The sequence below is a fragment of the Prionailurus bengalensis genome, chromosome A3 (assembly GCF_016509475.1).
Source record: "Prionailurus bengalensis isolate Pbe53 chromosome A3, Fcat_Pben_1.1_paternal_pri, whole genome shotgun sequence".
Taxonomy (NCBI): Eukaryota; Metazoa; Chordata; class Mammalia; order Carnivora; family Felidae; genus Prionailurus; species Prionailurus bengalensis.
The window spans coordinates 49,969,978-50,244,410 of NC_057354.1; the positions used below are offsets into that span (position 1 = coordinate 49,969,978).

General features: G+C 43.3%; 5 protein-coding genes and 1 pseudogene across 12 annotated transcripts in view; 4 read left to right on the forward strand and 2 right to left on the reverse strand.

Moving 5' to 3' along the window:
- LOC122496654 (40S ribosomal protein S24-like) overlaps positions 1-428 on the forward strand; it is a 449-nt gene extending 21 nt beyond the window's left edge. Inside the window, exon 1 of the mRNA XM_043603028.1 lies at positions 1-428. This exon is cut by the window's left edge and continues 21 nt beyond it. Within this exon, the coding sequence (XP_043458963.1) occupies positions 14-406 (393 nt within the window). The 5' untranslated portion in view covers positions 1-13 and the 3' untranslated portion in view covers positions 407-428.
- A 19,242-nt stretch (positions 429-19,670) lies between these two features.
- On the forward strand, positions 19,671-59,224 carry ENTPD6 (ectonucleoside triphosphate diphosphohydrolase 6). Of its 7 annotated transcripts, XM_043604733.1 has the most exons (16): positions 19,671-19,827; positions 21,120-21,220; positions 22,087-22,177; positions 32,289-32,609; positions 34,208-34,284; positions 36,597-36,740; positions 37,908-37,983; positions 38,643-38,678; positions 39,580-39,668; positions 40,468-40,547; positions 41,200-41,264; positions 52,209-52,310; positions 54,826-54,966; positions 56,605-56,661; positions 57,843-57,955; positions 58,066-59,224. In XM_043604733.1, the coding sequence occupies exons 4-16, from the start codon at positions 32,318-32,320 to the stop codon at positions 58,162-58,164; spliced, it is 1,371 nt and encodes a 456-aa protein (XP_043460668.1). In that variant the 5' UTR covers positions 19,671-19,827; positions 21,120-21,220; positions 22,087-22,177; positions 32,289-32,317; the 3' UTR covers positions 58,165-59,224. The 7 variants fall into 7 exon arrangements, with proteins under 7 accessions (XP_043460668.1, XP_043460665.1, XP_043460670.1 ...); XM_043604730.1 differs by lacking the exon at positions 21,120-21,220; XM_043604735.1 differs by lacking the exon at positions 21,120-21,220 and having other exon boundaries at positions 54,829-54,966.
- Positions 59,225-77,157: 17,933 nt separating this feature from the next.
- On the forward strand, positions 77,158-136,813 carry PYGB (glycogen phosphorylase B). Its single transcript, XM_043604738.1, has 20 exons — positions 77,158-77,532; positions 91,414-91,515; positions 107,539-107,617; positions 110,129-110,232; positions 114,257-114,388; positions 116,247-116,358; positions 116,769-116,851; positions 118,042-118,185; positions 118,753-118,845; positions 119,951-120,097; positions 120,956-121,119; positions 122,048-122,162; positions 123,573-123,674; positions 124,420-124,567; positions 127,269-127,327; positions 128,975-129,116; positions 130,905-131,112; positions 132,501-132,635; positions 133,905-133,971; positions 135,331-136,813. The coding sequence occupies exons 1-20, from the start codon at positions 77,290-77,292 to the stop codon at positions 135,481-135,483; spliced, it is 2,532 nt and encodes an 843-aa protein (XP_043460673.1). The 5' UTR covers positions 77,158-77,289; the 3' UTR covers positions 135,484-136,813.
- Positions 136,814-139,208: 2,395 nt separating this feature from the next.
- Positions 139,209-225,484, reverse strand: ABHD12 (abhydrolase domain containing 12, lysophospholipase). The gene is made up of 13 exons (XM_043604739.1): positions 225,116-225,484; positions 167,108-167,232; positions 159,045-159,150; positions 156,329-156,448; positions 152,380-152,410; positions 149,985-150,030; positions 147,546-147,675; positions 146,421-146,458; positions 145,872-145,951; positions 144,772-144,854; positions 142,369-142,447; positions 141,058-141,185; positions 139,209-139,893 (listed from the first exon to the last, which is right to left on the reverse strand). Exons 1-13 carry the CDS (start codon positions 225,304-225,306, stop codon positions 139,854-139,856), a joined length of 1,197 nt encoding a protein of 398 aa, XP_043460674.1. The 5' UTR covers positions 225,307-225,484; the 3' UTR covers positions 139,209-139,853.
- A 5,500-nt stretch (positions 225,485-230,984) lies between these two features.
- Positions 230,985-254,139, forward strand: GINS1 (GINS complex subunit 1). 2 transcript variants are annotated; one of them, XM_043604741.1, is made up of 7 exons: positions 230,985-231,275; positions 235,506-235,570; positions 239,809-239,907; positions 240,439-240,529; positions 244,094-244,210; positions 250,257-250,324; positions 253,561-254,139. In XM_043604741.1, the coding sequence occupies exons 1-7, from the start codon at positions 231,201-231,203 to the stop codon at positions 253,634-253,636; spliced, it is 591 nt and encodes a 196-aa protein (XP_043460676.1). In that variant the 5' UTR covers positions 230,985-231,200; the 3' UTR covers positions 253,637-254,139. The 2 variants fall into 2 exon arrangements, with proteins under 2 accessions (XP_043460676.1, XP_043460675.1); XM_043604740.1 differs by having other exon boundaries at positions 230,991-231,275; positions 250,257-250,332; positions 253,568-254,139.
- Positions 254,140-255,190: 1,051 nt separating this feature from the next.
- LOC122467061 lies at positions 255,191-263,250 on the reverse strand (annotated as a pseudogene).
- Between the last annotated feature and the right edge of the window lie 11,183 nt (positions 263,251-274,433).

A 274,433-nucleotide genomic window follows, 5' to 3' on the forward strand; every position in this document is an offset into this window, starting at 1 on the left:
CTCCACCGCCATCATGAATGACACAGTAACTATCCGGACCAGGAAGTTCATGACCAACCGACTACTTCAGCGGAAACAGATGGTCATGGATGTTCTTCACCCCGGAAAGGCAACAGTACCTAAGACAGAAATTCAGGAAAAACTAGCCAAAATGTACAAGACCACACCAGATGTCATCTTTGTATTTGGATTCAGAACCCATCTTGGAGGTGGCAAGACAACTGGCTTTGGCATGATTTATGATTCCTTGGATTATGCAAAGAAAAATGAACCCAAACATAGACTTGCACGACATGGCCTGTATGAGAAGAAAAAGACGTCGAGAAAACAGCAGAAGGAATGCAAGAACCGAATGAAGAAAGTCAGGGGAACTGCAAAAGCTAATGTTGGTGCTGGCAAAAAGTGAGCTGGAGATTGGTCAACAGAAGGAGTAAAGATGCTTCAGGGACTATCTGGCGTTTGTGCAGATTTTTCATGAGAGGATTAATAAACTAAGAACTTTAAAAAAAAAAAAAAAACTTAAAATATTCTAGGCCCAGGGTGCCTGGGTGGTTCAGTCAGTTAAGCGTATGACTCTTGATTTTGGCTCATGTCATGATCTCATCGTTCATGAGCTCAAGCACTGCATTGGTCTCTGCACTGATAGCATGGAGCCTGCTTGAGATTCTGTCTCCTTCTCTCTCTGTCCCCTCCTCTGCTTGCTCTCTCTCTCTCTCAAAATGAATAAATAAAAATAAACAAAATTTTTGTAATAATCTAGTTCTAAGGCTAATACATTTCAGTAATACACAAAGACTTTGCTCCAGTGTAGCTCTGTTCCCTGCTCCCTCTTTTGTCCTATTATTGTGAAACAAATGACATCTTTATATGTAAGGAGTTTATCAATACAATTTTATAATGATTGCTTTATACAGTTGTGGTTTTTTTAATATTTATTTATTTTTGAGAGAGAGAGAGAGTGGGGGAGGGGCAGAGAGAGGGAGACACAGAATCCAGAGCAGACTCTGGCTCTGAGTTGTCAATACAGAGCCCGATGCAGGGCTCAAACTCACAAACTGTGAGATCATGATGTGAGCCCAAGTCAGAAGCTTAACTGAATGAGCCACCTAGGCACCCTTATACAGTTGTCTTTTAAATCATATATGAAAGGAAAATGCTTACAAACAAAAATACGGAATACTGTCTTTTATTTTAATCTATATATTTATCTTTTCAGTATTCTTTGGTTTTTCATGTGGATTCAAATTATTGTCTAGTGTCCTTATATTCAACTTGAAAAACTCTTTTTAGCATTTCTTGTATGGCAGGTCTACTAGTGACAAACTCCCTGGGTTTTATCTGAAAATGTCTTAATTTCTCTTTCATTTTGAAGGGTATTTTTGTTGAATATAAATTTTGTGGGGTTTTTTTTCTTTTCAAACTCAGAAGACAGTGTCATTTTGGCCTCCATGGTTTCTGATTGAGTATCCATCCTAGGTAATGAATCACTTCTCTCTCACTGCTTTCAAGATTCTCTCTTTGTTTTTGGCTTTCAGCAGTTTGTTTATGGTGTGTCTTGGTGTAGATCTCTTTGATTCTACTTGGAATAGTTTAGCTTCCGAAATATGCAAATTAATGTTTTCCATAAAACTTGGGAAGTTTATTAGTATTGTTCCTTCAAATCTTCTTTGTGCCCCTTTACCTCCTTTCCTTCTAGGAATTTAATTATGTGTATGTTTGTATGGCTGATGGTGTCCCACAGGTCTCTTATACTCTGTTCATTTGTCCATTTTTTTTCTTTCCAATCCTCAGACTGATCATCTCAATTGATCTATCTTCAAATTTGCTGATTCTTGATTACATTAGTTCAAATCTGCTATTGAACTCTGCTAGTAATTTTTCACTTCAGAAATTGTCTTTTTCCAACTCTAGAATCTCTGGTTCTTTTAAAATAATTTCTATCTCTTTATTGATGTTCTTTATTTGGCAAGACATTGTTCTCCTACTTTCCTTTAATTCTTTAGACATATTTTCATTTGAACAATAGCTGGTTTAAAGTGTTTGTCTAGTAAATCCAACATCTTGGCTTCCTGAAGGATAATTTCTACTACTACTACTACTACGTTTTTCCTGTGAATGGGTCACCCTTTCCTATTTCTTTGCATATCTCATTCTTTTTCATTGAAAACTGGACATTTTAGGTAATATATTGTAGCAATTCTGGACACTTATTCCAAGGCTATAATCACTTATTTGCTTACTGATTTGTCTGGAAGTTTTCACTGTCTCTTTCCCCTCATATGAACAACCTTTTATTTCACTCCTCAGAGAGCACAATGTTCGACACTTTCACAGTCACTTTGACCCTTCCTCTGTCCAGGGATGACAATGGTCCTAGTTGGACTTGCTTTGACTTCTCTTTCTCTGAGGAAATAAATGTTTCCTTTATGTTTCTAGATCATCTGTCTCTACTGATATTGTACCCAGATTTAACTTCCACTAATTGCTAGCTGATTGTTCTGTTGTTTCTGACAACATTCTGGGGCATAAATTGCTCTATAATCTGATCCAGTAAAATTTGGGGCCCCTTTAAAGGATTAAAGTAGGTTTTGAATCAGTGTTTGAGGCTTGCTCTGACTCCAGTGGGGATCTTCCTAGCTACCTCTTTCCCTGGTTCTATTGAAAGCATAACTGGCCCACCATTTCCCTTGTTGCTACCAGTCTCCTCTTAATTGCTAACCACCAAAATCTCCACTGCTTTTTAAAATTTTTTTAATGTTTATTTATTTTTGAGGTGGGGGCAGAGAGAGAGGGAGACAGAGGATCTGAAGCAGGGTCTTCGGTGTCAGTGAAGAGTACAGGGCTCGATCCATTGCTTTTGAGACTATGATTAGGCTTGAACTTCCCCATGTTCTATTCCATGTAAAGTCAGTCTTCTTGAGGAGAACTACAAAGTCTTTGTTATTCTTATGACCTGTCTCTCTTCCTCACAGAACCTCTGCACCACTGCTTTGTTTCTGGAGGTAGGGACAATCATCCCCCCCGCCCTTCTCTTAGAATGATGCTCTTGCTTTACTAGAATGACACTAGAGCAGGGATATAGCCCTCAGCTTTCTGAGGTTTTCTCAGCCTGCTTTTTCTGGAATGGAAAGTCTAGCTTATGAATGAGCTGGGGCAAGGGCAACCAGGACCCAGTATTCCTGGCCTGCCATACCTGGGGTATAACCTGTGCCCTACGTGTGGGTGCGCCTAGGTGGAAGAGGGTAGCCACAGACCTCTTGGCTATTCTTATCTGAAATAGAGCTTCTGCAACATGGAGCTGGAGGGAGATGAGAAATGTTAGTAGTCTTTCCCTACTGGGGTGAATGTGTAACCCAAGATTGAGAACTGAGGAGAGGAGTCCATTTTCTTGATTATACCCACCTAAAATAGAGCTTCATGGAGGGAGAGGAGACAGATCATGATCATGCCTCAGTGCCACAGACACTCGCTGTTCTTACCCAGAGTTAGTAGAATTTCTTGAATAAGTGTTTTTCCATATGTTGTATGCCCTTAGAATTTTCAGACTTAAAGTGGCTATTACTTTTAAATATTTTTTACCAGTTTTGCTTGTTTTTCTTGGGAAAGGGTCTGCAGTGCTCATTACACCACCATTTCAGAAATGCTACTACTGTGTGCACTGAGTTTTAGGATGGTTTGTTACATAGCACTGTGGCAATAGCTAACTAGTACAACAAGGCTCTTTCTCCTAAAATAACACCTAACATTTGTTGTTTACTCTGTGCTACCCAATGGTTAGATATTATTTTTAATCTTCATTTTACATATGATAAGAGTGATAGGCAGTAATTTCTCTGACATTGGACATAGCAATTTTTTTCTAGATAGGTCTCCTGAGACAAGAGAAACAAAAGCAAAAATAAACTATTGAGACTATATCAAAATAAAAGCCTTCTTCACAGCAAAGGAAACAACCAACAAAACTAAAAGACAAGCTACTGAACGGGAGAACATATTTGCAAATAGCATATTCAGGAAAAGGTTAGTATCCAAAATATATAAAAAACTTATACATCTCAACATAAACACACCAAAAAAAAAACCCAAATAATCCAATTTAAAAGTGGACAGAAGACATGAACAGAGATTTCTCCAAAGAAGACATACAGATGACCAAGAAGACACATTTAAAAAATGCTCAACATCACTCATCAGGGAAATACATATCAAAACTACAATGAGGTATCACCTCACACCTGTCAGAATGACTAAAATCAACAACACAAGAAACAGTGGGTATTGGTGAGGATATGGAAAGAAAGGAGTCCTCGTGCACTGTTGGTGGGAAGGCAAACTGGTGCACCTACTCTGAAAAACAGTATGGAGATTCCTCAAAAAGTTAAAAATAGAACTGCCCTGTGATCCAGTAATTGCACTACTGGATATTTACCCAAAAAAATGCAGAGACATTAATTCAAAGAGATACATGCACCCTTATGTTTGTAGCAGCATTATTTATAACACCTAATTGTAGAAGCAGCCCAACTGTCCATCAATAGTGGGATGGATAAAGAAAAGGTGATGTGTACACACACACACACACACACACACACACAGGAATATTATTCAACCATGAAAAGAATGAAATCTTGCCTTTTGCAACAATATAGATGGATCTAGAGAGTATAATACTAAGCAAAATAAGCCAGAGTAAGACAAATACTATATGATTTAATTAATATGTGGAACTTAAGAAACAAAACAAATGAACAAAAGAAAAAAATAGAGAGACCAACCAAAAAACACTGTTTCTAATATTTAAAAAAAAATTTAACGTTTATTTATTTTAGAGAGCGTGAACAAGGGAGGGCAGAGAGAGGGAGATACAGAATCTGAAGCAGGCTCCTGGCTCTGTGCTGTCAGCACAGAGCCCAATGCAGGGCTCAAACCTGTGAACTGTGAGATCATGACCTGATCTGAAGTCAGATGCTTGACTGACTGAGCCACCCAGGCACCCCAAAATCAGACTCTTAACCATAGAGAACAAACAGATGGTGACTGGAGGGGAGGTGGGTAGAGTGATAGGTGAAATAGGCAAAGGGAATTAAGAGTACACTTACTTGAGGAACACTGAGTAATATGTGGAACTGTTGAATCATTATATTGTATACCTGAAACTAATATAATGTTGTGTGTTATCTACACTGGAATTTAAATTTTTCAAGAATAAAAATAAATTTTAAAAATAAAATTAAAAAAGGGTGAAGCTCAGGGAATTTGAGGAAATTCAGGAAATTTTTCCATCTAAGTTTCCTCTTTATAACTGAGGATACAATGTTTATCCCTGATTCCATTGGGAATCCTGATCCCTGATTCCATTTTTTTTTTTTTTTTTTTTTTTTTTTTTTTTTTTTTTTTTTTTTTTTTTTTAGTCATCAAGCTGAATAATAGTTTAATGTGATATTTTCAATGTTGTATTGGCAAACCTCAGCCCGGAGGCCTGCATGTGTGTTTGGAGACAAGTACAATTGGGAGTCCTGGCTATCGTCTCACTACCTGGCCATATTCTTGGCGGGAGACATGCCAAGTTGACTGAGGTCAGACTGAGTCAAATCTGTGCTCAGTGTCCCCATGGGGGCCACAGCAGGCAAGTTTACACCATGGGCATTGGTGAATGCTGTGAACCAGGGCTTTTCCCAGAGAGCTGTGTGTCCAGAATCTGCCATGACCCCGTGAGTCTGGAGCCTAGTCAAGATGCCTTCTGAAACAAAGCCAGTGGGAGCCTCATTTCTTTCACTCTCCGGGTGGATGTACAGATGGAGTGTGGACTGGGGCATCCTCCACCCAACCTGGCAGGGGTGGGGCTACAAGCATGGTTTCTTGTATGAAGACTCACTTCTTCTTGGTAGGTGACCATACTCTGCTCATGAGGTAAGTAGACAGAATTCCAACTGGGTATTTAATGCAAGATTTTAGCCTTAATTCTTCAGAAATATTTGATGTAAAGTGAGTTTCGTCTGCCCTTAAAAAGTATCCCTGATCTCATGTGAGATCATGACCTGATCTGAAGTCAGATGCTTGACTGACTGAGCCACCCAGGCACCCCAAAATCAGACTCTTAACCATAGAGAACAAACAGATGGTGACTGGAGGGGAGGTGGGTAGAGTGATAGGTGAAATAGGCAAAGGGAATTAAGAGTACACTTACTTGAGGAACACTGAGTAATATGTGGAACTGTTGAATCATTATATTGTATACCTGAAACTAATATAATGTTGTGTGTTATCTACACTGGAATTTAAATTTTTCAAGAATAAAAATAAATTTTAAAAATAAAATTAAAAAAGGGTGAAGCTCAGGGAATTTGAGGAAATTCAGGAAATTTTTCCATCTAAGTTTCCTCTTTATAACTGAGGATACAATGTTTATCCCTGATTCCATTGGGAGAGGGGGAGAAAGTAGACTAGATTGTCTCTGAACTCCCTTTCTGCTCTAATTCCCTAAGATATTAACTAAGAACCAGGTTTCCAGTACCCTCTTAAATAGCCTCCAAATCGTACCTTTCCGATATCAACTATAGTTAACTCCAAATGTTCTGTCTGGTCTCTGTGCCTGAGGGCTCTTCCGGAGCCTGCATGTACAGCAGGCCAGATATGCAGAGAAATTAAAGCTTGGCAAATGACTGACAGAAGCTGATGTATACCCCAGTTCCCTCCTGCTCTAGACTTTGGTTCCCAAAGGGACCCAAACTAAGACTGAGAATCTGGAAATATTACTGTGGAGCAGAGGAAATTTGACTGAGTGAAAGTTGGAGCTCTGCCAGGTATGGAGAAGGAGTGCATGGCGAAGTCTATGTTATAAGGGCACAGTTGGGTCAGCAATGGAGAATCAAGACAGTGATGACCAAGAGACTTTCAAGAGTTTGGGGCACCGGGGTGGCTCAGTCAGTTAAGTGTCCAACTTTGGCTCAGGTCATGATCTTGTGGTTCATGGGTTTGAGTCCCACATCAGGCTCTGTGCTGACAGCTCAGAGCCTGAAGCCTGTTGCAGATTCTGGGTCTCCCTGTCTCTCTAAAAAATGAATAAACATTAAAGACAGTTAAGAGCCTTTCATGGGTCATAAAGGGCTTGAAAGAAGACAGGTCAAAAGAATCGGAGGGAAGAACAAAGGATCGGGAGTAGGTCTGCTCAGATAAAGCCTTGAAACCTGGGAGTCTCTAGCCCTAGATGAGCTTGGACACTAACAAACAGGGATGTATTTGTGAAGCAGGTATGTAGCTCTTGTTCACATGGCATTCCAAAATATAGATCAACTCTTTTTGTCCATGACTCAATTATAACAACTCTTTCACTATGCTTCTACAATGTAAGTGATGGATATAGCCAAGAAATCAAGATTGGGGGAACATCATGACCTCCCAACAACTACAAGGAACTTACCCTCAGAATGAGGATTTGGAGTGATAATCTCAAGCCGGTCCAGCTCTGACACTCCAGAGGACAGCCAGGTCAGCACAAGCCATCCTCAGGCCACCGTTAACAAAATTATCCAGAGTAATGCACCAAGCCCCAAGCCAGACATACTGATAAAGAAGCTTAGCCCATTCCACTCCACCTTTCTGTCCATCCTCATATTCTCTGCCCTCCAGTGGTTCTCCACAGGCCAAGCACATCAAGTCTTCTAGCCCCAACAAGTTACTTTTGGTTTGGCAGCTAAAAGTGTTTGCTTTGGAGCCAGAATGTCTGGGTTGGGATCCTGGCTTATTAGTACGATTTTCGGCAAGGTATCTACATCATTGTGCCTCAGTTTGCTCATCTATAGAAAGAAGATAATAATCATTTTCTGAGGAATTAATTTGAAGGGTGTATGTAACAAAGTGAAGAAACCTAGCAGATACTATCTCAACCAAGTGAGTAAAGTTAACATCACCAATAATGAGCCATCAGGGCTCTGAGATGCGCTGAGAACACATCACTTTTGTGGTAAATCACTTCTGCCCAAAATACATAACCTGAATTGAATCATGAAGACACATCAGACCAACCCAAACTGAGATACATTCTACGAAGTAACTGGTGCATGTTCTTCAAAAATGACAAGGTCATGAAATACAAGGAAAGGCTGAGGGTCTATTCTAGATTGAAAAAGACTGGCAGAGACAACTAAATTCAGTACATGATCCAGAATTATATTCTGGACCACAAAGGAAGAAAGATAAAGGAAAGAATTTTTGTTCTGTTGTGTTTTTGCTACAAAAGACACTTTTGGTACAGTCAGTGAAACTTGGTCTGTGTGGGTTCCATGATGGTACTGCATTAGTGTTAAGTTTCTAATTTTGATGAGTGAACTGGCTATGTAGGAGAGTGCCTTAGGAAGAACCTTAGTAAGAATACTAATTATAGCATTTAAGTTAAGCAATTAGTCTGCTCCATACAGTCTATTATATATAGTTTTGTTGCTTAACTGTTTAGCAGACAGATGTTTGATCCTTGAGGGTGTTACATATTTGGAACAATCCTAAGATCTAATATATTGGCATACAAATTTGTTTACCCAGCAGACATAAATCCAGATTTTAACCTGAATTTGCCAGCCACTGGGCCAAGCATGGGAATGCAAAAAGATGAGTCCCAGGTCCAGGTCCTCAGAGTGTATCTGTTCTAGTGGGAGAGGCTGAAGGTCACCTTAAGGGAAAAAGCAAGAGGATGCAGGGTACTGATTGGTGAGACAAGAAGAATAATAGGAATTAAAAGGAGGGAAAGGAATGTGTATAGAATAAAGATAGAAATGAAAGGAAGACATAGTAAGATCAAAAAGGCCTTGTTTAAAATTACCTTTTGTGTGTTTTCTATGAGGTGAGTTTGGGCTTGCCTATAAAGGTAAAAAGACAAGATGTGGCATGTGTTCAAGGATAGATAGTGTATCATCATGTATAATTATTTTAGAGAGAGTGTGTGTTTGTGTGAGTGAGGGAGAGAAACAGAGGGAGAAAGATAGAAAGAGAGAGAGAATATTAAGCAGGCTCCATGCTCAGCACAGAGCCCCATGCAGGGCTCAGTCCCATGACCCTGGGATCATGACCTGAGCTAAAATCAAGAGTTGGACTCCCAACTGACTGTGCCACCCAGGTGCCCTTCCAGGGTATACTGTTAAATGAAAAATGTATATACAATAATGTGCATAGAATGCAATCTTTGATGAGAGTAGGGGTTTATTAAAGGAAATGTATACACTTCTTTCCTTACATTTCCTAGAACTTCACTAAAAGGGAGTAGGAGAAATAGGGGAGTCATTGTCACCAGGACAGAGGGGAAGCATAGCTGTGGGCCTGAGGCAAGGACCACATGTGGGAAAAGGAGTCAATTAATTTTTTAAAGCAAGGGGGGCGCCTGGGTGGCGCAGTCAGTTAAGCGTCCGACTTCAGCCAGGTCACGATCTCGCGGTCCGTGAGTTCGAGCCCCGCGTCGGGCTCTGGGCTGATGGCTCAGAGCCTGGAGCCTGTTTCCGATTCTGTGTCTCCCTCTCTCTCTGCCCCTCCCCCGTTCATGCTCTGTCTCTCTCTGTCCCAAAAATAAATAAACGTTGAAAAAAAAAACACAAATGATTTAATTTTTTAAAGCAAGGGAAAATCTAAAGCATGGAGAAAGTAAGGGTGCTTTCATTGTTACTTTAACACCTCAGATTATAAGTACTGTGTGGGTTTAAATCATTTGAGGCTAACAATTTTGAGGGAGGAAACATGTGCACATGCATGATCTTGGCAGGCTTGTAGGGGAGTCTGGAGTGGCTCTAAAATTGTGTTTTTCTCAACAAACTAAAGTCCTGTGTCAGATTTTACACTCAATTTTTATAATAGATTTAAAATTCAACCAAGCCCTCATTTATTAAAATTGGGTAGCCATTTACCTACACACATGCACAGACACACATGCTCAGGAGACCTGTTGTGCAGAGGATAACCATGTGAAACTGTTGTTCAATTTTTGGAAAGATCCCCCAACACACACACAACCCACTCCTACTCTCACCCTCCACTCTGCCTCCATCTTCTGGTAATATACTGCCACCTAATGTCCCTTAAACAAACTGACACATCCTCAGAAATGTGAATTCAGAAATAATGGAATATATAAGGTTAAGGATGATGCATGTTACTATGATTGAAAAATACATTAGAAACAAGTCTATATATACGCATGGATGCTTTTGTATATATAAAATACCTCTGGGGAATATAAACAAGCTGTAAACCAGGAAGGGGAACTGGGAAATTGAGAAAATTATTGCTGTACATAATTTTGTACCTTTAAAATTTTAAGCCATAATAATGTATTGCCAATTGAAAATAATTAAGCAGTTTGAAAAGAAAAAAAAAATCTGTTTATTAAATTTTGCTAGTATGTTAACTAGGAGGGCATCTTTTCTTCATTCATTGGTTCATATATTTAACAAATACTTAGTAAATGTATACTGTATGCTGGGCACTGTCTGGAGGAACAAAGGTGAAGAAAAGAGATACATTCCTGGCCTACTGGAATGTAGATGCTGCTGAGAGGATGGCCTTAGACAGCACATGTTGAGCATAGCAGTGCCCATGAATGTGGGTCCTAGGATGACAGATGGTAGGGAGCAGGGCTCCCAGCCCTGCATCACTAGGATGGCAAACAATCATCTTCTATTCTCTTTAGACCTATGGTGGGATCTCATTTCAGCACTTCAGCTTATCAATATCACAAGTGTGATATAGTGGGTATTTTATTCACTCAACATCTGAAACACACACATTTTCCTCAAATACCCTTCTCAAATACAACTTAAAATTAGTAGATGCAAAGCTACTCTCAACAATTTTCAAAGAATGGATATTATAGAGATTACATCTCCAGGATACAATGCAATCAGGTGAGAATTTACTAAGTAAAAGGTTAATTTTAGAAATTAATTCAAAAAATTTAAAACATTTTTTTTAATTTTTTAATGTTTATTTTTAAGAGAGAGAGAGACAGAGAGTGAGCAGGGGAGGGGCAGAGAGAGAGGGAGACACAGAATTCGAAGCAGGCTCCAGGCTCCGAGCTGTCAGCACAGAGCCCAATGTGGGGCTCAAACACACAGACCACGAGATCATGAACTAAGCCGAAGTCAGATGCTTAACCGAGCTACCCAGTCACTCCTAAAAACATATTTCTAAATAACTCATGGGACAGAGAGATTTTGTAATGGAATTTAGAAAATTTTTCAAGCCAACAATTATAAAAAGACAATATAGCAAGATTTGTAGGATGGCGCTAATGTGGTACTTGAAAATTTAAAGCTTTAAATACATTAGGAAAGAAGGCTAAATATTAATGAGATGATTAATTAGAAAAAGGAAAAAATGAATATACTCAAAGAAAGTAGGAAGAAAGATAAAATAAAGATGAGAGAAATTTTAAAATATCACACAGATATAATGGAGTTGTTTAACAAAGCTAGAAGTTAGTTCTTGCAGGGAAAATGTAACCAAATATTTAAATTTCTGGAATGTTGATCAAGAAAAAGAAACAGGACAAAAAGAAGTAATATTATTAGTGCAAGAGAGACTATAACTGCAAATGCTAAGGAGATAAGATATGAGCAATGTTATGCCAATAAAGTTGAAAACTTAGGTGAAATGGGAAAATTTTTCACCAGAAATATACCAAAATTGCCTGAAAAATAAATAGAACACTTGAATTATTAGAAATGGAATCAGCAGTTTAAAATGTTTCACGTAGAAAACAGGCATATTCTCTCAAATGTGCAAGGAATAGAAAATTCAAAACAACACAAACTCTCTTAGGAGGTTGTTGTTGTTGTTGTTGTTTAATTTTCAATTCCCTTTGTAAGGCAATATAACCATGACCATATATCCAAATAAGTACAATGTATGAAAGAAAATTAGAAGCTAACCTCTTTCATGAACATAGAAACAAAGAGCCTAAAGCCCATATTAGCAAATCAAATCCAACAATGTATAAAAAAACAAAAAAACAAAAAAAAACCATACTTTCTATTGGGAATCAGGAATGATTCAACATTAGAATTTGGGGCACCTGGGTGGCTTAGTCCATTGGGTGTCCAACTTCAGCTGAGGTCATGATTTTGCAGTTTGTGAGTTTGAGCCCCATATCAGGCTTGCTGCTGTCAGCCTGTCAGCACAGAGTCCACTTTGGATTCTCTCTGCCCCTCCCCTGCTTGTGCTCTCCCAAAAATGTACTAAATACTTTTTTAAAAAGAATTTAATTTATCACATTTACAAAATAATGGAGAAAACTCATGTGATTGCCTCAATAGATTAATAAAATGCACAAAATAAAATTGACATCCACTATGATTTTTTTAACTCTTAAACTAAACTAAAAGTCCTTAAAAGGAAGTTTTCTTAATCTGACAAAGGGCATCTTCATATTTAGTGATTAAAAAGTTAAGGGCCTCCACAGAGGGGAGGAGAACAAATACACAGCCACTTGAGGAATTAAACAGGACAATCATCCACACCAGTCTGTCTCTCCTCTTGATAGTTAACCCAGTCACCCAGAACTTCACCTATGCTTCTTATACCTGCACTTCTTGGTGCCCCAATTAGATTTTCATTATGGTACAGGTGGCCTCTGTTGAGCATATATCAGGAAGTCAAAGGAGATCTTGTGATGACCAACATGGCAGGTAGAAATAAAAAGTCCACCTCCTCTAGTTAAAGATAAGGTTTCCTTCACATCTTCTATGTGTGTACTAGATTTTGGAAAAGGGAAGACTAGCCATGAGTGCAGAGGATCTGACTTTTCCGGAGAGTTAAAGAAAAAGAATTTGGATGAGAAAGCAATTTGTGGTTATATTCTTCAAGGAATCATAAGTGACTAAGATATTTTACTTGGTATTATTATCAAAATGACCTATGAGCAAGGGTGTCTTAGAACAACCCACCCCATAGGGGTGCCTAGGTGGCTCTCTTGGTTAAGCGTCCAACTTCAGGTCATGATCTTGTGGTTTGTGAGTTCAAGCCCCGTGTTGGGCTCTGTGCTCAGAGCCTGGAGCCTGCCTTGGATTCTGTGTCTCCTCCTCTCTCTGCCCCTCCCATGCTCATGCTCTGTCTCCCAATAAACATTAAAATTTCTTTTTTAAAAAAAGAACAAACCACCCCATAAAAATAAATCCTGAGAAAGGAGTGTAGTTTACTTGGGAGGTGACCCCAGGGAACACCAGTAGAGTGGGAAAGTTAGACAGGGATAGGAAGAAAGCCAATATGGGTCACTACTTTGCACAACTGGGGCTCGATTCCACTGTAGAACATGCCAGAGTATTGTCCCACTTGAGGGGCAAGGAAGGGAGTGGCAATGGATCTAAGATATTCACACCTGTCATTGGCTGAGGGGTAACATTAGCTCCCTAGCACTTCCAGTTGTTGTGCATGTTTGGGCCAAAAGAAAGCTGTTATGGGGAGAATCACTGGTGCTTCCAGTAGGAAGGATATGGGTAAGGGATACTGTGGTACCATCTACTATCAGGACACTATGGAGTCCATGTTATACTGTTTTGTGTAACACAGATTTGCAGATGTCCTCCTGGATTGATGTGAGTAGATGGACAAATATGAACGGGCAGCTGCACAAAATAGTGGGCATCCTCCACTCTGTCCTTAGTCACATTGGGTAAACTGGGGGAATTTAATCATTCAAAAGCAGGGCTTTTGGTGACAATGTTTGCTACACCTCCCTGCTGTCAGAGCATTTGTACACATTTTCTGCCACAGCCCATATCATAGTTATCTGTCCCATTTCCTGCATGTCCACAATAGGTGTCGATTGGCTTCCATCATTTTCCAGCTGCAGGACTGAGCTGCTTCTTCCGGGCTCACCAGTGAAAGCTGAAGAAACACTATAATTAATCTAAGCATTTCTTCAACAAATATTTACTGAGCATTGCCTTGGTTTGGGTTTCCTCAAAGATAGTCTGAGACAAAAGCTTAGGTGTAAGTAGTTTATTTGGGAAAGGGCACCAAGGCAGAAGGAAAAGTCAACCCAAGGGGTTGGGCATGACTGAGCTAGTTACCACCATGGGCAACTAAAGCTCAATGCAGCCCCTATGAAGCATGGAAGGCTGAGGCATTCAACCCCAAAAAGTTATAGGTTAACTTCCTTCAAGTTCCAGGCTGTGCCAGCTCCAGATAAAGTTCTAAGGTAAGCTCTAAAGAGGACAGCAAAGAGCTAATTGAGGTGGCAGCATTCGTGGGAACTCTCCACCACCATTGGAGAACGGAAGTCAGAAGTGGGCTGAGGAGATAAAGTGACAATGTTTGCTGTAGGAACCTACCACCTGTCAGACAGAATGCTAGGTGCTGGCCATGCAACAACCATCAGGACAAATCACTTCCTTGTTTTCGTGTAACTTACCTTTCAGTATGGTGTACAAACCAACAATTAAATAATGATGGGTTTGAAAAATACTATGAAGTAAATAATGGAAAGAAGGGAAAAACAGAACCACTCTAGATTTATATTCCAAACAATTATTTGTTTAGAAGAGGTGACATTTGAGCTGAGTCTAAAGGATAAGAAAGAATCTATGTATCAGTCCATTCGGGCTGCTGTAACAAAAACACCATAAACTGTGTGGCTTATAAATAGCAAACGTGTATTTCTCACAGTTCTAGGGTCTTGGAGGTCTAAGATCAAGGTGCTGGCAGATTTGTTGTCTGATAAGGGCTGGTTTCATCAGAGGGCTAGCTTCTCATTGTAATCACACATGACAGAACGGGCAAGGGATCTCTCCAGCGCCTCTTTTACAAGAGTACTAATCACATTCATCTCCAAAAGGCCTCACACACTAATACATCACCTTAAAGGTTATGATATGAACACATGAATTTGGGGGGTAAACAAACATTGAAACCATACCAGTTTACTAAGGAAAGACCTAGGGGAAGAGCTTTCCAAGCAGTGAACAGCATATGCAAACACCCATGTCAGTAAAATTGACAAATTCTAGAAATTCTAAGAGTGAAATATGGTGAGGGTAATGTTATGAGTGAGGTGGACAGAAGAAAGGTCATCACATTTCCATGAGTAGACATTTCAAAATATTAAAATAAATTCAAATGGAAACTGTGAGATAGAATTTTATAACAGTTGGATTGGCAAAGATCCAAAGGTTTGTAAAGACTCCACTGGGGAAAACGTGGGAAAACCTACACTCCTATACATAACTGTGGGTGTATCAGTTAGTTTACAATGTCTAAGGAGCAATTTAGCCACATGTATCTAATATTTAAAAGAAAAGGGGGTGAGGGACACATCCTTTACGATAGCAATTCTTCTAAGAATTTTTCCTAAAGGTATACTCACACATGCACACAAAAAGTCTCAGGACTCTATAGCATTATTCAAAATAGCAAGTGTCTGGAACAAGGGACCATATGGGCTAACTGCTATATAAACAACCAAGTCTCAGTGGTTTGACTGGTGAAGAAGGGCAACGTGCAACCAGGTGCTCACGATGATGACATGCCCTGTGCCCAGTCCTAGTATATGCACATTGTCCCTACACACTGTCTGGTTAGCACCCACTCATTCTCAAAAGTGCCACCTCTTGACCACAGACTTAGGAGCACCATGTGCTTCAGGAGCCCATTAACAGCCCTCCCCGGGTCTCCCCCAACCAACATCATGATGGAATGGGTTTCTGGGCCAGGCCCAGAAGGGGCACACACACAGCTCATTGGCCATACACTGTCACTTGGGCAGCCCAGCCACAAGGGAAGATGGGAAGGTGGCTCCAGCTCTGGCGGGAACACACTGGGACCCACAGAGGGGACATGTGGGCAGCCCCTACCACAATTATCCTTAAGTACACTGGGGGCCTCTGTAGATGACTAACCCAAGTCAGGAGCTGGCAATCTTGGTGACTTCTAGGAAGAGTTAAGAAAATGGGGGTCACCTCTGGGACGCAGCAAAGGCAGTCATAAGAGGGAAGTATATAACAATCTAGGCCTTCCTAAAGAAGAAAGAAAGGTCTCAGATACACAACCTAACCTTACACCTTAAAAAGCTGGAAAAAGAACAGCAAATAAAGCCCAAAACCAGCAGAAGACAGGAAATAATAAAGATTAGAGCAGAAATCAATGCTATCAAAACCAAACAAACAAACAAACAAACAAAAATAACAGTAGAAGAGATCAATGAAACCAGAGTTTCTGGTTTCTTTGAAAGATTTAACAAAATTGATAAACCACTAGTGAGTTTGATCAAAAAGAAAAAGGAAAGAACCCAAATAAATAAAATCAAGAATGAAGGAGGAGAGCTCACAACCAACACAGCAGAAATAAAAACAATAATAAGACAATATTATGAGCAATTATACGCCAATAAAATGGGCAATCTAGAAGAAATGGACAAATTCCTAGAAACATATAAACTACCAAAATGGAAACAGGAAGAAATAGAAAATTTGAAGACCTATAACCAGTAAAGAAATCGAATTAGTAATTAAAAATCTGCCAAAAAACAAGAGTCCAGGGCCAGATGACTTTCCAGGGAAATTCTACCAAACATTTAAGGAAGAGTTAACACCTATTTTCTTGAAGGTGTTCCAAAAAATAGAAATGGAAGGAAAATTTCCAAACTCTTTCTATGAAGCCAGCATTACCTTGATTCCAAAACCAGACAAAGACCCCACTAAAAAGAAGAACTATAGACCAATTTCCCTGATGAACATGGATGCAAAAATCCTCAACAAGATATTAGCCAACAGGATCCAACAATACATTAAAAAAATTATTCACCACGACCAAGTGGGATTTATACCTGGGATGCAGGGCTGGTTCAATATCCACAAAACAATCAATGTGATTCATCACATCAATAAAGGAAAGAACAAGAACCACATGATCCTCTCAATAGATACAGAGAAAGCATTTGACAAAATACAGCATCCTTTCTTGATAAAAACCCTTAAGAAAGTAGGGATAGAAGGATCATATCTCAAGACCATATCTTTCATATATGAAAGACCCAATGCTAATATCATCCTCAATGAGGAAAAACTGAGAGCTTTCTCCCTAAGGTCAGGAACAAGACAGGGATGTCTACTCTCGCCACTGTTATTCAACATAATATTGAAAGTCTTAGCCTCAGCAGAGAACACAAAGAAATAAAAAACATCCAAATCGGCCAGGAGGAGGTCAAATTTTCACTCTTCACAGGTGACATGATATTCTATATGGTATCTACCCAAAAGATTCCACCAAAAAACTGCTAGAACTGATCCATCAATTCAGCAAAGTGGCAGGATATAAAATCAGTGCACAGAAATCTGTTGCATTCCTATACACCAATAATGAAGCAACAGAAAGAGAAATCAAGGAATCGATCCCATTTACAACTGTACCCAAAACCATAAAATACCTACGAATAAATCTAACCAAAGAGGTGAAAATCTATAGAAAACTATACAAACTTATGAAAGAAATTGAAGAAGACACAAAAAAATGGAAAAATATTCCATGCTCCTGGATAGGAAGAACACATATTGTTAAAATGTCGGTACTACCCAAAACAATCTACATATTCAATGCAATCCCTAACAAAATAACACCAGCATTTTTCACAGAGCTAGAACAAACAATCCTAAAATGTGTATAGAGCCATAAAAGACCCTGAATAGCCAAAGCAATCTTGAAAAAGAAAACCAAAGCAGGAGATCACAATCCCAGACTTCAAGCAGGAGACATCACAATCCCAGACTTCAAGCTGTATTACCAAGCTGTAATCATCAAGGCGGTATGGTACTGGCACAAAAACAGACACTCAGATCCATGGAACAGAATAGAAAACCCAGAAATGGACCCACAAACATAAGGGCAACTAATCTTTGACAAAGCAGGAAAGAATATCCAATGGAATAAAGACAGTCTCTTCAGCAAGTGGTGCTGGAGAAACTGGACAGCGACATACAGAAAAATGAACCTGGACCACTTTCTTACACCGTACACAAAAATAAACTCAAAATGGATGAAAGACCTAAATGTAAGATAAGAAGCCATCAAAATCCTCGAGGAGAAAACAGGCGAAAACCTTTTTGACCTCGGTCACAGCAACTTCAGAGGCAAGGGAAACAAAAGCAAAAATGAACTATTGGGACCTCATCAAAATAAAAAGCTTCTGCACAGCTAAGGAAACAATTAGCAAAACTAAAACGCACTCGACGGAATGGGAGAAGATATTTGCAAAGGACATATCAGATAAAGGGTTAGTATCCAAAATGTATAAAGAACTTATCAAACTCAACACCCCGAAAACAAATAATCCAGTGAAGAAATGGGCAAAAGACATGGATAGACACCTCTTCAAAGACATCCAGATGGCCAACTGACACATGAAAAAATGCTGAAAATAACTCATCATGAGGGAAATGCAAATCAAAACCACAGTGAGATACCACCTCACACCTGTCAGAATGGCTAACATTAACAACTTAGACAACAACAGATGTTGGCAAGAGAAAGGATCTCTTTTGCACTGCTGGTGGGAAGGCAAACTGGTGCAGCCACTCTGGAACACAGTATGGAAGTTCCTCAAAAAACTAAAAATACAACTACCCTAGGACACAGCAATTGCACTACTAGGTATTTATCCAAGGGATACAGGTATGCTGTTTTGAAGGGGCACATGCACCCCAACGTTTATAGCAGCACTGTCAACAATAGCCAAAGTATGGAAAGAGCCCAAATGTCCATTGATGGATGAATGGATAAAGATGTGGAATGTGTGTGTGTGTGTGCGTGTGTGTGTGTGTGTGTCTCACACACAATGGAGTATTACTCAGCAATCAAAAAGAATGAAATCTTGCCATTTGCAACTATATGGATGGAACTAGAGGGTATTATGCTAAGTGAAATTAGAGAAAGACAAAAATCATATGACTTCACTCAGAAGAGGACTTTAAGATACAAAACAGATGAACATAAGGGAAGCAAAAATAATATAAAAACAGGGAGGGGGACAAAAACATAAGAGACTCTTAAATATGGGGAACAAGCAGGGTTACTGGAGGGGTTGTGGGAGGAGGGGATGGGCTAAATGGGTAGGGGGCACTAAGGAATCTACTCCTGAAATCATTGTTGCACTATATGCTAACTAACTTGGATGTAAATTTTTTAAAAATAAATTAATTAAATAAAAATAAAATGCTTAGAACAAAAAAGAAAGAAAGAAAATGGGGGGCAAGAATAGGAGATTTATCGTGCTGTCTATTCTGTTGCATTTTCCATCACATGTTACCTTAAAAAAAAGAGAGGGCACTTTAGCTATGAAAGGACCCAAAGAAAATTCAAAACTTCCACGGGCTAGTTAAGGTCAAGGTTGTGAGGTTGTGGTGGTAATTCTTTGGCCAGCACCATGGCCGGCTCTACCGCACAGAGGAAACCCTACATGACAGGGCAGGAGCCGAATACGGCCCGTGAAGGACGCACTTGGGAGGCGGAGGCCAGACAGGCCGAGACCTCATTCAAGTCCAACACTAGCCGAACCGCCTTCGGCAGGGAACCACAAAGACCTACCCAGGCGGAAAATACGGCCACACCGCTCAGCGGATCCAGCTAAGCCCCGCCCACACGCCGCTCCTGCGCGCCGGATCCGCAACGTTCTGCTATGCCCCGCCAAAGACTTGACGTGCGCGTAGGCGGGGCCTAGGCTCCCAAGATCCGCCGGCTCTTGGCCTGTGGGTGGTGGCCCTGGTAACGCCGGTAGGAGAGGAGAGTCGGGCGCTTCCTGGGTAGCCCGCCAGCTTCCGCGAAAGGGAACCTCCCTCCGTGGTGAAGAGGGGACCCTACAGGGTAAGGGGGGGGGGGGGAGGGGGCGGGGACGCTTGTGGGGCCGGCGGAGTTTGCCGGACCCGGGGGTCTGCACGTGGGCCGCCCGGAGCGGGGGCGCGGAGTGGAAGAGGGGTCCAGACCCACGCGCCTGCCAGCTCCTCGGGCTTAGCGGCGGTGCTTGCAGGCGACATCAGGGTCATTCGCACCCGGCTTTAACCTCCTGCTGCCTTAACGTCCTGGTTCCATTAGTCCTCCTTGAACTCTGGGCTCCGCTGACCCGTGAAGGGAGCGATTCGTGTTCTGGAAACTGGGTGGGCCAAATAGTAGGGGTCTCTGCCCCCAGGAAGCTGGAGCCCTGCTACATTCATTCATTCAGCAGCATTTGCTGACCGGTTCCCAGAGCTGTGCCAGATGCAGGAGATCCAGTAGGGGAAGGACTGGCAGGCCCAATTCCCTTCTGGGCCTCACAGCCCAGGTGGGAAGCCCAGGTGACGGGCAAGATCATGCCATTCTGACAGTACTGCGGATGTGAGGACAATAAACTCTGGCATTGCTGTAGTGACCAGGAATAGACCTCATAGGGTGGTCAGTCGGTTCTGCCTGAGCTGAGGCATGAGCCAGGAGTGCTCCAGGCTACCAGAGAGAGAGAGGCCAGAGGTGGATAGAGCTGGACACCAAGCTGGACTTCCTTCAGAGGAAAGCCTTGAAGCATCAGGAAGGTAGAAGAGAAGGGAGAGATAGGCAGGGAACATGGAAGGAAGGGTGTTTTTTATCCTAAGTTAGAAGCCATAGAATGGTTTTAAGGGTTGGGGAAAAGCCTGAATTGTTTTGTAAATGATGGTGGGCACAGACCCCATATCCTGGGCATCCACCCAAAGGAATCAGTCACCCAGAAGTGCCTGGGTAGTTTCAGTTGTCTCTCCAGACACTTGTATTCCAGAATCATGCATATCATGCCACATATCCTACATCCTTCAGGATGCCATGGAGGTCCTAACCCATAGCCACCCAGTCAGTGAAGGAAACTGAAACTTCTAGGAAAGAGGTTGCTTGGGGATAGGTGGATATCAACTGTGATTACAAGGCCCTTCTGACGCACTGTGCAAGACTCATGATGGATGGAGGGATTAGGGTTTGTCTGGGGGAGGTTCTTGTTTTGCTGTCACCAGCATATTAACAAGGTTCATGGGGGAGAAAAGCATAGTGATACAAATCCAGAAACTGTTTCTGTCTCCCCCCCCACCCTTATAAGCATCAGTTGGCTAATAAGGTGTGTGTCTCTCTCCCTTGTGGAACCTCATATGACAAACCAGAGAGGTGGACAACCATGTAAAGAGATCTGGAAGAACCTCCCCGCCCACTCTGTCTTGTGAAAAGGAAACACCGGGTGATGTTAACAGGGCTGACTCAGTATGTATGCTTTTTTTTTCAGAGAAGGGGAGAAAAATCCATTTAAACCTACCAGGAGAATAAGTAGTGGTTTGTTAATGTCATTTAATTTTGGATAGGTTTTTAGCATATGTGACAGTCATTTGCACACATGGCCCTTTTGTGTATTTTAACTGAAAACCTTGACGAAACTGTCCAACATATTGTGGGGCCACTGATCCAAATCAGATGAGCTTGTATTTCCAGAAGCTCAGCTACCTTCCCTAGCTTCTAGAACGATAGCCAAGGGATGGCCAGGCACTTGTCTCGGGCATCATTGCTCCACACCCAAATTCTGCTCTGTGACCCCACCCTCCCTCTGATGGAAGGTAGCCCCCAGCTGGAGTCAGCTGGGAGCAAGATATGCTAAGCCAAACCTCTTTTTGCCTTTGCACACCTTAGATCCTGCCCCACCCTACTCCCAGCCTACTCTTTATTCCCCACCTGGCTTACCTTCCTTATAGCCTTGTTCTTGACTCTTCCTTTAAAGGACAAAGCTAAAGTGAATTGTTTTCCTTCTAGGGAGGGCCTGATCAACACATTTACACTTATGGTGTTAGTGGTGCCCATGGAAATGCAATTTTCCCCTCCAGAGGTTGTCTCATAGTACTAGTATCACTGAACAAACATCTTAACCCAGTGGAGTGAAACTGGCTTTTAAGTTTGGGTCTCCAGGATGTGGAGGTTCCTGTGGGCCAGGCTGTTCCTGGCTCTATGCTTCCTAAATGTTATTTTCTATTTGGAATCTGTTTATGTCATGCCAAACTTCTTGGTGTGTAACTTTAATGATGATGTGTAATTCCATGTGAGTATTTTTTTGTTGTTGTCTAAAGTAGAGTCTTACATTAATAGGGTAAGTGAAGTGATGGAGCACATTTGATTTGGAGACAGAAGCCAGAAAGTCTGGTCTGTGCCTCACCACGTGCCAGCTCTGTGATTCCAGGCAAGTCTGTTTTCAAACATTTTCTGGGCCTTGGTGCTGTCGTATGGCAATAAGTTATGTAAGTCATATGTTATGTAGTGTAAGTGCCAGCCTTGTAGGCCTTTGGTAACAGGATATAGCATATGTAAAGTGTATTTTTTTAATGGGTAGACAAATGTAATAAAGAGCAACCTTTGCCTCAAAATTTGGTATTCCACCTGTTAATCTGATCATGTAGGACATGGTTCGTAGACTAACACAGGACATGATAAAATGTGATTATGAAAAAGGGTCTTCTACCCGTGTGGCTCAGACAGGCAAATGTGGTGCCAGCCTTCTGGTTGCAAAAGAGGAGAGAGAGTGTACAGAAAGAAAGAGAGAGAAAGAAAGGCAATAAAGAGTCTTATAAAAAGCACCATCAGAGTTGGAAGATGTTAGTATTACTTTTGTGTCCTTACTGTTCATCCTTAGAAATGGTTGCTTTAGAGCTTTCTTTATAAATACTTTTTTGTTTAATCATCTCTTAGCAATGGAAGACTCTGGGTTACAGTAACCTAACGAAAGGAAGCCTGTGAGAGGGTAGGGTGTAGGGTGAACACTGGCTGCCTGGGGATGGGCATTCCCCAGGTCACATCTCAGCCTTGATTGTTGCTGGATCTTCTCTCTGTAATTGATTTCTTCATTCCTAATCTTAGTTAACATCTCAGTGCAGATGGTTCCCCAGGTCACAGCCGCAAACCTGCTCTCTCACAAGGGTCAGTTCCATTTCTGACCCATGCCCTGCTGTCATTTCAAACTTGTAGAAAACCTGGTCACTATTGTCTCCTGCCCAAACAGCCCCTTCCCAAACAGCCTGCTTCTGTTGGTGGCCATCATCTGGGTCATGAAGCACTGTTGATGGCTCCATCTTTCCCTGACTACCAGAGAATTGCTAAGCCATCATCTAGCCTCCTTTACCAGCAAGTACTGGCTTACTGGCTGTGGGCTCTGGCCTTGTGTTGGGGTTGGGAATGAGTGGGCTGGTCCTTGCTTCTAGAGAGGCACTCTAACCAGAAGGAAGAAAGGCACAAATGAATAGCTCCACATACCACTTACTCAAGGAGGGGAAATGTGTAGAGCACCAAAAAGCCCAAGAGAGAAGCCTCTAGCTGCCAGGGTTTAGAGTGGCAGTAAACATCTTGGGTAGATTTTGTAGAGATGTGGAGAAAAGACAAGAGAAATAAGATCTTTTTAAAAAAGCAAAACAAAACACTCAACCAACTGAGCCACCTATGCTCCCCTCTTCTGGGAGTTTTATAGTTAGGTCTTTAATCCATTTTGAATTAATTTCTGTATATGGTATAAGGAAAGGATCCAGCTTCAGTCTTTTGCGTGTGTATATCCAGTTTTCCCAGTACCATTTCTTAAAGAGACTATCCTTTCCCCCATGAATGGTCTTGATACCCTTATCAAAGACCATTTTACCATGTACGTAAGGGTTTACCTCTGGATTTTCTGTTCTGTTGGTCTATGTGTCCCACTACCACAAGCTTTTAATTACTGTGGCTTTGTAGTATGTTTTGAAATCAGGAAGTATAAGGCATCCAATTAGTTCTTTTTCAAGATTGTTTTGTGATTTGGGGGTCCCTTGAGATTCCTTATGAATTTTAGGATTTATTTTTTTTCTGTCTCTGCAAAAAAGTCATTAGGATTTTGATAGGAATTGCATTGAACCTGTGGACCATTACAGATAGTATAGATATCTTAACAATATTAAGTCTTCCAGTCCATGAACACGGGTTATCTTACTATTTATTTGACTCAGTTTTCTTTCAGCTATGTTCTGTAGTGTTCAGGGTACAAGTCTTTCACCTCCTTGGTTAACTTTTTTCTTTTTTAAATTTTTATTTATTTGTTTGTTTATTTTGAGAAAGAGCATGTGTGAGCAGGAGAGAGGGGCAGAGAGAGAGTAAATCCCAAGCAGGGTCCATGCTCAACACAGCCCGATGCAGGGCTTGATCCCATGACCCTGGGATCATGACCTGAGCCAAAATCAAGAGTCAGATGCTCAGCCAACTGAGCCACCCCAGGTACACCTTGGTGGTTAATTTTATTCTTCAGTATTTTATTCCTTTGATGCTATTGTAAATAGAATTATTTTCTTAATTTTCTTTTCAGATTGTTCATTATAGTGTATAGAAACAACTGATTTTTTTTTTTTTAAATAATTGCTCTTTCTTTAATTTTTTTTTCAACATTTTTTATTTATTTTTGGGACAGAGACAGAGCATGAACGGGGGAGGGGCAGAGAGAGAGGGAGACACAGAATCGGAAACAGGCTCCAGGCTCCGAGCCATCAGCCCAGAGCCTGACGCGGGGCTCGAACTCCCGGACCGCGAGATCGTGACCTGGCTGAAGTCGGACGCTTAACCGACTGCGCCACCCAGGCGCCCCTAGAAACAACTGATTTTTGTGTGTTGATATTGTGTTCTGTAACCTTGAATTTATTAGTTCTAACAGTTATTTTCCTTCCTTGTGGAATCTTTAGGGTTTTCTACATATAAGATCATGTAATCTATGAACAGATCATTTTATTTCTTCTTCCCACTTTGGATGCCTTTTATTTCTTTTACTTTCCTGATTGGTCTGGCTAAAACTTCCAATGTTATGTTGAATGGAAGTGTTGAAAACAGACATCCTTTCTTGTTTCTGATTTTAAAGTAAAAGTTTTCAGTCTTCCACTATTGAGTCTGATGTTAGTTGTTGGGTTTGTATATATGGCCTTTATTATGTTGAAGTATTTTCTTCTATTCCTGTTTGCTGGTTATTTTTATTATTAAAAAGTGTTGGATTTTATTAAATGTTTTTTCTGCATTGATTGAGATGATCATACGGATTTTTCCCCTTTATTCTGTTAATATGATATATTTGCCTTGATGGGTTTTAAATCTTGAACCATTCTTGCATTCTAGGAATAAATCCCAGTTGGTCCTTTTGCTGTGTGGTTGAATTCAGTTTGCTGCTATTTGTTGAGGATTTTTGCATCACTATTCATAAGGAATGCTGGTCTGTATTTTCTTGTAGTGTCTTTGTCTTGTAGTGGCTTTGGTATTAGAGTAATGCTGGCCTTATTGAATGAGTTAAAACGTTCCTTTTCTTCAATTCGGGAGAAGATTTTGGGATTCTTCTTAAAATGTTTGGTAAAATTAGTAGTGACCAGATCACTAGTCATTTGGTCCAGGAGTTTTCTTTGTTGGGAGATTTTTGATTACTGATTCAATCTCCTTACTAGTTATAGGTCTTCAGATTTTCTATTTCTTCATAATTCATCTTGGTAGGTTGTGTTTCTAGGAATTTATTGATTTCATGTAGGTTATCCAATTATACAGTTGTGTACAGTTGAACATAAAACTCTTATAATCATTTTCATTCTGTAAAATCAGTAGTAATGTTCCCTTAATTTCTGATTTTAGTTATAATTTGAATCTTCTCTCTTTATTCCTTAGTCAGTATAGCTAAAGGTTCAGTTATGGTGATCTTTTCAAAGAACAAGCTCTTGGCTTCATGGATTTTTCTCTGTTTTTCTATCTTCTGCTTATCCTGCTTTGATTTTTATTGTTTCCTTCCTTCTAGTTTTGTGTTTAATTTGTTCTTTTTCTAGTTCCTTAAGGTGTAAAGTTAGGTTGTTGGTTTGCAATCTTTCTTATAATGTAAGCATTTACAGCTATAAATTTCCTTCTTTTTTTTTTTTAAATTTTTTTTTCAACGTTTTTTATTTATTTTTGGGACAGAGAGAGAGACAGAGCATGAACGGGGGAGGGGCAGAGAGAGAGGGAGACACAGAATCGGAAACAGGCTCCAGGCTCCGAGCCATCAGCCCAGAGCCCGACGCGGGGCTCGAACTCACGGACGGCGAGATCGTGACCTGGCTGAAGTCGGACGCTTAACCGACTGCGCCACCCAGGCGCCCCTATAAATTTCCTTCTTGGTACTGCTTTCACTGCATTCCAAAGGTTTGGTATGTTGTGTTTTCATTTTCACCTGTCAGAAGGTATTTTCTGATTTCCTTTTTGATTTCTTTTTTGACACATGAGCTAAGAGTGTGGTGTTTAGTTTTCCAGCTTTCCTTCTTCTATTGATTTCTAGTTTCATTCCACTGTAATCAGAAAATATACTTTGATTGTGATCTTTTAAAATACATTAAGACATGTTTTGTAGCTTCTCATCTTGTCTGTCCTGGAGGATGTTCCATGTGCACTTGAGAAGAATGTGGATTCTGCTGTTGTTGGGTGGTCTGTATGTGCCTCTCAGGTCCAGGTGGTCTTTAGTGTTGTTCAAGTTCCCTATTTCTTTATTGATCTTCTGTCTGGTTTTTTTATCCTTTATTGAAAGTGGGATATTGAATTCTCCTACTATTATTGTACAACTATTTCTCCTTTCAGTTCTGTTTGTTTCATATATTTAAGAGCTCTGTTGTATATGTTTATAATTGTTAGTGGAGACTTGACCCTTTTATCATTGTATGTTTTTATTTTTTCTGACAGTTTTTGATTCAAAGTCTGTTTTGTCTAATGTTAGTATAGCCACTTCTTCTCTGTTTTGGTTATTCTTTTCATGGAATCTTTTTCATTCTTTTACTTTCAGTCTGTATATGCCCTTAGATCTAAAGTAAGTCTCTTGTAGAATGATACGGTTGGATCTTGTTTTTTTATCCATTCAGCTACTCTATGTATCTTGGTTGGAAAGTTTAATCCATTTACATTTAAAGTACTGACAGGGAGGGGTGCCTGGGTGGCTCAGTTGGTTAAGTGTCCAACTTCAGCTCAGGTCATGATCTCACGGTCCGTGAGTTTGAGCCCTCTGTCAGGCTCTGTGCCGACAGCTCAGAGCATGGAGCCCGCTTTGGATTCTGTGTGTCCCTGTGTCTCTGCCTCTCCCTCCCACATGCTCTGTCTCTTCTCTCTCAAAACTAAATAAACATTTAAAAAAATTTAAAAATTAAAGTACTGACAGGGAAGGACTACTTTTGCCATTTTATTTTGTGTAGGTCTTACAGCTTTTTTTGTCCCTCATTTCCTCCATTATTGCTTTCCTTTGGGTGTAATTGATTCTTTTCTAAGGACAGTATTTATTCCCTTCTCATTTCCTTTTATATATTTTTTCTAGATATTTTCTTGGTGATTACCACAGAGATTACATATAACATCCTGAAATTATAAGTCTGTTCTAAAATTTATCCCAGTTTAGCTTGAATTACATATGTTAACTCTTCTCCTTTATATCATATATCTTCCTAATTTGTTTTTGATGTCACAGCATTTGTTTTGCTTTGTTTTATTTATTTTGAGATAGAAAGAGTGCAAGTTGGGGAGGGGCAGAGAGAGAGAATCCCAAGCAGGCTCCACACTGTCAGCACAAAGCCCAATGAGAGGCCTGAACTCAAAACCTGTGAGATCATGACCTGAGCTGAAGTCAGACTGAGCCACCCACATACCCCTCAGCATTTGTTTTTTTTAATGCTGAAGAAAATAAAAAGTGGAGTTACAAACCAAATATACACTAATACTGGTTGTTGTGTTTGTCCACGTATTTAACTTCTTTGGAGATGTTTATATTTTCTTATGGATTTCTGTTACTGTTTGGCGTCCTTTCATGTCAACCTTTAGCATTTGTTGTAGGGCAGGTCTGCTGGCAAAGAACTCCCTCAGCTTTCATTTATCTGGGAATGCCTTAATTTCACCTTCATTTTTGAAGGACAGTTTTAATGAATATGAAATTCTCAGCTGACAGATTTTTCTTTTAGCAGTTTGAATATATCATCCCACTGCTTTCTGATCTCCAAAATTTCTGTTGAGAAATGGACTGGTAATCTTATTATTTAAGGATTCTTTGTACATGATAAATTGATTTTCTCTTGCTGCTTTCAAGATTCCTTCTTTTATTTTCTGGATTTCAGTGGTGTGATTACAGTGTATCTCAGCATGAGTCTCTGGGTTTATCCTCCTTGGAGTTCAGCCATTATTTCTGTCCTTCTCTCTGTGTTTTCTTCCGGGGCTCCTGAAATGTGCCTGTTGGTCCCTTGTGGTGTCCCATAAATCCCTTGGGCTCTGTTCACTTTTCTTTAAATTTTTTTTTTCAACATTTATTTATTTTTGGGACAGAGAGAGACAGAGCATGAACGGGGGAGGGGCAGAGAGAGAGGGAGACACAGAATCGGAAACAGGCTCCAGGCTCTGAGCCATCAGCCCAGAGCCCGACGCGGGGCTCGAACTCACGGACGGCGAGATCGTGACCTGGCTGAAGTCGGATGCTTAACCGACTGCGCCACCCAGGCGCCCCTCTGTTCACTTTTCTTATGTCTTTTTTTCTTTTGCTCCTCTGATTCAATAAGTTTAATGTCCATGTTCAAGTTCACTGGTTCTTCTGCCTGCTCAGATTTGCTGTTAAACCCCTCTTGTGAATTTTTCAATACATTTAGCCCCACAATTTGGTTGCTTTTAATAATTTCTATTTCTTCATTGATATTCCCATTTTGTTGTCATATGTCATATTCCATATTTCTGTCAGTTCTTGTGTTTCACCATATGTAAGACAGTTGTTTTAAGTCTTTATCTGGTATATCCAATGCCTATGTTTCTTCAGAGACAGTTTCTGCCACCTTTTCTTCCTTTGAATGGGCCAAATTTTCCTGTATCTTGGTATGCCTTGTGATTTCTATTGTTGAAAAGTGGAGCATTTAAGAAAATAGCCACCTCTCCGAGGCTTTGCAGACTGGTTCTGTGCCATGAAAGATCTTCACTAATTAACAGAATGTGTCTGAGCCTTCGAGTCAGTCCAGGGCAAAGGCTTAAGGTCCTCTCAGGATTGTTACCTGGGCCTGTGTGTGTATTAGTTTCAATTCTCCCGTGTGTTATGGTTGCTTTTAAATGTCTTAATTTCTTAAAAAGTTCCATCCACACTCCTTCTTAGGTGTTCAATGTTTTCTTGTTTCTTACACACACACACACACACACACACACACACACACACACACACAAACCTGGCCTCTTGCCCCAAGCATGTGTGGTTCTGCAGTCACCCCGTGACTTTCATAAGAAGTACCCATAGCTGCCTTCCACGGTTTTCCCCCATTGGAGCTCTGAGCTCCAAGTCAGGCAAAACAGAGACCTGTCTCTTGGGCAGCCTGAAGATAGGTTAGAATGTTGCTCTGATCCCTCCAGTTTGAAGGAAGGAGATAGGTAGACACTGAGCTGCTGCTTCCTTTAGACTGCACTGTGCAGAGAGGGGTGGGGGCAAGGATGAGTAAACACCACTGAACTTAACAAACATTCTGAATGTGATTTCTTGATTCGGCACTTGCTTGTAGAAATCTATGGATCTTTGACTGTTTTTCAGAATGCCTATAAAATATTACAGCCAGTCCCAATTTTTTTCTAATATTTCTGTGGGGGAGCAAGGGCCTAGAGCTCCCTATTCTACTGTCTTGCTGATGTTCCTCTCCTCATTAAAGGATTTGAAACAGGGACTCTTTTTATTTTTTTTAAATGTTTATTTTTCAGAGAGAGAGAGAACACATGTACATGAGAGAGGGAGACAGAAGATCTGAAGCAGGATTTGTACTGACTGCAGAGAGCCCGATGTGGGGCTTGAACTCACAAACTGTGAGATCATGACCTGAGCCAAAGTCAGATGCTTAACTGACTGAGCCACCTGGGCACCCCAAAATAGGGACTCTTGTGTGTCTGGTGACAGTATGGGAGGTAGACAGGGATAGAGGTGCATCCTCCATCCTTCTAGATAGGGACCTGTGTTCTCAACTGAGCTGCAGTGGCACAACCAGGATAAGTTCCTGACCTTGAAGCTCATGGCGTAGAGGGTGACATGGACCTTCAGGAATTAATCCCACAGATCCTGGCATTGTTACAGATTATGGGGGTACCAGGCCAGAGGGGGCAGGAAGTACAGAGAGAGCATAATGGGGGTAAGGATCTTTCAAGTTGAGGGTGGTCAGGGATGGTGAGGACAATAACATTTCAGCTGAGGCTTGGGGATGAGAACAAGGTTGACTGGGTTGCACGAGCATTCTGGGAACTGGTAACAGTGTGTGCAAAGGGACTAAGGCAGAGAGAAGCTGAGTTCTAGGGACAGAAGGAGGCACTAGGTTCTCAGAGCACGATGAGCAAAGGCAAGAGAGGATGAGAGAAAGCTACAAAGGCTGGTGAGGATCCAGGGTGTGCACCACGATCCTAAGAGCAGTAAGAAGCTCCCAAGTGAGACCCAAGAGAGGCTCAAAGTTAGGCAGGAATAGGGGTGGGGAGGAGGCTTGCTCCTTGGTCCTGCCAACATAGACTTTCCCTCAGCCCTGTGCACAGCAGATGCTCAGGGAAGGGTGATTTGCCCTGCTCCCTGCCTAAGCTTGGGTGGTGGGCCACTGGTGTCCCCCTGAGCAGGAACACAGAGACATCCAAAGGTTTGGGCAGTGCTCTTGGATCTGAGGGCATCCAGGTGTAGCTGCAGGGCTAGATCCTGGAAAGGAGTGGCCACAGAAGTCCTGGACTCCCTTCCCCACCACCCCAAGGGCCACTTTCATTCCATTTCTCCTCTGCCCAGACAACCTCAAGGTTGGTGTGAAGACCACCACAGGCTTGCCCCCTGCACTTTTAACTCTGGCCCCTGCTTTTCTTCTTCCCAGAGAGTGTAGTCACACTATCTTCCAGCACTCCTGCCTGTCACTGTCCCTGGTTCCAAGGGGGGTGTTACCTCCCACTACCCTGCTATAAAGCCAGCATTGAATATGGGCTGGCACCTTCTCTGTGTCCTCTTCTGAGCACATCACACATCTCACTGTATCCCCAAACAGCATCACAAAGCAGCTTTCCCCCTTACAGATGAGGAGACCAGCCCTCATGAAGGTTAACTTGCCCACAGTCACATGCTGCTATGGGCAGAGTATAAACCCATGTCCTGCTTTCAGCCTTGTACTTCCCTGTCTCCTTACTCCCAAGAGAGTCCACTCCATTTACAACTTACAGAGTGAGGGATGGACAGACAGGTGGACATTCCCCAAGGGTAGGGAGCCCTGAGAATCAAGCACCCTGCTTCTTATTCTTTGAAGCCTCAGGTTCCCACATGGTGTCTTATACCAGAAGCTGCCAAGAAAGCTTGAATGAATGCTTTATTTGAGGGGCTGAGGGGTATTGAACCAAAGACAGTGGCGTGGAGTTAGTTTCTTTTGCTGCTCAGGTAGGATTTCATAGGCTTGGAAAGCACATAGGCATTATTTCCTCCTTGGCGGAGTATTCTGCCTGAGTAAAACAAGACATCTCCTGTGAAACTTCCAGGAAGATGAGCTGCATTTCTCAGACGTGGCTGGGGCTCTCTATAGTCCCCAAAGGATGGGACTTTAAGCCTTCTGAGAAGTGAACACCTATATAGAAGAGGAAGCGAGAACTGAAAGAATGGATTGGACACATGTTCCTGTACCTTGAGAGGTTTGGGGATACCATTTACATCTGGCTTTTTAAAGTGCCCATAAATCCAAAAGCCACTTGTCTGGAACAGCACTTGCCTTAGAGCTGGCAGCTGTGGATCTGTGCTCCGAGTCAGCCTCAGCAAGACCTCCTGCCTTGAACAGATTATCTAGTCTTATAAAGACTATAGTCTTAGAGAGAGAGAGAGAGAGAGAGAGAGAGACTTTATATATGTATGTATATGTATATATACATATAACTAGCCTCAGTTCCTCTTCTCTTCTTAAAATTTTTTTAATGTTTATTTATTTTTGAGAGAGAGAGAGACAGAGCGTGGATGGGGGAGGGGCAGAGGGAGGAGACATAAAATCTGAAGCAGGCTCCAGGCTGTCAGCGCAGAGCCCGATGCAGGGCTCGAACTCACGAGCTGCGAGATCATGACCTGAGCCAAAGTCGGCCGCCCAACCGACTGAGCCACCCAGGCACCCCCTCTTCTCTTCTATAAAGTGGGCTCATACCTTCTAGAAGCTCTTTGAAGACCAAATGAAGCTTCTCATTCCAGGCAGAAAAATGCAGACCAGTTTCTGGCTGAATGTTTTGTCTCCGAGCACAAATGTTTGTCTGACTCGCCCTGGAAGCTTGCTAACATGTTTTTCCTGCTTTCCCTCCCTTTTCACCAACAGCTTCAGCACAGTCCTCAGCAGATAGAGACATGAGAAAAATACCAAATAATGGGAACCTGAAGATGACAAAAGTGGCTTACCCTCTGGGGCTGTTCATTTGCCTGTTCATCTATGTCGCCTATATCAAGTGGCACTGGGCCTCCGCCACCCAGGCCTTCTTCAGCATCACTGAGGTAGCGTCTGGGGCCCGGAGGGGCCAGCAGGCTCATAGTCCTCTGGGGACAGCTACACATGGTCATGAGGTTTTCTATGGCATCATGTTTGACGCAGGAAGCACTGGCACCCGTGTGCACATCTTCCAATTCGCCCGGCAGCCTGGAGGTATGCTGGGCAGAGGGCCCTGGCCATTCACTGCATGGTTCTCCTTGCTCACGTCAGAGCTCTCGGGATCTCTTCTACTTAGAGACAATGGTTTATCAGCATGTGGGCTGGATGCCCTGCCTCGGACTCATCTGGGAACTTGTCAAAAATGCAATTCCCAGAGAAGCTGGCTCCGGTGTGGTTTGGGGCCCAGGAATCTGAATTTCCCTGGAGCACCAGACTGTCCATACTCACACTAGCATCTGGTGACCACCTCAGGGCAACTGAGATCCCCAAGGGTATTGGGTGGCCTGTCCTGTCCCAGTGTTTACCAGCATGTCAGATGACTAGGACCATGACTTAAGCCAGAAGCTGCATTGGGAGAGGTTAAGGCAGGAAGTTGCCCCAAACTCAGACTGGTATGAGGCAGCAGTCTGGGTAAGTCATGAACTGGCACGGACCTAGGACCCAGGCTGACATGGTGCTGCCCAGTGGGTCCAGGAGGAGAGGGGGGTGACAGACGAGAGTGGCCTCAGCAGTGCGGAGGGAGCTGGAGTCTGAGCCCCATCAGCTTTGCTTGCTAGGGTGGGGATCACAGGCTTCCGGCAAGAAGGAGGAGGGAGTTTGTGTATGTTCACCCCCTAACTGCTCCTGTGGAGAAACACAGTCACTGCCCAGCTCTGAACTCTTTCCCTCCCCACTTTGATCTCCTTCTCTAGCGCCCTTTGTACCCTCCAGCTCTGAGGGCCACCCTCCAGCTTCTAGCCACTGAGTGTTTTCCCCCTGACTGCTCAGTAGGTCTGCTGGTCGTGTGTGGTTCTTTGCTGACCCTCGAAACCTTTTGAGTAGACACTGTTTTTGAGCTGGTGGCAACAGACACCATTAGTAGTTCTCTTCAAAACTGTTGTGGCATGTTTTCTCTACTCTTCATCTGCTCTATTAATTAACTCATTTCAGTAGCTAAAGTTTTATATGCCAGACCTACATACTTCCCATAATGGTTTTGAAGCTTTTAAGACAATTCATATTCAGAATGTAATCCTTCAGTAGCCATATTCCAGTATTTTATCTCTGGAGAGACATCCTTTCAAAAAGTTCTGTCCCTGATTTTTCCTCCTGGGTCTTCATGTCCAAATTTGGACCAGCATCCCTTGGCCACCAGTGTACCCCTGAACACTCCCTTGCTATATGCTCATGAGTCCAGGCCCCTTATGGTTTAAAAGAAGGGAAAAAATAAATGTTCTTTCAGAACCTGTACTACATCCATCCTAGAACAGAGAAATGATTTTCATGTTTGCAGTCTGGAATCATCTGTCCTGCTCCTCTGTTAATTTCACGAAAACCATGTTAAAATTTAGCACTTTAGATGGATACAGTTTTGTATATAAATTATACCTCAGTAAGGTTGACTAAAAAAAAAAAAAAAAAATTCTGACCAAAGCCTCAGGTGTTAACATTCATCTTGTTTATCTGAACTAAAGAGGCAGCATCCCAGTCACCCTGGGATTGGTCTGATTTCAGGCGTCTGCTTTGAAAAGGGCAGCAAGCCATTGTTGTATATATTTATATATTTGTGTATATATTTGCCGTGTACCTTTTTAAACATGTTTCCCCCTTAGAAACTCCCACTTTGACCCATGAGACCTTCAAAGCACTGAAGCCAGGTCTTTCTGCTTATGCTGATGATGTTGAAAAGGTAATTATTTTCTCTCACATCTGTTGTTCTTCACATTTGTCTTCCAACTGTATAATCTGTTAAAGCCAGCTCCCTATCTGTTGAGTGCAGTAGGCCTTCTTCACAGAGAAAAGCATCTCTGACAGTACTAACCTGGGACATCTCCTGCTGTTTAGAATGATCAGTTGGAGGAAACTGGTACTGCACGTGAGGCTCAAGGAGGGCTGCTGCCCCCACCCTAGGGCCTTCCCCCAGCCAACACACATGCCACCCAGAAGTCTTAGTGTGGTTCAAAAACACAAAGCCTACAAACTTGACAAAAAGCATTATTTGAGGGGCGCCTGGGTGGCTCAGTTGGTTGAGTGTCCAACTTTGGCTCAGGTCATGATCTCACAGTTCTTGGGTTCAAGCCCCACTCTGCTGACAGCTGAGAGCCGGGAGCCTGCTTTGGATTCTGTGTCTCCCTCTCTCTCTGACCCTCCCCTGCTTGTGCTCTGTTTCTCTCTCTTTCAAAAATAAACATTTAAAAAAATTGCTTTAAAAAAAAAAGCATTATTTGAGAGTTTGTTTTTGTTTCAGTTCCTCTGATTGAGGGTGACAAAAGTTGACTGACACAAAAAATTGAAGTTAAAAATGTATTATGTAAAATCCACAAAACCAAGTAAGAGTGAAAGATTTATTTAAACTGTCAAACAATGATTTTTGTAAGTTTGTAGCTTTTATATTTTTTGAGTCCTTAAAGCTTATAGCTGCACTAATACTGGACACCTGTATTTCCACTAAAGCACTGATGAAACGGACTAGTTAGTCATATACCTATACATGCCTTTTGGCTCAAATATGTCTTAAAAGCTGATGTATCATTTTTGCCCACAAGTGTCTCTTGATCTCAGTGAAGTCATACCCTGCTTTCCTGTGGCTTGGTTAAAATTGAAAACAAGGGGCGCCTGGGTGGCGCAGTCGGTTAAGCGTCCGACTTCAGCCAGGTCACGATCTCGCGGTCCGTGAGTTCGAGCCCCGCGTCAGGCTCTGGGCTGATGGCTCAGAGCCTGGAGCCTGTTTCCAATTCTGTGTCTCCCTCTCTCTCTGCCCCTCCCCCATTCATGCTCTGTCTCTCTCTGTCCCAAAAATAAATAAACGTTAAAAAAAAAAAAAAATTTAAAAAAAAAAAAATTGAAAACAAAACTGAAATGAGTGATGCTAGAGTAACCATAAGGTTACACATGATTAAATTAGGTGTCTTTAGAATAAACTCATAGGACTTTTAAACTCTTATTTGTTTTAGTAGGCAGTACACATTCAAGTGGGACATATTTCACAGCTTCACAGGGCAGACAATGAGAACTCTCCTCCCTCTCTAGTCCCCTCCAGGAGAGCTGGTGTCCCTGGTTTCTTATGTGTCCTTCAAGGGCTAGGTGATATACCTATGAACAAATACATCTATATTCTTCCCCCTCCCCTATTTTTACAATAGAATGGCATTCACATTGTTACATACTTTGTTTTTGTCCTTCAGCAGTATAACATGGAGAACATTTACTATCAGGATATGAAGAGCTTCCTTGATTTTTCTGGCAATGATATTGCAGTATGTGTGGGCACATTAAATTACAGAACCAGTCCCCTCCTGAAAGACATTTGGATAATGTCTAACACTTTACTCTTAACGGTATAAGGCTGCAGTTTGTCACCTTATATGAACTTCATTACCCACACATGCAAGGGCATTTATCTCAGATGAATTCTTACAATGGGATTTCTGAGTAAAAGGAATGTATGTTTTCTTGGACAGACATTGCCAAATTGCCCTCCCCCACACCACCCCACAGCATTGTACCTATTGATAATGCCCAGCAATACTTTACCAAAGTTGTTTTGCCACCTATGCACTGACACAGGGCCGTAGCCAACTTTTGGACCTCAAGCATTCTGGCAGGTGTAAATGATTCCTCTGTGTAGTTATTCATGGGATTTTAGCACCATGAGAGATTCCCCACAATGTCCAGGGGAATCACAGCTCATCTGAGGTCACCCACTGGGGGTTGGTGATGGGGGCTGGGTGGGGTTTTGGTTGCCAGAGTATAGAACAGCAAGACCCCTATTGTGTGTGTCCTTATCCCACCATGCTCCACTGCCAAGGGTGTTTCTCTGTACTCACTTGGTCCCTGTTGCCCCTCACACCCACCAGCACCACTTAAGTCATTTTCTGCCAATTTGGAAAATTAGAAGAAAATGTATTTATGAGTTAATAAAACCAAAAGGGTTGGGGGAGCATCTGTGACCCTGTATGCTGATCTTTGACAGATTCTACTTTACTTTTACCACCTTCACAGAGTACTTCGGGAATTCAGGAATTACTGGATGTTGCTAAAAAAGACGTTCCTTTTGACTTCTGGAAGGCTACCCCCTTGGTTCTCAAGGCCACAGCTGGTTTACGTCTATTACCAGGAGAAAAGGCTCAGAAGTTACTGCAAAAGGTGATCTTATCCATTTACCCCTGGGGGGGGGGGGGGGGGGGGCGGAGGTGCATAGCTTATGATATCTGGAAACACCAAATATTCAGCCATTGTCCAAGCAGTCAGACGGGCTATGTAGAAGCTTCTTGAGGAGGAAAACACATCAAAATGTTAACAGCATCACTTTTAGCTGTTTGTGTTTTCTAGAATGAATCTGTTGTGTGATAACAGCAACTTTGTTTTAAAAATACATTGAAGCCTTTTGAAGGGCTTCCTTCCATGCAGACTTGTTCCTTGTAGAGGGATGTGGAAGCCAAGTTCCTGACATTTCATCTCCAGCCTGCTTGTTCTCATGGAAATTGCTAGTTTCCCTCTTGGTCTGATCCACAGATGTAACTGCTGAGGAGGCCTTTTAGCCTTCTCCGGCCCTGTTCTTTTCTCAAATGGCCAGGATTGTCCCCAGAACCAGTGGCAGCCCTGTAAAGGGGCTCTGGACCCTATCTCTAACAGGTGCCTGAATGGTTCTTATTGTCAGGCACATTAGGGAAACTGCTCTCAACAATGTGGTCCCCTCATCCTCTGTACTGTTTCTAAACTATGCAACTGCTAAATGATGAATTTTTGCACATTTTTCAAAGTCCCTTATAAAAATTACCTTGCATGCTCAAGTCGGATGGTGGGCCACAAGTGCAGTTGGAATGTGCAGAGTACTGAAGTTTCTGTGTGTCAATACTTGGTAAAAAAAAAAAAAAAAAAAAAAAAAAAAAAAAGGAGAAGGAAATACACCCAAATGCAGCTGCTCCTCTGCCTTCACCTTCCCTCTGTGGGACTGTCTCCTGAGTCCCAGGCTAAACTCTGCCTTGAGGGGTTTCTTGTCCCTCATCTCTAGTCCTAAAGCTGGGCAGTGTTTGGGGGCCCAGTAGGCTCAGGATGCCCCTGAGCAATTCTAGCCCAAAGTGGCTTGAAGACAGGGCTCTTCAGGGTAGCCTCTGCCTCTGCCAGCCCAGAGAGTAGATTAAGGAGGATACCACTTGCCAAGGATTAGAGAAATTTAAAACAAGAGTTTTGTTACTTCACAGCAACAGCTGCCGTCCTTTGCTGTTTTGTCACCACCTGCTGAAAACACAGCATATTTGGGAACTTTGAGTCTAGATTCTGAAGGATAAAGACATGTCTCTTTACATTTAGGTGAAAGAAGTGTTTAAGGCATCGCCTTTCCTTGTGGGAGATGACTGTGTTTCCATCATGAATGGAACGGATGAAGGTAGGGTCTCCCAAGCTCTCTGTCCCTCGAGACAGGCTGTATGTAGGGCTGCTGTTGGCTTCCGAGTGGGAACTTTCTCCTTGGTCAGACACAGGCAAACAAAAATGGCAGTCCCACTCAATTCACAGTTCTACTGTCTCAGAGGATCTTTGTGGGCCAGTGTTAGAGATGGGTTCTCATCTTGACCAGCTCCAAACTTGGCACAGATGAAGTTTCTGAAAACAAATCCTCTTCAGTTTTAAGAACATTTAGAGAGAATCCCCACTTGCTACCCTATTTAGAAGTTTGCTGCTACATTGTTATTGCTAAGAGAGAAAAGGTCAGGTTCCTCACCAGCCCCTGATTTTAAATATGACCAGGGGAGGGGAGAGCAACATTTGGTTCTCTTCCAAAAAGTGGAAGTTGATGATAAAGAATAGGAGGGAGAGATACAACATTTGACAGAGTATTTATTGTTTTAGTGTGGTGTCTTCTAGAACAGTCTTCCAGAAGCTGTTGGTGACTTGATGACTGATGCCTCTTCCTGTAGTTGGTCTGGAGACTGAGGAGTGATGAGTGCTCACTTCCAGCTCCTGGAATCTGAAAGTGGTCATTTGAGTGCATGTGTTGTTTACAGCATCTCAGGTTATTCACATATTGTCTGTGACCCTCTCTTATAGGCGTTTCAGCGTGGATCACTGTCAACTTCCTAACAGGTACATTCCTCCCCACCCGCCAGAATCTGACAGTCCACAGATGCCATTCTTGACAGCAGCAGCCTCATTTCTAGTCTTTAACCCCTTAGGGTTCCCCAGTGTTGCTACCCAAAGTAGGGTGTTGGGATGGGTTGGGGACTCATCAGGGCAAGCATGGAGCTTGCAGATAAAAATGCTAGGAAAACCAGCTTCTCTGTAGGCTTGGTTTTCACCAGCATGGTTCCAGCCTCTTGTCCTGGAGCCACACCTGCCTGGGACCCTGTTCTCTCATTTCTTAGGGAAGTCCTGAATAAAACCAGTCATGCTTTCACATAGTAAATGTGGTGTATGCTCATCACCTTAGAATTGAATTCCTGTGCTGTAGACAGAACAGGGAACAAAAACATTAGTTCTTGGATCGAGGTGGCAAATTGTTGTTATTCTTAGATTATTCTCAGTACATGTTGATTTTTGTCTCTTTATTGTAATTATGGCAAAGACAAGCGCGTGTGATGCATATATGAAAAGGAAAGAAGCTTTGTGGCAGGATTTGCCCCTTGGGGTGGAGAACCATGTTAGGGGCCAGATTGGGAGTGCTGAGCTAGGGGAAGGCATGCCTCTGGGCATGAAGGGACATCATGGAAGTCTGTCTCTGAGGGGTGAACAGTAGATAAGGGCAGGCCCCACTTCTCTGCTGAAGATCAGTGTCATCCTATATTGTTAAAGCCACAGCCAGTGGAGCCACGTTCATGTCCCTTATACATGTAGTGCATCCTTCCATAGAGATTGTTAAATACAGCTGTTTTTCTGTTCTTCTTTTCACTGAGGGGCCTGGCTCCTAAACTCTTTTTACTTTTTTGGCTGTTCTGGTCTAATTACTAACGCAACAGTGCTATTTTGGTTTCTATTCACTATGCTCCAGGCAGTTTGAAAACCCCAGGAAGGAGCAGTGTGGGCATGCTGGATTTGGGTGGAGGGTCCACTCAGATCACCTTCCTTCCAAGAGTCGAGGTAACTGGTCTCTGTCACCCCACTGTGGCCCCTACCCCCCCTCCAAGGCTGCCTGTCCCCAAGAGTTGCAGCCCCTTAGGGGAGGCCCATAGAACTGGAGCCTCTGGGCCTGTGTAGTCAGTTCCTGTCCTGAAGGCCAGAGTCATTCACAGTTAATGCTTCTTCACTTGATTTTAACTCTGCCCGGGGAAAAAAAATGGAAATTTGGTCTTCAGTGGAATAATAAATTAGATACTACCTGGAACCCTTTGGGCCATAGGATGTGAGATGCTCCCCTTCCCCACTAGGGCAGCCAGAAAAGGGGCTATTAATTAGGGGGCCAGTAGAGCTTGAGAGAGCTCAAGCCCTGTGTGATAGACCTTATAAAGGAGATAAAAATGCTCTCAGTCAAGACCATAGTTAACTACAGTGCCTTCCTCACCAACCACTTTATTATTATTCTTAGTTTTCAGTGGAAGAACATTTAAATTCACTCATAATTGTCTTGATTGGGCCATACTTGTCAAAATGGAAAATATTACTTATAAGGAGGAAAAACATAGTTTTTCATTTTGGACATTTTATTTTTCATTTGCTTGTTCCAAACTCTTTCATAACATGTGACTTAACAAAAAACTAATTTAATTGAATACATCTGTGAATACCCTGGTCTTTTTCTTTTTCTTTTTTTTTTTTTTTTTGGATATGTATTTATTATTTTTTTTATATGAAATTTATTGTCAAACTGGTTTCCATATACCCTGGTCTTTTCAAATGAAAGACCAGCGGGAAGGATAGTGATCCTCACATTCTTCCTCAGGACACCCTCCAGACCTCCCCGCCTGGCTACCTGACGTCACTCCAGATGTTTAATCGGACCTACAAGCTCTATTCCTACAGGTTTGTTTTGGGAGTGGGGGCGGAAGGTTGCCTGTCCAGGAGTTTGGCTCAGCCAGCCCTGTGCAGTGGCCAGAGCACCCGGTCACAAACAGGCCAGGCCCCAGAAACCCCTCTGCTAGATGCCCCACTGGAGGCTCTCCCTCTTCCTCCTCTTCTTCCTCCCTGCTATTCCTCCCTTCTCCTGCCTTCTCCCTGCTTCATTTTTCAATTCACCTACAGTAAAATCACATTTCTCTTTTTTGTGCTTATTCTCCTCTGCTTTGGAGGAGGTTTCCAAAAGGTGGGAAGAGCCCATGGATTGTGCAGGAATTTTCTCAGCCATCTATTTACTACGTGGCACCTTTAGTAGATTATTGGCATAAAGCACATGTGCTCCATAAAAATCAAGGTGCATCTGTGTTGTTCACTGGTGCCCACAGCTCCTAAGCAAGCTCTTGTCAATTAATAGGCTTTCATTTGTTGAACTAAATGGCCTGAACTCCACAAAGAGAGGCTTCTAGGAGCAGAAAATCTGCTGCCTCGGCACAGGTTTCCTCCCTCTCCCACTTATTTTGGATCCAGGCTGGGTGACCATACTGGAGGTGGAGTTGAAGATGGCACCGAGCGCTTCCTGTGGCAGGCCAGTCCCTCACCTAGGATTTTCTTTCCACAGCTACCTGGGCCTCGGATTGATGTCGGCACGGCTAGCAATTCTGGGTGGCATGGAAGGGAAACCTGGTGAGTGGAATGAGAATTCAGAGCCCTCCTTGCTCAGCAGCCTTCAGGGGCCCTTCAGGAAAGGTGCTCCCACCCTCCGCCCTCATAGTAGCCCGCTGGGCCCTGGGAGACTGGGAGAGCCCAGGAGGGATGCATATGGAGGGATGCACCCCACATCTTGTCAGTGGGCACTCTGATGGTGATGAATGGTGATGTGTTTTAGCTGTGTACATGCTAAGTTATTTTTCAAAAGGAAGAGATGCTAGTGAAGTTATTTCTCAAACACTGAGCTGGGGGATTTTAGCCAAGAAACTGTATAATCATCACCTTTGTTTGGAATGGACTGGTTTTTAAGGATCTGGAGGGAACATTATTCTTCATGACAGTACAGGAGGGACCATGAGGAGGTGATTCTGAGGCTGCTGCCTTGGAGCTGGGGTTGAATTCCCTTATTCACAGCAATTCTAGTCTTGTGAGAATGTCCCTCCATCTTCTCTTGCTCTGTGAAGGATCATTAAACATGGGCTTGGCCCTTCCTGCAGACATGGCATTGGACTAGAGATGGAGCCTATGTCAGGTCAGGATGTTTCCTCCCAGGCCTTTTCTGATCTTCTCTGAGTGGCCTGGCTGAGGAGAAGCCTGGTGCTGGCCACCAGGATACATGAACTCTTATGAGGTCTTAGGAGATCACTTAGGAGACACTTAGGAGTTTCCCAATTTGGGGGGCACTAATTTGATGCTGGCATTGGCCTCTCTTTACTGATGGCATCGATCAAGGCCCAAAGGCCTTGACCCATGCCTCTGGTCCAGAAGTGTGTGTGTGAATGCACACCTGTGTTCCAGCCACAAGCCCTTCCCTCAGCCCTGCCGCTCCCTGCTCCACACCCGCTCCCCTCCATAGGCCTAGCACTTCTCTGCACTTCTTCTAAGGGCCTGGTTGTTCTGACCAGGGTGGTAATGTTCAGCAGGAATTTTTGTTTTTCACATACATCTTATTTCAGTTGACTTATTTCAAATCCTAGTGTTTAACCTTATTATGGTATCTATCCCCTTTGTTGCAAACCAGAAACATGTCCATGTCTCAGGTATACCTGCAGACTTTGTTCTGGGACCAGAAAACACCTATTTAGCCAAGAAGAAGAAGGCAGGTAGCCTTGTCCATGGCTAGCCTTGGAGTCCTGTCATCTGCATGAAGTGCCCACTTGGGACACATAGGACTGTAACACCTGCCACGAAGGGTGTGGACAGCTCCTGCCCCAGAGGAGTCCTCTCCCTATTGTGTTATCTGTTGCTGCACAACAAGTACACACCAAACTGGTTAAACAAGCAAACAGCAGTCATTGTTGTATCTCGTGATTGCACAGGCTTGAGCTGGGCAGCACTTCTTCTAGGATCCCTAGGGTGTTGTGTGGTGACACCTGTGGTGTCTGGGTGAATGTCTTGCAACTCAGTGCTCCTCCATGTGGCCCACCCCCAGCAGAGCAGCCTGCATTTCTCCCTAGCAGATCAGGAAGGAAAATGCCCTGAAGTCACATGCCATCATATCCTGCACATTCCATGGGTGAAAGCAGCCCCAGGCCAGAATCAAGGGCAGACATAGGGACTCACTTCTCAGCATGCACATCCTCGAGGGGTGGCATCGTGGGCCCTTGGAGGCCAACCACCATGCTTCCTTTCCAATTTTTTTTTGGAAAAAAAACCTCAGGTTTTGTCTTGTGGGGCAACACAGATGCATGGCATGATAGCATTGTCTTGGCCCTGCCAGGTTACTCACTGCCTCATTTGTCCATAAAACCAAGTAGTGTTGGCTCCCCTTTTATTAGCATGGTTGTGACAATTGACTGAATAGCACTTGACCCAGTGCCTGGAACCCTGAAGCCCCTCAGTGCATGTAAGCTTGTGGTGGCTATGTTTCTAGAACTGATGAGGTTTTGCTGCAACTTCTGTGATAGAAAAAGTCTTTGCCTCCCCTAGTTGACCTGGAATCCTTCCACAGGTCAGGTCTAATCTGGCAAAAAGAAGCATGTTCCTTTAGCTCTCCGATGCCTTCATTACTAGTATTAGGAAAATTTTTTCTTTTGGTCTATTAATTAAATTGACATAAGACAGATTAATAGGAGAAAAATTTAATTATGTACGCACAGGACTCCATAAAAATATGATACCCAAGGACAAGTCAGGCAATTGAGGCTTACGTGCCATTCTGAGCTAAGGAATAGGATAGAGGTCTAGGGCCTTAAAGGGAAAGAGGGCACAGTGAGGTCTGCGCAGGTCCCAACTTGTTTGGGGTTTGGGGCTTGGGGGTTACTATTTGCCTCATAAAGCAAACTAGAGCATTTGTCTTCTGGGAAGACAAAGTCATCTTCTCTGAAAAACCTGCTATATAGTTGGCTTTGGCATCTTCCAAGAATAGGGAGGCGGGGATTAAGGCCTCATGAGTCTGGGTTTTCAGCTGAGGTAGAGAGGGAAGATAGTGCTTATACCCAGAAAGTCCATAGTTGGGTATAGTTACCTCTAGGACTCATTACTGTTAACCCCGCCTGGGCTTCATGACAGTCACAGAAGTGGATTACTTAATAATAAAATAATAACAGTACAGTTTAAAAAGGTGAGGGGGATGGGCATTCACATGACAATAGGAAGTACAGATGTTGGGTCATTAGATGTGTTTGCCCTCCCATACGGAGGTCATTCTTAACAACTTAACTCTGGTAACAGCTCTCTTTCTGGGCTAGACCCCCTATCTAAATTCTTTTAGTATTTAAGAGAAAGGTAAAAGTTTTTCTTGAATCTTCTGAGTATTGATTATCTTTAGCTCAAAACATTCCACATGCCAAAGTGGCATATTTTGGGGTCATCTATTCAACTCCCTGTTAGTCCTACCTTTGAAATTTTTCTAAGAAGTTTCACAGTCGAGAACTCAAGCTAGTAGATTGTTCCATATCACTGAACCAGGCTCTTAGTCCTGATAATGGATGGGTTCAGTTAGATAGTTGTGTCTCATTTCAGGAGGCAGTGATGCAGGTGGGCACCCAAAGTTAGGCCTGTGGTGCCAGAAATCAGGTATTTAAGTAAAATACATTTCTGTGGAAATAAACATAGTGGCTAATGACTGGCAGATTGTAATCCTAGTTTCTCTTCTGAAGGCAGCCATTTGAGAAGATTTCTAGATGTTCAGCTTGAAGCACCTTCAGACAGAGTGAGGGCAGACAGCGACAAACTGATAGGTTTTCCTGTTGCAGTTTGAATGTCTTTGGTGATCTTTCTGAGTGCTCCACACAGCAGCCGGCATGAAGATTATCCATATGTGAGCTGTTGTGATGATTCTCTGAAATTTATATCCAATTGTCCAGCCTAGGTTTAATGGCTTCAAAAAAGGGCAATTTAGCTCTCAATGATTCCAAGTCAGAGGTGTAGGAGAAAAACTGGAAATGTTAGTTTGGAGAGTTATAGCCAGCTATCCGAGAAGAGTAGAATAATGAGGCTCCAGTCCAACTTATAGGCAGAAGATAAAACCTCAGAGACAGCAGGAGTAGAAGTGTATACTGTGGTTTCTACTAGCCACCCCATTTCTACCAGAGATAAATGCAGTAAGACTAATTTGTTTGCAGATTAAGTTTAGTTTCAATAAATTTGGTCTGATTACTTGCATAAGTGCAGCAAGAATAGGGATTGACCATCATATAGGCTCTTTTAATCCTCTTTGCTGGAACTTTCATAAGGAATCTCAGATTGAAGTTTTTAAAATGGCCTCTTGAAGCTAGAACCATCAAGCCAAGGCCATCAGACTTAACCTGCAATACCTATAGTTTAGGTGAATTCCTCTTTTCTTGAGGTGTCTAAAATATCATAAGGTTCCTGCACCTGCCAGAAAACATTTACTCACCTGTAAGCATGCTAGGAACCCTTCAAGCAAGATATCAGGCCAGTTTTTTCAAGGTGCTTCATAGGCTTCATAACACCAGCCTTAGTTCCTTAAAATTGTCTGATCATGTCTGAGCTTACACACATCCTTCTCAAATATGACATTCTAGTAAAAACCTTGGTAATATAGCCAGTGTTTCCAGTTGTGTTCTGGAGACTCAGGAGAATGGATTCTTACTGAACTTACACATGTAACTATATTGCCATGAAAATAAGCATATTCAGTAAGTTTCCAAATTCTGGAAGTATCAGATAGGGAGAAAAAGTAATTGTTTCATCTTTGTTCACAAAGGTATATCTTACCAAGTTGTTGATAGCTTAAGAAAAAAGAGAAAAAATGTTTCCTTAAATCTGGAAAAACAAGGGCACCTGAGTGGCTCATTTGGTTAAGCAGCCAGCTCTTGGTTTCAGCTCAGGACTTGATCTCATGGTTTGAGTTTTGAGCCCTGCAACGGATTCTCTGTCTCCCTCTCTCTGCTCCTCCCTGATTTGCGCTCTCTCAAAATAAATAAATATATTTTAAAAATTTTTTTTCTAAATCTGGAAGAACAGAACAGGCAATATTTCAAACAAAAACTCATAAAAATTATAATGCTCCTTCTCAGTTTATTCAGTTCCATGTAATTAGTACTTGTTTCCCTTAAATCCCGTTTTCTCTTTAGCTCTAGAAATTCTTACCCAGCCCGGTTTTATGATCATAAAGTTATCAGAAACCTGGACTTGTCAAAAGTCCTTTTCTTGAATCTCCTTGAAGGAAAGTACTTTTGTAGGAACACTTTTGCAAGAGTAAAAATAGTAACTGTAAGTGACTATTAAAATACCCATTGTCAAAGATCTGATGAGAGTTCATTGTAGTGGAATTGACAAAGAGGTCTGGTTATTTCTGTGGTGTGCAATATTTTAAGGTAACAATTATGACACAACATTATACCAGGACATACCAGAATTTTAGGAATTTCTTAACAATTTCTATAATATGTATGTTAGTAACATTTACTCATATGTTATAATCTAAGAAGGCTTATCATCACTTATCTGACATGCTTTCCAGGTAATTTAACATAACAAATAAACTCAGTGTAACATCTCTTTTTATAGAGAGAGCGTATCTTTTGAGATGTTATCTGTGCCCTCTTAAAAATCTCAAACTTAGTTGGAGGCCAAAAAAGAATTCATTTAGAATTTGATTTTGGAAATTTGTCAAAAAAACCCACAAGATTTGTACACTTGACTAATACAAATTACTGATCATTATGAAACATTACTTATCTGTTTAACCAAAGTGACAAAGGTAAAATCCTTTGGGAGGGCGAAACAGAAGGTTACATAGTTGTGAGCAAAACTGGTCAAAGACCTGATAAAACAAAATTATTTTGATAAAACATAATCTTTGTTTTTTGTAGGCTGGTTACTTAAAAGGTAACAAAAAGCCTTTCACGGTCTTATCAGGAGCAGGCCAGTTACTAGTCCCAGAAAACTTTGTCCTTTTAGTAGGTGAAAGAACATTCAATTTTGGTTTCATATAAGTACACTACTGATTTTAAAGCTTCATTTTATAACCTAAATAAATTCATTCAGTTTTAACCAACTTAACCACACAAGGTAAGATTTTATCTTTCCAGCTTTCCATTTAATTTGTCTTTATTCTTCTCCTGCCCGTTTGGAAATAACCAGTTTTACCTGAAACAAATTTACTTTCTTTCTCCTTAACAAAAATGCATCTTCATACCTCATACCTCTTCTTACTGAAAGCACATTTTACTGTCTTTGCATACAGAGTTGTTTCCCTTATTATTGCTAGTAATTTTAGTTACATATATTAATTAGAATTAACTCTTAAAACCCCTAAGAAGTTAACAGTTGTAAACTATGTCACACCAGCATTGTTTAGATTGGCAAACTTATGAATACATTTAATAATTTCTAGGGGTGCCTGGGTGGCTCAGTGGGTTAAGCTTCCAACTTTGGCTCAAGTCATGATCTCACCATTTGTGAATTCGAGCCCCACATCAGGCTCTGTGCTGACAGCTCTGTGCTGGAGCCTGCTTCACATTCTGTGTCTCCCTCTCTCTCTGCCCCTCCCCGCCCAAATAAATAAACAATAATTCTTAGAGACATCTGCTTCCTCATAGCACAATTTTTTTTTTCAGTATGGCATAAGATATGTTTACTCATGATCCAAATACCTTTTAGTTCTTCTGAAAAAGGAAATAAAAGTGTATAAATCTATGTTCAGTAATTAATGTTCCAGTATTTTCTCTTAATTAGAAATGGTCTGGATAGTCAGTGAATTTAACTTAAATCATCATTTAGCAAAAGTTTAAAGCTTTAGCTTATCCAAAAGATTTGGGAAAATTTTTTAAGTACACATACCATAAAACATAATTATTGCGGAAAAGTTCACCTAAAAATCTCATATACTACTTGTATCTATTTAATTTACTTGTTCTTTTTTTTTTTAATTTTTTTTTTAACGTTTATTTATTTTTGAGACAGAGAGAGACAGAGCATGAACGGGGGAGGGTCAGAGAGAGAGGGAGACACAGAATCTGAAACAGGCTCCAGGCTCTGAGCAGTCAGCACAGAGCCCGACGCAGGGCTTGAACTCACAGACCGCAAGATCATGACCTGAGCCGAAGTCGGACGCTTAACCGACTGAGCCACCCAGGTGCCCCAATTTACTTGTTCTTAACAACTGTGTTTAGACTGCTTTATGAGACCTTAGACAAAGTCAGCCATCATCCCAAGCTATTTTTCTGGCTGATAGATTTTTGTAAAAGATGGCATGAGCTTATTTGACCTTAAGTAAATCAAGGTGGAATAAAAGTGATATAGTGATATTCATAGTGATATTCATATTTCATACTAGTAACTTTTTTTTTTTTAATTTGAGAGGAAGAGAGAGAAGCTTGAGCAGTTTTCCATGCTCAGCATGGGCTCAGTCCCACAATCCTGAGACCGTAACCTGAGCTGAAATCAAGAGTTGAGTCAGACACTCAACCACTGAGCCACCCAGGCACTCTGCCATACTGATTAACTTCTGAAGACCTGCCTGTTTTAATCAACAAACTTAAACTAGTTTTTATTTACTAAAGGTTAATACTAGATCACATTAACTTGAAAACATTTGGGTTAGTTTCTTTTTTTTTTTTTTAAAGATTTTGTCTTTGGGGTGCCTGGGTGGCTCAGTCAGTTGAGTGACTGACTTGATTTCAGCTCAGGTCATGATTCCAGGGTCATGGGATCAAGCCCTGCATCTGGCTCTGTGCTGAGCCTGGAGCCTGCTTAAGATTCTTTCTCTCTCTCCCTCTGCCCCTCCTCCTCTCGCAAGTATGCATGCTCGTTTTTTCTCTCTCTCTGTCTCTCAAAAAAAAAAAAAAAAAAAGAATGAAGTATTTTATTCTTTAATTTTTTTAAAGTAAATTCTATGCCCAATGTGGGCTCTAACCCATGACCCTGAGATCAAGAGTCACATGCTCCACTAACTAAGCCAGCCAGGCATCCCTAGTTTCTGTATATTTTTGAGAATTCAATTTATGTAAACACTTCATTTCTTTAAGCCAATTAAATAGAGCTCTCTTACAAATTAGTTTTGTTGACACCATTTGGACATAGAAGATATCACCCAATTACAACACATACATATAGAATACATAAACATATCAACAGATGCAAACTGAGACCTTACAGTTTCCATACACTTAAAATTTCGTATGAGCCCAAGTTCCAAGTGACCATTCCCTTTTTTGTTTTACCTCCCTGAGTTTTGTACTTTAACACTTCAATTTCAAAGGCACAAGGAAGAATGCATGTTGATGATAAATTGAGGGGGAGAGGATTGGTGAAAAAGAACAGGTGAGCTTTGAGCTGCCTGTAAAGCTGCATTGTTAGTTTTGCAAAGATTTGTAAGACAAGGACAGTTCTCAATTCTTTAAAAGAATTGGGTTGCAGCTTAAATGATATCATAGTTTGATCCACCCATCCAACTATATTAATATGTTTATATATATATGTATTACATATATATATGTGTATGTATATATATATATGTGTATATATATATATATAAGAGCTTTGTAGTGTTTTAGGAATAAAACTTTTTATAGAGGCTTCAGAAGATTTTTCTTTTCCTCTGAGAACATAGTTTCATTTTAGCCTAGGGGAAAAGACCTAAAAAATCCTATCAGTCTCTGAATATCATTTTCCAGTCTGGCCGGTCTCCAGCCACAGAGCTATTTAAAAAAATCTTTTAAATGTCTTGGCAGTTTTCAGTCTGGACAAACAGCAGATGTTTTCCGGGATTAATGCAGTATGCCTTTGTAAAGTCTATATATAGTATTTTAACAAAGGCCTCCTTTCTGAGTGCACATTTCAATCTTGGACCTTCATCTTAGGAAGAAAAGCCTATCATCCCCTAACATCAGCCTTCAGCTGATCATTTATAGGAGGTCCTAGGAGAAATGCTAGTCATCTGTTTCCTTGGGTGGGGGCGGGGGCTTTCAGGGAGCTATCTGGCTTGTCTGATAACTACAATATAACCATGGATGGGAAGAATGCCCCTTAGCACCCAAACAAGGTCCCTATGAGTAGGGTTGTAAATGGACATTAATCTGGGATTTTCTTTTAATTTGGTAGAATCCAATGAAAGTCAAGACTTTCAAGGCCCTTCAAGGGCTTTACAATTTTAAAAATCTGCTATCTAGGGATGTGAATTATTTGGGTGGGAATCTAGGATGTAGCTGTAAAGGACATTGCACAGGAAGGCCTAAAGCTAGCAGAGCCTGATTATAGCAAGGAGCTTTCTGTCTAAGCCTTATTGTCTACTTTGGGTGCTACTGTTAAATTTGTTTTTTGGCTTTTAGTATTTATATGAGTAACTTGTATACCCTGGGCGTAGAGATCAGGCCAGAGTGCTCTCTGTAAATCTTGTAGGGAAAGGGAAGCTAAAGTAAGCAGTTCAGTGTTTAAGGGATTTTCTGGGGAAGGTGGACGAGTTTGGGAGTTAAGGGAATTTGCTGAGGAGACAGGGCCAGATTTTAAGAAATTTATGTTGGATGGGGACTTTCATTTTTGTTTTAAGTCTAATTTCCTTTCTTCCCCTGCCCCATCTTATTAAAGGAGTCCCTAAAGCTTAGCTGTTACATTTCTTCATGTCTGTTTTTTTTTTTAACTTGGTCTTTCTATAGGTACCAATAAGACAATTATTTAGGATAATAATTGAGAACTCTCAAAAATATTTTTCTTTCTTTCAAATATTATCAATTCAAAGGATTCATTGGCCATTGGTGAGCAGGATTTTTATATTAATCTCAATAGTGACTCAAACCAAAAAGCCGTTCTATGGCTTAACCATGAACACAAGAAGTGTCCCAAAAGATGATGGGCCCTTATAAGATCCAGAAAGTTTACTCCCAGAAATAGTCTAAGAAAGTAAAGCCTTTTGTTGTTGCAAGCAGTAAGAATGATGCATGAAAACCCTTTCCAGTTCCCCATGAGAACATGAGGCACCTCCAGTCACACACCTGCTAATCAGATACCAGGTAGGCACTGCTAAAATGGGACTTTTTCAGCACTGACAAAACAGTGAAGGTTGAGATGACAAAAACCCCATATGGACCAGGACCCCTGTGACAAACTCTCCTGAGAGCTGGCCTGGTCAGACAAAGAGTGCTTCTTGTGACTTAAAGTCTCGGAACCACAGACTACTCAGCTAGCCACCGAGATGCATGTGATGTGTACAGAGAGAATATTCTCACTGGTCATAAAGACAAGCTCTCAATACATAAACAAAATGAAAGGAAAGCCCCTTATAGGCACATTAACAGCTTTAGCTGAGCCTTTGGTGTCTCAGCCAAACTGTACCTGAGAGGGATGTGTTGCTGGGTTAGAGATTGTGAAGTGTTTTACAGAGTACCTCGTATGGCAGTTTTCTCAAGGTTCACAGGTGACCTAGTGTCAGTCTGGCCTGTTTTGTGGCTAACTCATCCTAACACAGGAGTCTTTGGGTTAGACAGGGAGCACTCTGACAGCTTTTAAGTGCTTGACCCATGCCTACCTGTTTTGTGGCTTTGGCTTCCAAGATGTCCCCTAGCAACTTCTTTACCTCATGTGCATATTGACCCACAGCAACATTTGTCTAAACAGACACTAGTCTGGTGGGAACTGTGAACTCAGCAGGCTTATAGGACCTAGGCTTGCGTTCTACCCTGTGGTCTTCCTTCTTATGACAAATGATGACAGACGAGAGAAAAGCAGTGACCATCTCTGCAACAAAAAGGATCAATAAAAAAGTCAAGAGTGTTAATAATAAATCTTTACCAGAGTCACCATACCCAAGGAACTTGTACAAATATTTTCTCCTGCTAATCTAAATTTAGAAGGGTGGGGGGAGATTTTCACCACTCATTTCCACTGGACCCTACAGGCAGAGATTCAGGAGCCTGACAAAATTCGTACCTTGTGCCACACCTGTCAGAAGTCTCAGGATCTCTCAGCTGCAGCAGCCTCAGAACAGGCAGTTTGCAGCCAGTGAAGTTTTTCCTGGCTGGCTCCCCAACTGTTGGGGAGGAAAAATTTTTCCTGCCCTTCTAGGTTCTTCTGGCTAGTATATTAATTAAATTGACATAAGAAAGATTAATAGGAGAAAAACATTTAATTACAAATGTATGGGAGCCCCAGAAGAATATGACACCAAGGACAAGTTGGGCAATTGAGGCTTTGTGTCATCCTGAGCTAAGAAATAGACCAGGGGCCTGGGGGCTTTAAAAGGGAAGAAGGTGATTCACAGGACACAAGAACAGAGGTTTGGTTATTAGATGTTTGCCCATCCATACAGAAGTCACTTAGATTAAAATATCTCTGGTAACAGCCCTGTTTCTGGGCTAGACACACTATCTAAATTATTTTAGGTAGTTAAGGGAGGTAAAAATCTTCCCCTCACTAGCCTATAATCCTCTGTGTTATAGGCCTGTTCTCAGGAGAATCCATGTGTGCCCCATTCTTACTGTGATAACGTGCCTTTCTTATTTCTCTTTATTTCAGCTGAGGATGGAAAGGAGTTGGTCAGTCCTTGTTTGTCTCCAGGTTTCACAGGAGAGTGGCAACATGCTGAAATAACATACAGAATTTCAGGACAGAAGGCAGGTATGGTGGACTTCTTGTTCATCAGTGGTTTATGAGGGTTAAGATCCACAGCCTTCCCTCTCTTCTGTACCTTCTGAATACCTCTCAGAAGCAGAGAGGCTGTTGCCAAGCCTCATTCACAGACAAGCCCTCACTTGCCCATGAAATGGAAGCATCTCTGTGAACTGTCAGGGCTGCAGGAGGCCCTTGCCAGAACACACTGGGAACTGTTGGCTCCCATGGGGTCTCTGCACAAGGCTCCCTTGTCTGTCGCCACATACTTTCTTCCAAAAGACTGCACTTCCTAACAAGCCTCCAGTGAGGAAGGACCTGAACATTCTACCACTCTTAAGACAAATGGCCAAGTTGGGGCTGTTGGCCCAGTAGCAGTGTGAGCTTATCTCTGAAAAGAGGGAGAAATGGCTTCTTCAGTGGAATCAGTTCCCTCCACCTATCACCTCAGGCTGCCTGGTGAGCACAGGAGAGGCTGATCCAGGTGGCATAGCCCCCCCAGCCTGTGACATTGGGTGTGCTGTCTTACCAGCCTGACCCCTCTTGCCCCACGTGGTCTTCAGTTGCTCTGTGCTCCTTTAGTTTTTGCTAAAAGAAACATTGAACTGTTTCCAGGCTGGACATAATGGGCATGAGGTTTGTCTGTCTTTGGTGACAGAGCTATTTCTACTCACATTTCTGACACCAAATGTGGGCAGGGGAGGGGAGGGAGTTCCCCACACCCACCAGTTCTCCACACATGAATAATTCTGTTCAGACTCACCCCGGAGTTAGTGCAGACTGCAGAGGTTAAGGGCTCAGACCTGCGAGGCTCCCCTCACCCCCCTCTGCTTCAGATGCAGATAGCAAGTCCTGGGCCTCCTATACTTCTGACCAGCTGACTACAAATTAGGGGTTCCCACGAACCACCACCACCACCCCCAAATAATTTGCCAGAATAGCTCACAGAACTCAGGAAGGCAATTTACATAATATCACTGTTTTATAAAAGGCACAAGTCTGGAACAGCCAAATGGAAGAGATGTATAGGGCAGGGTGTTGGAGAAGGGGTGTGGAGCCTCCATGCACTCCTTGGGGACACCACCTCCCAGTACTTTCATGTGTTCACCATCCAGGAAGCTCACGGAACCTATTTAGGGCTATATAAAGCTTCACTACACAGGCATAGGTCATTAAATCATTGTCTGCTGGTGATTAACTCAAGCCCCAGCCCCCTGCCCTCCCTGAATTTTGAAGGGTGGGCTAAAAGTTCCAACCCTCTAATCACATGGTTGGCTCCTCTGATAACCAGCTCCCATCCTGAAGCCACTCAGGGACCCACCAACAAGAGCCCACTCATTCACATAAATTCAGGTATACTTGAGAAAAAGGGGCAGATTTATCCTGAGTAACAGAAGATCTTCCTCTTATCTCCATTCCTCAGGAAATCCCAAGGGTTTTAGAAGCTGTGTCCAGAACAAAGACCAAATATATGTTTCTTATTATTGACCATGGAGGTCACCGTCTCAGCCAGCTGCTCATGCACATCCTATGCGTCAGGCCCTGTTGCAGCCACTGGCATACAGCTGACATTTCAGTGGGAGGAATTGATAAACAAGAAAGTAACTTGAAGAAAGAAACAGAAGGGATTGTGGGGAGGGGGAACCTGAGAGGAAGATAACTGTTTTAAATATGATGGCCAGGGAAGGCTTCATGGAGTGGTGTTTGAGCCAAGACCTAAAGAGATGGAGAATAAGGCACACAGATGATCTAAAGCAGCAGTTCTCCAGGCCAGAGGAGCAGCAAGTATAAAAGCCCTGGGATGACTGCTGTGTTTAAGGAATGAGGAAGTGGAAGTATGGCTGTCCTGACAAGGGACAGTGGAGGGAAATGAGATCCATCGGACAAGGACAAGGGGAGAACTGGCTGGAGCTGCTTTCAGGCCATGGGCAGGTCTGTTGGGAGAGATGGGAAGCTGAGTCCAGGGGTGGGCTATGGGATATCCACGTTTGATAACCTCTGGGGCTCTCTGTTGTCCTTCTTCCGAGCAAGGGGTTAATTGCCAGCTGTGTGAGCTTGGCAGGCTGCCTGTTAGGCCTCAGTTTCCTCATCTGTGACATAAGGAGGGTGCAGGTCCCACTTCCACAGTGGCTGATGGGATAGCCTGCATGTTCAGAGCTCAGTAAGGGCTAGCAGAGAGTAAACAGTGTGAACTTGAACCCATTGGGCTGCATTAGGACAGCTGTGTGTGCTGAGCCAAGGGCCAATGTCCTTCAGGGTTGAGGACCACACCATCTCTGGCCACCTTCATGCTTTGGGTTTCTCTCCCTTGACCTGGGCCCACAGTGCTGTGGCTCCTGAAAGTTTGCTGTTGATATGTGTGGTGTTGATGAGCACCCTGACTCAGGGTAGGTGCTATGCAGGCTTTTTGCCCTGCCACACCCTCCAGGTCAGGGCCTCAAATCACTGGACAGAGCCCTGGGGGCTGCGTGGCCCAGGTGTTGAGCCCCCAAACTGCTATCTTTGTGCTTCTCCTTTGCCTCAGCAGTGAACCTCCATGAGCTGTGTGCCAGCAGAGTGTCGGAAATCCTTCGAAACAAAGTGCATAGAACAGAAGAAGTGAAGGATGTGGATTTTTATGCTTTTTCCTACTATTATGACCTTGCAGCAAATGTTGGCCTCATAGGTAAGGGTGGGGCTGAGGTGTGCAGAGGGCCCACGGCAGAGAGTAATCATGTCATCAGTGACCCTCACAGCTGGAAGTAGACAGGAGGGCAAGTGTCTTGTCATCCGTATAGGCAATAGTAAGCCCCCTTTTCAAAAATAAAGCAGGTTTTTGAGCCACTTAGTAATACAATGTCAGTGCAAAAACAGTTACTTGCTGTTGAGTTGTTCTGCTCTAAGGCAGAACTGACGCACCTGTGTAACTCAGACCCTCAGCCATTCCTGCCTGGCCCCCAGGTCTCTAGCTGAGGGCGCCCTTGGTGACATGGCCATCTTTCCCCATCTGGCACCTAGGCTGGCATGGGGAGGGGTCAGCCCACTGACCAGCTTCAGGAGCTTATGGGCACTGTGGCGTCTCCAGGCTCCCTGAGCCACCTGCTGCCTGGGACCAGTGTGGAACACTACCACCCAAGGGTGGGTAGTCCAGGTGGAAAATGACCTCTATTCACCCTTTGCTCAGGCCCCAGGTCTCTCTCTCTGGCATAGAACAAGCTACCTCCTGGTAGCTGGCCCTATGGCCACTTGACCTGCCAGGCCTGAGGGCCCCTGCAGGCTCCCTATACCTGGAGCAGCATTAGTTGATCCCCACTCTCCTGACTGTGCCACTGGCTGTGGACATCACAATGCTCAGGGCCTACCACACACAAATTTGGCCTGGCAGCACACTGGGGGACTCCACTCTCCTAGGCTGGCTTGAAGAGACACCTCCCAGCATCACCTTATCACTGGCTGCAGGTTGCCCTTTCCCTAGGGGACCAACAGCCTCCCAGAGTGACCTCGGGAGATGCTGGCCTGTTCAGAAAAGCTCTTCCAACTCCCTTTTGTGGTTACACATGGCTCTGAAAGAGCTGCTTAGGTCTGTTTTCAGAAATGGTATCCATCTTCAATGTGACATTTGCTGACTGAGCAAATGCCCAAAGTCAAGGAAAATTCAGCTCACTGAGCAGCTGCCCCCTACGAAACGTAAGTGTGTGGGATATCTCAAGGCCCTTCTTTGAAAAGTAGAGGTTTTGGGGTGCGTTGAAGAAACAATCACCAATCTTGAGAGTTGGGAGACACAGCTGCCATGCCTCCCTCCCTAGGAATGTCACAGAAGGCTGGGGCCATTCCCTTCTGGAGAGCCCTGTAAAGTCTCTCTGACCATTTGATCTAAGACCTGGCAAACCACTATTTGACTTTTTTTATAGAATTTTTTTCCACATTCATAAAATTGATACCAGAATACCATTGCTGAACTCTGGGCCACAGCTTGAGAAAATGTATCCAATTCTTCCCTTTTATTTTTTTTTTTAACTTAAAATTAAGAGATTGCCCAGTCTCTGGGGTCCAAGGATCCTGGTGCCTTTCCTCTGAGGGACCCTCTAAGTCCCATGATTGTGCTAATCATCCCCATGTGGTGTCCTGCATGGAACACCTACCCACCCCCAGCCACGTCACTTTGGACAAATGATCAGTGCATGGGAGGGCCACTGCCCCACTTGCAGTCAGCCTGGATACGCCGCCTTACATCATCCTCTCATGGGCACCAGCCTCAGGGCATTGGTGGCATCACTGCTTCAGGAATGCTGGTACAGACCAGGTGTTTGGTCTTATCCCACAGATGTGGAGAAGGGAGGCAGCCTCGTCGTGGGAGACTTTGATATTGCAGCCAAGTATGGTAAGTGATGGCTGCACTGCCCGGGTGAGAAGAGCCAGAGTGGGAGACAAGGACCCAGTCCCTCTGTGTGGCAGATGTACCTTGGTGCTTGTGAGGCAGTACTGAGAACTTCTGGATTTAGTTCCTGATTCAGCCAGGCAGATGAGTGTTCAGAGGTGGGAGAGGGTGCTTGGGGTCACTGTGCTGGGCCCAGACCACAGGTCAGCCACATCCTGTGTGGCCACGGCAGGGGGAGAGGGGAGCCTCAGTGTCCCTGGCTGTGATACGGCATATTTCTAGTTCTAAGGTTGTTAGAAATGGACTCCCTTGATTTCACTGTTTCTGACACCTCTTCACTGCAGTTCAGGGATTTCCCCTGATATTGTCCCAGCAAATTCACAATTGTCACACCAACAACCCCTGCACAGCAGAGCCCAACATGTAGGGAGTGAAGAGCTATTCCCCTTGAGTTTGCAGGTAGCTGACCCAGCAGTCCCCCTTCCTCTCCTCCTTTGTCCATCACACTCAATCTGGCTGGCTGGGGTGTGAAATGAAGGCTGTCTGTAAATATTCTGCTCTTTGGTTGTTGTTAATTGCAGATCAAAAGAGTTAAACTTCATATGTTTCTCTATAGAAAGTCCTTTCTCCCCTTCCCCTTCAAAGTGGCTTTTTTTTTTTTCTTCAAGTTTTCTTGTCACTTAGGGGTTTGTCATGACTCTTCAACAGGAAAAGGTTCTGAGCAGAATTCTGGGAAGGCTATTGGTAGGTTTGTTCATCCTCCTTGAGAATAAGAGTAGAATGTTCTGAGCCAGATTTGTTGGTGTTTTCATTCTCCAGAAAGCCCAGATCCACCCCTGAGAGAGGTATCTAGAAGTCATGGGTGCAGAGCTATGCAGTGTGAGACTTTGGCCTTAGGCCCATGACACCAAGACAAGACACACAAGTCCCTCTTGGTCTTGGAGGCCAGGCCCAGGGGAGGCTGGTTAGCTTTGAGACCCTACCCTTTGGTGTGCTCTTGGCAGATCACCTTCCCACTCTGGGCTACAGTCTTTTCTAAATCACTGAGAACCTGGGGCCAACATAGAGCCCTGTGAAGGGTGGGCACCTGGGGTGGGTGGAGTCTAGTCTGCATAGAGCCCCCCCATCCCACCCAGGAATGAACCACTTGGAATCTGATTGGGAAAGGGCTCTCTCACCCCCAGTGTGCAGGACAGCGGAGACCCATCCTCTAGGCAACCCCTTTCTGTGCATGGACCTCACCTACATCAGCCTGCTGCTCCAAGAGTTTGGCTTCCCAGAGAACAAAGTGCTGAAGGTAAAGACTGTCTCTGGGTGCTCCTGTGCCCTTTATGACCCCAAGGGCTGGGGGTACTGCTTCCAGCCTCCCAACCATGCCCACTCTGTGCCTTCCTTTGTGTTTTCAAGCTGACTCGGAAAATCAACAATGTTGAGACCAGCTGGGCTCTGGGGGCCATTTTTCATTACATCGACTCCCTGAGAAGACAGAAGAATCCAGCCTCATAGTGGCCAAGCTGCCCCAGCCATCCTTACAGAGCGGCTCCATCTCCATGAGAACAGACCTGTGTGGAACGCCTTGATGTGTTGGGAGGAAGCCACTGCTCGGGCTGCCACCCCTTTCCCTTTGGCCTTGCAGACCTGCCCCTGGACAGGCAGAGAGCTAGAACGTGACCAGGCCTAGTGTCTCCTCCTGCCTCAGCCCCAGGTGGGCAGTAAACCAGACAGGGCAAAGGGCACATGTCAAGTTTAGTATGACACAGGCACACCATCCCCCATCCCTCCCCTGTATGCAGGGTTGGGGTGACTGTAACGTGTTTCTGTGACAGGGGTCTTGTTTTGTTTCCCTGCCCCCGTCTGGTCCCTCCTCTCATCCCCAGGGTGGACCTCCACCTTCTCCCAAGAGACTTGGTCGGGAGGTTTTACAGGCTGTTCTGGCTGCTTTCAGGGTGGGCCAAGTGGCAACCACCATGTCCTCTGGGACAGTGAATTGGGCGGACCTGAATGCATTGGCCTCCTCTTTGGTTATGGACATGCGAGGTCATCCAGAGGTCTGTTTTCTCAGGTTCTTGGATGGCTTGAGGCAAGCTGATGAAGTTGGCCTTGTGAGTAGAAGAGGGCTGGGGGAAATACCTCTGTGTGTCCCAGCTCTTCAGAGGAGGTCTGAATGTGAGCATGACCTGCTTACAATATTTATGGCTGTGCTGTGTGAGTGACATCTCTGTTGTGTGGTGCTGGGTGTTTGTGTAGCAGCTGTGTTCTGAGCCCCAGTGAATGTATTGCTACCATGAGCCATTTGCAGCTGAGCAGTGTTGAAGACACACACCATCCCCCTGTGGGTCAGGTGGACTTCAGTCCCCAGAACTGCCTTCTTGAGGCTCTTCTGGGGTACAGGGCTATGCCCATTGTCTGGGGCCTCTGTAGGACACTGGCTCTGGGCCCTCTTGCATCAGGATGTGAAGTCTGTGAGACATAGGCCCTGGGGCCACAGTCGTTCTGCAGTGAATGTATGGTATATGGAATAAGCTGAACCTCATGTGTTCCACTCAAAATAAAGGGTTTACAAGGGTTTCTTCTCCAGTCACTCTTCTAGGTGAGCATCAGCAATGTTCATCCCCTGGTGGAAAAGCCCCTGAGATCCCTGTTTACTATAGTTGAAACAAAGAACTGTCCATGCCGGGTGACAGGTGGCACATTAACTCTTGTCAGTGTGCCTCATAAGGAGAAAACAGCAGAAGGGCATAGGGAGGCCATCCTCAGGCCATCATACATGCCCGTGGTTATAGGCGAGCCCCTTGCCTTCCCAGCAGAGCTCCCCTCTTCCCTGGGACTGTGACCCGCAGCCACGTGCAGTGTGGAGTTCTCAAGCAAATGCTGTGCCCCAGCTTGCAGTGTGTTCTCTGAGGATCTGGCTTTAATCTGGGACAGCTGGAAAGGGGTCGCATGCCAGACAAAGACTGGGTGTGAGCATAGGGTCTGGCCCCTCAACTACTTAGGGCCACTGCAGGACCAGGACCGATGTGACTGCTGAATGAGCCCATGAGTGGAGGCCTGTGTTGGGGAAAGGGCTCTGCAGAGAGCTACAGGAGGTTAGTTTTACTCCTTACCTCCAAGAGCCCTTCGTCCCCAGGGGTGGAGGCAGGGAGGGATCGAAGTGTAAAACCTTTGATCTTGAAGTGCTGTGCCCACGGAGATGGGGGAGCAGTTACCCCCTTTTCTGAACGTCCTGATTCTGTGGTCTGATCGTCACTGGCCCAACTTCAGAAGGCTGGTGGAAGACCCAGTACAAAATCCACTGACAAGATAAGGTTAATCACCCTCTGCCCAGTGGTTTCCCCAGAATTTAAACCCTGGGGCAGAGGTCTGGAGGTGTGCATATGACATAAGCAGAAAAAGACAAAGAAGGGAAGGTGTTTTACCTAAATAAAAAGCCACATTTGGGCTACAGCTAGGAAACCTTCATTTGAAAAGGGCAAGAAAATCCAACTACCAGCACCTCACCATCCCTGCCTTGGCAGGGTTTCCCCAGCCTTTTCCTTCTATAATATCTAACAAGTTAAATATTTAAGGAACTTCCAGAGGCCATGATCAAATGTGTATGAAGGTAAAGGTGAAAATTGATTTGGTCCATTTATAGGTTAGTGATCTCACATCTGAAAAAGTGGCAACAACTGGAAGTTTCCCAAAAGATCACCAAATAAGTCATGGAATATTTTTAGTTCCAGCAAAGTACACAAGTCATTTTGCTGTGTCTTTTGTGATTATAAAGTAGGCTTTGTTTTTTAAAAAAGAAGTAACTACATATGCACCTCCTAACATGTAAAAGTCAAACTACAGATACAGTAAGAATTTTGTTCCCTCTGGTGTGCCCCACTTCACATAAGCCGTGTGCATCTATGTGCTCAGATCTTTCTAGCACGTCCCACACACCACCTCCTGCCCACATGTCCTGTACTTTCCTGTTCTCACTCAGAACAGCTACACTGTTGATGCACACTGAGCTGCCTCAGTCCTCCAGTGGCTGGTGTCATCCATATGTCTGGATGACAGGACCCCCGGCATCAGGTTGTTTCCAGTACCACATCCATACGTGAGCCATGCTGACATTGCCAGATCCAAAGGCAGGAATGTTTTAAATTGTGACCATGTCGTCAGGTGGTAATTTTCCTGTGCACTGGCCTAATTCATGTCATATGTATGTCTAAGAGCATTTCTTTTTCTGTGAAACATCTGTCCATGTCCTGTGCCAATTTTTCTGAGAGATTGTGGTAATTCTCTTACTAGAAGAATGTTTATACATTAGGGAAATTAGTCATTGTGACAGAATGTGTGGCAAGTTTGTTCCCATTTTATTACTTTTTGAATTTATGGTGTTTTTTTCAATGCACAGTTTTACTGTTTTTATGTATTTAAGTTTAACTGATTTATATTTTTATATAGACTTATGATGACTTCCAGGTTTTGTGTCATAATTAGAAAGGCTACCCCACTGGGATAGTTTTCAAAGTTAACCAACAGTGTTGTTGTTTTTTATGGTTTTCATTTTATTACTTTAAGAACTCCCAATATATACTTATGAATACCCTCAGGCACAGTAAATCATTATTTCAAGGTGGATTTTATTTTTAGAACCATTTCAGAGTCCCTGAAAGGCAAATGTGATGTTCAAACTAGGGTAATACCATTTTGGGATAAAATCAAGGCTGGCAATAAGGTAATGAGCAATCCCAGAAGTGTGCAGAATCATAGCAGTGTCAGGAAGAGTCTCCCAGGAAAGCCACACTGTGTGTGCGGTTTCTGGTAAGGTTGTTTTAATGACTTGTTTGGAGAGCATGAAGTGTGAGGAATGATTGAAGTCCCTGGAGCAGTTCATCATTGTGGAGGAAAACTCTTCTCTGCTCTCCACTCAGCCTTCTACTCTTGGTACTTTTCTCTGATGCTAGATGTGTCAGCAATACTCCCACACCAACTAGGTGGCCTACAACTCAGTTCTGACACTATCTACCTGGAGTTAGTGCAGACCACACAGGTGAAGGGCTCAGTCTTATAAGACTACCCCCACCCCTGCTTCAGGTACCAGTCACAAATCCAGGTTGTCACCTGTGCTTCTGAATAACTGGCTCTAAGTCAGTGGTTTTCATGACCCTCTCCTCAGATTTGATAATTTGCCAAAGAGGCTCACAGAATTCAGGAAAAACAGTTGACTTACTCTTGTTGATTTATTGCAGAGAATAGATGGAAGAGACATGTGGGGCAGGACATAGGGGAAGGGTCCAGAGCTTCCGTGTCCTCTCTGGGCATACCACCCTCCTAGCACCTCCACATGTTAATTAAACCAGAAGTTTAATTAAAGCAAGCAACTCTTGATCTCAGGATCTCTAAACCCCTACTTGGGATTTTTTATGGAGGTTTTATTATGTAGGATTGATTAAATAATTGACCATTAGTAATTAGGTCAACCTCCAGGCTCTCTCTCCTCCAGAGGTCAGGGTGGGGGAGGCTGAAAGATCCATCCTTTTGATTGCATGGCTGTTTCTCCTTGGCAACTGTCCCCCTTCCCGTGGTCACCTAGGGGCTTTCCAGAAATCACCTCATTAACATAGACTCAGGGGTGGTTGAATGAGCTTATGGGACCTGGGACCAAAGACCAAACATTATAACAAAAGATGCTCCCATTGCTTTTATGACTTAGGAAGTCCCCCTAGGGTTTAGGAGCTGTGGGGCCAAGAGCAGGGATGAAGGCCAAATCTGTGTTTCCTATTACGAATCACAAAATCACAGTACTGGAAGAGGCTTTATGGCCGATGGGAATCTGACAGCATCTTCAATATTGTAAGGATTGTGAGATCCTGGACTTGCCTCTGTTGCTACAGAGGCCAGAGCTTAGACACATGGGCACAAGTTACAGACCATTTTCAGGTTTCTAACAAGGAAAGATGTCCTAAAAGAAGATAGGCTCTCTGTCATATACATCCCCACCCTTGCCAGCACTCAAGGGTACTCAAGAAGGGATCCCTGTCCAGATAAGAGGTCATATCAGGCACTTCCAAGGCCTCTTTACTCTCAAGATCCTTGAATGCGCCTTGAAAATTATCTTGAAAGTTATGAGCAGGTAAGCATACTTACACATAATGTCCCTCAGTTTTGAGTTGAAATAACAATGGCCTGTGTTGTGGAGTGTTTAGGTCAGGCATGGAGCCAACTGCTTTTTGGAATAGCAAGTGATTGCACTTTCATGGCAGCGCACGGAGCACCGACTGGTCAAGGGGCCCTAAGGACTCAAGGTCAGCAAGTAAAGAGTGAAGGTCCCCACCCAGACCCAGATCCAGAGGCTTCCAAACCCCAAATTAGTGTGCCACATTGCCTCCAAAGTTAGAGGTGGTAGAAGATTAATTTTTCCTCCTTACATTCGGCCTTGCATGAAGCTATTTATCAAAAGCAGCTCTCTCCACTAAGGAATCCGTTATCACTGTAATAATGTGTTTTGTGATATTTAGAAAAGTAGTTAAACAGTCAAAATTAAAACTAGCTCCAGGCCTAACTGCCTCGTTATCATTTTGACAGCCTGATTCCCACTTTTCTGTGTTATTGATTGGTGGATAAAGGTTTCCGCTTAAGAGCTTAAGTGCAGCTCTGTAAATCTTTGTGTCTGCCTCAGGATTTACATAGCACAGAGCAGACATCCCCCTATATGGCATCTTGTCTTGAGAAGCCTCTAAAGGTCAGCAGAGCTCCAGAGCCTCATTTTAAGGCATGGAACACAGCAGTGGGATGGCTCCAAACAGCTTCCAAGGTGTTAGGTGCTCAAAACAGCTGTGTGGTTCCCCAGATCCATCTGGAGGTCTGCTAGGGATCAGATGGTTTTGCAAGTAAAAATGCCAACACTCAGAGGCCTACAGTGCTCATCCTAAAGCAACAAGGAGAAGTGGGAATGTAAACCAAGGTTTTCAGCTTTCCGGGGATGAAGAGATTTCTAGGACTCTCTATACATTGGAATATTATTTGGCAGTAAAAATGAGGTACGGACACATGTTGCGACATGAATGAACATGGAAAACATTAGGCTAATAAGTGAAAGAAGCTAGATACAGAGATCACATATTGCATGATTCTGCTTACGTAAAATGTCCAGAATAGGCAGCACCATAGTATGGCAAGCAAAATTTGTAAACATTGCAAAATGATCACCATGGTAAGTCTAGTTATGATCTGTCATCATACATAGGTAAAAAAAAATTTTTTTTTGCAATGAGGACAATGCCGTATTATTAACTGTAGACAGTGTGCTATACATCACATTCCCATGACTTATTTTATAATTTCTTGACCATCCTTGCCCATTTTGCCCACCCCCTACCCCCTGCCTCTGGCAACCACCTATCTGTTCTCTGTATCTATGAGCCCAGGCTTTTTTGGTTCTGTTTTTTAGATTCTACCTATAAGTCAGATCATATGGGACTTGTCTTTGTCCGACTTAGGATAATACCCTCAAAGTCCATCCATGTTGTCACAATGGCAAGAGTCCATTTTTTTATGGATGAATAATATTCCATTATAGATAATATGCACAGACAGATGTACACACCACATCTTCTTTATCCATTCATCCACTGATGGACACAGGTTGTTGCCAGATCTTGCCTATTGTAAATAATGCTGCCAGGAACATGGGGTATATATATCTTTTTGAGTTAATGTCCCTGTTTTCTTCAGATAAATACCCAGAAGTGGAATTGCTGGATCATCTGGTAGTTCTGTTTTTAACTTTTTGAGGAGCCTCCATACTGTTTTCCACAGTAGCTGTACCAGTTTACATTCCCACCAACAGTGCAAAATGGTTCCCTTTTCTCCATGCTCTCTCCTACACTCATTATTTCTTGTCTTTTTGATAATAAGACAATATCAATCTGTCATCCTGACAGATTTGAGGTGATGTCTCATTGTGGTTTTGATTTGCATTTTTCTGATGGTGACTGGTGAGGATCTTCATGTGTCTGTTGGCCATCTGTATGTCTTTGGGAAAATGTTGATTCAGATCCTCTATCATTTTTTAATTGGATTATTTGTCTTTTTTGCTATGGGGTTGTATGGTTTCTTTATATATTTTGGATATTAACACCTTATCAGATATGATTTGCAAATAATTTCTCCCATTTAGTAGGTTGCCTTTTTGTTTTGTTGATGATTTCCTTTGCTGTGCAGAAGGTTTTGAAAGACCAGTACACTGTAAGTTATAAGACATTGAAGGGAGAAAATGAAAACACAAATGGGAAGATATTCCATATTTATGGGTTAGAAGAATCAATACTGTTAAAATCTCCATACTACCCAAATCAATGTACAGATTCAATGCAAGGCCTATCAAAATTCCTCACAGAAATAGAAAAAACACGGGCGCCTGGGTGGCTCAGTTGGTTAACGTCTGATTTCAGCTCAGGGTATGATCTCACAGTTAGCAGGTTCGAGCCCCATGTTGGGCTCTGTGCTGACAGCTCAGAGCCTGGAGCCTGCTTCAGATTGTGTGTCTCTTTCTCTCTCTGCCCCTCCCCCACTCACACTCTGTCTCTGTCTCTCAAAAAACTGAATAAACAAAAGAAATTTTAAAAGAAAAAAGTAAATAGAACAAACACTCCTAAAATTTGTACAGAAACACACAAGAACCCAAACGACCAAAGCAATCTTGGGAAAGAAAAACAAAGCTGGAGAACAAAGCCCTTATTTCAAACTGTATTACAAAGCAGTAGTGATCAAAACAGTTTGGTATTGGCATAAAAACAGACACATAGATCAATGGAGCAGAATAGAGAACCCAGAAATAAACCCACAATTGTATGGTCAATTGATCTATGACAAAAGAAACAAAAATATACAGTGGAGAAAGGACAGTCTCTTCAATAAGTGGTGCTGAGAAAATTGGACAGCCACGTGCAGAAGAAAGAAACTGGACCATTATCTCACACCATACACAAAAATTAACCCAAAGTGTATTAAAGAACAGAAGACCTGAGACCAGAAAACTAGGTGGTCAGCTCCTTGGCATGGGCCTTGGTGATGATTTTTGGATCTGATTCCAGAGGCAAAGGCAACAAAAGCAAAATAAACAAGCGGGGCTATATCAAACTAAAAAGCTGTTGCATAGCAAACAGAATCCTCAACAAAATGGAAAGGCAACCCTTAGACTTTTTCCTGTATTGTCATGGTGGCCCCTTAGACCTTTGGGCTAAGAGAAAATCCCCTTCCTGGGGAGGGGTCAGGTCTGCTCCCAGATATCTGGTGAACCCCTGGGTCCTGCAAGTTCTGAGTTTCTGGGGAGGGTCTCTTAACTGCCTACTGAGTAATAAAAGGCTACCTGAAAGAAAGCAGGAGAACTGAAACACCCTGAGAATAGGGATACTGACCTTCCCTTCCCATCCTCCAAATTTCCTTGTGGAGCCAACAATCCTCTTGTTTACTCAATGGGAGTGCCTGGCCAGGACTCCACCCAAGCCAAACAGCAAGGTTAAACTGTCAGCAAAGCAAATAGGCTTTCTGCAAGACTTCTTCACTTCCCTCTTAGATGGAGTCTTCACAGTTGACTCAAAGCTTCAGCTGGAATTCCTTTACACAAAGTGAATTTCAGAAGGAATTTGGTGCCGCCTCCTTGAGGTCTAGACTTGCAAAAGGCTGCCTGCATGATGGAAGCTGTGTTTGGTATTTAAGATCTTCTAAGCTTTTACTTCTGACCTAGTGAATTTTTTAAAGAATAATTTTGTTGAGGTATATATAGTAGAATGTACAGATCTTAAGTATACAGTTCAAACAATTTTGGCAAAAACAGCCATGTGGCCCATACGCTTATTCTTTCACCACAGAAAGTCCCTAGACAATCCCCCCACCCTTGGCACCTGGCAACCACTGTTCGGATTTCCATCACAACACATAACTTTTGCCAGTTCTGGAACTTCATCTAAATGGAATCATACAGTATGTGCTCTTTTGGGTCTGGCTTTCAGCTCAACATGTTTGTGAGATTCACCCATATCAACATGCAGATCAGTAGTTTATTTCTTTTTGTTGTTGAGTAGTAGTCCATTATTTCGATATACAACACTTTGTATCCTCCTTTTCCTGTTGATTGCCACCTGGGCTGTTTCCAATATGGGGTTTAATAAGGCTTCTGTGAACAGTCTTGCACAAATTATTTTGTGGAATATGTTTTTACTTCTCTTGGATGAATACAAGCATACCTCATTTTATTGTGCTTTGCTTTATTGTACCTCACAGACAATGCATTGTGCGTGTGTGTTTAACAAACTGAAGGTGTGTGACAACCCTGCACTGAGCAAGTCCACTGGTACCATTTTTCCAATAGCATTTGTTCACGTTGTATCTCTATGTCACATTTTGGTAATTCTCACAATAATTCAAAAAAAATTGTTAAATTTGTTCTGATCTGTGATCAGTGATCAATTGACTCACTGACAGCTCAGATGATGGTTAGCATTTTTAATTGAGGTACATGCATTTTCTTAGACATCATGCTATTGCACACTTAATAGACTACAGTACAGTCTAAGCATAACTTTTATATGCATTGGGAAACCAAACAATTCATTTGACTTGCTTTATTACAGTATTCACTTATTGTGGTCTGAAACCAAACCTACAATATCTTCAAGATATGAACTAAAAGTGGAATGGTTGATTCATATGGTAAGTGTATGTTTAAGTATAAGAACCTGCCAAATTGTTTTCCAATGTGAATTACCATTTACACTCCCACTAGCAGTGTTCCACATCCTCATCCACACTTGGTACTGTCTGTCAGTCTTTTTAATATTAGCCATTCTAGCTGGTGAGTTCTGGTACCCTCTGTGGGGTTTTTTTGTTTGTTTTTTTAAATACTATTATTTATTTTTGAGAGAGTGAGCAGGAGGGTGGGGGGGCAGAGAGAGAGGGAGACAGAGGATCCGAAGCAGGCTCTGCATTGACAGCAGAGAGCCAGATGCAGGGTTTGAACTCAGGAACAATGAGATCATGACCTGCGGTGAAGTCAGATGCTTAACTTACTGAGCCACCCAGTGTCCTACCTCACTGTGGTTTTAACATGCATTTCCTTGATGTGATGTAATGAATTTTAAAGAGGCTTCAAGAATCCTACCTAGGCCAGCCACATCTCCTGCCCCCCGCCCCCACCCCCACCAGTCCACTTTGGCTGCCACACTGAACATAGATCCACTGGGATCCACAAGTATAAGGCAACGCTAGGGACACACTCCAGGTCAGGGGCAGCACACTCTTGGTTAGAGGCAGATAGTGAATACTTCAGTCTCTGCAGAACATATGGTCTCTGTCCCATTTGCTCAGCTCTGCTGTGGAAGTGTGAAAGCAGCACTTAGACAAAATGTAAATGAATGACTACAGTTGCATTCCAATCAAACTTGATTTATGGATGCTGAAATTTGAATTGCATATAGTTTTCATGCATCATGCATTATTATTCTTTTGATTTGTTTGATCACTTAAAAATGTAAAAGGTAATCTTAGCTTGAGGGCCATACAATGGCTGAGGACTGCTGTTTGCTAATCCTGCTCTAGGTAAGCAGAGGCAGTCAGCTCAGAGGCAGCCCTAAGCCAGGCAGGAGACTCACTGAGGGCCTGGTGCCCATGGGATAGAGGGGCAGTATCCCACTCCTCCAGTCAGGGACCCTGAGGGTGAGGGGCTAGGATGCCGTCCACTGAGGGAAAGGCTGAAAGGGGCAGCAGAGCGAGAACCAGAATGGGAAGGCCTGTAAAGCCTGGCTGTGTGTCCTTCACAGACCCTCTCAACAACAAAGTCAGCCCCAAGCTCCACAATTCTGGGGATCCTCCCCACCCTCACCTCAGTTCTGACACTCCTGCTTCTGTCTGGCCCCTTTGGAATCAGACATGTCAGAAAGCTGACCCCCTGTAGTCTGGTGCCTCCTATCACCTTGCCTGCCTATCAGGTCCTACTTTGGGCTAGCCCCATGCTCGCCAGAAGACCTGCCAGGGACTTGCTGACACTGGCCTAGGAAGGTTGCCCAGTTGGGGTTGGGGTTTATAGGAGCAGTTCTGGGCTCAGCCCTCCCCTGAGGAAGGGTCCAATTCTGCAGCCTGTGTAGGACTGTTCTGGGGAGCATTTGGGAGGCAGGAAAGCCCATTAGGAAACTACAGCAGGAATCCTAGCAAGAGAACCCAAAAGAGCAGCTGAGGATGGGTAAAAGGAGTCTAGAACCACAAGGAACAACACAGCTGGAGGCCTCAGACTTGCTCTTGGAGGACCAGTTCCTGAGACAGTCCTTGGGAGCTTAGGGGAGAATGTGCCCACCAGACCTGTGTGGCATTGCTGCCTGATCTGGAAGCAGGCAGGAAGCTCCTGGCCTAAAAAAGGATCTGGAGCCCTACTGGCTGCGCAGGGAGGACAAGGAAACAGGAAAAGCTTGGGAAGAAGATGATGGAAGGTCATGGGCAGCACAGTGTAAACCCCCCCGGGCCCTGCCCCCAAGTCTGTGGTGTTCACCACACCCACAGATATTCCCCACATGGGGCTGGCTTCTAGTGAGCACACAATGAACTTTTACACTTGTTCACACCATACTGCAATAGCTTTGTCAGATCCCACAGACTCATATCGTCCCCAGTTGTATCCACCCCTAAAATTCAACTACCATTCTTAGGGCTGATGTTCTAGAGGTCTGCCTGTCCTAGAATATCATGTAAACAGAATCATACAGGATGAGCTCTAATGCCGATTACTGGGTATGGCTGATCATTCTCAAGGGCTGGGCTGCAGACTGTTCAGCTGTGGGAATATGCCACAAAGTACCCCAGAGTTAATGGATATTTGCATGGTTTCCAGTCTGGACTGTTTTGAATAGGGCTGTTTTGAACATTTTTGTGCATGTCTTTTGGTCAGCATAAGCATTCATTTCTGTTGGGTATCTCTTTTGGACTAGAATAGCTGGTTCAGAGCAGGTTCAGTTCTGGTTCAGAGTTTATTTAATACTACCAGGACACTTGGCTGGCTCAGTCTGAAGAGCATGCGACTCTTGATCTCAGGGTCATGAGTTTGAGCTCTATGTTGGGTATAGAGATTACTTAAATAAACTTACTACTACTACTACTAATAATAATAATAAAAGAATACTACCAGATTTTCAAAGTACCAACCTGCCAGTGCACTTGTTGATGTAGAAACTACAGAGGCCAATGAGATGAGATCAAGGTCAGTGGGAGCAAGACTGAAGCCAGGGCCCCAATATGGCCCTGAAGAACACCAGCAGTGATGTTAGTGGGTGTAGACCTGAGGTTGCTGGTAACAGTGAGTAAGGGGTCCCCAAGCCCATAGGAACCAGGTGACTCTGGGTTTGGGAAGGAGGAACAAGAGCAGAGGGGTAGTGAGACAGTCTCATGGCCTGGAGAAGAGAAGAGATGCCAGCAGGAGTTCGGACCACAAGTCTAGGACCTCATCCTCAGCTCTGCACGTCAAGAAACTCAGCTAAATCATTCATCCAGGGGTAAGAAGACGGCAGCAAATTGCCATATAGCAAGTCTTAGGAGATGCCAGTTAAGAAACAAATAATTTGATGTATTTATGGTGTGGCATACCTGGTCCCCCAAAAGGTACTAGTTGTCCCTAACAGCCCATAGGTATGCTCACTCAGAGTCACAGCACAGCCTGGAAACTCCAAGTCAGAAGAGATAGTTGGATGTACTGGAGGGACACTTACATCCAGCCTGGCTGCCTTGAGGAACTGCCCTTCTTCCCTCCCTGCTCAGGACAGCAGCAAGGAGTGGGAAATTGTTTCTTCAAAACCCCCTTTCCAGTAATTTCCATCATTAAAAACTCTGAGCAGTGCTTATTATGCCTTAAGGCCTTGCCTCTTAGGGTGCGTTCCCAGAACCTGGGGGCCTGTTTGAAACGTAGACTGTAGGGGCGCCTGGGTGGCGCAGTCAAGCCTCTGACTTCAGCCAGGTCACGATCTCGCGGTCCGTGAGTTCGAGCCCCGCGTCGGGCTCTGGGCTGATGGCTCAGAGCCTGGAGCCTGTTTCCGATTCTGTGTCTCCCTCTCTCTCTGCCCCTCCCCCGTTCATGCTCTGTCTCTCTCTGTCCCAAAAATAAATAAAAAACGTTGAAAAAAAATTAAAAAAAAAAAAAAGAAATGTAGACTGCAGCCACACCCCAGACCTGCTGTATCAGAACCTGCCTTCTGACATGACCCCCCAGATGATTCTTGTGTACCTTCTAGGAAGCACCACCTGAGGGGCCTGCCATAACTGTTACCCAAGTGAGACAGTCCTCTAAGAGGTGTGCCCCCACATGACGATGTGGAGATCTGACTCAAGGAGCCCTAAAGAATAATGGAGCCCTCTACCCTACCCTCTTATGGGATTTTTATACAGTTTATCCCACAGAAAGCATCCTGAAATTCCTCTCTGGTTGGCTCCCAGTCTCCTTCCAGCCCCCTTTTCCATTCCCCACCCACCACCTTTGTGTTTTCTGTTGGGTTTGGAGCACACCAGCCAGTGGCCTGAGTTGTGCACAGCAGGTGTTAGGAGTGCTGGAGACTTTAGGAAGTTCACCCAGTGGTGGAGTAGGTGCAGGGGATCAGGCCCCCTCCTCTTGCAGCCTGAGGGGAGCTGGCCTAGCTCGGCCCCGCCTTGAGTCTGGCTCCTCCTCAGCCTACCCCACTCCAAGGGCAGCACATGCATTGACAGGACCTCTTGTTTTTCAGGGTGACTTTCACAGTTATCCCTCATTTTACATTAATTGAGGCTGTGCAGAGACAGACTTTCTCACTGTGAGCTTAACATATTCCCTGGAGATAGGTAATGCAACAACCAGGCCTGCCTATGGACTGGAACCTTCTACTGCATGCAATGTCAGGAGGTCTTTGATAAGTGACAGGAGTGATACTGAGGACCCTGATCCTCTAAGTGCTGATTTCCTCATGGGGGTCTGACCCTGAATAAGCAGGAGTTGGTGGGTGCAGGTGTGTACTTGAGACTTGCTCTCCTCACGCCTGGCCCTCTGAGCTCTCCAGGCTGATGGTTTGCCTGGCCCCATGGCTGAAACCATGGTGCCCCAGCTCATTCCAGTACACCAGAAAGTCCATCCAGTACTCAATTACAAAAACTGTAAAGGCTTGTCTGATTCAACCCCCTCAAAGTGGGGTAATGTTTCTGGCTTGGAGGATGGCAGGGCAATGGCCCTGCCTGGAGTGTGACCAACTTCCTCTCTTTAACGTGTTCACCACTCTGTCCCTCACCAACCCCTGTCTGTCTGTCACCCTCCCTTCCAGGAGGAGGGCCCCAGAGTAAGGGGAACATCCCAAGCTGACTCTTGCTGGCTTTAGAGCCCATCTCATAATCACTTAAGTAACAGACCTTAAAACTGGACAGCTACATGCAAAAGAATGAAACTGGGCCACTCTCTTACACCAGACACCAAAGTAAATTCAAAATGAATTAAAGCCCTAAATGTGAGACCTCACACCATAAAAGTCCTAGAAGAGAGCACAGGCAGTAAGGTCATCAGCTGTAGCAACATTTTTTTCTAAATATGTTCTGAGACAAGAGAAACAAAAGCAATAAGAAACTTTTGGGCCTACATTAAAATAAAAAGCTTCTGCACAAGGAAGGAAACAATCAAAACTAAAAGACAACCTAGTGAGTAGGAGAAGCTATTTGCAAATGACATATCTGATAAAGGGTTAGTAGCAACACCCAAAAACAAATAATCCAATTAAAAAATGGGCAGAAGACATGAACAGACATTTCTCCAAATAAGACATCCAGATGGCCAACAGACACATGAAAAGATGCTCAACATCACTCATCATCAGGGAAATACAAATAAAAACTACAATAAGATATCACCTCACACCTGTCAGAATGGCTGAAATCAACAACACAAGAAACAACGAGTATTGGCGAGGATGTGGAGAAAAAGGAACCTTCATGTACTGTTGGTGGGAATGCAAACTGGTGCAGCCACTGTAGAAGACAGTATGGAGGTTCCTCAAAAAGTTAAAATTAGAACCACCATATGATCTACTGGGTTTTCCCCAAGGAATATACTAAAACAGTAATTTGAAAACGTGTATGCAGCCCTATGTTTATTGTAGCATTATTTATGATGGCCAAATTATGGAAGCAACCCAAGTGTTCATTGATAGATGAATGGATAAAGAAGTGGTGTATATATACACAATGGGATATTAGCCAAAAAATAATGAAATTTTGCCATTTTACAACATGGATGGATCTAGAAAGTCTAGTGCTAAGTGAAATACAGAGAAAGACAAATACCATATGATTTCACTCATATGTGGACTTAAGAAACAACAAAAAAACAATACAGAAAAACTCTTAAATACAGAAAACAAACTGGTGCTTGCCCAGAAGGGAACTGGATGGGGGGATGAGTGAAATAGGTGAAGGGGATGAAGACTACACATCATGAAGAGCACTGAGTAATGTATAGAATTGTTGAATCACTATATTGTACACCTGATACTAACATAACACATATATGTTAAAAAAAAATTTAAAAAGAAGTAGCAGACTCCAAGCCAAGCTGAGCATGAGATAGTGTCCTGCTTGAACACACCTGAAAGCCCAGCACTTCTGACACACACTGGGGGACTCCACAGTGCATTAATGTCATTCCTACTAGGACAGCGCCTTGGTTGCTGGGTTAGAAAGGCTGCCTGGGGCAGAGATCCCCACATTTGCACACACACACAAAATTGGCTGAGAAGTTATACAGTTGGAATCATGGATTTGGGGCTTTGGGAATGTGCTTAAAGGGAGTTCTGGTCAGCAAGTCTGGGAAACTGCCTTAGCTGTTATCTGTGCCTCTATTAGTTGGGTAGGTGTCTTTACTATATTACCATGACATTCATAGTATACTATGTTATATTCTATAAGTGATATTGTGTCTTTCTCAGTGCATTGAATCAGAAAGCACATAGTATCATTTTGTCCCCTTATTGGTGATGCCAGGTTGGATCACTTCATGAAGATTTCTCCACTGTAAAGTGCCTTCTTTTTTTTTTTAACTATTAAGGTAATCCGTGGGTGATACTTTGAGACTGTGTGAATATCCTGTTCCCTTACAGCCTTTGTCTGATAGTCCTAGCATCCACTCCTACATTTATTTGGTATTCTGCAGAGAAGAGCTTCCTTTCTTTCTCCTCACCCCCATTTTATTTCCTTTTCATATCACTCCGGTCTCATAGATTTTTTTTAAAAACAATGTGTTCCAATACATTATTGTCACTGTATCTGTTACATACCCCAGTGAAGGAAGAGCCCCAATTCCACAATACCATTCTAGCTGGTGGTCTTAATTGTACTGAGGTTTACTATTACTGACCTCTCACAAATAATGCATTTATTGTTTGCCTCCCATTTCCTGAAATGCCAGGCCTTTGTTAATTTGCAAATATTTTATTGACCATCACAGATTGGCCAGTGGTGTTTCTGCGGTCCCCAGCAGTCTCTATCCTTGGCTTGAAGAGTCTCAACAAGGGCTGGCGGAGCTTCCAAGACACTGACTTAACCAACATTTATTGGTTGAGACACTCAAGAAGTTTAAGTAGACCAAAATGTCTGTCTGTGTGTTTTCCACACCCAATTTCTTCTAATTCCCACAACATTTCATTCCACACACAAGGACATCTTTTGTCTCTGTTTCCAAGGCAGGGAACTAGCTATAGACAGTCTTAAATACCTGCTTGAAAGCACTTAAAAGGTAATTTATCTCCAACATACAAAATAGCTCATTACAAAAAATAACTGAACCTGGATCAATATCCATCACTTCTTAGTAAATGAATATTTAAAGAGGTCTCCCCAAAATAGAGCACCGGACAGACTATAACAAAGTGGGCTGACTGGCCTCATGATCTTCTCCCATTAGAAGAGCAAGTACACTGGTCTGGTCACAGCTAAGACCAGGCTGCCAGAAAAACAGTCCTTTTCGTTGAAGGAGCAAAGCTGAGCCCACTTTCTTTTTTGTCTGTTCGGAAGCTCTACAGTTTTGTTCGAAGATCCAAATTCCTCATCAATGCTGACCGGGCACCTTGACCTAGCTCCCCACCTCTAATCTGAATCTACCCATTGGTTGTGTTGGCAAGGAAAAAATATTTTCCTCTACCCATCTCAAGTTCCCCATGTGGGCCCCTGTAAATTTGGCTGGCCAAAGACAGATTAACAAGAGAAAAAAAAAAACCCACATAAGTTTATTAGGATGTGCAGCACATACTCTCGGAAGTACCACAGATGAGTGACTCAAAGGGGTGGTTAGAACTTGAATTTATATATCGTCCTAGGCTAAAACAAGGAAAGGGTTTGAGGCTTTTAGCCAGGGAGGCAAGTTTTGGGAAGGTAACCAGAAGCATGGTAACCAAAGTTGTTTAGTAAGGTTCTATAGTCAGACCTGTCAGGAGAGGAAAGCTCTCTACAAATGGAAGTATGTTTTTAAATGTGAATTTCCTTTACAAAAGGAAAAAGTGTGCCCTGTTTTAAGAGCTTTTCCTGCTTCTGTTGTTACTCTGTGGCCTTTGGCTCAAGATAATCTGTAGACCAAAGAGGCATTTTGGGGGGTGGCACATTCTCATACCCCCTCAGCTGCTCTCTTTGCCCTACCTACACTGGACTTGCTATTTTGTGAACTGTCCAAGTGGGTACCTACTTCAGGACCTTTGTATTTGCTCCTCCCCCAGATTCATTACTCATTAATATTTTTTTAGTTTCAACTCAGATATCATCTCCTGTCACTGGCTACTTAATGTGCTTTTCTTCACAGCACTTATAACTATATAAAAATTCCTTATCTCAGGGCCCCTGGGCAGCTCAGTCGGTTAAGCCTCCGACTTCGGCTCAGGTCATGATCTCACTGCTGGTGAGTTAGAGCCCCGTGTCAGGCTCTGTGCTTATAGCTCAGAGCCTGGAGCCTGCTTTGGATTCTGTGTCTCAGTCTCTCTCTGCCCCTCTCCCACTCTCTCTCTCTCTCTCTCCTTTCTCTCTCTCTCAAAAATAAATAAACATTAAATAATTTAAAAATTACTTATCTGAAAATGGCTGAGATGACCATGGGGTTTATTTATCCATTCCAGTGATATTGGTGGCCACCTGGAACAGGTGAGTGTGTGCATAGGTGGGGCAGACAGGGCATTCCACATTTATTGTCCCCCGAGGAGTATGCAGCTAGAGGAGAATCCAGGTAAGAAGATAACTTTGGAAGCATCACACTAGAAAGTTCCTGCACCTAGACTTTCATGACCTCTCCTGCAGGCAAACTTGACCTCCATGTACATGGAGAATCTTTATTGCTCATCAGTCTAAGACCACCAAGTGCAAACCTGCAAGTGGCTCAAAATCAGGTTTACTGACCCATTGCAATGAAGTAACTGCAGGCGGTAAGACCGTGGGGCAATTTCAAGAACACAGGAAAAGCCAGAGTTTATGGGGTTTAGGGGAAAGGGGTCAAGGTGAAACTCTAATGAAGCAGTGTTCCCACAGGCTCAGAGCAATGCAGGGCTGCGTGCAAGGTGGGCCCAGGCACAATTTCTTTGGGAACTCCCGTGTTAAGCAGGTGTGGGTAGCTGTGTCCAGGAACCCCTTAAGTGAGGCACACACCTAGGTGGAGTGGAGGAGGCGGCGTCTCTGTCACAATGACCCGGATCCTCGGCTAGAGTGGGGTGTTTCCTTCTTCCTGACGGTATTTAAAGGGCAAAGTGAGGGCCTGTGATTTAGGGAATAAAATTTCTCTGAGTAAGCAGCGGTGGTCCCTCAGAGGGGTCATTGTAACCCTTCAGGGCTGCAGTGCCCCTGGGGAGTGCTGTCTCCTGCTCATCAACCAGCCTGTCATCTCAGTCGGAGGGTCGCAGGAAGGCTGGCACTGTCTCAGTATTAACAAAGTTTTACATTCTTAGCTGGTGTTTTCAGAGCCACTTCGCCCCCGGTTCAGGAGACTGAGCCCACCAGGCGATGGCGATTGCATTTCTAGCATGTACCCGGTTTTCCTTCCCGTTTATCAGGCCTTGGCCGCACCCCAACACCCAGGGAACTCCGGGCTGGGGTAGCCGGTAACTCTGACTGGGCGAGGGACGCCGGCCCCAGAAATCTGCAAAGCTGCGATAGCAGAGTCCCCCTCATGACCCTGGGGGGCAGAGAGAGAAAAGCAGGACAGAGGTTCCGACTCCCGAGTCCTCCTGCTCCTTCACTCGCGTCCCCCCAAACTGGGCTTGGCTATCTTGGGGACAGACCCCCGCTATTGGTTGGCCTGGGCAGGTCACTTCATCTTCCACACCTACAAAAAGGCACGCCCCTGCCAACGTCCAAGGACTTAAAGCCTTTGCCCGCTGCCCTGCCCTACCTCTCCCGAGGCCCCGTCCCCGGAGACCGCCCCCCGTCTCTCGGAGGCCCCGCCCCCGAAGACCGGCCCTTCCCCCCTGCGGCCCCGCCCCTCTTCTCAGGAGTTCCCGCCCCGACGCAGCGCGCAGGCGCGGCCAGTGCCAGCCCTACGGCGCCGCAGTGACGGGCGCCAGAGCCGCCGCAGCATCCTCGGTGTTGGCGTTGTCTTCCCTGGTCTGCCTCTCGTCTTCCTCCTCCTCTGACCGCGCGATGGCGAAGCCGCTGACTGACAGCGAGAAGCGGAAGCAAATCAGTGTGCGCGGCATTGCGGGGCTGGGAGACGTGGCCGAGGTGCGGAAGAGCTTCAATCGGCACCTGCACTTCACACTGGTCAAGGACCGCAATGTGGCCACGCCCCGCGACTACTTCTTCGCGCTGGCTCACACGGTGCGCGACCACCTGGTGGGCCGCTGGATCCGCACGCAGCAGCACTACTACGAGCGCGACCCCAAGGTGAGGCGGCCCGAGGGAGGCCGGGGTCGCCTGCCCAGGGTCACTGCGCTCGTCCTGCCGTGCCTGCTGCCCCACCCCGGAAAAGGGCAGCCCTTGTGCCGGGCCTCTCGAGACACGGGCCCCTGGGAAGAGACAGCAGAGCGATGCACCTCTCCCAGAAAGACGCACGTAGGGCCTGTGTTGGCGGAGTGTCTTTAAATTGAGCACGGCCACCCTCTGTGTGCACCCGCAGCCCATCGGTGGTCCACGCCGGTGAGAATAGCTTTGGCTGGGGTCACGTCTCCCCCACCGCCTTCCCCTGGGGCGGTTAGCCAGCTTTACACAGACCTGGCCCAGTACTTACCACCCTACCACCCCGGGCGCAAAGCGGATCCGGGTTGTCCTCTACGGCAGACAGTGTAGGGTATTGTCTACACTCGGGGCCCCGGGGCGCCTAGCCTCCTCTTCCTCTGTTTAGGCCCCAGTCCACAGTCCTTTTGCGCAAGGAGCTCGGTCTTGCAGGGGTCTCCTGTTCCCCGGCGTCTCCTGAGCCCAGGAGTCCTGGCGGAATTTTCCAGCCTGTTTCTAGCCGTGTGCTTCGGTGATGGCTGCAGAGTCGGTGCTTCCTCCTCCCCTGACTCCGCCCCCCACCTTTTGGGGATTTTTTTTGCAGCAGAGTGTGAGAGAAAAGGAGACTGGAACCGGGCCTGGGCGGTTTTGTGTTGGAAGGGGGTGAGCTCAGTCATCTGCAGGGGATTGTGGGCTTTTTTTTTTGGCTAGGCATTGATCGGAAGAAAATCATTGAGGATGCCTGCTAAAGCAAGGGTCAGGAGCTCAGAAGAAGCCCTCAAAGAAGTCTCTGTCTTTGGGGTTTCCACACCTCTCTTGAAGAACATTGTTGGGTTAAAGTTCATGGAGATTAAGTAATCACGGAGGTTGTTACTTTTCATATTTTGCAGAAATTTGTTTATGGCAGAAAAATACTAAATACACACAAAAAAAGTCACTGATGTGACTCCATTACTCTCAACCATATTAAAATGAAGGTGTATGTCCTTTCAGATCATTTTCTATTCTTAAATACAGGTACACATTTTAAAAAGTATATTGCGTATACAACTTTGTGATTTTTCTGTTTCATTCATTGACATTTGTAACTTTTTCAACAGCTTTCCAAGTTAGTAAGTATCATTGGTAGTTGGATAGGCCTGTCATAGTCTTGGCCATCCACCTGCTGCCAGTTTGTTTGGGTGTTTTTACTTGCTCTTGACCACAGAGAATTTTGTCCTTTCTACTATACTAAGGTAGAATGACTCCTGAAGAAAGGATACACTTGCAGGCCTGAAGCCAGTTTGCAAAGATTTGTTTTGCAGTATCCATATAGGCACTGTATAGTTGCTTTGTTGATATTATTTTAGAGTATTTTCATGAGGCATTAAAAAATGTTTAATAGTTGTTAAGAGTGAGATCATTGCTTTTCCATACTTACTGTGGAGCACTCTTTTTTCTAAAACAGAGATGGTAACAAGGACAGAGTTGTTAGAATACCAGCGAGGCTTCTTCACATTTAGTATGCAAGACAACATAGAAATGGCACCAAGTGGCTAAAACAGGTTTTTAGAACAAGGGCTTAGGATGTCTTTGCCAGGGAAACTGGCCAAGAGGCTGTGGCTCCCCCAGAATTCCCTGCTGATGGCAGAGCTCTGATTTGCAACATCGGTGTTGTCAGTGTAAGTGGACGACAAGGGTACAGCTTTGCATGCACATTCAAGGACATTTCTCTGGACCAGAACACACCTCAACACCTTGGGATTCCTCTTAGAGTGTTTATGTATAATTAGATCCTGAAAAGAACAGTGATGGGCTCAGGGATTATGGAAATGACCTTTCCTGAACAGAATTAATACCTCTAACAAAACTGGTTTCCTGATCGTCATTGAAAGGTCTGAGTTTTGATTGCCTGCTGTGGTGGCTACAGGCGGAAAATTTTCTGTCTAGAGAAAATTTCTTTACAAACCACACAGCCTGTAAGTGGAAAGTTGTTTGCCTGTTCTGGGTAGGAAGGCCATTTTAAAATGGAAAATTGGAATTTAAGTGTTTCAGTCTGGCTAATTCATGTTGAAAAATAAGCTTCTCTCCTTTTTCTGCAGAAGTGTTATTTTGCTTGTAATGGACCAGAAATAAGCCCCACAAGGGTCCGAGCCTGACAGGAGGTAGGCTCCCGATAAAAATCCTGCAGAGCTTCACCCCAGCTTGGGGATGACCTCAGGAATTTGTCCCACTGCATTCTGACTGGGGGAGCCAGATGATCTATATTTAATACATTAGCGTGCTTTTACTTGACTTTTTGTCTTTCAAACAATTATGGAAGTTCGTATGATTATTGGAAGAAAAATTGGAAAACAGAAAAGCCAGAAGGAAAAAATTAACTGTAATCGCAACACCTAGTAAAAACATGATAAATGCTATAAACATTTGTGTTCTACATCTTTTTTTCTACCTTGGTAGAAACGCTGTTTTTATTACAAAAATAGTATCATGCTGTACCTCTTGTTTCAGAACCCTTTTTGGCCTTCTGTTTTTGGTAATAGCAGAAACAAATGAAACGCAAATGCTCAGGGAAAGATTTTTCAGGCAACTGGCCTGGCAAATCAAGTAAAAAACAAAAACAAAAACAAAAAAAACTAAAATTGAGAGGTTGGTGTTTGGCAGGAGATAGCACTTAGTTCTAAAGATGGTTCAAGGATTCTCTGAAGTGATGGCAAGGTGAGGAGTCTGGGATAAAACTCCAGAGCTGGAACTCCACTCTGAATTCAGGAATAGAAAAGAGATGGATGGAAAGAAGAAAAAAAAAGAGAGAGAGAAGAGATGGATGGTGAGGGATGGCTCATATGAGTCCAAGCTCCTTTTAGTCCTAGCTTTACTATGCAGTTTATAAGACCTTGGACTTGGTTGGATTTCTTAACCTTTCTTGGCCTCAGTATTTTCATCTTAAAAATGACAGGGGTGGAGGGTGGTAGTTCATTTCTGAGGTTCTTTGCCATTCTAAAAAGTTGTGGCTTTGTGTTTGCTTATAAAATGTTTCCATTTTATGCTGACATTCCATCTCTATCCAAAAAGAATTGAAGAATGCCTAAGCAAGGCATGACACAGAAGGTTCAGATTAATTGAAGACCTCAAAGAGAAAGTTGGAGCCAGGGAATAAGAGTAGGGAAACAGGTTGCATTCAAGGACAATGTCAGGACACAAAGTGCAGACATAAGTTCTGGCAACCAGAGCAAATGGCAGCTCATGTCTACTTATGGGAGTCATGGGATCTCTGTGATAACTTCTAGAATGGGCAGGTGTGAGATATCTTCTGTGGGACTTTAAAGTGGATAATACACAATGTGGACAGCTGGCCTACTGCATCCCTATAATGGATGGGATAGTCTGTTTATTATGGCTCTTTCCTGTAAACTCATGGCATAGCCACAATAGTAGATTAAGGAAAATAATAGTGCACCACTACCACCATGGGGCCCAAACTGCAGTCTTAAATATTTCAAATAAGATAATCATAATGAATACAATTAATCTTACTGTTTGGCTGGACCCTGGAGTTAAAGGAAGAAGATCTAGAGCAGTGTTTTTGCAGCCTTGTCTGCCCATAGCCCCGACTTACAAGATTTTGTTTTAATTAGTGGTGAGACCAGCCACCGGAGTCTTTTTAACACACTGAGTTTTGATATGTTTCCACTTGTCTTGTGAAGTTGACCTTGTATCCCATGGGCAAGCTTCCCTGACACCAGATAGCTCAATTATTTTCCCTGGCTAGAAGCTTGACAAGGGACAGATGTTTTGTGTTGCTGATTAACCTGACAGCTCCACAAGTGGAAGGTAAGGTTAAACCATCACTTTATGAGATTAAGGAGCCTCTCAGAGTGTGAGCCATGGTTTTTCATAGTAGACAGTTTGGCCTCTCAAGGGCTGTGATGGTTTATTTACTGCATCAACTTGGCTGGGCCACAGTGCCCAGATATTTGATCAAATACTATTCTAGATGTTTCTGTGAAGGTGTTTTTTAGACGAGATTAACATTTAAATTAGTGGACTTTGAGTGAAGCAGATCACCCTCCACAATGTGGGTGGGCCTCCAGTCAGTTAAGACCTTAATAGAACAAAGACTGATTACCCCACCCCCCACATCATCCCTCCTCAGCGGGAAGGGATTATGCCAGCAGACTGCTTTGGGACTCCAAATGCAACTCCTCCTTGTATCTCCAGCTTGCCAGCCTGAAAATCCATGAGATTTTAGTCTCAGACCTCCACAACTGTGTGAGCCAGTTCCTTAAAATAAATCTGTATATACATATCCTGTTGATTCTGTTTCTCTGGAGATCTCTAATACCCAGGTGCCATGGAGGCTGCAGGGACCCTTTGTATTTTTATGAAATAATCATAACTGACCTCGCATTTGAATCCTAGCCTTTTTTTTTCTCCCAATGTTTATCTATTTTTGAGAGAGAGATAAAGTGTGAGTGGGTGAGGGGCAGAGAGAGAGGCTGACACAGAATCTGAAGCACAACCTCCAGGCTTCAAGCTATCAGTGCAGAGCCTGATGCAGGACTTGAACTCATGAACTGTGAGATCATGACCTGAGCTGAAGTCGTATGCTTAACTGACTCAACCTCCAGGTGCCCCCCAGCCCTTTTTAAATGAGTTTTTACAAAATTATATTTTATATGACTTCAGACTTTTAAATATTGCAGGAATAATACAATAAATTCCCATTCTTCATGCAGATTCCCCAAGCATTAAACATTTTAACACATTTGTCCCTTTCTATACATATTAGTACATTTTTCTCTGAACCGTTTGAAAGTAAATTGCAGACTTGATGCTCCTTTACCCTTAAAAATTTGAGTGTGTACTTCCAAAAATCAGGGAGACTCTCTTAGACAAACACTGTGAACAATTAAACCCAGGACATGCACATTGACATGGTGCTGTCACCTGCAGATCTCATATAGCTCTGCCAGTTGCCCGACTAATAAGAAATACAAATAAGAAAATTGAGAGAACTTTATGTCTTTTCGGATTATGCCTAATTTTTCATTAAACAGACCAGAGCTTTAAGCCATTTAGAAACCTGCACATTCTGAGACATGAAACAAGTAATCAACAGACAATAGCTGGCTTGTCTTCTACCTTATACAGAATGGTGTTCTTAGGACACGGTAAAGGGAAGAGGCATGAACACAAAGTTAGCAAGGTAATCAGACCACAGAAGAGTTTGGTTAACTCCTTTGACAGGATCTCTGGGATTAGGAATTATATGTGATTTCAGTTCTAGCTGAGTGTCTTCTTGGCCATGAAACATCATTTAAAATGAAAGGTGAAAGAAGCTCAGGGTGAAAATGCTTACTAATACCACACTAGTTATAAATATACTTTGACACAGTCCAGGTCACTTAACATAAATTGATTAGGCTCTGGCTTCTCTGGCAGTGATAAGACTTCTGTGATTGGCTCGGGGATGGGAGTGGGGAGACATTTTGTAGAGCTTAACAACATGGAAGGCAGGAGGCAGAGGATTATAAAAAAAGTTATATCATGGAGTGCAAAATAAATTTGTTCCCTGAAGAGCTGAGTGATCTCTGTGATCCCTATAAGTTCTCAAACTCTATTATTTTATTATATTTTACATTTTCCAAATTGACTTTGAGCAAACAGGCCTGTGTTCTAGTCCTAGGTACCAGTACCTAAAGTAAAAAAGGAAATCCGTGATCCACGGAATTTCTGCCAGTTACTCACCAGAAGCCAAATTTCCCTGTCACTTAATTCTAAAAGAACATGCTTGAGTGTGGCTCCATAGGTTGGGAGTATAAGAGATGTGGTAGAAAGTGTTCAGCATCCTTACGGCAAACATATTAGTGGTTTCATAAAGCTGTTGTCGGTGCGACCCTCCAAAAAGCCCCTCAGACACAGCAGAATGGGTGTGAAGCAGGATGGCCAGTGAAGACAAGGAGGAGCCTCAGCTGTCTAGCAGGTGAGAAGGCTGATGCCCCCTAGCAGTCCCCTCACTAGGCTGGCAAGGGCAGGGCTGCCCTGGTGCCTTTGGCGAGGCTGGGGAGCTCACCAGAACTGGCCCTATGTTGGGCCAGTGGTCTCTGTTCCTGTGTCCTGTCCAGGCCAGCTCTGTCTGGCAGGGAGCTGGTAGTCTGTGGGCGCCACTGTGCCTGCTCAGTCACAGCGAGATGGCTGGCACGTTAAAACATAACATAGAATCTGATAGACAGGGGGAGTGTTGCTGCCTTTTCCTGGGCACAGGATGACACGTCACTGGCCAGATCCACCTGTAGAAACAGGTTCTTCTCTTGATGAAAACAGTTGCATCAGTCTGTGTTTTGTTGCCCTGAGTGCTGGAGTTCTTTCTTTCCTTTTCCTGCAGAGTGTTCAGCACTTTCTGTTAAACAAAGACTCTAAATAGCCTTTTTGGAGAGGGAAGAGAAATTGGAGGTCTCTGAAAGTCCAGTTCTGTTCATGAATCTCCATTGTATAAAGAGCAAAATGAGGCTCTACCTGTTGCTTTTAAGCTCCAGCTCCACAATTCGAGTTCCTTAACTCCTAAGATGTCTTAGGAGAAGACTACTATGTTAACATGTGTATTTGCGTTGGTCATCTTTTCATCTCTTCATTTTGAGGAAGGAGTTTCTTTTGTGCTTTTCTGTGATGCTTTTGGTGTAGACTTTGCATGTAGTAAACCCAATTAAAAAAATTTAAGGCTGCCTCTAAGCCTCTTAACGTGTGTTAACAGTCATATTGCAAGAAGGGACCATACAAGAAAGGTCAGCAGCCCAGTTCACACCCCAGGCCACAGGCCCCCAGAACTGCTGTAGAGGGTTTAAGGGGTCCTTGTTGCTCTCATGCTGAAGGAGGGGAGTGTCAGGTTCTTTGGCCAGAGTTCCTTGATTTGGGAGACCCTGTCCACAGTTGCACAGATGGTGGTGGGAGAGGCCGGGAGTGGGGTGAGAGGGATGGAAAGAGACTGGGCAAAGCCTGGGTTGGCCTTGGGCCTGCAGTAGCAGCAGAGTTTGGGGACACTGAGGAGCTGGCCCTTTGCTGGTGAGCCCCCTGTGCTTTTTCTTGCACCAATCCTGTGCCCTCATTTGGTTCAGTCCAGAATTGCCATCCTGTTAATTAGGTTCCATCACTCTCCTGAAAATCTGGCCCAGCAAGGGGACCAACATTGCCTGAGTCCACAGCTAGCCCTGTGTTAAACCCCAAACTAGACATGGTATTTCTCAGAGAGGTGAAAGGATCCAGGCCACCCTGCTGGCCAGGCCAGGAACCAGGATTGGACCCCAGCGTGCATGGTTCAAAAGTGTGTGCATCTCCTTCGGCGGCCCCTCTGGCAAGCCTTCTTCAGTTTAGTTTTACTCTAAACCATCTTAAGGAAACTGAGGAAAACAAATTCAACACATTTGAGGAAACTATAAAAATTCTTGGAACAAATCACACAGCAACAACAGACACAGGCCAGAGTGCAGGGCTCTGGCTGGGTGGGTGTGCAGCAGTGCCTAACCTAGAGCTGACCATGGCCAGTCTTTGGGTGGGTGCTGTCCAAGGGAGCCCTGATGCTGCCACTTCTGCTCCCCTCGTATGCAGAGGTGCATTGGGAGGCTGCCTGGAACTATTAGCAGAATTAAATAAGCTGCTGAGCCCTTGACATCTGTGCTCAACTTGGAAGGAAAATTAAAGACTGGAAGATCTTTTTTTTTTTTTTAAATATCATTTTGTAACCTATTTATTTATTTATTTATGAGAGAGAGAGAGTGTGTGTGAGTGAGGGAGGGGCAGAGAGGGAGAGAGAGAGAGAGAGAGAGAATACCATGAGGGGCAGAGAGAGAGAGAGAGAGAGGAATGGAGAGTGTTGAGCCCAAAGCGAGGTTTGCACTCACCCAATGCAGGGCTCAAATTCATGAACTGTGAGATTGTGACCTGAGTCGAAGTCAGATGCTTAACCAGCTGAGCCACCCAGATGCCCCAAGACTGAAAGATCTTAAGACAAGGTCCAACATTTTATGCCTTACACAAACAAAGATAGTCAAGCTCTTTTCATAGTGCTAGTTAAAAATTAGAAACTTTAGCAGAGATCAAACTACAGCTTTAAAAATACATGGTTCCAGTTAAAGGCAACATGAAAACATTTTGATCATATTCCTAAGTTTCCAACTTGTCATAAAACCTCTCCAGGGAGAACCCCAGAAGTAGGTATGTGGGGGAGAAGTGAGCCTTCTTGTGTACATAGGAAAAGGGCATGATTGTGCTTGGAACCTTCACTCACACTCTTCTCATACAGCTGGATTTTGTTGGGCTCAGTGTGTTCTCAGTGGTTACTAAGCCCTGTGTGGAGGGAGGGGCAGCATAGTGCTATGGAAACCCCATATGACAATAACTCAGTTCAAGTGCAGAGTAAATAGCGTCCAGGAAGAAGCAATGGGCCATGAGCAGTAGTGACAGCAGCTGTACTCAGAGTGGCTGTAGATTCACTCACTGCGCTGCCATGTTTGTGATTTAAAGGGCATTGGAATCTGGGCAGTAACTGAGAAGCCATACATTCAAATGATTGAAAAAGAAAAGTCTGTCAAAGACTGAACTTGCCATGGATTTTATTAGTATGTATGTATGTTCTTTGTATGTATGTATGCATAGATTTATGTATAGAAAGTTTTCTTCAGTTATATACTGAAAAAAAATGTTTTTATTTTTTTAAGTTTATTTATTTATTTTGAGAGAGAGAGAGAGAGAGTCCTCCAAGCAGTCTCCCAAGATGGGGGGCTCCAACTCACAAACTGTGAGATCATGACCAGACCTGAAGTCTGATGCTTAAATGACTGAGCCACTCAGTCACCCCAAAAATGTTTTTAATGTTTTATTCAGTTTCTTTTCTCAGGGACGCTAATTTTGCTGATGTTAGCTATTCTTTGTCTTCCATATGGATATTTTCCTCTCCAATCCTTTTCATGCTTTTTCCCTGTTTTGTCCGCTTTTCCAGCCAGGTTTTTATTTCCATCTTTCCCTTTGTTTTGCATTCAGTGGTGCCTCCATTTCTGTAGTAGTTTCATCTCTTTTTTATTTTACTTTCCTGTGCCTGGTGCGGTTCTTTTGTTACTTTATTGGTGTTTCTTGATGTCTCCGATTAGTCTGTATTAACAAATTGTATTTGCTCCATGGTAAATGCTAGTGTTCTTTACCCCTTTTGTTTCCTGTTCTTTTTTCCTGTTTTAGATTTCAGGATGTAGATCCTGAGTTCCATCTCCTTGAGTAGAAGGAATTCTTCCTGAACCAGCTGTTTGCAGCTGGATAATGGGGCAAGGGCCTGGTGTGTGCAGCCTGGAGTGAGCAGCTCTTCCTTGGGTCCCAGATTTATGAGTGTGTGCATGTGTCTGTGTGTGTACACACATGTGAGCGTGTGCATGTGAGTGCACATGTGCAAATTAATGAATTGTGTACAGGTGTGATTGCATGTGTGTGAGTGCATGTAAGCGCACACATGTATGGCTGTGCACACAAGTATGTGCATCCGTAGGTGTGCATGTGTGTGTGTTTGCATGCATGCATATGAGTGTAAAGTACTTTATCCTTTCCTCGACTTCAGAAAAGCAGAGACCAGCAGTGAACAATCACCCTGTCCCTACCCTGCAGCTTGGTGGTGAAGATGTACAAGGGTCAGTTTTCCAATTTAGTTCTACCTGTCCTGACTTTCCATCAGTGAGTTTTCGGGAGAAGTGGGCAGAGGCATTTTTGTTCCACCATTTTTACAACTGCAAGTATTCTACTTAATGTACAACATTTATAAAATTTTGTGCATTATTTTTACTATTTTATATTTTTTGGTAACAGCTTTAAGATAAAATTCAAATAGTATGCAATTCACCCATTAAAAGTGCACAATTCATTGGCTTTGGTATAGTCACAGAGTTGGGCCATGGTCACCACAGTCAATTTTAGAACATTTTCATTACTCCAGAAAGAAACCCCACAGCTTTTAGCTGTCACCCACTGTAAACTTCCTATACCCCTCCCTACTTATTAGGGAACCATAAATCTACTCTCTGTTTCTTTAAGTTTGCCTATATTTTATAAATGGAATGATACAATATATGGTCCTTTGTGACTGGCTCCTTTCATCTAGTGTAATGCTTTGTAGGTTCTTGTTTGTTGTAGCATGTATTGGTACTTGATTCCTTTTTATGGCTGAATAATATTCCATGATATGAATATACCACATTTTATTTATTCATTCACCAATTGATGAGCATTTGAGTAGTTTCTGTCCTCTGACATACAAGTTTTTGCATGGACATAGGTTTTGTTTCTTCTGGATACATGCCTTGGAGGAGAACTGCTGGACCACATGCTAATCCCTTTTGACTTTTTGAGGACCTACCAGACTGATTTCCAAAGCCACTGCACCATTTTACAGCCCACCCTTCATACATGGGGTATCTGATTTTTTTCAAATTTTTTCTAACATTTGTTTTCATCTGATAACTTTTTGATTATAGCCATCCTATAGTGGATGTGAATTGATATTTCATTGTGGTTTTGATTTGCATTTCCCTGATGAGGGTGATGTTGGGCATCTTTTCATGTGCCTGTTGGCACTGTGTATTTTCTTTACCAAAATGTCTGTTCAGATCCTTTGCCCAACCACCTTGTCTTTTTTTTTTTTAATGTTTATTTATTTTTGAGAGAGAGAAAGAGTGCATGTGGGGGAGGAGCAGAGAGAGAGGGGACACAGAATTGCAAGCAGACTCCAGGCTCTGAGCTGTCAGCACAGAGCCCAGTGTGGGGCTCCAACTCACAAACCATGAGATTGTGACCTGAGCTGAAGTTGGAAGCTTAACTGACTGAGCCACCCAGGCCCCCCCTCCCCGCCCAACTTGTCTTTTTATTATTAAGTTGTACGTGTGTTCTACATACAGCTTCTCTCATCAATTATATGATTAACAAATATTCTCTCCCATTCTATGGGTTATCTTTTAATTTTCTTCATGTTATCAAAAGTTTTTAACTTCAGTGAAGTCTAATTTATGTTTTTTTCTTACTTGTGCTTTTGATGTCATACAAAAGAAACCATTGCCTAATCCAAGGTCATGAAGATTTACTTCTGTTTTCTTAAAATTGTATGGTTTTGACTCTTGCATTTAGATCTTTGATGTTCTTTCAATTAATGTTTGTATGTGGTGTGAGGTAGAGGTCCAGCTTTATTCTTTTGCATGTGGATATCCAGTTGTCCCAGCACCATTTGTTAAAGAGATTGTTCTTCTGACTAAATGATCTGGGCATGGTTGTTGAATACCAGTTGACCATAAATTTGAGGGTTGATTTTTGGACCCTATATTTCATTGCTCTGTGTGTCCATACTTCTGCCAGTACCACACAGTCTTGCTGACTATAGTTTTGTAATAAGGTTTGAGATTAGGAAGTGTGAGTCCTCCAACTTTGTCCTTCTTTTTCAGGATTGTTTTGACTTGTCCAGATCCCTCACATTTCTGTCTGATGGATCCACCTAATCCACCTAATGAATTAGTTTGTCAATCTGCAAGGAAGCAGCTGGACTTCTGACAGGGATTGTGTTGAATATGTTGATCCATTTTGGAAATTTTGCCATCTTAACACTGTTAAGCCTTGCAATCCACTGACATGGGATGTCTCTCCATTATCTTAGTTCCTTTGCCTGTATATTTTGCAAATGTGGAACCCCTTTCTTCCTGGCTCACCCTCTATGGCTGTTTTATGGTTCTGAGGAGTAAAATGTGAAGTAATGGTATAAATGCAGCTATAAAAGCCCAGAGAGCAACACTGCTGAAACAGCAAGTGGATGGCCCATGGCCACAGAGTTTTTTCAAAAGGTTTCTAGTCAGCTGCTGTTCAGAAATCTAAACGTAGTATAAAAAAGACACTTTAAGAGAGTCACTGCATGGAACGTGGGTCTCAAAGCCACTCAGGTAGGTCACCCTATGTGGGCATTCCAGTAAAGTCCTGACAAGCCCTCTCTGCAGTCTGTGGAAAGTGAATTCTCTCTCTGCATTCTGCAACAGTAGGGAAATTGATTTTTTTAAATTGTATTTTGAACATTTTAACCTGCAGGAAAGATAAAACCATAGTACAGTCAGTACTTTTCCATGGACTCACATCTGAATCCAAGACACACATTCTCATCATTATGCATGTGTACACACTCATGACACACCCTTTTTCAAGGCTTGGTTTTGTTTTTTTAACTTTTCCTTTAGGAGCAACATTAGATTTGCAGGGGGCCACAAACATAGTGTGGAGTACCATGTAGCCCTCCCTCAGTTTCCCCTAATATTAGTATCTTGCATGACCACAACACAGTTATCAAAGTAAGCTAGCACTGGCTCAGCACTTTCTTCACATTTTTAACCAGTTTTTCCTCTAATATTGTCTGTCCCTGGACCAAATCCAGGGCCCTCTAGTTATTATGTCTCCTTAATCTCCTCCCATTGGCGATGGTGGTTGGTCTTTCCTCATCTTTCACAACATTGGACAATCTGATGAATACTGGCCAGGGAGTTCATAAAACAACCCTTAGTTGGTGCCCATACAAGGTTTTCTCCAAATTAGTGTGGGTTATCGAGCTTAGAAAGAATACCTCAAGCCATGGAGCCCCCTTCTCATCACAGCGCATCATCACAACCCATCACTGGTGATGTTAACCTTGTCACCAGGGGAAGGTGGTGTCATCAGGTTCTTCCCCTGTGAAGTTACAGGTTCCCTCCCAGACTCACCTCAGCCAACTCACCTTCAAGGGGGAGGGGATTGAGCACCACCTGCTGGAGTGAAGAATATCAGAGAATTTTTTGACATTTGTTAAAATCACATGGTAATGAGTATATACTTTGGGGGAGATATTAGAGGCTGTGCAGATAGTAAAGCTGTGCCAGCTGGCTTCAGAGTTCAGCTGTGGCTGTTGTCTGCAGCAATTACACTGTGCTGTTCTCATGCTGATTTTCTGTTTCGCTCCTTCCATCTGCATGCATTCATTGGAATTTATCTGTGAGGAATATTTCTCCCTTCCCCATTTATTTTTCCAGACCTTACTTTTGATGGCAGGAAGCAGCATGGAGTCCTGTATAAAAGCAAGACTCTGAGGGCCAGATTGTGGCTCTGCCACTGCCACCCAGTGGCCCCACTGGGTGGTTTGTGAGGAGTAAATGGTACCATGCATGGGAAGGGCTTAGAACCCAACTCAGCTCCCAGTGAGTGTGGGTGGTCATCCTCTTTGTTTACATAGAAAGTCACATATTCCAATCCCCCAGAGCCAGCCAATAGGCAGTAGAAACTTTCCTGACTTGTGTCCGTCCGTCCATCCATCCATCCATCCATCCAGTTGTGTTGACTGTGTGGTGTTTACCGAGTACTTAACATGGGTGTTAAAAGCTGTTAATACTTGAAAATATTCCCCCCCCCACCCCGAGCGCCACCCCCCCAAGTTGTTTCATCCTGTGTTAGAGATTTGAAGAGGTCACTTGCTCAAGGGCTCATGGTGGGGAAGAGGCCAAGCTAAGTTCAGAGCTGGCTCTATCCATTCTGGGAGCCTTGTTCCCTACCACTACCCTGCCCTGCCTCCTCCCATCTCAGGAGGCCAGCTTATATCCAGAAGGGCAATGAGCAGAGTTTTGCTATAGAAGGGTCCCGGGCGTGCTGCCTTTGGAAAGCTGAGTTTGGCCAAGACTCGGCAAAGGGAGTGAGCCCATTTAGGGGGGATTGTGGGTAGCCTAAATGAGACCCCTAAGTAGGTGTCTTTACGAATCTGCCCATCACCCTAATCTTCCTCATGTGTCAGGATGGAAAAGAAATCTAAGATTCTTTCTTTTGTCTCCTCAGCGCATCTATTATCTTTCCCTGGAATTCTACATGGGCCGCACACTGCAGAACACAATGGTGAACCTGGGCCTTCAGAATGCTTGTGATGAAGCCATTTATCAGGTACAGTGCTTTGGGGCTGGGCTGGTGGGTAGCCTCTTGCAGCACACTGAGTTTTAATCCAGGCCCCACAGAGGTGAGCATTGATGTTGAGATTTGCTGCCGTCTGGGGCTGGTAGTGACTTACAGCATAGTCTGTCCTACATGGGGGAGAATAGGTTGGTGGGTGACACTCTTTCTCAAGGGGAAAAAGTAAGGATTGGATGGGAAACTAATACATGGGAGTGCAAGCATGGCTTTTCATTGTGGTGCTAAGGTTTCAAGGCTTCTAGGAGCCATTGTACTCCTCACACCCGCCCCAGGGGCAGATTTACCCCAGGGCAGAAGTGCTTGGTATTGTCCATTTCATTCTTGCCTTACTGAACTAGTAACCCACCTCTGGGCCCCTCTCCCACCCCAGGCAACTTTTTGTGCTCATCTTACTCTCTAGGTATAAAATTGCCCCTTCTCCCCAGTCGGAATAAAAACTGTCTTTGCTTAAGGGGTCTTAATGAACACTTATTCACTTGGAGGCTAACTCCGTACACAGTTCATTTGTGGTTTTAGAGCAGAGCTGAAACCCATCCTGTCTGTTTTCTGCTCTTTACCCACCTCCCTGGACACCCATCTTCCTCCTGTACTGGACACTCAGTGTACAATTTGTAGGGTGTGAATATGTAGCACTTCTGCCCTTCTGCACGTACATAGCAGGGTCTTCACCAGAGTCTTCCCTCCCCCAGCACCTTCCACTGCCTTTGCTTTGGTTCAGTTTAGGGTGGGAGGCACTCTGGGGGCCCTGTTGGTAGCAGCATGGTGGGGACCTCACATGGGTCTCAGGCATGGTACAATAAAAATTTGGAAAAAGATTGGACTCCCCAAAATGGAAATTGTATGTTCAAAATTATCTAAGAAGGGAAGGGAAGATGATGTTGGAGTAGGAGGACCCTAGGCTTGCCTCGTCCCACAAACACAACTAGATAACTATCAAACCACCCTAAGTACTCCAGAAATTGACCTGAAGAATGACACAACAAACTCCACAACTAAAGGGAGAGAAGAGGCCACATCAAAGAAGGTAGGAAGTACGGAGACATAGTTTGGGAAAGAAATGGATCAGATCGTGCCCACTGTGGTGGGGGAGGGAGCCACTGTTGCAGAGAAGGGCAAGAGATAGACTAGCACACAGGGGAGTGCATGGGATAGATAAATCTCCATAGCAGTTGACTTGGAAAGTGAGAGAGGTTCAGTTTCATGACTTCTTGTGACCAGTGGGGCTTAAAGGCTGGAGGGCTTTTGTTTGTTTGTTTTGTTTTTTTAATTGATTTTCTTGAGTGGTGGAGCAAAGAAGAAGGAGAGAGATAATCCCAAGCAGGCTCTTCACTGTCAGTGTAGGGCCCAACATAGAGCCTGACACGGAGCTTGAACTCATGAACTGTGAGATCATGACTTGAGCCAAACCAAGAAAAGGATGCTTAACTAACTGAGCCATCCAGGCACCCCTTAAAGGCTGGAATTTTAAAGTTCAACAGGCTTGGCTGGGATAGAACCCAGAGGCATTGGATTGCTCTTGGAGAAAAGGCAGACAAATACCTTTAGATATACTGTGTGGACACAACAATCTGGAGAGGACCTGGAACACACAGTGGGAAGGGTGTTTGCTCATTTTGGAGTGTGTTCTAGAGAGGCAGCATTTACAGAGACCCCTCTGAGAACAAAGGAACTGGCAGGCACCGCTTCTCTCCCCTACCCATCAGTATAAGCACAGGGCCACTTGCGGGAACCAGCATAGTGCCATCATCCCTAAGTAACTTGCTTTCACAAAGTCATGCCCCCAGCATCCTGGTGGAACTGCCCCTCCCAGTCATGCTTGCCTCAGTCCCGGGGTGGCAGATCCCTTCCCCCCAGAAGACTGGCTCAAACCCCTACTTACACCATGTCTCCCATTGTGAGAGTTTTGAGAGGCCTTGGTTTCAGCAGTGGTGGAGACAGGTCTCATTTCACAAGCTGACCAGAGCACACCTAGTCAAAAGTTGCCACATTCAGGCCAGGGATTAAACATTGCCCACAATAGACAAAGACGGCCTCTGCAGATGATTGGTCTCAAGGATAAAGCAGCCAGAACACAATAGTTGAGCACACACAGCACACATTGGAGACACTCCCTGAAGCATCAGGTTTTGGAGAATAGGGGACACTACACTGCAGGACACTACAGGACCTCTTTTTCATAAAACCATTACTCTCAAGAATAGGAGATGTAGCTGACTTTCCCAACATACAGAAATAGGCATAGAGACTTAAAATGAGAAGACAGAGAAATTTATCCCAAATGAAAGAACAAGATAAGGCCACAGCTGGAGATCTAAGCAAGAGAGACATAAATAACATACCTGATAGAGAATTTAAAGTCCAGATACTTGTTGGACTTCAGAAAAGAATGGAAGGCATTGGTGAGATGATCAACACTGAGATAAGGAATAACATAAGAAAGATAAAGCGTTCAATAGGAGAAATGAGAAACACTTGATGGAATGAACAGCAGGCTGGAAAATGCAGAGGAAGGAATTAATGACTTAGAACAAATGACTCCATCAAACAATAACATTATAGGGATCCCAGAAGAGATAGACAAGGGGGCAGCAAATTTAGTTGAGGAAGTAATGGCTGAAAACTTCCCTAATCTGGGGAAGGAAACAATGTCCAGATCCAGGAAGCCCAGAGTACTCCCAACAGACTCAACAAAAGCAATCCATACCTAAAACACAGGGAAGAGAGGAGTAAACAATTGGTTGACACTTAAACAACCATCAACTTAATATAGACTGCTACATGCAGAAGATGGTATATATAAACCTAATGGTAACCACAAACCAAAAACCACTAACAAATATGCAAAGAATAAAGAGCAAGAAATCCAAATATATCACTAAAGAAAACCAGCAAGCCATGAAAGAAAGAGAAGGGTCAGAGAAAAACTTCAGAAACAACCAGAAAATAAGTAATAACATGGCAATAAATACATATCTATCAGTAATGATTTTGAATGTGAATGGACTAAATGTTCCAATCAAAAGACATAGGGTGTCAGAATGGATTTAAAAAAAAAAAAAAAAGACCAGTCTATATGCTGCCTATAAGAGACTCATTTTAAACCTAAACACACCTACAGATTGAAAGTGAGGGATGGAGAAACATTTATCATGCAAATAGATGTCAGAAGAAGCTGGAGAAGCAATATTTATTTCAGACAAAATAGATTTCACAACAAAGAATGTGACAAGAGACCAAGAAGGGCACTATATAATAATAAAGGGGGCAATCCAATAAGAATATATAATTTAAATATTTATGTACCCAACGTGGAGGAACCCAAATACATAAAATTGTCATAATAAACACAAAGGAACTGTTTGGTAATAATACAGTAATAGTGGAGGACTTTAATACCCCTGTTACATTGATGGATAGATCATCCAAACAGAAATTCAATAAGGAAACCATGGCTTTCAATGACACATAGGACCAGGTGGATTTAACAGATCTATTTAGAATATTCCATATTAATGCACATTCTTTTCAGGTGCACATAGAACATTCTCCAGAATAGATCACATATTAAGCCACAAAACAAGTCTCAACAAATTCAAAAGGATTGAAGTCATACCATGCATCTTTTTGTAGTGTTGATACCACACTATGAAACTAGAAATCATAAGAAAAAAATCTGGAAACCACAAATACGTTGAGGGTAGATAACATGCTGCTGAACAATGAGTGGGTTAACAAAGAAATCAAATAAGAAATCCAAAAGTACATGGAAATAAAAGTACATGAAAATTAAAACACAATGTCTAAAACCTTTGAGATATAGCAAAAGTGGTTCTAAGAGGAGGTTTATAACAATATAGGCCTACCTCAAGAAGCAAGAAAAATCAAAAACAAAAACAAAACAAAAAAAACCTAACCTTGCACCTAAAACAGCTAGAAAAAGAAGAACAAACAAAACCCAAAACCGGCACAAGGAAGGAAATAATAAAGATTAGAGCAGAAATAAATTATACAGAAACTAAAAAACCAGAACAGATAAATGAAACCAGCAGCTCGTTCTTTGAAAAGATCAACAAAATAGATAAACATCTAGCCAGACTCATCAAAAAATAAGAGAAAGGATTCAAATAAATAAAATTTCAAATGAAAGAGGAGAAATAGCAACCAATGCCACAGATATACAAACAATTGTAAGAGAATATTATGAAACACTATATGCCCACAAACTGGACAACCTAGAAGAAATGGATAAATTCCTACAAACATATAATCCACCAAAACTAAAGCAGGAAGAAATAGAAATTTTGAATAGATCGATTACCAGCAAAGAAATCAAATCAGTAATCAAAAAACTCCCAACAAACAAAAGCTCAGGACCATATACCTTCACAGGCAAATTCTACCTAACATTTCAAGAAGAGTTAATACCTATTCTTCTCAAACTTTTCCAAAAAATAGAGAGGAAGGGAAACTTCCATATTTACTCTATGAGGCCAGCATTACCCTGATACCCAAACTAGATAAAGACACCACATAAAAAGAGAACTATAGGCCAGTATCCCTGATGAACACAGATTCAAAAATCATCAAAAAAAATTCTAGCAGAGTCCAATACTACATTAAAAAAAAATCATTCACCACGGTCAAGTGGTATTCCCAGGACACAAGCGTAGTTCAAAACTCACAAATCAGTCAACATGAGATATCACATCAGTAGAGAAAGCATTAAAAACCATATCCTTTCAGTAGATGCAGAAAAAGCATTTTTCAAAGAACAACATATGATCACGAAAAAAACAAAGTACAGGGGTGCCTGGGTGGCTCAGTCGGTTAAGAGCCTGACTTAGGCTCTCATGGCTCGTGAGTTTGAGCCCCACATTGAGTCCTGAACAATGCTGTGTCTCCCTCACTCTCTCTGCCCCTCCCCCGCTCGCACTGTCTCACTCTGTCTCCCAAAAATAAAAACCGTTAAAAAAATTTTTTTTAATTAAAAAAAACAAAGCACAACATCTGATCATGATAAAAACCCTCAGCAAAGTAAGGTTAGAGGGAACATGCTTCAACATAATAAAGGCCATATATGAAAATCCACAGTGAACGTCATCTTCAATGGGGAAAAACTGAAAGCTTCCTCCCTGCCACCCCCAAGACCAGGAACAAGACAAGGATGTCCGCTGTCATCACTTTTATTCAACATGGTAATGGAAGTCCTAGTCAGAGCTGTTAGCAAAACGAAATAAAAGGCATCCAGATTGGTAAGGAAGAAGTAAAACTTTAACTATTTGCAGATGACATGATACTCTATATAGAAAACCTTAAAGACTCCACCAAAAAACTACTAGACCTGATAAATGAATTCAGGAAAATCACAAGACACAAAATCAAGTGTACAGAAATCTGTTGCATTTCTATGCACTAATAATGAAACAGCAGAAAGAGAAATTAGAAAAACAATCCCATTTACAATTTCCCCCCAAATAATAAGATACCTAGGAATAAATCTAACCAAAGAGGTGAAAGACTTGTACTCTGAAAACTATAAAACACTTTTTTAAAATTTTTTTTACATTTTTATTAATTTTTGAGAGAAGAGACAGAGCACAAGTTGGGGAGGGGCAGAGAGAGAATGAGACACAGAATCCAAAGCAGGCTCCAGGCTCCAAGCTGTCAGCACAGAACCCGACGCGGGGCTTGTACCCACAAACTATGAGATCATGACCTGAGCCAAAGTTGGATGCTCAATTGACTGAGCCGCCCAGGCACCCCAGGAAAATCACAAGACACAAAATCAGTGTACAGAAATCTGTTGCATTTCTATGCACTAATAATGAAACAGCAGAAAGAGAAATTAGGAAAACAATCCCATTTACAATTGCTCCCAAAATAATAAGATACCTAGGAATAAATCTAACCAAGTAGGTGAAAGACTTGTACTCTGAAAACTAGAAAACACTTTTTTTATGAAAGAAATTGAAGATGACACAAAGAAATGGAAAGGCATTCTGTGTTCATGGATTGGAAGAACAGATATTGTTAAAATGTTTATACTACCCAAAGCAATCTACACATTTAATGCAAACCCTATCAAAATACTGACAACATTTTTCACAGAGCTAGAACAAACAATCCTAAAATTTATATGAACTACTAAAGACCCCGAGTTGCCAAAGCAACTTTGAAAAAGAAAAGCAAAGCTGGAGGCATCACAATTCTGGACTTCAAGCCGTGTTACAAAGCTGTAGTGATCAAAACAGTATGGTACTGGCACAAAAATAGAAACATAGATTAATGGAACAGAATAGAAAACCCATACATGAATGCACAACTATATGGTTGATTAATCTTTGACAAAGCAGGAAAGAATATCAAATGAGAAAAAGTCTCTTAACAAATGGTGTTGGGAAAATTGGTCTACTATATACAAAAGAATGAAATGGACCACTTTCTTACACCATACACAAAAATAAATTCAAAATAGATTAAAGACCTAGATGTGTGGCCTGAAACCACAAAAATCCTAGAAGAGAGTTCTAGTCAGTAAAGTTTCTAATATTGGTCGTAGCAACATTTTTCTAGATAGGTCTCCTGAGGCAAGGGAAATAAAAGCAGAAATAAACTATTGGGACTACATCAAAATAAAAAAGCTTCTGCACAGTGAAGGAAGCAATCAACAAAACTATAAGGCAATCTATAGAATGGGAGAAGATATTTGCAAATGACCTATCCTGTAAAGGGTTAGTATCCAAAATATATTAAGATCTTCTACAACTAAACACCCCCCCCCAAATAATCCAATTTAGAAATGCACACAGAAGAAATGAACAGACATTTCTCCAAAGATATCAGATGGTTAACAGACATATGAAAAGATGCTCAACATTACTCATTATCAGGGAAATGCAAATCAAAACTACAATGAGATATCACCTCACACCTGTCAGAAAGGCTAAAATAAAAAATACAAGAAACAACAGGTGTTGGTGAGGATACTAAGAAAAAGGACCCTCTTGCACTGTTGGTGGGAATGCAAACTGGTGCAGCCTCTCTTGAAAACAGTGTGGAACTTCCTCAAAAAATTAAAAATAGAACTATGCTATGATCCAGCAATCACACTACTGGGTATTTACCCCAAAAATACAAAACCACTAATTCAAAGGGATATATGTACCCCTATGTGTATAGCAACATTATTTATAATAACCAAATTATGGAAGCAGCCTAAGTGTCCATCAATAGATGAATGGATAAAGAAGAGTGAAATTGTATATATACAATGGAATGTTATTCAGCCATAAAAAATAATCTTGCCATTTGCAACAACATGGAGCTAGAGATTATTGATGCTTGATAAAATAAGTCAGTCAGAGAAATACAAATACCATATGATTTCACTCATATGTGGAATTTAAGAAACAAGCAAAGGGAAAAGAGAGAGAGAGAAGCCAAGAAACAGAGTCTTACCTGTAGAGAACAAACTGGTTTCCAGAGGGGAGGTGGGTCGGGAGATGGGTGAAATAGGTTGATGGGGATTAAGGAGTGCAGTTGTTGTGATGAGCACCAGGTGATATATGGAATTGTTGAATGACTATATTGTACACCTGAAACTATTACACCGTATGTTAATTATACTGGAATTAGAATGAAAAAAATTATCTAAAAAAGAGGTTATCCTTCAAATTTGTCATTTGAATTCTGTTTACTGAATATGAACATCAGAATGCGTATGTAAGGACCACAAAACATGTAAAGTCTAGGTCTTCAGTGGAATTTATTGTTATAGGAAGTGTTTTAGTTTTCAAAACATTCTCTTTATATATATTCTTACAGATAGTAAAGATTTGAGGGAATGTTTGTGCCATAATTATGCCATCTCTATAATTAATTACACAAATAACATGTTAATTATAGGGAGTTAGAAAATGAAGGGTAGCATATATCTTTTTAAATGTTGTACATCTTTTTCTTAAAAGTGGTATTTCTAAGTTTTAATTAATCTTGTATTTGAAAGGTTTTCATGATGATCAAAGCTTTACTGTCTCTAGGTACATGGTTGTTGGGCCCTTCTATTCATAAAGTGGGGTGCCACATGCTTTGAGTGGGAATCAGATGATGATGCGGGGCTTGGGTGGGCCTCCTCCCCCAGGCCCCTCCCCATTTATAATATAATATGAAAAGTGAAACACACCACCAGTGTATCATACAGGGCTGGAAATTAGTTCCAGGGAGCAGATTACACTAAAAACTAGAACTTCAACAGAAGCAGCTCCCTCCTGACTGCCATCAAGGGCACATTTAAATATTTTTTTAATCATAGAAAATCTAAAATATGTACAAATATTGAGTGACTGCTATGAAGAACTCCTTCCACATACCCATCACTGGGTTCCACCTGTCATCAAGACCTACTCATGACTTCTCATTTCCCTCACATCCCTCGCTACTCCCAGATTATTTAAGCTAATATCAAACAGCATATTTCACTTATTGCCATTTCAACAGGTGTCTGTAAAGATAGGGTCATACCGGTATGACCCCTAAGATATTGACCATCATTTTCAGGCAGTTGACAAACTTGTTGACTGCCTTATAATTTTTTTTGATAATTTTTTAATATGAAATTTATTGTCAAATTGGTTTCCATATAATACCCAGTGCTCAACCCAACAGGTGCCCTCTTCAGTGCCCATCACCCACTTTCCCCTCCGTCCTATCCCCCATCAACCCTCAGTTTATTCTCAGTTTTTAAGAGTCTCTTATGGTTTGCCTCCCTCCCTAATTTTTTTTTCCCCTTCCCACCCTGCCATGGTCTTCTGTTAAGTTTCTCAGGATCCACATAAGAGTGAAAACATATGGTATCTGTCTTTCTCTGTATGACTTATTTCACTTAGCATAATGCCTTATAATTTTTTAAGCAGTATATTCAGAAACTTAGCTGCATTTGTTTGATATGTCTCTTAAGTCTCTATTAATCTATAGGCTTCTCTTTTTCTAGTCTTCTGCCTTCCAGTTTATTTGTTGAAATGGTTTGTCCTATAGAGTGTCCTGCCGTCTCTATTGGACTGATGGTGTTCCCAGCTGGTGTTTAACCTGCTGCTTTGTTCCAAGGATTTTACTCTCACAAGTTCTACTCAACATAATACTGACAGGTCTAGCTGGGGTATTTAGAAAAGAAAACAAAATAAGAGGCATCTAGATTGGAAAGGAAGAAGGAAAGGTATCTCTTTGAGCAGATGAAACAAAAATATATTAGTACAACTGAATGAGTTCAGCAAATTTATAGATATAAGATCAATATGCAGAAATCAACCGAATTTTTATGTAACTGCAATGAATGATCTGAAAATGAAATTAAGAAAATTATTCCACTTAAAATAACATCAAAAATAATGAAATACTTAGGAATTAATTTCCAAAAGAGATGCAGAGTTATGTTCTAAAAATTATAAAACATTGTTGAAAAATAAAAGGAGACCTAAAAATGAAAAGACATTTCATGTCCATCCATGACTTGGAATCTTAAGATGGCAATACTCCCCAAATTGATCTACAGACTTATTGCAATCCCCCACTAAAGTTCCAGTTGTCTTCGTTGCAGAGATTGACAAACTGATCCTAAAATCCAGATGGAAATGCACAGACCAGAAATCAGTATGTATGTATGTATGAATGTATGTATGTATGTATTTATAGAGAGCAGGTGAGTGGGGGAGGGGCAGAAAGAGAATCCCAAGCAAGCTCACACTCAGCACAGAGCCCAAAGCAGGGCTTGATCTCATGATTGTGAGATCGATGAGCCAAAATCAAGAGTCAGACACTTAACCGACAGAGCCATCCAGGTGCCCCCAGACCAGAAATCATTAAAACATGCTTGAAAAAGAACAGTGTGGAGCCTGCTTGGGATTCTCTCTTTCCCTCTCTCTGTGCCCCTCCCACACATGCTCTATTTCTCAAAATAAATAAATAAACTTTTTTTTTTTTGAAAGAAGAACAAAGTGTGAAGGACTCACACTTCCAAATTTCAAAACTCACTATGAAGCTACAGTGATCAAGACAGTGCGGTACTGGCGTAAGGATAGACATATAGAACAATGGAATAGAATTGAGAGTCCAGAAATAAACCCTCACATTTATAGCCAACTGATTTTCCCCCAATTATTTTGAAATTTTGGTAAAATACACATAATATAAATTGCATTCATACTGTGCCATGATCACCACCATCCATCTCTAGAACTCTTTCCATCTTATAAAACTGAACCTCTATATCCATTAAACACTAACTCCCCATTCTCTCCTTCAAGCTGCTGACAACTACCATTCTACTTTCTGTTTCTATGAATTTGATATTCTAGGTACTTCATATAAGTGAAATCATACAATATTTGTCTTTTTATGACTGGCTTAATATCTTCAAGATTCATCCATGTTGGAGCATATGTCAGAATCTCCTTTTTAAGGATCTACAAATATATTCCATTGTATGTATGTACTACATTTTGTTCATCCATTCATTGGTCTATAGACACTTGGATTGCTTTGCCTTTTAGCTACTGTGAATAATACTTTTATGAATATGAATGTACAAATATCTCTTCAAGACCCTACTTTCAATTCTTTTTGGTATATACCTAGAAGTGGAATTTCTGGATCATATGGTAATTCTATGTTTAACTTTTTGAGGGACCATCATACTGTTTTCCACAGTGGTGAAACCATTTTACTTTCCCACCAGCAGTGCACAAGAGTTCCAGTTCTTCCACATCCTCACCAACACTTGAACACTTGTTATTTTCCTTTTTTTTTTTTGATAGTAGCCATTCTAATATATGGGAGATAGTATCTCTTATGGTTTTAATTAACGTTATTTCCCTACTGCGTTGTACGTAAGTGATGAATCACTGAATTGTACTCCTGAAACCAATATTGTACTGTATGTTAACTAACTAAAATTTAAAGAAAAAGAAAAAAACCCATTATTTCCCTATGATGAGTGATGTTGAGCATCTTTTCATGTGCTTATTGGCTGGCCATCTAAATATCTTCTCTGGAGAAATGTCTGTTTAAGTCCTTTGCCCATTTCTGAATTGAGTTGTTTGTTTTTATTGTTATTGTTGAGTTTTGGGAATTCTCTATTCTGGATATTAATCCCCTGTCAGATATGTGATTAGCATTGCTAATATTTTTTCTCAGGTTGTCTTTTCACTTTGTTGACAGTGTCCTTTGATGCAGAAAAGTTTTAACTTTCATGAAGTCCAGTTTTTTTTTGTTTTGTTTTTGTTTTTGTCACCTGTGCTTTTGGTGGCCTATATAGTCAAATTGCTTTTTTTTTTTTTTAAGAAAGTGTACCAAAATAACTCAATAGAGAAAAGAATATTATTTTTGATAAATACTGCTAGAACAGTTGGATGTCCACATGCAAATGAATGAAGCTGGATCCCTACCTGATACTCCATATAAAAATTAAGTCAAAATGGATCAAAGACCTAAATGTAAGAGCTAAAACCCTAACACCCTTAGAAGTATATAGGCAAATCTTCATGATTTAGCAATAGATTCTTAGAAATGACATCAAAAGCACAACCAATAAAAAGAAAAATAGATAAATTGGACGAGAGTTAAAACTTGTGTCATCAAAGGACATTATGAAGAAAGTGAAAAGGCAAAATGGGAGAAAATATTTGTAAATCATAAATCTGATCAGGGTCTAGTATTCAGAATGTATTAACAACTCTTACAACTCAATAACAAAGAGACAGATAACCCAATTTAAAAATAGGCAAAGGACTTGAACAGACATTTTCCCAAAGAAGGTATACAAATGGTCAAAAAGCATGTGAAAAGATAATCAGCATCAGTAGTCATCAGGAAAAGTAAATAAAAACCATGAGATACCACTTTGCACCCACTAGAGTGGCTATGCTTGTAAAGACAGAGAACAAGTGTTGGCTAGGACATGGAGAAATTGGAACCTTCATATACTGCTGGGAGAAAGTAAAATGGTAGAATCACTTTGGAAAATAGTTTGGAAGTTACTCAAAAAGTTAAGCATAGATTTACCATGTAACCTAGCAATTTCACTCCCAGGTTTATTTCCAAGAAAAATGAAAACATATGTCTACCCATAAAATTGTACTTGAATGTTCATAGCAGCATTATTCATAATAACCAGTGGAACCAGCCTAAGTATCCATTTATATGATAAATGCATACACAAAATGTGGAGTAGTCATCCAGTGGAAAGGTACTCAGTGATAAACAGTACTGATACATGCTCCAACATGGATCAACCCTGAAAACATTATTCTAATTGAAAGAAGCCAGATACAAAAGGCCATATGTGGTTTGTTTCCATTTAAATGAAATGACCAGAATAGGCAAATCTAGAGACAGAAAGTAGAAAAGTGATTGCCAAGGTCTGGAATAGGGAAACTGGGAATGATTGCCAGTGAATATCGGGTTTGTTTTTGGAATGGTGAAGTTCTGGAATTAGTGGTGGTTGCATAACTTTGTAAATATGCTGAAAACCATTGAATTATTCTCTTCAAATGGTGAATTTTATATGGTATGTGAATTATATCTCAATTAAAAAGGTTAAAGATGCTTTATCATGCTTTTTCTGTCTTTGGTTCTGAAACCCACTTGAGCAAGATTTTACTTTCTGTCAATTAGCTACTATTTGTGCCTCTTTTGAATACTTCAAACTCATGGCAAAATTTGCCTTACTAGGCTGAGATGTACCTACAACATTCAAGGGTAAAAACATAAAAGAACAAAACATCTTTCCTCCCACATAGCCTGCCTTTATGTGGTATGCTGGTCTCTGACTTTAGTAGGTGTTTTGTGAATAAGAGGTTTCACAGTCAGATAAATCTGGAAAATGCAGTTAAATGTGTTGCTTAATTTGGAGCCAGTGTATATTACTGGGTAAATTCTGCCTCCCCTGCATATCCAAAATATCTTTGGTGGAACACACTCCTTGAAATTGCTGTGGGAATTAAGTCAGTATTTTGAAATCTTACTCTGAATCAGATCACAGTTTGTGTTAATGCTGTTCAATTTACTTAATAGACACTAAACTGTTTCTTTATGACTTTGATGTTTTTATGTCCTTACAACTTTGCTTCTACCCTTTGTAATTTATCAGATCCTAAAGTATAGGCCGGAGACCCCAGGGGCCCCAAGACCTTTCAGTGGGTCTGCTAGATCAGAACTGTTTATTCTTACTCTGTCACAGGTATATGGTGAAGCTTTCCAGAGATATTCGTGTGATACCTCAACAGATTGAATGCTAAGAGAGACAGTTATTAAAGATATTTGTAGAAATGTAAAACACTGCTACTCTTCTCAGTAAATTGTTTTCATTTTAAAACTGTATATTTAATTAAACTATGTTGTTTATGTTAATGTTAATGGGTTTATTATTTTAAAATGAATTCATATAGGCTTAAAAAACATTGATCTGTTTTAAATTTTTAACTTGATAAATATTGATAGATATAATTTCAATAAAGAATAGCTCTTGGGGGTCTTCCTGAAACCAAAAAGTTTAAAAACCACTCATCAAGATAATTAATGAGAGCCATTTGTGAAGTTTAACATACTAAAGCCAGATTAATGGAACAATTATCCATCTATCATAACTGATAGGCAGAACCTTCAGGTATGCATTCTGGAAAGGTTTCAAGTCAGGTGAAGAAGTTGTGACTTTCTTATTTTCTGATTTTTAACATTGTATACATATTTCACAAGATTGCACAAATGTAGTTGGGATGCCACAGGAAAGGTAGTTTTAGGTGTTGGTTTAAAAAGATGTCACATGGCACAAAAACAGACACATAGACCAATGGAATAGAATAGAAACCCCAGAACTAGACCCACAAACATATGGCCAACTCATCTTTGACAAAGCAGGAAGGAACATCCAATGGAAAAAAGACAGCCTCTTTAACAAATGGTGCTGGGAGAACTGGACAGCAACATGCAGAAGGTTGAAACTAGACCACTTTCTCACACCATTCACAAAAATAAACTCAAAATGGATAAAGGACCTAAATGTGAGACAGGAAACCATCAAAACCCTAGAGGAGAAAGCAGGAAAAGACCTCTCTGACCTCAGCCGTAGCAATCTCTTACTCGACACATCCCCAAAGGCAAGGGAATTAAAAGCAAAAGTGAATTACTGGGACCTTATGAAGATAAAAAGCTTCTGCACAGCAAAGGAAACAACCAACAAAACTAAAAGGCAACCAACGGAATGGGAAAAGATATTCGCAAATGACATATCGGACAAAGGGCTAGTATCCAAAATCTATAAAGAGCTCACCAAACTCCACACCCGAAAAACAAATAACCCAGTGAAGAAATGGGCAGAAAACATGAATAGACACTTCTCTAAAGAAGACATCCAGATGGCCAACAGGCACATGAAAAGATGTTCAGCGTCGCTCCTTATCAGGGAAATACAAATCAAAACCACACTCAGGTATCACCTCACGCCAGTCAGAGTGGCCAAAATGAACAAATCAGGAGACTATAGATGCTGGAGAGGATGTGGACAAACGGGAACCCTCTTACACTGTTGGTGGGAATGCAAATTGGTGCAGCCGCTCTGGAAAGCAGTGTGGAGGTTCCTCAGAAAATTAAAAATAGACCTACCCTATGACACAGCAATAGCACTGCTAGGAATTTATCCAAGGGATACAGGAGTACTGATGCATAGGGCCACTTGTACCCCAATGTTCATAGCAGCACTCTCAACAATAGCCAAATTATGGAAAGAGCCTAAATGTCCATCAACTGATGAATGGATAAAGAAATTGTGGTTTATATACACAATGGAATATTACGTGGCAATGAGAAAAAATGAAATATGGCCTTTTGTAGCAACGTGGATGGAACTGGAGAGTGTGATGCTAAGTGAAATAAGCCATACAGAGAAAGACAGATACCATATGGTTTCACTCTTATGTGGATCCTGAGAAACTTAACAGGAACCCATGGGGGAGGGGAAGGAAAAAAAAAAAAGAGGTTAGAATGGGAGAGAGCCAAAGCATAAGAGACTGTTAAAACTGAGAACAAACTGAGGGTTGATGGGGGGTGGGAGGGAGGAGAGGGTGGGTGATGGGTATTGAGGAGGGCACCTTTTGGGATGAGCACTGGGTGTTGTATGGAAACCAATTTGTCAATAAATTTCATTTAAAAAAAAAAAAAAGATGTCACATAGAACATCCGAAGAAGATGGCAGGGTAGGAGGAGCCTAGGCTCACGTCATCTCACAGACACACCTACCTAATAACCACATCATCATAAATAACCCAGAAAACGACCTGAAGACTGGCAGAACAGATTCTCCACAGCTAGAGAAGAGGCCACATCCAAGAGGCGAATAATATATCTAAGCAGTTAAATAATTAGTAAATAAATAAATAAGTTACATAAATATCATTAAACCATATGCAATTAAAGAATTATTGAAACCACTAATTTTGGTGTTAGGCTACATGTTATAATCTGTTCACTATACGTAGGTTAATAACCTGGCAATATCTTTGGATGTTAAACCATGTCTCATTTGGATTATTTATTCTTTCTTTTTTTTAAGTTTATTTAATTTGAGAGGTGGGGGAGGGTCAGAGAGCAAGGGAGAGAGAGAGAATCCCAAGCAGTCTCCATGCTGTCAGCTCAGAGCCAGACACAGGGCTTGAACTCACGAACTGTGAGATCATGACCTGAGCCGAAACCAAGAATGGGAGGCTTAACCAACTGAACTACCCAGGCTCCCCTGATTATTAACTCTCAAGTAGTTTGGCAGCTTTTGAGATACTGGAAACTTTCATTTTCATAAATACCAGATTTTAACATTGGATTTTCAAGTCTAAAAGCAGACTTTTTTAACCTTTGATTGATAGAAACTCACAAGATTTAATATCTTTCCTCCTGTTGTGTGAGGAAGATAGACACTAAGTAATACTAAAACATTGCCCTTGTTTTTATTCACAGCTGGGGCTGGACTTGGAAGAATTGGAGGAAATAGAAGAGGACGCTGGCCTTGGGAATGGAGGCCTGGGGAGGCTGGCAGGTAAACCCGGCACCTGGCTGGTGCACAGTCTCTCCTGGTGTAATGCCCTGGCCACTGCTCACATGGCGAGGCAGAGGTCAGCCGTGCTCTGAACAGCAGTCTGTCAGTGTAGATTGGCCCCTCTGAGTGGATGGGAGAGTGTGTTTCATCCACATTGAAAAAAATGCAAAATATTATGTTTTTCCTTTATACAAGGGATACTTCCTAATTATCATGAAAACCAGGCTTGCTGGTTTTTGGGTAGCTGACCCTGGGAGGTGGTTTCCAGTATACTGACCACTTTCCGCAGCCAGTAATTGGGAGAAAGATGGATAGACACATATGTGTACACATATACACATACATATATGCATGTGTGCACACACATTCACATACACATGTACACATATACACACACACATGACTTATGAATGTAGGTATGCTATTCCTGCTTTACTGTAGTAAACAGATTGCCTGGAAATAGAGTCATTCCTTTCAGGATATTGCTCCCTTGGGCCATTCTGTTTGACAGTATATCCAGCCTTGTTTTTCCTGTTTGAGGTGTTTGTTTTGTTTTGTTTTGTTTTTTGTTTTTTGGGGGTTTTTTTTTGGTAGCTTTTTTAGGGCAGAGGGAGCTGAATGAAGAACTTAGAAGTGGAGGGGCACCTGACTAAGTCAGAAGAGCAAGCCACTCTTAATCTCAGGGTTGTGAGTTTGAGTCCCACATTGAGTGTAGAGATTACTAAAAAAAAAAGTAAGTAAACTTAAAAAAAAAACCCAGAACTTAGAAGTGGAAATAGCTGTCACAGTGAGATTTGATTTTGCTGTGTGCTTCAAGGCTCTTGGGCACAATGTTTCTGGAACAGAAATAAGTTTTGTGCTGCCCTTGTGTGGGGGGGATATGGGAGGGTGGGCTCAGGCCCCTACCACTTTGCATTACTGCCCCTCTGGGGAGTTGTCATTTTCTAAAGGGATCAAACACCCTAAAGTTTATCTGAGCTTGTGCATGTGCCTTTGTTTCCAAATGTTAAGTTAAATTCTTCAGAAATTATAAATGCAGCATATATTTCTCCCAAACAAAACAGTACATGGATTTATATAAGGAAACAGTTTGCAAGGCCTGCCCCACCTCCACCTGTTGATGTGAAAAGCTTGTGTGTCACCTACTGCTCTCAGATGCAGGGCTCTGTCTTAGTTTATGGCAGTGAAATCATCCCAGACAATAAGCTGTAGCTTACTTTCCACACAGACCCAATCATGGCATCCCAGCCAGAGGGCAGCGCGTAGCCCTGAGGGAGCTCCTGGGTCATCAGTCCCCTGCGGCTCCCTTTACCCTCGATACCATTCTGTTGATTATAGCCATCTTCCCAGTCAGTAAAAACAGCACCTGTTTCTCCAAGCCCAGGAGGCTCCAGACCCTTCGGTCTCCTTCACAGCTCAGGTAGCTGCCTAAACTCCCCTCCTACCCTAAGGCTGGTGACTGTCAGGCAGGACAGTCCCATCCCTGCTGTAACACAATCTGCTCCCTTCAGGGGTTCAGGGCATCTGCAGGCCTTCCATAGTCTGGTTCCTATTGCCTTCCTAGTCACCTTTCCTGCCACTTGTGTGGTGCCACTGGCCTTGCCCATGGACTGGTGTGACCTCCTCTGGGGCCCTGTTTCCATGGACTCCTCTTACCTGTGCAGATGTGGGTAGCCCCCAGCCTGCTGTAACTTGATGTGTCCTGTGGCCCTCCTGAGAGAATGCTTTCTTCAGAACAAGATTCCAGATCTTACATTTGTGGATCCTCTTATTCCTAACCCTCAGCACAGGGTCTAGTAACAGGGGTCTGGGCATACTTGGTGAATTGAACAAGTATTTTATTTACTGATGTTTCTTGTGGACTTTTTTTCCTTTTTAATCCAGAAGTTTAATAAGACTGTCTTCTGGATCTTTATTTAAAACACTGGTCTTTTTCAAGACATTTTCATTGGAACAAAGGCTTATTAGGTTGATGTGCTGCTCCAGCCACGTTCCAGGGGCCTTGGGTGTTTGAGTTCTTTTATGGTAAAATGTCCATTCCCAGCCCCATCCCCGTGCCTCCTTCACTAGCGTGTAGAGCTAGTTCGTGATGTTACCCCACTGTCCAAACAGCATGGACAAGTAGAAGGTGCAGGGGTGGGGAGGCCTTCAGCCTGTATGATCTCTCTAAGACAAAGGTAGCAGTGAGGGGACTTTGTGTTGAAAGGTGTGCCAAGTTAGATGAGACTCTCTGGGGTTCTTCACTTCTGCCCTTCCCATCTCCCCACAGCCCCCACACTAACACCCTCTTGGCTCAGACCATGGCTCTCAAGGTGAAGGGATTGAGGGAGGGCTCAGTTTTACTTTCATGAAATCTGAAGCTGACAGGTTACCACTGAATCGCTGTCTGGCATCCAGAGGCCAGTGTCCCAGTACCTACTTAACATGGGTGTCTGGGCCTTGCTTCCAGTGGGCCTCAAAACTGCTAATTATCTTTGATTCCAAGAAGTTCTTTGTGTTTGGAATTTTCAGCCTGCTTCCTTGACTCAATGGCCACATTGGGCCTGGCAGCATATGGCTATGGAATCCGCTATGAGTTTGGGATTTTTAACCAGAAGATTGTCAACGGCTGGCAGGTGGGTGAAACTCGGTTCTTTCACCTGTTTCCACCTCTCATGTGCAGAAGAAAACAAACAGGTACTTTCAGTTCAGTTTTTTATATGCTAAATTCCTTCCTGGAGAGATTGTCTGCCCTTCCTGGGCAAGGCAGAGGTGGGATAGGTCGGGGGTATCCTGTGAGCTTCGTGCTTCCCTTAGAGCTCTGTGTGGGCTGCCAGAGGCCCATCTTCTGTGTGAGCTCATCACACACAGCTTCTGTGTGAGCCTGGGAAGCCTACTGGGTGGGACCCAGGGCCTAACTGGCCTTACAGGTGTTGCTAGGTGCTGCCTGCTGGTTCCCTGTTGTACCTCAGCGTGGAACAGAGGTGGCCCTCTCTGGTTTACCCTCAGTGGGACAATTGACATGGAGTAGTTAGAAGAAGAGTTATTGTAGGTTTTGTTTCCACCTTCTGCCTTCACTCCCCGACACCACTGAGGGGACTGTGTCCTGTGCCAGCCTCTGCAAAGCAAAGTGCCTTGAGGAAGAGTGGGCTTAGATCCTGAAATATCAAACCATAGCTAAGTGAGGTGGCCAAGAACACATTGGTGGAAAGAATATAACCTCACAGTGCAACCTCAATGTCCTACACTGGGCAAGAGGGTCATTTCCCCTCATTCAAAACTTTAAAATGGGGGCACCTGGGTGGCTCAGTTTGTTAAGCATCCAGCTCTTGGTCTTGGCTCAGGTCATGATCTCACAGTTTGTGAGTTCAAGCCCCAAGTGGGGCTCTGTGCCGACAGCACAGAGCCTGCTTGGGATTCTCTCTCTCCCTCTCTCTGCCCCTCCCCTGCTCATGCATTCATGTGCATGCTGTCTCTCTCTCTCTCTCTCTCTCTCAAAATAAATAAATAAACTTAAAAAAAAAAAAGACTTTAAAATCGAAGGTATGGCTATTCCACTTGATTAGAAAATAGTTTATGTAATATAATTTGGCTCCTAAAAATGACAGACAAAGCAGGGCTGTGGTTGGGATTAAAGGTTTGTAACAGGAGAATAGTATAGAATATAAACAGATGGATGCCTGGGGTGATGGAAAGCTCCTATATCTTGATGAGGCTGGGTCACAGGTACGTGCAATTGACAGAACTCCTCAAGAGTATCCTTAAGGTTTACACATTTTGCTGTCTATATATTAACCTAAAAAATAAACACAGGGTGAACTGTACTTAATGAGGTGCATGCTGAAGTGTTCGTGGAGAAGTGTACAGATGTCTGCAACTGACTTTGAAATGCATCAAGAAATTAATGGGTCGATGGATGGAGGATATGTGATAAATCAAGTATAGCAACATGTTAACAATTATGGAACCTAAGTGGAAGGTGCGTGGGTGTTCACTGCCAATTCTTTTAACACTTCTTTATGTTTGAAAGCACTCATAATAAAAAGTTGGCAAAGAAAAGTATGGCTAACAGTAAAAGAAAACTTAAAACAGATTTTTATCTATTGCTTAATTTGTAGAAGTACTCTCTCCAGCCTTAAAGAGAACTCCACTCTTCCTCCTGGTACATTATAGGTAGTTTCATGCACAGTTCCTTATGTGTGTGTGTCTGTCAGAGGCACCCCATCCCTTGTACCCCTGTGTCCTTTAACCCATTCCAGCTCCTTACAGTCGATGCAATGTGCTTTCATAAGACAGAAACTCTGAGGCCCCTCCTTACCTACTTGGTGTTATGGTTAAAGGCAGAAAGGTTTTTTGTGTTGTTTTTTTGTTTGACCACAGACATTTCTTTCTTCTGGTGTTCTATTTCTGTATATTACTGCCATCTTGCAAAACAATTTAAAGACAGTTGTGGGATGATAGGTGAATCATAAACTCACCCTCCTCTCACCCTGTTTTCATGAGAGCCAGTCAGTTTTTAATGGAGTTTAGCTGTAGCATAATTAAATGTGGGCAGTGGTCAGACAGCAGTGTTGTTGGCTGTGGGGCAGGGAGAGGGGTCTGGAGAGGACACCCTCCTGCCTCTTGTACTTGAGGAGATGCTGCTTCTGCAAACAACTCATGGAATTACGTTACAGGAGATGACCAGGCTTTGGTGTTGGAGAATTTCACTAATGTACAGACATGGCACCAGATCAAAAGGCAGGACTGGTCCCATGATGAATAGCTACCTGCACCAGACAGAAAAGCCCAGCCAGAAGTACTATGGAGAGACACATATTCAGGCAATAACATCAGCTGTGTCACCTCCCTAAAACTGCAACCAAATATTCTTCTTTTACTTCTGTGTAGGAACCATTAAGAAAAAAACCCAGAGCACCTGGCTGGCTCAGTTAGTAGAGTGTGTGACTCTTTGATCTTGGGATCCTGAGCTCAAGCCCCACATTGGGTACAGGGCTTAGTTAAAAAAAAAAAAAAGACAAACGAATAAAAATTTTTGAAAACCCTCAAAGTAACATACAGGCACACCTTATTCTGTTGCACTTGGGTTTATTGCGCTTCACACATAATGCATATTTTATAAATTGAAAGGTGTGGCAACTCTGCATCAAGCAAGTTTGTTGGCACCATATTTTCAACAGTATTTGCTCACTTTGTCATTTTGGTAATTCTCACAATGTTGCAGACTTTATTATATTGTTCTGGTGATCTGTGATCAGTGATTAAAACTTGCTGAAAGCTCAGATGATGGTTAGCATTTTTTAGCAATATTTTAAAATTAGGTATGTACATTGTTTTTTTAATAATTAATTAATTAAATTTTGGGGGGAGAGAGCATGTACAAGTGAGTGGGAGAGGGAGAGAGAGAATCCCAAGCAGGCTGCATGCCCAGCGCAGAGCCCCCACATGGGGCTTGATCTCACAACTGTGAGATCATGACCTGAGCCAAGATCAAGAGTCAGATGCTCAACTTGACTGAACCACCCAGGTGCCCCTGGGCACATTGTTTTTTAAGACATAATGCTGTTGCACACTTAATAGACTACAGTATAGCATAAACAAAACTTTCATATGCACTGGGAAACCAAAAAATTCATTTGACTCTCTTTTGCTAAATTGGCTTTATTGTGGCAGTCTGGAGCCAAATCTGCAATATCTCTGAGTTATGCCTATACCTGGGGTTATTTGTTAAATTTGAAGAAGAAAGACTCACTTATTTAATTTATATTTATAATTCTTTATACATTGCCTGCCAAATTAGTTTATTCCGAATGCTTTTACTCAAGGATTATTAGACTCTGTGGGGCTACTTTTAGTTTTATTGGTGGGATTCTTTTTTGTGTATTTACTGATTTTGGATACCACTAAGTGCAGTTTTTGGAAAATTAGCTGCTTCAAGGAAGGCCTAGCACAAAAGCAATGTCTTCTAGTTGTGTGTGTCCAGACATTTGTGCTACAAAGGCAGCCTGGCCCCTGGCACCTGTGAATTTGTGGTGTCATTTTCAAAGTGGTGGACTTCTAGTGATTTTTTTTTTTTACTATAACAGCTTTATTTAGTTATCAAGTGTTTTTTTAATATATTTACAAAGTTGGGCAGCCATCACCACTATCTATTTCCAGAACGTATTCATCACCTCAAAAAGAAATCCAGCATGGATTTGCCGTCACACACTAGCACCTGACAACCATTAATCTATCTGGTGTCTCTATGCATTTGGCTGTTCTAGACATTTCCTATGAATGGAGCCATACACTACATGGGCCTCTTTGACTCAGCGTCTTTGCAGGGTTTATCCATGTTGTAGTATGCAGCAGAACCTTATCCTTTTTTTTTGCTGAATTCAGGTTGTTCTTAATGTCTTTTTACTTTAATGCATTCTTCTGAATTTTATCTGAGTTTATTTCTTTAATAGGACGACATGTTAATTTTCAAACACGAGGCCTTGACTGGAACTGGACATCTTTGCCTTGTAAATAGGCTATAGTTTATTTCAGTGCTGGATGGCGTCGGTATCTCAACAGCATGGTCATTGTGGGAAGTGGAAAGGGGTGGCCCTGCACCCATGACTGTCTCCCCACTGCCACCTGAGAGAGCTGACCTTACCACCGGCCCCTTTCCAGGTGGAGGAGGCAGATGACTGGCTGCGCTATGGCAACCCCTGGGAGAAAGCCCGGCCTGAATACATGCTTCCTGTGCACTTCTACGGGAGAGTGGAGCACACCCCTGAGGGTGTCAGGTGGCTGGACACTCAGGTATCCACCCTGGGCATCCCCAGGGAAGTGTGGGGCTGAGTGAGCTGGCTGCCACATTTTGTCATCACTCCTCATTCCCTTTGGGAGTGGGAGGTGTGCTGTTTCCCCAGAGGACCTGACCCAAGGTGACTGCCTGGGAGGTTTTGTTCTCATACACTCAATTCTTACACATTGTCAGGGCTGCCCAGACAGTGGAAAACACTCAGTGTGAAGCCACTGTCTTTGCAGTTTAATAGGGGCTTGTGTTGGGGTTCAGACTAGCAGTCATTGAATGGCTAGCAGGACAGTGTTGTGACAGGGGCAGGGTGTTAATCCCTGGAGGGACATGGATAGTCCCCAGCATCTCTAGACAGCAGGTGCTTGATGCATGCATTCACCACAGTCACCACACACCACAGGCCTCAGTAGTGTCTCCTGGGTGCCGCCCACCATTACTGAGCTATCAGAGTCCTGGGCATGTGGTGGTCTAGATGGATGTCCCAGCACAGGGCACAGGCACTGATGAGGGAACCAGGGCAAGAACATGGAGAGTCCAGTCCAGGCTCTGGGATGGTGGACAGTGCACATCTGAGTGGTTTCAGCTAAGGGACTGAGAGAGGTAGCAGGAGAGCTTTTGTGAGGGGGTAGCTGTAATGAGCAAGGCTCAGCCATCTAGATGTGGGGCAATGAGCCCAGGAGACTGGAGAAGTCCCAAGCATGCAAAAGTGAGTCATCCAGATTTTCTGCAGCATAAGTTTTAAGGAGTGCATGGGCTAGGGTTGGCTGGAGCCATGTTATGGAGGCCTAAAATGCCATAATAAGTTGTATTTAATTCAAAAGAGGAGAGAATAAGATCAGTTATCTGATTGCATGTGCTTGTAGAAGATGAGCATGTCATGTATGTAGGGAGGCATAGAGACCGTTGGGGCATTTCTATCAGCCCTGGGCTGTTAGGGATGCTTTGTAGGGCTTATCACTGGCTTGGATAGGGCCTTGGGGGGCAGGGGAGTAGGGAGCAGGGGTGAGGGTAGAGGGGAAAGGAAAAGTGATTCTAAGGCTCTAGTGATGCTATCAACACAGTCCTTTTGGCTGTCAGAGCCACTTTCATCTCGTAAAGCCACATAGTTGAACTTGTATGAGCCCCCGTGAGCGTACCTGAATGTGAGAAACCTCATCAGAGGATCTGAGGGTTGGAAGTGACCTTGAGGCTGGTGTGTGTCTTCCTGTGCTTGACAAGAGTAAAGCAGATACTTGTGGACAGACTGGAATCGGGGTGGGAGGAGCTTGGCAGGTTCTGTGGGTAGAGAGCAGGCCCTGCATTTTCTGTTGTGAGTGGAATGTGGGCTGGTTTGGTTTCTCTGAGGGTTAGAGGTCAAGTTTCCCAACAGGAGGAGCCTTTTGCAGGCATTGGAAAATGGAAGTCAGAAATAGAAGTCCTCTGTGGAGAAGTTAGTTTGGGTCATGAAACTACACAAGTGGGTCGAGTGAGAAGAGGAAGGAGGGCAGAGAGAGGACAAGGACACTGGAGTCATGACTGCTAACAGAGTGTGAGTGAGGTTGACACAGTGGCTCCTTGAAGATCTGAGTGGGAAGAATTCTTAAATCAATGCCAGTGTGGAAGGAGGAGAAGCTAGAGAAGACAGAATGACCTCAGGAGTGTGGTCAGGGCCTTACTGCAGAGCCATCACAGGTGGTCTTAGTTGGGGAGGCCTGCAGGCTTGGCACAGGGCAGGTTGCAGGGATTTGGGGCACAAGGAGAAAAGCCAGAGGGCAAGCAGGTTGGCCACCAATGGGGAGCAGAATGCTGCTGCTGGGGTGAGAAGGCCTGGGACTGGGGACTGTGTTGCTAGCTGACTGGATCTGACCATCTCTCGGCCAGGTGGTGCTGGCTATGCCGTACGACACCCCTGTGCCGGGCTACAGGAACAACACCGTCAACACCATGAGGCTGTGGTCTGCCAAGGCACCCAATGACTTCAAGCTCCATGACTGTGCGTTCTGACCCTCTTATTTCTGTTGGATGGCTTCTCCCAAACTCACCCCGTGAAGCTCTTGTCTTGTCTGCACTATCACTGCTGTGCAAAGCACAGGACTCTCAATGTGGAGGCCAGAGGGCAGTGTCCTCAGAGCACCAGGGCTTCCCAGGGAGAGCCCACCAGCAAAGCCACTGCTCATGGAACCCTGTGCCCTCAGGAAAGACCAAGGGGCCTAGGGCTCTGCAGGATGTGTGGGGGATACAGGTTGGGCCTGGGGCAGAGTGAAACCATGGCTCTGGGAGCATCTTCTGTGCAGGAACGTCCCTCACGCAGTTCAGGGAAGTGAGGGAGGACCTTCAGGGAAAGGGCACATGAGGAGTCAAGGGAAGGGATGTGGGTTCTGACCTCACTGTTTCTGCCCCTAGTTAATGTGGGAGGCTACATCGAGGCGGTCCTGGACAGGAACCTGGCCGAGAACATCTCCAGAGTCCTGTATCCAAATGATAATGTGAGTATCTCATGTGGTTGCTTCTCTTCTGCTAGGAAAGTGTGCTAGGGGCTGGGGCTGTCTAGAAGGACCTATTTGCTGGCCTCCCATTCATCAGGTGAGACCACGTAAGTAGCTACTAGCAGCCCTGTGTGGCTCCTCGGAGTGAGGGCACCACAGCATGCTTGACAAAGCCCCACAAGTCCAAGTGTGCCTGTTAGCATCTCCCCTTTGCTCTCTCCCTAAGAGGATACAGCAGGAGGTTCTTGGCCTTGCCTCACATGTCTATACTGCTGTGTACCCGGCTGCCCCTGAGGCTGGCTCTGAGCTGACTCTGTGCAAGACCGTATGCAGAGCAACGTGTGGGGGATGTGGGAACTCGTCAGACCTCACGTCCAGTCAGTTTCTGCTCTTCTGGCACGTGATGCCACTTCCCCAGGAGTTGGATGAGCTATTTCTCAAATGGGAATAGCAGTCCCTGCTTTTCAGTGATGCCTTGAGACATACGCCAGTCATGGTTCGAAAAGCTTTAATTATGTGCCACCACCCACTAGATGAAGTAACAATCACAGTCCCCAGTGATTGCTACTGAGTTTAGTGTCTGGTGGCTTTGTTGTTGCCAGACAAGAGCCCTTAGAATTTGCCTTTGTTAGTGGGTTGTGTGTTCTTTGTTTTATCAGAGTAACAGGTGCACATTAGTAGCAAAGGGAATTGGTGTTGAAAGGCTCACAACCAAACATACCGCATTCCCCCTTCCCCTGCCAAGATTTTAAGCAGATTCTAAAGCTTCAGGTACAAGGCATTTTTAGGACACTGACACTTTGGAGCTTGTGCTTCTGAGTGGCTCTGGCTGTTAAGGAACGAGACCTGCATGCCTGGTGTCCTCACACAGGGCACCGTGACCATTTGCTGGCTGCTTCCCTATCTGAAGATCACACACAGGTCAGGCCATCTAGACCTTCTGCTTGTGCCCCTGAGCTGCAGGTTACCTGACCTTGGGCCCTGGGATGGTGGTGATGGAGGTGTCAGCACCATGCTGACACTCAAGGGCTCTCGTCCTCTCATGCACACATGGGTCTCTATGGTCCCTGGAGCAGGGCCTCCCAGCCTCGTGCCCTTCTTGAGCCCTGGGGTGGGGGTGGGGGTATCCCTGAGGACCTGTGGTGGCCCTGGTGGCTGTTGTTGGTGCCAGCGCTGTCCTGTGTCCACAGTTCTTCGAGGGGAAGGAACTGCGCCTGAAGCAGGAGTACTTTGTGGTGGCTGCTACCCTTCAGGACATCATTCGCCGCTTTAAGTCCTCCAAGTTTGGCTGCCGGGACCCAGTGAGAACCTGTTTTGAGACATTCCCAGACAAGGTGGGTGTTGATGGGTCTTGTGCAGAAGGACAGGACATTCCCAGGCTTGATTTCTATCTCAAGGCTGGGCGTGGATGAGGAGAGGACAGCAGCCCCCCTCATTTCCTTGTCATCAGGGGCCAGGCCCCCTCCTCTCTGACCAGGGCCACACTAGGTGTCCTTAGGAGCAGCAAGGGACACTGTAAAAGGTTCCCGTGGCAAAGCGTGATGCATTTGATGGGCTGGGTTTAGTGATTTTAAACAAAGCCAACATATCCTCGGTGAGAGGAACATTCTGGGTCAGGGGGAGCTGTGGAGAGCAGAAGAGCCTCGGTGGGGTGCCAAGGGTCCTACTGCAGAGCCAGCCCATGGCATCTTCCCAACCCTGCCCTGTTGTCCTCCCTGCTCCTTGGCTGGTTTTCAGGCTAGGTTCAGCATCTGTGCCATAGGGCTCCCTGCTGTCAGCCCTATGGATCAGGCTCCTCAGGGGTGGGCGGCTGTGGACCCTGATTCTGCACACACTGACCACCTGCACCCATGCAGATGCAGGCAAGGGGATTGAGGGGGATCACCCTGTGTAAACTGCAGGTTGCCATCCAGCTGAATGACACCCACCCAGCCCTTGCCATCCCTGAGCTCATGCGGATACTGGTGGATGTGGAGAAAGTAGACTGGGACAAGGTAAGCACTGAAGACAAGGGCACAGGGCTGGGCACACGGGGTGACTGTGTTCCCACACTGATGGGCATGTGGAGTGACACTGTCCCTGTCACAACTGGGTATATAAGGTGATAGTGTTCCCTGCAGACCTGGGCACATAGGGGTGACAGTGTCCCCTCACCTTCCAGCCTGTCCCAACAACAGTGGTGAGTACTGAGCTGGCCCTAGGATGTTGAGGAAGACCTATCCCCTGTGGCCTGGGGAGTACAGAGGGACATTGTCCTTGAGAAGCAGGGCCATGAGGAGGCGGATGTTCCAAGAGCAGGTCTGGGGTTTCTCCCAAGGGACTAAGACACCATAGGTGGAGCAGTGGCACAAAGGCACAGAAGAGCAGTTTTATGGAAGACTGGGAAAAAATTCTGACACGTCTTAGAGCTTTTCACGTACATTTTCTCATCTTAGAATTGTGGCAAGAACCACAGAAGTATTAAGTGTAAAGAAACACATTGTTTAAATTTTTTATAAGTTCTTCTGCCTCAACTTATTTGGTCCTGGATGCTTGTAAAGCAAGATTTTCTTGATCTAGTTTAAATCAACTATAAGACTTTAGAACAATTTTCATGTCATTTTGTAGAACCCAGAGCCCCCTCTGGTTTGGGGTGCACTCCTGGGCGGGGCTGGGTAGTGCCCCCATGGTCCCATCTGCCCCTGGCCAGTGGAGGGAGGCCACACAGTTTCCCAGTGTTTCCAACTGGGTGTGAGATCAGTTTGGTGGAAATAAAGTAGAAAATTGTTTGGTGCTCTGTTTTGTTCACAAACAAAAAATGGTTCACAGAAGAAAAGTGAGTGATGCCAGGTGATGAGGTAAGCGTCACTCATTTATGTGTGTGTACTATGTTAGGAAGTAGAATGTTCGTGGTCACGTTGGGAAGGCGAAGGGCATGGGGCTCACTTGTAGGTTTTGAGAAGGTTCTAGATAGCCCCAGAGGGCAGAGATATGTAGCCACCTGGGCCCCTTTCAAGTGGGATCCGAACATCTACCTTTGATGGACTTTTCCCTGAGCATCTGGTAGAAAAGCGGATTGTTTCTAAACAAAACAATTTGGAATGTTCTGGAATGTTCTAGGCCTGGGAAATCACAAAGAAGACATGTGCATATACCAACCACACTGTGTTACCTGAGGCCTTGGAGCGCTGGCCTGTGTCCATGTTTGAGAAGCTCCTGCCACGGCACCTGGAGATCATCTACGCCATCAACCAGAGGCACCTTGATGTGAGCAGGGTGGGGGTGGGTATGGGTGGGAGCTTTAGGGATGCTGCCCCCGAGATGACCACCCCTCCTGTCGTGATTGGGGATGGGGGTGGTGGGCTGCACCTGCACCTGGAAGAGGTGGACGTTCCTCCTGTCCTCTATGTGGAATTGTCTGGCCTGCGACATGTATCTTCTTGCATGGAATAGCCCTCTGTCCAGCAGAGGGCTTTGGGGTTCAGGGGCCGTTGCTGGGTAAATCTCTTCCCCAGACCTAGACCCCTGCTGTGTATGTGGGAGTCGTGGATTTAGGTCTTTTTGAAATGTTCTCATTCCCATGTGGGGCTCAAATGTAAGAGTCTGTTCCTGGAATGCCAGAGGCCTTGGTCCTGAGACACCATAGCAGCATTTGGATGATTTGGAAATAAAGCAGCATTTGTCTTTCCTCTGTTACCCATGGAGAGAAGAGTGCTACAGGGAAAGGGGAACTTAGAATCCATGTGTGCTTGTTCAGTTGTTTAACCTTTTGGTGAAAAAGTAGCCGTTCCCAATTGGTCAGACCTTGCCTAGGCCAACAGGGCAGCACTCTCGTCTTTTCCTTCTAAGTCACATGGCACATCTTAGCACCACGGTCCTACTGTCACCTCCCACAGAATAGCTCTGTTGAGTCCTCTGGCCAGTCAGGCCTTTCCCTGGGCTGCAGCAGTGTGGAGGAGCTTCCTGCTATGCCCGGGGCTCTCAGAGGTGCATCCAGGGAGTTTGAATGTATGTCTGGGGTGCAGCAACCTTGGGATTTTCTTGGAGGAGGCAGAACATCCCATGGGGGCCCCTGGGCTTCCTGTTAACCACTTGCTCACCTCCTGCTCTCTGACTTGGCTACAGCACGTGGCTTCCCTGTTCCCTGGGGATGTGGACCGCCTGCGGAGGATGTCTGTGATCGAGGAAGGGGACTGCAAGCGGATTAACATGGCCCACCTGTGTGTGATCGGGTCCCATGCTGTCAACGGCGTGGCGAGGATTCACTCAGAGATCGTGAAGCAGTCAGTGTGAGTGGAGCCAGCATTTGCGCTGACCTGGGTGTACCTTCTTCGTGACCCTAGACTCGCCTCTGGGCACTGTTGGCAGCCATACACACAGTGGCTGGGGCATGTTGCCCAGGCTCCACACTTGCTCTCCTGCCCTTGCAGGTACTGTCTGAACTGCCCAGGGCATGTTATTCAGTGGCTGAGGACACCGTGGGCAATGTTAGGGTGTTGAGCCTTTGATATCACCAGTGCCACCTCCTCTTTTTTGTGTCCTCTGTCTGTCCAGATGCTCTGTCTTGGAGCCATCTGCTGCTGGCCAGGTGCCAGGAGTGCCCTGCTCAAGAGTGTCCCAGGTTAGGGCAGGAGGAGTCAGGGTTCGTCAGCAAGAGGAAGGAAGAATTCTTAGGTCAGATCTCCCAGTGTTTTCCCTCCCTCTTTTGGTGGGACATGATTTTGAAACTCCTTCCTGCCATCCTTGACCCACATGTATGTAGAGTACCTCCGTGAGCACCAGGTAGACCCCAGACCAGGTCTGTCTATGTGGAGGCTTCTGTGTTCCTGGTACCAGCCCAAGCACTTCATGTGTTATAGTCTTTAGATCCTCACAGCAAGCCTCTCAGAGAGGTGCATCCCCATTTTACAGATGAGGAAACTAAACCCTGGTTCTCAAGCTCTATGATAGCCTGTACCCTCTTCAATGTCACATTCACTGTGGAAGATGGCCAGGTTCCATTACCTGTGTGGTTATTGCTATGTGACTAACTGTGCAGTGCTTTGAAAAGCATGTGCTCCATGCTTACTGTTCTCAAAAGAGGGCAGCAAGGCTGACTGCTCTGTGCTCCTTAGAAAACAACAAAAAAACTGAGCTTAGTGATCTGCCAGTGGGATTTCTGAATGTTCTCTTGCTCACCTTGTTTATTGTGACATTTGTCTGTTTCCTGTGTTTTAGCTTTAAGGATTTTTATGAGCTCGAGCCAGAGAAGTTCCAGAATAAGACAAATGGCATCACACCCCGAAGGTGGCTGCTCCTGTGTAATCCGGGGCTAGCCGACACCATTGTGGAGGTGAGACCAGCTGCCTTTGAGTCCCCGGAGAGCTGTGAGCACATTTAGCACCTCATCTGTTGCCCAAGGCCCTCAGGCCCATCACCAGTGTGTTGACCAGTGGTGGCTCCTGGCCAGGGACCCCAGGTGGGGTCCTGCTGCCACACAGATGTGGGAGTGCTAGGCTGGGCTGGGCAGTCAGTCAATGGCCCCAGAGGCCTGTGCAGGAGTTCAGAAGTGAGGTCCTGGGCTTCAAGAGGGCCTGGGGTGGGATCACCTGGTTGAGCAGCAGCCACAGGCCCACTGAAGAGGTTTTGGGAGGCAGAGATGCAGTGGTTACTGATTGTTCATGTGCTTGTGCACACCAGGTGACAGCTAGCCTTGACAGTGCAGTAGGTGGCTGTAGGGTGGTGCCCGCTGAGAGTCTGTGGTAGGGACATTGCCTGCCTGGGCTGCGTGTGTCAGGGAAGGCATCCCTGGAGAAGGGAGAGCAAGACAGATCCAAAGGGCTAAAAGGAGGGAGTTGGGAGCAGTGAATCTCTGTTCCAAGGCCCTGTGGTGGAGGGACGTGGCCCACCCAGGAGCTGGAAGGCCAGTGAGGCTCAGTGCCTGGCGAGGCGGGCAGAGGGAGGACAGGCCTCAGAAGTGGCCAGGGCATTTGCAGGCCAGGAGTTTTCCTCTTGATCCTACATTAGCAGCAGGGAGACTTAGCGGGGTACTTGATGAGAGGTACATTTGGACTGACCACGCTGCTATAGTGCAGAGAGTTCAGGGCCAGGAAGTGACTGGAAGGTGCTCCATTATTTCACAGTCTTGGCAGGTGCAGAGCCTTGGGGATGGATGGCAGACAGGGCCCAGGCCAGGAAGAGCCGCTGGGCCACGGTTGGCCCCCAGGTTTGGGGTCTTTCTGTGAAGGGGACAAGGGAAGCTCATGGGATTGTTGTGGATGTTTGAGCTTGACCAGATTGGGACATAATGTCAGGAACAAGCCCAGGGACTGAGAGGGAGGCTGGGGCGGGGCTGCCCATAGTGGTCGAGGCCACAGTGTGGGGGTATTTCCCCAGAGCTGGGCTGTGAGAGAAAAGCTGGCCTGGAGCCAAGCCAGAGCAGATCCAGGGAGGAAAGCAGAGGTGGGGATGACAAAATGGAGGACAGTCTTCAGGAGGACAGGTCCTACAATAGGCAGAAGGCATGTATCCCCTTTTTTTTAATGTTTTATTTATTTTTGAGAGAGACAGAGTGTGAGTAGGGTAGGGGCAGAAAGAGGGAGACAGAATCAGAAGCAGGCTCCAGGCTCTGAGCTGTCAGCACAGAGCCCGATGCTGGGCTCAGACTCACAAACTGCAAGATCATGACCCGAGCTGAAGGTGGCCTCTTAACTGACTGAGCCACCCAGGCACCCCAAGCATGTGTCCCTTTATGATTCTCCAGAAAATCGGGGAGGGTTTCCTGACTGACTTGAGCCAACTGAAGAAGCTGCTGCCATTGGTCAACGATGAGGCACTCATCAGGGACGTGGCCAAGGTCAAGCAGGTAGGCCCAGCATGGGGCAGCATTCCTGCGTGTTCCAGGTATCTGGCCCAGTGACCGCCAAGTCCATCCATCCCACTCAGCCCTCAGGTCATGGAGCAGGCAGGCAGATGGGTGCAGACCCCAGAGCAGCCCGGGCATGGCGTGGCCCCAAGTTCTGCAGGAAGAGCTCATTCCTGGGAGGTGCTCCAGAAGTCTATCTGGTCCTGGCGTCTATGCACGGGTGTGCTGCTTGACTGCATGAGAGCCTCTCCCCAGGGCAGCCAGCCTCACAGCCAGACAGGCCGGGGCCACTGGAACCCTCCAAACCTGACAGGTGGCAGCCTTGATGGAGAACTCAGTCCCTCATGAGCCTGTGTCTCTGCTGGGCTGCCGCATGGTCTTAGGGCCCTGAAATAGTCCTTCATCCTGAGTCTCCTCCCCCCTGACTGTCCCCATTTGTGTCCTTTATACCACACTCGTGACTCCCTTTTATTCTGCTTTTCTTATCCTTTTGCAGGTTTGCCTTTTGGTCTAGTTTTCTGTTTATTTCTGCGACTCTTGGAGTGTGCCCACCTTCAGCACCCCATTCCCCCATCCTCCCTTCCTCAAAATGTCTCCACCCTCAGCTGTGGCCTCTAAGAGTCCCCACCTTGCTGTGTGGCTTGTGGAGGGACAGAGATGTCCCCTTGGCTCTGAGTGGAAAGCTGGAGCCTAGTCAGACCTTGGGGACTTGTGGGGTTCGACCATCTTTGTCCTTTCTCCCCAGGAAAACAAGCTGAAGTTCTCTGCATTCCTGGAGAAGGAATACAAGGTGAAAATCAACCCCTCCTCCATGTTTGACGTGCATGTGAAGAGGATCCATGAGTACAAGCGGCAGCTGCTGAACTGCCTGCACATCATCACGCTGTACAACCGTGAGTGTCCCTGGGGGCCACAGGGCCCTGGCTGCAGCCCTGCACAGTCCTAGTGGGTCCTCCGTGGCGTCATGGGACTCAAAGGCTGGGCTATATGTTGACTTTAGTTTTTAGTTCAAATTTAGTTGTTTGTCATTAGACTTGTCTTATTTGGAAATATTTTACTTATTAGAGACACTTAAAGTGCACTTAAAACAATGAAATAGAATGTGTTAAATTTATACACGTACCTTAAATTGTTCAGGCAGCATTCAATTATGAGAGCAAACATGAATCAAAGACCCCCAAAAGTAAATATGAATATTTTTTAGATTTATAAATATAACAAAGCCTTAAGGAAAAACTTGTATTTTAAAATTTTGTAATTTAATGCTGTGACTATTCATTTTGAAAACCAAAGGAACCACAAATATTCTTTTCAAGATGCAAAGCTCCTTTCAAGAACATCCTCCCATGCGCCAGCTACCCCCCACCCCCTGCAGTCCTAGTCTCTGCACGGTCTTGTGTACTTCCCAGGACCTGCCACTTCTGGGCCTGCTTTCCGTGGCATCCCATGAGTGCAGCTATTCTACCAGGCAGGTAGCTGGGGGCCTGTGCTCATTTCCACCTCACCATCTCCCTTGCCTGTGCACGCACGGTTTCTCCCTGGTCCAGCAGACAGCCTTGATGCTCTGCTGTGCCATCCCAGTCCCCAGCCTGATTTCTGTCACCACCAGCCGTCCTGCCCTGCCTTCCTGCTTTGATTTCCCTTTGGTTCACTACAGCCTTTCCTGTGGACCATGATCTGAATTATTGCTTGTTTAGAACATGGAGGACGGTTTGCAGGTGACGTTGCTGGCTTTACTTTCTTTCCTTAAGCATCTTTCAGGTCTGTCCTGCACTGTCTGGAGGATGGGGCATTGGTGTGCATTGCTGCACACAGGCATTGCTGTCCTGAGTACCTGTGCTAACTTTACTGGGCTGTGTCTTGGTGCTGAGCGTTGTGGGTCAGTTTTCCCTGATGCTCAGGGCATTCTGAATGCATCTACTGTGGTCTTGTATTATTTCTAAGAAATTTTCTTGAAATGAATTTAAAACATTTGTTAGGTGCAGCTATTCTGGTTTTCTTCTTCCAGGATTCCAGCGAGGTGCGTGCTAGGTTCCTTCCACCTATCATCTTCTTGTCTCTTCATTGCTCTCTGAACTTTTCTAAAGGTCTTTCCTTCTCTGCTATGTTGTCTGCTTTTCTTGTTTCCATCCTTTGTGTGTGCTGTGCTTTCTGTGTCTTGCCTTCTGTCTCTTGTGCCTTTCTGTCTCTTGGCTTCTTGTCACTCCTGTGTCCTGCCAGTTCTCATTTTGTGCACTTTCATGTCCTGTCCTCCCCCTGAGGTCTTGGTTTCAGCTCCGTGGACTCTTCCAAGCTGACGTCCATCACAGGTTGGAGATTTGGGTATTCTCACTGGGATGTCGGTTTCATTTCTTGTCTGTAGCAAAGCCACGTATTGTGTTTGTTCAAATTTGCCTAAGCTGCACCTCCCAGGGCTACCAAAGGGGCTTTGTGGCACCCCAAGGCAGCTGCGGGCACCTCTCTGTGCAGCCGTGGACTCCTGTTTCTCCAAGCCCAGGCTGGTTCAGGAGGCCACCTGCCCTGGCTCCCCTGATTTCTGCCCTGGGGGCCTCTGCCCCAGGATGCCAGACCTTCCTCTTGGGTTTCCTAGAGGAGAGGGGCTGGTGAGGTCTGCCCTCCTGGCCCCCGTCCTCCTTCCTGTGCCCCAGACACCAGCCCTGCTGACGGCTCCTCTGAGGAGGCTGGGTCCTGAGACCTCTGTGCTCAAAGCCCTATTCCCCACCCACCCTATAAACTGGCAGAACTTGTTCAGTGGCCTGGACTTTGTGTCTCTTTCCTCTTTCTGAGTTTTGGTGGAAGTGTAGTTTCTGTTTTATTTTTTCCTATTCTCTCTGTTGTTCTGTCTGATTTCTGGAAACAGGAGGATATCAGAACTAAGGCACAGCCATGTTCTTGGCAGAACCTGGAGTTAGTTCAGCCCCGATTCTCACTGCTCTGGCTGGTTCTTGGCCTCTGGTGAAGGCAGTGTAGGGCTGCCTCACCCCTCTGTGAAGACATCCTCCAATACCTCCCATATACACTGGTACTGAAAGCCAGGGGCCTGGTGAGAACACCCTCAGTCTGCTGGGGCTGCAGGGGAGCTGACTGTTATAACTTGACCCTCTGGCTGCCCCTGTGTGAGAGAGCTTTGGATAGCCTCTCACCTCTTATCACAGTGAAGGTAGGGGGGCGGGGAACTTGGGGTCTCGCCTGACATCCCTTGAGGGCTGACAGTGCCATTACCATGATCTCAAGGTCCCCTCTTTGTCATATACCCATCATGTGCAAAGGCCTTGACAGCTGGTGACTGATTGGACTCAAGCCAGGCACCTGCTTTGGGCTGTTCTGGAAACAGAGGTGCATCTTTTCCTGTGAGCCTTTTGGAAGAGTCTGTTTCTGGCCTCCTTCCTCACCATGGGATATAAATGCAGAATCTAGGGGGCTTGTCCCCCTTTTGTAAGTGGGAATTCTTAATAGGCACATGGGGGCCCAGTGGCTGTGCCATGTCCCCTGGTTTGGAGTTGATCTCTGAGGATTTTGGTCACCACCCTGTGTCCCAAAGCAGGGGCATGTCTGGCTTCAGTGCCTTATCTGAATCTCTTGTTTGTCCTACAGGAATAAAGAAGGACCCAACCAAGGCCTTTGTGCCCAGGACTGTCATGATCGGGGGCAAGGTGAGGTGATATTCTCTTTGCATCTTGCTTGATATTTAGCCTGAATGCACAAACCACCATGCTTTTTGTCAGTGCCACTGTGTCCCAACTTGAGTGCCAGCTGCGCAGTGGACTGGAGACTGCAAAGGCTCAGAGCCAGGATACACACGGAATGCCAGAGGCCCCCTGCTTCCCCAGGTGTGCTTGTGGGCTGAGTAGGTTCAGTGTCCATCAGCTCAGCATTAAGAGGGAGCTGGATGGGACCCCAGCACATGAGAGTGGGGGTCCTAGCCCCAAGGGAAGTCCTCAGTGGACTTGTTGGCCCTCCATCCAATGCCTTTCCTTGTACAACCACCACCCTTCCACACCTGTGCCCAGCTCTCAGGTCCCAGCATGCTGCCCACTCACTTCCCTGTACTCGTGTGCTGAGTGGACATAGATTGCTGGCTGCTTCATCAGCCAGATGTATACCCATGGTGAGTGAGCTCAGCCTAGCTTTATTTCATTTTTTATTCACCGTGACACATGCTTTTGGATACTCAGTCACATAGTCCCAGTATGTTGCCATTACTCATTGATGGATGGGTTTTCTCATCATACTCTGTGCTCTAGGGCTGGTGTCCCCACCCTCTGCCACTTTCCCCCAAGAGCCTCATATTGTCATCAGAGAACATGAGGACACTGTGGAGCACAGTTGTTTTATGGGGGCCTACCAGGCGGGGCCAGGCACTGTCTGCCCAGCCAGCAGCTCATGGTCATCTCCCCGAGTGCCTGCCATTTCCTTTGTTAGTATCCCAGTGTGCATTTCTTAGAGATACAGGCTTTCAAACAGTTTTTTAAATGCTAATTATTAAAATTTTTCAGCATAGACAAAAGTAGGAAGAATAGTAATAATATCCATACACCTATCCCAGACTCCGCTGGATCATTCCAAATGAGTTCTGGACCTGGAATTGCTTTACCTCTAAGTATTTCACACGTGTTCCCGATGATGTTTTCCTCCAAAACCACAATAAGTACAGACCCTTTTGAACACCACCACATGATACCATCTTCTCACGTAGATAGTAAAGTTACAGATATCTGGAATAGTTTGTTTGAATCTGGACCCTGGCAGGGCCTAACCATGTAATTGCTTGCTGTCTGTTAAATCTTGTCATCAGTAGGTTTTTCCCCACGCCTACCTCTCTTCTCTCTCTGCAACTGATTTGTTACAGAGATTGGGCTTTGTGTCTTCCCCAGGTTGGCTTTTCTGAGCACATCTGTCTGGCATGTCCAGTACGCCCCTTAGTTCCCTGTGTTTCCTGTAAGTTGGTGGTTCTAAAAGTCCTGCTCCTCTCACATCCTCATTTCTGAAGAGCTGGCTAGAATTGGAGAACAGGTTTGAGGCTGGCAGGTTTCAGCACAGGCTGGGGCAGCTGTCAGGAGAGGCGCTTGGTAGAGCTGGGTCATGGGTAGACATTACACCCCACGGAGAGCAGGTTCCTCTGTCATGAAGCTGTCTGCCAGACTGCATGCAGGACACAGAGGGGGGGCCACTCAACTGGGTGTGACCTCAGTGATCTAGCATGGGGCCCCGGTTACAGGGAATGATGCCAGACCCTCCGAGGACCCTGTGCTGCCCAGCACATAGGTGTGTTCATGCTGAATTTCCCCTCCCATCTCCAGGCGGCCCCTGGTTACCACATGGCCAAGATGATCATCAAGCTGGTCACATCCATCGGCAATGTCGTCAACCACGATCCAGTTGTGGGCGACAGGCTTAAAGTGATCTTCCTGGAAAACTACCGAGTGTCCTTGGCTGAGAAAGGTAGGCCCATGTTAGGAAGGCCTGCCCCTGCCTGGGCACAGTATGGGTGGTCATTGCTGGTCCCAGACACCAGGCGCCCCAGCCAGAGGGAGACTTTGTTCTAGTAGTAAAAGGCTTTGGGGAAGTTCTCTGCCCTTCACATGTGGAGAATTACCCTCAACCTTTGTCTCTGTACTTTCTCACTTTTTCCTGTGACCTCATTCCTTCTCCTTGTTCTGCCCCCAGTTTTCTTTCCTGCTCCTAGAGCTTGCTCTTGCTGGCAGGATGTGCTTCCAGGGCAGCCTCCTCCCTCCCTTCTCCCACCCCCAGAGGACGCGTCTGCTGTCACCACCTATATACTCTCAAGGGCATTACCTACTTGTGATCTGGGCTGGCACCTGCCTCTTTGGTCCTTTCCGAGAGCAGCCCGAGGCCTGACAACCCAGCCCTTTGGTGAGAGTTCAGGCTGGGGCTGCTCCTTCAAGGATGTGTGCTGTCATCTGGAGAAGTTCCTGCAGCCAAATGTGCCTTGGAGCGTGGCTTTCCTGACCTGGACAGGCCTTTCTAAACTGGCCACTTGTGGAGACCCTGGCAGGAAGGTGATTTGCCCAACCAGGTGATGGGAAACCTGAGCCTGGAATTCTGGCTCTGAGTAGTAGGCACCTCTGCAGCTCACACAGATCAGCTGCTGCCTGCTGTGCTGAGTAACGACGTGCAGGCAGACATGCTCCCCTCTCCTGACAGCTCAGCCAGGTCATTGAACCGTCTCTCTGGTCCCTCTGCTGTCACAGACCATATGCGGTTCAGGGTCAGTAATGTGCTTAGTTCTTCACTGAGCTTCTGGCACATCTTACTGCCCTTTGCACGTGGAACTCCCCCTCCTCACTGTTACATGGGACCAGCTGGCTCCTGGGCATCTTCAGAACTGGTCTTGGGGTACCTGGTCTAGGGCCTCAGAGCTGGGGTCTTAAACTTGCTGCAGCAATGTGTCCACTGTCACATTTGCTCATGTCCCTCTGCCTTCAGTGTGGAGCTGCATGGGGGCCAGAGATGCCTGTATCTCTTTATCTTGGCTCCTGGGCTTGACCTTGAAGAAGAGCTGGACTTCACTCTTCATGGACCCTGAGTGCCAGCCACTGGGCTGGGGAAGCAGCATCAGCTCCATGGACAAGCTGAGAATGTGGGGGCAGGGATGCCAAGGCAGGGTGGGAAGATGAGGCTTTCCCATCCATCATGTCTTGGAGGCACAGGGAGCCCACCCTTTGGAGACACCTCAGGGCCACTGCATTTGGGTCATCGTTGTGGCTGGTTGGGCCCAGTCTGCAAACAGCACAGAGTGACTCGTGCGCATGTGAACACAAGGAAATTGCCCCTGCCTTCCTAGTTCTCTGGTTCTTTAAGAGTCCAGTTTCCTTTTGAAGTGCTCTGAAGAGACTTATGGGCTGATGGCATGAGACAGAAGTGCTGTCAGGATGAAAGAGAATAATGACATCAAAAGCAAGAATCAGGGGACCCCAAAGTATGGTTGGGCCTGGTCCCTGGAAGGTTCTAGAACAAAGGTCCTTTGCTACCTGGGGTCTTCTCTTCAGGAGTCACCATCTTGACCTCAGGCTGCCCTGGATCAGGAAGGGAAGCCCTTAATAGGTGGGCAGGGTGGGCTGCAGGGCTCAGGCCCATCCTGGAGTGGGTGGGAGATGGCACCTGCTCTGGGAACGCCAGCAGTGGGCGTGTGGTGTCTTGCACAGTTCCCATTGCTGCCATGCTGTGAGCGGTCTGTGGTGATGCACCTTCTTGCCCACCTGCTTGCAGTGATCCCTGCCGCAGACCTGTCACAGCAGATCTCCACTGCGGGCACCGAGGCCTCGGGCACGGGCAACATGAAGTTCATGCTCAATGGGGCCCTCACCATTGGCACGATGGATGGCGCCAACGTGGAAATGGCTGAGGAAGCTGGGGCTGAGAACCTCTTCATCTTTGGCATGCGTGTAGAAGACGTCGAGGCCCTGGACCGGAAAGGGTGTGTATTCCTTCCTGTGCCATCAGGGGCACTGCAGCATCCCAGACACTGCTTGGAACACTGGGGGTTGGGGGTGCCAAGAGGGCTCTGGGAGCCAGGCCTGCGCTTGCTGGGGGAGATGCCCGCCTGGCAGGTGGGGGTGGCTGTGGGCATGCTGGCTGAGCCTGCTCCTGGCCTGAGCACCCCACCAGCTGTCCTGGGAGGCTGGCTTGGGTGGGAGCTGGCTACTCTGTGCTTGTCTCCATGGGCCCAGTCCCTGGGGTCCAGAGTGAGTCTTTTCAAAAAGGTAGAAGGTTCTGGTCTCTGGAGGGAAACCTCTGAGCACTCAGCCAGTGTGGGGATTTGGGGCTGAGCTACTGCTGAGATTCTCTGGCCAGATTCTGTAAAGTAACCCTTGGAATAGTTTCACGTTTACAGACAAGTTGCAAAGATAGCACAGAGTCCTATAGACCCTTCTGCCATCTCCCCTGTTGCTTACATCTTCCTAATTAGAGTCATACGTTATCAAAATTAGGTAACCAATAGTGGTGCATTGTTATTTATTAACGTCCATACTTAGTGTTTCCCATGAATGTCCTTTTCTGTCCTAGGATCCCTTCCAGGGCACCCCTCTGTGTTTAGATAGCAGGTCTCCTGTCTCCTCTGGTCTGTGACATTTTCTCAGCCTTTCCTCATGTTTCATGACCTTGGACACTCTTGATCATGACTGTGGACACTCTTGAGTCTGGCCCTAGCCTGATTCTGAGCAATAATTAAAAAGAAAAGACAGTATTGCCTAATTGTCTAAAAGCCCTCAGGGGAGTTGGTGAGGCCTCAGGCACCAGCCGGGTGAAAACCCAAATGTCACCTAAAAAGTCACAGCTTAAAGGTGAGTTAGATGTCTCAGCTTGAGAGTACACTGCCCCATGTGCCCTTTCCTACCTGCCCCTTATTTGGGCTTTCTGCTCCATCCCGTGTCCTAAGACTGCATATCTGCTCCATGCTTCCCTCCCCAACTCCCTGATGGCCAAGGACTGTTGGGTCTGGTTGTGTCTGGTTTATGCTTCATTTCCTTCTTCATTGTCCCAGTGGCAGGGGGCAGGGTGGTGGCAGGAAGCAGGGGGCATCGTTAAGGGCAGGGTGCAGCAAGGTGGGGTGGAGATGGCATGCAGCAGGCCAGTTCTCAAGCAGCCTCCTGTAGGAGTATGATAGTGCCATGCCAGTGATTGTGTGTCTTCCAGCAATCACAAGGAGCCGGTGGGATTCATTCTGCACACCCAGCACATCACTGCAGGGCCCAGCAGCACTTGGGCCTGGAGCCTGGGGCAGTCTTGGACCAGGAAGGTGCCCAGTACAAACAGCCCTGCAGCTCACCCTGAAGGCTGACGCTTGGCCCCACCTCCCCACAGGTACAATGCCAGAGAGTACTACGACCGCCTGCCCGAGCTGAAGCAGGCCGTGGACCAGATCAGCAGTGGTTTCTTCTCTCCCAAGGATCCAGACTGCTTCAGGGACATTGTCAACATGCTGCTGAACCACGACAGGTTTGTCCTTATGTCCTTCCCCACTGGCTGGTCAGATAGATGGGTCCTCCTGGTGGGCTCAAGACTGCACTTTGGGAGTGACCCTGGACCGAGGTGAGGCTGGCTCCCTACCCCAGCCCATGGGCAGAGCCTCAGGCCACCAACCTTGACATGCTATACCCAGGGCCTGCTGTGGTCTCTGGAGGTGCTTGAATGCTGGGGGACCCTGGTGGTAGGGATTGCTGGTTCATGATCTGGCCCTAGGCCCCCCAGCACTGGCTGACCCCCAGAACGGCATGACAAGCAGAAGGTGGTTTCAGATGGGGCTGCCTGGAGGCATTTCCTGAGTCCTCTCTTCCCCGGGGAGAACAGGAGTCTGGGCAGGACACACCAGAAACCTCCGGGAAATGGGGGGTGAGGGGCACTGTGCCTCCACAGTCATGGTCCTGCAGTCCCAGCTGAGGCAAATGTTGGCCGGTGGTGACACAGAGTGGTTAAAATGGAATTAACTTGTGACATAAAGTACGATGTAGTTAATGGTTTTTTACAACACAACTCTCCCTGATTATAACATCCACATTTACAGACTCACTAATTTACAGCAGGTCAGCAATGCCACTTGCCCTCTTTTGACAGTTCTTTGCTCCACCCTGTTGGTAAGAATCCTTGAATCTGGCAAATGCTGAGAATTGACCTCTGTTCCACTCTCAGTTGCCTTTGGATTGGTTTTGTCTATTGCTCTTCCCGTGAGTGCTGTGAGCTGGTGTCAGATCAGATTGCAGCCCCACACATACATGGCTGGGAGCTGGGCCCTGGCTCAGTCTGTGATCAAGGAAAAATTTAGCAGTTTCATGAACTGTCCCTGTGACTCCATCATAAACAAAAACGCATTTCTGTGTTCATAAATCCTACATTTTTACCCACAACATCCTTTCTCTAGACCACCAATTTTTGGCCCAGTTAGACCTGGGAACAGATGGCTGCGTAGAGCCTCACTGTCATCCTGTGCCCCCTCACCTGGGAGATGGAGTCCGCAGGAAGCCTCTCAGCCTGTGCGGCTCTACCCCACATGCATGGAGAGGGTGCATTGGAAACACCCACTTCTTTAAAGAAACATAGGGTTAAAACAAGGATTTTATAGAATAGTACCCCAGGACAAAAGTATTGCTCATTAGAGCCACCTCTGTGGCCAGGTGGGCTTTGTCATCCTAAAGTGTGAGGACCTGGATGGCTGGGACCTGTTTCCTGACCACCTGCCACGGTGGACCACTCTCTTGTCTCCCATTTCAGGTTCAAAGTGTTTGCAGATTATGAAGCGTATGTGGCATGCCAGGCCCAGGTGGACCAGCTGTACAGGGTATGGTTCTCGGGCCCCAGAGCTGGTGGGGGTGGCCCTGGCAGGGTAGCAGCAGGGGACATCTATGAGGTCCAGTCCCGGGAGGTCATAGTTCACCATTGAGCTGCATCATGGACTCAGGCTGAATGGGGCTGCTTCCACTCAGACTGACTTAGCCATCTCTCTGCTCGCCCCTGGTAAAGGCTAGTGCCCCTGGGACCAGGCCGCTGTCCACACTGGCACGTTTCCACGCAGCCTCTGAGCAGCTGCTGCAGAACACAAGTGAGCAGGACAGGAGTTTCCTTCCTACAGACGGCAGAGGCAATGGGCAATGCCTCAGCCTGTGGTCTGCACTCCCATGTGGCTATGATCAGGAGGGTGCAGGGAGCAGGTGTGGAGCCAGGAAGACTTGTATGTGCACACAGAAAGCCTGTGTTTAAAAATGAGAATGGGAATGCTTCCTTGTAAAAGTGTGAGCTTCAATGTTAAGTAGAGTGAGGGACCCATAGCTGTGAGAAGCAGCCTTTTTAGGGCAGGACCACTGCAGCCAGCTCCCTACTCCTTGGTAAAAGTGGACAAAGGAGGTCCTGTTTTCTTTGTGGAGCATGTGCTGGCCAGTGTCCCTGGGGGAGTGAGTGTCTCCATGTGGGGTCTCGAGGATGTCCCTTGGTGCCCTCTTCTCTCCCCTTTCCTGGGGGTGGGGAGGGGAGGCAGTAGGAGAGGACTCTGGCTACCATGGTGTGACTGCAGAGTTGTGGGTTGGATGGATTGTTTCCCAGGTTCTTGGACAAGCCTGTGGGATTTGTATTTCTGATTTGTTGCTGTTCTGGCCCCCACCCCCTGCCCTTAGGAAAGCTGTCTGTCCTTTGGGACCCATGAAAGAATGGGGGGGGGGGGGGAGATGGGAAACTGAGTGACTAGGCAGGGCTCTGGGGGGATCCTTTGCTCCTCTGACCCAGACCTCAGCAGAGTGTGCCCTTTCGGGAAGACTCCTCTTGGTGCTGGCTCAGTCTAGGGGTGGTTGCCAGGCTCTGGGGGAAGCTGTGGATGGGAGACCACCTGGTCATTTTCCCTGGATCCAGCCAGTGGCAAGTACTCACCTGGTGGTATTTCTTTGTCATGGTGGGCCATGCCCCAGAGGACGTGGTGCATTTTGAGGTCCGGGACCTTCTCAGACTCCTTGCCCTTGTATCTAATCATCTGGTAGCTTTTCTGGTTGGTGGGTCCCCCCATTTGAGTGAGCTATTGATTGCAATTTCCTCTTTGTTCATCAAGCTTCCCAGGGGCTAAGAGCTCATCTGGGAACAGTCCTGAAGTTCTGGAAGTGCAGGTTGTCTTATGTGGTGCCTAGGATTACTCAGCCTCTCCTTCCCTCTGCAGAACCCCAGGGAGTGGACCAAGAAGGTCATCAGGAACATTGCCTGCTCAGGCAAGTTCTCCAGTGACCGGACCATCACAGAGTATGCCCGGGACATCTGGGGCGTGGAGCCCTCTGACCTGCAGATCCCACCCCCCAATCTCCCCAAGGATTAGGAGCCCTGGCAGTGGCCTTGCTGTTTCAGTGCTGTTTCTGGAGGGCCATGGGGATCGTGGTGGTGGCTTGGGGTGGGAAAGGAAGGCAAGGTGTAAAGAATGAGATGTTCCCAGTTTTCTGCAGGAAATTGGGGCTCACAGCACTGACCAGGGCAGCTGGCCCCGCAGCTTCAGCCCACCTGTCCCAAGGAGGTGGGGAAGGTGGAGCCACCTGCTGGGCTCCTCTGAGACCTTGCATGCACCTTGCAGTGAGCTTGTTTTTAGTTTTGAGCTTTTGGATTCTGGGGTCTGGGCAGGTAGCTGTGGCAAAGCCTGGGGAACTATGTGTTTCTGCACTACATGGGCTACCCAGCTGGTGTGGGTTTCTGACCTCCCTGGCCCAGCTGTGCTCCTGGCTGTGCTGGGAGGGTCCAGTACTCCAAGCCAAGTCTGCAACTGCTATGTAGGTGCTCTGGCCCAAGTTTCCAGACTGATCAGATAAAGGGGCCCTGGATGAGTGAGGATCACATGGATGAGGACACCTGTGTCCGGCATTTCAGGGATTTGGGCTAGGACAAGGCTGGCTGATGCAAAGTTAGCTTGGTTTTGCTTTTTCAAGAGAAAAATTAACTTCACATGAAAATGAAAGTAGCTGAAGCCTTTTCTCGTTTTAGCAACTAAAAATTGTACTTCTGAAATTTTGTCCTGGGTTGGCCCAGCCCTGGGGGCCTGGGATGGAGTCATTGCCTTTGCTGGAAAGGCTGATAGCCCAGCCCCTGCTGCAGATCCATGCCCTTCTTGTACCCCTGCCCTGTCCTGGGGGCTATGTCTCCTGTCTTACACATGAGACTAGTCTCCTGTCTCCCTCCCTGTCTACCAGTACAACCAAGGTGGTCTAGGAAAAGGACTGAGCAGGCCCAGAAGGGAGCCCACTTTTCCACTCTGCCTGGATGGCAGGCTGGTGGCCGTAAGGGTGGGTGAGCCCCTCTCAGCTGCCCAGAGGAAAGAGCCAGGAAGCAGCCTGGCATGCTTCACTGCAGACTTATTGGAGACACGGGTGGGAAGCACCCTTCCCAAGGCTCTGCCTCCTTGCATGCTGGATCTCAGTGGCACAGGGCTCTGCCCTCACCCTGGGTCCTGACTGCTCACAGAACCAGGCCATGGAGGATTTGCTCACATGCACACTTCACCAGAGCTGCAGAGGTCTGGTGGGGAGGCCCACATTCCGAGGCTGTGGTTGAATCCATGACACCCTCTGCTGCCCCATTTCTTAGGCCACATGTGGACCCATCACTGTGCCACTTGCTGTTACTGCCTTGTGTGAGAAAATGATTAAACCTTCCTGCCTGTGCTTGGTTGACCTGAACTGTTTTATTCTGCGCTGAGAGCAGGGTGGGAGTTGGGTGGTGTGGGCCTCAGACCCTCCGCTGTAACAGCCCATCACTGTGGGATTAAGGACAGACCACATTCTCCTATCCCAGCTGTGAGTGGGACTTAAGAGTATGTGTGCTGAACTGCCAGCTCACAAAAGAATCGTCAGATCTTCATAAACTGTTATCTGTGTGTTGGCATTTTGGGTGCAAATTGCATTGGTTCTTTTTGCACCTGTCTTCTGCCACCCACTCCTGGCCCTGGAAAGTGGAATGCTCCAAAAAACCAGGGCATTTCCCCCTAAATTGTGTAGCTGCAGGCTGAATCAAAATCCAGGAGAGACATGAACTTGGGGTTGTTACACAAAGAACCTGAGAACTGCAGGCCACTGGGGCACCATGGGCCCTGCTGAGGTGGTCTTGGGTCTGGGGACATGCTTAGTTTTTTTTTATTTTGAGAGAGAGTACGAGCAGGGGAGGGGCAGAGAGGGGGAGAGAATCCCAAGTAGGCTCCACTCTGTCAGCGCAGAGCCCTACTCTGGGGTCGATCCCAGGAATTGTGAGATCATGACCTGAACTGAAATCAAGAGCCACTCAACCTGAGACACCCAGGCACCCCCTGCATATTTTTTAAGTAGGCTCCTTGCCCAATGTAGGGCTTCAACTCAACGGCCCTGGGATCAAGAGTGGGACGCTCTACCGACGGAGCCAGCCAGGTGCCCCAGGACATGCGTATTAACTGAAAAATTTACAGCTGTGCATGTCTTGATCTTTTTTTTTCTTCAATGATTGGTTTTGTAACCATCAGTGGTTACATCTGTCCTAGGCCATCATAGGTTTAGTTAATAGAAGCCAGCAGGTGGGGGTGTTTGGACCTGATTAGCTGACCCAATGGCCCAGCAACTGCCCCTCCAGTGCTTACTGCCTCTTTAGTGCTTTCTCCTCTTCAGTCCACCTGTCAAAATACCAACACTTGTATTTTACTTCATATCCTATTCCCCAGCCCACCCCATGAAGATCTGAGGCAGCTCACACACACAAAATGTTAAATAGGGTGAAGACTGGCTCACCCAGGTGGGCTGGGTCTGAGACCACGTGCCAGCAGGTCACATCGTGTCACTGATGGAAGTGGGCTGGAAAGGCGGCTCTGTCTCAGGGCCTCCGTGATAGAGCCAGTAGAGGGTGCCATGTCTGAGGAAGGGCTGTCAGGTCCAATGGGCGCAATACGCAGAGCAGTTACACAGGAAGACACTACGGGATGGGGCCATGTGCCCCAGCTCTGATAGGTGCAAAACATGCACCCTGGGGATGGGTTGGTGTCTTGCAGGCAGTGCTCACACCCAAATTAGATGCCAGGAGTCAGCAGGGAACCCGTCCAATAAGAGGAAAATAAATATTCAGACATAAACTGACTTTAGGAGTCTGTTCACATTTCAACCTATTTAAGAACGGTGTGATTTCCCCAACATGAGAATCACTGTAGGCAGCTTGAAGGTGCTTCATTAAGGAGGTATAACGAGTGTTGACCTCTGGGCCCCCTAGCCTGCCCACAGCTGCTAACAATGGCCTATGACCTTGAAGAACAGGTAGACTGGTGAACAAGGCCCTCCATACCCCCCAGGGAATTTTTCAGCTGCCAAGACTAGACAGTCCCAGAGCCTTAGGACCTAGGAGAAAGTCCCACCATCAGAAGAATCGGGTCCCAGGTGGGTTTACATCCTCTGGTCTGGGTCACACCTCTGTACTTGCACAGCAGGGGTAGGACAGTCCCCTGTGGGGGCAGCTTGAAACCTTCTTTCTTCTTAAGCCATGAACCTTCTCATTCCCAGGTTACTGAGCCCAGACGTAAGAATCTGGCCCTTTACCAGCACCCAGTGGTGAGAAGCAGGATATTTAGAGGGTGCCAGGTGGAGGCAGCAGAACTGCAGGGGAGACTGGTTTGGCAAAAAAGCTGAATACCAAAAGAGCCACCCCCAGTGAATAATTGAGGTGGTGCTCATGGGCCAGAACTAGAAACCCTGCACTCCAGGACCCCAAGTTCTTTCATGGACCCCTGCCAGGGGCTCGCTTGGGGTCTGTGGGTGAAACCCAAGAGCCTGCTGATCAATACCAACATCCAGCAAGCTTGCTAAGTGTGAGGTTGAAGAGAGCCTAAATTTTATGCCATCTAACTCATCTGGAGAAACAGTGACCCCATGAATACACCTTTCCCTGAGACAACACCACTCCTTGAGTTGACCTCTATCCACATCTGGAAGAAGGGAGAAAAGGAATGCCCAGGGTCCCTAGCCTTATAGAGCTGCACCTCCTCCCATGTGGCTGGCTCTCAGCATGGCCTGGGGCCAGCTGGAAACATCACTGAGAACACAACAAACAGACCACCACCACGATTTTATTCTTAAATAAATGCTCAGTCTAAGGCCAGGTTAGGCAGACAGGTGGGCAGAAAGCAGAGGAAGTGCAGGTCATGGGCACCTCCCCCGCTCTGAGAGGTGGGGCCCGCCCAAAGAGGGAGGGATGGTCTATGTAGGCAAGCAGGGTGTTCCAGGTGGGAGGGGCCAGTCAAACCATTAGAGTCCATTCTGTGTGTGCCAGGAAGGGACAGATGAATCCATCTCCCCATAATCTCACCAATGGTGCTGGAAAGCTCAGCGTGGTCCCAATACCCCATGCTTCCTGCACTTGGCTCCCCAGGCCCAGCTCAGGAAGTGTGGGATCAACCAGCTGGAGGCTGGCCTGCTCTGTCCCTGTCTTCCCAACAAGAGCTCAGGTTAAGTGGCAACAAGAGGGAGAGGGGATCACATGCCTGCAATCTGTGTTTTCCACAAGGATCCGTGCTCCCAGCCATCTGGGGCAGGTGCCTCAGGTCTGCCGGGGCCTCCTCTGCCTGCCCCAGCTGGCATCCGAGTCCTCTCTCCAGGGGCATCGAAGATGCTGGCACCCCCTGGGCTCCAGAGTGCCAGGCTGCCAGAGCGAAGGAGAGGAGGGCAGAGGTCTTCATGCTCCTTTAGGCAGCAAGACTCAGTGCTGGCGCCCAGGTTCTGACTTCCCCAGGAATTCCCTAGACCAGGTGAGGACAACCATCAGCCAAACCCTGAGCCCACACCAGAGGTCCTGCCCCCTATGATCCTCAAAGGGCCCACCTGAGAAGGAGACTGGAGGACCACCCCTACTCAGAAAGCCCGAGTTAAACAAACAGGTCACCAATGGCATTGGCTTGGTCAAATCCCAACCCTGTAGGATGAAGACCAGGTAACAGGCTACTATTCTTTGTTCTAAACTCTGAGCTATACTCTGAGCTAAATTTTCTGCATCATATTCCTTTTATGCTGGGGAAAATGACAACTCTAGAGCAAACCCACACACTCAGCTCACAGTCCCATCTTGGCAACCCAGGTCCATGATGCAGGAAATGGCAAACTGCTAAAGAAATGCAGCTTTGCCTCTGGACCTGCCAAGGCAGCCACAAGAGAGCTGAAGTGTGATGGGATAAAATTCAAGATGCCTGATTCAAATGCTTCCATGCTCAGCTGCCCCAAGAAGGTGAATTCGCACCTGGGCCGGGAAGTGGAAGGCTGCCTGCGCCTTAGGTGGGAGGCAGGGAGGCTTGGCAGCACCTGCCTGAGTGATGGAATAGGTCCCAGCACAAAAGCCTGGGCTCCTGGGTGGGGCCAGGCTGTGTCCAGTCCACACTGCCCTTTGCCACCGCCTTGCCCTTCAGGCTTGGGCTCTGCACCCAGGCACAAGACGGTTGCCCATGGCCAAAGCCCATGTCCTGGCCCTGGACAGTGGCCATCATGACGCAGCCAGGAGCACAGCCTCCCTTCAAGAAGCAGCTGGGGACAAATAAGCTTTTGAGAGCTAGCCCAGAGTCTCCCAAGTGCTGTGTGCACAGGGGCAGGACCTGACAGGTATGTGGGAAGGGACTGAGGCCTGACCTGCAGTGGCTGGGGTGCATGTCTACATGCTGGATGCTCCCCTGAGCATGGTGTCCATGCAGGCCGCATAGCCCATACCACAGGGAAATCACTGCCCTGTCTGATCATGGGAATGGTCCAGAAGGGAGGGGTGATAAACACTCAACCCCTCTCCATGGAGATGAAAGGCTCTTGAATCACAGTGACTCCTGGCCCCACTGAGGCAGCTTTAGAGGCTATGGCTGCTGCATGCCTGGCCTGAGCCGTCACCACCCAGGCGAGTTCCTGGTGAGGGGAGAATTCCTCACCTCAGTATCCGCGGGAGCTCAGGGCTCTTGTAGATATACTTGTGCCTGTAGCCGAGGTCTGAGTGAAAGGGAATAAACTGAACTTTGAAGTCTCGGAAGCTTCGAGATGGAGCAGCGATGTTGTAGAGCTGGGATGAGGAAGAGATGGGTCAGCACCCACAGATGGCAGCCCTGTGGGCAACCTGCCTGGTGGTCTCCCCACTATAGAGACCAGTGAGTGGCTGCTGCCTCCAAAGAGCAACCCAAGCTCCCAGCAAATAGCACTGCTGCAGCCTGCACGGCCTGGCCCGGGGAAAGGGGTGCTAGCAGGAGCCCAGCCCAGCCTCGGCTCCTTGGCCTGACGTTTGAGACCCTCTGTCCTCATGCCTATCTCCCAGATGGCCTTTCCTCAGGGGGCAGCAAGGCGGATGAGCCCACATTATGGGAAGAGCTGCCTGCTGTGCAATGGTATGCTGGCCAGAGTGCCTGGAGAAGTCCCACTGGTGGAGGATGCTGGGCATCCACCTCAGACTTCACTGTGTGTTGGGGTCAAGGTCAGTCAGCAGGTTGGCTCACAATCCCTCCCACCCTGGAGACTGCTCAGCTCTGTGGGTCTGGGTATCTGCTGCTGGGCAGTCCTGTGTGCCTGCACTCTCTGAAGGGAGGGGACCTGGCCCTGCTGGAACTTGCTGGCACCCGGGCCTCACTCCCTCTAGGCTGCCCCTGTCCCTCACCATCACCATGCCAGGTGGTGCTCTCTCCCATAGCACTCTCACTTACACATCTAGTGCTGCTTCCTGGCAGCAAAGGCAAAGCAAACTCAGCAAAAGCAAACACGGAGGCCCCACAACAGCATGGCATTTCTGTCATCAGTCCAATCCCAAAAACAAGAGAACAGACAAGAGGTCTGTATGAAGTCTACTGACTGAGACCCCCATGTTGGAGCCAAGGTGGGGCCACATCCTCCTCCTTGAGAGTTCTTTCCCTCCAGCCAACAACGAGTGAGTCCTCCTGCTGAATACCAGGTAGTGAAGTCCCTGTCACCCCAAGACCTCTGCACAGGGACCGGGAGCCATCTGCTTACTTCTCAGGTCTCCTCTGGCCATCACCAAATGTGCTGGTAAAGACGTTCACACCCTCAAACTTACCTTTGCTGATAAGGCATCAACCGTTGGCCTCCACCCCAATCCTGCTGACCTCCCCTGCTGTTCTCTTCCTCACAAGGGGCACCTGCCAGCAGCAGGACACACTCCACGTCTGCCTAGGCCGAGCTGGCCCAAATGGGAGCCTGCTAGATGCCTGCCCACACCGGGGGTAGCACCTGACACCCACCTTTCTGCCAAGCTGGAAGGGCACAACTGGGTCGTCCTCAGCATGCAGGATGAGCAGGGAGCAGGAGATGTGCTTCACACTGTGGGAGGAGAAGGCACTAGACCAGGACCCTGGGAGTCTCTAGCCCTGCCTGTGGTTCAACAGCTACAATTCTGCTGGGCTTTTCACTAGAGAACTAAGTTGATTTCTCATCTATCTCTACCAACATCTATCCAGTCAAGTCTAGAGACGGATTCACTCACCAAATCTGGCCCCTCCCTGTGTATTTTCTGAAAATTGAAAATAATTATTTTTGCCACTAGACATATTCTTTAAAAGTTACAAAACAGGGACACCTGGGTGGCCGGTCGGTTGAGTGTCTACTCTGGATTTTGGCTGAGGTCATGATCTCAGGGTCTCAGAAGCCTACTTAAGATCCTCTCCCCACCTCCCCACTTGCACATGAACACACACACTCTCTTTCTTAAACAAGTTACAAAACAGTATTTACATACCAAATAACTTAGGTGGTCCAGGAAATTTATTGCAAATGAATGCGACTAGCAATATGTTGGTAAAAAAGTCCATAACCTCTAACTTGTCTTTGTTGAAAAGGACATTTAAGGTACTCCTGAATGTTTACAAATAAATTAACATTTTCAATAGGTTCACATAATTCAAACCCTCCAATAAACCACATAATGGATGGGGTGTGGGACTGGATAGGCCCCAGAGTCTCTTGGCGGCCCCTCACTAAGCTCTCAGGTGAGCTGGTAGATATGGCACCCACCTGGTCCTGGTGGTTGCATTCTGATCTGGGGGCTCCATGAGGGCAGCACTGGGCAAGCCTGCCACCTGGCAGGACCTGAGCCAGGAGGCCTGACGCCCCACCAACGCCGAGCCCAGACAGCAAGTCTGCGCTTCTGCTAGTGGCACACCCGTATGCCCACTCTCCCCCTGTTCTGCTTCCAGGGAGGAGCATTTCTGGTGTGCAGGTCACACTGTGATAGTGGAATGGCTCATCTTTGCAGAATTTCCCCAATAAGTAGTATGTCCTAACCTCTGCCCGCTCTGGGAAAGGCCTAGTTCCTATGCTGTCACCTTAGCAAGTATTTGGCAACCAAGCTGCCCAAGTGGGGGCTCCTGACTTCCAGTGGGTGAAGTAGTGCTGGCCCCCTAATGCTCAGCTGGGAGCAGGACCCAACACTCACTGTGGTGCTTGTTGTTGTGGTTTTAGAAGCAATCTTGCTTATTCAGATAACTCTTCTTTAAGTTCCTAAACAATAATATTTACAAACCAGCAGGTTTGGGGTTATGTTTGCTCAAATTTTAGTTTGTTCTATTTTTAGAACAAAACACATAATTAAGGGGAAAAATATTCCATTTTTTCACATTCTGTTTCAAAGTGTAGACTTTAAATGCTAACTGAACATTTAGATAAGAATTTTTATCCTTTCCTTTTAACTTTTTTTGAAGAGATTAAAACCCATGAAATAAAGATATCACAAAGACAACGTCAACAGAATCTGAACATTGTTCAAAGAATCCTTAACTAGAATTTTTAACTGTTGGTTGACCTAACAGAAATTTTTTTTAATCAAGTATTCTTTCTTATTTTTTTTAAGTTTATTCACTATTTTGAGAGAGAGACAGAGAGAGTGCAAGCAGGGAAGGGGCAGAGAGAGGAAGAGAGAGAGAATCCCAAAAAGGCTCCATGCTATCAGCACAGAGCCCCACTTGGGGCTTGATCTCACTAACCGTGAGGTCATGACCTGAGCCGAAACCAAGAATGTTTAACTGACTGAGCCACCCAGGTACCCTTAGAAACATTTTTTTTTTTAATGTTTTTTTATTTATTTTTGAGAGAGAGGGAGACAGAGTGCGAGTGGGGGAGGAGCAGAGAGAGAGGAAGATACAGAATCTGAAGCAGGCTCCAGACTCTGAGCTGTCAGCAACAGAGACCGACATGGGGCTCAAACCCACAAACCATGAGATCATGACATGAGCTGAAGTCAGACGCTTAACCGACTGAGCCACCCAGGCACCCTACCCTTAGAAATATTTTTAATAATGAACTTTGTAACATCTTTCTATAACCAAACATAAATCAAATGGGTGAGGCAGTCATTTTTTGAGTAACAGTTACTATTACTGCTTTAGAACCTGTCAGAAGTTCTGGTTTTGGCGGACTATTCACAAATAAAACAACTATGTGGGCATGTTGTCTTTCTATTGCTTTAAAGCCATAGTCTTCAAATCCCCTTTCTCTAAGTTGCAGCTGTCAGCCTGACCTGCCCTTTATGAAGGTCAAATGGTTAGAGAAGAACCCCCAGTATTCAGAATTCTATCCTATTTAATTAAAGTGACTAGTCCTGGGGGTGCTTTTCTAAATTCAAAAATGAGGTTTTCTACCACAGTACTCACTTTTCATCATTAGCAAATTTAATTCCACTGCTTGTAATGGGGTCGAGGAAAAACCAGTCAAACCCAGGGAAGTATCGATATATCTGAAGGCGACATGGAAACAACGTGCAGAAGCATCAATTAAAACAGCCATGGAGAAGTCAAGGGTGTTGAGTGCCCAGGGGTCTCCTCTGCTTCTGAGCTGGCTGACCTGTTGCCCCACCAAAGCTGTGCTGGGCTGCCCTGCCACCCTTGTCCCTGGACCACAGACTCCCTTCTAGAAGGGACCCTGGACTGGCCATAGTGGGGTTGCCCACAAAATGGGCTCCCACACCTCAGAGCAGCAGTTGGGACTGGCTCAGAGACCATACTTCCCACAGACATCAGGGCCTCCACCCCTGGGAAAACAGGGATTCATGTAACTTGGGTGAAAGCAACATCAAAGAAGTAAGACTATATAAAGGACTCCTCTGGTCTGCAACAGAGCAGCATGAGGTCAGGTGGTAAGCCACCCCCTCCAACCCCCACCCCCCCAGAACACATGGTCAGCCAAGAAGCAGTGGGACAGAAGAGGACACAGAGAAGCCCCAGAGGATCCAAGGCCTTGGTCCTGACAGGTAAGGAGGGCCTGATTCACTCTGGAATCCCCAGTAGGGTTTACCTGGGGCATCACCTGGAGACACGACTGGGAGAGCCTGGCAGCTTGCTGAGCACCATCCATGTGGACAGAGAGCAGGTGCACCCACCAGCTCCATGTCTGGGGAAGCAGCCAGGATAGCAGCTACCAGCCCGGGCTGGACCCCATGGGGCAAAGATGCCGGGTAGGCAAACCATGCCACAGAAACAAGGCCTCCTCGGGGTCCTGCTGCCCTTAGATGACCCAGCTGTAAACCCATCCTTCTCCCTGGCCGTAGAGTTTTAACATTCCCGGACAGCTCTGTAGTCAGGCCAGTGCCCCAAACTAAACAAGGATTAATTTTTAATAAAATCTATATTCATTAGAATATTTAAATCATATTTTATCATTATTTTCACTTTATACTTATTTACATAAAAGTTTCCTTTATAGTAATTATTTTAATAATGAAACTAGGCCAATTTTTAATAATATCTGTACTTGCCACTGAGAACGGATGGCTCTTAGCTTCTTCACGGATATTAGTGAATGGAGATTCCAATATAAGAGCATCAGGAGGCGTCTCTAGATAAATAAAACAAATAGGGAGCTCTGAGGTGGGCAAGAAGCCCCCATGGGGGAACTATGGGAGGGACTGGACCATGGACCCCAGGTGCCCGCCCAGCCAGCCTGCATGGTTGGTGCTCGGGAAGTGCCCATGCAAGGGGCCCACACAGGGGACACTTGGGTGACCATGATTCGCTCCCCAAACCACACCTCCTAGGACTGTGTATCAGGAGCCCAACCCCTGAGGAGACTCTGCCAGCTACTTGAGAATCCATGGGGAAGGCAGGCCTGGTTCAGCTGAGGGTCTGCCCAGACCCCAGCCTCAACGCCCAGCCCACAGGACTCCGAGAAGACACCAAACGCTATTGCTGTGCTGCTCGTCCCAGCACCCACCTCTCAAACACACTGCCTGCCCTGCCCAGGCCCCAAGACCAGGAGGAGGCTGTGCCCACACAACCAGGACTCGCATTGACACACAAGCCCCTACCTCGCTCACACAGGCGCCGCACCAGGTTTGTTGCCACTCTGAGAAGGGAGGAAGAAACAGTTCAGTTGTATGATGACAAAAATTGTTTTAAAGGACTGTTTAAAGGAAAAATTGTTTTCAAGACTGTTCTAGTCTTGAAAGTGCCCAGAGAAGAGGTAGGATCTGTGAAGTGGTTGGTGGGGCTCCAGGGGTGGGGGAGGGTGTGGACAAAGATGCCCCAGGACTGTGGTAGGCCCTGCTGCTCCTGCCATCAGCCAAACCCTCTGACAAGGATGGCGATGAGAGCCCCCAGGGCTCTTGCTGTCCCATGCAGACAGCCACGGCAGGACTGCCTGCTCCTCACTCTGCCCAGGCTCCTGTCTGCAGGCACACGGTTCACTCTCCCCGGCACTTCCCAGCCCATAGAACCCACCCAACTGCAGCACACTGTCTGAGGTGAGAAGCAAGGGGACAAGGGGGCCACAGCCACTGCACCCACAGGAAAGGCTGTTGGAAAAGGGACAGCTGCTGAAGGTCTTGGGACTCTGGGCCTTGAGAACAGTGCTCCCTTTAGAAACACTCTGGACCTTACATCAGCAGAAGCAGTTCAGGCGGCCCCAAATGGAATATTAAACTGCTTCTCGTCTTGGCAGATGTAGGAAGGAAAGCACCCACTGCTGCCTCCCCAAAGTTCTCTGGTAAGCCAAATACAGGTTAAATGCATGCCATCAAAGCCCCGGCACTCAGGCTTGCCAGCCAGCACCTGCCCTCCAAAGCCAGGAGATGCAGAGCTCGAGTGCATCCAGGATTCCAGCCCTGTCCCGTTCTGCTCTGAAGACCTCTCCCTGAGGCATACTTTTACGGCAAGTGTGCCCATCCTTCCTGCAGAGGGAGATGGCCACCCCACGACTGCCCATGTGTGTCTCAAGTCACTTCTTGGGTTGAGGAGTTAAAGTAGCTCAAACTCTTCATGGTCTTCTGTGGTGCTTGATCCCCTGCCCCCACCATGGGAATGAGGGACAAGGCTTGCTGGGACTAAGGGTGTCATCGGATCCAGAAGCCACTAGGGCACTCTTTGAGAGATCAGGTAGTAAGTTGCCCTGTGAAAACCTGTTCCCCCAAGGCTCTATCATGCTGCAAACTCACCCAGTGCCTAGGGAATGACCCCAAATATATACAGGGTTGTCTCCACTTCTTGCTTTGATCCAGTCAAAAACATGGAGTGCGTCATACGTCATGCCTCGCTCTGATGGCGTTCCTACTGAGTCTCCCCACCCTGGATGGAGAGGAGCAGCAAGTGGAGGAAGTTAAACCCAGCTCGTGGAAACTCTTGAGGAGCAGGCTCATCCCTTTCTTTCTCAACAGGCAGCCCAGGGCAGTCTGGGGCAATGGAAGTCTCTGCTACCACAAACTATAGCCCCATGTGCAGGGTGTCTGGACAAGCCTGCTCCTACTTCTCCCACTTCCTCACAACCCCAGTTACAACCCCTGAACCCAAACAGCCATCCACACACTCTCATCCTAGTCCAGATGAACAACTGTAGATGGGGGCAGTCTGACACAGATTCCTGCGAGCAAAAAGGACAGCAACCTCCCCAATGCTCAGGGCTTGCTGGTGGCTGGCCCAAGATGAAAGGTCAGTGAGACCCCAGCCCACCCAGGAGCCTCTGTAGGACAGAGCGTCCCAGGGGGTCCCTGGGCCCAGTTTGGACTCCACGCCACCTATAACCCAGCTAAAGACAGATGTGGGAAGCCAGACGAGGGCGTGAGGGAGAGGGATGGATTCCAGGCTCAAGGCAACTCTGACCCAGAAAGGGAAGGGGCTCTTAGCATAGCAGAAGAAAGCTAACAATCTGTGCCCCCAGATTGTATCTTCCCCCAGGGCCCTCCCCCTGGGCTCTTGGAAAGGGCAAGTGCCACTGTCATTTCCAGCAACTCAGCAGTGAGTCATCATCAAATGATCTGAAAGCACCACAAGGCTCAGAAAAAGCCAGTTCTGCTGCATAAGCAAAACCCACAGTTCGTGTGTACATGCCACCTCCCCTGGGCATCCCAAATGCCAGATTAGGGAAAGGACTACGCAGGAGATAATGCCAGACTGAGAGGCTTAGGGCATGGATGGGAGGATGGGACCCAAGGACAGGGAAATGTGGAGACACAGACAGACAGAGACCAGGATAGGGAGACACAGTCAGAGGGTGGGCTTAGAAATGCAGAAACTCAGTGAGAACTGGAAAGAAGAAGTGCTATGAGGGATTTCACTTCCTGGTAGAAACACAGGGAGATGAACAAGGACGAAGGCCACCCCTTCTCATCACCCTCAGTTCTCCAGCACTCAGCAAAAACAGAAAACCCTTTTTAGCATGGAGAAAAGGATAAGTGGGTAAACTACTTTCCAGATCCTTTATCTGCAGTTTTTCCCAGCCCAGAATTTTCATCACGATGGAACATTCTTCTGTGAAAGAATCATCCCTGTTTTAGGCAGAATAACAGCCCCCACAGAGGTCTCTGTCCTCATCCCTGGAGCCTATGAATATGTTAAATTATGTGGGCAAGCAGGGGGACTGAGGATGCAGAAAGAATTCAGGCCACTGATCAGTGAACTGATGGGCAATTATCAGCTCACCCACATGGGTACAAAGTAATCACCAGGGTCTATATAACAAGTGAGAGAGAAAGACAAAAGACAGGGTCAGAGTGACCAGACCCAAGAGGCCATGAGTCAAAGAACAAGGACAGCTTCGAGAAACTGGAAAAGGCAAGGAATCAGATTCTCCCAGAACCTCCTCAAGGGACCGGCCCTGCCAACACCTGGTATTCAGCCCAGTGGCTAAAGATTTTGTACTTTTGACCTCCAGAACTGCAAGATAATAACTCTGTGCTGTTTCAAGACATCAAGTTTGTGGTAATTTTTTACAGAAGCAAGAAGAAACTAACACAACCCCCATATCCTTGCCATGAGGGTATCGACACCGCTGCCCAACCCCACAAGATCAGGCTAAGCTGGCCAAGCAGCCCTTTGACTTCTGACCTCTGCTGTTGAGACTACAGGAGGCCTATACTTCTCCCAGTCAACACAAAGTATTTTCCTGGCTCACTAAGGTGCACACATCAAACTGTGGGTTTTCAATCTCTTCAGGGGCAAGCCCCCTGATTCATTCAAGAAAGAAAATATATTAAGGGGCAAGAAGAAGAATCTACCTTCTCCTAAGAGTTCTTTTTCCTGCTTTCAGAACTTCAGCAAGACAAGCTCTCCTGCCTATAAACTGTGTCTGCTGACCAGCTTTGGGGGGTTCTGAATCCAATAAAGAAGAAAAAAGACAGTATTTTCTACATTGAAAATGCTGCTGACAGAGGATATATGCTGGGGTTCCAGGCACCGGAGCCTCCACTTCAGGAAGGATACCCTGCATCTGTGTGAAGGACACACACGGTCCCTCCACCACCTTTCCACATTTGTCATCACCACAGGTTGGGGCACCACAAGCTGCTAGCACTGTTTAAGCCTCTCAGGGTGATGCCTGCACAGCAGACCCTGAAGTGAGCACTGGGAGGGCCCAGACACGCACTTGCAAAAGAACTCACCTCTGTAGTCAAAGGTGACCACGTGGTAACCAAGGGAACTCAGCACCTGTAAAGTGAAAAATAAATATCTGGGCAACAAATCCATGCATCCTGGATCGAGGGCAACTTGCCTCCGACTAAACCCAGTCTAATTCAGTCTTAGTGCCCTGCACACAATGGGAGCTTAATAAAGACTGGTACCATGCTGCCCCATTCCCCATTATAAAACCCAGATGTCAACTGCTGCTACAGGACACGGGTGTGCCCTCTGCCTCAGGAATATAGGAAGAATGGCTCTCCCACAGGTGAGACTGCTAGAGTACCTCCACACTCACATGGGCTCACAGGGCAGACACCCAGAGACCAGAGACCCAGGGGGAGGGCCTCTATGGTGCAGAGACTGCATCTGGGATTCTGACTGCAACCTAGCATTTCTCAGACTTTAAGTTTCTGTTGAATTTTTCTGTTATAAGAACAAAATTCCTCCAGACTGTATGATCTCTTGCATTAGATAACTATTCACAGCCCTTGCCTGAGCCCTCCTGGAGTGTGCCCAGAGCCAAGTGAAAGCTGCCAGGCACAAACTTCCCCCAAATCACCCAAGGCGGTGTGCTCCTTTCTCCTTAGGCTGCCCCAGGGCGGCCTACAGCACTTCCTTCCAGCTCCACGCTGTCTGCCTAGCCTGCACCTCCAGGGTCACACCTGCTCCAGGTAGGAAGTCTTTCTGTGAATACAAACCTCAACTGGGGACCACAGCTCTGCAAGCACACCCCCTCTCTGACTTGATCCAATTCACTCGAGGAAACAAACCCACCAAGAGCCCATAGCAGCCCCTGTCCTCGGTGTATGAGGGACAGAGCAGTGCCCACATGATACAGATATTCCCACACATCTGCATCTGTCCCTCTTTGCTGGGTTAGCCAATGCAGACATCCACCCATGTGAGGAGAGGACGTGGGAGATGGCGCGGTGAGGCCCTGGCACTCTGGAGTCAACTATACGTTTCAGGCTCTGAGACTCAAGCTTCTGAAGAAGACAAGCAGGCAGAAGTGAGGGTCTAAAAGCCTGCCTAGGAGACACACTGTCACCTCCCCCAGGTTGGCTGTGGGCCTCCTCCTTGGTGCACCTCCTGCAGAGGTGAGATTTCCATGTGGCAGAGCTCCTGACCCTGCAACTTGGCAGAAGTGTGGCTCCACTTTTGCTCTCAGTAGTACTTGTTTTATAGGAGAAACACAGCATTTAACAATTTCAAATGCCTTTAATATAATTGTCAATATCTGGCATCTGATTCCCAAAGTTCATTCATTCTGCTTTTGGAAGCTCTCCCTAGAGGCAGCATTATAGGGAAGCACTCCATGGTAATGGCTTCCGTGAAGGCAGTGTTGGAAAGGCCAATGCAGATCAACTCTCACAAGTACTGGAGGGACACACTTGTGTTCATGTCTCCTGGGAGGAGCAGTGGGAAACATTTAGGTGATGTTCTCTCGTTCCTATACCATATGGACACCGCTCTGCACATCATACACACTTTGTATTTTGCTTTGCTTGTTTTACACTGAGTACCCCACTGCCCGTCATCATACTGAGAACCCCACTCTGCCCATCATCCACATTGTGGACCCCACTTTGCCCGTCATCACACTGTGGACCCTACTCCACCCATCATCCACAATGTGGACCCCATTCTTCCCATTATCACATTGAGGACCCCACTCTGCCCGTCATCCATACTGTGGACCCCACTCTACCCATCATCACACTGTGGACCCCACTTTGCCTGTCGTCACACTGTGGACCCCACTCCACCCATCATCCACACTGTGAACCCCACTCCGCCCATCATCCACACTGTGGACCCCACTCCACCCGTCATCCACATTACAGACCCCACTCCGCCCATCATCCACACTGTGGACCCCACTCCACCCGTCATCCACATTACAGACCCCACTCCACCCATCATCACACTGTGGACCCCACTCCACCCGTCATCCACATTGTGGACCCCATTCTTCCCATTATCACACTGAGGACCCCACTCTGCCTGTCATCCATACTGTGGACCCCCCTCTGCCCATCATCATACTGTGGACCCCACTCCACCCGTCATCCACATTACAGACCCCACTCCGCCCATCGTCACACTGTGGACCCCACTTCACCCATCATCACACTGTGGACCCCACTCCACCCGTCATCCACATTGTGGACCCCATTCTTCCCATCATCACACTGAGGACCCCACTCCATCCGTCATCACACTGTGGACCCCACTCTGCTCATCATCCGCATTGTGGACCCCACTCCATCTGTCATCACACTGTGGACCCACTCCACCCGTCATCATACTGAGGACCCCACTCTGCCTGTGGTCACCACACTGTTTGTCATACAACTGTGTGCCATCCTCACCTACCTTGTAAAGCTCCACTCGGTGGTCACCTCCTCTAAAGAATCAGGGAAAAGGAAACAAGAATGGGTGTTAGCACATCTTTTAAAGAAGGCAGGCCCCAGGGTCAGTACTGGAGTGTCTGGGTCTGTAGTGACTTGTTCCTTCAATACATACAAAGAGGGTCAATGGTGATAGGTGACCTCCTCTGCAGGACACCCTAAGTGGCTGCAAGCTTATTTCTGACAGTACCATGCCAAGCAAGGGACAGCCTTAGTACTTTTGGGATATTTCTTATTTATTACCATACTTGTATTTTTGACTAGGTAATACATGCGTACAATACAAAATCCAGAAGACACAAAAGAATGCACAGTACGCCCCTCACTCCTGCCCAGGATCCAGCTTTTCCCTCAAGTCCCCCATGTCAGGGACCACCACGTAGGCAGAGACGAAGGTGCTTCTTTACCATAGGTACCTGCCACATACTCTACTGCCTCTCACTTTTTTAGTATATGTGCTGCCGAAGCGAGCACGGCCTCTCACTTTAAAAAAAAAAAAAATGCTTATTTATTTATTCTAAAGATAGAGTATGAGTCGGGGAGGGAAAGAGAGAAAGAAAGAGAGAGAGAGAGAGAGAGAGAGAGAGAGAGAGAGTGAGTCAGAGAGAGAGAGACAGAGAGAATCCCAAGCAGGCTCCAGGCTCAGTGCATAGCCCAACGTGGGCTCAATCTCATGACCACAAGATCATGAGCTGAGCCAAAATCAAGAACAGGACACTTAACCACCCAAGCCATTCAGGCACCCCTGTCTCTCACTTTTCACTCAGTAAATCACAGCCAACTTGCAGTATTTGCAGTTCCCCTCTGCCTTATCTTGCAGTTGTTCTGGCTCTTTCCTATCTGCTGTTAACCTGAGTTTTGCTGCCATGTCCAGCCTGTGCTGATATCCCTTTGCAAACGTGACGTGTGATCCATGTGTGGAATATGTTCCTACACACAGAACGGCTGGGTAGAAGGTGTGTGTGATCATAAGCTTAACTATTACTGCCCAGCCGTCTTCAGAGGGGCCCTGGCCCATCTCCTAGCCCCACACTCACACACTAGCGTGTAGTGGACACTTATTACTGAGGCCGAACAGGCTTTTGTGCACCCGAACTGTTATGTGTGTCTACACTTCTTTGTCCGAGGACTATCTACCCCTTCTCACACTTTCTGTCCAGTTATTGGTCAGCTGTTACTGTGGACAGACACCAAAGTGGGGATGGGGCTGCCTCAGGAAGGAAAGTGTGTCAATGGGCAGGCTCACCCTGTCTAGCCTTCTTAATGGTTTTCCTTTTTTATAGCTAAGAGCACTCTGGCCATTTTGGGTGTGTATGTGTGCGTGTGTGTGTGTGTGTGTGTGTGTGTGTGTGGGCAGGGACTGTCACTGAGAGAGACAAGGATGAGACAAAGGAGGAAAACCAATACAATGAAGCCACAGAAATACAAGGGAATAAATTTCAGGACCAGAAGGAAATAATGTAAAATGTTTTCAGTTATCTTTGGAGGCATTCATGGTGGCTTTTGTCTAGATTGTTCAAATTCCCTACCTTGCACAAAAAGAAGAGGTTGAGCACATGATAAAATGTGAGGCAGTAGCCAGGGACTGGACCCCAGGGAGCCAGGGCCACTGCAATCCTGCTAGGCCAAGGGGTGGCCAGCAGGTCTATGTAGGCAGTCTCTGGGGAGACGGGGAGGGGGCAGCAACACTTTCAAAGTCTCAATGCTCCTTCAAACCAGAAGTTTAGGCTACTCTTTTTTACCATGCGACTGGCATTGCTTAACTGAAGCTTATTCCCAGTAAACTATGAACTTCCCTCATTTATACAAAGATGCTACCAGAGCTATTAGTAACCACTTACTCTTTGAAAAGCAGAAGAGAAACCCACTGTAGTTTGTCCCAGACAAAGAGGAAAGCAAACTGCCAAGTGCATGCATGATTCTGCAGATACACACTCTGCTCTCCAGGCTCACACACCATCCTTGCAGGCTTCACTTCCTGGACTTCCTGCAGTGTCCACTGTGCAGCCCCTCTGCTCCAACACCACCATGCTTTCCTTGCCCCTCCAGAAAGGCCCATGAATTGATCTCCTTGTTGGTTCTGCCTATAAAATCACATCCCCCCAGCCAAGGTGCCACACTGACCCTCACCCAGACCCTGCTGTGGCCCTTCCTCCTGTCGGCTCCTGCTGGCTCTTTCTCACACACCCTAAGGAAGCTGCAACAACAGTGACCCTCCTGGAGGTTTTCAGGCACTGCTTTGTTCAGAAAATGCACCTCCTCCCTCCTCACCCTGCTCTTCCAGATACTCTTCTGTAAGGTCAACCACATGGGTAGAAGGAACAGACCCCCACCCTGGGATGACAGACCCTCCCAGCTAATCTGAAGGACACATCACTAAAGCCACTCTTGAAAAGCACCTGGGATAAACCTGGGCAAAGGGTTTTGCCTGGTACAGATAGTGCCTCAGCAGTGGCCCAGCAGGACACACTGGCATCATTGACTTACAGCTGGGATAGACAACTCACACTCATCAGCTGATGTGACAGCACTGACAAGCCTGTCTGCGCACACCCAGCTGGGGTGCCTCTGGCCTCCCTCTGCTTTTGGCCACCCCTCCTCACCCCCACCTCTCAGCAATCATTGCCCCTTGCAAGGAAGTATGCCTTTGCCTGCAGACGGGCACGCCTGCCAGTGAGAAAGTGCCAGACTGCCTGCGACCCTCACAGTGGGATGACAGACTCTCATACTGGGAAGACAGATCCCCACCCTTGGACAACAGATACTTACCCTGGGACGACTGACCCTCCTCATACAGGACAACAGACTTCCACATTGGGATGACAGATCCTCACACTGGGACAACAGACTCCCACACTGGGACGACAGAGCCTCACACTGGGATGACAGACCCCCACACTGGGATGACAGATCCTCACTCATACTGGGATGACACACCCCCACACTGGGATGACAGACCCTCACACTAGGATGACAGACTCCACCCTGGGATGACAGACCCCCACCCTGGCATGACAGATCCTCACACTGGAATGACAGATCCTTACCCTGGGATGACAGACCCCCACCCTGGGATGACAGAGCACCCCCTGGGGCAACAGATCCTCACGGTGGGACGACAGACCCTCACCGTGGGATGACAGGGGTGGCTGATGAACAGGAGACAGCATTCCGCAGGGGTGCTGCAGTCCTAAAGTGTCACAATGACCCCTCTGAGGGACCACTGTTCCTTACTCAGAGAAACTTATTTCCTAAATCACAGGCCCTCACTTTGCCCTTTAAATTCTATCAGGAAGAAGGAAACACCCACTCTGGCCCAGAATCTGGGTCACTATGACAGAGACACAGCTTCCTCCACTCTACCTAGGTGCCAGGCTCACATAAGGGGTTTCTGGACACAGCTTCCCATACCTGCTTAACACAGGAGTTCCCAGGGTGCCTGGGTGGCTCAGTTGATTAGGCATCTGATTCTTGGTTTTGGCTTGGGTCATGATTTCATGGTTCATGGGCTCGAGCCCCAAGTCAGGCTGTGTGCTGATGGTGTGGAGTCTGCTTGAGATTCTCTCTCTCTGCCCCTCCCCTGCTTGTGCTCCCTCCCTCAAAATAAATAAATAAACTTAAAAAAAAAAAAAAAAGGAGTTCCCAAGGAAACTGCACCTGGGCCCATCATGCACACAGCCCACTTTGCTCTGAGCCTATAGGGACACTGCTTCATGAAAGTTTCACCTTGACCCCTTTTCCCCAAACTCCATAAACACTGCCTTTTCCTGTGTTCTCAGGATGCTCCATGGCCCCACTGTCTGCACACTCCCTCACTGCAGTGGATCAGTAGAACCAACTGGGCCAGGACCTTCCCACTTCATAAAGGAGTCAGCAATCAGAGAAGACATACTGTGTGGGCTCCTCTTCCTCACCTGGTGCCTGCATTTCCGTGCAGGTACAGGATGATAGGGTGGCTGGTAGACAAGGCATCCTCATACCACATCTGGTCCTTTCCTTGGGCGTCCTTCCACCAGACGGCAGGGACAGTGTGCCTGAAACAGAAGCAGAGCAGAGTGACATAATCAAATGATGGCAATTGTTGATAGAATGATGGAGGAACAGAGTCACAACTGAGCAGAGAACAGGACAGAAGGGCTGGAGAGACAAACTGCCCTCATCACAAGGAGAAATAACTACAGAGCTTCAAGCTACAGGGATGGTTTCTGACAGATTTCCTGACTTGCACCTGGGCCCCCTCTGGACCACAGAAGCTCCCTCTGGTAGCAGTTGCGTGGGGCAGGGGCGAGTATGAGGTAGGGTTTCTCGCATGTGAACTGGAGTTCTGTAAGGTACAATCTATTCTGGCTCAGTCACCAGGCCTTCACCTGGGCCTTACACAGAATGAGCACTTAATAAATACTAGCCAAGTAACATCATTTTCTCTTATACATACCTATACTTAAAAAAAATTTTTTTTAATGTTCATACATACCTATATTTTTAAACTGTACACAATTTAACTCACAACGTACTTAAGATAGTTCATGCTATCATGGGTGCTAATTCAGCAACACTGATCTTTATGAGCTGGACTAGAAGCCTGGCCATCCTTAAAGCACCCTTTCTAATGCACAACACATTCAAGGGCCTGCTCACAAGGCATCTGGGAGCAGACCCATCTCTGTAGGAGGAGAGGCTGCAGGCTGGCATGCTGTGTGGATGAACTGGCAATAAGCCTGACTCATCCCACACCTGGCCAGGCAGGTGGGCTCGGTCTCTCTGGCCAGAACTGTCCTCCAGGGAGATGCTCCAGTTAATCTGAAGTCAGTCCACAACAAATACTGTTAATCACAGAGGAGGGTCTGTAAAGCATACATTTATTAGCAAGAATGTTTGAAAGTATTAAATGGCCATTTTTTAAATTTTCTAGCTCTTAAGTTTTAGTATTTAATTTCTAACATTTCTTTCGTTCATTCCAGAGGCTTGCATTTTGGGTGATTCTGACCATAATTATCACTCTCTGGCAATTACAAATCCATGGGATGGAAAGGCACATTTTAAAGGTGCTGGAGAACACCTGGATGGCTCAGTTGGTTAAGTGTCTGACTCTTGGTTTTGGATCAGGTCATGATCTCACAGTTCCATGAGTTTGAGCCCTGTATTGGACTCCGCACTGGCAGCATGGAGCCTGCTTGGGATTCTCTCTCTACCCCCACTCTCTCTGCCCCTCCTCCACTCATGCTATGTCTGTCTCTCTCTAAATAAACAAACTAAAACAAAATTAAATACAAAAAATAAAGGTGCTTGAAGCTGATTCACTTCCGGGAAGCAGCCTACTCCAAACCGGAGGCTCCTAAAGGCCAGGGAAGGTCACAGTCAGAGGGAAGGGACCCTATTTTCCCAGGGCTCTCCTGCCCTCTGCCAGGTAGAGAGTTTATGCCCATAGACAAGCAACTGAGAACAAGCCTACTGCCACCCGAGGGCCCACACAGTCCTCATGAAAACACAGGGTGCAGACATGGGCAGGCAGCAGGGCCCCAGCAACATACAGCCTGGCTGTCACTACCCTTGGTCTCACCATTGTTGTCACTAAGTACAACCTTCTTGTGTGACTGCTGTGAGAGCTTTCAGCCTATCAGCACCACAAACACCCCTCCTGCTATATAACTGCCCTACCTGAGGAAGAGGTCCCCACTAACTCCCTGTGTCTCAAAGCACAGACCACACTAACCAGTAGGAGGGCTGACTAATTCCCTCACCAAAGAGCTCTGAGCAAAACACGCCAAGCTTCTGACTGAAGACAGAAGAGCAAAGTGTCCCATGCATACACATTGGTCAGCAAATGCAAGATTAAATTAAACCAGCAATAACAAAAGACTAGTGCCAGCATCAACTCCTAGAACAATAATCTCCCTTCCTATTTTATATTCTTTACCCAGGACCATTTGAAATGCCTGAACTTCCCCACAGCCCACACTGGGAAGCCACCCACAGCATTTTGTTTAGAAGTATCTCACATACACAGCAGTTTTCTGTGACAGCAGAGAGAGACATTATGGCTACTGAAAGGGAAACCCAGCCACATAAAGGGGCAGTGATGCTGAGCTGCTTCTGAGAGAAAAAGGAAAACACCACAGAAAATTGGTCAATTTTAATTTAGTTGTTCAGAAACACCCACTTTTCCACAGCGAAAAAAACATGAAAATAGATTCCAAGGAGTCACAGAGAAGTCACAGAGCTTACATCCAATTTAAATTTGTGGCTCAAAAAAGTAAATATGAGGAAGATAGCAAACACCATCATTATCAACTGCTGGGAGTGCTGCACATGAAAGAAATCCAGCTATCTCCAATGTTTAGATGCTCCCTTCTCTGAGAAGAAAGGGTGCATTTCGAACCTGTGCTCATGATTCCATACTCATACTCTCCTTTTTCCCCCTGGAAATAAAGTTCTCTGCAACAAACAGCCTGGTTCACAAAGCCTTCGCTATTTGAAAATCTCAGAACAGAATTTGGTGCCATCTCATTGTGTTCCATCCATTAGGATCAAATTTAGCCAAGATCTCTGCTTTGGAAACAGAGGAGGGTGAAGATAAAAATGGATGCACAATCGTCTTGGACGACATTGGCCACACTGCCCAGCACTCACCAGACTCCAATGGTCACGTCTTCCTCTGGCTGGAGGTAGTAATTACACGTGTGATTCAAACCTTGATCCTGCGGTTTTTTCAAGTCAATGAAATAGGGAACCCTCACTGTGGGGGGACAAAGAGATGGAAACCAGGATTAGTGGGGGCAGATGGACACATGCACACACATGCACACACATACAGCAGAGGCAAAGCTCTTAAGAAGCGCAAAGTCTTTTCCAAAGCAAGAATGCCAGGTGCACAGGGCCCTCCAGCCTCAGATGCAGAGCTGAGAGAGAGGGTGCTGGAATACTGCAAGCACACCTGCACATCCTCCAGCAAGGACGAGGTCTGAGTAGTGATGGTCCTCTGATGGTTGTTCAAGGTGAGAAGATACAAGTGAGGGAACGCAAGATCCCCGAAGAGCCTCAGGGACATTGTGGCCCTGAGAGAGGCTGGAGATGGGGAGGCCAGCCAGGCCTGGCTAAGCCGCAACTGAAGGCTGGAGTCAGGGTGCTGGTGGAAGGGACTGTGGGAAAAGTGACAGGCAGATGGCGTGTTCTGGAGCTGGGGCCACAGCACTCTGTGACCAAGTGATTGTGGGTATGAGTCAGTCAAGTGGGGTCCCAAAGTTTCTAAATCCGTCACTTCATGCCGACAGACCAGTGGAAGATAAGGTATGGGCGCAGGGAATCCACAGAGTCCATCCAGAGTTGAGTGACGCTGAGTGGAACTGTACAGCAGGAGCCCTAGATTTTATAGGTCTCCTGCCAAGAAGACAAGATTCTGTGGGGCACCCACACTAAGGAAAATCCGGGAGCCTTTAGCTGGAGACCAGTCAAGACCCACTGACCTGGAGGAATGTCTGTGAACTACAGGTAGAAGAGCAGGGAAGGAGAGAGATGACATGTATACTGCACAGTCCTACACTGTCATTGTAAAGACAAGCAAGCAACATCACACCACCACCACCCACATGTGACTTGTAAAGAAATACAGGAAGACACAGGCCAGGCTGTTAGTGAAGAGTGTGTGTGTGTGTGCACATGAGCACATGCACAGGGCAGATAGGGGATATTTCATTTTTCCTTTATATACTGTTGTACTTTTACTTCTTGTGGCGAACACAATTTTTAAAGATATATTTAGTTAAAAATTGAAACACTTAAAAAAAAACCAAAACCTTAAGGTGCAACTTACTTTATAAAATGGCAACTCCCAAAAGGGGTAGCAACAAAGAGCAGGATGGTACTGACTAGCCAATCCCACCTTGCATAAGGGAGTCACATACCTCTGTACAGTTTTCTTTGGTGAAGAGAGTAGTTTCATCACATAACTGCACATATCCACATGGTACAAAAGTCAAACATGCTCATCTCCTGTTATCATCCCATTTGTGAGCCATAACCATTGATCTCCCACCTCAGGGCCTTTGCACTTGCTGTCCTCACAACCTGAGTGCTCTCCTGCCACATACCTGCACATCTAGCTCTCACTTCTTCAAATGCCCACTGCAGCTCACTACACATTTGCCGAAGAAATGAAATACCCCCTCGGGAGGACATGGGGGTACACACAAGCTCCTTCCCCAGAAATGCCCTGAGAATTTCACACCATGCAAGGAGACAAACCCACTCACCAAGACTGCTGCCTGTACCTCCAGTTTCTTAACCCATCTCTTCCCTAAGAAGCAGGCTAAATTTTTTCAACTTTAATCATTCCTTTCTCTCAAAAGAAGAATGGCCATCAAAGGAGGTAGCATCACACTTCCTGGTGTTCCCACCATGCCAGCCCTGCACTGCGCATACCCTCCTGTAGTGCTTCCTGTGATGTGCATACCACCACTTCCATTTTACGGCTCTTGTTAAGTCACCAGCTCACATATCACAGAACTGAGACTTGCACCCAGGCAGCCTGACTCCACAGCCCACACTCTTGGCTAATCAGATGGGAAGGAAGAAGGGAAATGGCTCTGATACAGACTGGCCCTAACGTCCTTTCTAGGGGTTGATTAGTGCCCCCCCAAAGAGATACACTGAAGTCCCAACCCCCAGCCCATCAGAATGTGACTTTATTTGGAAATAGGGTCTTTACAGAGATAATTAAGCTAAAGTGAGATCATGAGGTGGACCCTGATCTAGTGTAAGTGGTGTCCTCATCAAAAAGGAAAATTGGGACACTGACACAGACAAGGACAGAGGAAGACAGTGTAAAGACACCAGGAGGAGGCAGCCGCATGACCACAGAGGCAGCTACAAGCCGAGGAATACCACGGACTACCAGCCACCACCAAAGGCTAGGAGGAGGCACAGAAGGACTGTGCCCAGAGTCTCAGGGAGCATGGGCCTGCGACATCTTGATTTCAGGCTTCCAGGCTCTAGAACTGGGAGAGAATAAAATTCTGTTGTTTTAAGCCAGCCAGTTTGTGGTTATTTGTTACATCTGCCCCCAGGGATGAATGTGGCCATGCTCTGGAGCTCAGATCTTACTCTGGCAATGGAACTCAGAGAAGCCTCCCTACCAGAAGGCCCTTGGAAAGGACCTCTCTTTCTTGTGCTATTTCAGACACAGGTACCTACTCCTGCAATCTCCATTCTAGGACTTTGTTCCATGTTGTGGAAACTGAAGGCTGCAGCTTATTGGGCCAGTTCATCATCTGACAACTGTGAAGTGAAATGACTTCCTCAATAAAACTCTGAAAACCGGAACCTGGTGCCCACTGTCCATTCCACACCCAGTCTGTCTTAATTCCACTCCTGAGGCTGGAATTACCCACCCTCCACCTCCCATGCCAAGCAGAAAGTGGGTGTCATCAAGGACTGAGGGCACTTGGCCTCCACTGGCTCAGCTCTCAGGCCTCAGGCTGGTTCTGTGTCGGAAGAGAAGGCGGCCAAGCTACTTACAAACTTCCCCAGTGCTCTGAGAGGACCCCCTACCAGTGAAAAGTGTTTAATGAGGATTGGCAGCTAATCCCAAAAGCTTCCAGGCCTGAGAAATCTAGGAACTGAGAAGCCAAATTCTACTCCAGGAGGACCTCATTCCCCAAAACTTATCTTCCAGTTCACCTTTATTTCTGTTTTAGAAATATCCATGAAAAAGGAGGCAGTGAATGCACCGAGTCCAGCAAATGCCACCTGTAAACCTCTCTGGAGTGAAGGTCCCTGGTCAGTCTGGGGTGTCAGAGAGCTCCAGAAAGTAAGTGGCCAGAGGAACCACTGGGAACTACTGGTCTGAGTGAGCAGAAACTCCACAAAGGGCCAGGTCAAGTGTGCAAGGAGGAGGGTTGTGGGATCTGCCCAGGCCAGAACACACCTCACTCCTGGTGTCCAGGAACAAATGAGTACCAGGACCCTTTGACCTCCTGTGTGATCACATCCCTTGGCCATATGACCCTCAGAGACCCTGCTTCTTCCATAGGGTTGAGTCAGGGACACAGCACAGGGCCCATTGGCAGTGCACAAGGTGCGTGGCAGGGGCAGGAGTGAGGAGTCTGAGACAGGGACAGGAACAATGACTGAGCTCCTCATGGCTATGTATGTAAGTTCGGCCTCACATACAGCTTAACTGCACAGCCCAGGAACCCAAAACACAGGCCGCTGTGTCCACAGGCCAGCAGGGCCCAACCAGCTGCTTCAACCCTTCCTTCCCATTTTGCATTATCTGCCCCCTGGCCACACCATCACTTACCAGCAACCACCTACCAATGCTCATGATCCTGCACAAATGGTGCTCAGTGAATAACCAGTGAGTACATAAATGAACAGAAAACAACCTCATCTATTATCCCTTCTTTAGACCATCTGGAAAGTATGTGATAGGGTGAGAGGCTATGGCTACTTAGCCATAATGGACATTTTTCACTGCCTGACATTTTAAATATTGGGGCTACCTTTCATCCCAGTCACTGATGCACTGGAAGAGTGCTAACAAGGTGCTAACAAGGGGAGGGCCAGAGGGCCCTGGGTTTTATCAAATTTTAACTACATGATGTGGGCTGTAGGGGCTTCTCTAATAAGAAAAGGGGTAAGAAAGGAAAATAGTATGGAGGTTCCCCAAAAAATTAAAAATAGAACTATTCTATGATTATACTGTGTGGATATTTACCCCCAAAATACAAAACCATTAATTCAAAAAAATATATGCATCCCCATGTTTATTACAGCATTATTTACAATTGCCAGATTATGGAAACAGCTCAAGTGTCCACGGATAGACAAATGAATAAGGACAATGTAGCGTGTGTGTGCGTGCACACGCACACACACACACCTGACTATTACTCAGACATAAAAAAAAGGGCCATAGCTTCCCATTGTGACAACATGGATAGATCTATAGTGTATTATGCCAAGTGAAATAATCAGAGAAAGACAAATACCATATGATTTCATTCATATGTGGAATCTAAAACAAAAAAACAAATGAATAAACAAGCAAAAAACAGAATCAGACCTACAAACACAGAGAACAAACTGATGGTTGCCAGAGAGAAGTGTTGGCGGGGGAGCGGGGGGGGGGGGCGATGGGCAAAATAGGAGAAGGGGAGTGGGAGGTACAGGATTCCAGTTCTGCAGTAAGTTAGTCACAGGGATGAAAGGCACAGCATAAGGAATAGTCAATAATACTGTAATCATGTTTATGATATACTCGTGGTAAGCACAGCCTAATTTTTAAACTTATCCAGTCACTATGCTGTATACCTGAAACTAATGTAACATTGTGTGTCAACTACACTCAAATAAAAAAAATTTAAAAGAAAGACAGCTATCAAGGGTTAACAGGGACTGCTAAGAGGAAGGAAAAAGAGGAAGCTTAAGAATTATTGTCCCAGAGAATGTTAAAGCAAGTTGGCTGGCCTTCTGCTTTAAAAACAAATATATAATTTATATATCTAACCTATTTCCAAAAAAAGGCCCAAGGTAATGTGCAGAGGAGCAGTTCTGTGCAGGCCTCTGAACTGAAACATTCCTTTCACCAAGAGATAGTTCTAGATATGAGGGGAAAAGAACTGCAGAGAAGATAGCTAGATTTCATTACACAGCCATAAAAAAGGATGAGATCTTGCCATTTTGAGACAACACAGATGGTATATGCTAAGTGAAATAAATCAGAGAAAGAGAGATACCATATGATTTCACTTACACGTGGAATCTATAAAACAAATGGAATCTACAAAACAAAAGAACAAACAAACAAAAAAACTGAAACCAGACCCACAAATACAGAGAACAAACTGGTGGTTGCCAGAGGGGAAGGGGGTGGGAAGACGGGCAAAATAGGGGAAGGGGATGAAGAGGTACAAACTTCTAGTTAAATACATATATCATGAAGATAAAAAGTACAGCACAGGGAATACAGTCTATAATATTGTAGCAAATTAGTATACTGACAGATGGTAACTACACTTATTGTGAGGAGCCCCGAGAATGCATATAATTGTTGAAGCTCTGTGTTATACACCTGAAACTAATGTAATACTATATGCCAACTATACTTCAGTTTAACAACAAAAAAGTTATCTAGACTTCAAGACCACAAATACTGGGTATCACCCAACATCACTGAGATGGAATCATACTTTTGAACCTGAGTATGAAAAGCACATATATTTATATTTATGTGTAGAGACTCAGACAAAAGAGACCGGCAGGAAATATATAAGCAACAAAGTTAACAATTTTCTCAGAATGATTTTCTTTTTCTTCTTTTACTACCATTCAGGGCTTTGCAGTTAATTTTGTTTTTGGAATGATCATATATTTTTTGCTTATGAAATATATTCAAAGTAGAATAATGCCTGAAACCATAGGAGCTAAGCTTTTTCTAAAGCTTATTTATCTGATTTATGAATTTGATTTCAGATAGATTTGGCGTGAAGTTAAGAATATATTCTTGAGGTGCCTGGGTGGCTCAGTCGGGTGAGTGTCCAACTCTAATTTCGGCTCAGGTCATGATCTCAGGGTCATGGGATGGAGCTCTGTGTCAAGGCTCTGTGCAGATCATGGAGGCTGCTTAAGATTCACTCTCTCTCCCTCTGCCCCTCTCCCCAGTCACATGCTCACTCTCTCTCTAAAATAAAAATTAAAAAATATATATATATTCTTTAATCAGGTTCTGAGGCCCAAAAGACTGTTAGACTTCCTTTAGTGTCCAAATTGAAATCCACAGGATCATGATTCACATTTCGAGGAGACAAAAATGGAGGTGCTACTCCAACACTCTAGCCCTCCAGCACCGTGGGGTGAAACTTCCAAAACACTGCAGGGCTACACTCGAGACCCCCACAATCCCACAGAGGAGGTGACCTCACTACCATGCAGCAGACACGTGGAAGGAAAGGGTAAGAGACCAGCATCTCCTTGTGGAGGTGCAGAGGACTGGCCTATGAGAACCCCAAAGTTCTGCTCCACCAACCAAGCAACATCTGTGGGCTGTGTCTAAAGCAGCCCAAATAACTGATTTAAAGAAAATCAATTCAATTCAAATTATTTGCTGGGACCCCACCATGTGGCAAAGGCACCTGCCCAAAGCACCCAGAGGCTTACAGAGTTGGAAAAGTCATTCAATCCTAAGATCTGCCATCAGGGAATATGCAGCCCTATAACTTCATGTTTACATGTAAACTCAAACTCTCTTCTGTGCTGGACCAACCGTGGACATTTAAGAGTTAAAGTCAGAAAAATCAAAGCTCCCTTGATTTTACTATGTTGTTAGTTCTTTTTAAGTTTGTGTTTCTCACACTGGCAAAAACTTAGACAAGATAAATTCCTAGAAACTCAGCTAAGTTTGTTAGAAAAATCAAATGCCTCTTGGCATACAAGTATTTTACACTTATTTTAAGATACCAAGTAAAAACCTTACTTTAGATTTACAAAGTATTAAATATTGACCTTACTATTTCTCTTCCTCCTCCTACTGTTCCTCTCTAGAGCAGAAATGCCCTTTTAGCCAGTGACTTCCAAGTTTCTGCGATTAAATCCATTATAGGCTTAACAACCCTGAACTCGTATGCCCAGGCACCTGCAGAGCTACTATAGAAGAGAGTTCTGGAGTCCTGACACACCTGCCCCCAGTGCCACCCCACTCTCTGAACTTGTCTCAGGCCACAGTCACACAAGAGCCATCTCAACGCCTCCTGCCTGTCCTCCTCCTCATCTTCATGAGCTTCCTCCTCCCTCCACTCTACCAGCAACCCTGCTGCCTCCTCCCACGACATCAGCCCCAGCTTCTCAGCCTCTCCTCCCAAACACACACGGTTTAAACCCACTCTTTGCAAACCAACATAGCTAAAAGCACGCACAGAGCCTGCCTTGACTGGTTTGTGCCACCTACACCTGAGCTGAAGGCCATCACTTACAGAGCACCTGCTGTGTACCAAGCACCAAGTTCTATCCTCAAATTCTAACACCCACAGACCCAACCTCTTCCTTCCTAGCCTCATCTTGTAGGTGTAAAATGATGCTCCTGGAGAGGATTATTCCCAGCAATTATGTACTTGGGAGCCCTCTGCCTTCTGTTTCCTAAACTTGATACTTCTGGTCCTTTCTCCTCCCACTTGCACAAAAGTAAATACACAGCATGAATAAAAACCACACAAGATCCAAGTTAACTCAAGGAGACTACAGCACCCATAAAGTCAGCATATAATTCCATAGAAACCAAAGCATGTCAGGCTAATTTTTGTTGTTTTTTTTTTCCAGAAAAAGTCCTAATTATTTTTTTAAGGTGGTCATCTTTAAGTGGTCATCTTTTCCAAGGACAGTTAACCTCCTAGACTGCACAAGGGGCAAAGCATCTCCAACACAACAGCTTCAGAAGACTCTCCACATTGTTAACACTTTCACCCACTTCAGCTAAAGAAAGACCTCTGCCCATGCAGAAGTCACCTGTGTACACAGATACCAGCCCTGGAGAGTAATTCAGTCACTATAGCAGCCTGTGACCGGGAAGGGGCACAGGGAACTTTCTGGGTAATAGAAATGTTTCTATTTCTCGATCTGGGTGGTAGATATGCAAATATATAAATCATCATGCAAATGAACCCTTACTAAAATTAAAGGCAAAGTGGGCACGTGGTACTTACCAAAATTCAAGAAAATAAGTTTGGCCTGTATTCCAGGACATAGTTTGATGAGAAATGGAATGGCAACATACAACCCCAGAACACAGAGAAGAATCTTCCTCAGTCGGAACCACAGGCCCTTTCTCCTGTAAGAGAAGAGCAGTTAACAGGTCAAAGGCAGCAGGTGCAATTTTGCTCTTTATTAACAGCTTTATCAAAATCACTAACTAAAATCCACACGTAGCTTTCCCCACAAGAATTTTGCCAGTAAGAAGACTAGCCTCCCACCTGCTTTTGTTAAAATAATTATTTTAGGGATGCCTGGGTGGCTCAGTCGGTTAAGCGGCCGACTTCGGCTCAGGTCGTGATCTCGTGGTCTGTGAGTTCGAGCCCCGCATTGGGCTCTGTGCTGACAGCTCGGAGCCTGGAGCCTGTTTCAGATTCTGTGTTTCCCTCTCTCTGACCCTCCCCCATTCATGCTCTGTCTCTCTCTGTCTCAAAAATAAATAAACATTAAAAAAATTTTTTAAAAAATAATAATTATTTTAGACAGTCTTTCAATCTGAGCTTAGAACTCTATTGCAGAGAGATGGTTAGGGTATTTTCTCCTGAAAACCAACGAAAGGTCCTGATGATTTCCTATGCTTGCCCTGGGATCAGAATACAGCACAGACATCAGATCCTTAGCAAGTGCCAAACCTGAAGTCCAATCGTAGCTGCAGCTTCATCTCAGGAGAGTGGCCATCTTGAGGCCGCATGATCACCTTCCTGCAAGGCAGCCACAGGTGTGGGCTGCCCAATGGCTCCTCGTAGGAAGCAAGAACAACAGAACCTGCCCAACCAGGTCCAGGGAGGGAGCAGGAGGCTGACAACAAGACTGTGGCTAACACTGCCTGTCCCTACATTCCAGCCCACGTTCTATGTGGCACCACCTGATGGAGACCCCTTCTCCAGGCACCATGAGCCAGGTCTCCAGACCTCTTCTAAGCCCACTCAGTTCCAAGACTTCCTCATCCTGTTCCCGATGCCTTTTCAAAAATGTCCCTACTCTAGAGATTCTAAACTTCTTGGACTAAGGGTTTCTCAACAACTAAAAACCTGAAGCCCCCAAAGAGATTCTGTTTACATGACTTATATTTATTACTATTTGTCATATGAGAAGTCATCTCATGAGGAGGGTGCCTGGGTGGCTCAGGAGGTTAAATGTCCAACTCTTGATTTCAGCTTGGGTCATGATCTTGTAGTTGTAAGGTCGAGCCCTGCTTCGGGTTCCGTGCTGGGCATGGAGCCTGCTCAGGATTCTCTCTTTCCCTCTCCCTCTGCCCCCACCCCATCCATGCATACTATCTCAAATTAAAAGAAAATCTATTCATGTATCTAACAAGAAATCTATTACATGTTAATATAATTAACATTTTTAATAAAATATTATATTTTCCAATACAAAAACTTTTAGTGAGAAGAGTAGCATTAACATTTTTACAAATTTAAGCCAGACAACTTAATAGAAGACAGATGGATTCCATCTGTTTCTGCAACCAATCTACAGATGATACCACACATCATGTAGCATCTGGAAAACTCAGATAATGAGTGAAAAATGCAAATAACATCTTAGGGTTATTATGAAAATCATTTTGGCTTTGTGGACATTCTTAAAGGATCTTGCAGAGCACCCTTGGGAACTGCTGTTCTTACAAACCAAGTCCAAACCTTAGTGGGGCTGTTTATCTCTGGACTGTTACCAAAATAACTATGTAAGGTGGTTTTAAATATATACCTGGAACTGCTGACACATGCAGTAACACAGATGCATCTCAAAAGCATTCTGCTAAGTTAAATAAGACAGACACAAAAGACTACATTCTGTATAATTCCATTTGTCTAAAATTCTAGAAGGGAGAGGTACCTAGCTGGCTCAGTCAGAACAGTGTGGGACTCTTGATCTAGTAGGGGTCATGGGTTCAAGCCCCATGCTGGGTATAGAGATTGCTTAAAAAAACATTCTAGGGGTGCCTGAGTGGCTCAATAAGCATCCGACTCTTGATTTGGGCTCAGGTCATAATCTTGTGGTTCATGGGTTCGAGCCTTGCATTGGGCTCTGCACTGGCAGTGTGAAGCCTGCTTGGGATTCTCTCTCCCTCTTCTCTGCCCCTCCCCCTCCCCCACTAGTACTCACTTTCTCTCCCTCTCAATAAATAAACTTTAAAACAATTCTAGAAGAGGCATAACTATAGGGACAGAAAAACAGAACAGTGGTAGCTGGAAGGTAGAGGGAGATTGCAAGGGGCATAGGGAACTTTTAGAGTGATTGAAATAATTTTATCTTGATTGTGGTTACACATCTGTATGTGTAAATAATATCTCAATAAAGCTGATGACAAACATGCATATCTGATAATAAAATTCATTCACTCATTCAACTGGTTTAATCAATGCTATTACTGAGTACCTAGCACTCTTTGGGCAGTAGATACTAAGGGCAGCAAAGGAGGGCATCTATATCCATGCTGCACTCCCAGCTCAGCTGGACAGACACAGAGATCTGAGACAGGCACCTGGTGCAAGGTGATCCAACCCAGTCTGGGCTGCCACTGGGCCACTGGGAGGAAACACTTAAGTTAGGAATATAGGAATTAACTAGATGATATGGAAGAACAGTTTAAATGGCGTCTTAAATTCCATTCACAATCTGTCCTTTCAGTGATGACGGGTGTACCACATTGTGGTTAAAGGTGCTGGCTCTGAAGTCAGATGATCTAGTCCAACATCCAAACTAGCACTTAATAGCTGTGCAATCCTGGACAAGTTATTTAACATCTCTGAGCTGTGGTTTCCTCCCTGCACAAAAGGCATAAAAATGGTACCTCCTTCATGAGGCTCCTAGAAGGATTACACAATAATACATGTAGCTTGCATACCTGAGTCCCAGGTCCACAATATAGCTAAGCTGTTATCACCATCTTCTTATTCTCATTAAAGGAAAGAACATAGTGGGCATAGTTAAGGACCCTGAAAAGGAAGGTTGGGCACAATGTGAGAGGTCCAAAGAGGCCAAGAAGAATTCAGGACTTCATTCTGAGAGAAAATGGAGAGCCCATAACAAAGAAAATAGCCTGCAATCAAATGCACAGCCATCAAACACCAGATGCAAAGCTCACGCTTGGGTCCTCTGCTTCAGCCACATTGGCGATTCCTATGTCCCTCACACAATTTGTTCACTCAGCCTCCAGAGCCTGCATAAATCTGCTCAACTGTAAGGTATTCAAGTAGCTCGTAATTTTATGTCCTCAGTGAAAGGAAAGCATATGCCCACACAAAGACTTGATAAAAAAAAACATTCACAGAAGTTTTACTCAAAACAACCACTGAAATAATGCAAATGTCTATCAATGGGTGAATGGATAAACAAACCATAGTTTGTTCTTAGAATGGAACACTACACACACAATAAAAGGAGCTAACTATTAATAACATGCAACCACATGGATGAATCTCAAAATAATTATACTGAGTGAAAGAAGCCCAACAATATTGCCCAGGACACTAGCAGACTGCTGTTTTGATATATCAGTTCACCTAAAAAAGTATTCCTATTCGTTAGTAAAATCAACATTGTATTTTCTGTGCTATTTCAGGATAGTTCTTCTTCATAGATGGTGGCTTTTCATCTTCCTCATATTTTGGAATAGTTTATATAAGATGGAAACTGTTCCTTATAAAGTTAAAAGAATTTATCAAAAAGAAATAAGGATGATATAAACAATGGGGAAAAGATATAATTTACTTCATCTCTTAAGTAATTATTACCTACTTCTTGTGACAATTTTGTTAATTTTCTCAGAAATTCCTTTAGTTGCAATCCTTACTTATTGCTGGTAGTATTGCTATTAATGTACTTACTCCTTGCTAGAAGCATTCCTTGTTCTTGATTACTGATAAGAATGAACATTTCCCACACAGCTGAAGAAAGCATCACCTTCATTTAGCACCTGCACGTGACCTGGTGTAATCACACAGGTCCACCTTTCTCTATGCTGCACCCATCCTCATGAAGAGGAAAAAATTTTGCCATAGCTTGAACAATGATTCAGTATACATGTCTTTAGAGGTTACTCATATTATCAGTACCATAAACAGATAACCAGAAGTACTTGTCAAGAAATAGAAAGGAGCTGTAGAAACAAATATAATGAAGAGACTTAGGATATAGCCCATCAGGGGAGCCTGGGTGGCTCAGTCAGCTAAGTGTCTGACTCTTGATTTCAGCTCAGTTTGTGATCCCAGGGTCATGGGATTAAGCCATGCATCCAGCTCGGCACTGAGCGTGGAGCCTGCTTGGGATTCCTCCCACCCCTTGCCTCTCTTCCCCACTCATGCTCTCTCTCATTCTCTCAAATTAAAAAAAAAAAAAAAAAAAAAAAAAAAGGATATAGCCCATCAGTTGCATTCTTGGGCATTTATTCCAAAGAAATTAAGACTTAATTTCATGCAGGAACTTGTACATGAATGTCTATAGCAGCTCTATTCATAATAGCCCCAACTCAGATATCTTTCAAGAAGTGAATGGATAAACAAACTGTCCATACTGGCCATGGAATACTACATAGCCATAAAAAGGAACGAACTATTGACTGTGCAACAACTTGGATGAACCTGGGAATTATACTGAGCTTAAAAAGTCAATCAATCCCAAAAGGTGACATTTTGTAAGTTCATTTATAAAAATGTTCTTGAAATGACAAAGTGATAGAGATGGAGACAAGACTAGTGGTTGCCTGGGTTTAGGGAGGGGAGGGAGAGGGTGAGGGTGGCAATAAAGGGTAGCACAAAGGAGCCTGGTTGGGTGGGTGGGGGTACAGATGAGTACCTTGATGTGACAGTGGTTCCACAAAGCTACACATGTAATGAGACTGGACAGCATTACACACACACACACACACACACACACACACACACACACACACCCCTGCACACACACGTGTATTTTTAACTGGTGGAATCTGAATAAGCTCTTGGATTGCATCAGTGCCAATCTCCTTAGGCTGATTTTGTACTATGGTTGTGTTATGTTACATCAAATTGAAGAAGGCTGGTGGATGGGAACAGTGGACACCATTGTACATTTCAGTACAATTTCTATGAATCTATAATTATTTCAAAATAAAAAAAAAAGGAAAGCAACCTGTCACAAAATCGAAAAGACAGAAAGTAAAATATAAGTAATCATTAACAAATCTGACCAATCTGCTGGACTTCATGTTACCTCAATCTGTCCAATATTAGCCCCATTTTCACAGAGCACAAAGCAAGTCCCAAGGATTTGAGTAACTTGCCTCCGGACAAGAAGCCTAGCATAGTGTGTGGGGGCAGGCCATGCTGACCTCCCCATGTTCTTCCAGGACTACTGAGGATCACCCATTCCTTCATCCTGGCCTCTCCTTCTGGAGAAGCAGCCCAAACCAGAGGTAAGAGGCCCAGAGTACCCAATGTGCAATCTGGGGTTTTCTCCCAACTAAAGATAGATGTTTCTGACAGGGGACTTTTTAACAAATTATTCTAGAAAGGAACAATTTGTGCAATTTACACCTTTCTGCTGCCTCCTTAGAAGGGTAGATCCTGAAGCAAGACTTGGCTGGACTGGTTGGTAAGGACGTGAGAGGGAGCCAAGACCTGTACCTGAGAGGGAGCGCGGGATGGAAAAAAGCCACAGAAAGGCCAAGGGGTCTGGGCAAGGAAGCCAGGAGCCCAAGGGGAAATGGGGAGGCTACAGGCTGATGTTCAGCTGGTTCCAGCGTGGTCCTGGTGATCAATAGAACACACAGCAGTGAGCCCAGAAATAGAGCCACATAAATACAGTTAACTGATCTTTGAAAGTAATACAATGGGAAATAAAGAGTCTGGTCTACAGATGGTGCTATAATAAGTGGATATCCACATGATACAAAAGGAATCTAGACATAGACTTACACCCTTCACAAAAATGAACTCATAATGGCTCATAGAGCTACATGTACAATGTGAAGCTATCAAATTCCTACAAGATGGCAGAAGAAAACATAAGTGACCTCGGGGGGGTGGTGGTGGTGGTGGTGAAGACTTCTTAGATACCACCTCAAAGGTACAATCCACTAAAGAAACAACTGATAAGTTACACTTTATTCAAATTAAAAACTTCTGCTCTGCCTATGACAGTATTAAGAGAATGACAAGAGAAGCTACAGACTGGGAGAAAATATTTGCAAAAGACACATCTGATAAAAGACTACAGTCTAAAATACACAAAGGATTTTCTTAATTAATTTATTTTTTAATTTATATCCAAGTCAGTTAGCATATAATGCAACAATGATTTCAGGAGTAGATTCCTTAACACCCCTTACCCATTTATCCCATCCCCCCTCCCAGCACCCCTCCAGCACCCCTCTGTTCTCTATATTTTAGAGTTTCTTATGTTTTGTCCCCCTCCCTGTTTCTATATTACTTTTGCTTCCCTTCCCTTATGTTCATCTGCTTTGTATCTTAAGTCCCTCATATGAATGAAGTCATATCATATTTGTCTTTCTCTAATTTTGCTTAGCATAATACCCTCTAGTTCCATCCACATAGTTGCAAATGGCAAGATTTCATTCTTTTTGATTGCCGAGTAATACTCCATTGTATATATATATGTATATACACCACATCTTCATCCATTCATCCATCGATGGATATCTGGGCTCTTTCCATACTTTGGCTATTGTCGATAGCGTGGCTATAAACATTGGGGTGAATGTGCCCCTTTGAAACAGCATACCTGCATCCCTTGGATAGACACCTACTAGTGCAATTGCTGGGTTGTAGGGTAGTTCTATTTTTATTTTTTTGAGGAACCTCCATATGGTATTCTAGAGTGGCTGCACCAACTTGCATTCCCCTCATCAGTGCAAAAGAGATCCTTTTTCTCTGCATCCTCGTCAACATCTGTTGTTGCCTGAGTAGTTAATGTTAGCCATTCTGACAGGTGTGAGGTGGTATCTCGTGGTTTTGATTTGTATTTTCCTGATGATGAATGATGTTGAGCATTTTTTCATGTGTTGGTTGGCCATCTGGATGTCTTCTTTAGAACAGTGTCTATTCATGTCTTTTGCCCATTTCTTCACTGGATTATGTCTTTTTGGGGTATTGAGTTTGATAAGTTCTTTATAGATTTTGGATACTAACCATTTATCTGATATGTCATTTGCAAATATCTTGTCCTATTCCATTGGTTGCCTTTTAGTTTTGCTGATTGTTTCCTTCACTGTGCAGAAGCTTTTCATTTTGATGAGGTCCCAATAGTTCATTTTTGCTTTTGTTTCCCTTGCCTCTGGAGACATGTTGAATAAGAAGTTGCTGCAGCCAAAGTCAAAGAGGTTTTTTCCTGCTTTCTCCTTGAGGATTTTGATGGCTTCCTGTCTTACATTGAGGTCTTTCATTCATCTTGAGTTTATTTTTATGTATGGTGTAAGAAAGTGGTCCAGGTTCATTTTTCTGCATGTTGCTGTCTAGTTTTCCCAGCACCATTTGCTGAAGAGACTGTCTTTATTCCATTGGATATTCTTTCCTGCTTTGTCACAGATTAGTTGGCCATATATTTTGGGTCCATTTCTGGGTTCATTCTCTATTCTGTTCCATTGATCTGAGTGTCTTTTCTTGTGCCAGTGCCATACGGTCTTGATGATTACAGCTTTGTAATACAGCTTGAAGTCTGGGATTGTGATGCCTCCGGCTTTGGTTTTCTTTTTCAAGATTGCTTTGGCTATTCAGGGTCTTTTCTGGTTCTATACAAATGTTAGGACTGTTTTTGCTCTAGCTCTGTGAAGAATGCTGGTGTTATTTTGATAGGGATTGCTACAAAGGACTCTTAATATTTCTCAACAATGAGAAAATAACCCAGTTTGAAAAAGGGCAAGAGACCTGAACCTCATCAAAGAAGGTATACAGATGAGAAGTATGTGAAAAAAGGCTGAACATAATATGTTACTGGGGAATTGTACATTAAAACAATGAGATACCACTATACACATATTACAATGGCCAAAACCCAAAATATGTACGATGCCAAATGCTGGTGAGGACATGAAACAATGGGAACTCTCAATGCTGGCAGGAACACAAAAGGGTTCAGCCTCCTTGGGAGACAGTTTGGCGCTTTCTTAGAAAACTAAATATACTCTTACCATGCCATCTGGCAATCGCACTCCTTGATATTCAGCCAAATGAGTAGAAAATCTAAGTCCACACAAAAACCTGTTCACAAATATTTATAGTAGCTTTATTCATAATTGTTCAAAGCTGGAAACAATGAACATGTCCTCCAGTAGGTAAATGCATACACAAACTGTGGTACAACCAAACAATGGGATGTTACTTAGCCTAAAATGAAATAAGCCACCTAACCATGAAAGGACATAGAGGAAACTTAGTATTACTCAGTAGAACTTAATGTTACTGAGTGAAAGAATCCAATCTGAAAGGACTACATACTGTATGATCACAGCTATATTACACCTTAGAAAAGGCAAAACTATGGAGACAGTAAAAAAATTAGTGGTTGCCAGAGGTTAGCAGGGATGGAAGGATGAACAGGCAGAGCACAGAGGATTTTTAGTGCAGTGAAACTATTCTACCTGACACTACAAATGGTAGGGATATGTCATTACACATTTGTTACAACCTCCAAATGTACAACAAGTTGAACCCTAATGTAAACTATAGACTTTGAGTGATGATGATATGTGACTATAGGCTCATTGACTGTAATAAATGTATTATTGTGGTGTGGGATGTCAGTAGTTGGGGAGGTTGCATGTGTGGGGCAGAGGTATACTGCAAGTGTCTGTACTTCCTGTTCGATTTTGCTGGGAACCTGAAGCTACTCTAAAAACAAAGTTTAAGATAGTCAAACTCATAGAATCAGAATAGAATGGTGGTTGTCAGAGGCTGCAAGGAGAGGGAAATTGGAGATATTAATCAAATGTATCAAGTCTTGGGGCACCTGGGTGGCTCAGTCAGTTAGGCCTCTGACTCTTGATTTCGGCTCAGTTCATGATCTCACAGTTGGTGAGGTTGAGCCCCATGTTGGGTTCTGCGCTAACAGCATACAGCCTCCTTGGGATTCTCTCTCTCTCTCTCTCTCTCTCTCCCTTTCTCTCTGCCCCTCCCCTACTCTTTCTCTCTCTCTCAAAATAAATTAATAAACTTAAAAAAATGCATGAAGTCTCAATCATGCAAGATGATTAAGTTCAAGAGATCTATTACACAACATCACTATACAACATCATCCCTACATGTAGCTAACAATACCACATTGTACACTTCACATCTTAAAAGAATAGATATGTTAAGTGTTTTTATGACAATAAAATAAAATTTAACAATACAGTTGTTGTTTTTTCAAAAATGAACAACAACAAAAATGTTTCTTGTAGCTATCAAGTGTTTCAAGACTCCTCAGGAAACCTGAAACCAAGGATCGGAAATGAGGACAGTTGCAGGAGTGGCAATTAGTGATTACTAACTTTAGATGGAACCAAAAGCAAACAGCACACTAAGAAATTCACAGAACAAAACTATTTCATTTTGAAAACCCATAGCTCTTGTTTTAGAAAATTTATACCATTATTTTAATCAGAAAATTATTGACTTGTAAATAAGTTCTGCAAGAGTCTCATAACTAAACGACGAAGTTTTTATAATCTAGAAATAGAGCCTGTATGGCTTTCATCAAGGTACTCCTCTCTCCCAGACTGCAATGGTTCTCTATCTGCCTGTGAATGCTCCTGGATGGGTCTTTGGGGCATACTTCATTCCTTCTCATCCTGGCAGCTTTTTCTTGTAGAAGACATGAGTTTCTAGATTTCTTTCTTTTCTTTTCTTTCTTTCTCTCTCTCTTTCTTTCTCTTCTTTCTCTTTCTTTCTCTTCTTTCTTTCTCTTTCTTTCTTTCTTCCTTCCTTCCTTCCTTCCTTCCTTCCTTCCTTCCTTCCTTCCTTTCTCTTTTTAATTTGAGAAAGACAGAGAGAGATAGAGGGCATGTGAGCCAGAGACAGGGGGAGAGGGATAGAGAGCGTGAATCCCAAGCAGGCTCCATGTTCAGCACAGAGCCTGATGTGGGGCTTGGTCCCACAGCCTGAAACCATGACTTCAGCAGAAATCAATAGTCAGACGTTTAATTGACTGAGTCACCCATGCACCATGAGTTTCTAGCTTTCTGCAGCTATTTCTTAATATGAATACAGGCACACCTTGCTTTATTGTGCTTCACTTTACTGTGAACAGATAGGAGTTTTTACAAATTTGTGGCAACCCTGCATTGAGCACATTTATTGGTTACATTTTTCCAACAGCATCTGCTCCCTTCATGTCTCTGTGTCACATTTTGGTAAGCCTCACAATTATTTCAGACCTTTTCATTATTATTATATTTGTTATGGTGATCTGTGATCAGTGATTAGGACTTGCTGGAAGCTCAGATGATGGTTAGCAATTTTTAGCAATACAATATTTTTAATTAAGTTACATATATTTTTAGACATAATACTATTATCCACCTAATAGAAAACAGTGTAAACATAACTTTTATACAACTTTAACTTTTACATACACTGGGAAACAAAAAAATTCACTTGATTAGCTTTATTCTTTTTTTTATTACATTTTTTTAATATTTATTTTTTTGAGAGAGAAACAGAGTGAGAACAGGGAAGGGCAGAGAGAAGAGGGAGACACAGAATCCGAAGCGGGCTCTAGGTTCTGAGCTGTCAGCACAGAGCCTGACGCAGGGAATGACCTGAGCCGAAATTGGACACTTAACCGACTGAGCCACCCAGGCTCCAATTAGCTTTATTCTGATATTTGTTTTATTGGTGGTCTAGAACTAAACCTGTAGTATCTCCAAAGTATGCCCGTATTTAATAACTATACATTCTTTTACTACCTGAGAGTATAAGTCCTCATAATGTAATTCCTCTAGATTTTATTTGAATCAGTGCTATGGTCAGGAATAAATCTTGTCAGCAAGTCTGAAAATCTTTTCAAAAGGCATACAGAGAAAAAAAAAGTCTATTACACTTGTATAATTGGCAAGATAAAAATGTTTCCATGTGTAAAAAAAGTTCAAACATAAGAAATACAAAATTGATTAACAAATCCATGAGCTATTTCTTCCAGGAAAAGCAAGAAAAAAAACAGTAAGTTTTGGTCTTGAAAGAGAATATACAAAATTAGGGATCAGAAAAGTGAGATAACCCCAGATGAGAAAATTTCTTTTAATAGACAGTATTTGCTAAGCTAATAGATTTTGTTTTTGTTTTTGTTTTTTTTTTGAGAGAGAGAGAGAGAGAGAGAAAGAGAGAGTGAGCATGTGAGTGGGAGAGGGGCAGAGGAAGAGGGAGAGAGATCTTAAGCAGGCTCCACACTCAGCATGGAGCCCCACATGAGGCTCGATTTCATGATTTCACAACTGTGAGATCATGACCTGAGCTGAAATCAAGACTCGGACACTTCACCAACTGAGCCACCCAGGTGCTCTGAAAGCTAGTAAAATTTTTATAATTCAATGATACAGACTATTTTGTAAGAAAACATAAATAGTGACAATCCACTCAAATTGTGAGGAAAAAAAAAACCAAATAAAACCTATAACCACAGGAGGAACTGGATAAAGCTATCAAAGAATTATGTCCCTGAAGGACATAATGAGCCCAGAAAGACTGACAGGCATTTCCCCCTAACTTTTAAGAAACAGATAATTATCATATCATACCATTAGTGGCAGAACCTGGGAAACCAGAGAGAATGTTCAAAATCAAAACTGGTTTTATTATAATCGACAAATGGAATCAATATAGTACCACAAAGAAAATTACCAATGAATTTCAAAATACTAATAGAGATACAAAAATTCTAGTAGTATAAAAGCAAATTAGGTAGGAATGTAAAATAGTATAGCGGCTATGGAAAAAAAAATGTTAAACACAGAATTATCATATGATCCAGCAATTCCACTCTTGAGCATAGGTACCCAGAAGAATTGAAAACAGGGACTCAAACAAGATTCCTGTAGACCAATGTTTACAGCTACATTGTTTACAACAGCCAAAAGGTGGAAGCAACCCAAGTGTCCATTGACAGATGAATGGATAAACAAAATGTGAAACACACATGCAATGGAATATTATTCAGCCATAAAAAGGAATGAAATCACTATAAACACTGGAAGAGAAAAAATAGTTATCTTCACACAAAATCTAGAAGACTCAACTGAAAAACTATAAAAAGTTAATGAATGAGAAAGTGGTCACTTGCCAAATAGATTCCAATAGCTTTCCTACATACCAGAATTTACAAATTAAAATATGCACTGGAAAAGAAAAAAAAATGACACAGCTGAAAACCTTATTTAATAGTGTCAAAAATCCACTTTGATTGAAATTCACTGAATTCATTTTAGTATGAACTCATGGGCTAACACCTGCAATGTGAAAAACAACTCAATATTCTCATGATGTCAACCTGGGCCAGGGCAGAAACAGGGAGGGACTAGAGAGAAAGCAAGGAGTACAGCTATCCCTGGGTGTGGGAGGAGAAAGTCTTAGATCATTGATGCAGGCTCAGATGCCACCAGGGACCAAGCAGGTAAATGGAAAAACAGGAAGCAGTCTCCTCTCCAATCAGGAGGAGACAGATGTTTTACGCTCTGAAGTAAACTTTATACCATTTCTGGTGGTGATCAGTCCCACCACAGCACTATATAACAGGGCTCCTAGACCTGCTGTGCCCACACCCCTGCAAAGAGGCAGCGTGCAGCCTAGGCACAGGCAGTTGGACGTGTTTCCACTCCTGGCATGAAGAGCAAGCATGCGAGAACTTGAGGACCTGACTTTTGTCTTTCTTTACATGTTTCAGACAATATCTAGACCAGTTGTCTCCCACTCTTTTTGCTGTCTGACCCTCATAAGAATTCTAAAACTGTACTTCTTTGCACATTTTATTTTATTTTTATTTTTTTAAATGTTTATGTATTTGAGAGAAAGAATGCAAGCAGGGGAGGGGCAGAGAGAAAGGGAAAGAATTCCAAGCAGGCTCCATGCTCTTAGAGCAGAGCCTGATGCAGGGCTTGATCTCACGACTATGATATCATGACCTGAGCTGAAATCCAGAGTCAGACACTTAACCCACTGAGCCACTCAGGTGCCCTTTTTATAAAGACTTCTTATTTTTAAGTAATCTCTACAACCAGTGGGTGAGGCTTGAACTCACAACCCAAGAGATCAAGAGTCACAGGCTCCACTGACTGAGCCAGCCAGGCATCCCTCTTTGCACATTTTAAAGTTGACATCTAAAGCTTGTTATAAGTTGGGGCGCATGGGTGGCTCAGTCGGTTGAGCATCTGACTTCAGCTGGAGTCATGATCTTACAGCTGTGGGTTCGAGCCCCACATCGGGGGGGGGCTCTGCTTTGGATTCTGGAGTCTGGAGACTTTGGATTTGGAATCTGCTTTGGATTCTGTGTCTCCCAGTCTCTCTGCCCCTCCCCTGCTCATGCTCTGTCTCTCTCAAAAATAAATAAACATTAAAAAAAAAATAGGGGCACCTGGGTGGCTCAGTCAGTTAAGCATCCAACTTCAGCTCAGGGCATGATCTCACAGTTCGTGGGTTGGAGCCCCACATCTGGCTCTGTGCTGACAGCTCAGAGCATGGGCCCTGCTTCAGATTCTGTGTCTCCCTCTCTCTCTCTGCCCCTCCCCTCCTCGCGCTCTGTCTCTCTCTCTCAAAAACAAACATTAAAAAAAAACTTGTTTAAATAATAAAATAAAATTTGTTATAAGTTTAACAGGGTGCCTGGCTTGCTCAAAGAGTGTGCAACTCCTCATTTGCAGTTGTGAGTTGGAGCCCCATGTTGGGCATAGAGATAGATTACTTACTTACTTACTTAATAAATAAATAAATAAATAAATAAATAAATAAATAATTGTAAGTTTAAAGTTAAGTTTATTTTTTTAAATTTTATTTTTTTTTTTTAATTTATATTTGAGAGAGAGAGAGAGAGAGAGCATGAGCAGGGGAGGGTAGAGAGCCAGAGACAGAATCTGAAGCAGGGTCCAGGTTCTGAGCCGCAAGCTATCAGCACAGAGCCCAATGCAGGGCTTAAACCCACAGCAGTAAGATCATGACCTGAGCCGAAGTCAGATGCTTACCTGATTGAGCCACCCAGGTGCCCCTAAAAGTTAAGTTTAAATAGGATATAAGTTTTGGTACATAGTAAATATTGATGATTTAAAATATACCTCTCTTAAATGTATGCAATAGAACCAAAATACCATATTGACTTAATACCTATTATCATCCCCTCTGAAAATACATGAATACGCTAATTACTAGGTCAGAAACCTGTGGTTTCCTTTTTTACTTGAATTTATATTCCCATTTTGCTTCCCAGAATATTATCCTAATAAGTATATTTTATTCTTTGAACTATTTGTTGATATTCTTATCATATCCCCCTTGAGCAAAAATATGTGTATAAACAGAAATAAAAAAAAACTTAAATATTTCTAGCAATAAGACTCTACATTGAAACTGTTTTGTTCTGGATGGAGTCATCATTACAATTATTAACACACATATTAGTCAAGGTGACAAATATATTTTGACAAATGCACCTAAAATTGAGATGGATTGCAGTACTTTTCCAAGTGCATCGTGCATCTAGATATATTATTACTTACTGACAGAATAAAGGCAGAGGTTAGCATTAATTCTCTTTCTATTTTTGGTTTTTAAAATTGTAAGTGCCAGGGACTTCTTCTCAGTAAATGGGAATGGAAGTTTAGTATTATTGCCACCACTTCTTTTCATTCCTTCAGGGTTATATGCCAAAAATCTTAGAGTGAAAAAAATATATTTTTGATGAACTGGTAGCTCAATTAAGCCCTTTTTAATTTTTGCTGACAGCCAAGAATTTAACACCACTTGACTTGCAAAATAATTTTACGCCATCATTAGAGACATTCACTATTTTTCAGTGTTTACCAAGAGGTGAGCCCTCTTCCCCACTCAGCCTTGATCTCGGTCTGCCTTTAGCAAGGATCCTGAGAAGTCATCTCCTCCACCCTGATATCTGATCAAGCCTCTCATCCCCAACCTTTGATATCTCAGTCCTGGTCCTGCTATTAGCAACAATTAGACCAATTTAGTAAGAATCCCTTCATACTTGACATGTCCTCTTAGTAATTTTCCATCCATTGATCCACTTAACTCTACTCATTGGCTATAAATCCCAAGCTGTCTCCTCAAAAGGGATTCCACACTGGACTGTACATGAAACTGCCTTTCACACCTGGCTTCTCCTTCTGCTTCCTCTATCCCTCCATCCATACCCAGGCCTCTCCCTTCCCACTCTGGCCTCTCACTTCCCTATAGTCACTAGGACCTGCTCTCAAGAGACTCAGAGACCAGCAAAAGCAACCACCCGAGGCTAAAAAGGATTAGAAACAGATTGAATATTTTACCCCCTTGGTTGCGGTTTGGAAACACCTGGACTGCTGCTCAGATTTTTCCAAAAAGCCCCTCACCCAAACTTCCATCTATAGCCAACATTATACATCAGAGGAGATGATAATCTTAAAAGCCTCCTCCACAAATATTATAAAGAGCATTAGCCCTCATATTAAGTAGGTCCCCTTGTTCCATCTCCCAAAACACAATTAATATAAAGCCATGAAGTGGGGCTGAGAACAAACTCTTACATAAGCTAGTGAGTTTTGTATTACTGTATTTATGCCTGACTCATGGCTAGAATTTTAGAATAAAAGCAGTAAGATCTCTCTTTGCATCTGTTGGTATTTTATGTATGTATGTATGTATGTACACATGTTATGTATATGTGATATTTTCCCATCTCCAGATGGTATACCAAATTAAGTTATAAAATCCCTTAAAAGAGCTCTATTCTAATTGACGTAAGAGAAATAAGCACTGATATAAGTTTAAATATTCCTAAAACTCCCAGAAATATAGGAACTAACCCAATGTTTTTCAAGTTTATGTGTAAAGATTAGTTTAATACTGTCAGTTTAATAAAAACAGGTATGTCTTCTGAGTTATCAGCATTAAGTATAATATGAACATACACTGTTATTCCACTTGGGTTTATTTGTCAAATAATCTATCTACTAGATGTTTAAGATCATACCAATTATAAATTCAACCTAAGAAGAAATCATAAGTAAATTTGCAGTACAAATTAATTTTTTGATATCTATCACTTCATGTATATCAAGTGCAGCAATAAAACAAAAAAACATGTATTTAACTTTCTTAGGATTTCTGCTTTTGTAATTTTTTTGGTACCTGCCTAACATGCATGTGTTATAGATAGTTACCAGGGAAATAACTTGATGATGCCTAGCTTTGCTTAATGTCTTATGAAATCTTCATGAACAATCCAAGCAAAATTGTTAAGAACATGTGTGTCAGGTTGATGATATAAGTGAAATAAACATATTATGTATGGGTAGATTTTTTCTAATAATTATTATGTTTTATAATATGTCTGCCTAAAAACAGTTTTGAAAATCTTTTTGGTATGTTGCAACTTTAAGTTATGATAAGTTAAGTAATAAATATTCATTAAATATCTAAATTATTCCTAAATAAGATAAAATACAGGACAATCTTTAAGCATAAATTTAAGTTTTTATACTTTTGCCTGTTTATTTTTATACAGTAAGGAAAAGCTAAAAATATTTAAGTATATTAACAAACATGTCTTTTTGGTCACACTAAAAAACTGTACTGTGAGGAAGCATATACCTATAAAAACTGTGAAATGGTGTATTCATAAAATTTGCCAATCTGCTACAAAATCCTGGTATTTGACAGACAATTCACAATCAACTACATCTTCATTTTCTCTATAAGATCACTAAAATGGCTAAAAATTATGACCATTATATATAAATGAAACTATTAGAAATAATAAGGGTGAAAAGCAACTTTGCATAAAAAGGATACAAGGAACATAGAATGTATTTTTGTTAACAGAAAAAGAGAGTAAATTTTACATTAAAGTAAAACAACTTATTTTTCCCAAATAAGAAAATGGGAGAGCAGGATAAAACCTGAATGTATACAGAGAGTTGTAATTTTGTCAAAAAGGAATTTTATGTTGCATGGCCAAAGCTGGCTAAGACTGGATGAATTTATTTATAAGGTTTAAAAAAAATGAGAAAAAAAAATGAGCTTTAGTATTAACAATACCTGAATGCAAAACTAGAGTTTGGTTTTCTTACTGTTAAAATTTTCTTAGGATGTAAGTGTGGCCTTGACTGTGAAAGGTTTTTCTTTACATTTTAAGTAATCTGCCTAGAAAACAAAGACTCTATGTCTTATCAGAATACTTTCCTGTGTCTTCTTATTATTTTAGACAGCACAAGCAGGAGAGAGGGGTGGAGGGGAAGGGAAGGAGGGAGACAGGGAGAAAGACAGAGAGATAGAGAAAGAAAATCTCAAGCAGGCTCCATGCTCAGTGCAGAGCTTGATGCAGGGCTCCATCCCATGATCCCTGGGATCATGACCTGAGCCAAAAATCAAGAGTCAGATGCTTAACCAACTGAGCTACCCAAACACCTCTCCTGTGCTTTATTTTAATGTTTGTTTGTTTGTTAGTTTATGAGAGAGAGACAGAGACAGAGGCAGAGTGTGAGCAGGGAATGGGCAGAAAGAGGGAGACAGAATTTGAAGCAGTCTCCAAGGCTCTGCACTGTCAGCACAGAGCCTGATGTGGGGCTTGAACCCATGAACTGTGAGATCATGACCTGAGCTGAAGGTGGACGCTTAACAACTGAGCCATCCAGGTGCCCCTCCTGTGCTTTATTTTAATCTTTATCACATCTTTGACTACTACAAATAACCAAGTATTCTTTTGAAACACTTAAGCTGTTACAATCATATTATCATATATTATCTCTTACAGCTACTTTTGAATTTTTATTGTCACTTTGCTTAAGCAAGTAGCTAAATATTACTTCATAGTGACTTTTATGATCCTACTTGGCTAAGTGTTCAAACCTTTTGACATGTCTGCCTTCCCCAAATCAAATCCTAAATAAAATCTTAATCTCAAACTGACTTTGGGATTTCCCAGCGAGTCCCTGGAAAATCACAAAGATTTGTTCTTTATCCTGTAAAAAGAGAGATGTTAAAAATAATTAGTTTTGGGGAACCTGGCTGGTTTAGTCAGTAGAGCATGTGACTCTTGATCTTGGGGTTGTAAATTCAAGCCCTATGTTGGGTACAAAGATTACCTTTTTTTTTTTTTTTTTTTTTTTTTTTTTTTTGAGAAAGAGTGTGAGTAGAGGAGGGGCAGAGAGAGGGGGTCACAGAGAGTCTGGCCACAGGCCTGGCACTGACAGCAGAGAGCCCACAAAATCTTAAAAAAAAATAGGTGTGATATGTTGAGTTGCATAGAAGCATTGTCAAATAAGAAGAAATGTTTAACCTTCCCTAGGTTATATTTATATGAGCAAATATTACTCATATAAGTATTTCAGAAATTGTATATAACTCCTAGAAATGGGTCAATACCCTCGCTATCCATGATATGTCCTGGTATAATGTATAGCTGGCATAAAGTAATGTATATGCCCCGTATAACCAGTCATAACTCTGGTTAAGATTTAAAGTGCTGTTATAGAAATAACCAAATTTCCTTGCCAATTGTTTTTTTTTAATATAATGAGCTTTCATCAGATCTTTAACCGTGCTCATTTTAAGTCTTTTGTCATCCACAGATAGTTGTTTTACACTGATCTCTGCAAGTGTTTGCAATCAGTTACACTTAAGTTTGACTGGAATGATGCATACAATCACATATAACCAGACAGCTTAAAGGAACTAAGGCCTACTTTTTGGAGCCAATGCTTACAAAGCTCTCTTGGAAAAACAGTTCTAGTACCTCACTTAAGTTCCCAGCCTTACTTACAGGTCACTGTCTGCCAGGCCCAAGAACCATACGATATTTGGGGACTTCAAGATGAGAGGAATTCATCCAAATTTACAGGTACTGCAGTTCCTGGCTTGGCCTCCTAGCTTTGAGTGGTTTTTATAAATTTAATCTGAGATTCCTTATAAAAAGTTCCAGCAAAACAAACTTAAAAAGGCCTAGTTATTCAATTGGCATTCCTGCTGCACTTTTGTAAATAACCAAGTCAAATCTAATGAGAACCAAATCACTCTGTAAAGAAAAATCATCTTACTTTGATTTTATCCTTGATCAAAGAAGGAGGTGACTGTATCAAGAAATTTTACGTTTCAACAGAAAACCATGTGGGTTATCAGGTTCTGGTTCTGCTAGTTATCTTGAGGTTTTATTATCTACCCATAAACTGGACTGGATCATGTCACCTTGCACATTTTGTCAGTCCTTACCAAATTCTAAGTTCTTCCAGTTTCCTTCAAAGATTTTATTTTTAAGTAATGTTTCCACCCACCATGGGGCTCGAACTTACAACTCAAGAGTCACATGCTCTACCAACTGAGCCAGCCAGCTAGGCACCACCCTGGTTTCCTTCAATAGCTGGTTACAACCCTCCAATACAACACTTCTGATTTTTTGCCCACCTTCCTGATGTGGGGTGACTGAAAACTATGACCTGGCTACCCAGACCCATATTGGGACTCCAGATTGTTTTGTTGTTTCCCCTTCCCCCAAGGATCAGAAGTCTTGCAAGTTAAAGCCGGTCAACTTGATGTTAGCTCCAAAGGTCTCCTCATCATAACAGGACACAGCATCACCAAAGACATTCACTGCAAACCAGGAAATCCAATGTTGCCACTGCCACCCTTGCTCCACTCCCTAAAAACTGCTTCAAACTCAATGTTTAAAAATCCTCTCAACTGACTGCCCTCTGGGCTAGGACACTGGATTATAATCTGTGCCAGGCAGTAATCTCTGTTTTCTGTTCATTTCCTGGTTCTATGTTCTTCTTTCCTTTGCAGATAGATAAGCTCCATGCTGAGTCTTTTCTCTGCAGCAACCAACCAGCCCCTTGTTTGGCAAACTGTTTGGGAAGTTGCAATGGGGGCCTGATAACCCATCAGAAATGGCGTAAAGGTAACCTCAAAGTGATAACATCTGAGCTACAGTTGATGCAGAAAGGATTATCTGAACTTTCCCTTGCTGACTGGAGCAGAGGTTTACAAGAGTCGGTTGCCACAAATTGTCCCTCCAGAGAGGTATCTAGTCAGGGAGATGATTGACCATGGGCACCAGGACATGCTGAAAAAATTGTGGAAACAAGGCTCATCAGAACCTTCCATCCTATAGAGGTTAATCCTAACCGTTCTCCTTCCTTTATTAAACTAGTATATAAACTTTCTCCCTCTAGCTGTTCAAGAAAGCTTCTTTCTACAGAGTACCCCCATCTGCATAATAAACTTCTCTCCAGCTAATCTGTCTATTGTCAGTTAACTCAAGGCCTGACCATTCAGATCTAAGCTGAGAGAGAAAAGTTTTCTTCTTCTCTGACATGATGAACTCCTTCCAGCACAGACCCTTGTCTTTCATGTTTGCCTAATCAATGCCATGCCTAGTTTGTGTGCCGTGAACCCTGGATCAAAGGATTACTGCCCCTGATCATTAAACAGAAAAACGATCAGAACCACCAGCAACTTCTCTTGGCTCCTGCTGCACATAGAGTTCCACATTTTTTTCTATTCCATAGTTTGTGCTTCCAACCAAGCAACTGCACTGAAAGTTATTCTGGTAATAGTCACTTGCCTGTGTATTAGAATCTTCTGGGAAGTTTACAAAATGCCAGTGCTTAACAAAGCAAGTAACAAAATGGCAATAAATACAAATCTATCATTAATTGCTTTGAATGTAAATGGCTAAATGCTCCAATCAAAAGACAGAGGGGGGACACCTGGGTGGTTCAGTTAGTTAAGCCTCTGACTCTTGACTTCAGCTCAGGTCATGATCTCACTGTTCCTGGATTCAAGCCCCGTGTCAGTCTCTGCACTCATAGTGCAGAGTCTGCTTAAGACTCTCTCTCTTTCTCTCTGTGCCCCTCCCCTGCTTGTGCACCCTCTCTCTCAAAAATAAATAAACATTAAAAAAGGCAGAGTGTGACAAATTGGATAAAAAATAAAAAGACACATCTATATGTTGCCTAAAAGAGGCTCATTTCAGAATGAAAGACACCTGGAAATTGAAAGTGAGGTGATGGAGAAACACCTATCATACAAATGGATGTCAAAAGAAAGCCATGGTAACAATACTTACTTTGGACAAAATAGAGGTAAAACGAAGACTGTAACAAGAGACAAAGAAGACACTATATAGTAATAAAGGGGACAATCCGACAAGAAAATATAACAATTGTTAATATTTGTGCACCCCACATGAAGCACCCAAATACATAAAACAGTTCTAACAAACACAAAGGAACTAATCAAGAATAATACAATAATAGTAGGGGACTTGAACACCCAACTTACATCAATGGACAGATCATCCAAACAGAAAACCAACAAGGAAACAGTGGCTTTGGATGACACACTAAACCAGATAGATTTAACAAACATATTCAAAATGTTCCATCCTAAAACAGCAGAATACACGTTCTTTTCAAGTGTACATGGAACATTCTCTAGAATAGACCACATATTAGTTCACAAAACAAGTCTCAACAAATTAAAAAAGATCGAACTCCTACCACGCATATTTTCTGACCAAAACACTATGAAAATAGAAATCAACCAGAAGAAAAAAATCTGGAAAGACCACAAATACATGGAGGGTAAATGACATGCTACTCAACAATGAATGGGTAAACCAAGAAATCACAGAAGAAATAAAAAATTACATGGAAGCAAATGAAAATGAAAACACAATGATCCCAAACCTTTCAGATGCAGCAAAAGCGGTTCCAAGTCAGAAGTTAAAGCAATACATGTCTACCTCAATAAGCAAGAAAAATCTCAAATAAACAACCTAAACTTATACCTAGAGGAGCTAGAAAAAGAAAAAACAAACAAAACCCAAAACCAGCAGAAGGAAGGGAATAATAAAAATTAGAGCAGAAATAAATGATGTAAAAATTAAAGAAAAACCAAAGAACAGATAGATCAATGAAACCAGGAGCTGGTTCTTTGAAAACATCAACAAAATGGATAAAATTAGCCAGACTCAATAAAGAGAGAGAGAGACAGAGCTCAAACAAAATCACAAGTGAAAGAGGAAAGAGGAGAAATAACAACCAACACCACAAAAATACAAACAATTATAGGAGAATATTATGAAAAATTATATGTCAACAAATTGGACTGCCGAGAAGAAATGGATAAATTCCTAGAAACATATACCTATGAAAACTGAAGCAGGAAAAAAGAGAAAACTGAACAAACCAATTATCACACAGACCAATTATAATAAAATTGAGTCAGTAATCAAAAAACTCCCAACGAATGAAAGTCGAGGACCAAATGGCTTCACAGGGGACTTCTACCAAACATTTAAAGAAGAGTTTGGGGGCGCCTGGGTGGCGCAGTCGGTTAAGCGTCCGACTTCAGCCAGGTCACGATCTTGCGGTCCGTGAGTTCGAGCCCCGCGTCGGGCTCTGGGCTGATGGCTCAGAGCCTGGAGCCTGTTTCCGATTCTGTGTCTCCCTCTCTCTCTGCCCCTCCCCCGTTCATGCTCTGTCTCTCTCTGTCCCAAAAATAAATAAACGTTGAAAAAAAAAAATTTAAAGAAGAGTTAATATCTATTCCTCTCAAACTATTCCAAAAAATAGAAGAGAAAGGAAAACTTCCAAATTCATTCTATAAGGCCAACATTACCCTGATAACAAGACTAGATAAAGACACCATAAAAAAAGGGAACTGCAGACCAATATCTTTGATGAACATAGATGCAAAACTCCTCAACAAAATACTAGTAAATCAAATCCAGCAATATATTAAAAATCTTTCACCACAACCAAGTGAGTTTTACTCCCAGGGACACAGGTGATTCAATATTCACAAATCAATCAACATGATACATCACATCAATGTGAGAAAGGATAAAAACCATATGATCATATTAATAGATGCAGAAAAAGCATCTGACAAAGTACAACATCCATTGATGATAAAAACCCTCAACATTTAGCAACATTTTTCTGCGTATGTCTCTTGAGGCAAGAAATATAAGCAAAATAAACTATTGGGACTACATCAAAATAAAAAGCTCCTGCACAGTGAAGGAAGCAATCAAGAAAACTAAAAGGCAACCCAGTGAGTAAGGGAAGATATTTGCAAATGACATATCCAATAAAGGATTAGTATTCAAAATGTATAAAGAGCTGATACAATTCAACACCCCAGAAACAAATAACCCAGTGAAGAAATGGGCAAAAGACATGAATAGACACTGTTCTAAAGAAGACATCCAGATGGCCAACTGACACATGAAAAAATGCTCAGCAACACTCATCATCAGGGAAATGCAAATCAAAACCACAATGAGATACCACCTTACACCTGTCAGAATGGCTAAAATCAATACCACAAGAAATAACAAGCGTTGGTGAAGATATGGAGAAAAAGGAATCCTCTTGCACTGTTAGTGGGAATGCAAACTGGTGTAACCACTGTGGAAAACAGTATGAAGCTTCCTCAATAAGTTAAAATAGAACTACCTTATGATCCAGCAATCACACTATGGGGTATTTATCCCCCCAAAATACAGAAACATTAATTCAAAGAGATATATGCATACCCATGTTTACCGCAGCACTATTTACAATAGCCAAATTATGGAAGCAGCCCAAATGTCCAACAGCAGATGAATGGATAAAGATGTGGTATTATACACAATGGAATATTCAGCCATAAAAAAGAATGAGGGGCACTTGGGTGGCTCAGCTGGTTAAACATCAGACTCTTGATTTCAGTTCAGGTCATGATCTCATGGTTTGTGAGATTGAGCCCCACATTGAGCTCTGCACTGACAGCACAGAGCCTGCTTGGGATTCTCTCTCTCTCCCTATCTCTCTCTCAAAATAAATAAACATTTTTTTGAAGTAGATGATTCCTTTATGATTCTATTTTCCTTACAATACACTGACCTTTAACATTTTTAATCTTAAGACATGCCCCAAAGCTTTCATTATGTTGTTATATTAAACATACAATCTTGTTGCTCATCTTCAACAAGTAAAAAAAGCACATTATAGATGAAACTTAATGGAGTTAAAAGGCCCTAAAATATTTTTTTTAACTTTAAAATTTAATCATGTGTGAGGAACACTCTTAAGGCTAACAGGTTTGTATCTTAGTTTTAATAGTTCTACTGTAAATAAAATTTTTTTTTTAATTTACATCCAAGTTAGTTAGCATATAGTGCAACAATGATTTCAAGAGTAGATTCCTTAATGCCCCTTACCCATTTATCCCATCCGCCCTCCCACAACCCCTCCAGTAACCCTGTTTGTTCTCTATACTTATGAGTCTCTTATGTTTTGCCCCCTCCCTGTTTCTATATTATTTTTGCTTCCCTTCCCTTGTGTTCATCTGTTCTGTGGCATAAAGTCCTCATATGAGTGAAGTCATGTGATATTTGTCTTTCTCTGACTGCCTAATTTCACTTAGCATAATACCCTCTAGTTCCATCCATGTAGTTGCAAATGGCAAGATTTCATTCTTTTTGATTGCCAAGTAATACTCCATTGTGTGTGTGTGTGTATGTATATATACCACATCTTCATCCGTCAATGGATATCTGGGCTCTTTCCATACTTTGGCTATTGTCGATAGCGCGGCTATAAACATTGGGGTGAATGTGCCCCTTTGAAACAGTATACCTGTATCCCTTGGATAGACACCTACTAGTGCAATTGCTGGGTTGTAGGGTAGTTCTATTTTTAATTTTGAGAAACCTCCATATGGTATTCTAGAGTGGCTGCACCAGCTTGCATTCCCCTCAGCAGTGCAAAAGAGATCCTCTTTCTCTGCATCCTCGTCAACATCTGTTGTTGCCTGAGTTGTTCATGTTAGCCATTCTGACAGGTGTGAGGTGGTATCTCATTGTGGTTTTGATTTGTATTTTCCTGATGATGAGTGATGTTGAGCATTTTTCTATGTGTCGGTTGGCCATCTGGATGTCTTCTTTAGAACAGTGTCTATTCGGGGCGCCTGGGTGGCGCAGTCGGTTAAGCGTCCGACTTCAGCCAGGTCACGATCTCGCGGTCCGGGAGTTCGAGCCCCGCGTCGGGCTCTGGGCTGATGGCTCGGAGCCTGGAGCCTGTTTCCGATTCTGTGTCTCCCTCTCTCTCTGCCCCTCCCCCGTTCATGCTCTGTCTCTCTCTGTCCCAAAAATAAATAAACGTTGTAAAAGGGAGATCGTTTTAAAAAAAAAAAAAAAAAAAAAAAGAACAGTGTCTATTCATGTCTTTTGCCCATTTCTTCACTGGATTATTTCTTTTTGGGGTGTTGAGTTTGATAAGTTCTTTATAGATTTTGGATACTAACCCTTTATGTCATTTGCAAAGATCTTCTCCTATTCCGTTGGTTGCCTTTTAGTTTTGCTGATTGTTTCCTTCACTGTGCAGAAGCTTTTCATTTTGATGAGGTCCCAATAGTTCATTTTTGCTTTTGTTTCCCTTGCCTCTGGAGACATGTTGAATAAGAAGTTGCTGCAGCCGAGGTCAAAGAGGTTTTGCCTGCTTTCTCCTCTAGGGTTTTGATGGCTTCCTGTCTTACATTTAGGTCTTTCATTCATCTTGAGTTTATTTTTGTGTATGCTGTAAGAAAGTGGTCCAGGTTAATTTTTCTGCATGTTGCTGTCCAGTTTTCCCAGCACCATTTGCTGAAGAAACTGTCTTTATTCCATTGGATATTCTTTCTTGTTTTGTCAAAGATTAGTTGGCCATACATTTGTGGGTCCATTTCTGGGTTCATTCTCTATTCTGTTCCATTGATCTGTCTGTTTTTGTGCCATAAATAAACATTTTTTTAAAAAAGAATGAAATCTTTCCATTTGCAACGAGATGAATGGAGCTAAAGATTATAATACTAAGTGAGATAAGTCAGTCAGAGAAAGACAAATACCATATGATTTCACGCATATGTGGAATTTCAGAAATAAAACAGCAAAGGAAGAAAACGAGAGAGATAAAGGCAAACCAAGAAACAGACTCTTAACTATAGAGAACAAATTGATGGTTACCAGAGGGGATGTGGGTGGGGGGATGGGTGAAATAGGTGATAGGGATTAAACATTACACTTGTCATGATGAGCACTGAGTAATGTATAGAACTTTTGAATCACTATATTGTATACTTGAAAACTAATATAACGGAGTATGTTAAGTATACTGGAATTAAAATTAAAAACTTCATTTAAGGGGCACCTGGCTGGCTCAGTCAATAGAGCATGCAACTTTTGATCTCAGGGTTGTAAGTTCGAGCCCCACATTGGGTTTTAGAGATCATTTAAAAATAAAATCTTAAACTTAATCTAAAAAAATACCAGTGCCTGCCTCAGAAATTCTACTTTTATCAGTCTCGAATGTGATCTGGCCATTAGGCTGTATACTATGGCTTTTACTTTCTTTTTAAAAACTACTGACAATATCGAATACAGTAAATAACCATATTTGTTTATTAAATAGGTAGGCTAAATGAAGGGACTGATGATTAAGAGGCTACCTGTATCAAAACAGATGAACATAAAGGAAGGGAAGCAAAAATAATATAAAAACAACGAGGGGGACAAAACGTAAGAGACTCTTAAATATGGAGAACAAACAGAGGGTTACTGTAGGGGTTGTGGAAGGGGGGGATGGGCTAAATGGGTAAGGGACATTAAGGAATCTACTCCTGAAATCATTGTTGCACTATCTGCTAACTAGGATGTAAATTAAAAAAAAAAAAAAGTATGTAATCTTAATCTATTACAGACAGTTGCTTTAAACTCTGAAAAAAAAAGACTACCTGTATCTCTCAAGCTCAGAATATAGTTTTCTCAAAAACGTACTTATTAATTGTACATATATATGAAAAAGGCTTCTCAATATTAAAATTAATTTTAATTGAAACCTCCAAAATTGTTAATTTTAAATTAGCAGCTCTATGACACTGTGGTTTTCTATTACCCAAATATACAAAACAAATCGAAAGATTTTATAGATAAAATGAGCTGGTTTAAAAAGTGAATCAGGGGCACCTGGATGGCTCTGTTGGTTAAGCCTCTGACTCTTGATTTCAGCCCAGGTCATGATCTCAAGGTGGTAAGATAGAGCCCAGTGTAGGGCTCCACACTGAGCATGGAACCTGCTTAAGATTCTCTCTCTCTCTCCACCTTGTTCCCTTCTCCTGCTCACACACACATTCTCTCTCTCTCAAAAACAAAACAAAACAAAACAAAACAAATCTCTCACCAAGTAATACAAATACAATAATCAAAACAATTCAGAAATATCACGTTTTTAATGTTTTCCCCAAATTGCAGAGCTGAAAGCAAGGCTCATTGTCTTTCTGGCAAGCAGATGCCATGGTTAATACACTTTTATTTATTTTTTTTTTAATTTTTTTTTTCAACGTTTATTTATTTTTGGGACAGAGAGAGACAGAGCATGAACGGGGGAGGGGCAGAGAGAGAGGGAGACACAGAATCAGAAACAGGCTCCAGGCTCCGAGCCATCAGCCCAGAGCCTGCCGCGGGGCTCGAACTCCCGGACCGCGAGATCGTGACCTGGCTGAAGTCAGACCCTTAACCGACTGCGCCACCCAGGCGCCCCAGTTAATACACTTTTAAACTTAACTCCTGGGGCACCTGGGTGGCTCAGTTGGTTACGTGTCTAACTCTTAGTTTCAGCTCAGGTCATGATCTCATGGTCTCAAGAGTTTGAGTCCCACATCAGGCTCTGCACTGACAGCACGGAGCCTGCTTGAGATTCTCTCTCCCTCTCTCTCTGCCCCTCCCCCAATCACTCTCTCTCTCTCTCAAAAGTTCAATCAATCAATCAATACCTAAATACATAAAATTTAACTCCCAAATTTTGAAGAACTACCTGTAAATGATAAGGAACTCAAAGTAGAAATTTACATAAGGCATATTTATAAGCAGAATATGCAACCTTACTCTCTAATTGTAAAAAATAACCCTCTCAGTATCATGCTAAGTGAAATAAGTCAGACAAGGAAAGACATATCATATGCCTTCATGTGCGTGTGGAATCTAAAAAATAAACAAATGAACAAACAAAAGCAGAAACAGACTCCTAAATACGGAGAACAAACATAGCTGGCAGGGGGTGGAAGTGGGAGGTACAGGTTTCCAGTTCTGGAATGAGTAAATCATGGGAATAAAAGGGCACAAGGAATATAGTATTGTAATGGTGTTATATGGTAACTTCTGGTGAGCAGAGCATAACCTATAGAAGTTGTGTGCAATCACAAGTACATCTGAAACTAATGTAACACTGTGTCAACTACGATTAAAAAAAAAAAGATAACCACCTCACAACACATGCTTGAGAATATGATAACTTCTTCATGCACATTCAGAAATGTGCAAATAGAGTCCAGGGGGAAAAACCCAAAGCATCCCATTCATCCTCTCTGCAGGCAGGGTGGCTGTTGGGTTCACTTCTGAGCAGAACTGGGGACATTCATTTCTGTTCCTGGAAACCAGACCCAGATCTCCTGCTGGAGAATAACTGTGATCTCATGAAGGTTGAGGAAACAAACAGGTGCCAGAGGGGTAGAGAAATCAAATTTGGCCTGGGTCTAGAGACCACGGCCAGCCTGCCCAGCCAGTGGTCCCTACAGACCTCAGGATTCACAATCCACTTCACCTGCAGGGTCTCTCCATCTACCTCTGTGGAGTCAAACTGGTGACCATGGTTTGTGCTCAATCAGTACTCTATCAAAGTACTCTGTCAAAGAATGACTGTGGTAATCGTTAATGTGCCACCATCCGAACCTCCAATTTTCTCTTTCCCCAGCATTAGGAGGAGTCCAGTAAGGGTGCTGAGGACACCTGACTCCTTTTCCCCAGTCTCTATATAAACCTGGGAGGGATGGAGAATTGAGGGACAAGAGAAGTCATCCTGGAGTGGCAAAATGAATCCTTTAATCTCTAATGATAGAACCTGAACGTTCTTATTTCAAGACTTAAACCATAGGCAGATAAACAAAAAGGATAGGAGTTTCTGGCTCCAATAAATCAAATAAGTTTAATGAAGTAGGACATAGCACTTGGCAGTAAGCAAAACCCAACAACCAGAACTTGGCCCAAAAGAATGTTCCTATCTGTGGTGCCAATTCACAGCTGTGGAAGGCACAGGTCTCGGAAGGAGAGGAGCAGGCAGGAGGGTGTGGGGAGAGCCTGAAGCAGGAAGGAGGCTGCATTGCACCTACTGACTCACACTGTACACAGCAGCAGGACCTCCCAACTGACCTCAGCTCTGGCACCAGAATGTGTCCTTCCAGTGAAGTTTATTCACATTTTACAGCTCGGAATTTTTAAGCATTCTGGCTTTCAGCATTAACCGCCAAGCCTCATGCCTTCTGGGCTGAAATGCCATATATAAAAGTCACACGTTACAGATGAAAAACTGTGGCTTGTGTACCAGACACATTGTCTATGCAGAACTGAACACAGCCTGACTTTCCTGATGTCCAAGATAAGGGCACTGCTGGGTCACACCATTCACACAGATACACAGGATCCCAAGCAGCCAGGGGAACATGGCAATACCACAGAAGTCCTGTGAGCCAAAGTATTAAGTCCACAAAATCCTATGCAAGACACGACTGTATTGTCAGAAAAAAAATCATTAAGGTTGTTAAGAACTTGTCTGGTCTACATGCCTTTTACCCATCCTTTTCGCTTTTTTAGGCTGACAATGTTCACACTCTCCAGCAGCTGAGAATTAGAAACCTGCCCCAATCACATGCCTGTCCCTTTTCTTATCTGACTTTGCTTTCTCTTTCCTATCCTTTTCTTCTCCTTCTGGGGCTTCTAAAGAGATAGGCAAACACCATTAAACTGCTTTGAACAAAGGAGACATTTTTTTCTAAGAGGTTTGAACTGTCTGAGACTTTGTACGTGGAACAGCAGACAGAAAAAATAATGATACAGTCATTCCCAAAAGCCTTCCCCCCCCCCCCCCACTAAATAAATGTTATCACATCCTCTCTGCAGCTACAGCTGGATATTCTGAACTGGTGTTAGGAAGTGAGCCTGGTTTATGCTTTGTCAGGACTAGCAGAGGTTCACTTTTATTCTCTGCTATCACCTCTCACAAGTAAACTGGAAGATTTTAAATAATGAAGATGTTAAAACACAGATCCCTGTCCCCAATTTAAAGGACAATACAGAAAAATAAACAAGGCAGAGTTCATCATGCTTAAGGAGAAATGCTATTTCTGAACCCAAGCTAAGAAAGCTACCTGTTAGATGAAGTTAAAATGCTTTCATTTTTATTTTTACCATTTCCTGCTAAAAAAGCAAAACATTTCCTTGAGCAAATTCAGAAGGCATTATTATTTTTTTAAGTTTATTTATTTATCTTTGAGAGAGACATAGAGAGAGAGAAAGAGAGAGAGAGAGAGAGAGACAGCATGCAAGTGGGGGAGGGACAGAGAGAGAGGAAGAGAGAGGATCCCAAGCAGGCTCTGCACCCTCAGTGCAGAGCTGACGTGGGGCTCAAACTCATGAACTGTGAGATCATGACCTGAGTCAAAATCAAGAGTTGGACGCTCAACCAACTGAGCCACCCAAGTGCCCCAAAAGACATTATTTTTAAAAAGATCTCTGATTGCATGCCACCAAATAAAACTGTCATTTATGCTTTAAGGAGGTGGTGTTCTTTTTTCCCACTTTGAGCTGTGAAACAAGGGTAATAATATGAAGCACTGACTGTGGATAAAGAGAGTCCCCCTCCTCAGAGAACAGAGCCAAATCGAGGAACTGAGCGAGCCCCACAGATGATCTTTATGGAGGAAATCTTGGGTGAATGAAATTGTTTATGTAAAGGCAGTTCCTGCTCTTGAGAGCTGAAAACGGAAAGTATAACTTAAGGGTGTTATCCAGAACCTTTCAGTCAAACAGCATCTGCAAAACGGAAAGGGAAAATGACCCCCAAGGTCAGGTCCCCACAGTAACTCCTCCTGCTGGTTCCTCTCTACTCCTGGCCCCGAAACTGCTGAGGTTGGCACGTCCCACAGGCCCTCCACGGGGAGGCTTGCACACACCCTCACACTCCCTTCAAGATGCCATGTATCAATTAATGCCCAGTGCTTGCAAGGCTGTCTATTCAAGTCATGCCTGTGTGCTTCCAGACAGTGGTTTTACCATGCACTGCTTTGACACCCAAGGGTTTAAAACTGTGAGGAATATGGTCTCCCTCACTTTTCTGGGGACACAGTCTCAGCCAGACCCTGCTGTCCCAGACCTGCTCACCTCCCCACCATCAGGACCAGAAGCCTTTATGCACCAACCAGGGGACCAACTCCACCTACATAGGCCATTCCATGAGCATCCCTCAGATGCACCACAGATGAAGGACACACACTCCGCAGAAGGGCCGCAACTACAGGAAACAGCAGGAGAATCAGGCAGGCCCTGCTGAGTTGGGTGGTACAGGAGTGGTGGCTGCTTCCCCTCTGACTTCCCATTCGATAGCGACTGGCTTTTCATCTTACAACCTGGGAATGGACTGAGCAAAGACCCGGGGGGGGGGGGGCTAATTAAGCAAAACAGCCCCCGCAGGCAGTTGGGAGCCCTAGGGTGTGTTTCCCTCTGAGGTGGGCACTGCACCAAAGCAGGGCTGAGCTGGTCTATCATTCCTCACAGCCCGGACCCCTGGGCAAACGGACTTGGAGCCTCAGTTTCCTTAACTGTAATGGAATCTACCTATAAGGCCGTGTGCAGAGTAAATGAAGAACGTGAAATGTCTCATGGATGGAACAGGCATGGTTAAGCTGAATGGGGAGGGCCTCTGTGGGGGCTGGGAGAGAGTTGTCCAGCCCTCACCAACAGGGTCCCCTTCCTTGGTCAAACCACTCACCTGAGTTCTAATTTCTTCTTCTGGTATCTTAAATTACAATTACTCTTCAACTACACCCGTCCTTAAAAGCAGTAGTTTGATGGCCCAGAAATAACTCTAGCAATGCTATGTGCAGCATCAGAAGGGAAACTAGGCCACAACCCGGCATAGGTCTCGCAGCCTCCTCAGGGGTGGTCTCCGTCCAGCCCCGACAGCCTGCAGTCGGACCCTCCTGGCTTCTCCTGCAGCCCGTGGGCCTGAGGATATTTGAACCTTTTACTGAGTCAAAGGGCCTTCCTTGAGATATTCTGCCTGAGTGCCCTGGGGCATGCCCTAAGCCAAGGGAAGGTCTTCTCTGCTATGCATGTCTGGTGCTTCCCCACTATTATTTACTAAAGACGGCAGGGCCCCTGAGTTCTTCTGCAGAATTACTGGCAGCCACCAGTGCTGCTCACCAGTTATCTCCAGTTCTCCGCCTACTGCATCCAGGGTAGGATGGCATGTCCCCACCCCCTTTAAAGTTAGAGGCAGTCAAGTGACTCAGTTTGGCTAAAGAAACATGAGCAGAAGACACTTTAGAAATAGCAGCCACCGGCAAAATGGAGGAGGGGAGGAAGGCCCTACCAGCCTGGCTCCCTGAGTGACCTCAGTGAGCAGAGCCTATACTAGACTCCCAGTGGGAGTGAGAAACACACAAGAGAGCCAAGGGTTCTGCTGCATGACCTGGTCCGCCCTGACCAATATTCCTTGCCCTGCCAGAGGACCCTCAGGTAAGACCAACAACATGGAGCCTGAGGGACTGAGTGGTCTCCTCAGTATCTCTGTTTGCGAGTCTCACAGACCACTTAAATTAGCATGTCCAAAACCAAGTTCTTGATCTTCCACATTTAATCCATGTGGGATGTATCTTTGGCACATGGTGAGAGGTAGGGTTCTGAGTTTATATCTTAAATAGTCACCCGATAATTTCTCTCCATCTAAAATGCCACCTCGACACATATTAAATGGCTAAAGATGGCAGATTTAACTGTTCCCTCCCAAACCCCCAATAAAATGACAATACAGTTTATAAAAAGCATAAAACCCTAGGGGCAAAGAATGAGAGGAGAGACATCATTTTAGAAGCTGGAAAGCAGGACACCTGGGAATTCTGCAGACACCTCCAGGAATGTCCAAAGGCAGCACTCAGGGACATAAGACATGTGAGCCAATGGCTCTAGGTATGTGTGGAAGGGCCTCAGGCTGGGACCCCAATCAGAAGGACAATTTGAAAAACCCCTCTATGACTGCCACTTCACTAATCAGAGTGGGGCTACTGTCCTACCCCACCAAAAGGCTAAAGGTTCATTCTCTGCAAAAAGTACACAGGTTTCTGGACTGCAGAGGGCCAGGTATTCTAAAAAGGGAAGAAATACATGAAAGTTTAGAAAAGCACATTGAGAGTCCCCAGCCTTCTTGCTCAGCTCCCAGAGAGAAGCTGACGATGGGCCATTGTGTGCTCAGGAGCAAAAAATGTAGGGCAGCCTCACACCTCTAACTGTCCTTCTGCCAAATCTACACCACAGCTTGCTGTTTGCAACCATGGAAGCCCTATGTTCCCAAGACTCACTCATGGCCTTGTATCCTGCCATGGCCTTGTATCCTTCCCTAAAGGTCAACTGAGGCAGACTAATCTGGGGAGAACTATATTAAATCTATCTGGGAAAGAAACATCTGTTCAATATTGTAGCTTCTCATCTAAAAACAAAATACATATTGCTAACTTAAACAAGTATTATGTTAAGCTTTCATTAAAGTTGAATAATTTTGATAAACATTTTGCATACTTCTTATGCTTATCCTTAGATACTGTATATTTTTTGTTGCTACTATAATATAGTTACATTTTCCCATAGTTACTAACATAAAAAAAAGCTATTAATTGGTGTATGTGTATGTATGTGTGTGTGTATGTATGTATGTATGTATGTATGTATGTATTTTGCATTTGAAAATCTTGCTGAGGCCCATTACTTCTGAGAAGTTTGTAGTTGATTTTTATTGGAGTTTTCCAGATGGGTAGTTATTATCTGCAAGCAGGCAATGATAATTTTAGCTCTTCCTTACAAGTTTATCATTTAACTTTTTATCTTCCCACAATATCTACAACGATCACAATAATATTTTAGAGTAGAGGTGACAGCAGATGAAAAGTCTTTTTCTTCAATTGAATTTCCACTCATTTACCAAATACTTATCAAACATCTGTATGCCGGGCAGTAAATAAAACACTGATTAACATTTTACTTTTCATTATAATGCTGGTTGATGAGATTGCTGTCTTTGATCAAGATTTAATTTTAAGTACAGTAGATGGCGAAATTGTCAATAAAAACTGGAATATGAAGGTATAAAAAGCAGCTTTAGAAGAAACAACATAAGCATTTCCTTCCACTTGAGAACCTCTATGCTCTGGTGGGCAAGCCTCCTGCTGCTGAACCTCACAGGCCAGGTAACAAGAGCAGACCGAATGCCCTAGGACCATGCCACCCAGTCAAGGCCATCCTGAGACTCCACAGAAAATGCTCCAAAAATCATTCTCCTTCCTTTTTTATTTGAAACAACAAAAACTTACAATGAGGCACTATTCTGGAAATTTATCTTCAGATAAATTTATCTACATCTTCAGATGTAAAGGGCTGCAGAGCTATTATGAGGTATTTCCTGTTACCAAAACAAGTAGCATTAAGATGATATGTAGAGATGCAAATTAAACAATGAAATTCCACCTTCGCCTATGTTATTTGCAAAGAATAAGAATGTGGACTATATCAAAGTGGTAAGTGAGCAAACACTTCCCTGATGACAGTGGGACCTGCTCTCTGACTGAACAATCCCACTCCAAAGGGCTGACTGCATGGACTCAATCCTCCCAGTATGTCAGGAAGACTACACAGATGTCCTCTCGGCAACACGTTCTGTGAAAGGGAAAGGGAATATACTTGCAATATTCAATAGAAATTACTTTTTCATAGCTTTATGCCCTTCCTGATAACAGATAAATGTAGAAAATTTGCAAATTGCCAAAAAGGTATTGAAAAAAGAATAAAAATCACTTCATATCACATAATCCTAAACAAGCCACTATCAATGTACTAATGTAATGTCTGTACAAGCTAAATTCCATATTTACTATATCTTATAAAGTTAGGGTCTTTGATGTAGATAGCTGGCAGAGCACCAAAAATTTGCACTAACCCTCCCGTAGGGTAGAGTTGATGGTGGGAGGTGGCTACCCAGTTGGGACTATATTCCCAGCCCACCTGGGGAGGAGGTGAGGCTACATGAGCAGAACTCACCAATGTAAGGTGAGTCAAGCAATGGGCATCTGGCTGTCCTACTGATTTGGTAAAGTAGCTAATGTCATCCTAACTAATACAAGATTATATTCTGCGTGCTCATTTTTACTTTCAGCTCACCAATAATCCTTTGGAGGTCATATGTTTAAGTCATTAAAAAAATAAAACAATATAAAGTTTCACTGACAACTTGTGTCCATACATCCTGCCCCGACCATGTGCCTAGACAGTAATTTCTATTAGCTACTTATTCATCCTTTCAGTATTTCCTTATGCAAATGTTCTCATTCCGCCCTCCCCTCCGCTTTTTTCATACAAAAGGTGGTATACTACACATTGCAAACTATTTTTTTCCTTGATTTTTCTCTCTCAACAACATATCCAGGCAATTTCTCCGTATCAACTTATAGCTTTTGTGCAACTCCACAGTGTTGCAAAAGGTTGATACAGCACAGGTTATTAACCCAGTCTCCTACTGCTAAACATTCAGGTGGTTTCCAGCAACCAATGCCACTATGAACCATTCTGTGCACATATAATTTCTTATGTGCAAGTGCACAAAGGATGGTCCTAGGATGGAAATGTTCAGAGCAAAGAGTAAATGCATCTGTAAGAGACTACTCTCACAAATCCCTTGCCTTCCTCAAAGCCTCACTAACAAAGTGGTTGATGAAGATGTATGTTTGCCAGTCTGATAGGTGAGAAATGACATTTTGGTGTGGGATTTTTTTTTTAATGTTTATTTATTTTTGAGAGACAGAAAGAGTGCAAGGGGGGGAAGGCAGAGAGAGAGGGAAACACAGAATCTGAAGCAGGCTCCAGGCTCTGAGCTGTCAGCATGGAGCCCGATGCAGGACTTGAACTCAGGAGCTCTGAGATCATGACCTGAGCCAAAGTTGGATGCTTAACTGACTGAGCCACCTAGGCACCCCTGCATCTTGGTATAGTTTTGATTTTCCTAATTATGAATGAGTGTGGTTGAGCACCCTTTCACATACTGAAGGGTATGGGCATTTTTTTTCTCTATGAATTATAATATGCCCTTTGCACTTTTTCCCATAGGTTTTGATGTTTTTCAATTCCTTGAAACTCTTTATCTATTAGGGAAATTAGCTCATCTGTATTAGTTACAAATAAATTCCTTGTCTTTTGTCATTAGGTATATCATGCAGAGATTACTTAAAATATCTTTTTAAAAATATAAGTAAGTAAAACCTTTCAATGGCGGGATAGAAGGAACATACTTAAAGATCATAAAAGCCATTTATGAAAAGCCCACAGCTAACATCATCCTCAACGGGGAAAAACTGAAAGCTTTTTCCCTGAGATCAGGAACACGACAAGGATGCCCACTCTCACCGCTGCTGTTTAACATAGTGCTGGAAGTTCTAGCATCAGCAATCAGACAACAAAAGGAAATCAAAGGCATCAAAATTGGCAAAGATGAAGTCAAGCTTTCGCTTTTTGCAGATGACATGATATTATACATGGAAAATCCGATAGACTCCACCAAAAGTCTGCTAGAACTGATACAGGAATTCAGCAAAGTTGCAGGATACAAAATCAATGTACAGAAATCAGTTGCATTCTTGTACACTAACAATGAAGCAACAGAAAGACAAATAAAGAAACTGATCCCATTCACAATTGCACCAAGAAGCATAAAATACCTTGGAATAAATCTAACCAAAGATGTAAAGGATCTGTATGCTGAAAACTATAGAAAGCTTCTGAAGGAAATTGAAGAAGATTTAAAGAAATGGAAAGACATTCCCTGCTCATGGATTGGAAAAATAAATATTGTCAAAATGTCAATACTACCCAAAGCTATCTACACATTCAATGCAATCCCAATCAAAATTGCACCAGCATTCTTCTCGAAACTAGAACAAGCAATCCTAAAATTCATATGGAACCACAAAAGGCCCCGAATAGCCAAAGGAATTTTGAAGAAGAAGACCAAAGCAGGAGGCATCACAATCCCAGACTTTAGCCTCTACTACAAAGCTGTCATCATCAAGACAGCATGGTATTGGCACCAAAACAGACACATAGACCAATGGAATAGAATAGAAACCCCAGAACTAGACCCACAAACGTATGGCCAACTCATCTTTGACAAAGCAGGAAAGAACATCCAATGGAAAAAAGACAGCCTCTTTAACAAATGGTGCTGGGAGAACTGGACAGCAACATGCAGAAGGTTGAAACTAGACCACTTTCTCACACCATTCACAAAAATAAACTCAACATGGATAAAGGACCTAAATGTGAGACAGGAAACCATCAAAACCTTAGAGGAGAAAGCAGGAAAAGACCTCTCTGACCTCAGCCGTAGCAATCTCTTACTCGACACATCCCCAAAGGCAAGGGAATTAAAAGCAAAAGTGAATTACTGGGACCTTATGAAGATAAAAAGCTTCTGCACAGCCAAGGAAACAACCAACAAAACTAAAAGGCAACCAACGGAATGGGAAAAGATATTCGCAAATGACATATCGGACAAAGGGCTAGTATCCAAAATCTATAAAGAGCTCACCAAACTCCACACCCGAAAAACAAATAACCCAGTGAAGAAATGGGCAGAAAACATGAATAGACACTTCTCTAAAGAAGACATCCGGATGGCCAACAGGCACATGAAAAGATGTTCAGCGTCGCTCCTTATCAGGGAAATACAAATCAAAACCACACTCAGGTATCACCTCACGCCAGTCAGAGTGGCCAAAATGAACAAATCAGGAGACTATAGATGCTGGAGAGGATGTGGAGAAACGGGAACCCTCTTGCACTGTTGGTGGGAATGCAAATTGGTGCAGCCGCTCTGGAAAGCAGTGTGGAGGTTCCTCAGAAAATTAAAAATAGACCTACCCTATGACCCAGCAATAGCACTGCTAGGAATTTATCCAAGGGATACAGGAGCACTGATGCATAGGGCCACTTGTACCCCAATGTTCATAGCAGCACTCTCAACAATAGCCAAATTATGGAAAGAGCCTAAATGTCCATCAACTGATGAATGGATAAAGAAATTGTGGTTTATATACACAATGGAATATTACGTGGCAATGAGAAAAAATGAAATATGGCCTTTTGTAGCAACGTGGATGGAACTGGAGAGTGTGATGCTAAGTGAAATAAGCCATACAGAGAAAGACAGATACCATATGGTCTCACTCTTATGTGGATCCTGAGAAACTTAACAGGAACCCATGGGGGAGGGGAAGGAAAAAAAAAAAAAAAAAAGAGGTTAGAATGGGAGAGAGCCAAAGCATAAGAGACTGTTAAAAACTGAGAACAAACTGAGGGTTGATGGGGGGTGGGAGGGAGGAGAGGGTGGGTGATGGGTATTGAGGAGGGCACCTTTTGGGATGAGCACTGGGTGTTGTAAGGAAACCAATTTGTCAATAAATTTCAGAAAAAAAAAAAAAACCTAAAAAAAAAAAAAAAAGAAAGATTACCTGATTAACTCTCACAAAGAGAAACAAATATAAAAAAAAAAAAAAAAAAAAAAAAAAAAAAAAAAAAAAAAAAAAAAAACACCTTTCAATGGAATTTCAACTTTGGGTTCTAGTTAGAGAGACCTCCTCAAGACTGTAAGAATTTCACTCATTTTTTCTTCTAGTACTTCTTGGTTTCGTTTTTACAATTAATCCTTTTGAACCTTGGTTCTGATATATGGTCTAAGATGTGGATCCAGATTTATTTTATCCCAACTGGCTACCACTCGTCTCCCAAACCTTTATTAAAAATCTAAACCAATCTTGACTCCATTCATGTATGATCCCACCTTTACCCTAAATTCCCAAGTGTATTTGAGACTATTTCTGGAATTTCTGTCCTGTCTCATTGGCTTGCTACTCAAAGTTACTGCCACACTGCTAAAACAGAGCACTGCAGCATGGACCAGTCTCTACACACCAAGCTCCCTTCTCCAGAGGGCTGCTGGCACTCTTACATTGAACTTCAGAATCAGCTTGTGTAGAACCCAAGAGAAACAGGCTGGCATTTTTATTTGAAATCTTGTTAAATGAATAATCTAACTTAGGGAGATTAGGCTTTCTTATTCAAGAACACATATGTCCTTACATTTGTTCAAGCCTACTTTTGTGAGCTTTGGGAATTTTTAAAAGTCTTCCTCTTAAAGATTTTGCATATTTTTTTCTAAGCATCCTTACAGGATTATTTTTTGGTTGATGATTTTTTTTTTTTTTGTCTTCTCTTCCATTGTATTTCACAACCAATTGCTGTTTTGTATGTATGAAAGCTACGGTTCACAGTATACTGCTTTTCTATCTCCATAATAGTGGACGGGGCACCTGTACATTGGGACGACATGTAGTTGTTAAGAACAAAGAATGGGTATCTAGACAGTGACATGGTAGGGATGGGAGGGCTTATCATCTTATGAGGAACTGTTCGTCAGGGAAGAAGAGGTAGGGCACAGAGAACTTACTGCAGATATTTGGTATTTTAAAAAATTGTACATATATTTCTTTTATATAATAACAATTATATTAGCAAGAGCAGACTATGCTGTGTTGCAATAACAAACCACCACCAAACCCAGCAGCACACAGATACAGTTTATTTCTTGCTTTGGCTATGTGTCCAGCACAGGTTAGCAGGGGCTTCCACCAATCCTTGTCACTCAGGAACTTTTCAGGAGGCTCCATCACTCTGTAATGTCACCATCTCCACAAATGGCTTTAGGAAAGAGGGCATGGAGAACCCCAAACCTGCTGTAAAATGCTTCTACCTTGAAGAGTCACACATCACTCCCTTCAGACCATAGGTCACTTCAAATGGGCAAGATCCCAAACTGGAAACTCAGGGAGCAGTAGATATGTGCCCACAGGGTGAAACAGCTACGTGTGCATGCACAGCACTTACAAAATAACGTAAACCACTTTACAACTTCACAAAGGAAAATTTTGTCTTTAAAATTTGCTTATTAATTTGCCTTTTAAAAAGTAAACTTTTAAACACAGGACTATTTTTAGATTTAAGTGAACCTGCCCTCCCCCGACACTTTTAATTTTCCTATCCAAGAAGCCTGAGCTTCCAGATTCTTTATTTTATTAAAACAGTATACATTGATAACACAGAAATTGCTACTTAAATTGGCTACAGGTGCCCTGGACAGATTCACCCTTTAATGTTCGTGGTCCCTCATGTTGATGACTTAAAGATCCCCATGATTCAAAATCATTCATCAGAGAGCCAGAAGGCGCTGACACAGTTAGCTTCATGCAATGCTTTCCTTGGAGCTTTGGTTTCCCCACAGCATCTGCAGCAGGTACCCAGATGCTACCAGCCACACCAAAACTGACTAGGTGGGAGGTGCTAAGCTACCGAGAAGGTCCCAAAGGAGGCCATCAACCCAAGTGAAGCCCACCCCTTAGCACTGCACCTTGGTCACTAAAGTGGTCAGAGAAGGAAAGCAACATCCTGGTTAAAGCACCATTTCCCTTCCATGACACCTGCCCAGTATTTTCAACCCATGATAGTTCCCTTTTCTAATATTCAGTATGTGTATGAAAGACGGCCCCAACACAGTCAGGAGGCACAGTGGTTAGAGCACAGGCCCTGGGCCCAGCTCCACCTGCCATGGCTGTGTGACCATGGGCAAGCTACAGACTATGTGTGCTTCAGTTTCCTCAGCTGGGTTAACAGCGCCTACCTCATAAAGAAGTTGTGAACATTTCCTAAGTTAATACTTGTAAAGTACTCAAGAGAATGGTATATGGTACAAAGTACTGAATGTTATTTTTACTAATTCTTCCTGTGCCTACTTTTATTGACTCTTCCCCTTTCCTTGTCTTCACTTCTTTGTGATTTTTCTGCCTCTACACTCTCCTTCGCCTTCCTTCCACCCATCACCAGTAAACACCAACTCACTAGACACTGTTTTTGAAAGACAGGGGAGTCTGGGACACAAGAGATGTGGGCTCAATTAGGAAGACTGCTGCTTTAAAAGTTCCACAAACACAGCCTTCCAACTGTTGAGGGGCTGGGGACCAAGACCAGGTGGTAGCCTCGGCTCCTACAACAAAGGCTCCCTGGGTCAACACTGGCATTTAAGCAGGTAGACTGGTACTTGCCCACTGCACCTAAATGGCAGCCACGCATGAGATCTCACTATGACCAGCCTTCATAAGCACAGTTACGACCTGGAGTCAACAGCAGACTCAATTCATCTCCAGAAATGGTTCCTCCCAGCCAACCCTTCTCTCTCCCCATTTCCCACCCGCCCCCCACCAAAAAAATACTGGTTCCTAGATTTTTGTAGGTCATGAGCTACTGAAATTTTCTGTAAAATGAAGACTTGACATAGTGTTGTCAAGTTCTTAATTTTACCAAGTAAGGATTTCAAAAACTAGCTAATCTGATGAGAACATTTTAACACCAAAAAAGATAGAAAGGACACTATCTCAGAATTCAAACACTATATAAACTTACCTTTATGAGATATTCTCTACACTGTACTTATTGTTTCATTTCCCTTCTACATAGCAAAAATTTAGTCCAAAAATGCCTTGGACCCCAAGTCAGTATTTGGGACTCCTGCTCCTCAGATGGCACCATGGGCTGGCTTCTCCCATCTTCCCTGCCTTCCTCTTAGCAGCTATGGTCCTGTTTCTTGTCTATTTTCGTACCTAAGAAGGACCTGGCTTCAGGACAAAACTGGTCCCAGAAATCCCTGGATCCCATTTCAGGGCCCTTATTGCTGTATCCTCTTTTTCATTTATGGAAGTAGTAGCGGTTATAAAACCTTCTGGCCTCATCTCCCAAATGAGGCCAGTATAATGACATCTTCTTAGCATCTTATATGGGATTTTGCTCTTCCTGGCCCAGGTCAGGACAGCATATGTCCTGGATTTATTTTTTCTTTCTTTCTTTCTTTCTTTCTTTCTTTCTTTCTTTCTTTCTTTCTTTCTTTCTTTCTTTCCTTCCTTCCTTTTTCTTTCTTTCTTTTTTAAGATTTTGTTTTTAAGTAATCTCTATGCCCAACATGAAACTCAAACTCCTGAGCCTGAGATCAAGAGTCACATGCTCCAGGGGTGCCTGGGTAGCTCTGTCGGTTAAGCGTCAGACCTTGGCTCATGTCATGGTCTCTCAGTTGGTGGGTTCAAGCCCTGCATCGGGCTGTGTCCTGACAGCTCAGAGGCTGGAGCCTGCTTCGAATTCTGTGTCTGCCTCTCTCTCTGCCCCTCCTGCTCTCTCTCTCAAAAATAAATAAACATTAAAAAAAAAAAAAAAAAGGAGTCATACCTCTACCAACTGAGCCAGTCAGGTGCCCCAAGTCCTGGATTTTTGATGGCATAAGAGCTAATGCACAAATGGTATGAAAGTATATATTGACAAAAATCAGTACACTGCTTTTCTTCCTTTCTTTTTTGATATTTTAATATACTGCTTTTCTACCTCATCAACAGTGCAAGCATAGAAAGTTATATATATATTTTTTCCCTCATCTCTAATAAAAATAAAGCCATCTCAATGAATGGATAAAGAAAATGGGTACGTACATACAATGGAGTATTACTGAGCCTTAAAAAGGAAATCGTGACATATGTCACAGCATGGATGAACCTTGAAGACATTATGCTAAGTGAAATAAGCCAGACACAAAAGGACAAATATTCTAGGATTTCATTTCTATGAGGAACGTAGAGTAGTCAAATTCAGAGAAAGTTTGACAGCTGTCATCGGGACTGGGGAGTTAGTGTTTAATAATGGGTACAGAGTTTAGGTTTGTGAAGATGTAAAGGTTCTAGTGATGACTACACAACTTGTGAATTTGTTTAATGCCACAGAATTGCACGCTCACAAAAGGTTAAAATGGTGAATTGTGTTACATATATTTTCCACAATAAAAAATATTTCCAAAAGCCTGTCTCATTTGGGAAATTAGCATAGCTCCCTTTTCATTTAGCTGTTCACTCAGGAAGCATTGTTTTCTAGCTCTAGAACTGTTTATAAGAACTAAGCACTCTTTACTAACTAGAACAAGAAACTACCTGCTTTCCAAACCTATTTTCATAGTAAAAAAGTTATCCAAGAAAGTTCTGAAACCTGTGGCATTGCAAAGCAAAAATACAAGGACTGAACATGTATTAGCAATATAGGTAGTTTAACATCTCAAACAAAGCATGAACACTGGGAAAACAAATTAAAGTGTAAAGTAGGTGTCTCCTGTGAACTTCTTTTAAATTAACAGAAAAAGTAGACAGGGTGAGTAGACAGAGAAAGAAAAGCATTATGCCACTTTATTCTTGTGTAACACTGATAGGATCTTGTTGCAATGTCAGTACAGCTTAGTGAAGTAGGCAAGACAGATAATATTCCCAGTATAGAGATCTGGAAACTGAACTCATAGCTAGTAAATAGCTTGCTCAAAGTAAGGCCTCAGCTGGGGATGGAGCTCAGGTCCTTGGCCTCTAAGTGTGACCCAGTCTTCCTATTCAACCAAATCCTCACTGAGAAGATACCCAGAAAAATTTTAGAATGAAAATTTGACCCTCAGCTTCCCTGGGTTTTCTCCTTGGGGTTTCAGATCACCTGACTATGCTCTGAATCCCAAAGACACCATGGTGGCAGCAAAACCCACAGAAGTTCTGGGTGGTGGCAAGAACACAGGTAAGAATGAAAGCTGAGGGAAAAAAATTTTTTTTCAAAGTGCTCACGTAAAAGCTCTATAACATCTGTTTTGTTTTTGGAACAGCTCTGAGATACAATTGACATGAACTGCACATATTTAAAGGATATAATTATATCAGTTTTAACACATGTAAACACTTTTGAAACCACCACCACAATCAAGATAGTGAACATACCCATCACCTCAAGTTCATCTTGCCCCTTTTAATTTTTCCTTCCTGCTCATCTCTGGTCCCCACTTCACACCCCAATCACAGATCTGCTGTCTGCAACTACAGAATAGTTTCATATATATAGAATTTCTATTGTCTGGCTTCTTTCACTTGGCATAATTATTTTGAGATTAATTTGTTCATTCACTGTTGCCTGTATCTCCCTTTAAAAAAAAACTTATTTTTTAGAGCAGTTTTAGGTTGACAGCAAAACTGAGAAGGTACAGAGATTTACCATATACCTCTGCCCACCATACATACACAGCTTACCCTACATCAACACCCAGCACAGAGAGAGGTACATTTGTTACAACTGATGAAGCAATATTAACACATCATCCAGAATCCATTCACTTTAGGGTTCACTCTTGGTGTTGTACATTCTAAGAATCTGGACAAATGTATAATGATGTGTATCTACCATTGTAGTGTAATGCAGTCATTTCACAGCCCTAAATACCCTCTGTGCTCCAAGTTCACTTTTTTTTTTTTAGTTAAAAAAAATTTTTTTTAGAGAAAGAGAGAGAGTGCAAGCAGGGGAGAGGGGCAGAGAGAGACAGAGAGACAGAAAATCTTAAGCAGGCTCCAGGCTCAGCACAGAGCCCGATGTGGGGCTTGATCCCATGACTCTGGGATCATCATGACCTAAGCCAAAAAATTAAGAGTCAGACACTCAGCCAATTAAGCCACCCAAGCACCCCATTTCCTTTGATTCCTAATATTCCACTGTAGGACTACACAACTCATTTTCACACATACCTGCTGATAGACATTTGGATTGTTTCCAGTTTTTGCCTATTACAGATTAAACCTACTATTAAGATTAATATTTTTGTTTTCTATTTCTTTGCTTTCTGCTTTGATTTTTATTATATGCATTTTTTTCTTTTCTACTTTGGGTTTAATTTGCACATTTTGTTTTTCAGTTTCTGAATATGGAAACTGAAGTCATTGAAGACATTTCTTCCTTCCTATAGGCCTTTAGTGTCATAAATTCTCCCAAGATGCTTTAGAAGCATACACATGTCTTTATTTTCATTCAGTTTGGACCACTTTTTAATTTCGTCTTTGACTTCTGGTTTATTCAAAAGTGTGTTATTCAGGGACACCTGGGTGGCTCAGTTGGTTAAGCATCTGACTTCGGCTCAGATCATGATCTCGTGGTCTGTGAGCTCCAGCCCCACGTTGGGCTCTGCTGACAGCTTGGACCCTGGAACCTGCTTTGGATTCTGTGTCTCCCTCTCTCTGCCCCTCCCCTGCTCATACTCTGTCTCTCTCTCAAAAATAAACATTAAAAAAAAAAAGTGTGTTCTTCAGCTCTCAAATGTTTCCAGACATCTTTTTTTTTTTTTTAACTGATTTCTAATGTTAATTTCTTATGGTAAAAAAACAGACTTTGCATGATTTAAATTCTTTTAAAGCTATTGGGACTTGTTTTATAGCCTAGAATATGATCTATGGATCTTCTCTTAAGGAGAACACACACCTGCCATTGTTAGACAATCAGGTTAAGTTGACAGTGTTGTTCAAATTTACTTCACTCTTGCTGACTTTCTGCCTTCTACTTCTATCTCTGACTATAATAATGAATGTGTCTATTTTCCTGAGTTCTCTTTCCACTTTACACATTTTGAAGCTCTGTCAATTACATATACAAACATTCAAAGTTGTCATGCCCTTTTTTTAAAAAAAGTTTATTTATTTTGGGGTGGGGAGGAAGGGGCAGAGAGAGAATCCCAAGCGGGCTCCACGCCACCAACACAGAGCCCCATGCAGGGCTCAAACTCACGAACCATGAGATCCTGACCTAAGCTGAAATCAAGTTAGATATTTAACCGACTAAGCATCCAGGCACCCCTAAAGTTGTCTTCTTGATTAATTGATCCTTTTGTCATTAAGAAATGATCTGCTTTATCTCTGAAAATATTCTTTGCTCTGAAATATACTGATATTAATATAGCCACCCCAGCTACCTTTTCTCTTATGTTTTTCTTAATAACATTTTTTCTCTAGCTTACTTTATATAAGAATAGAGTATACAACATACAAAGAGTATATAATATACATAATATGTGTTAATTGTCTATAGGTCAGGCTTCTGGTAAATAGTAGTCTATTAGTAGTTAAGTTTTGGGGAAGTCAAAAGTTATACACAGATTTTTGACTGCATGGGGGTGCATACCCCTAACTCCCACATTGTTAAAGGGTCAACTGTATATAAAATATACGTGTAATATAGAACATATATAACATATGTATTATCTCTTTATATCTCTCAGAATGAACAAAAAAGTAAAGCCAAAATTCATTCCCCAAGACTAATAGTTGGATTAAATTCTCCTCAGTTCACAAGTGGAAACCTGAAGAACAATCTTCAAAATCTTATTTGAACACAGTCAGTATTGGGGGTAATTTCACTCAACAGGTTTGAAAACTTTAAGGCCTTAATAAAATACACAAGTGCAATCCATAAATGTCTCTTTGTTCCCAGAGAACAAAAAATCATGAGGATGTTGGCAGAGTTGTCCTGCTGTGAAAAGGCCTTATTCTCCTGCCAGAGACAAAAATGTTTTACACTATAGTACAGCTTGTTTTCAAGTGCTTTACACACAACTGCATTACCTACTGTTAAAAAAAAAAAAATCAACTGAGTGAATTTTAAAGATCTTATTGGCTTTATACAATGATTCATGAGTCAGGCAGCATTTAATCCAGCAGATGGAAAGAAGTGTAGAGGAGCCGTGCACAATGAAAGGCTTTTACAGGCAGAAGTGAGCAAGAAGAAGGTTACACTGGGCAAAAAAACAGGTTGGTTTCTGCCTGGTCACTTTCCTTTAGGGGATAGCAGGGATCTGTCAGGCAGATTACCTTGCTAGTGCTGATCAGGTGATTCCTGATAGAGTGGCTTAAGATTCCGTTTCTGGGGGAGCTGAAGCTGTAATCAAGTTTGGTCTTGGTTTGGTGATAGAGGGCTTAGCATAAGTGACTCCATTTTGGGCAACTTGTCTTGTGTTTAACACTGCCTTATTTTTTTTTCTTTATACTACTTTGCACCCCTTGAAATTTTACTGTACAGTTAAGCACTACCTTTTTTGGTTATCTTTCTCCTTCACAAGAATGTAAGCTCCATAAAGGCTGGGACCTGCCTGGTTCTTGTGGAACATTTTAACCACATCCTCTAGCACACAGTAGGTCTCAACAAGTATTTGTGAGATGAACAAAAGAACAAACATTCAAGCAATATTCTCAATATATGCCACATTGTTAACAGTAATTATCCAAGGAAATTCTATTTTCTCATTTTCTCTGTTTTAAATTTTTATTAAGAAAGCTTTACTGGGGCGCCTGGGTGGCGCAGTCGGTTAAGCGTCCGACTTCAGCCAGGTCACGATCTCGCGGTCCGTGAGTTCGAGCCCCGCGTCAGACTCTGGGCTGACGGCTCAGAGCCTGGAGCCTGTTTCCGATTCTGTGTCTCCCTCTCTCTCTGCCCCTCCCCATTCATGCTCTGTCTCTCTCTGTCCCAAAAATAAATAAAAACGTTGGAAAAAAAAATTTTTTTAAAGAAAGCTTTACTATTTTGGGGACTCCTGGGTGGCTCAGCTGGTTAAGCGTCCAACTCTTTATTTTGGTTCAGGTCATCATCTTATGGTTGGTGGGATCGAACCCTTCATTGGGCTCAGTGCTCACAGCATGGAGCCTGCTTGGGATTCTCTCTCTCCCTCTCTCTGCCCATCTCCCTGCTTACATGTGCTCTCTCTCTCTCACAAAATAAATAAATAAAATCTTTAAAAAAGAAAAGAAATATTTATTACTTTTGTAATGAGATAAAAGTTTAAATGGGAGGAACAAAGGGGGAGAGAGAGCGGGTTCCTTGGAGGCTGCCTTTCACCATGGTGATCACTATCCCTTGTGGTAACCTCACACCTGGAGATCCCTGCCTTGGTCCCTGCACAATCTCCCTCGTGCTCTCTCTTGAGGCTCTGGGGAAGTACTGGCAGGCTCCTAGCTGGCTGACACCGGTCTAACAGTCCCTTCCTGCTGGAACCCTAAGCCAAATATCAAATGTCCAGTCTTTTTATTTTCCATCCCATAGTTTCTGCCATGATGTGCCTTGTCGAAGTGTGGTGTGTCCCCAAACTGTGAAAATTTCTTTTCTTATATCTACAGAAACCTTGGTAAGCCAGGAATGCATTGACAAGATGCATTACATCCTGTCAATGAAACGAGAGCCTAAAAGATGAGATTCTCTGAAGATAAATTGGCACAAAAAAACATCAGAACAACAAAGGACAAAAGTGAGATCAGACTAACCATCTCCAGCCATGCCTGCATTTTGTCTTTACCGCAGACATCATTAAAATATTTGAGTGTAAGAGCTGATGGCTGTCACAAGTAAAAACTGACAATGAACTCCCTGAGAAAAGGTACTGTTTCCTTCCATCTTTATGTTCTCAGTGCCTAGCATGCATCTGACCAATAATTGAAGCATGATAACGGTGTAACTGTGTGAATAAAATAACCTACAGGCACCCACCAGTGACATAGCCATTTTCAGGTAGAAGCAACAGGAACAGGAATGGCACAAGTCAAGGATGAAAGATGAAAGGGTGGGAAGTCTCTGTTGTACATATGCTAGAAGAAGATAACAGTTAAAAGCCATATGCCTCTCAGGGACCTAAACCACTGCAACTACTACTGCATCAAAATGACCTGCTTCAACCCTGAACATTCTTCTCCTCCCACTGTGAATAGTTCAGTCAATATATCTAAAACTCGCAAGGAGATTCCACAAGTTTGATAAGAACTGAAAACAATTTGAACTTTCTTTTCTCATCCTAAAGCTCAGGGCAACTTCTTTCAAGATTCAAGAACAGACCCCAAAGTCTAGCATTCCTGAGATCTGCTTATATTCCTTCAGTGACACTCCTCTGCCTTCATCTTTGCAAAATGAAAAGTCTTACTCTTCTGAAACTTCTCACGTTGACACCCATCTACCCTGCTCTTTTTACTTTTTAGGACACTTCCATACCTGGTGATAGAATATAGATATTAATACTACTCAAGTCCACAAATACCATCTCAAGATAAATTCTATTTAGAAACAGTTATTTGTGTACTGGCAAAACCTGAGAGGTAAGAATTCTGCCTGAGTCCCACATAATTACTCTATCTTGACCTCACTTCATGTTGCTCCTTTTCCCATCTCCACCTCAAACCCAGTTGTAACCAGGATGTGTGCAGGACCTTTGTGGAGGCAGTGCCCTCCCACTCATGCCCCCTGGAGCCAGGTAGCACTCGACTGTACAGAAACACGTGTGGCTTTTCTGACATACAGCTCACAGCTAAAATGACTTCTCATGGGAGCCATTTTTGAAACACTGCATATCAGAAAGAAGAGTCCCTGCTAGGTAGCATGATTGTTCACATTAATGTTTAGCAAATACGCCAGAACAGTCTGATTAGATCGAGAATAAAGAATAGGACGGTCCTGGTGGAGAAGTGAAAAGAAAGACCTTCTTCAGTGCTTCTACCCCATCTCCCCTCAATGGACAACCTTGCTCTTATTTCACAGAGAAAGCAGAAGCATGCAGAAGACAACTTCTAACACTACCCTTGCAAATCTAACCACCTCCCTGTACCTTTGTGGCACCCTTGACCTGCCTTCCTGTCTGGGGACCCTCCACTTAGACTTGGGGTGCTGGATCCCAGAGACACCATACCACCAGCATCCACATGGCCAGTCTATACCTACTGGACCATCCCACTAAGCACAGCAACGAGCTCTAACAGCACTGGTGAGGAGTCTCCTCCCACCCCAGCTATCCCCCTCATCTTTGTTCCCTTTTATTGTACAACTCCTTTAAAAAGCTTTCTGCATTTCTTCCCTCCACCTCTCCCTTGAGCCACTGTCAGACTCTTACCCCACCATTCCAATTACTCATCCTTGTCAACCACTCATCTCCACATCACCAAATCCAACAGCAGATCACGCTTTCTCTGCAATAGGCTTCCTCACACAGCTCCCTTGACCCCTTCCTCCTAGCCCTCCTCCCAATCCATTCCCTTGCTCCTTCCAGGTCTCCTCTCCTCCCCAACCCCTAATCACCCAGGACCTGGAACCCAACCCTCAGACCTCTGTCATGACTCTAAATACCTTCTGCAGGCTAATGGTCAGAAGTCAGCCTAACTGCCCCAAACTCCAGCTCCTCCAACCTACTGCATCTGCAAGAAGAGACACCGCAATATGCCCCAAACCAAACTCATCACCCCCCAAAGCATTTGCTCTTCCCGTAGCTGCCCCATCTCAGCACATGGCAGCTCCTTGCCTCTGGCTGCTCAAGAAAAAACTGGTGAAGCACTTCTGAACATCCTCACTCTCTCATGCTAATCCACCCACAAATCTTTTGACATCTCCTTCAAAACAGACCCAGAATGCAGCACTACTCCCCTCCACAGCTACTGCCAGCCCAAGTCCTCATCATCTGTTGCCTGGATGACTCCTAACTGGTCCTCCTGCTCCCTCTGGCCCTCCAGTCTGTCCTTGTCACAGCAGTCAGTATGACATGGTAATGACATACATCACATCAAGGCATTTCTCCACTCTAAAGAAACCAGTGGCTTCCATTCAATCGTCCCCTATTGGAAAGGCCTCCTGCCACCTAAACCATGCATGCACCACAGGCGCTCCTTACCAGCCTACTTTTCTCCTCAGCGCCCCAAGCACCTGGTGCAGCATGCCCTTACTCGTTTGTTACCTACCTCCCCCATGGGAATATAAAGTCCACAAGATGTGACCCATATCCACTGCTGCAGCCTCAGGACTTAGAAGAGTTATTGTACCTAAAAGGTACTCAAACTCTGCAAAGTGAACTGGTGAAAAAAAGTGTTTAATAGCCAAAGAGTACTGTTAAAAATGTTCTAATACCCACAGATATGATTACTGATCACGATGATAAGTATAGGCACGATGGGGGTGCCTGGGTGGCTCAGTCGGTTGAGTGTCTGACTTCGGCTCAGGTCATGATCTCGGTTCGTGGGTTCAAGCCCCACATCGGGCTCTGTGCTGACAGCTCAGAGCCTGGAGCCTGCTTTGGATTCTGTGTCTCTCTCTCTCTCTGCCCCTAACCCACTCGCATTCTGTCTCTGTCTCTCTCAAAAATGAATAAACATTAAAAAAAATAAATAAAAAAAAAAGTATAGGCACGATGACTGCTTGAGAAGACATATTGTAATCATTTGCGGGCAGAGAAGAGAAAGGATCAATTCCTTTCCTCTAAGTTAACAGAGCTTTCTCAGTACGCCCAACTACTAGTATTAGTAACAACCATTGGACAACCAAAGTAGAAGGTGCCACTGATTGAGCACTCATCTAGCACCCAGCTCTTTCATACACCCAAACTTCACCCCAATCCTATAGGGAAGAAATTTCTATCCCCACATCACAGAGGAAGAAACAAACTCAGAAAGTTGAGCAACTCTCCCCAAGTCACAGAACCTGAAGACACTCACTCGGGTCTGTTATCTATGCAAGCTTTCCTCTAAAACATCAAATGATGCTATAATGAGGACCAAACCCAAATAATGGGTCTTTCAGCTAAATGGACATCTCAGTCAAAGCTTCCTGCTACCATTTTTACCTGTGTTGGCATCCACTGCCCTAATTGATCCTCCCCATCCTAGCCTTCAGTTTAGGACAAAACAAATGATTTACCCACTACCAGTGCTGAAAGAGCCCTCTGGCAAAGCACAAACCCACCAACATCCAAGTTCTGTGGCATCATCTCTGGGAGAAGAGCGCTGACTTAATCTGTCAGTTTTCAAGATCATATTACAGTAAAAATTTTTCCTGTAGTCTTCATTTTGGAAAGAAAAGTGCCCATGTGGGAGGAGGAGGAAGATCACGAGTCTGGAAAGGCAGCCTGTCTCCACTGCCGTCAGCATAACCCTGACAAGATGACCCATCTTTTATGCCTCTTTCCAAGGCCACCTCCATGATAATGTCTTTAAGACCTTCTAATCTACTCAAAAATATCTTCCATATATGAACAGTGTCTGCGTAGTTACTATACAAGACACTCTCCCTTGAGAAGGGAGAGTAAACATTGGCTAAAAAGGAACTGGAAAGCAAGGAGAGATATAGGGCATGAAATCTCACCAAAGGAGACATGAGAGAAGCACCAGGTCCCAGGGTCCTGGGTCCAGGACTGGAGTGTGGCCTTGATAAGGTAAACCACAACTGGGAAGAGATGGACCCAGCTGGGGGCTCCAGGTGAGGTGCCATAAACAAAGCCTGCCTCCTTACTTATCATTGTCCAGGCATAGACTGTATTCTGGGGGAGTGGAAGGAGAAGGAGGATGGAAAAAAGCAGACTTTAACTACAAAAACTACCCCAGAATACATTCTCACCTTCTTGGTATATAAAGAAAGGACAAAGTGAAGCTTCTAGGGTGAGTTCAGGAAGACTGATGTTAAAGGAGACCAGCCTTAACCTCAGCCACGGCCTTCCTGGATTATAGTGAAGCCATTAGCAGCTAGATGAAGTTCCTTCCTTTGGGTCAAGGAGGAACCATGGGTGATGCCTCAGTTCCCCTGTATTTACATGCAAGGATCACAGGCTATGAAACCTCCTGTGCAGCCCACTGACCTCAGTCACTGGCAGATCCACCTATGAGCTGGGAGTAGAAGAATAAAGACAAGTTCACTAAAACACACAGACCCATACATCTCATTACCACCTTCCCAGGGTACAAATTAGAGTACTTACGCCTTCAAGACATAGTCCCAAGAAGACCTAGGTTACTGAAAAGAACAGGGAAGACCCAAAAATTCCTCATTTTCTAAAAATTACCAGATATTGTATAAAACTAATATCTAGTCCCTCCTCCCAGGGAATGCATGTCAATGTATATGTTAGATAAGCATTTACCTTTAAATACAACCCGTCCAGGGCACCTAGGTGGCTCAGTCAGTTAAGTGTCTGACTCTTGATTTTGGCTCAGGTCATGATCTCACCATTTGTGAGATCAAGCCCCACATCAGGCTCTGTGCTGACAGTGTGTGGAGCCTGCTTGGGATTCTCTCTCTTCCTCTCTCTCTGCCCCTCCCTTGTTCACCTGCATGCTCTCTCTCAAAATTATTTTACTCCAAAGTTGTTTTTACCTGAATTAGTTGCCAATGTTTACAAAGTCTGAGTGTACACACACATACACACACATGGGTGTATACATACACACACCCAGCTGCTCTTCTGGAGAGACTGGATGATCTGGCCAACCTAGGGCCACATTCCTGCCAGGGGCAGTGGCAACAGGAGAGGGTGCAGTAACCACTTTCAGACAGAAGATGTTTTCTCTACTTCTCCAGAACTCTCAGCAGCATCCTATTCTCCCAGAACTAACTAAAAAAATATATATTTTCTTTAGGAAAAAAAAAATTTCTACTTCAATGCATGTCTGTGTATTAGATATATACTATTACCTACTTTTAATCAAGGGGAAAAAAAGGAAAAAAAGCACACAAATTAGGGAACAAGACAGGGGTAACAGCCCCAGATACAGAGGAAAAAACTGGATAAAACAGATGATTTTCTATCAATGTATAATCACCAAAACTAAACCCAGAAAGAAATAGCAAATCTAAAAAAGCAGCAGGTTTAGTTTTACAGGGGAATTCCACCAAAATTTAAAGAAACAAATCATTTCAAAAGTATTTAAACTGGCTGAAGCAGAGAAAGATTTTTTTTTTAATGCTTATTTATGAGAGAGTGAGAACGGGGGAGGGGCAGAGAGAGACAGAGACAGAGAAAGGGAGACACAGAATTCAAAGCAGGCTCCAGTCTCTGAGCTGTCAGCACAGAGCCCAACACAGGGTTTGAACTCACAGATCACAAAATCAAGACCTGAGCCAAAGTCCGACGCTTAACTGACTGAGCCACCCAGGTGCCCTAAGAAAGAGAAAGGTTTTAATAAAGCTATATAAAGCACTAAAACAACTTGATAAAGATTGCATTAAAAAATAAATTACAGGGACACCTGGGTGGTTCAGTTGGTTGGGTTTCCGACTCTTGATTTTGGCTCTGGTCATGATCCCAAGGTCATGGGATCAAGCCCCATGTGGGGCTCTGAGCTGAACATTGAGGCTGCTTAAGATACACTCTTTCCCCCTCTCTCTCTCTCTCTCCCTCTGTGCCTCTCCCTGGCTCATATGCTCTCTCTCTCCCTCTCTAAAATAAAATATTACAGACTAGTCTCTCAAATGATGAATGATGATTTAAAATTACTAAGTAAAACATTAAGAGGCCCTAGCTACACATTAACAGAATTTTCACTGATGATTCAATAATATAATGATTCAATAATACAAAATCTGTTACTCTAATTCATATTAACAGGTCAAGAGAGAATATCTACATAATTTCACAGATGCTAAAATGGCATTTGATAAAATTCAACAACCATTTTTGATTAAAAAACCGAACAGCAGCAACACACGCTTAGTAAATAACTAGTGTGGTAAAAACACAAAGCAGTCTCAGTAAAGTAAGGAACAAGACAAGGACACCCAGTATCAGTCCTAGTGTTTAATCTTGTTCTGGAAATACAATGCAATCAGAGAAAGAGATGTAAGGGACATAAAAAGTACAAACCAAGGGACAAAATTCTTATTTGTAACTGATATGATATTATACCTGGAAAATCCAAGAGAACTGCAAAATCTACTAGAAACAATATGATTACATAAGTTGCTGCTTACAAAATTAATAAGTACAATAAAAATATGTAATATGTAAGAAAGGATCAATAACAAAAATTTCAATAGTCTCAATAACAAAAAAGATCAAGTAACTAGGAATAAACATAATAAATGTACAGGATTTTAATTTTTTAATGTTTATTTATTTTTGAGAGAGAGAGAGAGAGAGAGAGAGCAAGTAGGGGAAGGGCAGAAAGAGAGGGAGACACAGAATTTGAAGCAGGCTCCAGGCTCTGAGCTGTCAGGACAGAGCCTGACACGGGGCTAGAACTCGCAAACCATGAGATCATGACCTGAGCTGAAGTTGGATGCTTAACTGACTGAGCCACCCAGGTGCCCCAAAATGTACAGGATTTTGAAACAAACCAAATTTAAAAACTGTTTCTGAAGTAACTAGGGATATGCATATGTAGACTGGGTATCAGATTAAATTAGTAACAGGCAATAAATTGTTGATTTTGATAAATATAGCATTTTGGGTATGCACATTTCAAAAAGTCCTTATTTGTTCAAGCTATATTGTAAAGTATTTATGGATGAAATCATTTTTAAAAATATTCTAGTTCCCCACCCCACCCCCCCAAAAAATGGAGGGAAAAGAGACAATTCAAGATTGGCAAAACATGGCAAACTGTTTAAGAAGTCATGGATACATGGAGGTTCTTTGTACTGTCTTCCCTACTTCTGTATATTTGAAAATGTGCACAAAAAACCCCAACAAAATGCAGATAATGAAAATAACTAGTGTGGCAAAATATGCAGATATTGTGTACCCAAAAGTATACAATAGGCTTATGAAAACACACAAAAATTGCTACCTAACAATTAAGAAATGCTAATTAAAGCTACAAATCAGATGTCATTTTCATCAGCCAAATAGAAAAAGATCAAAATATCTGGTAACATTCATTATTAAGGGGAAGGGCAGACAACTGACACTGCTGGAGGAAGTACTCATCAATACACTGGAGGGCACTTTGGCCTCACCTTTCAAAGTTACAGACACACACTCCTTGGCCCAGCAATTCCACTTCTTAGGAATTTACAGATTCTAATTCAACAAGTATTTTCAGCCACCTACTATGGCCATGCACTGGAGACAGAAAGGTGGAGGAAACAATGCCCAATGCCCCTGCTCTCATAAGGCTTCTATTCTTATATGGGAGGAGACAACCAATAAAGCAACTCAAGTACACAGGCAATTACAAGGTCAAGACAGGGATAAGTGTGATGAAAAAAGTAAATAAAATAAGGGTGTTGGGAGTGGCATGAAGTCTGTTTTGGATGGGCTGGTCTGGGAGGGCCTCTCTGAGGACATGGCAGTTGAGTAGAGACTTTGGTGAAAGAGAAAACAAAGCAGAATGTCCAGGAGAGCATTCCAAGCAAATACAAAAATAAAAATAATCATATCCTTTGAATACAGTACATCTTTCAAGGAAAGTGTGAGGCCAGCATTATTTCCCCAAACATTATTGGGCATAACAATTTGATTTTTTCAAAGGAAGAATTCCCCTACTTATCTAGGCATTATGCTAAACCTGTTAACAAAAGTACATTAAAACTATTCAGGAGTTTTTAATGCAGATAAACCTTTCCACAAAAAATAAATTAGTTTCACAAAAGATATTGACCAGTTACTAGATAATTTTACACAAAAACAAAAATACTGCCAGTCCCTGCCCTTCTGGCAAAAATTTGTACTACTAACTTAGAGGAGACTATAGTTTAATTTCATGACCTTTTAAGCAATAAAGTTGAAATGCCGGGGTCTCCTTTTAGATTAAATATTCCTATTCATCCAAATATTTATATTTTTATTTATCCAAATATTCATATTTTCAATTTCAGGATTTTTAAGCAACAAAATTGATTATTTTTAGGGACTATTTGGATAAATATTTGACACTGAAGTGGCCAATGCCATTTAAGGGCATTCCAGCTGACCCCCCAAAAAATTACTCTACAACACCTTAAACATTACATACTAACTTGTTCGAAACGATGAAACACCCAGCTGTCAAAACTGTCATCAATGATACGTTCTATGAACAGCCAGATAATTAAGAAGCCAGCATATGGGGAGAGACTTGTCCCTGTGAAATACACTATCTTAATTTTGAAATCAGCTTTACCTGGATGCATTCATCTCCTACTCAGAGGGAGAATGCAAATAACCAAAAGACTTCCGGACTCTACGGAGATTCCCAAGGAGACAACTCGCGTAGACAAATTTCAAGCACCACGAGCCATCTGCACAACCCAAGACAGGTTTCCTTCCAACAGCTGAGGATGCGGTGTATCCTTCCCGGCCCTCAGACACAGCAGACCATTTAACCTTCCCCCAAAGGTCGTCCAGCAGCTGAGTAGAGAATGCCACTTCTGACAACTAGTTACCCGAGAAAATACCAAAGTGAGAAACCGGGGAACGGTAGCTTCTACATACACCAGTCCAGCAAGAGGGGCGCTCGGTTTTGAGTTCACTGCAGGAAATCCGTGGGGAAGGATCCCACCGCTCTCTGGGTCTGGAGCCTTCCCTTCAGCGTCCCACCTCGTACGTGCCGAGCGTCCAGGGGGGGGCCTCACCAGGGACGCTTCCGACCCCTCCGCTACTCTCCCGCAAGGGGTCGTGGCTGCCCGCAGCCCCCAGTCCCTGGGAGAGACGCTGCTCCAGCCCATAGCTGACGGTGTCCCACTAGCTCACCTGGGAAGGGTACGGACGCGGGACTGAGCTCCGCGGAGCGCGAGAAGAGGACACCAGGGGGTAAAGAGGGTAGTCGGGGGCGCTCCCGCAGGCAGGTACCTGAGGAAAGGATGCCCGAGGGCCGCACTTGCGGGCGGCTAGGCGAGGGAAAGGGATAGAGGAGGATCGGAAGAGGACACCGGAGGGTGGGGGGTAGGTGTGGAGCGCTCCCACAGACAAGAAACTTATGGAGGGGCGGGGGCATTAGGGACTACGTGCCGGCCAGGTACCGGGACTCCGCCCCTGTGCTGCGCCTCACCTGCCCAGGGCCCGCTTCATGCCCGCGTCTGCGGCGCAGCGCGGCTCCGCCGGCGCCTTGCCCGCCAGGCGCAGGTTCTGCTTCAGGCGGCAGTCGGCGTCCAGCGCCGCGGCGGCCGAGCCAGAGGAGGACGAGCCCGAGGCGGCGCAGCGCTCATGCTCCAAGGCGACGGGCTCGGTCCGCTTCCTCATCCCGCGGCCGACACGGCCGGCCGCCGACGGCGTCCACTGGCCTCACTGCCCGCCTGCGTCTCAGTCGCCGCCGCTCACAGGAGCCGCTGCAGCAGGGAGCCCACAGCCCCTAGCATCCCAGCCCCAGGCCGCGGCGCCCGTCTGTACGGCCCGGCGCCTGGGACCAGGTCGGCGGCGCCAGCCAATCAACGCCGGGCTCCTGCCGACCCCGCCCCCCACTCCGCCCCGTCCCTAGTTCCTCGGGTAGTGGGCCCAGTGTTCCCGGCGCCGACCTGCAGCCATCTTGGAGAAGGGCAGGCGAAGCCGTGCGGGGCGTCATGGTCGCGGCGGGGCGTCATGGTCGCGGCGGGGCGTCATGGTCCCGGCAGGGCCAAGCGGTCGATTTTGCTGTGGTGGGGTCTGGGCTCGGTCCCGGAGAGTGGGAGGGCCGGTTTTGCCTCGTGCTCGGCGCCGTGTGCAAACGCACCGGGTCCTGCCCCAGATCGATGACCCGAACGTGAGACAACGCGGGACTGAAACGGAGCACCCAGTGATCCAGAGCCGCAGCGGAAAGCTGGCTCCTTCCCCTCCCGCCCCAGGCTTTGTGATTTTCCTCTAATGCTGGAAACCCAATCTGAATGAACCCATCAGAAATGTTCTTATAACGGTTTATAAGAACCAAAAGCAAAAGGTAACAAATCACCATTCTCATGATTTATAGCTGTTTTCCCACAAGACTTTTAAAAATATACTTTCAGTTACTTTTTTTTTTAACGCAAGTGTATAGATAATTTAACTGTTAAGTTTTGGGCTGAACATAGGAAAACTGAGCTACTTAAACAACTTACTTCTTAAAAACCTGTATTTGATTTTAGATTTTTGTAAAGCAGTTAGAAATAGTGGATGGAGAGGCACCTGGGTTGCTCAGTCGGTGGTCTCCATCTTGGGGTTGTTGGTTCAAGCCCCAAATTGGGTGTAGAGATTACTTAAAAATAAAAACTTTAAAACAAAAAAAGTAGCTGATGGAAGAAATAAGTTTCAAAGATAAATTTACACTTCTGGAACCCAAGTTAAGAACTAATTCAACTCATCTTACAAAGAAAAGAATAGTTTCACAAATTTAGTTTTACAGTTTTGGCATTCTTTAATATGGCATTATTTCTTACAAACGATCTACCACCTAGAGATTTGCTTACTTTCTTTTTCTTTTTTTTTTTTAATGTTTATTTTTGAGACAGAGAAAGACAGAACATGAGCAGGGAGAGGCAGGGAGAGAGAGGGAGACACAGAATCTGAAGCATGGTCCAGGCTCTGAGCTGTCAGCACAGAGCCCAATGCGGGCTCCAACCCAGGAACCATGAGATCATGAACTGAGCCCAGGTTGGTTGGCTAACCAACTGAGCCACCCAGGCGCCCTGAGATTTGCTTATTTATTACAAAGTGAACTTGTGTAATTTCAACATTTGTGTCAGTAGAAAACTATTGGCAACTGATCATTTAAGATCAATTAGAAATGCCTTTAGAAATTCAGTAGCTCTTGGGGTGGCTGGGTGGCTCAGCTGATTGAGCATCTGACTTCAGCTCAGGCCATGATCCCATGAGCTCACAGTTCCTGAGTTTGAACCCCACTTCAGGCCCACTAGTATCAGCACAGAGCTTGCTTTCGATCCTCTGTCATTCTCTCTCTTCCTGCCCCTCCCCCACATGTGCTCTCTTGCTTAGAAATAAAAAAAAAAGACATTTAAAAAAAGGAATTGAGTAGCTTCTTATATTAGCTTTGTAATGGTACTTCTAAATTACAATAGAATTTCATTGACTGTATTGCAAAATATATCACAACCAGCATTCATATTTGTGTGGATATCTCCAAATACTCTCCTAGAACTTAAATGATGAATTCTTTGAAGTGTTAAACTAGCATATACCGGAGACTGGGAATCTAGAAACTGAAGTTAAAAAAAAAAATTGACCCCATCACTCACAAAATCCTTTTTCATAGAAAAACAAAAAAGCAAGGAAGGTAGGGCTGTTGAGAAGAGAGAAATGTGAGGGGTATTGAGTCTTGCTGGCATTTAGGACTTGCTCATATAGTCCTCAACTCTTGGTCCTCTAGGGGCCAAAGGCAGGCTTCCCCCAAATGGGCCACATTGGCTTGAAGATTATTTTGAACTAAAGGCAATCAAGACCTATGGACTTAAATGTTTTGGCCCTCCCTTAACTAAATAGAAGAATCTAAATTGGGAGTCTTTCCCAGAATAATGGTTATTACCAGAGATAAACTTTATCTGAATGACCCATGTATATGGCAAAGCAGACATCTAAATTACCAAACATCTGCTCTTCTTATTGCCCTGTGACTTGTATTCGTTCCGTTCTAACTCCCAGACCCCTGGCTGCTTCTCTTTAGTTCAGGATAATAAATATACCTTATTTTGTGTGTCTTTCAAGTTTCTGTGTCAATGTGGATTTCCTGTATATAGGAAACTAAATATTCTCCTGTTAATCTGTCTCATATCAATTTGATTCTTAGTAGAGCTAGAAGGACCTAGAAGGGGACAGGAAATTCTTGCTCCCCAATATACCACATTGGCTTTCTGAGTAGTATCTAAAAGTCTTTAAAGACTACACTGGTGACACCCACATTTGTATCTCTAGTCCACACCTCTTCCTTAAACCCCAGGCCCCTCTAATGGTCTACTTGTCCACTCTGATATACTATTAGCATCTAAAGTTATTATGTTCAAAGCTGAGTTCCCAACTCTTCCAGCCCCCAACTCTTTGTGTAACCTTCCTTACCTCAGGAATGGCAACCTTATACTTGCATTTCCTTAGGCCAAAACTCTGAGATCACCCTAGAATCCTCCCTTCTTATGCCATGGTGTCTATCACAAAGCCTTATCAGCTCTCCTTTCAAAATCCATCCAGGATCCAGGCCACCTGGGCAGCTCAGTTAGCTACTTTTTTTTTTTTTTTTAAGTTTATTTGTTTATTTTGAGAGAGACAGAGACAGCACAAGTGGAGGAGGAGCAGAGAGAGAGAGGGAGATAGAAAATCTCAAGCAGGCTCTGCGTTGTCAGTTTGGAGCCCGATGTGGGGCTTGAACTCATGAAACGGTGAGATCATGACCTGAGCTGAAACCAAGAGCCAGACTGAGCCACCCAGGCACCCCAAGTGGTCAGTCAGCCACCTTTGATGTCAGCTCAGGTCATGATAGCACAATTTGTGAGATCAAGCCCCAAGTCAGGCTCTGCGCTGACAGCGTGTGGAGCCTGCTTGGGATTCTCTCCCTCTATCTCTGCCCCTCCCCTACTCACTCTTTCTTTCTCTCTCTCACAAAATAAATAAATAAACTTAAAAAAGTAAAGTCTATCCAGGATCCAACCACTTCTCACCATAAGTGGTCCTCTGCCTCCACCTTTACCCACTTGTCTACTTAAGTCAGCTGTCAGAAAGGTCTTTTTAAAGACCTAGGTCACTTGTTTGCTCAAAATACCTATATGGTTCCCCATCTCACTGAAAATAAAACAGAAAGCTTATGAAAGGGCCTTTGGGGTCCTACCTGACATGGCCTCCAGCCCTCACTCTGATCTCAATCACCAGTGTCTCCCTCCCTTACTTTACTCCAGTGTCACTGACTCCTTGCTGATGCACAGGCCCCAAGGAGGGGTGTGTGGGTGGCATGTGTGTGAGCCACCCACCCTCCTCGTTGTGGCCTTTGCACTTGCATTTCTGCTGCCCATAATTCTCTGCCCATCCTATGGCCCCATCTCCACACAGCTTATTCCCTGTCTGCTGCAGGTCTGTGCCGCCTTTGAACACTACCTCAGAACCTTCAGGCCCTCATCATCACTCTGTTTACCTTCCCTGGCTTATTCTTCTTTGCACTTCTCACAAATATATTTATTATCCGTATAACTGTATCTGTGAATTGCTATTTTCCCATACTGGAACATAGACTGTGAGCGCAAGGACTGTATTCACTGTTTTATGTCCAATGTCTAGAACAATACCCAGTATGTAGTAGGTACTTCATAAACATTTGCTGAAGGAGTAATGAATTACTGCAACCCCTCAGAAGTGTATACTATTGTCCCTACCGTACAGGTAAGGAAGTAAGGATCTGAAATAAAAGGGTTTATGTCAGGGGCACCTGGGTGGTGGCTCAGTTGGTTGGGCATCCTACTCTTGGTTTCAGCTCAGGTCATGATCTCAGAGTTTGTGAGTTTGAGCCCCACATCAGGTTCCACATCAATGTGTGGTGCCTGTTTAGGATTCTCTCTCTTTTCCTCTCTCTCTGCCCCTCCCCTGCTCATGCTCGCTCTCTCTCTCCCAAAATAAATCAACTGAAAAAAAAAATGCTATTTAATAAACACCATTTGTTTAAAAAAAAAAAAAAAGGTTTAGGGGTGCCTGGGTGGCTCAGTCAGTTGAGCAAGTGACTTCAGCTCAGGTCATGATCTCACAGTCTGTGGGTTCGAGCCCCACATTGGGCTCTGTGCTGCTTCAGATTCTGTGTCCCCCTCTCTCTCTGCCCCTCCCCTGCTCATGCTCTCTCTCTGTTTCAAAAATAAAAATAAATAAAAATAAAACATATTTAAAAAAAAGGTTTGTGACAAAGGAAGGTTGTGGATGCTGGTGACTTTTGGAATAGAATCCTGTAGCACAATCCACTATAGTTCTGTGTATTTAATTAAAAAAAAATTAGCTAAATTATTCCTTACAGTAGAGCTGAAAAGGAAATGTCATTCAAAGATTCAAAGACTTTGTAGGCCATTCCCATGCTCATTGTTCAGATCACATATCTACTGTATCTATATTTGCAAAAGAGGAACAAAGTTTCTAGGGTTAACTAGCATGAATCCAAGTAATATTGCCTTTTTAAAAAGTAGCCAAACAAAACAAATTGTTTCTATAGCAGTAATTTCCATTTTTGATTCTATAGTTATGAAAATGTCCATAATCATGTAAGTAAGATTATGGCTGTCTGAATTCATGTTAATCTAGTATTTTCCCTTTTTGTAGATTTCATGAATACAGCTATTTTACAAATGTTTTTAGAGGACTGCTTTAAAATCAAAAGTGGTACTGTAGAGTCAAAAGCTTAAATACAAACTCTGTCACATTAGACGTTGTGTGACCTTGAGCAAGTTATCTATCTTGGGTCTCCTGGCGGGCTCAGTGGGTAGAGCATGTGACTCTTGATCTCGGGGTCATAAACTCAAGCCCCACCTTGGGTGAGGAGCTTACTTTAAAAAAAAAAAAAAAAAAAAAGGTTATCTAACTTGTTTTCTAATCAGTACCAAGAGTCTTAAAAGCCACCTCAGGTTAATCGTGAGAATTAAATGAAATATGTCACAGCCCATACCACACAGGAGATACCCAATAAAACTTGCTTTTCCTCTTCTATCGAACAAAAAAAGCACACTGCAAAACTAAAATGCTGCGTCAGAACATTAATGCACAAGTTTCTGAGTTTTTTCTCAACCTCAAAGTGCAACCACTTTTGAACCTAAACAAAAATGAATCAAATGGAAAAAGGAAGAACAAAGATGTGCACATCTCGCGAGTGGCGCTTGGGAACTCGAAAGTCTCTGCTCAGCCTACAGGCTGGAACCCAGGGCCACTACGCTCCCCCAGCTGCGGGGGTTTCCCTAGAGAAGGAGGCACCGCTTCCCCATCTGTTGTGCGGCTGCGCAGTAGAGGCAAATGTCCCTTCACAGCCGCCATAAGCCGCGAGGCCCAGGAGCGTGTTATTATTGGCTGGGTGTGTTTGGCGCCAAAGCGGAGGCGGAGGCGAGTATCTGCGGCTGTGGGACTGCGAACCATAGTACCTTAGAGAGGGGGCCGTGAACCCAGCGACTGTTTGGCGTGAGAGCGGTCGGTTTAGGAAGCTGCGGGGCCGGGGCGCGTCCGACATGTTCTGCGAAAAGGCCATGGAGCTGGTCCGCGAGCTGCACCGCGCGCCAGAAGGGCAGCTGCCAGCCTTCAATGTAAGGGAGGATGGAGTTTCACCGGGCGGGTCGTGCTGAAGGGGCGGGGTCTCGGAAGCGCTGGGGGCGGCCTTGGGGCTGGCCTGGGGCTCGTGGGAGGACTGTAAGAGGATCTGGCTCCCAGGGATTCTAACCTGCATATCCCCTGAGGGTGTGCTTTCTCAGCTCTAGTCGGGAACAGAAATTTTGGAACACGGAAAGACAAAATATAGCAGGAAAGAGAGTGCATTCATGTTTATGTCCCCCAGCGATTTGGTGAATTTCCTCATGAGTGTATGTCCTTCAGTGTTTTTTCATGTATGGCTTTATTTCTTGTTCCTGTCTTTGATCAAGCATTTCTTGGTTTCCTGATAACAATCTAGCATTTGTTGAGTACTCTGGCAGAAGCTAGTCCTGTAGAGCCAGACTGGGATTCTGACTCCATCATGTGACTGTGGGGCAGTTACTCATGCCGTCTGTGCTGCCAGTTTCCTCTACAAAAACGGGAAAGTTGGTAATAATAGTAGTCAACTCTTCCCGTAGTGAGGGCTCTGCAAGTTGGTATATGTCAAGTTCTCTGAACAATGCCTGACACACAGCAGTGAAGTCAGTGTTTGCTATTTATTTTCTTTCTACCGCTGCTACTATAACAATCATTCTTATTTTTGTTACTACCGACAACAGGGTGATAAGCACGTGGCCTACGTTAATCTTATTCTCATAAGAACTCTGAGATTTAAACCATTTTTTCCAGCCATATACACAGACGCTTAGGGGAATTTTTTTGCCCATAGCTAATAAGAAGTAAAGCTAGGATTTAAACCCTGACAGTCTGGCTCAAGACCTGCACTCTAAATTTTATACTTGACTGCTTCCCTTCTCATAGAGCAGCCGCTATTTGGAGCCAGGGCATGTTCTGCTGGGAGAGGGGCACAGAAAGGAGTAACAGAATGCAGTGTGATGACACCAGAGAGGAGCATAAGGAGCAATCAATGTTGGTGTGGTCTGGGGTAGAGGAGCAGGCATTTGAGCCACACATGGAAGGATGAGGGGACCACTCTGAGAAGGAAGATAGGCATGGCAGCCAGTGCAGAGACACATGGTCACATAGGTAGGGATGACTGACAGGGTGTGTGCAGAGGCTAGGAAGGTGGGTTCTAGGCCTAAGAGAGTTCAGTGGTCATGCACAAGGCATTTGGAAACTGGTAAAGGATTTTAGACAGGAGAGTGATAGGGCAGTTTTTTATGTTTTGAGGATAATGATGGCAGCACTATGGGGGAAATGAGTTGGAGACAAGAAAGAACAGAGTCAATGAGATGGTTATGGGTCTGGATCATACAGACTGTGTTTGGTTGCTGGGCCTGGAAATCAGTGTCTTGAGTTTCAGAGACAAGGCAAACAGGACTTGTAACTGTTAGGATGGGGGTGGGTAATGAATGAGAGGGAGTCTCAGGGAAATTCTCTCTCAGGGACTGTATCAGATTTCAGGAGGAAGAGTGTTTGGGGAAAGGCGAGTTTTGTTTTGAACATTAAAGAGCACGTGGTTGGACAGTTGGGTCATTTTGCAGATGAGACTGAGCCAAGAGAAATTATAGATCAAGTTAAGGGATTTGTCTGAACTTGGAGCATATTGAATGCAGAGCCTCACCTTGAACACAGATTTCCTAGATTTCAGTTTGTTGTTCTTTCAGGACTGTTTAAACTCATTTAAAAAGTTAGGAGACAATGGTGGGAGGTTCAGCAGAGATGCTGGAATGCCGAGGGGTTCAGACTCTTAAATATGACTGCAGTTGGACAACCAGGCATTTTGAAGGTCATCTACCGTAAGAGGAAACAAACCCAAAGAGGCAGAGACTTGTCCAACAGGAGCTAGCCAACCAAACCCTTAGTCCAGCTCTCTGTTTCACTCAAATTTTAAGTTAAGTGTTGCTTGACCACTTTTGGAGGGCCCAGGGGTGGAACTTAGAAGTTGTAAGATCCTTCCTTTTTTTAATTTTTTTAATTTATTTTTGAGAGAGAGAGAAAGAAAGAAAGAAAAAAAGAAAGAAAGATAATATGATCAGGGGAGGGGCAGTGAGAGAGGGAGACAGAGGCTCCAAAGCAGGCTCTGTGCTGACAGCAGAGAACCTGATTTGGGGCTCAAACTCACGAACTGTGAGATCAGACCTGAGCTGAAGTTGGATGCTTAACGGACTGAGCCACCCAGGCATCCCAGATCCCTCCTTTTTCTAGGTCTTAGTTTGGCAGAGCACCTTTTGCAGTTTTTGTTCCATGTGCACCTTCCACTGACAAACTCACCTGCTAGCCAGGTGACTCAGCAGCCTGGAAGCTGGTGAGTCTTTGACACAGCCAAGCAGGGACAGTCCAATCCACCTGAGTGATTTGCAGGCCATAGACCCATGACCCCACTCGACCCTTCAAGAATCATTCCTTCCAGGAAGATGATAGTCACTCAGTTTAGAGCAAGGACTCTTCCTTGTTCATTCTCTCTCAGTGTTAGGTACTGTGTTCAGCAAATTGAAATGATTGTCCACTTTCTATATGCAGAACGGGTAATAATTTAAGTGAGTTTTTAGGCAAATTATCTTGGACTTCCAGCCTGAGGTGGGAACACAAAATAGTGCAGTTTTCACTATAAGATTAAAAAATCTAAATCTGAAAGCATGTGTGTATTTTCGCAAAATTATTTCACACTTGTCTTCTGTATACCTGCAGATCTATTGATTATACAGGAGTTTTCAGGTATTCCTGAAAATATTATTTGCTGATAAAAGGAATATTCTGTAAATATTTCTATATTATTTATATTAAATATTTTTATAAATAAAAAGTTATTTAGGGGCGCCTGGGTGGCTCAGTCGGTTAAGCATCCAACTTCAGCTCAGGTCACGATCTCACAGTTTGTGGGTTCGAGCCCCACGTCGGGCTCTGTGCTGACAGCTCAGAGCCTGCAGCCTGCTTCAGATTGTTTCCCTCTCTCTCTGCACTTCCCCCACTCATGCTCTGCCTCTCTCCTTCAAAAATAAACATCAAATAAAAAATTTTTTAAAAAGTTATTTACATACTTTTATCATACCTTATTGCTTTGTAGGACTGTTGTTTTTTTGTCGTTAGTTTTATCAAAGTGTAATTTGTATACAACAAAGTACAAATTTAGCACATTTTTTAGTTTTACTAGTATATATATCCATGTAACCAGTGCTACGGTCAAAATTTCTGTCATCCTCAGGGTTCCCTTTTCCCTTTTGTAGCTACCTACCACCTACTACCTGTAGCTTTTGTAGCAGCTTTAGTCAACCACTGGTTTTTTTGGTCTGGATTCCCTGTCATTCCTTTTGATGGCCAAATAACATTCCATTGAGTGAATATACCATATTTGGCATATCATCAGTTAATGGATATTCGGGTGTTTCCATTTTGTAGCTGCCATAAATAATGCTGCTCTGGGGGCACCTGGGTGGCTCAGTCAGTTAAGCATCTGACTCTTAATTTTGACTCAGGTCATGATCTCACAGTCGTGAGATCAAGCTCTGTGTCAGGCTCCGTGCTGAGCGTGGAGACTGCTTAAGATTCTCTCTCTCCCTCTCCCTCTGCCCCTTCCCTGCTTGTGCATGTGCATGCTCTCTCCAAAAAAAAAAAAAAAAAAAAAAAAAGTGCTGTTCTGAACATTTATGTACAAGGTTTTGAATGAACATACGTTTTCAGTTCTCTTGAATACTTGCTGGATAATATGGTAATTATATGTTAAATGTTTTGAGGAGGGTGCCTGGGTGACTCAGTTAAGCATCTGACTTCTGCTCAGGTCATGATCTCACAGTTCATGAGTTCAAGCCCAGCATCAGGTGAGCTCGAGCCCTGCTTTGGGTGAACATGAGCCCCTCACTGGGTGAGCCCCACATCTCTCTCTGTCTTTGACCCTTGGAGGATTCTCTGTCTCTCTCCCTCTTTCTGTCCCTTGCTCTTGCACCCTGTCTCTCACAAAAAAATAAATAAATAACTTTTTGAGGAACAATCATATTGTTTTCAATAGGGCTCTACCACTTTACATTCCTATCTGCAGTGCTTGAGGGTTCCAATTTCTCCTCATCCTCACTGACACTTGTTAGAGCCAATCCTAGAGGTATGAAGGATTACTTCTTTTTGATAAGATTTAGTATAAATCAAAGATAAACATAGGGTTGATGAAATATTGCTATAGACTTAGTAGAGGAATTAATGGATGTGTATTAATGCCATTTTATATGTTCTAGGAGGATGGACTCAGGCAAGTTCTGGAAGAGATGAAAGCTTTGTATGAACAAAACCAGTCTGATGTGTAAGTTTTGATGAGATTGATATTTTATTTTATTTTTTAATTAGGTTTTTGTTTTTTATTATTTTTTAATGGTTTCAGGAGTAGAATTTAGTGGTTCATCACTTACATATAAAACCCAGTGGTCATCCCAACAAGTGCCCTCCTTAATGCCCTTCACCCATTTAGCCCATCCCCCCACCCAGCACCCCTTCAGCAACCCTCAGTTTGTTCTCTGTATTTAAGAGTCTCTTATGGTTTGCCTCCCTCTCTCTTTTTATCTTAGTTTTCCTTCCCTTCCTGTATTTTCATCTGTTTTGTTTCTTAAATTCCACATTTGAGTGAAATCATATGATTTTTATCTTTCTCTGACTGACTTTTTTCACTTAGCATAATACACTCCAGTTCCACAATGTTGCAAGTGGCAAGACTTCATTCCTTTTGATTGCTGAGAAATATTCTATTGTGTATATATACACCATGTCTTCTTTATACATTCATCAGTCAGTAGACATTTGGGTTCTTTCCATAATTTGGCTATTGTAGATAGTGCTGCTATAAACCTTGTTGATGTTCCCTTTTAAATACAATTGTGCAATTGTGGGGTTGTAGGGTAGTTCTATTTTTAATTTTTTTAAGGAACCTCCCTGCTATTGTCCAGAATGGCTGTACCTGTTTGCATTCCCACCAGCAGTGCAAAAGTGTTCCTATTTCTCTGCATCCTCACCAGCATCTGTTGTTTCCTGATTGTTCATTTTAGCCATTCTGACAGGTGTGAGGTGGCACCTCATTGTGGTTTTGATTTTCATTTCCCTGATGATGAATGATGTTGAGCATCTTTTCAGGTGTCTGTTTGCCATCTGGATGTCTTCTTTGGAAAAGTGTCTATTTGTGTCTTCTGCCCATTTCTTCACTGGGTTATTTGTTTTTTGGGTGTTGAATTTGATATGTTCTTTATTTTTTTCTTTAATTAAAAAAAAATTTTTTTTTTATGTTTATTCATTTTGAGAGAGATAGAGTGAGCAAGGGAGGGGCAGAGAGAGAGGGAGAGAGAGAATCCCAAGCAGGCTCCTCACTGTCAGCTTGGAGCCCGATGCAGGGCTCGACTCACAAAACATAAGATCATGACCTGAGCTGAAACTGAGAGTCAGATGCTTCCCTGACTGAGCCACCCAGGCGCCCCTAGTTGGATATGTTCTTTATACATTTTGGGTACTAACCGTTTATCTGATATGTCATTTGCAAATATCTTCTCCCATTCTATCAGTTACCTTTTAGTTTTGTTAATTATTTACTTTGCTGTGCAGAAGATTTTCATCTTGATGGGGTCCCGATAGGTCATTTTTGCTTTTGTTTCCCTTGTCTCCAGAGACATGTCTAGTAAGAAGTTCCTGCTCCCAAGGTCAAAGAGATTGTTGCCTGTTTTTTCCTCTAGGATTTTGATGGTTTCCTATCTTACATTTAGATCTTTCATCATTTTGAGTTTATTTTTGTGTGTGATGTAAGAAAGTGGTCCACTTCATTTGTGTGCATGTCACTGTCCAGTTTTCCCAACACCATTTGCTGAAGAGACTGTCTTTTTTCCACTGGATAGTCTTTCCTGCTTTGTTGAAGATTAGTTAGCCATACATTTGTGGGTCCATCTCTGGGTTCTCTATTCTATTCCATTGATCCGAGTGTCTGTTTTTGTGCCAGTGCTATGCTATCTTGATAATTACAGCTTTGTAATACAGCTTGAAGTCCGGAATTGTGAAACATCCAGCTTTGGTTTTCTTTTTCAACATTACTTTGGCTATTTGAGGTCTTTTCTGGTTCCATACAAATTTTAGGATTGTTTTTACTAGCTCTGTGAAGAATGCTGGTGTTGTTTTGATAGGGATTGCATTGAATATGCAAATTGCTTTGGGTAGTATTGACATTTTAACAATATTTGTTCTTCCAAACCATGAGCATGGAATGTTTTTCCATTTCTTTATGTCTTCAGTTTCTTTCATAAGCTGTCTATAATTTTCAGTGTACAGATCTTTTACCTCTTTGGTTAGGTTTATTCCTAGGTATGGTTTTGGGGGCAATTGTAAATGAGATTGATTCCTCGATTTCTCTTTCTGCTGCTTCATTATTGGTGTATAGAAATGCAACTGATTTTCGTACGTTAATTTTATATCCTAAGACTTTGCTGAATTCGTGTATCAGTTCTAGCAGTTTTTTGGTGGAGTCTTTCAGGTTTTCCACGTACAGTATCATGTCATCTGTGAAGACTGAAAGTTTGACTTCTTCTTTGTGTTGTCTGATTGCTGAGGCTAGGCCTTCCAACACTTTGTTGAACAACAGTGGTGAGAGCATACATCCCCGTCATGTTCCTGACCTTAGGAGGAAAGCTCTGTTTTCCCCCGTTGAGGATGATGTTAGCTGTGGGTCTTTTGTATATGGCCGTTATGAACTTGAGGCATGATCCCTTTGTCCCTACAGAGGGTTTTGTGAGGGTTTTCTATCAAGGAACGATGCTGTATTTTGTGAAATGCTTTTTCTGTACCTATTGAGAGAATCGTGTGGTTCTTATCCTTTCTTTTATTAATGTACTATACCATGTTGATTATTTTGGGGATCTTGAACCAGTCCTGCACCCCAGGAATAAACCCTACTTGATCGTGGTGAATAATTATTTTAATGTATTGTTGGATTCAGTTTGCTAGTATCTTGAGAATTTGTGCATCCATGTTCATCAGGGAAATTGGTCAGTAGTTCTCCTTTTTAATGGAGTCTTTGTCTGGTTTTGGAATCAGTGTAATGCTGGCTTCATAGAATATATTTGGAAGTTTTCCTTCCATTTCTATTTTTTGGAACAGTTTCAAGAGAATAGGTGTTAACTCTTCATTAAATGTTTGGTAGAATTCCCCTGGAAAGCCATCCGGCCCTGGACTCTTGTTTGTTGGATTCAGTTTCTTTACTGGGTATGGGTCTGTTCAAATTTTCTATTTCTTCCTGTTTTCAGTTTTGGTAGTTTATATGTTTCTAAGAATTTACCCGTTTTTTACAGATTGCCCAATTCGTTGGCATATAATTGTTCATAATATTCTCTTATTAATGATTGTATTTCTGCAGTGTTGGTTGTCATCTCTCCTCTTTCATTCATGATTTACTTGAATCCTTTTTCTTTTTAATAAATCTAGCTATGGGTTTATCAATTTTGTTAATTCTTTCAAAGAACCAGCTGCTGGTTTCATTGATCTGTTCTACTGGCTTTTTTATTTTGATATCATTGATTTCTGCTCTAATCTTTATTATTTCTCTTCTGCTAGTTTTGGGTTTTATTTGTTGTTCTTTTTCCATCTCCTTTAGGTATGAGGTTAGGTTGTGTATGAGACATTTTTTTCCTTCTTTAGGAAGGTCTGGATTGCTACATACTTCCCTCTTAGTTTATTATATACTTCCCTCTTGTTTTGTTTTTATTTTTGTTTTTTTTCCTATTTTTTTACGGTAAAATACAAATAACATAAATTTGTCATCTTAATCATTTTAGTGCATAGTTCAGTAGTATTAAATATGTGCATAATGTTACACAGCTATCTGCACCATCCATCCTCATAACCCTTCATCCTGTAATACTGAAACTCTGTGCCCATTAATTAATCTGGTTTTTAAATGTGATACTTGGCTAATATCTAAGGAGATGTACATTTTAGGGTAAAACCAAAGTTTTTCCCTCTCTGTGTGAAGAACACTGCAGTATAGGACATGCATGTAGTTGAAGATCAATAAATATTTGTGGGATGAGTGAAGAAGGACCATTTTGACTCCGTTTTAGCTCACTTTATTCCAAAGATTTGGAAGAGTAGTTCCTTTTAAAATAAAAACATGATAAAAGACCATAATCTTAAACCATTATGTTAGGTTTGTCTCTTATACTAGCATGATAAAGGAATTCCAAAAGGTGAGTTAACACTATGTCTTTTGAAAACAATTGAGATTAATCAGTATGCAGAAATGCAAAATACCAAATGGTTAAATGAAATGCTGATAGCGTGATCTTAAGTAAATTAGTTAGCTTTTGGCTTTTTTATCTTTTAACATAATAAAAGCTCTGATGTGGAGGCAGGTACTATTTGGTTACATTAACTGCTGATTATATAAATGCGCAAAAACAAACATGGAAGTCCTTTGTCAGTTGGCTTTGAACATTTTACTTAGCTAAAATATACATATTCATTCTTTTCTTCTTCTTTTTCTTTTTTAATGTTCTTTTCTGTAAATGTTCTTCCCAGGAATGAAGTGAAATCAGGTGGACAAAGTGATTTGATACCAACCATCAAATTTCGACACTGTTCCTTGTTAAGAAATCGACGCTGTACTGTAGCATACCTGTAAGCTTCTCAGTTTTTGCTTGGAGTGGCAGGAAACAATGGAGGATTTTGCACGTGGTTTCCTAATTAACCATTTTGAATGGATAACAGAAATTCTTACATTTGTTTTTCCTGGGCAAGCATTCTAAATACTTATCTTTTTTCCATTATTATTTTTTTAATCATGAAAAATGCAGTTTTCATAAAACTAGAATATTATGAAAAATATTATGAACCTCCCCCCCCTCCAGGGAGCCATCATCTAAGTTTAACAATTTTTAACATTTTGCCATATTTGCTTCATCTTGTTTTATTTGTCTGTGCTAAATTAATCTAGAACATCATGGCCTTTTACTACTGAATATTTTAGTATGCATCTCTAAGAAATAAGGTCCTTTTTGGATCTTTTTTCACATGACCACTGTACCGTTCTCAAACATTGAGAAATGAAGAAGCCTTCACCACACCTGTCCTGTCCATATTTGTGTATCCCTGTTGTCCCAAAGGTGTCTTCTTATAGTTATGTGGTCTCATACCTTCTTCTTGTCCTAGGTATGATCGACTGCTTCGGATCAGAGCACTCAGGTGGGAGTATGGCAGTGTCTTGCCAAATGCTTTACGGTTTCACATGTCTGCTGAAGAAGTAAGTTAGCACTGTTGTTCACGTTTCTGATCTGGAAAATGCTGGTTCTGGCATTGTCCTGTGAAAGTATTTACAGTATTTCTCTTTGTGTTTAACATCTGTTTTTCAGCAATTTTTGGCTTGTATTTATTTGGTATATACTGTGATAAGAATTTAGGAGTAATTCTAAATGCTATGTGGAAACCTCTGTTATTGACAAAGTAAAGGGTCCCATTATGTTACTTATTAGTGATGCATCAGTAGGATTAAAAACTGGCATTATTATTTAGATGAGTGTGTATGTGTGCATGTGCGCATGCCCTTTCCTAGTCAACATGAATACTCTTCATTTGTCCAGTCACTAAGGCACAGAGCTAGCCCAGTATTTAAGGACACAGGACTAGAGTCAAGTAAACCTAGGTTCAGACATTGTCCTTGTCACTATCTAATCTTGGGCAAGTTACTTGAGTTCTCTCTAGGCCTGAATTCCCTCATTTACAAAATGAGGATGGTAGTACTTACCTGTAGCAGGTTTGCAGTAGCTTCTGACACTAACTATGTAGAGTTAGACTGAACTTGACAGGCTAAGACTGCCCTCTGCAGACACCTGCCACAGGTTTTGGGTGTTCCCAGGGCCACCCTCCCTTGTGACTAAATGGCTATAAATTCAGGGGTTCCTGCTATCTTCTTTGGTTTGAGACTTTGAATCTCTTAATGTCAGTCTAATTTCCAGAGAGGAGAGGGGAGTTAGAGATGGAGATGATGCTCAGTCACATGGATAGTGATTCAAGCAATGGTGCGTGTGTGATGAAACCCCAGTAAAAATTCTGGACACCAAAGCTTGTGTGAGCCTCCCTGGTTGATAGTGCTTTGTGTGTACTGTTACACATCATTGTGCCAAGAGTATGATGTGTCATGATTCTATAGGGAGAGGACCCTAGAGCTTCATGTTTGCTTACTGTCAGGGAATAAGGATGTCCTGTTCTTTTCAAGGTCCTAGCCAGACTAAGAGTCGAATTTAACACAGGAGAAAAATCAAATTTAACTTCATACATACTGGGAATCCACACAGACATGGAAATTCCAAAGATAGTGAGGCAAAATGAGGTATACATGTTTTGTTTTTGTTTTTTCTTAAAGTAAGGTCTATACCCAGCATGGGTCTTGAACTCAAGATTCAGATCAACAGACACATGCTCTACTGGCTGAGCCAACCAGGCACCCTAAGAGTTAGGGGTTTAGGACTTCAAAGGGAAAGAATGTAAGTAATCCTTAGGAAGAATGAAAAAGAGCAGATATTTGGTAAACAGATCTTTGTTGGGCCCACAGAAACAATGAAACAAAGAGAGGACTTGCATCAAACTGTCCTTGCTAGGTTCTTCCTTGTCTACCATACCTTGTTCATAGCATAATATAGTTGTCTATGGTGGTAGCTCTCTTCCTAGAGCAGGTCCTCTATCTAAATTTTTTTAAGGCAGTTGTAGGGGAGGTAAAGAGCTTTTCCTGAATATACTGGTTTATTTATTTATTTTTTTGGAAAAAAATTTTAATGTTTTTGTTTTTTTTTTTTAATTTTTTTTTTTCAACGTTTATTTATTTTTGGGACAGAGAGAGACAGAGCATGAACGGGGGAGGGGCAGAGAGAGAGGGAGACACAGAATCGGAAACAGGCTCCAGGCTCTGAGCCATCAGCCCAGAGCCCGACGCGGGGCTCGAACTCACGGAGTGCGAGATCGTGACCTGGCTGAAGTCGGACGCTTAACCGACTGCGCCACCCAGGCGCCCCTAATGTTTATTTTTGAGAGAGAGACGTAGCATGAACAGGGGAGGGGCAAAGAGAAAGGGAAACCAAATCTGAAACAGGCTCCAGGCTCTGAGCTGTCAGTACAGAGCTCGACACCGGGCTCGAACTCACGAACTGTGAGATCATGACCTGAGCTGAAGTCTGGACGCTTAACCTACTGAGCCACCCAGGCACCCCTGAATCTACTTTTTAACTCAAAATAGTCTTCATGCCAAAGTGGCCCATTTTGGGGTGACCTGCCCTTGGCCCCTCTAGTACCCTCCCAGACCTCACTCTGTGTGTCTTCCTTTGGCTGGTTCTGATAATTATCCCTCTCGCTATAGTAAAATTGTGATTGTAAGTGTAGTGCTTTCTAGAGCTTTGTGAGTCATTCAGGTGCATTATTGAACCTGAGGTTGCATGCATATGTACACACATACATACACACACACTTTCTAATGAGGGTTATGAAGGTGTTTTTCTGTGTAGTTTCTTAAGAGCTATGTTGTTTTACCTTTCACAAGGACATCTGCAGTAGTGGCATTGGTTTTTGTATATAATGTTAAAAGTCAGCTTGCATTTTGGATATGGATATTGAGATGATCCAGCACCATTTAATTGGAAAGGAGGACCTCCTTTCCCCATTGCTCTGTGCATGGTACCACTTTTTTTCATAAATTGAGTATCAGTATATCTGGGGATTTAGGATAGGAGACTTTCCCTTGTGTTCTTTTAATTTATTTGTCCTTATGCCAGTTCTGTATTGTACCTTTATAAGTCTTCAGCAAGCATACCCATCTTGTTCTTCTTTTTCAATTGTCTCAACTGTTTTGGGCCCTTTGAATTTCCATGTAAATTTTAGACTCAATTTGTCAGGTTCTATTTTTTTTTAAATGAGATTTTGATTGAGATTGAATTGAATACATAGATTGAGATTGAATTGAATACATAGAGTTGATATTATAATACTGAATTGTGAATGTGGTAATCCCTCCATATATTTAGGTCTGTAATATGTTTCAACAATGAAAAAAATTAACAGATTTACTAAGGCAAAATTTATATGCATAAAATTTACTCTTTTAAAGTATACAATTCAGTGTTTTTTGGTATATTCAGAGTTGTGCATCTACTACCAACATCTTATTCCAAGACATTGTCATCACCCCCAAAAGAAACTGTGTATCCATTATCAGTTATTTCATGTTTTCTCCTCTCTTCCCAGCCCCTGGAGATTACTAATCTACTTTCTCTCTTTATAGATTTGCCTACTATGGGTTTTTCATATAGGTGGAATTATGTAATACGTGGCCTTTTGTGCCTTTCAGTTAGCATGTTTTTAAGATTATCTATGTTACTGACATTATCAGAACTCTATTCTGATGTGTGGCTAAATAATAATCCATTGTACAGATATACATACCTTATCCACTCATCAGTGATAAATACTTGGGTGTTTTTCTCAGCAGGGTTTTATGGTTTTCAGAAAAACCATCAATATAATTTGGAGAGATCATAATTCTGAAATGGTATATTTTTCATGGTTCTGCTTCTGGTCTGTGTTTAAGTATGCTGGCATATAAGTTCTGTGAGAATGGAGATTTTTGTTCACTTGGTAAATGATCCATCCTAAATACCCAGAACAGGGCCTGGTTCACAGCAAGCAATACTTGTAGTTTAAATGAATGAATGGTCAGTAATGATCCATGTGGGGAAATGTGCTATTTATAAAAGGATGAGTATACAGTTTTTGCAAGTTTCTTTCTTCTAATTTTGTCAAATGATCATCTCTGTGTTTGCAGATGGAGTGGTTTAATCATTATAAAAAGTCCCTTGCTACTTATATGAGGTCACTGGGAGGAGATGGAGGTTTGGACATCACACAAGATATGAAACCTCCGAAAAGCCTATATATAGAAGTAAGAATACCTTTTAAAATGGGTTTTTCTTTAATGAATAAATTGTGCTGACTTTTATCTAAAATGAGGGGTATGTATGAATATTTATTAACTTAACTTGAAACAGAAAGGAAACATACATCCAAACCAAAAATGTTACCTGTAGGGGGATGGCGGGAATAGGATAGAATAGTGGAAATTGTCTTTTCTTTTCTTTTCTTTTTTTGAAAATTTTCTGAACATACCTGTTTTCACAGTGTTAACTTTGGAAACATGTATATATTTTACATATTAAAAAATTAAAGTAGAAAACCAACCTACAGATTTTGAAAGCAGAACAAAACAAATGAACCTGTGTTTCAAGTTGGTAGATTAGTCAAAGAGGAATTATTTTAGTTTTTTTTTTTTTTTTAAGCTTATTTATTTATTTTGAGAGAGAGTCTTAAGCAGGCTCCATGTTGCCAGCACAGAACCCGATGCAGGGCTCTATCTCATGAACCATGAGATCATGACCTGAGCCAGAATCAAGAGTCAAACGCTTAACCAATTGACTCAGTCACCCAGGCACCCACCCCCCCAATGGATGTGTTCTGAGGATGAAAAGAATTACAGGGGTGCCTGGGTGGCTCAGTCAGTTAAGCTTTGGACTTTGGCTCAGGTCATGATCTCACAGTACACAAGTTTGAGCTCTGCATTGGGTTCTGTACTGATAGCACAGAGCCTGCTTCTGATTCTCTGTCTCCCTCTCTCTCTGCCCCTTTGCTGCATAGCACATGTGAGTGCATGTGCATTTTCTCTCTCAAAAATAAATAACTTAAAAAAAGATGAACATTTAAAAAAAAATTTTTTTTAACATTATTTAAAAAATGGGGGTGCCTGGGTGGCTCAGTCGGTTAAGTGTCCAACTTCAGCTCGGGTCATGATCTCGTGGTTCGTGGGTTCGAGCCCCACATCAGGCTCTGTGCTGACAGCTCAGAGCCTGGAATCTGCTTTGAATCCTGTGTCTCCTTCTCTCTCTGCCCCTCCCCTGCTCGTTCTCTCTCTCTCTCTCTCTAAAATAAAAATTTTTTAAATTTTTTAAAAAAACTGAAAAGAATTGCAAAGAAATTTTAAACTGTTTTTAGTATAGTAATCATATTAGTAATGTCATTACTGTTCTTTTGAAACATTTTATATATTGACAAATCAAGCAAAAAAGTAATGTCACCAGTAGCCAAGATTTTCTTTTTCCTTTTTTCTTTTCTTATTTTATTTTATTTTATTTTGTTTAATGTAATTTATTGTCAAGTTAACTAACATACAGTGTACGTAGTATGCTCTTGGTTTTGGGGGTAGATTCCCATTATTCATCACTTACACACAACACCCAGTGCTCGTCTCAACTCATGGCCTCCTCAATGCCCATCACCCATTTTCCCCTCTCCCCCACCCCCTCCCTCAACTCTCAGTTTGTTCTCTGTATGTAAGAATCTCTTATGGTTTGCCTCCCTCTCTGAAATTATTTTTCCCCCTTCCCTGCTCCTTCTTCTGGTAAGTTTCTCAAGTTCCACATGTGAGTGAAAACATATGGTATCCGTCTTTCTCTGACTGACTTATTTCACTTAGCATAGTACCGTCTAGTTCCATTCACATTGTTGCAGATGGCAGGATTTCATTCTTTCTCATTGTCAAGTAGTAGTCCATTATATATATAAACCACATCTTCTTTATCCATTCATCAATTGATGGATATTTGGGCTCTTTCCATAATTTGACTATTGTTGACAGCACTGCTGTAAACATTGGGGTACATGTGCCCCTATGGATCAGCACTCCTGTATCCTTTGGATAAATTCCTAGTAGTGCTATTGCTGGGTCATGGTGTAGTTCTATTTTAAATTTTTTGAGGAACCTCCAGACTGTTTTCCAGAGTGGCTGCACCAGTTTGCATTCCCACCAACAGTGCAAGAGGGTTCCCATTTCTCCACATCCTCACCAGCATCTGTTGTTTCCTGAGTTAATTTTAGCCACTCTGACCGGTGTGAGGTGGTATCTCTGTGGTTTTGATTTGTATTTCCCTGATAATGGGTGATGTTGAGCATCTTTTCATGTGTCTGTTAGCCATCTGGATATCTTCTTTGGAAAAGTGTCTATTCATGTCTTCTGCCCATTTCTTCACTGGATCATTTGTTTTTCACGTGTTGAGTTTGGTTAAGTTGTTTATAGATTTTGGATAATAACCCTTTATCCAATATGTCATTTGCAAATACCTTCTCCCATTCTGTTGATTGTCTTTTAGTTTTGTTGATTGTTTCCTTTGCAGTTCAGAAGCTTTTTATCTTGATGTGATCCCAGTAGTTCATTTTTGCTTTATTACCCTTGACTTCGGTGACGTGTCAAGCAAGAAATTGCTGCAGCTGAGGTCAAAGAGAAGATTTTCAAAATAAGAAAAAATAGATTCAAATATTAAAATGAAAAAATTAAGTGAAAATTTTGTATTCCCAAACTGCAGTTCAAAATATCAGCATGGACTCATAGGGAATTATCTCTCTTTTTAAAAAAATGTTTCTTAGTTCACTGGAAAGACCTAAGGACAACAACCAACCCAATGCCGTGAACATCCAAATTCTGGAGTCCAAATGCCATTTTCCACTAAAGGAAACCAGATTTAATGGTGGTGGGGGCAAGGGGGAGGAAGGTGGGAAAGGCTGATTCCAGGGTCTTAAGTAAAAGCACAAGCTGCATATGGAATTCCTTGTCTTTGTAGAAAGCAGAGTGTATCAAGGACTGCAAGGGGAGTGCTAAAACCATGGGAGCTGATTTGAAGGATCTCTCATTGGACAAAGAAGGAATAATCTGAGCCTCAAAATGATTAACTTCAGTGAATTGCATCACATCAGTTATGTGAGAAGCATGAATGCATAATGGTATCAAATAACAATAACAACAGTTAAAAAAAATAAAATCTTTTTGGTTCCCCTTAGAAAATATGAGGGGTGCAAGTCATTTTGAAAAGTGGTAAATAGGGGCATCTGGGTGGCTCAGTTGGTTAAGCATCTGACTTTGGCTAAAGTCATGATCTCTCTGTTTGTGGGTTTGAGCCCCACATCGGGCTCTATGCTGACAACTCGGAGCCTGGAGCCTGCTTCAGATTCTGTGTCTCCCTCTCTCTCTGCCCCTCGTTCTCTGTTTCTTTTTCAAAAATAAGTAAATATTAAAAAAGAAAAAAAGAAAAGTGCTAAATAAAAGAATGGGATCAAACCATCTCTATCAGCCTTTACTGTACCCTGAGTTCTGTCTCAAGGTAGCCAAATAGCCAAATTGTTTACAAGGGAAATTCTTTTCTTCCTTTTCTTTCTTTTTTTTTTCTTTTCCTTTTCTTTTTCTTTCTTCCTTCCTTCCTTGCTTGCTTTCTTTTTCTTTCTTTCCTTTCCTTCCTTTCCTTCCTTTCTTTCCTTTCTTTCTTTCTGTTTATTTTTTAAGTAATCTCTACACCCGGAGTGCCTGGGTGGCTCAGTTGGTTAAGTGTCCAACTTCAGCTCAGATCATGATCTCATGGTTTTGAGTTCGAGCCCCGCGTTGGTCTCTGTGCTTACAGCTCAGAGCCTGGAGCCTGCTTCGGATCTGTGTTTCCCTCTCTTTCTGCCCCTCCCCTGCTCATGCTGTCTCTCTCTCAAAAATAAACATTTATAAATTGAAAAAATTAAAAAAAAATAATTTCTGCACCTAACATGGAGCTCAAACTTACAACCCCAAGATCAAGAGTTGCATGCTCTACTGACTGAGTCAGCCAGGTGCCCCGGGGAATTTCTTCTTCATGGAAGAATTCTGGCTAATAAATGCAGCAGAAATAAAAGAACTACATTAATGCCATTTTGGAGCCTTAATGTGTGGAGGCAAATAGCTTCTAAAACTGGTAGGTGAAAGTTAGTAGAGATGATAATGATGAATATGGATGAATACAGGTAATACCTACACCTGCTGATCAATCCTAACATCCAGAAAGGAACAACCAGATGTTTTGTGCTTCATGAGGTCTTAGAAGAAGAGCTTAATGACATCATTTGCCAGAAAATCAAACCTGATCTGATCCAGCCTCTAGACCTAACTTCCAGTTTAGAGGAAATTCAGGGATAGAGGAACATGTTAAGTGACCCCACAAAGATCCACAACAAAATCTAGCTTTTGGGAAACTACTAAACAAACTACCCAGTTACTTTAACAAATAAATTGCCAAGGGGAGAAAGGAAAAGGGGAATAACTATAGATTAAAAGATATGGAGACTTGTTAGAAACATGTAATGTGTAGCTTTTGTTGGATTCTGATTTGAACATGGCAGCTTTAAAAAAAATTCATGAGGGGCGCCTGGGTGGCGCAGTCGGTTAAGCGTCCGATTTCAGCCAGGTCACGATCTCGCGGTCCGTGAGTTCGAGCCCCGCGTCAGGCTCTGGGCTGATGGCTCGGAGCCTGTTTCCGATGCTGTGTCTCCCTCTTTCTCTGCCCCTCCCCCGTTCATGCTCTGTCTCTCTCTGTCCCAAAAATAAATAAACATTGAAAAAAAAAATTTTTTTTTAAAAAATAAAAAAATTCATGAGACAAATGGGGAAATTTGGGTACTAACTGGATAGTTCATGATATGAAAATTATTAATGAGCACCTAGGTGGATCAGTTGGTTAACCATCTGACTCTGATCTTGGCTGAGGTCATGATCTCACTCTTTGTGGGGTGGATCCTGCTTAGAATTCTCTCTCTCCCTCTCTCTCTGCCCCTCCCCCACTTGCATGCATGCACATGTGTGTCTGAGCTTTTCATTCTCTCAAAATAAACATTTTTTAAAAAATTATTAATAAGATGTGATAACAGTATTGAGATAATGCTTTTTAAAAAGAATCTTATACCTGAAACTAATACAACACTGTATGTTAACTAACTGGAATTAAAATAAAAAGTGAAAAATTTTTCAGTGAAGCCAAAAGCTAATTCTTTGTGAACAAGATAAAATTAATAAACCTCTAACAAATTATAAATACACAAATAAAAAGAATCTTATTTTGTAGAAATAGATACTAAAATATTTATAGATGAAATGGTATCCAGGATTTGCTTCAGAATAATCCAGAAGTAGGTGAGGGAATAAGTTTGTCCACATCTTGATAATTGTTGATGCCAGTTGATGGAGTTTCATTGTATTAGTATTTTTACTTTTGAATATGTTCGAGATTTTCCATAATAAAAGTCTAAAGAAGCAAAAAGGTGGTAGTGGTGGTAGGGATTTTTCTTAAATAGTATTTCTTGAACTAAGTAAAATACCTTTGGGAGTCATGGTAAGATTCCAGAGGAATCAGGGCATGAAATTATCCTGGAAAAGTAGAAGACTGGAACTTGCTGCTGGGGTTGGCTTCATTCATAGCAATGTGAGAACTCAGGAGCACAAACTCCAGTCCTGAGTGCTCATGGGAGAGGAAAACTGGTCCTGGTGTCCTGTTGCAACACTGAGAATTGGAGTCAGTTGGTGATCTTGGCAGTTGCACACATGGTTTTCAAAAGGCTGCTTTACCCTCCCACCTTCTGACCAAGAGTCTCTCCTGATACTTAGGATGTGATTCTGCATCTATTCTTTCATGGTGTACTTCTACCTATTCCTGGGAAAGAATCTGCATATTGAAGGAGATTGGAAGAATCTCTTCAAAACATTTTGGAGACTTACCTCTGTCCTATTCTCAGATATTGTTATATTTTTGGAAGAACCTATAAGAGGCAAGTTGGAGTCCATCTAAAACATTTTCTTTTCTTTGTAGATACGTACTTTGATTTTTCAGGATTTGCAGAGGGAACACAATACATGATGTTGTTTCCCTCTGCAGCTCCCTGGGTTTTCTTGGTGGCAGCACAGACATACACATACATTTGGAGATCTGCCATTCTTCTTCCTCCCCATCCAAACAGGACATTTGGCATCTCTAGAGGACCACAGTCCTCTATGATGCTAGAGGCCCATGTACACAGAGAAGAAACAAACAGAAAGTGACTTTATGGTTACTACATATTAAAAATAATTTCGATAAAACATCAGTTTTTCTTTTCAGGTGCGGTGTCTAAAAGACTATGGAGAATTTGAAGTTGATGATGGTACTTCAGTCCTATTAAAAAAAAAATAGCCAGGTACTTCTCATCTTGAGATACTTTAAATCTTATAAGAGTGTTCAGTGATGGAAATGTTAGAATCAGTAGCAAAATAAATGTTACCTTGTGATGATCATTTGTATCATAAGCATTATGCTTAGTATAAGATACCCTGTTTTGGCCGTTTTCTGAATATAAAGACTCGAAGCAAATGTTGCATATTACTAAGAAAAAGTTAATTTATTAGATTATCACGTGTATAACACTAAGCATGTTCCTGGGAAATTATCACAATGGGCCTTATTCTGGGTAAGCAGGCTTGTTCTAGTTAAGGGCCTGTTAAATTGTTGGATTTAGCTACTTTCTTTGAATTTATTAAAAAGGTGGTAAGCACTCACTTTCATCTTGTACATCACCCTTTAAATCCTAGTTCTTTAACAAGCAAAGAGTATACGGATCAAAAATTTCTAAGTATTTAACATATAAACCTAATAGTTTAATAGAGAAAGACTGAAATTGTGAATCTCAATATATTGTTTTCTTAGAAATCAAGTTCACATTAGATGAATTTTCACTTCATATGCATTCACATTAGCTAGATTTATTTTTATCCTGTCTTAATTGTTTGCAGTCACATTAGTGTAGGACAAAAAATGACCTAATAAAAACCACTCTTTCTTTCCTTCCCATTTTGTTTTCAGCCAATTAGTATCTAAAGCCCTTAAGTCATTGATGTCTTGTTTATGCCCTGGAGCAAAGTAATGCTGAGGTTATGTGGTTCCCTTAGGGTGAATTATTTAATAGTACTCTTGGATCTTTTATTTACTAAAAAATAAAAAAAAATTTTTAATGTTTAATTATTTTTGAGAGAGAGAGAGAGAAAGAGACAGAGCATGAGCAGGGGAGGGGCAGAGAGAGTGAGACACAGAATCCAAAGCAGGCTCCAGGCTCTGAGCTGTCAGCACAGAGCCCGATTTGTGGCTCGAACTCATGATTTGTGAGATCATGACCTGAGCCGAAGTTGGACTTTCAACCGACTGAGCCACCCAGGCGCCCCAAAGTTTTAACATTTTAAAGACACATTTTCAGGGGACCCTAAAATCTTTGGTTGGTAAGGCAAAAATTTCCTTCCCAAGTATCCTCTTCGAAGTAGGATAATAATGAATAGAAAGCAGATGCTAAAGAAATGCTCTCATAAAAATCTGTCCTTCTGTAGGGCCCAGCAGGAAGCTCTGATTCACAAGAGCAAAGCTATCCTCATAAAGCAAGACAGGAGAAAACTGCATCTCCAGCACCGTCCTGTGTTTGAATTTCTTTCTCAAGCTCTGTGGCTGATCTCCCCACCTAGTGTGCTGAGACGGTGATTTTTCACTGGAGTGCCCAGGTGGGCCTGGGGCAGTTGGAAACCAGCTGAATCCCTCTTCCTGCTCCCCACTAAACAATTGTCACTCTCTGTGTGGACCATGCAGAAGCCTTTCCCTTGAGATGCTTTTGACTTGTCTCTCAGTATTGCCCTACCCTCAGGTATAAAAATGGAAAACAGTTGTATATGTTTTTTTACCTACTATGTATTTATCTAGTATAATTGATATTAAAGGGATTTTTAAAATGTCTGACCACATGTAAAACCAGTTTTCTACAGTTTTCTGTAGAACCTGGTGTAGATCATTTATTAATAGGGGAAACATTTTTTTGCCATACTTTTTTTTTTTTTTTTTTTTTTTTTTTTTTGGACAGAGAGTGCACTCAGGGGAAAGGAGGAGAGGGAGAATGAGAGAGAATATTAAACAGGCTCCACACTCAGCACAGAGCCCAACTGGGCTAGATCTCACCACCCTGGGATCATGACCTGAGTCGGAATCAAGTCAGACACTCAACTGACTGAGCCATTCAGGCGCCCCAGCATACATTTCTTTATACTTGTGTATATGGCAAGCATTTTCTGTTTGTTCAGAAATCAGAACCTCCTCCCCCTTTTAAGTAGGCATTAGAATAACTTAAACAAACAACTCAATTTTTCCCCCCTTTTTTTTACATTTTATGTTCTCAAGGCATTTTAAAACCTCATTTAACAGTTTAGACAGCAGTGTGTCTTTAGCCCATGAGTCTTCCTGGCTGGTCAGGAGGGATTTGTTTAGTCACAGGCCTCATAATGAATGGGCCTGTGAACTGGTGAGGTGCACAGGGCCACTGAGCTACATTGCGCATCCTGGAATAATTTTGACAGTTTCTCCTGCTGCAGTTACTTTTTTATTTTTTATTTTGAGAGAGAGGGCACACATACATGCTTGTGAGCAGTGGAGGGGCAGAGAGAGAGGATCCCAAGCAGGCTCATGCTGTCAGTTCAGAGTGGGGCTTGATCCCGTAAACTGTGAGTTCATGACCTGAGCTGAAATCCAGAGTCAGACACCCAGGTGCCCTTGCAGTTACTTTCTAAGAGTATTTGCTCATACTTTTCTGACGTAGCATTTGTAGTTTTTACCCAAGTATGTCTGTCTTTTCTTTGAGGTTTCTTTGGTCACCTGCCAAAGCTTTGGAGCTTGGAAAGTTTTCCTGCCTTGCTTCTTGCACCTCCTCAGCCCAGACTTCAGTAAACATTTCGTTTTAAGTCTCTGTGCTTTGAGGGAGTCAGACAGGAAGGCTCCTTTCTGCCTCAGAAGGAGAGTGGTTTCTTAGGAGGACACAGAGGGCAAGCATTAGCTGGATACCAGTGTCACAAGCAGTGTGTGAACAGTACCCATGTTGTAGGTTACAGATACTTTTAATCCTTGTACAATATAGGAGGAAAGTTGCCACTATTGTTACTAGAAGAATAAATGTTCTGACTCAATACTAGAGAAAGCTTAATGGGGAAGATGCTCCTTTCCCTGGTCTTATTAACGAACTGCTGTCACATTTGTAATCCACTGCCACAGAATCTCACCCCTGGATTTTCTGTGCATAAATCCCAAAATGCAGACACTAAGCAAAATTCATACTGGAATGCAGAATTCTTCAGTTAAATTGAACTTAAGCAAACTATGAATTTATTTATAAAAATCAGAATTCAGTGTGGTTCTAAGTGGCATCAATTTTCAGTTGATTAAAGTAGCAAATATACTTGTTTAGCTTTTAACCACTTAGCTGTTTGAAAAATATGTAATCAAATTGCTGCTTTTTAATGATGCAAAATGTAATTTTAAATTCTTTTCCAATCGTTTCTTTTCTTTTCTCTCCTCTCCCCACCCCCCCCCCCCCCCCCCCCGCCCTGCCCTCACACCCCGATTCCTCTCAGCACTTCTTACCTAGGTGGAAGTGTGAGCAGCTGGTCAGACAGGGCATTCTGGAGCATGTGCTGTCCTGACGTTGGGCTGAGGTGCTGCCAGGCTTTTCCCCATGGTGTGAGGAAGAGCCAAGCCACGGAAAGTTCTACATGTCCTTCTCCACCTTCCCCTGTTTGGTTTTAAAAGTTATAGACATTCTTGAAGATAAACGGGAATATCTGGCTGAGGAGTATCCTTTTGTACAGGATTCTTCTTCCTCTTTGTAATAAGCTGTATCTATAATCATAACATTCCTGTAGTTATTAAAGTGTGTTTTTTAACAATTTTTTAATGAAAGTAATGAAAATGAAATATAATGCAAAAGTAATGAAAGTATTTGAATTTCTTAGTTTTTCCCCCAATAGTAATGATTATTTTCATTAATGAACATCTCTGATGTTGCCCACAGTATAGTATACTAAGTCATAAAACATAAAGTACAAATCCAAGGAAGGTAGTAATACCTTTCCTAAGTTACAAAACTTTGGCAAATTAATACAGTATTCTCTTTAATACAATAAAATCCTTTTTTGTTGTTGTTGGAGTCATGTATTACTCTAGTGATAATTTTTACTCCAAAAATGTCATTTAAGTACCAAAAGAAAACACTGTGGTTTTTAATGGTGGTCTATAGCAGAGCAAGTTATTTTATACAAATTAATATGTCTTTTAAAACTATGCAACTTCTCCTTTTATTTTTTTTTTATTTTTATTTTTTTTATGTTTTTTATTTATTTTTGAGACAGAATGAGCAGGGGAGGGGCAGAGAGAGAGGGAGACACAGAATCCACAGCAGGCTCCAGGCTCTGAGCTGTCAGCACAGAGCCCGACGCGGGGCTCGAACTCACAGACTGTGAGATCATGACCTGAGCTGAAGTCGGACACTGAACCGACTGAGCCACCCAGGCGCCCCAACTTCTCCTTTTAAAGAGCATTCCTTTAGGAGCACCTGACTAGCTCAGTTGGAAGAGCATGCAACTCTTGATTTCAGGTGTCCTGAGTTTGAGCCCCATGTTGGGTGAAGAGATTACTTAAATAAAAATAAAACTTAAAAAAAATAAGTGTCTGACTTCGGCTCAGGTCATGATCTCATGACCTTATGGTCTCATGTTCGTGAGTTTGAGCCCCACATTGAGCTCTCTGCTGTCAGTGTAGATCCTGCTTTGGATACTGTCTCCCAATCTCTCTCCCCATTCTCTGCTCACGTTCTCTCTCTCTCTCTCTCTCTCTCTCTCTCTCTCTCAGAAATAGGTGAACATTATGAATGAATGAATGGATGAGTGAATGAATGAAATGAAAATAATCAAGAGCATTTCCTCATGCAAGAACATGACGTGTATTTACCACAGTCGGGTAATTATATGTATTTAGGTGGCTCTGCTTTGTTCTGGGGTTGGTCTAAAGCCAGAGTTCCAGTGCATGAAAAGCTTGCAAATTCTAAAGGAGATTTAATAATGCCAATATGATTTTTAAGTCCTTTTCAAAATGTGTTAAATTTTTACATGAATACTGGAATCCTCAAAATTAGATGGTCATTTCAAACAATACTACTTTCAGATGATCCCTTTGGTTTAGAAACCCTGCACCTCTTTGTTTTGATCAAAATTCATATAGCTTTTCTTCAACTTATTAAAAAAAACTCTGCCTAACATATAGTTTTATTTTTTAAATAACAAATATATTCCAGCTTGCAGAGACCTGGGGGAGCAGGTGTCACAAACCAACTTTCCTTGTCATTTCCCTACAAATGCTGCCACCATTGGTGTCCCTATTCTCCCTCTCGCCAAACCTGCCAATTCTTCAATCTCAGCATTGAATTTATGTATTCCCATTCCATTGCTTCTTGGCCTTATTAGCATTTGAAGATCCCACACTTGTCATCAGTCATTCAAGGTAACTGCTGAGACTCATTCCTTTCATGGTGACTGTGGCTTCTTCAGTCAAAACAGTTTTATCTGGGTCCTGAGGATGTGGTTTGTATAGAAGTCTCACCTACTGAAGCCATATTTGTAAATAAAACATTAATAGATTAAAATCCCTTTGTTTTCTCTGTAGGATCCACTACAGAATGTTCTTGCACATGTTTTATTTTTATTCCAATATATGAAGTTTATTGTCAAATTGGTTTCCATACAACACCAGTGCTCATCCCAAAAGGTGCCCTCCTCAATACCCATCACCCACCCTCCCCTCCCTCCCACCCCCCATCAACCCTCAGTTTGTTCTCAGTTTTTAAGAGTCTCTTATGCTTTGGCTCTCTTCCACTGTAACCTCTTTTTTTTTCTTTTCCTTCCCCTCCCCCATGGGTTTCTGTTTCTCAGGATCCACATAAGAGTGAAACCACATGGTATCTGTCTTTCTCTGTATGGCTTATTTCACTTGGCATAACACTCTCCAGTTCCATCCATGTTGCTACAAAGGGCCATATTTCATTCTTTCTCATTACCACATAGTACTCCATTGTGTATATAAACCACAATGTCTTTATCCGTTCATCAGTTGATGGACATTTAGGCTCTTTCCATAATTTGGCTATTGTTGAGAGTGCTGCTATAAACATTGGGGTAGAAGAGCCCCTATGATTCAGTACTCCTGTATCCCTTGGGTAAATTCCTAGCAGTGCTATTGCTGGGTCATAGGGTAAGTTTATTTTTAATTTTCTGAGGAACTTCCACACTGTTTTCCAGTGTGGCTGCACCAGTTTGCATTCCAAATTGGCTGCACCAATTTGCATTCCCACCAACAGTGCAAGAGGGTTCCCATTTCTCCACCTCCTCTCCAGCATTTATAGTCTCCTGATTTTTTCATTTTGGCCACTCTGACTGGCGTGAGGTGATATCTGAGTGTGGTTTTGATTTGTATTTCCCTGATGAGCAACGTTGAGCATCTTTTCATGTGCCTGTTGGCCATCTGGATGTCTTCTTTAGAGAAGTGTCTATTCATGTTTTCTGCCCATTTCTTCACTGGGTTATTTGTTTTTCGGGTGTGGAGTTTGGTGAGCTCTTTATAGATTTTGGATACTAGCCCTTTGTCCAATATGTCATTTGCAAATATCTTTTCCCATTCTGTTGGTTGCCTTTTGGTTTTGTTGATTGTTTCCTTTGCTGTGCAGAAGCTTTTTATCTTCATAGGTCGCAGTAGTTCATCTTTGCTTTTAATTCCCTTGCCTTTGGGTATGTGTCAAGTAAGAAATTGCTACGGCTGAGGTCACAGAGGTCTTTTCCTGCTTTCTCCTCTAGGATTTTGATGGTTTCCTGTCTCACATTCAGGTCCTTTATCCATTTTGAGTTTATTTTTGTGAATGGTGTGAGAAAGTGGTCTAGTTTCAATCTTATGCATGTTGCTGTCCAGTTCTCCCAGCACCATTTGTTAAAGAGACTATCTTTTTTCCATTGGATATTCTTTCCTGCTTTGTCAAAGATTCGTTGGCCATACTTTTGTGGGTCTAGTTCTGGGGTTTCTATTCTATTCCATTGGTCTATGTGTCTGTTTTTGTGCCAATACCATGCTGTCTTGATGATTACAGCTTTGGAGTAGAGGCTAAAGTCTGGGATTGTGATGCCTCCTGCTTTGGTCTTCTTCAAAATTACTTTGGCTATTCGGGGCCTTTTGTGGTTCCATATGAATTTTAGGATTGCTTGTTCTAGTTTTGAGAAGAATGCTGGTGCAATTTTGATTGGGACTGCATTGAATGTGTAGATACCTTTGGGTAGTATTGACATTTTGACAATATTCTTCCAGTCCATGAGCACGGAATGTTTTTCCATTTCTTTATATTCAATTTCCTTCATAAGCTTTCTATAGTTTTCAGCATACAGATCTTTTACATCTTTGGTTAGATTTATTCCTAGGCATTTTATGCTTCTTGGTGCAATTGTGAATGGGATCAGTTTCTTTATTTGTCTTTCTGTTGCTTCATTATTAGTGTATAAGAATGCAACTGATTTCTGCACATTGATTTTGTATCCTACAACTTTGCTAAATTCATGTATCAGTTCTAGCAGACTTTTGGTGGAATCTATCGGGTTTTCCATGTATAATATCATGTCATCTGCAAAAAGTGAAAGCTTAACTTCATCTTTGCCAATTTTGATGCCTTTGATTTCCTTTTGTTGTCTGATTGCTGATGCTAGAACTTCCAGCACTATGTTAAACAACAGCGGTGAGAGTGGACATCCCTGTCGTGTTCCTGATCTCAGGGGAAAAAGCTCTCAGTTTTTCCCCACTGAGGATGATGTTAGTTGTGGGCTTTTCATAAATGGCTTTTATGATCTTTAAGTATGTTCCTTCTATCCCGACTTTCTCAAGGGTTTTTATTAAGAAAGGGTGCTGGATTTTGTCAAAGGCCTTTTCTGCAGCGATTGACAGGATCATATGGCTCTTATCTTTTCTTTTATTAATGTGATGTATCACGTTGATTGATTTGCGAATGTTGAACCAGCCCTGCAGCCCAGGAATGAATCCCACTTGATCATGGTGAATAATTATTTTTATATGCTGTTGAATTCGATTTGCTAGTATCTGATTGAGAATTTTTGCATCCATATTCATCAGGGATATTGGCCTGTAGTTCTCTTTTTTTACTGGGTCTCTGTCTGGTTTAGGAAGTAAGTAATACTGGCTTCATAGAACGAGTCTGGAAGTTTTCCTTCCCTTTCTATTTTTTGGAATAGCTTGAGAAGGATAGGTATTATCTCTGCTTTAAATGTCTGGTAGAACTCCCCTGGGAAGCCATCTGGTCCTGGACTCTTATTTGTTGGGAGATTTTTGATGACTGATTCAATTTCTTCGCTGGTTATGGGTCTGTTCAAGGTTTCTATTTCCTCCTGATTGAGTTTTGGAAGCGTGTGGGTGTTTAGGAATTTGTCCATTTCTTCCAGGTTGTCCAGTCTGTTGGCATATAATTTTTCATAGTATTCCCTGATAATTGTTTGTATCTCTGAGGGATTGGTTGTAATAATTCCATTTTCATTCATGATTTTATCTATTTGGGTCATCTCCCTTTTCTTTTTGAGAATCCTGGCAAGAGGTTTCTCAATTTTGTTTATTTTTTCAAAAAACCAACTCTTGGTTTCCTTGATCTGCTCTACAGTTTTTTTAGATTCTATATTGCTTATTTCTGCTCTGATCTTTATTATTTCTCCTCTTTTGCTGGATTTAGGCTGTCTTTGCTGTTCTGCTTCTATTTCCTTTAGGTGTGCTGTTAGATTTTGTATTTGGGATTTTTCTTGTTTCTTGAGATAGGCCTGGATTGCAATGTATTTTCCTCTCAGGACTGCCTTCGCTGCATCCCAAAGCGTTTAGATTGTTGTATTTTCCTTTTCATTTGTTTCCATATATTTTTTTAATTTCTTCTCTAATTGCCTGGTTGACCCATTCATTCTTTAGTAGGGTGTTCTTTAACCTCCATGCTTTTGGAGGTTTTGCAGACTTTTCCTGTGGTTGATTTCAAGCTTCATAGCACTGTGGTCTGAAAGTATGCATGGTATGATCTCAATTCTTGTATACTTATGAAGGGCGGTTTTGTGACCCAGTATGTGATCTATCTTGGAGAATGTTCCATGTGCACTCGAGAAAAAAGTATATTCTGTTGCTTTGGGATGCAGAGTTCTAAATATATATCAAGTCCATCTGATCCAATGTATCATTCAGGGCCCTTGTTTCTTTATTGACTGTGTGTCTAGATGATCTATCCATTTCTGTAAGTGGAGTGTTAAAGTCGCCTGCAATTACCACATTCTTATCAATAAGGTTGCTTATGTTTTTGAGTAATTGTTTTATATATTTGGGGGCTCCCGTATTCGCCACATAGACATTTATAATTGTTAGCTCTTCCTGATGGATAGATCCTGTGATTATTATATAATGCCCTTCTTCATCTCTTGTTACAGCCTTTAAAGTCTAGTTTGTCCTATATAAGTATGGCTACTCCAGCTTTCTTTTGACTTCCAGTGGCATGATAAATAGTTCTCCATCCCCTCACTTTCAATCTGAAGGTGTCCTCAGGTCTAAAATGAGTCTCTTGTAGACAGCAAATAGATGGGTCTTGTTTTTTTTTATCCATTCTGATACCCTAAGTCTTTTGGTTGGCACATTTAGTCCATTTACATTCAGTGTTGTTATAGAAAGATATGGGTTTAGAGTCATTGTGATGTCCATAGGTTTCATGCTTGTAGCGATGTCTCTGGTACTTTGTCTCACAGGATCCCCCTTAGGATCTCTTGTAGGGCTGGTTTAGTGGTGATGAATTCCTTCAGTGTTTGTTTGTTTGGGAAGACCTTTATCTCTCCTTCTATTCTAAATGACAGACTTGCTGGAGAAAGGATTCTCGGCTGCATATTTTTTCTGTTCATCACGTTGAAGATTTCCTGCCATTCCTTTCTGGCCTGCCAAGTTTCAGAAGAGAGATCAGTCACGAGTCTTATAGGTCTCCCTTTATATGTTAGAGCACGTTCATCTCTAGCTGCTTTCAGAATTCTCTTTATCCTTGTATTTTGACAGTTCCACTATGATATGTCGTGCAGAAGATCGATTCAAGTTACGTCTGAAGGGAGTTCTCTGTGCCTCTTGGATTTCAGTGCCTTTTTCCTTCCCCAGTTCAGGGAAGTTCTCAGCTATTATTTCTTCAAGTACCCCTTCAGCACCTTTCCCTCTCTCTTCCTCCTCTGGAATACCAATTATGCGTATATTATTTCTCTTTAGTGTATCACTTAGTTCTCTAATTTTCCCCTCATACTCCTGGATTCTTTTTTATCTCTCTTTTTCTCAGCTTCTTCTTTTTCCATAATTGTATTTTCTAGTTCACCTATTCTCTCCCCTGCCTCTTCAATCCGAGCCGTAGTTGTCTCCATCTTATTTTGCAGCTCATTGATAACATTTTTTAGCTCCTCCTGGCTGTTCCTTAGTCCCTTGATCTCTGTAGCAAGAGATTCTCTGCTGTCCTTTATACTGTTTTCAAGCCCAGCGATTAATTTTATGACTATTATTCTAAATTCACTTTCTGTTATATTGTTTAAATTATTTTTGATCAGTTCATTAGCTGTTATTTCCTGGACGTTTTTCTGAGGGGAATTCTTCCGTTTCGTCATTTTGGATAGTCCCTGGAGTGGTGCGGGGCTGCGGGGCACTTCCCCTGTGCTGTCTTGAATAACGTGCATTGGTGGGCGGGACCGCAGTCAGACCTGATGTCTGCCCCCAGCCCACCACTGGGGCCACAGACTGGTGTGTGCCTTCTCTTCCCCTCTCCTAGGGGTGGGATTCACTGTGGGGTGGCGTGGCCCAATTGGGCTACTTGCACACTGCCAGGCTTGTGGTGCTGGGGATCTGGCATATTAGCTGGGGTAGATCGGCAAGGTGCACAGGGACGGGAGGGGCAGGTTCAGCTCGCTTTTCCTTCGGAGATCAGCTTCGGGAGGGGCCCTGCAGCACTGGGAGGGAGTCAGACCTGCCAGAGGGATGGATCTGCAGAAGCACAGCGTTTGGTGTTTGCGTGGTGCAAGCAAGTTCCCTGGCAGGAACTGGTTCCCTTTGGGATTTGGGCTGGGGGATGGTCGAGGGAGATGGAGCTGGCAAGCGCCTTTGTTCCCCGCCAAGCTGAGCTCTGTCATCTGGGGCTCAACTCTCCTTCCTGTTGTCCTCCAGCCCTCCCGTTCTCCGAGCAGAGCTGTTAGCTTATAACCTTCCAGATGTCAAGTCCCCCTTGCTGTCAGAACACACTCCGGCCCCTCCGCTTTTGCAAGCCAGACTCGGGGGCTCTGCTTGGCAGGCGGGCCGCCCCTCCCCCTCCCCGGCTCCCTCCCACCAGTCCGTGGAGCGCGCACCGCCTCGCCGCCCCTCCTACCCTCTTTCGTGGGCCTCTCGTCTGCACTTGGCTCCGGAGACTCCATTCTGCTAGTCTTCTGGCGGTTTTCTGGGTTATTTAGGCAGGTGTAGGTGGAATCTAAGTGATCAGCAGGACGCGCGGTGAGCCCAGAATCCTCCTACACCGCCATCTTCCCAGGATCTCCTCTGCACATGTTTTAGTTCTTGCTGCACCAATAGATTTCACAATGGAAGGCAGTCTCCTCTGTACTGAGAAGTCTATGGCTGTGCAGCTTTCCAGGGGGATCTGTCTGTCCAGTACATCGGTTGCAACCATGCTTGGGTTCATAGGTTTTGGGTTATTTCTGCACTGCAGCTGTTTTAACAGTTTCCCATGGGTAGTCAAAGACCTGCTCTGAAGTCTACATCTTTATGGTGCTGGTACCTGCATGAAGTCCAGGGGGCCCCTGGAGGACAAGAGGCCAAAAAGTCACACTTGCCCCTGCCCTGCCCCCAGCCACCCCACCGCCATTTTAATTTCTTTCTATTTTTTTAATGTTTATTTTTGAGAGAGAGAGAGAGAGAGGGTGTGAGCAGGGGAGGGGCAGAGAGAGGGATACACAGAATCTGAAGCAGGCTCCAGGCTCTGAGCTGACAACAGAGCTTGATGTGGGGCTCAAACTCATGGACCGTGAGATCATGACCTGAGCTGCAGACACCTAACCGAGCCACCCTGGTGCTCCTGAATTTCTTTTAAATAATCTCTTGCTGTATAGGGAGAAGGTAGGTCTCTGCATCTTTTGTTTCTGGTGATGTGCATTGTGTAGGCCCCAAGCTGGATTTCTGGGATATGTGTTTCCTTTTTTTTTTTTTTTTTATATGAAATTTATTGACCAATTGGTTTCCATACAACACCCAGTGCTCATCCCAAAAGGTGCCCTCCTCAATATGGGATATGTGTTTCCAAATCAACCTGGGCAGGTGGAGCTGATGGTCTATCAAAATTCTCAGTATATGTAATGTTTAATGACAATAATATGTATCATCTGGCTATTTGGGAAGGCAGAAAGGAAGGACACAGTGGATTTTGCCCATTTCCGATAGCAATGCCTGGTCTGGCTCTTGTCTGCTTGTGAATTTGTGAGGTGGCTACCAGTATCACCACTTGGAAGAGGGAAATAGAAACTGGGGCTAGAAGAGGAACTTTGTGCAAGTTCCCCCATACCCAGATTCACACTGACTAAAAAGTCACATGAAGCGGAGGGCATCTTCTGTTTTTTGATGAAATGTGAACAGTAGTGGCTGGAGAGGCATAGAGTGCTCCTATCTGGTAGTCTGTGGCCTTTCTCCACCCGGCCCCTGCACAAGCAGCCCAGTAATCTGAAAGAGGCATTCAAATTTGAAAGTCCAGATAACCCCAGCACCTGGCATATGCTGTATGTGCAGTTTCATTTTTACATGGGAAATGTTTCTGTCCAAAATTATATTCAAGAAACCAAGTTATAGAAAGACTTTACTTGGGATGTGAATTTGTATATTTTCATAGTAGACCTACTTAGGTCCATAGGCTGTCCTTTGCAGATTATTTTCATTATCAAAAGAATTTCAACCCATAATTTTTGTAGCTGGATCAGATTTTCACCTAAATCTCTATGGATAAACAATAGGGAAAAATTCCCTAGTGAGTGGGGTGGATGATGTTGCCATTTTAACTGTGGGTCTGTAGCCACTCCCTTGTATTCTACTCCCAGAGCACATGGAAGCATGCAGCCAGGTGAGCCCAGCAGTCCACACGGGTCTGCTGTGAGGATGCATGGCTGTGGAGCACATTGCTGTGTTGCCAGCCCAGCAGCATTCCCGAACTTAAACTATATGATGTATTTTTGTATTTAATTTCCCAAATAAAATAATAAGTATATTATTTACTTGAAATGAATGTATACTAGTAGGAAATTTGGAATTTGGGGGCTTTATTGATTTATATTGACTACCTTTCTATTTAGAATTGTGGTTAGATTTTTAAACATGTTTTTTTTTTTAAATAATTAAATCTTTTTTTAAAATTTACATTCAAATTAGTTAGCATATAGTGCACCAATCATTTCAGTATATTCCTTAGTACCCTTACCAATTTAGCCCATTTCCCCCTCCCACACCCCCTCCAGTAACCCTCTGTTCTCAATATTCATGAGACTCTTCTGTTTTGTCCCCCTCCCTGTTTTTATATTAGTTTTGTTTCCCTTCCCTTATGTTCATCTGTTTTCTCTTAAAGTCCTCATATGAGTGAAGTCATATGATATTTGTCTTTCTCTAATTTCACTTAGCATAGTACCCTCCAGTTCCATCTACATAGTTGCAAATGGTAAGATTTCATTCTTTTTGATTGTCGAGTAATACTCCATTGTGTATATATATATATATGCCACATCTTCTTTATCCATTCATCCATCTATGGACATTTGGGCTCTTTCCATACTTTGGCTATTGTTCATAGTGCTGCTATAAACATGGGGGTGCATGTGTTGCTTGGAAACAGCACACCTATATCCCTTGGATAAATACCTAGTAGTGCAATTGCTGGGTCATAGGGTAGTTCTATTTTTAGTTTTTTGAGGAACCTCTGTACTGTTTTCCAGAGTGGCTGCACCAGCTTGCATTCCCATAAACATGTATTTTCTTATGCAGGTAATAATACATGCAGCTAGGGAAAATAAGTTAAACAATGTAGGAAATGAAATTCTGTTCCCCCTTCCCTAGCAGACACTGCCACCAATGTGCTCACTGCTAACTCATCTCACACAAAGTCCAATCCCATTTCTTTCTAAATGGTTTCCTAGTTATTGTCAATTTAGTCCTAATGTGAGTGGAGTCTTTTTTCTATTATATTTCCTAACTGGCTGCAGCTGAAACATGTAAAAAGCTGCAAATTATGACTTGGCCACATCCTAGTATTTATATAAACTCATTTTTTCATATTGATATTGTCCAGAACTTCCAGAAAAATGACCACTGCTAGCAACAAGTGGCAGCTTATCTTTTTCCTGACTTGGTTGGATGCCAGTCTTCTTTCTCAACTTTTCTATTCCATACTTGAGGAAAAATACCAAAATCTGTGGCCTCTCTCAGTGCAACTTGAAGTCTCAAAATAAATTCAATGTTGTAATTAAAAATAAAACAATGGTTGGGGTGCCTGTGTGGCTCAGTCGGTTGAGTGCCGATTTCAGCTCAGGTCATGATCTCATGGTTTGTGAGTTCGAGCCCCGCATTGGGCTCTGTGCTGACAGCTTGGAGCCTGGAGCCTGCTTCGGATCCTGTGTGTGTGTGTCTCTCTCTCTCTTTGCTCCTCCCCCACTCATGCTCTCTCTCTTAAAAATAAAAAAAACATTAAAAAAAATTGTTTTAAATAAAAAAACAGTGGGGAAGATGGCAGAGCAGCATGGAAATTCTCTGCTTCTTTCGTCCCTGAAATGCAGCTAGATCAGCACCAAACCATTTTGCACACCTAGAGAAATTGATCTGAGGACTAATGCAACAATCTGCATAACTTGAGCTACAGAACTTGGCAAGCACAGGGCACAGAGAGATGAACTGGGGGAGAGAGAAGCCACGGAGGGTGGGGAGCTGTTTTTGCCGAGGGCAGAGACAGGGAAGAGTACAGGAAAAGCACTCCCCGCAAAAGCAGCTGGCGACTAGGAGAAAGAGTGGGAACACCTGCAAGGAACTGAAGAAAGGGAAAAGGAGAAAGGAGAGGGTTTATACAGAGCTCTGCAGCTCGATACCTGGATACCTGGCGGTGCTCTGATAGGAAGGGCAAATCTCCAGGAGCAGTGAGGTCCGAAGTGTCCTAGGGCGACATGGAGGGGAAGTACTTCCCCTGCAGGGAGGACATTTGGTAGAGGCTGTGTGGCCTCCCCACAAGCAAAGGGCCCAGCGGACCCCAGATTACAGCCATGTTTGCTGGTGTTGAAGCTAAGATGCCGTAGCAGGATTCTCCCAGAGTCGTGACACTGAGGCTTTTTGATTTCCAGGAAGCAACTTTATTCGTGCCAGCACCGCTCAGTTGGTTTTGTACCCAAAGAACTGAGCACTGAACCTCACATGGCATAGTTTTTTATACATTTTCTATTTATTTGTCTCCCATATATGGTAACACAAATAAACATGCAGTCTGATTAGTCTCCGTTTACAAAGTCAAGAGGGATGTCACGGAGGCACATAGCCAGGTTACCTTGAAGTTTTCTCTCCTTTTTCTCCCCTCTCCTTAGGGAGGGGACCCTACCACAACGCTAGGGTGCCATGAAGCCTGGTGCCAGATGTGTGTTGTGATTTACCATAGTCCCTAAACTGCTGCTACACAATTACACAAAAATTCTCTGGGGCTGGCTAGCACCTGGCCGCAGTCTCAGGGCCTCTGCAGAGGCACGGTTGCATGAGCACGCTCAGAGAACAGGCCAGCATCTGGCCATTGCTCGAGGCCCTCCCCCAGGGGGCCAGAGTGGGTTCAAGCTGCAGGGTGCTCAGAAGTAAGGGGTTTGGAAACACAGCCCCACGTGAGATGAAATTCGGGAGGTGTTAGGATGTCCTTGGAACCACAGTAGAGGGGACGGCCATCTTGCCAGTGCAAACCAATGAAAAGCCCCTAGTAGCGTGCCAGAATGAATTGAAGGTCAACCAATCACCGAGACACAGCACAACCTGACACGAAAAAGGCCCACCCGGACCTAAACCCGGAACTGCTGCAGCTTAAAAACCCCACCCCACCACACCTGGGTGCAACTTCCCTGACCTCTCTCTCTCTCTCTCTCCCTGAGTCATGGAACCTCACCCGAGACCTTAGTTCCCAAATAAAGCCTTTGTTAAAATTGTTTAGCCTCTGACTCCTATCTTTACCCTGCCTTACCCCTGACCCTAACAGGAGGGAAGTGACATTTGGCAGGCTGATGGCTTGGTCACCGACAGCGTAGAAGGAGGGAGTAGAAAGAAGCTGAAGACAAAGGAGGGGTGCTTAATTGCCAATTGGTGAGAGCACAGAGTTCTGATGCTAGAGACTGGGAGGCTGGATGATGCCATTTTCACCTTTCCCGCACATGGCATACATGCATACGCAGGCCACACTGATCCACCACAGTAAGCTAAGCAGCACCACCTACAGGAGAACAGTGCCATTACACAAAATCCCATCAAACTGCATCAATCAAGCCCTAGAGAATGACCACACGTCTCTCTTCTTGCTTAGTGTACAGACTTATAAAGTGCTTCACAGTTTGACTTCTAGGGGAAAGTCTTTCATTCTGTTCGATGGTTCATCTATTCATTTTTTTTTCTTTTCTTATTCTTGGACACAGAAAGAGGAAAAAATTACTTTTATTTTCTGTTTTTATAAAAAAAGATTTTTAATTTTTTCTACTATATTTTTTTATCATTTTTTGTAAAAGTTTTTAGTCTATTTTACTTTCTTCATTCCATCTTATTCCATTTTATTGTAGACATTTTAAAAATATTTTAAAACTTTTTCTTTTTTAACTTTTCCTTTTCTTATTCTTTCTTGTCTAGCCTATCAAGCTTCTTTCAAAAACCAGACAAAAACACACCTAGGATCTAGCTTCCTTTATTTTATTTTTTGTGTTTTTAATTTTTTAAATTTAATTATTTATTTTATTAATTCTTTTCCTTCCTGCAAAATGGCAAAAAAAAAAAAAAAAAAAAAAAAAAGGAATTCACTCCAAAAGAAAGATCAGGAGGAAATGCCAGGAACTTAACACAGATATAAACAAGATGTCTGAACCAGAATTTAAAATAACAAGAATACTAGATGTGGCTGAAAAAACCATAGAATCCCTTTCTGCAGAGACAAAAGAAGTAAAATCTAGTCAGGATGAAATTAAAAATGCAACAACTGAGACACAATCATTAATGGATGCCACAGAGGCAAGGATGGATGAACCAGAGCACCAAATCAGCCATATAAAAGACAAACTTATGGACAATAAATAATGAAGCAGAAAAAAAAGAGGGAAACTAAGGCAAAAGAGCATGATATAAGAATTAGAGAACTCAGTGACTCATTAAAAAGGAATAACATCCAAATCATAGGAGTCCCAGAAGATGAAGAGAGAGGAAAAGGGGTAGAAGGTTTGTGTGAGCAAATCATAGCAGAAAAATTTCCTAACCTGGGGAAAGATGCAGAAATAAAAATCCAGGAAACACAGAGAAGACCCAGTAGATTCAGCAAAAACTGACCATCACCAAGGCATATCATAGTCAAATTCACAAAACACACAGACAAGGAAAGAATCATGAAAGCAGCAAGGGAAAAAAAGTCCTTAACCTATAAGGGAAGACAGGTTCACAGCAGACCTATTCACAGAAACTTGCTAGAAAGTGGCAGGATATATTCAATGTGCTGAATCAGAAAAATACGCAGTCAAGAATTCTTTATTCAGCAAGACTGTCATTCAAAACAAAAGGAGTGATAAGGAGTTTCCCAGATAAATAAAAACTAAAGGAGTTCATAACCACTAAACCAGCCCTGCAAGAAATTTGGGGAGAAAAGATAAAACAAAACAAAAAGATCAAAAGCAACAAAGACTAGAAAGGACCAGAGAACACCATCAGAAACTCTAGCTCTACAGGCAACAGAATGGCAATAGGTTCATATCTTCCAGTACTCATTCTGTCAATGGACTAAACACTCCAATCAAAAGATATAGGGTAACAGAATGGATAAGAAAACAAGATCCATCTATATGCTGTTTACAAGAGACCCACTTTAGACCTAAAGACAACTTTCAGATTGTAAAGAAAGGGGATGGAGAACCATCTATCATGCTTTCTTTCCAAAAGAAAGCCAGAGTAGCCATACTTATATCAGACAATCTAGATTTTAAAAGACTCTAACAAGAAGGGCACTATGTCATAATTAAGCAGTCTATCCACCAAGAAGATCTAACAATTGTAAACATTTATGCCTTCAACGTGGAAGCACCCAAATATATAAATCAATTAATCACAAAGAAACTCATTGATAATAATACCATAATGGTAGGGAACTTCAACACCCCACCTACAGCACTGGACAGATCACCCAAGCAAAAAATCAACAAGGAAACGATGGCTTTGAATGACACACTGGACCAGATGGACTTAACAGATATATTCGGAACATTTCATCCTAAAGCAGCAGAATATACATTTTTCTCCAGTGCACATGGAACGTTCTCCAGAATAGACCATATACTAGGACACAAATCAGCCCTAAGTAAGTATAAAAAGATCGAGATCATACAGTGCATATTTTCAGACCACAACGCTATGAAACTCGAAATCAACCACAAGAAAAAATGTGGAAAGACAACAAATACTTGGAGACTAACGAACATCCTACTCAAGAATGAATTGTTAACCAAGAAGTTAAAGAGGAAGTTAAAAAGTATATGGAAGCCAATGAAAATAACACCACAGCCCAAAACCTCTGGAATTCAGCAAAGGTGGTCATAAGAGGGAAGTATATAGCAATATAGGCCTTCCTAAATAAGGAAGAAAGGTCTCATATACACAATCTAACCTTACACCTTACATTGACAGAACAGCAAATAAAACATAAAGTGAGCAGAAGATGGGAAATAATAAAGATTAAAGCAGAAATCAATGCTATCAAAAACAAAAATAAAAACAACCCGAAAAACAGTAGAACAGATCAATGAAGCCAGGAGCTGGTGCTTTGAAAGAATTAACAAAACTGATAAACCACTAGCCAGGTTGATCAAAAAGAAAAAGAAAAAAACCCAAATAAATAAAATCAAGAATGAAAGAGGAGAGATCACAACCAACACAGCAGAAATAAAAACAATAATAAGAGAATATTATGAGCAACTATATGCCAACAAATTAGGCAATCTGGAAGAAATGGACAAATTCCTAGAAATATATAAACTATCAAAAATGAAACAGGAAGAAATAGAAAATTTGAACAGACCCATAACCAGTAAAAAAATGGAATTAGTAATCAAAAATTTCCCAATAAAAAAGAGTCCAGGGCCAGATGGCTTTCCAGGGGAATTCTACCAAACATTTAAAGAAGAGTTAACACCTATTTTTTTAAGCTGTTCATAAAAATAGAAATGGAAGGAAAACTTCCAAACTCATTCTACGAGGCCAGCATTACCTTGATTCTAAAACCAGACAAAGACCCCACTAAAAAGGAGTTCTACAGGACAATTTCCCTGATGAACATGGATGCAAATATTCTCAATAAGATACTAGCCAACCAGATCCAACAATAGATTAAAAGAAATATTCATCACAATCAAGTGGGATTTATACCTGGGATGCAAGGCTGGTTCAATATCTGCAAATCAATCAATGTGATACATCACAATAAAAGGACAAAACCACGTGATCCTCTTAATAGATGCAGAGAAAGCATTAGACAAAATGCAGCATCCTTTCTAGATAAAAACCCTCAGGAAAGTAGGGATAGAAGGATAATACCTCAAATTCACAAAAGCCATATACTGCTTATATCATCTTCAACAGGGAAAAACTGAGAGCTTTCCCCCTAAGGTCAGGAAGACGACAGAAATGTCCACTGTCACCACTGTTTTTCAACATAGAATTGGAAGTCTTAGCTTCAGCAATCAGAGAACACAAAGGAATAAGAGGCATCGAAATTGGAAAGAAGTCAAACTTTCACTCTTTGCAGACGACATGATACTCTATGAAAAACCCAAAAGATTCTACCAAAAAACTGCTAGAACTGATCCATGAATTCAGCAAAGTCGCAGGATATAAAATCAATGCACAGAAACCGGTTGCATTACTATACAAAATAATGAAGCAACAGAAAGAGAATTCAAGAAATTGATCCCATTTACAACTGCACCAAAACACATAAAATACCTAGGAATAAATCTAACCAAAGAGGTGAAAAACTATACACTGAAAACTATAGAAAGCTTACGGAATTGAAGAAGACACACACCAAAAAAGGGGAAAATAGTCCATGTTCCTGGATTGGAAGAACAAATATTGTTAAAATGTTGATACTACCCAAAGCAATCTACCTATTTAATTCAATCCCTATCAAAATAACACCAGCATTTCTCATAGAGCTAGAACAAACAATCCTAAACTTTGTATGGAATTAGAAAAGACCCCAAATAGCCAAAGCAATCCTGAAAAAGAAAACCAAAGCTGGAGGCATCACTATCCCAGACTTCAAGATGTATTACAAAGCTGTAATCATTAAGACAGTATGGTATTGGCACAAAAACAGACACTCAGATCAATGGAACAGAATAGAGACCCAGAAATTGACCCACAAACATATGGCAAACTAATCTTTGACGAAGGAGGAAAGAATATCCAATGGAATAAAGACCGTCTCTTCAGACAGAAAATAGTCTTGCAAAAACTGGACAGCGAAATGTAGAAGAATGAACCTGGCCCACTTTCTTACATCATACACAAAAATAACCTCAAAATGGATGAAAGACCTAAATGTAAACAGGAAGCCATCAAAATCCTCGAGGAGAAAGCAGACAAAAAACCTCTTTGACCTTGGCCGCAGCAACTTCTTACTCAACAAGTCTCCAGAGGCAAGGGAACAAAAGCAAAAATGAATTTTTGGGACTTCATCAAAATAAAAGCTTCTGCACAGCAAAGGAAACAATCAGCAAAACTAAAAGACAACCGATGGAATGGGAGAAGATATTTGCAACATATCAGATAAAGTGTTAGTATCCAGAATCTATAAAGACTTACCAAACTCAACACCCCAAAAACAAATAATCCAGTGAAGAAATGGGCAGAAGACATGAATAGACACTTCTCCAAAGAAGACATCCAGATGGTCAACAGACACATGAAAAAATGCTCAACATCATCATCAGGGAAATTCAAATCAAAACCACAATGAGATACCACCTCAAACCAGTCAGAATGGTTAAAATTAACAACTCAGGCAACAACAGATGTTGGCGAGGATGTGGAGAGAGAAGATCTCTTTAAACTCCTTTTGGGAATGCAAACTGGTGCAGCTACTCTGGAAAACAGCATGGAGGTTCCTCAAAAAATTAAAAACAGGGGGCGCCTGGGTGGCGCAGTCGGTTAAGCGTCCGACTTCATCCAGGTCACAATCTCGCGGTCTGTGAGTTCGAGCCCCGCGTCGGGCTCTGGGCTGATGGCTCAGAGCCTGGAGCCTGTTTCTGATTCTGTGTCTCCCTCTTTCTCTGCCCCTCCCCCGTTCATGCTCTGTCTCTCTCTGTCCCAAAAATAAATAAATGTTCGAAAAAAAAAGAAAATTAAAAAAAAAAATTAAAAACAGAACCAGCCTACAACCCATAATTGCACTACTAGGTAAATATCCAAATGATACAGGTGTGCTGTTTAAGGGACACATGCACCCCAATGTTTATTGCGGTGCTATTGACAATAGTCAAAGTATAGAAAGAACCCAAATGCCCATCGATGGATACATGGATAAAGATGTGGTGTGTGTGTGTGTGTGTATGTATGTATGTGTGTGTGTGTGTATATATATATATATATGTATATATATGGAGTATATATATATATGTATGTATATATATGGAGTATACACACACACACACACACACACACACACACAATGGAGTATTACTTGGCAATGAAAAAGAATGAAATCTTGCCCTTTGCAACAATGTGGATGGAACTAGAGGGTATTATGCTAAGTGAAATTAGTCAGAGAAAGACAAATATCAAATGACCTTATTCATATGTGGAATTTAAGATACAAAACAGATGAACATAAGGGAAGGGAAGCAAAAATAATATAAAAACAGGGAGAGGGACAAAACATAAGAGATTCTTAAATACAGAGAACAGAGGATTGCTGGAGGGGTTGTGGGTGGGGGGATGGCTAAATGTACAATAGGCATTGAGGAAGACACTTGTGGGATGAGCACTGGATGTTATACTTAGGGGGATGAATCACTGGATTCTTCTCCTGAAATTATTGCACTATATGCTAACTAACTTGGATGTAAACTAAAAAGTAAAAATAAATTTAAAAAATAAAACAATGGTAATTAATATATGATTTTTCTAAGTATGGTTTTGGAACTTGAGTAATGATCATATGGTTTCTTACTTGTGTTATGAATTACATAAATAGAATTTTGTTCTGGCACTAGGTAGCTCGGTAGAGTATGTGATTATTGACCTTGGAGGCATGAGTTCAAGCCCCACATTGGGCACATAGATTACTTAAAAAAATGAAATGTAGAATTTTTTTTGTTGAACTACTTTGCATTCCCTGGGCTACATTCTTCTTGGCCATGGTGTGTTCACTACTCAGGTTATCAGCTAACTGAGAGATTTGATTTGCTCTTCATTTGTTGGGGAATTTCCCAACTGTGAGTAATGTTGGTTTACAGTGCTTTGGACGAGGGGAATGTGTACGTGTGCATGTGTCTATATGTGCGTTGTCAGTGGTGTTAATTATCTGTCCCTATGAAACAAGCCACTCAACATATGGTGTCTTTATGCCACAACATTTTATTAGCTCTCATGATTCTGTGGGTTGATGGGGCTCAGCTGGGGCATTCTACAGATCTTACTTGGGTTCTGCACGCATAGTTAAGACATTGGAAGTGGGTGCTGCTATTTTTCTGAGAGGCTAGGCTTGGCACTGAACGAGTCCCACTTCCATCACAGCCCACCAGTCAGCCCAGATGAGTGAAGGCACTGTGAACCCCACAAAGACAGGAGTACAGGGTGGCCACCACAGCCAGATTTGGTGTTAGTGTTCTGGTGTCGCAAATGAGTTGATGCTCATTCCTTTGTTTTTTTTTTTTTCTTTCAACGTTTTTATTTATTTTTGGGACAGAGAGAGACAGAGCATGAACGGGGGAGGGGCAGAGAGAGAGGGAGACACAGAATTGGGCTCCGAGCCATCAGCCCAAAGCCTGACGCGGGGCTCGAACTCCCGGACCGCGAGATCGTGACCTGGCTGAAGTCGGAAGCTCAACCAACTGCGCCACCCAGGCGCCCCTCACTTGTCTTTTAAAAACAGAATTGTAACCTTAAAAATAGCTTTAATACTTACAGAACAATTTGGGTATGAATCTTTGGGGGAGAAATGTTGACCTTTAATAAATTTTTAAATTTTCTTTAATTTTTGGTCAAAGTGTTGACTTTTTCTTGAGTAAATTTTAGTTAATTGTATTTTTCCAAATCAATTTTAATCTGTATTTTGAAGTATATTGAAATGTTTTACTTTTCTGTACATATGGTCATTCCTAATATTATATATCTACTTTCCCTTTTTTGTCTTAGTCATACAAGTTTTTAAAAAATGGTATCTATAATGATATGTATTAATTTTTCCAGATGTAGAGGGAGATGCAGATTTCAGATGATGTATTGCTTTAAACAATTTATATTATTTAGGATGGGTTGAATTTATTATTCTAGTTTGTGATTTTACAAGAAACACTTAATATATTCACATGGTACAAAACATATGTGTATAGGGGCACCTGGGTGGCTCAGTCAGTTAAGCATCCAACTCTTGATTTCCACTCAGGTCAGCCACACAGTGTCTGATACTGAGCACAAAAGTAGGCATAGACAGTATATAAGTGAATAGGTGTGACTATGCCATTCAAACTACAAAAACAGGCCATGAAGCTAACCTATAGTGTGTAGTTTGCCACCATTGTTCTTCTATTCCTTGACTTCTGTGATCTTCATTATTTCCTTTCTTCTGCTCACTTTGGGCTTCTTTGTTCTTCTTTTTCTAGTTATTTAAGGTGGAAGTGGAGGTCACTGATTTGAGACATTTTTAATACAGGAATTTAAGACTATGAATTTTCCACTAAGTAATGCTTTAGCTCCACACCTCAAATTTGCTAAGTTGTGTTTTCATTTCCTTTCAGTTCAAAATATTTTCTAATTTCTCCTGATTTCCATGAACTGAATAGTTCATGAATTATTTAACAGTGTATTATTGTTTCTAAATATTCGAGCATTTCCTAGATATCATTCCGGTCTTCATTC

Coding starts and splice junctions, on each gene's coding strand:
- GINS1 (XM_043604741.1), top strand. CDS start 231,201: ATGTTCTGCGAAAAGGCCATGGAGCTGGTCCGCGAGCTGCACCGCGCG. Junction 231,276..235,505: donor GGCAGCTGCCAGCCTTCAAT/GTAAGGGAGGAT, acceptor TATATGTTCTAG/GAGGATGGACTCAGGCAAGT. Junction 235,571..239,808: donor GAACAAAACCAGTCTGATGT/GTAAGTTTTGAT, acceptor TGTTCTTCCCAG/GAATGAAGTGAAATCAGGTG.
- ABHD12 (XM_043604739.1), bottom strand. CDS start 225,306: ATGAGGAAGCGGACCGAGCCCGTCGCCTTGGAGCATGAGCGCTGCGCC. Junction 167,233..225,115: donor ATGAAGCGGGCCCTGGGCAG/GTGAGGCGCAGC, acceptor CTTCTCTTACAG/GAGAAAGGGCCTGTGGTTCC. Junction 156,449..159,044: donor GACGTGACCATTGGAGTCTG/GTGAGTGCTGGG, acceptor CTTCTGTTTCAG/GCACACTGTCCCTGCCGTCT.
- PYGB (XM_043604738.1), top strand. CDS start 77,290: ATGGCGAAGCCGCTGACTGACAGCGAGAAGCGGAAGCAAATCAGTGTG. Junction 118,846..119,950: donor AGAAAGTAGACTGGGACAAG/GTAAGCACTGAA, acceptor GGAATGTTCTAG/GCCTGGGAAATCACAAAGAA. Junction 124,568..127,268: donor CATCATCACGCTGTACAACC/GTGAGTGTCCCT, acceptor TTTGTCCTACAG/GAATAAAGAAGGACCCAACC.
- ENTPD6 (XM_043604733.1), top strand. CDS start 32,318: ATGAGAAAAATACCAAATAATGGGAACCTGAAGATGACAAAAGTGGCT. Junction 36,741..37,907: donor CTCAGAAGTTACTGCAAAAG/GTGATCTTATCC, acceptor CTTTACATTTAG/GTGAAAGAAGTGTTTAAGGC. Junction 57,956..58,065: donor CAGAGAACAAAGTGCTGAAG/GTAAAGACTGTC, acceptor TGTGTTTTCAAG/CTGACTCGGAAAATCAACAA.